The sequence below is a fragment of the Microcaecilia unicolor genome, chromosome 2, assembly GCF_901765095.1.
Source record: "Microcaecilia unicolor chromosome 2, aMicUni1.1, whole genome shotgun sequence".
In the NCBI taxonomy this organism is placed as follows: Eukaryota; Metazoa; Chordata; class Amphibia; order Gymnophiona; family Siphonopidae; genus Microcaecilia; species Microcaecilia unicolor.
Genome location: NC_044032.1, coordinates 417,103,532 through 417,391,889, shown reverse-complemented (window position 1 = coordinate 417,391,889; position 288,358 = coordinate 417,103,532).

Here is a 288,358-nt window from a genome sequence, read left to right as displayed (position 1 = left end):
CTGTATAACATCAGTTATCAGAGGCTGTATACTGTACGTATAATAAACAGTACTGTGCATATGTTTATCAGATGTCAAGCTTCTTTGGGTCACAACGGTTAAGTGTACGCTCCGGTTAGCTGCATGTATTTCTTTGGTCCCAGACCCTTGCACTTAAGCAGATTGCACTGTACTACTATGCCTGTTAGTGCTATATAAGTGTTAAGTAGTAGTAGTAGTAGTAGTAAATAGGACTTTTTCAGGGTCCTTTTTCAGGTGTACCAGCATCTTTTACATTGCCTGCTAAAACTGATCCCAGGGTACTGAAAGAAATGAAATATGAAATTGCAGATCTGCTGTTAGTGATCTGTAACCTGTCATTAAAATCGTTCGTAGTACCTGAAGATTGGAAGGTGGCCAATGAAACACTGATTTTTAAAAAGGGATCACTGAACATATAGACAAACATGGTTTAATGGGACAGAATCAGTATGGGTTGAGCCAAGGGAAGTCTTGCCTCACCAATTTGCTTCATTTCTTTGAGTGCATGAATAAACCTGTGGATAAAAGTGAGCTGGTCAATGTAGTGTATCTAGATTTTCAGAATGCAAATTTGTACGCACAATTTTAAGCGCCATTTATTTCAGGGTTGATGTGCATAAGTGGTGCATAATTGTAGGTTGCAGATTATAGAATTGCCCTGTACAGTAACATAAATTGTAATGGTATCTTTAATGGGTGGCTGAAATTGATTGGAGCAAGAATAAAATCAGTAATGGCCAATTAAATTATAGGGAACAATGATTCATACTGGATAATTTAATAGACTGCATCGCTATAGTGAAGGGGAAGCTATGTGATTTATTTTTGGAAATGCATAACTGTGCTGTGGATTGCTGCTAATGATAAATGAGATTGAATGATATGAACTGACATCACATTTCCAAGTTTACCTCATTTATTGTGTTTGTGTTTATATTTGGTCATTTTACTATTGTTATGATGGTAACAAAATTGTATGCTAAACTGGATCTGCTGTACACCACCATAGGTGAATCTGTTCATAAAAACGGTTAATAAATCCCAATAAATAAATAAAATATTTTAGATGTCTATCAGACCAAGGCTGTTTGCCTAAAGTGTCCTCCCTTCTGTGAAGGTCCTGATATATGCAAATCTTTATCATTATGGCTGACACGTCAGTAATATTGTAATGAGCTTTCTTTGATAATTACCCTGTTGGGAAGTTTTGTCATTATTACTTTGGATCTTTTTTGTTATATATACATTTAACCTGGCATAAGCATGCAGAAAAGTAGGTACCAGAAAAATATAATGCCTACGGTTAGTTATTTACTTATTTAAAACCATATAATTGTTTCCCTTAAAAACTCAAAGGGGCCCTTTTACTAAAGCTAAGCCCATAGGTATAAAATAGGCTTATTAGCATTTAAGGCATTCCACATTTTAGTAAAAGAGCCCCAATGCGATTTAAAACAGGCACCACCCCTCCTACCCAACCCATTAAAAATCACAAAAGAAGGCACATTCTAAGATCTATACGTTGTTAACTAGCGGATGGATACAATTCTAATCTATCAGAACATGATTCTCCCTTTACTTTACATTCAAATCTTGACAGTGATTCCACTGGTATCAAAAATGTTTGCATAAACAGTCAATGCTTCATTAAGCATTAGAACTGTAGATAGGACAAGAACAATATCCCCAAGGAGAGCATTCTATCAAAAGAAAGGGAAGGGGTATGGGATTTGATATACCACCTTTCTATGGTTACAATCAAAGTGGCTTAAATTTTATAAACAGATCAATAGGGCCCAAAAGTTGAAAAATTCACTCTCTTCTCCAATTGAGCCTCAGCCAACCTGGAATCACCAATAAATCTCTGCTTGGCTTATACTGTTCAAATGCCCCTGGCAGCCATTTTGACAGTGGAGATATGATGAGCAGGAACAACTGGGGATGGCTCCTTCCCTGACTATTACACTTGTCAAACACCATAAGAACATAAGAATAGCCAAACTGGGTCAGACCAATGATCCATCTAGCCCAGTATCCGCTTTCCAGCAGTGGCCAAGTCAGGTCACAAGTACCTGGCAGCAGGGGCGTAGCCAGAAAACAGATTTTGGGTGGGCCTAGGCAAGAAGTGGGTGGGCACCAAGTGTTCTGTCCCCCCCCCCCCCCCACCCAACCACCACCAAAATAAAATCTCAGCCGGCAGGAAAACGCTTCTTTCCACCTTGGCAGTCTGCAGCTCGCATGCGCTGAAAACTAATATGCAAGTGCTGGTATCGTGGAGAGTAGCATTTTCATTTCCACCAGGGGAAGTCTTCAGCTGGTGTAGCTTAGGATCCCCACCAGCTACCACTAAATGTGTACTACTGTTGGGTGGGCCTGAGCCCTAATTGGGTGGGCCTTGGCCCATCCAGGCCCATCTGTGGCTACGCCACTGCCTGGCAGAAACCCAAATAGTGGCAACATTCCATGTTACCAATCCCAGAGCAAGCAGTAGCTTCCCCTTGTCTGTCTCCATAGCAGAATATGGACTTTGCCTCCAGGAAAATTGTCCAAATCTTTTTTGAACCCAGATATGTTAACGACTGTTACTACATCCTCCAGCAAAGAGTTCCAGAGCATAATTATTCCTTGAGTGGAAAAAAATATTTCCTCCTATTTGTTTTAAAAATATTTCCATGTAACTTTACTGAGTGTCCCCTAATCTTTGTACTTTTGGAATTTAGTGAAGAGAAATTTTGCCTCACCAATCTATTACATTTCTTTGAAGGGATGAGCAAACATGTGAATAAAGGTGAGCCGGTTGATATCGTGTATCTGGATTTTCGGAAGGCGTTTGACAAAGTACCTTATGAAAGACTCCAGAGGAAATTGGAGAGTCATGGGATAGGAAGTAGTGTCCTATTGTGGATGAAAAACTGGTTAAAAGATAGAAAACAGAGAGTAGGGTTAAACGGTCAGTATTCTCAATGGAGAAGGGTAGTTAGGGGGGTTCCCCAGGGTCTGTGCTGGGAACGCTGCTTTTTAAACATATTTATAAATGACCTAGAGATGGGAGTAACTAGTGAGGTAATTAAATTTGCTGATGACACAAAGTTATTCAAAGTCGTTAAATCGCGAAGGATTGTGAAAAATTACAAGATGACCTTATGAGACTGGGAGACTGGGCATCTAAATGGCAGATGATGTTTAATGCGAGCAAGTATAAAGTGATGCACGTGGGAAAGAGGAACCCAAATTATAGCTACGTCATGCAAGGTTCCATGTTAGGAATCACAAAAAAGGGATCTAGGTGTCGTCGTTTATGCTGAGCGAAACACGGCCAGTGTTGGGCTGATTCTGAATATTTTTGTCATATAATAAATTGATATTTCTCTCTTATCGATCTGCTCTTTTTCATGTTATAAAATAACCCTGATCTGTGCCAAAGTTAGGCACATGCATTTACACCAGGTTTTCCTTGGCATAAATGATTGTGCCTAAATTTTAGTCATGGGAATGGGCGCTACAAGTATTCTATAAACCGTGCCTATACACTATACAATAGTGCTAAGTACAGTTTTTTCTGTTCTGTTTTTTTTTTTTTTTGCATCAAATACAGAATTCACCCCTAGGGTTAGTTTCTATATAAGGTGCCTGGAAAATATTCCAAAGTGAATTCTCTAGTGTGCCTAAAGATAGGCATACTTTATAGAATAGGCCTAAATTTCCACACAGTTTATACAATACGCCAAGCACCTGTCCACTTGGACTATATTTAGTTGTGGGATGTTATGCCAAGTAAAATTGGTGTAAATCCTGACGTCTAAATATGGCACAGACCAGGTGTATTCTATAACAATATGCATAGATTTGAGAAACACCCATGACTCACCCATTCCATGCCCCTGACCATGCCTTTTCAACTATGCAACTTAGAATGTATGTGCATCACGTTGCAAAATATGCTTAGAGTGTTGTATACATAAATTCTAATTAATGCTGATTAGTGTAAATAATTGCTTGTTATGCGTCAATTATCAACACTGATTGGCTTGTTATCTAATTAAGTCATGCATATAAATCCAGAATACGACTGGATTTGTGCACACACCGTAATTTGTCTATATAGAATCTGTGGGTATGTCTATAAATATGTAGAATACTGCACATACACGCGTAAAGGCCAAGAATCTGCCTAAACACTATTCTGTAAATATATGCATATCTTATAAAGTGCATATTTTACAAGTAAGTGTACACAAGGGTAGAGTTTGAGTGGGGCACACATTTATATGTATAACTTATAGAATACTAAAGTTAAGCATATATCTCTGGTAGACTTGAGCAATTACATCAACTTTGTGGCTGGTGTAAATACTTGTACCTAACCACATAAAAGTATATATACCTGTTTGCACCAAAAGAAAGTAGACACCTAATAGGTACTCTCTAGAGGCCCTGTTTACTAAGGTGCACTAGTGTTTTTAGAACGTCCTAAAAATTAGTGCATGCTAAATGCTAGAGACACCCATATATTCCTATGAGTGTTCCTAGCATTTAGTGCTCGCTAATCATTAATGCGTGCTAAAAATGCTAGCACACCTCTAGTGCAGCTTAGTAAACAGAGTCCGAGGTCCCTAAATAGCAGATCATAGAGGCAGTCTAGGGGGCACTGCAATGGAGTTCACCTAAAAGCTCCCAGGTACATATCTCACCATTTCTCCCTTATCTTGTCTGCTGAGCCCCCCTAAACCCACCCAAAATCCACTACCCCCAACTGTACACAAAATCAAGAACCTTTATGGGTGAAGAGGGCACCTATATGTGGGTACAGTGGGTTTCTGATGAGTTTTGGAGGGCTCACAGTTTCCACCACAAATGTGACAGGTAGGGGGAAGTATGGGCCTGTGTCCACCTGTCTTCAGTGCACTGCACCTACCACTATACTACTCCAGGGACCTGCATGCTGCTCTAATGGACCTGAGTATAACATCTGAGGCTGGCATAGAGGCTGGTAAGTAATATTTTTAATCACATTTTTGGTGGGTGGGAGGAAGTTAGTGGCCACTGGGGGAGTAAGGAGAGGTGATCCCTGATTCCCTCCAGTGGTCATCTGGTCATTTAGGGCACTTTTTGGTGGATTTCTCATTAATAAAACAGGTCTAGTCTAAAATGTCCAACTTATAGCCCTGGATGTTTTTATTTTATTCCATTATATCAGAAAAACATCCAGATGCTGCCCTTAACATGCCCCTGACATGCCCCCTTGTGATTTGAATGCACTTCTGATGGACTTCATAGAACATGTCTAAAAAGTGGTTTTGAAAATACCAATTTGGACATTGTTATTAAAAAGACATCCAAATGAAGATTTATGTAATTTTTTGGACATTTTTCTCTTTTGAAAATGAGCCCTATAGTGTTGTTGGGGATATTTTATTCGTGATATCAATAAATACGCAAGTAGACTCAAGCACCCCTATTCTTTTCTGCTAATACTCGTGTGGCCACTTATTAACTTTAGTGATACTATAAATTTGTAAACAACAGAGAAGTGATTTTACAGAATAATTACATTTTCAACTCTTATGGAGGTCCAGATATGTAAACATGTATGGAGTATCTACATTGAAACATAGCAAAAATACCCAAAACAAAACCTTGCACAGCTCATTCATAAATATCCCCAAGCCAACTCAAATCTCTCTCTCTCTCTCTCTCTCTCTCTTTCAACTTTCAGCATAAGATTAAAAAAAAATCCAGTCAATTAAATGACTCTGGAATTCTACAGAATGGAATACTCTTTTGCTACAACTCAGTATCACCACACCTTTTTAAGTGCTTTGCTATTGTGAATCTTGACTGGACAGCTCATTTGACTGAGTGACCCCATGTGTATGTAGCTCATTTCTTGACATATATAAGACAGATATAAAATTAGATTGGATTCACCGGATACAGCAATAGCTGCATGAACAATACGACTTCTGCATTTAAATGTAACAACTGATATTAATGTATTTGTCAGAGGCATAATAGCCACTTTTCCAATTATTTAAGATGCCACAAATAATGCAATCTCTCTGACCGTCAATTCCATTAAAACATTTCCTTCCATTTGTATTGAAAATCTAAACCAATTTTGAAGAAGTGTTATGAGTCTGATCACGTATCACTTTCATAACTCTTTTGATTAGAAGATATGCCTTAATGATCCTTTTATACAATAAAATGTTTTAGCTTATTATATATTATAAACACTCCATAGTAGATTAAAATTATTATGGCTATTAAGCTCTTCAAAAGCATTATGCAAATTCTTTTTCAACTATAAAACTATTTCATGTATCTTGAAGCACTGAAAGATTGGATAGTTTAATTGTAAAAAAAGAAAAGAAAAAAACTTATTGTATTCAAGTGGACAAGTGCAGCATACTTTTGAATTTGAGCAGCAAAGCTGAATAAAGAGATTATCATGCAACAGTGACACTAACTTATATTATTTCTCTTTTAAAGATATGCCTACTGTATTGATGTTATTAATTCACAGTGTTAAACAGCAAATGAAACAGTAGTATAGTTAGAAAAATTATTGGTTGCAATTAATGCAGGAGAATACCAAAATTTAAAGCAGAGGATCAGGTAAACTGAAAATGGTAATTGAAAATGGGATATCTCACATGCAGTGACCATTGAAGAAGTCTTTAATAATTCTCAAATTATGGTCCATTTTCTTGTTCTGGAGAAAATTAGGACAAAAAAGTGCAAACCAACTATGACAAAGATTATGAACTTCTATGGCAATTCTCTGTATGGTTTCAAACCATTTCAATCCTTTAGGGGCCCTTTTACTAACCTGTGCTAAGAAATGGGCTTAACACATTCTTATGTGAGTCTTTCCGGCATGCTATGCTCATTTCTGTTTCTTGAATATATGGCCATGCACTAATGTTAAGCATAAAATGTAAGAAGAGCCTTCAAAAATGGGATAAGTCCTTTTATTCCACAGTGTAGATCAATCTTATACATCAGTGACACAATCTTGTACATCAATGACCTGACACGGGCCGTGTTTTGGTGCACAACGCTTGCGTCAGAGGTCGTATGACTTCAAAAGTCCAATATGGGCATGCCCAGTATCTTAGCTAAAGGCAAAATGTAGAATCCTTGTCCCAACACTGTGTAGGGTTACCAATGTGGTGTAGCTTCGTAAGTATACATACAGAATGTTATCATTAGCATGTGGCCATTTACTGGAGGAGCACTTATTGCTTCCTATTTAGAAGGCGCTAGAGGGTCCCTTTGTTATGGACGTGCTAACCAGTGCAGTGGTAATATCAGTGTGCTAGCTAATTAGCTCATCCATGGAATTCTTCACCCCGACATGTGTGACTCCGCCCCTCCTGCCTGAGTATGATGACCGGGTTCCGGTTGGTAGGATGTAGGCAGTCGTGGCAACCTTTCCGGAATTCAGTTCTCAGGAAGGAGGAGGGAGTAACAAAAACTAACCACATCCTTGGCTCCCTAGAAACCAAGGAGGAAAATAAACTAAATTCAGGATTTCCTTTAACTTCTTGGGTGGCAATAAGGAGGGATTAGATCTTCAGAAACAATATAACAATTTTATTAAAACATTCTTTTACTTTTGGAAAGAGCAACAAATCAATTACACGGCACACCAGAATTTCCCCTTCCCCCTTAAATATTAACTTTGTATCTTTTCAACCTGGTCTCCCAATAATAACCTTATTTTACATGTATTCTTTTCACAGAAACCACCTTCATCTTTACAGAGCACTTTTCAGATAAGTATCTCCCTTTAGCAATAATCAATTCCTTAAATTAGATATAAAATATATTATTTATTTTTTTAATAACCTTTAAGAATTGATTCTTTGTGTATCCCTTTTCATTGTTTTCACAGGTACTCTGTTCACTATTCCTAAGGAACAAGGTAAGTATGTTTTTTCCTTTTCTTTTCCTAAATGTCTTTCTCTACTTAAGTTTTCCCTGCGTTCTCAAAAGTCACTTAGCTGATACCGGACTCCACTCGTTGGCAGTGTAGACTTTCTTGTGGAGGGGCCCTTGTTTCTTTCTGTAAGTCTGGCAGTCTTATCCAGTCGAACCTTCTTCCTAAACTTCACGCTTAAAGAACTTAAAGAAGGCAAAACCCTATCTTTCCTATAGGTAGGATTTACACCTTTCCCTGCTACTGGGAAATATTACAAAAACTGTGGCCAAATGAATCTATTAAAATAAAATTAAGCAAAATTCCCTTTTCTTTCCAGGCCTGTACTGATATTTTTTAGTTCCCTAAGCTGAGAGTGACTGACAACTCTTCAGTCATATGCACAACACTCTCAACATTCCATGTACAGCTCCCTATTTTAACTTATCACCTGCTTTTCCATTACTTTCCAAATGTTTTCCTAACCAATCAACCTGCTTTCACAGCTTCCCATTTTCTGTTTCTTTAAATATTCCCCTGCCACAGTTACCTTGTTTCTTAAGCATTTTCTCCCTTCACCATTCACTCCACATTAACACAAAATTCACAAAGATTGTGAAACCTTAATCTACTCCCTTCCCAATCTCACCTTTACTACCACTCTCACCTCAATGCTTTCACTGCCAGCCAATCTCACTTCAAAAACTTTTAATTTCATTCAATCCCACACTGCCTCTCCCAGGGAAATAATGGCAGGAAAGAACATGCTCCTGCCCTCTCCCACCGCAGAGACCACTAGGGCCCTTCAGGTAGGCCCAGGGCAGCAAAGGCATCAGCTGCAGCAGTAGGGGGCAGCAGCATGGCGGTCGGGTGGGTGTCAGTCAGCAGCCGAGCAGGGGGCCCAGACCACCCTCAGTGCCCAGGGGCCCAGACCATTCTCAGTCCACCCCTGGTCAGCAGCATGGCCACATTACTGCATGCTTCCCGATTACCATGGGGTTAGCACATGAGCCCTTACTGCCTCCTAAATAGGTGGCAGTAAGGGGTCAGGCAGTAAATAGCCATGCATCAATTTTAATATTAAGCACACATTTACAGCCCCATTTTTAAAAAAAAGGTCTTTTCCCACCTTGGAAAAAAGTGGCCTAGCGCACACCAATGTCACATGCCAAAACTAGCGCAGGCCACTTTTTACAGTGGCTTAGTGAAAGGGCCCCCACGTGTGTCAACCTTTTATTTTTTTCCTCCTGTTTCCCTGTTTGTTTCCTTCCATTTTTCAAACACCTCTTGCTCATTCATAATCTGTATTTTTCCCTTCTGAATAGTTCTCCACCACAGCCTCACATCAGTCCCTTAAGAGCTGCTCTTTTCAAAAGTTGAAAATGAAACTCCATCTCTCAAATACTGAACTTTTTGCATGCCTGCAAGTCCTACATTATTTATGTATCCTGCTTCAGACAACCAGAAAACAAAACAAAAATTCATTTGGACATGTTGTCTAATTTTCTTGTTATCACTGCCTTGACAAAAGAAGCCCTTATCTCAGCCTATAATTTCCTTAAGAATTTAGATATGTTCTCATAGAAATTTGTTGTTTGGTTAGTTTGAATCTATTAAAAGGAAAAGCAATTTTACACTCTGGTGGGATTTTCCATCCATTTTTAATAAAACTTGCTTACAATTTGCTGGCAGACACCTGCTATAAAGGCCACAATAATCTTAGACTTCAAGAAATTAAAAAAAAAAAACAAGAGATCCTTTTACTAAACTACATTAAGCATTTAGGGCTAGATTCTATATATGGTGCCTAAAGAAATCAGCACCCAAAAGACCTGCTTAAGAGGTATTCTATAAACTGCACCTAAAGTTTGGCACGGTTTATAGAATTAACGCTTAAACGCAGAGGTTGCACGTAAATGTAGGCACCACCTTTTGCACCAATGAAAATGTGGTGCAAATGCCCGCATCTAAATTTAACAGTCCAACAAAAATTAAACACAGTGGGGGCAAACAAAGCTCATGTGATAACAACCCAGCGCTTAAAATTCACTTCCAGCCTTCCTAAAATAAGTGGGTATCATTCATACAGAGCTTCAGCAGCAACTTGTTTCATATAGGAGTATATCCTGTGACTTGCCTGCGTCGTCATCGGCTCATAATTGCACAGTGATGCTTTTTAATTTTTTACTTTCTTATAAAATCTAGTACACAAACATTAAGAACAATCTTTAGAACATATCTTTTAAATGTTAGACCCACGGCTAGAAGTGAATTTTAAACACTGGGTTGTTATCACATGCACATCTAAATGTACGCATGAAGCACCAAAATTCTATAATTATGCACGTAACTCAAAACCATGTCCCCAAAATGCCCATGACCTTTCCAATTCCACGCCCCCTTTCCAGGCCACACATACATTTTACGCAAATAGGTCCCAATTAAATCTAATTAGTCACAATGATTGCATGTTTAAAAGCCAATTACTGGCACTAATTGGCTCATTATTGTATTAAATTATGCACACAAAATTGGAAACGTGGTGAAGGCGGTTAGCTTAGCAGAGTTTAAAAAGGGGTTAGACGGTTTTCTAAAGGACAAGTCCATAAACCACTACTAAATGGACTTGGGAAAAATCCACAATTCCAGGAATAACATGTATAGAATGTTTGTACGTTTGGGAAGCTTGCCAGGTGCCCTTGGCCTGGATTGGCCGCTGTCGTGGACAGGATGCTGGGCTCGATGGACCTTTGGTCTTTTCCCAGTGTGGCATTACTTATGTACTTATCTTTAGCCACTAAAATATGCGCTTACAATTTACACACAAATCTGAAAAGGGGGCATGGCCATGGGAGGTGCATGGGCACGTCGGAGGTGTTCCTGGAATTTGGGCGCAGTGTTACAGAATAAACTTAATCCATGCCCAATTTAAGATGTGATAATTTATACCAGGTTTCAGTTGAAGTAAATACCTGGGTCCAAAATCGGGCACAGATTCAGTTACCAAATGCTATTCTATAAATGATGCCCCATTCTGAGCATTGTATACAGAATTTTTTTTACTCTGATTTTTTGGCACCATATACAGAATCTAGTTCTAAGTGCTTCTGCATTAATCAGGAGTAGATACCATGCATTATTCTGAATGTTAAAGCACAACCTGCAGTAAAAAGTAATGGGAATGACCCTGATAGTTGCATTAAATTTGCAGCTACTGTGCAGTAAAACCCCATCTCAATTCTTATTAACAATAACCACACAGGTTCTAGAGCCCCTAAGTGCATATTCCATGCTTACAACACACTGATTATGCCACAAAGGCAAGGTGAAATCCATGCTCTCATTAGTTGCAACGCATTCATGGTGGTCCTACACTTTTTCAGTAGACCCAAAATGAAGGTTTAGTAAACCAATATCTTTGATGTTTTCAAACTGCTCTCTCTTAAAAAAAAAAAAATCAAATCATTTAAAAAAACAACTAAACATTAAGGTCTGCACATAACTAAAGTTTTAAAAACGTCTCCTGAAGAAGTGGATTGCGAAACATGGTCCTTGTCAAGGCGCTATTTGCATGAATTTCAGAAAGATGTTAACATTTTATTTTGAGTATCTCTTTTTTATCTTAGTTCCAGTGCAATGATTATATCTTGTTGAACACAATGCCGTTGATCTATTTGGATTCTGATAGTCTCTCAAACCTTTTATGATCACAAATTATCTATTCTTCAAATAGTTACCGTATTTTTCGGACTATAAGACGCACCGGACCATAAGATGCACCTAGGTTTTAGAGGAGGGAAATAGGAAAAAAAAAATTTTGGACTATAAGACGCACTTTTTCCCTCCTCTAAAACCTAGGTGCTCCGGTGCGTCTTGTCCGAATCCCTCCCTCCAAGTTCGGGATCGCCCTCCCTAGGGTTACCTCCTCCCCCCCCCCGGCCATGTCACCACCTCTCCCCTTACTCACGCAATCTTCCCTGGTGGTCTAGTGATGTCGGGGCAGGAAAGAGCCCCCTCTTTCCTGCCCAGTGCGCTGCTCTGCATCCTCCTGTATGCTGCCTGTGATGACGGTCTCGGTGAGATTCAAAATGGCCACCGATAATTGAAGTCTCGGCGGCCATTTTGAATCTCGCCAAGACCGTCATCACAGGCAGCATACAGGAGGATGCAGAGCAGCGCGCTGGGCAGGAAAGAGGGGTTTTTTTCCTGCCCTGACGTCACTAGACCAGCAGGGAAGATCGCGTGAGTAAGGGGAGAGGTGGTGACAGGGCCGAGGGGAGGGCGATCCCAAACTCGGAGGGAGGGCGATCCCGAACTCGGAGGGAGGGCGGGCGGGCAGCCTGCCAAATCTCTACCTTCGGACTATAAGATGCACCCCCCATTTTCCTCCCAAATTTGGGGAGAAAAAAGTGCGTCTTATAGTCCGAAAAATATGGTAATATGTATATGAGGATGTAATTAACTCCCTGTTGGAGCTGCTTAACATTTTGGCCATCTCTGCTGGGACCCCCAGGAGAAAAGCAGTTTCTACATGTCAAGATTGGGAACCTAGGTTTTGGGACATCTATCTGTGGAATACTGATGTTAGCTGGTTTAGGGCCCTCACTGATGAAGGTTGTTTCATATCACCCCTTGACTCATGTCCATACTTTGGGGAGGGAAGTGTACACATAGGTGGGAGTCTCCGTGGTGGGGGTTGGGAGCCCACTATAATGTGGAGATTTCAGGGGCCCTCAGCTTGGGCCTTGGGGTATGTCTCACAGGGCAAAATACCAGCAATTGGAGCTGACAATGTTATATCCAATGAGTATGGGGTATGGGGCATGAGAGACCATCCATTTATGGGTCAACTGATGCTGTGGTGGCTCTCTATGGTCAGTGCACTGTCCTCCTTGAACACTGTTTTGTCAGAGATGTATTTGGTGTAGGGGTTAGGGCAGTGTCCCCTGAATGCAGAGGATGTGTTGTTGATTTGCACTATGGGTGTTTGGGGTTACTGTTTTATTTCCCCTGCCATAGTGGCTACAATGTGCTAGGTAGCTATGTGTCCAATAGTCAAAGTATCCCAAACACCTAATGTTAAATCATCTTTATCTATAATCAATCCTTTCACAGTGTGCTCATTTATATAGTCATCTATATGACTAATCGGGGATATTCAGAATCTTTAACAGCGCAACCATCCGAATCATTCTTCAATGTAATGATGGTGCTGTTTAGCTCGTCATAAATCAACCCGTTTTCTTATTTATTTTTTATTTTACCGATAATATAAAACTTTTCTTAGATAGTGAATTCCAACTTCTCAAATAGTAAACTTCAAGGTAAATAATTATAACTTAGCTTTTAAGCAGCTATACACAGCATTGATTCTCCAACTTCAAACCTCCGCCGACTTGGCCAGGTTTCGAATTTCTTCGTCAGGGAAGAGGTTTGCATCTTAGATATTGCTTCAACATCAAAATACAGAATAGACTTAGTAAGTTGTGCATGTAAATTCTAATTAGTGCCAACTAGTGCTCATTATTGCTTGTTATGTACTGTTATCAGTGCTCATTAGCTTGTTAAGTTACATACATTGTTATAGAATCTGCTTGGATTGCGGCACAGATTTCTAGGTGCACTATATAGAATCTGTGGGTATGTGTTGACTGCAAATAGTCAGAAGGAGATAGGCAGCTATCCCTGCTGAATATTCGTGGATAGCCAGTTAAGTGCTATTTAACCGGCCAGCAGCTGTTCCCTGACTGGTTAAATAGCACTGAATATCATGTGGATAGAATCAATACTTACAAATATCAATAAATAAAATATTTCCCTCAACTCCTTCATACTGACAAATCCCCTCCCCCAAAATCCCCTAATATCAAAAACTGAAATACTTGCAAATAACCATTTTTTAACATGTCATCTAAAACTAACAATTTAAACCAGCAATTTAGTCCACAAACCTGGTGCTACACCAGATAAACAAGAAATATGGAGCTAGATTCTATATATGACCCCTTTAAAATTGGTGCCAAACAAAACCCTCTTAAACTGTATTCTATAAGCCCCAAATACATCTCAGCATTTTATAAAATAACAGGAAGAAAGTGCTGAGGCTGTACAGTGATGAACCTTAAAAGATTAAGACTCATACCCATGTTCAGATAGATTTTCAGGCTCAGGTAATATTTGCCTTTCACCTTTTTTCAAAAAAGAAAAAAATCATCTGGTCAGATCAATGAACAAATATGTCCTTACTGTGGTTGTGGTTTAACATTTGTATATTTTACAATTAAAGTTGTACCAATATGCAAACTTCCAATCTCAAATGGAAAAAAATAAAAGAACAATTCAAAATATTATTGCTGTCAGACTTGAGAACAGATGAAACCAGAAAAATATTATTTCCTTGCTTATGGCTAATCTTTGGTGCCCTCAGATTTCAAGCAAATGGTCCACATTACTCTAATCTTGCATCTTGCTGCTTTTCTAAAATCCCAAATTATCATGAGATTTAACCCATAGGGAGAATAATTTTAGAAGAGCATATTTAGGCAGGGAAGGCATATATTTTTGTTTTTGAAATTTATTTCACACATCCATTATCAAGCAAGCGGAAAAGCAAAGTACAGATCAGAAAAGCAAAACACATATTCCAGTATCCCTCACCCATTTCCTACCTAGCAGACCACCAAAACTTTGAGGGATCATGAAGAAATCTTAGGAGCAACAAGAAAGAACTAGCTGAGAAAAGAAAAAAGACACATTCCATCCATTAGGGCAATCCTAAACTAATAAAGAGACATATTCTATCTCTGAATTCCCTGCCACTGGAAGCCTAAATTCTATTTGCCCTGTGGACTTCTAATGCTCCAGTCTCAGGCCTTCCCTGCTCATAACTTATGAAGGGCAGTTCTAAAACTGTTCATGCAACATGAAAATACATGCATAAGTACCAAGATAATTGTCACTTACGTGCACTATAAAGTAAGGGCATGGGTATGCATCCAAGTTATCTGTGTATCTTATAGTTTATAGTTCATTACAACTTGCTATACTGCCCAAACTGAATCGCAACTCGGTGGTATAGAATACTATGTTATGTGCAGATCATGGCAAACTTACATGCAAACATTCTTGCCTAAAACTTACCTGGCCTAATTGTCCATGTCTAACTTTAGTCATGTCAATACCACCTTAAGCTAGTCTTCTATAATGGGTACAGACTGTAGAAATCTGTCCAGCACTGACCTTGTTCTCCAACTACTGAAGCTGAATCTGGCCAGTCACTATCAGGACATAGACAATGGAAGTCTGCTCAGCAGTGGCTCTGCTTCCCAAATACCTGTGTTGTCACCTAATCTCTGTTAAGCTTCTTTGGCTCCATTCCTTCTAAACAGGATTCCTTTGTGTTTATCCCATGCAATTTTGAATTCCATTACCATTTTCATCTCCACCATCTCTCACAGGAGGGCATTCCAGGCATCTACCAGCCTCTCAATGAAAAAATACTTCCTGACATTATTCCTGTGCTGGCCCCCCTTCAGCCTCAATTCATGTCCTCGAGGTCTACCACCTTCCCTGTCTCTGGAAAAGGTTTGTTTGCGGATTAATACTATTCAAATATTTGAATATCTGTATCATATCATCCCTGTTTCTCCTTTCTACCAGGGTTTACATGTTCAGATCAACAAGTCTCTCCTCGTATGTCTTGCTACACAAACCCCATGCCATTTTAATCACTTTTCTTTTAACAACTTCAAGTCTTTTACAGCCTCCAAAACTGAACATAATATTCCAAGTGGGGCCTCACCAATGACTTGTATAGGGGCATCAACACCCCCTTTATTCTGCTGGTTGTGCCCCTCTCTATGCAGCCTAGCATCCTTATGGCCCCAGCCACCTCCTTGTCACATTGTTTCCTCACCTTGAGCTCCTCAGACACCATCACCCTAAGGTCCTTCTCCTGAGCCAATTTTACCAATCTCTCCTCTCTTATCTGGTACATCTCTTTTGGATTTGTGCACCCCAATTGCATCACTCTACACTTACTGGCATTAAATTTTAATTCCTATTCACACAAGGGGATATAGCTTTATATCAGAGTACGATCAATACATACAATTTACCATAAAGTACTCCAATAGATGATTCTGATAAGCATAAACACTTTTGTTACCTATATATATGCATATATTGTCAACAATATCTCTTGGTTTTCATGGAACTCACTTCCGCATTCCTTTCACAGCGTCATCCATACTGAGAAAAATGTAAAATATCATGATGTACCAAACGTTTGTCAATTGGTAAGCGACTAAGCCTTCCATCAATTTGGCAAACTGCAGTATAGTTGACACTGGTCTATAATTGGATACCTTTGAGTTTGATACATTCTTTTCTTTAGGAATAGGCATAATTATAATCTCCCCCAATTCTGCAGGAAAGATACCTAACTTCACCTGCATGTGAATCCATTCAAACAATTGAAACTTTTTGGAACAGACCATTTTATTCATTTATTTATTAAGATTTATTTACTACCTTTTTGAAAGAATTCACTCAAGGCGGTGCACAATAAGAATAAATCAAACATAAGCAGTAGACAATTATAGCAGTAAAAATAGTCAAATAACAATACAAAGTATGGCATAGTATCAGTGCAATTTTTCTAGCAAAAAAGGTGCCGGTACTCAAATGCCAGGCCACCCTTCAGGGGTGGGGTGATCACTGAGGGACTCACTCCACAATAGCCAGGCCCCCTGCAACCAGTCACAGAATCTATGACAAGGCAGAATTGGTGTCTTGAGCCTGAGCTCTTTCATTAAAACTTGTGGTCCATGGGTCAATTTTATTAGACACTGGAAAAGGTGCTGGTACTCAGTACCACCGAATACCCCCTCAAAAAAAGCCCTGCATAGTATACTACTTACAATATCAAAACACAATATGTAATAGAACATTTTAATAGACAGCATAGGGTATAAGCAAAGATGGAACATATAGATAGGTAAGAGAGTAAGATGAGTTAGAAAATAAGGTGACTAAGGAATAGATAATGGGAAATGAGGGTTGGAAAGTTAAAAGAGCAGCGGATAGCAAGAAGAGTCCTATTTGGTAGTGGTCAGGATTGCTTGAAGGTGCCTGAGTCACGTGGAGGGGCATTTTTGAAAGGGACGTCCAAGTTTTGATTTGGACGTCCCTGCAAAACGTCCCAATCCAGGGGCGGGGAAACCCATATTTTCGAAACAAGATGGACGTCCATCTTTCATTTCGAAAATACCGTCAGGGACGTCCAAATCCCTAAATTTCGCCATCCCTAGATTTGGACGTCGCTAGACATGGACGTTTCTGATTTTGGCGATTTTCGAAACCAAAGACGTCCATCTCAGAAACGACCAAATGCAAGCCATTTGGTCATGGGAGGAGCCAGCATTTGTAGTGCACTGGTCCCGCTGACATGCCAGGACACCAACCGGGCTCCCTAGGGGGCTCTGCAGTGGACTTCATAAAGTGTTCCCAGGAACATATCTCCCTTACCTTGTGTGCTGAGCCCCCCAACCCCCCCAAACCCACTACCCCAACTGTACACAACTACCATAGCCCTTACGGGTGAATGGGGCACCTAGATGTGGGTACAGTGGGTTCCTGGTGGGTTTTGGAGGGTTCACTGTTTCCTCCACAAATGTAACAGATGGGGGGGTGGGGCTGGGTCCGCCTGTCTGAAGTGCACTCACCCACTAAAACTGCTCCAGGGACCTGCATACTGCTGTCATGGACCTGAGTATGACATCTGAGGCTGGCACGACATATTTTGAAAAATGTTATTTGAGGGTGGGAGGGGGCTAGTGACCACTGGGGGAGTAACGGGAGGTCATCCCCAATTCTCTCTGGTGGTCATCTGGTCATTTCAGGCACCTTTTTGTGCCTTAGTCTTAAGAAAAACAGGTTCGGGTGAAAATGTCCAAGTGCTCGTCAGGGACGTCCTTGTTTTTTTTTTTAATATGGGTTAAGGACATCCAAGTGTTAGGCACGCCCAAGTCCTGCCTTCACTACGCCTCTGACACGCCCCCTTGAACTTTGGCTGTCCCTGCGATGGAGTGCAGTTGGGGATGTCCAAAATAGTCTTTCGATTATACCGATTTGGACGTTTCTGGGAGAAGAACGTCCATCTTCCGATTTGTGTTGAAAGATGGGCGTCCTTCTCTTTCAAAAATGAGCCCAAAAGTAGGAGAATACATGAGTTCTGTGAGGTAATTTAGTGGGTGAGAGGCCTGTAGATAGTCATAGATTGGGAAGGAAGGATGGGGAAGTCTGTCCCACCTTCTTTCCCTAAAGTTTTAATAGGTGCCATGGGGATTGGATGCATGAGGGTTGTAGGCAGGTGTAGGATGATTACATCTTTAGAGCGGGCAGGAGTTGGTATTCAGGGGGGATCCCAAAAGGGGCTGGGGGAACAATGGGGATGAAAAAGAATATTTGTGAAATGGGGATTGAATGCTCATGGGCAACACCTCCACAAGTGTTGGGTGTGACTTGACACCACCACGGGTCACACTGTTACTGATATTATGAATAATTGATGTTAAATTGAGGTTTGTTCATTACTGACTTGCAGATGGTGGGGTGGGGGCAGGGTTGAATACTACTCTGGGTGATGGGGGTTTGTGTATAGTGCTAAATAGTGATGTAATTTGATGTTGGTTTTTGAAGTTAATAAAGCTGCAGCCAATGTTTGGTCAGATGTTTTTCAGGTGGCATTTGTCAGTGTGTTGTTTGTAACATGGTTAAGAAATAAATGATGAAGGAGTGGAGGTACGAGTGCCGATATATGTAAATATTTTAGAACTGTACTGTAGATTGTACAACATCATTTATGTACTTCTTTATAAAATAAAGACTCAGGAAAGCTTCTCCTAGTTAACACTTAAACTGTACATTATAGAGATATACAGTTGTAGCTATCGAGTTATAAAACTAACAAAACATGCATAATTTGGGCAATGAAATTTTCCAATGAAGGCTAATTATTCGTGATATAGTCTACCCGTTATTTAGCTGAAATATAACTGTGAGTTTTAATTCATTTATATGGCTGAGTCTAACCACATCATTTTCTACCTTTACAAAGATCCTTTGTGAATGGAATGATACACATTTGAACGTGACAAAGTATTTTTGGAATGCAGGTTGATTTTTGCCCAATGTGTTTTTAGAGTACCATTGACTTTTCTTGAGAGATTCACGATACTGGATATAATCTGAACATAGCGCAGGCAGTGCCTAATGAATTGAAGCAGAGTAGTTCATCTTCATTCAATAAACTGTTGATATTGTGTGTATCATCTCCTGGATAGAACTAAGATCTTTTCTGAGTGATGCATAATCAAAGAGAAGGGAATAAAGATTAATCATTGTCCCTTGAGTGACTGGATTAAAACATTCAAAGTAGAAACCATGTGGACTGTGTCCAAGAAAGAAACTGCAATTTGCATCAAACCATCTATTACCTAACTGATTAGGGGTTATGTTTATATAATATATATGAGATATGTTATTTCAGCTGCAGGAGCCTTGATTATGGAAAACTATGGTACTGTATTTTTTCAAAAAGACACACGATAATAGGTGCCCCATAATAGAAAGTAGAAGGAGGTTTTGTATATACCACTGCTTTTGATAAAGGAAGTGCAAATTCAAGATAGATTTGGCTTTGAAGATTTGAAAGCTGTGCTGCCCTTGAAAAAGTTAGGGAGCTATTTACACTGTTTAGTAAATAGCATATTAAGCAGCAGCAAAAAAGGGTTCAGTTAAATGTTGACAAAGCCATTAATGCAATGTAATGTAATGCAGTGAAAATCAGCATTCATATTCCACTTGACCCTGAATCTTTGACTTGAAAGCAGATTACAACTTTAAAAAAAAAAACTTGTCACAAACTGTCAATACTGAATTATTACTCATGATTTATGGATTATTCTGGGTTTGATATACTGTTCTCGGTGAAGATGTCAGAATGATTAACAAATAAAGGAGGGACCCTTTTGCTAAGCCGCAGCAGGCTCTACGCACGTGCAGCGTGCACCAAAATGAGACTACTGCCAGGTCAGCACGCCCTTCTGGCAGTAATTTCAGGTTTGGCCCATGCCCATAACACCTGGATGAATTATTTATTTATTTCCTCCTATGGTTCTGGCAGTAATTGGCACTTGGTGTGTGCCAATCAGTCACTTCACGTGTAGTGTGTGAGCTTTTACCTCTAGATCAATGGGCGGCGTAACTGGCCTAGCACACACATAATACATGTGCCTACACTACTGCAGGCCGCTTTTTACTGCAGCTTAGTAAAAGGAACTCGGAGTCATTTTGCTAAGCTAAGGTAAGCACTAATGCGTACTTACCATAGATTAAACTGCACTACCACAGGGCACACTCAGGTATCTGGTGGTAGTTTGGCATGTGTGTGTGCTAGTAATACGCTAAAAAATATTTTTTTAGTGCTGGCTGGTTCTGGTGGAAGAGAGTAGGTATTAGCTTGAGGCAATCGAATGATCCCGAATAATCCCAATGGGGACCCATTTCACCACTCGGCTTCGTCAGGGGATTTAGTTTCCTGCCAGCATAGCAACTCTGCTAGATTGAATACTTGACAGCATGGAGTTGCTACGCTGGCAGTAAATTAAATCCCCTGATGAAGCCAAGTGGTGAAACAGATCCCCATTGGAATTAATCAAGATCATCCGATTGCCTCAAGCTAAATTCAGCTGTTTAGCTACACATTTTCATGTTCACGAGGAAGCTGTGCATGCTTGAACAAAGTTAACCATGCCACAAAATTAATTCAAGCAAAAAAAGTTTCTACAAAAATTAACAATAAAAGGTTTGTGTTTTGTTGGAGAATTTTTAGACCAATGATAGAAGCTATGAACTGTGGTTCAAATATTATGATATAGGGTTATTCGATTGATACCACAGTCAACTGAGGTCTTTTTCCTCCATTATTCCATTTTGTTTTCTTTTTCTTTTTTTACTTAAGTGAGTTGATTTTTCACTCTTTTTTAGTTGATTGTTTAAAAAATAATGGCTATATGTTATACTGAAACACCACCTAGCTGGGTGTGCTCCAAGGTCTGGATTGAAAACCTCTGACCTATAAGAACAGATGCAGGTTGGGCAATACCTGAACGTGTGCTATATTTGGATATTAACAACAAATACAGTGGGTTAGTATTATAAAGGCTTCATTTTCCATTCTCAAAATTAATTACAGGCAGTTTACAGAGGTATAGAAATGCTTTTTCTTTACATTTAAAATACTTTGCATTTATTGTTTGCTCAAGTGATTATCGAATAAACACTGAAAAGCATATCTAAAAAAAAGTGATTCCACCATTGCCTTCAGTTGAAATTGTTCATAATTCCTATACAGAGATAAATAAATGGAGAAAAGATAAATGGCTATAATCAAAGTTCTGCAAATCTATGGATCTCTATTGTTTTCAATATCACTGCTCAACCTAAAGGGGAAAAAAATGAGCCAGATGCTTTGCAGAAATGTTGTAATTGTTCCCTCCACTCCTATATCAGCTTCTTCGTGTTCACTATATTCCCTACTTTTTACATCCATTCAAGTAGAGTTGAAGAATTTGCCTGTTTCCAAAACTTGGCCAATACATATTCAAAATCTAATTTGATTACATTTGTGCTTATTTCAGAGATAGGCAACTCCAGTCCTCGAGTGCCATAGGTAGGTCAGATTTTTACAATATCCACATGAATATGCATGAGATAATTTACAATGGAGGCAGTGCATGCAAATTTATCTCATGCATATTCATTGTGGATATCCTGAAAACCTGACCTACCTGTGGCACTCAAGGCCTGGAGTTGCCTATCCCTGAAGTAAAAGGGATTTTGGATACAGATCATATACCGTTTTGTTCGGACTATAAGACGCACCGGACCATAAGACGCACCTAGGTTTTAGAGGAGGGAAATAGGAAAAAAAAAAATTTCCTTTTTCCCTCCTCTAAAACCTAGGTGCTCCGGTGCGTCTTGTCCGAGTTAGGGATCGCCCTCCCCTACTCACGTCAGCGATGTTCCCTGGTGGTCTAGTGACATCGGGGCAGGAAAGAGCCCCCTCTTTCCTGCCCAGCGCGCTGCTCTCGGTCCTCCTCCGTCCTTCTGTATGCTGCCTGACGGTCTCGGCGAGATTCAAAATGGCCGCGTCTCTGGAGCAAAGTTCCTCCCTGACCCAAGGGACCTCTATTAAGGTCCATATTCTGACCTACCCCTAACCCCCCTGATCCCCTGCCAATTAATGAAGCAACCCCTAGTAATCTAGTGTATAGGGGAGGAGGAGTCTCTCTCTGCTCCTCTACCAGCTGAGTCCTGGGTTCAAAATGACAGCTCTGACACTTAACAGTTGTACTGAAACACTAAGTTCAAAGTTCAATTTATTTGATATACTGCAAATTTTCAAGAGAAATCTAAATGGTTTAAAATCTATAAAGTATACCAGGGTAGGTAAAACATAATAGGACAAAACAGCACAAAACACATAAGGAGAAAAGAAAGTTTACAAATTAAAACAAAGGGTAATATGGGAAAGGAAAATAAAATCAGGAAGCTTGGGACTATCTCAGCCACATATCAAAGATTAGAGGATGTCTAGAGGGAAAGCTAGTGAGAAGTAGGAAGTTTTCAGCTTGGTTTTAAAATTATTAAGAGTCTTCCAATTGCAAATACAACAGAACAACATTACATAAAGTTGGCACTACTATGCTAAAGCAGGAATTTCTGGAAATATCTAGGAAAATCTGACCACAGGATGGAACAGATAAGAGACCTTCTACCTTTGGAAAGAGTAAACAAGCAATTCACATCTACCCTTTCCACTCCATTCAGTATTTTATAGACCTCTATCATATCTCCTCTCAGTCGTCTCTTCTCCAAGCTGAAGAGCCGTAGCCACATTAGCCTTTCCTCATAGGGAAGTCATCCTATCCCCTTTATCATTTCCATTGCCCTTCTCTATACCTTTTAGAATTCAACTGTACCTTTTTTGAGATGCGGTAACCAGAATTGAACACAGTATTTGAGGTGTGGTTGCACCATGGAGCGACATAAGAGCATTATAACATTTTCATTTTTTGTTTTCCATTCCTTTCCTAAGAATTCCTAACATTCTATTTGCTGTCTTAACCACCACTCCACACTGAGCAGAGGGTTTCAGCGTATTATCAATGATGACACCTAGATCCTTTTCCTGGGTGGTGACTCCTAATGTGGAACCTTGCATCAGGTAGCTATAGTTTGTGTTCCTCTTTCCCACATGCATCACTTTCAACTTGCTCATATTAAACGTCATCTGCCATTTGGATGCCCAGTCCCCCAGTCTCATAAGATCCTCTTGCAATTATTCACAATCCACTTGAGATTTAATGACTGTGAATAACGTTGTGTCATCAGCAAATTTAATTACCTCACTAGATATTCCCATCACAAACTGACACTATTTTATAACTTGCGTGCCCGCCTTTGTGAGATAAGCATAAAATTGGGCCTGCAACATTATAGAATTGAGAGGATGGTGCCGGAGTGGTCTGTGAGCGGTCTATGGGCAGAGCAAGGTATTTCCAGGAGTTATGTGATTGGCAGCAATGTTTATTCTACTAACCGGATAACTATCCCAATAAAGTTAGAACAGCAAAAAGACTGTCCTAACTTTATCAAGTTAGCTATCTGGATAGCAGACTAAATATTGCTGTTCTCTCAAAAGCACCAGCACTGATCATCCTGTCCACATATTTAATGCTAGTCACTATCCGCATACCAGTGATGAATATCTGCATTTATCTGTAGTGACCAGCATAAAAAAAAAAGCCGACTACCACAGTTCAGTATTGGCCTGTACATGTTCTTCAGCATCTATTCATGCAAATAGCAGTATTGTGCATTCATATGTTTTAACTTGCACTAAAATGGTTTAGTGTGTATCAGATATACAGCATGCACTAAACCAAAATGGAAAACAATTGGATGCTACCTGCAGTGCAGTATGTATAGGTCTGTACAATGCACAGAAAGCCAATTCTGCATACAATGTAAAGTGCAATGATGTGTTCAAACTCACTGACTTGTCTTAATCTTGGTCACCTCCATATCCACAGATTCAAATGATTTTACTGACTGCATGGCTTTATTATGGTCCACAGGCTGCTAAACATTCATGATTTCAATAGCATGATGTCATTTCTATAATGTTGACTAAATGTCTGCCAAAATAATCACCAACACCTTGCTTACTGAGATAGTTAACTAATACATCCATACAGTCATTGCAGGAGCTTATTGAGGTAGTCCTAGCATAAGTATATAAGTACATAAACATGGCTGTACAAGGACAGACTGAAGGTCCATCAAGCTCAATATCCTGTTTTCAACAGTGGCCAATCCAGGCCACCTGGCAGGATCCCTAAAGAGTGATAGGTCCCATGTTACTTATTCTAGAAGTAAGCAGCATATTTAATAACTGTTTATGGACTTTTCTTAAAGGACTTTGTCAAACCCTTTCTTAAAACTCTTCTATTCTCATAGATTTTATCACAATTCTATAGAACTGAATTCCAGAGCTAAAATTATATGTTGAGTGAAGAAATATTTTCTCCAATTTGTTTTAAATGTACTATTAAGTAACTTCATTGCATGCCCCTAATCTTTGTACTTCTGGAAGAGTAAACAAGCAATTTATGCCTACCATTTCCTTTCCACTCATTATTTCATAAACATCTATCAAGTCTTCCCTCAGCCATTTCTTCTCTTTGCTGAAGAGCCATAACCTCTTTAGCCTTTCCTCATAGCGAAGTTGTCCCATCTCTTTCATCATTTTGACCTTCGCTGTAACTTTTCTAATTCAGCTATACATTTTTCAAGATGAGGTGACCACCAGAATCACATACAATATTAGAAGTATGCTTTCACTGTACAGCAATATGAAAACATTATAATATTGTTTTGTTCTCAGTTCCTTTCCTAATAATTCCTAACATTCTATTTGCTTTCTTAGTCATTGCTGCACACTGAGCAGAGGGTTTCAATGTATCATCAATGATGACAGCTATATACATTTTTCCTGGTTGGTAACTCCTAAAGTGGAACCTTGCATCATGTAGCTATAGTTTGGATTGTTCTTCTCTACATACTTGCTCATATTATCTGCCAATTGGATGCCCAGCCTCCCAGCCTCATAAGGTCTTCTCACAATTTCTCACAATCTTCTTGTGATTTTAACAACTTTGAGTAATGTTGTGTCATCAGCAAATTTGATCACATCACTAATTATTCCTTGTGACTGAAGAGTGTGTGTTTTAAACCTGTAAAATTGCCTTTATTAACTCTTGAAGTGCATTTCTCTATTTTTGCCAGCAGGTGGTACATGTTTTATGTTAAAGCTGTTATAGAAAAGGTTTCACTTGCTGAAGAAGTGAATCTACAGTACTCTGAGCAGTTTACTTTTAAAACGTGTTCACTGGACTCTGATTGGCCTGGAATTTGAAATTACCCAGCAGTTGTTGCTGGCTGTTGCTTCAGTTTCAGCTCAGAAGAAGAGAGAGAGAGAGATCTCTTTGCTGAAGCTCTGTGAATAGCCTTCCTCAGGTACTTTCTAGGAAGTAAGCAAATGTGTAATGCTTCCGCAAGGAGAGGTGAGCCCTTGTACTCGATGAGGGAACCCCTCACCGGGCTGTCGGTCAAAACCCCGAGTTCCCCCTGTGTCTCCCACCATTCCCCAGGGGTTGAGCCCGAGTGCGGGTAGCCAACAGCAGAGAGAACAAAGTCCAGCACAAAGTCCACAGGGTTAGACCAGGCAGCAGAGAACAGAAGATCCAGGGACAGGCAGTGGTCAGTACCAGGCAGCAGACAATAGCAGATCCAGGAACCGGCAGAGGTCAACACCAGGTAGTGGTCAGTGGCAGATCCAGGGACAGGCAGAGGTCGATACCAGGCAGCGGTCAATAGCAGGTCCAGGGACGGGCAGAGGTCAGTACCAGGCAGCAGACAATAACAGAGCCAAAAGCACTGCCACTAATCAGCAAACTGAGTAAAAGCCAAAGCACAGAAGGACTGAGGGCAGAGTCTTAAATAGTGAATAAATCAGGCCTAAACTATCACAGCTGAAATCAAGATGGCTGCCCTCATCGGTAACACCCTACGCCCAAATATGGACTTCCTTCCTGAAGCTGCCCTACTCCAAGATGGCTGCCATAACCTAAGCTGCCCCCTACTAAGATGGCTGCCCAAACCTGGAACAAGCCCAAAACCAAGATGGCCGTCTGATCCTCTGGTGCCCATACTCTGCAGAGACAGGGAACATGACAAAATGTTTAGTTACTGTTATAATTCATCCGTATTTCAGTTACTTGTTATTGTTTGCTGATTGCACATTTTTGTTTGATCATTGCTCAATTTTAAGACAATGAGCAATTTAGTTTATTGTCTGTCTGTCTGGATTGATAAAGGATCCTGGTGGTTTGTTTATTGGGTCAGTGAGTGCTTCCTGGGAACTTTGAGACCACTGGGAGTGTGGCCCAGTAACTTAGAAATCACTGGAGATAATTTGAGAGCAGGAGACTCGCCCAGAGGCGGTTGTGATCCAGTCGGTGGGAGAAGGTTGCTGGTGTACAGCACAAGCGGCAGGTGCAGGCAGGCCTGAGCTGTGCTGAGGATAGATCCTCTAAATGACCGTTGGGTAACTTCAGATGGGTGTCTAGGCGTTTCGTGACATTCCCGTTTCCAGGTCATTTATAAATATGTTAAAAAGCAGCATTCCCAGCACAGGTCCCTGGAGAAACCCACTGTTCCCCCTTCTCCATTGATAATATTGACCATTTTTTTTTGTTACATTTGTACCCCGTGCTTTCCCACTCATGGCAGTCTCAATGCAGCTTACATATACAGGTACTTATTTGTACCTGAAGCAATGGAGAGTTAAGTGACTTGCCCAGAGTTACAAGGAGCTACCTGTGCCTGAAGTGGGAATTGAACTCAGTTCTCCACTTCCCCAGGACCAGAGCCCACCACCCTAACCACTAGGCCACTCCTCCACTCTTTGTTTTCTACTGTTTTAACCAGTTTTCAATCCACAGTAGGACATTGCCTCCTATCTCATGACTTTTCCTCAGGAGTGTCTCATGAGATTATTTGTCAAATCTTTGCTGAAAATCCAAAGACACAATAACAACTAGTTCACTTTTATCTGCATATTAATAAATACCTTCAAAATACTGTAGCAGATTGATGAAGCAAGACTTCCTTTGACTAAATCCATGTTGGTTTTGTCCCATTAAATCATGCCTATTTACGTTTAGTAATTTTAAGGCCCTTGTATTAATCCACTTTAAGCACATAGTTGGCCCCAGTGTCTCAACAGAAGTGACCATCTCATCCTTGTTCAGCTGATCACTTTTGAACACTGAAACTGGAAATATAACTTGCCACCAGACAAGGCAACCCCAGATGCTAACTACCCATTCTTAACTGCTGCCATCACTTCACTGACTTTTAACATACAAAAGATTACCTAAAACTAACGTATATACAGCTTGTCTCCTGGCTTGGCGGCCGGGAGGCCTAAAACGTCATTTTGTAAATGTAGTAGGTGCCTCCTTCAACGGGAAACAACGTGTATACAGCTTGTCTCCTGGCTTGGGCGGCCGGGAGGCCTAGAACGTCATTTTGTAAATGTGGTAGGTGCCTCCTTCAACGGGAGACACCAAGTGACATTGGGTGCTTGGAAAACAGCACAGGGGGCCACAGGGGCTTGGTACGGCTTGGCCTGTGGCCCAGAATATGCAACTACGTGTAGAAGCTGTGTACCCGGGTAGAAATGCATGTTGGCATAATGATTAGTAGAAGATGTAATGTAATTTGTTTAAGTTGTAACAATTTTGATGTTCCTGGCTGCGGCCAAAATAAATCCAATTCTATCGAAGATACGGCTTGTAGTGTGGTATTGAAGGGGGCGGGGGTTGATACGTCTGAGTGTGTGCCGAATGCCCGAGTTGAAATATTTGAAAGGTATTAATCCGCAAACAAATCTTTTCCGGAGATGGGAAGGCGGTAGAACGAGAGGACATCAAATGAGATTGAAGGGGGGCAGACTCAGGAAAGATGTCAGGAAGTGTTTTTTTCACAGAGAAGGATGGTGGATGCTTGGAATGCCCTCCCACGGGAGGTGATGGAGATGAAAACGGTAACGGAATTCAAACATGCGTGGATATACATAAAGGAATCCTGTGCAGAAGGAATGGATCCTCAGAAGCTTAGCCAAAATTGGGTGGCGGAGCAGGTGGGGGGAAGAGGGGTTGGTGGTTGGGAGGCGAGGATAGTGGAGGGCAGACTTATACGGTCTGTGCCAGAGCCGGTGATGGGAGGCGGGACTGGTGGTTGGGAGGCGGGGAATCCCGCTGGGCAGACTTATACGGTCTGTTCCCTGAAAAGACAGGTACAAATCAAGGTAAGGTATACACATATGAATTTATCTTGTTGGGCAGACTGGATGGACCATGCAGGTCTTTTTCTGCTGTCATCTACTATGTTACATCCAAATGAGTGTCACCTCAAACATGCATGTCACCACTGATGGTAAAGGTTTACTAAAATGACAGTAGATTATCAATGTTGATGTAACAATGTGGAACACAAGCTTTTCTGGGGTCACTTTTAAAGCCACTGTGAGTGTGTGTGTGTGTGGGTATGTGTGTGCATGCATATGTGCATGAAGTGTGTGTATTAAAAAAAAACATTTAAAAGTGTCATAAAGTGGCATATGGATGTTTTTCTCACCAAAACATCCAAATCGGTTTTTTCTCAACCCATTTTCCAGATGTTTTTCTATGCTGTTCATCTGCAGTGCATCCAGATTTCAAGGGGCGTGTTAAGGGTGTGATTTGGGCAATCCTAAAACTTGAACATTTTTCAGCCATTATGGAACAAAACAAAAAAGTTCAGGACCAAAACTAAGACGTTTTCAGCTAGATCTATTTTAATAATGATAAGCCACAAAAAGTGCCCTAAAGAACCAGATGACAACCGGAGGAATTAAGGAATGACACCCCCCCCCCCCGCTTACTCCCCCAGTGCTCACTGACCCACTTACTCCCCCAGTGCTCACTGACCCACTCCAACTCCCTAAAGATGTGAAAGAAACAGTACATAGCAGCCTCTATGACAGCCTCAGGTGTTAGAAACATAGAAACATGACGGCAGATAAAGGCCATATGACCCATCCAGTCTGCCCATCCTCTGTAACACCCAATTCTACCTGTTCCTAAGCAATCCCACATGCTTATCCCATGCCTTTTTAAATTCTGGAACAGTCCTAGACTCCACCACCTCCACTGGGAGGCCATTCCACTTCTCCACCACCCTTTCTGTGAAATAATACTTCCTTAGGTTACTCCTAAGCCTATTCCCTCGTAACTTTGTCATATGCCCCCTCATTCCAGAGCTCTCCTTCATTTGGAAAAGGCTCTCTTCCTGTACATAAATGTCCTTGAGATATTTAAATGTTTCTATCATGTCTCCTCTCTCCCTCCTCTCTTCCAGCATATACATGTTGAGGTTCATAAGCCTGTCCCTATATTTTTTGCATTCAAGACCGCTTACTAATTTTGTAGTCGCCCTCTGGACCGACTCCATCCTGTTTATATCTTTCCGTAGGTGTGGTCTCCAGAACTGCACGCAGTACTCCAAATGAGGCCTCACCAGAAACATATTCAACGGCACTATCAGCTCCTTTTTCCTGCTGGTCATCCCTCTCTTTATGCACCCAAGCATCCTTCTGGCTTTGGCCGTCACTTTTTCTACCTGTTTGAAAGCTTTAAGGTTGTCAGGCACAACCATCCCCCAAGTCCCGCTTTTCTTCCGCACACTGAAGCATTACACCCCCTATACTGTACCGTTCTCTCAGATTTTTGCGACCCAAGTGCATGACCCTGCATTTTTTGGGATTAAACCTTAGTTGCCAAATATCGGTCCATTCCTGTAGCTTTGCTCGGTCCTACCTCATGTCATTCACACCCTCCAGGGTGTCCACCCTGTTGCAGAGTTTAGTATCATCCGCAAAGAGACAAACCTTACCAGACAGCCCTTCTGCAATATCGTTCACAAAGACGTTAAAAAGAGCCGGCCCTAGGACCGATCCCTGCGGTACTCCACTGACGACATCCTTTTCTTCAGAGCAAGCTCCATATACCACTACCCTCTGTTTTCTACCATTCAACCAATTTTAACCCAATCATTTACTCTAGGTCCCATACCAAGGGCACTCAATTTATTTATCAGTCGCCTGTGCGGAACCGTGTCAAAGGTTCTGCTGAAATCCAAGTATACCACATCAAGCGCCCCTCCCACATCCAAATGTTTGGTCACCCAGTCGAAGAAGACAGTCAGATTCGTCTGACACAACCTGCCACTAGTGAAGCCATGCTGCCTCAGGTCCTGCATTCCATGTAGTTCAAGAAATCTCACAATCCTCCTCTTTAGAAGCATTTCCATTAGCTTACTGACCACCAAGGTCAGACTGACAGGTCTGTAATTCCCAACCTCCTCCTTCCACTGTTATGCAAAGGAACCACATCTGCCCTTCTCCATGTTACAGCCAGTCCTATTAGAGCAGCAAGCAGGTCTCTGGAGTAGCCTAGTGGTTGGTGCAGTGTACTGTGGAGAAGGGGACCCAGGCCAATCAGCCACTGTATAACACTTGTGGTGGAAAGTGTGAGCCCTCCAAAACTCACCAAAACCCTATTGTACCCACATATAGGTGACTCCTGCAGCCACAATGTCTATTATAGTGGTGTACACAGTTCACTTTTTGTATCAAAAAAGGTGCCGGTACTCAAATGCCAGGCCACCCTTCAGGGGTAGGTTGATCACTGAGGGACCCACCTCACAACAGTCAGGCCCCCTGCAACCAGTCACAGAATCTATGACAAGGCAGAATTGGTATGTACAGCCTGATCTCTTTTATTAAAACTTGGGGACCATGGGTCAATTTTAGCAGGCAATGGAAAAGGTGCCGGTACTCAGTACCCCCAAGTACCCCCTCAAAAAAAGCCCTGGGTGTACAGTTAGGTACAGTAAGTTTTTGATGGGTTTTGGAGGACTCACACTATATAAGGGAGCAATGGTGAGATGTGCACCTGGGAGCTTTTAGGTGAAGTCCACTGCAGTGCCCCCTAGGGTGCCCCACTGCTCTGCTGGATGTCTATGTGGCCAGTCTACTAAGAATGCTGGCTCCTCCTACATCCCAATGGCTTGATTCTGTGTATTTTTCACTTGGATTTGTTTTTTTTGTTTTTTAATGGATCATAAAGATAAGCACACAGAGTACAAAAACATCTAGCAAGTGGCCATTTTTGAAACGAAAAGATAGAAGTTTTGCTATTTTGAAAATCGCTAGATTTGCTGTTCAGATTCTGGATGTCATATTGAGAATTCCCCTCTATATGTATATTCAGCACTACTAAGGAAGGTAGTCACTAATTAACATTTTACCACAGCCTAATTTACTGCATGAGTCACTAACCTCTGGGTGCAAAATGGCTCTGGCTGACCCCTAGTATTAAGGGTCAAGCTGCTAAATAGTGACATGCAGCACTTATTTGGAAGCTTGATCTACTACCCACAATGGCTCTTACTGGCAGATTGCTTTCTGTTTGTGCTTCCACACAGCTCTTCTACATGTGCTGTCTTGCTGTAGAGTATCTAGTTTGCAGAACAACTTTCAGCACTACACCGTGGGATGCTGGCTGACTCTGAGCACTTCCCCGGTTGGCCTTCTTGCTTATACAGCTCCCTCTGGCCTGGATTTTTTTTTCCAGTGGCTCCTTCTGGTCACAGCCTTTCTTGCTACTTCAATCTACTGTAACTCTATCTTAAATTCAGATCTCACTTCTTCCAGGCTGCCCAGCACAGATTTCTGCTGCAGTTTCACTCCCAGCTCACACACTCAGAGTTTTTCTCAGCTTAACTGCTTTGTTCACTGTACCTGTTCTCTATCTATCGTTTTTGAACTTCTGATTAACTCACTCTACATGTCACAGTTCTGTTCTTCTGAATCAGCTTAACTGAAATACTCAGATGGGATCTTCTTTTAACGTTAGTCAGCCCCTCTTCTTCTCCTTGTGCTTCTTCAATCTTCAGGCGAGCTTCCTTTGATCTTTTGTACATGCCACATGCCTCCATGTGCCCCTTCCTTCTCCATGTGTGGTTTTTTTCTTCCATGTTCTTCTTTGTGTTCTCTTATTTGGTCAGACTCCCCTCTTCCTCCTCCTCCTGGGCTGTGAAGCTTGCTCCTCAGTGTAACTTTCTTTTGCAGGCTATTGGGGAGGGTGGCCTCTTTCTCTGGTCACAGCAGTGTTTGGGAGTAATGAGAACCTTCTTTCCTTCCTCTGTCCCTGATTTTGCAGCAACAGAATCTCTTCTTTTGTGGGAGGATTTGGGGGCCCTCTTTATTGCAGCAGTAGTTCAGTGCTATCCATGCTACTGCCTGAGCCTCGCTTCCTCATGCTACCCCTAGCTATTCAGGCCTCTTCCAGTTGCTTTCGTTCAGCTCAGTCACCTCTAAAGATCTCTTGTCCGGCCCCATCACTGTCCTTGCTCTTCTCTCCTTTCCATAGCTGCATCCCTTTTAAGGCAACTATAGTTATATGGGGGGGGAGGGGAGATGCCACCTTGGACTCTGGCTGTTGCTGCTGCTGCAATCACTGGGGTTGCAGGGCTCCTCTCTAATGGCTTTCCTCATAACTGCAACTGCTTTTTCGGGCGGGGTGGAGTTTTCCACTAGCTACAGACCTGCTTTCCCCCATAGTAATCCTCACTATGGCTGTTACTGAGGCTGTAGACCTCACATGTGTTCCTGCTTTTGCTCATTCTCCCTGCTCCTTACTGCAGCAGCCAGCCTGACTCACTTACTGGATTTTCTTGGGCTACTACCACAAAGGAACTATGGCATTATCTCCTGCTGTTTGCATAAACTATTTGCCATTCACTCCCAACATACTGGAAAAGGGGCTTGAACCATGGTAACCCTATCAACTGCCCTAACTATGATCCCTTTCTTAGGGAAGACCAGAGCTGCAACTTATGGTTATTGTGGTACGAGTGGCAAGAAGAAGAAGCAAAGTAACATTTCCACCTTCATTAATCTCACCTTCAAAATTGTATCCTATCAGTCTTTATCCTTTGATATCCTTTGATAGGGGAAAGTGGCCACTGTGAGCCTCACAGGTAATCATGAATTTATGGTGGATGCTGTGTAGGTCAACCTCAATAGACTTAATTTAGAGTGGACATAGGGGTAGCCCTCAACATTATGAGTGGTAAAGTATTGGTTCCTTTACCTACCTCCCCAAAGTAAGCAGAAAAACTAGAACAATGGAAACCCATCCTAAACCTGCTTTTATACACCCCGCAAACAGCCAGACACCTTGCCGTGGGCTTATCTTCTTGTGTCCCTACTGGATGTGCAGCTTGATGTTGCCATTATCTCCCATCTGTCCCTCTACTCTTCTGATTGAGTAAGCCAGCTACAGCACAGATAGGCAGTTAATTGAGGCATATGCATGTATGGCATGCTGCTGCTCAGTAGACAAGGATAGATGAGGAACTGTGTTTAAGTTTTCTTTATAAGAACAATGGATTCACTTTTACTACCCTGAAGAGTTGCTAGCACCTATGGATATAAGAAAATATAACCCATAGTGATTGCTTTTGTGTTAAACTGTGCATGATAGTTTTATTGCACAGAGTACTGTCTACTGAGGCACGGACAAACAGATTAATTTCACCTACCATTCACCTCAGGGTAGCTTAGAATGAAGGTTTGCAGATACGGGGCTGCTGCACTACATTGTGCATTTACACGTACCAATTCGCAGTCATCTAACCCTGCACTCCAGACAAAATTAAATTGTTAGCCATTTATAGGGCATCAAAAAACATCTAAATAAGAGTATACAAGACGCATGTTTCTTACTCTTTTTTTTTTGCACGTATCACAAACTAAACATCCAATAAACAGAGTCTGAAAAAATATGCTTTCTTTTCCATTCATAAGGAAGTAGAAATTGCAATCCTGGGAATGATCTAGAAATTAATGCTAAGCAAAATTCTCTTTATCTCATCATCAGCAGCAGCAGCAAAAACAAGATTTTCTTCCACTGCAGTTTTCATTTGTGCTAGCATTTGTCTCTGTGTTTGCTAGATATTTGAGAATTAGATGGAACACACCAACTGTAACGTATATTAGCCCTGAGGTTAAAAGCAAGAAATTCTCTGGTGCAAGACATGCCAGCAGGAACAGTAGGAAAAACTGGCAGATATCATGCAACTAATGGCACGAGAAGGCAAGACTGATGAGATCTGAAAAAATGTCCAGCCTGATTGGCAGCTTAACTCTCAGAAGTCTGAAAGAACATTTGGATTCCCAGCTGGCAAAGGGAAACAGCGGCTTTACATCCTCTTGTCTCTTACAAAGAATCCCAGTGCAGAAAATATGTTGTTTGTTATAATTAGTTTATTTTTTTTAACGAAACGGTTGCAAATGTTATTAGGGACAACAGAATTTAATGGTACATTTCAATTCAATTTCGGTTTTAATGGTACAGTGACAAAGCCCTGGTAGCAACACCTCTAAGCAGTTGGTTTTCAGTCTTCAATCAGGGCTCCGCAAAACATTATCTTCAATTAACTAAATTGTTATTTGACAGGACACTTGTAATGAAATACATGTGATAATATATGTGGTTAAAAGTAGAACTTGCAGTGAAGCATCTAGCTAAATTATAGGGCTTTAAAGGATAAAACATGCAAACAGGACAAGAGATGAAATGAATTTATAGTTCTTCCAAAACTAGTCTATCCTGTCAGTGGAAGAAACTGCGATGAAGGCACTTGACTGATATGTCACCAAATCAGCAGTTCTTTTATAGCAGGAGTGGAGATGACTCAATAAGTCAGATTTGTCATGTCTAAATACCATTAGAAATGTCAGCTAGGATATGAAGGCTGTACTACAGCAATGTGTTTGGAAACCTTGATTGCTCTTTATAATATGCCTGTTGTTTTCAGAGAACGCCGCTCCTGCATAAAAACGTTGAAAAGAGGAGCTCCATTAGTGGCACATTGTCAGGATAAGGGTCACGATTTTGAGTCCCTCTGTTGTTTCGCAATTGATTATGGTCCACAGAACACCAGAGGTGGGGATAGAAACAAGATTTTGATTTAAAGAAAACAAAAATGGATATACATACTTCAGTCCATAGAACCACGCGGCCTAAATATACAAGTAGAATGGTCTGCGTTTTTCAAAAAATATTTTTTGAATTAAAGTAAATTAAAGTTAATTGGTGGACATATGATGTCAATTACATCGATGCCTTTAATAGCCGGACTCTGTTTCTGGGTCGAGCTTTCATTGCCGGTGTCACAGAGAAAGTGGACGCCATTTCATAAGGTTGGTGGGTATCGTTGTTATTATGTATGTGTTTTCACTATGAATGGCACTTCAGTAATTTTGTGGTATCATTCTGGTTTTAGGTATTGTGACTAGCTATTAGTCACTTGGCCCCCTGAGGAAGCTCAACCACAGAGTGAAACGGAGAGCCCCATTGGGCAGATTTAAAGCTAAGTGACACTATTTAGATCTTGTGTAATTTAGGAACCAGTCACACCTAACTGACATACAGTATATTTGGAATAACTATTGATTGAGTATAAGAATAAGTGGAGTTTTTTGACCAATGATAAGAATGGAGTCTTAAAGATGCGGGCACTGAGTACATTATTTGTTCTGCTGCCACGCTGAGACTACTGAGGTCTTTTTCTCCACTTTACTAACTTGGTATCACGAGTAAAGGCAACGGTTTATGGTGATCAAGTTAGATTTGAGTATTTCAGCTTACTAACAGTAGTTTTCTGAGAGCAGCCATTTTCTATTAAGAAATTTGTCTTTGTTTGATTATTCCATCCCTTCTTGTCCATTTACCTCAGAAAAATCAAGACTATAAGCTGATTTCCTTTATTAAGAAAGTCACCAAACTAACAAGACCCCTCAAATAAAATATTAGGAATGAATATGCCTATAGCGAAGTTACCTAGTTTCAAGAGTGAGGCATTTTGACCAGTCCTATTTTTATTTATTTAGATTTTACTCATATCTTCTCATTGGTAGCTCAAGAAGAGTTATATTCAGGTATGGCAGATACTGTATTTCTCTGTTCTCAGAAGGCTTACAGACTAAGGCTACTACTTTAGCAACCTACGATAAAAGGTTGTTTTGTGCTCTGTTTTACTACCAGAAATTTTACCACAGGATTCACCAACCAATAGTACTGCATTTATTATACTATCCTAACCTATAGCTTGGAAATTGGCAAGGGCTTTCCTCTTCAAGCGTTTAGGTAGTTAGTACTACCCCAGAGTATCCCAGGAAGTACTGGAAAGCACACCTACTTCCCTGGATAAGGGAGATTACCATTCCATTGTTCTGACTCTTCAGAAAACCACCCCCGCAAGGACAAGTAAGGACAAGAGGGCAAATAGAATCTAAGAAGAGTTTTTATTTTGGGAATGTGAGGGAGTCTATAGGATGCTGCCCCTCTTCCTTGATAGCACTCCTTCACAATGTCAGAGCCACCTTAAAACTTACAGTGCTGCCCAGGGGGGAAGTGACATGGGAGTAGTGGAGTCAGGGGGGTTATGGTTCAGGAAGTATAAAGGCTAAGGCCCAGAGGGAAGCAGTGACGGCCCCATGGCCTCCACCACTTATATGTGAACTGCAACTGCTACAGTCAGGTAGGCCAAGCTACACTTGGAATCTTGCAGATTTTGTACTTTGACCTGAATAATCACTAGAGACTGACCTAGTAACTTTAAGGAACCAGGCCAGGGATAAGTAAAATGTTCTGCTGTACTGAGAGGCAATAGGGTACACAGTGGCCCTGCAGAAACAGGTCACATGAAGCCATTGTTACAACTATGGACCAGTTTTATGTTGCCTTTTTCTTCCTACCTATGAATGGAATAGGACCCCTGACCTAGCAGCTTTAAGAAATGCTCTCTTCCTTTATCTACAACAGCTTGAAGAAAAGGCAGCTGAGGAGAGATATGATAGAGGTCTATAAAATAATGAGTGGAGTTGAACGGGTAGATGTGAAGCATCTGTTCACGCTTTCCAAAAATACTAGGACTAGGGGGCATGCGATGAAACTACAATGTAGTAAATTTAAAATGAATCGGAGAAAATCTTTCTTCACTCAATGTGTAATTAAACTCTGGAATTCGTTGCCGAGAATGTGGTAAAGCAGTGGCGTAGCCACAGGTGGGCCTGGGTGGGCCGGGGCCCACCCACTTAGGGCTCAGGCCCACTCAACAGTAGCACACGTTTAGTGGTAGCTGGTGGGGATCCCAAGCTCCGCCAGCTGAAGACTTCCCCCTGATGGTAATGAAAACGCTACTTTTCACAATAACGGCACCTGCACATGCTCAGTTTTCAGTGCATGCCTGCTGCAGACTGCCAAGATAGAAAGAAGCATTTTCTCACCAGCTGAGATATTTTTTGGGTGGTGGTTGAGGGGAGGGGGAGAGAACACTTGGTGCCCACCCACTTCTTGCCTAGGCCCACCCAAAATCTGTTGTCTGGCTACGCCCCTGTGGTAAAGGCGGTTAGCTTAGCGAAGTTTTAAAAAGGTTTGGACGGCTTCCTAAAGGAAAAGTCCATAGACTGTTATTAAATGGACTTGGGGAAAATCCACTAGTTCTGGGATAAGCATTATAAAATGTTTTGTACATTTTGGGGATCTTGCTGGGTATCTGTGACCTGGATTGGCCAAGGATGCTGGGCTTGATGGACCTTTGGTCTTTCCCAGTATGGCAATACTTATGTACTGATGTTGTGTGGCTCTGTTACATGGGCTCCAGGCCCACTCTCATTCATGTTACAACTGGAAACAATAATGATAAGTTCAACTGTTTGCTCAGTCCAGTATATTACAGTCAGTCCCAAAATATTATGCTATAACTAGGGATGTGCAGCCATAAAAAATAGTTTTGTGTCTTTTTCTATGTCAGTTATGGAAATTTTAATTTTATTCAGGTTTTTCTGGCTATTTGTCATTTTGTCAGTTTGTGCATGTGCAATGGTTCACACAGGCGTGGTGGTTCCACTTTCGGGAAAGAGTGTACTCGTTCCACATACTATGCACTATTTCTAAAGAGTGCACACTATTATCAGCAAATTACAAAACACAACCCCCCCCCCCCCACCCTGTTTACTAAGCTGCATGGCAATACTGAAACAGCCCATTCAAAGTAACTGGGCTCTGTCAACATTAGCGCACGGCAGCCACTAACGCAGCTTAGTAAACAGGGGAGAAAATGTCATGTTTCTGCTCATTTTTATTTGGTAAATGACTTGCAATAACATAGGATATGTTGTTACAAACAGCAACCCATCCCTTATATAAACTAAACAGGTCTTAGCAGACTGTTGAAAACTGATGGCAACCTCGCTCTTCCAAGAAGCATATCTTTGGCAGATCATTCCCACTCTCTCTGGGGCTTTGTCTGATGTCTCTCTCTCTTTCTCTGGTCCTTGATCTATGAGGTTCCTTCTTCCATCTGCTGTATAGTCCGATACTCCATTCTAGAGTTTCAACTGCTAACATCCAGTCTTAAGCAGGTACATCTCAAATGAGTTTTCATTGAGTTACTTGTTGATGGCATTGTTGAGTGACTGCAGGCTCTTCTAACTGAAAGAGACTGCCCTCTTATATCAGAAATTGTTGGCTGGTTATGCAAGATGTCCTTCAGATCTGAGATGGTCATGTACCTTTCTGTCCATGGCTCATGGGACTTTCACTACTAGAGTGGATAGGGGATTATGTTATATTGTGTAAATTATGAGTATTTATGAGTTTAGCATGCTAACTGTTCTTCCCCCATTGTAAGGGCAGCTTGCGCTGTCTGTGTGTGAGCCTGACGTCTGTGCTGAGCAAAATAGTAGAGACTATTATAAAGAACAAAATTAGATAGCATATTCAAAAGCATGGATTAGTGAGACAAAGGCAACATGGATTTAGTGAAGGGAAATCTTGTCTCACCAATCTACTACATTTCTTTGAAGGGGTGAACAAACATGTGGATAAAGGTGAGCCAGTCGATATTGTGTATCTGGATTTTCAAAAGGCATTTGACAAAGTACCTCAAGAAAGACTCCAGAGGAAATTGGAAAGTCATGTGATAGGAGGTAGTGTTCTATTGTGGATTACAAACTAGTTAAAAGATAGAAAACAGAGGTTAGAATTAAATGGTCAGTATTCTCAATGGAGATGGGTAGATAGTGGGATTCCATAGGGCTCTGTGTTGGGACCGCTTCTTTTTAACGTATTTATAAATGATCTAGCTATGGGAATAACTAGTGAGGTAATTAAATTTGCCAATGATACAAAATTATTCAAAGTTGTTGAATCACAAGAGGATTGTGAAAAATTGCACCTTATAAGACTGGGAGACTGGGCATCCAAATGGCTGATGATGTTTAATTTGAGCAAATTCAGTGATGCACCTGGGAAACAGGAACCCAAACTATAGCTATGTGCTACAAGGTTCTGAGTTAGGAGTCACCGACCAGGAAAAGGATCTAGGAATCATTGTTGACAATACTTTGAAACCCTCTGCTCAGTGTGCTGTGGAGGCAAAGAAAGCAAATAGAATGTTAGGTATTATTAGGAAAGGAATGGAAAATAAAAATGAGGATGTTATAATGCCTTTGTATCGCACCATGGTGCAACCGCACCTTGAATACTGTGTGCAATTCTGGTCACTGCATCTCAAAAAAGATAATAGTGTAATTAGAAAAGGTACAGAGAAGGGTGATGAAAATGATAAAGGGGATGGGATGACTTCCCTATGAGGAAAGGCTGAAATGGCTAGGGTTCCTCTGCTTAGAGATAAGATGGCTGAGGGGAGATATCATAGAGGTCTATAAAATAATGAGTGGAATGGAACTGGTAGATGTAAATCGCTTGTTTACTCTTTCCAAAAATACTAGGACTAAGGGGCACACAGTGAAGCTACAAAGTAGTACATTTAAAATGAATCTGAGAAAATAATTTACTCAATGTGTAATTAAACTCTGGAATTCATTGCCAGAGAATGTGGTAAAAGCAGTTAGCTTAGCGGGGTTTAAATATTTTTGGGATAGCTTCCTAAAAGAAAAGTCCATAAGCCATTATTAAAATGGACTTGGGAAAATCCACTGCTTATTTCTAAAATAAGCAGCATAAAATGTATTGTACTGTTTTGGGTCTTGCCATGTACTTGTGACCTGGATTGGCCACTATTGGAAATAGGATAATGGGCTTGATGGACCTTCAGTATGTCCCAGTATGGCAACACTTATACACTTATTTACTTATTACGTTATGTATATGGATCAGACCCCTGTATTTCTGTGTTCATCTCTATTTAGACCTTATGAACACCTTTGTTTTGATCTCAATGCCTTTTGGAGCTTTGTAGTTACTGCTAGCCTCAGTGCATGCTGGAAGGACAGAATTCCCTTTCCCTTTAATTGTTCTCTGAAGGAAAAATTGAGTGAGATGGAATTTGTACCTATGTCTTAGATCCAATGTGTAAAGGGCATGAGCTTTCCATATTGAGGCTGTGAACTGCTGCTTGTTTTTTTCTCTCAGGGACCAGGGTAGAAAGCAGTAATTATTTTTTACCTGTGTGGATGCTGCTAAACTGCTGTAATTGTTTGCTGTTCCTGTGGTCAGTGTTGTGTTTCAGTATTTTATTTTTTCCAGCCATTGACAGTTCTTCCTTCTCTCTGGGAGAGGGACTAACCACAGAAACAGACTCACTCTGTATATACAGAATCTCTAATACGGCTCAATGTAACTGTACATGAATGATTTGTTCCATTTTGTCAGCAACTGGATTAAACAGTGAATTAGATTAAGGTTTAGCATTTCCTCCTTGTCAGTAGCAGCCCCAGGTTTAAGTCTATGAATAGACTCAGTATTTAACACTAAAGTTGAGGTCATAAGACTAACCATTACCTCTAGAGTTTCCTTTGAAACCCTCAACTCTATTTCTAAACATCTGGGGTTAACAGCAATTGATGCAGAGTGTCTAAAAATAGTTAACTGATAGCAATAAAATAATTATGAGGAGCAGATGTAGCACAAGGAACGTTGAACAAATGAAAAGTAATGCTCATGTAATCTGACCTTTCAAGCAGTCCTAACTTAAACTAAATTATAAATTACAAAATGATCAATTTCAATTATCATTTCTTCTCCCATTTATACTAAACTAAGCTAAGTTACTAACCACAATACCTCAGTGTTTTTTTTTTATAAACTGCTGCAGTCAAGAACTTAGGTGGCAATTTTATAAAAGGGTACAAAGGTGTAGGTACCCTGATTTAGCATGGGAAGTGCCTATTCTATATCAGCATCACGGTACCCATGTTCTGTTATAGAATACTAGCGTAAACCTGTATTGGCAACCTAAATGTTGGTGCACCATAAATGTAGGTGCAGGCATAAATGAACACAACTTAAGTTCAGCAAGTATTCTATAGTTGTATACATAATGGGACTAGACACCTGTGTTCCATTCATGTACAAACATATAAAGATATACCTCTAAATTATATAGGAGAAAATAAACTCAAAAATGAAATATCAACCTATCAAAAGGAGTTTACTTATAAAATCATATATAGAGATGGTATGCAGGTGTCCCTTTGGATTGATAAATAATATTATCAAAATGAACCTCAAACCTCCTAACAGGGAATCATACAAAGTTATTGCTAAACCCCTGCGTAAATAGGAGTAGAGTACTATCATGGGTTCTGTTTAAGAGAGTCAAGAGAGAAAAAATCCCAACGTAAAAACTCATAAAACATGAGAAAACCGATGGGATAAAAAACTCAATCCCCCTCTCAAAAATTCTATATCAATCTTGCAAATGGACACCTATCATCTAACCACCCTGAAAGACTGACAAAAGCCAGTAAAGGACTGTCTAAAGAGAACCCTCAAAACAAGGATACACCCTGAGATATGCTAAGGTACTATTTGTTGTGTAGTAAAGCAAAACAATGGTAAGTATAAAAATCTTTTTAACATTTTAAACCATCTTGAAACTTTGCTTATGCATTTTGCAACAAGTAGAAACCCACTCAGGCTTAACCCCAGATATAACAAGTGTGGAATACTTAGCTTCAACCAGTTGTAACACCCACAGGAGAAAGACTATAACCAAAAAATCCCACACTAAGGGACCAACTGAGTTTTGCAGATGTATGGTCTGATATCAGACAAACGGAGGGTCAACATAAAAAATGCGGGCACTGTTCTATCTGTTCCATTACATGTGAATGTTCAGAATTTAAATCTACAAATGGAAAGTCTTTCAAGTTAAGACATACAACTTCGTGTGAATCTAAAAATGTGGTGTATCTCTTTAGATGCCCATGTAACCTGCTTTATGTGGGACATACTACTCGTCAATTTAAAACCAGGGTTATTGAGCACAGACATTGTATTACCAACTGTAAAATGGAAGCTCCTATGACTAGACACTGTGAGCAAGCTCAACATCAGTTTAATCAGCTTCAATGTATGATCATTGATCAAATATATATAGGTAAGAGAGGGGGGGATTTAAAAACAATTCTGTGGCGTAGAGAACAACACTGGATCTACACTCTTGATACAGTAGCCCCTCGTGGGTTAAATAGAAATATTGAATGGAATGCCTTTTATTGATATTGAGTGTATTCTTAGGGGGGTGTGATTCTCTTTGTTATTTGAGTATTATGATTGGATACGTCGTGACGTCATGACGTTTTCTATGTATGTACGCTGTGACGTCATTACGTTTTGATACGTCACGCTGTAACGTCACCCCGTTTCTATTCGGGGGGTGTATTATAAGCTTCATTCTCCTCAGAGTTCTCGTTCCTGCACCATCTTTAAGGTTCCATACAGCTGACGATTTAGTTTTCAGTGTTAATTTGGTTTATCTAGATGGTTTTGTAGCGCTCTTCCTGAGGCAGCCACGAGGTTGGCGAAACAAGGCGCTTTTGTCGAGGGGCTGGCGTTTTTTTCGCCGCTGCAGCAACCTTATAGGACTCCGGAGTCCCTTAGTGTGGGATTTTTTGGTTATAGTCTTTCTCCTGTGGGTGTTACACCTGGTTGAAGCTAAGTATTCCACACTTGTTATATCTGGGGTTAAGCCTGAGTGGGTTTCTACTTGTTGCAAAATGCATAAGCAAAGTTTCAAGATGGTTTAAAATGTTAAAAAGATTTTTATACTTACCATTGTTTTGCTTTACTACACAACAAATAGTACCTTAGCATATCTCAGGGTGTATCCTTGTTTTGAGGGTTCTCTTTAGACAGTCCTTTACTGGCTTTTGTCAGTCTTTCAGGGTGGTTAGATGATAGGTGTCCATTTGCAAGATTGATATAGAATTTTTGAGAGGGGGATTGAGTTTTTTATCCCATCGGTTTTCTCATGTTTTATGAGTTTTTACGTTGGGATTTTTTCTCTCTTGACTCTCTTAAACAGAACCCATGATAGTACTCTACTCCTATTTACGCAGGGGTTTAGCAATAACTTTGTATGATTCCCTGTTAGGAGGTTTGAGGTTCATTTTGATAATATTATTTATCAATCCAAAGGGACACCTGCATACCATCTCTATATATGATTTTATAAGTAAACTCCTTTTGATAGGTTGATATTTCATTTTTGAGTTTATTTTCTCCTATATAATTTAGAGGTATATCTATTATTAGGTGGGGAAATGGCACAAAGTTGGCAGAGTGGGAAGAGATTTTCTGAGGACGAAAGATCAGCTATTTTACAAGCTCCCACCCTCTCCCAGATGGGGTCTGATGTGGGGTTTGAAACAGAGTGGTCACAGATATTATCAGAGTTTAAGGATTTAGTTAGATTGGAACTCCACAGTGCTACCCTGGTCGATTATTGTAAAAAAGAGATTATTCCTAGGGGTTTGAGAATGACAAAAGCCCCGAAATTGTTTCCAGATGATCTGGACTTTGTCACACAGTGGAACAGCATTTTGAACCAGTGCTCACTAGACCTGATGTTATTGCTTATTCAGGCTATTCAGGTTAAAGTATCACAAAATAAACCTAATTTAGAGGAAAAGATGGAACATCTCAAATCCCTTGCGGACTATGATAGATTTAAAGAGGACTTTGATATTAAACTTGACAAATTCAAAAAAGAAATCAAATCTGTTAAAATCAAAAAAATACAAAGGGACCAGAAAGATTACAGCGAGGGATATGTTTACAGTTGGCAGAAACCAACAAATATTAATAAGACTCTTGAGAAAGGTAAACATGTAGGATTCCAATTGTCATCAAATACCTCTAGTGGTGAGGAAGATAGAGAAGAAAAAACGGATGGGGAACCACATCGGGGAATCTCCACCAGACGTGGAAACCAACGAGGACGGAACAGTTGGAGAGCCCGCAATCGAGGGGAATCGAGTTACAGAGGAACGAGATCCCGACGGAGAGACGACTCGCTGTAATCAATCTCTCAAGTTATTCTTTGACTCCAATAGAAGAGAATGTCTTAGCTCGTGGGTTATCTTTTGTCCCTACTAATCGACATGTTCCATTCCAATTTAGAGTGGACTTTGAAAAATTTTTAAGAGCATTACAGTTGAAATTATTTTTCCATAATAGTCAAGATTCTAAGGGATCATATTCAGATTGTTTAGCAAGAAGTACTTGGATCCCTCCTGGTCCACTGAATTCTGCTCTGGTGATATTTAAACAATTGGTTCTGCAGGATATACAAAAACTTGAGGATACTCAGTTTTATGGTAGAGGTAATATGTCACGCCAAGAATTTTGTGCTCTGCGCAAACTGAAGAGTGAACAATCAATTGTGATACGTAAAGCAGACAAAGGGGGTGCGATAGTAGTCCAAGATAAAATGGACTATCTGGTGGAAATTCGGCAACAACTATCGGATGGCAATATCTATAGTAAGCTTATGGAGGACCCTACTTATTGTCTAATAATGAACATACAGACAATAACCAAGGAAGCTGTACAACAAGGTTTCCTTACTAAGAGAGAAAGTCTATTTTTGTGTCCTGTTCATCCGGTTATTCCTATTTTCTACACAGTTCCAAAGATCCACAAAAGGTTGCAAGCTCCTCCTGGAAGACCTATTGTATCCTCTAGAAATTCTTTACTTGAACGTGCCTGCAAGTATGTGGACTATTTTTTGCGGCCCCTTGTGCAAAATATACCGGCATATATCAGAGATACCTCTCATTTTCTACAAGTGGTGAGTGGATTGAACATCAACCATGATAGTCTGTTGGTGACTCTTGATGTATGCTCGTTGTATACTTCTATACCACAAAGGGAAGCCCTAGAGGCAGTAAGGAAAGCACTTGAAGAACGCCCTCGTCCACATGTGGTTCCCACGGATTTTTTTATCCATCTCACTCAACTGGCTCTTTATAATAATCATTTTATTTTTGAAAATGAGTTGTATCTACAAACATCTGGGATAGCCATGGGAGCGTCGTTTGCCCCTTCTGTTGCTAACATCTTTATGGGGCAGTTTGAAGATCAGTACATATATTCCCACCCAGGATTTGCTTTGGTACAATACTGGGGGCGATATATAGATGATGTGTTTTTAATATGGCAGGGCTCTGAACAACAATTGCAAAATTTTGTTACTAATCTCAATACATGCCACGCTACTATCAAGTTTGAAAGTAATTTTCATGTTAAAAGTATTAATTTCTTGGATGTTTTAGTCAGGAAAGATGGTGGCATGTTGAAGACAGATGTCTTTGTAAAACCAACAGACAGGAATTCTCTATTAAGATTTGACAGTATGCACCCCTACCATTTAAAACGCAGTTTACCTTATTCGCAGTTTTTGCGGTATCGCAGAATTTGTGACACTACACAAACATTTAGAGAATCAGCAGAGAAACTTCATGGCAGGTTTCAGGATAGAGGATACCCAAATAAACTTATTAAACAATCATATAAAAGAGCCTTATGTCAACATAGGGATCTCTTAATTCAAGATGACCAGCCAGGTGGATCTAAGAACAATGATAAGATCATGTCGTGTGTTTTGAAATTCACAAATAGATCTTCTCAAATTTCAGCCATACTTAGGAAACATTGGAATGTTATGCTTACCCAGGAAGCGTTGCAGGATCATCATCTTAGACTCACTTATGTTCGCAATCAAAATCTACAAGACCAACTGAGTTTTGCAGATGTATGGTCTGATATCAGACAAACGGAGGGTCAACATAAAAAATGCGGGCACTGTTCTATCTGTTCCATTACATGTGAATGTTCAGAATTTAAATCTACAAATGGAAAGTCTTTCAAGTTAAGACATACAACTTCGTGTGAATCTAAAAATGTGGTGTATCTCTTTAGATGCCCATGTAACCTGCTTTATGTGGGACATACTACTCGTCAATTTAAAACCAGGGTTATTGAGCACAGACATTGTATTACCAACTGTAAAATGGAAGCTCCTATGACTAGACACTGTGAGCAAGCTCAACATCAGTTTAATCAGCTTCAATGTATGATCATTGATCAAATATATATAGGTAAGAGAGGGGGGGATTTAAAAACAATTCTGTGGCGTAGAGAACAACACTGGATCTACACTCTTGATACAGTAGCCCCTCGTGGGTTAAATAGAAATATTGAATGGAATGCCTTTTATTGATATTGAGTGTATTCTTAGGGGGGTGTGATTCTCTTTGTTATTTGAGTATTATGATTGGATACGTCGTGACGTCATGACGTTTTCTATGTATGTACGCTGTGACGTCATTACGTTTTGATACGTCACGCTGTAACGTCACCCCGTTTCTATTCGGGGGGTGTATTATAAGCTTCATTCTCCTCAGAGTTCTCGTTCCTGCACCATCTTTAAGGTTCCATACAGCTGACGATTTAGTTTTCAGTGTTAATTTGGTTTATCTAGATGGTTTTGTAGCGCTCTTCCTGAGGCAGCCACGAGGTTGGCGAAACAAGGCGCTTTTGTCGAGGGGCTGGCGTTTTTTTCGCCGCTGCAGCAACCTTATAGGACTCCGGAGTCCCTTAGTGTGGGATTTTTTGGTTATAGTCTTTCTCCTGTGGGTGTTACACCTGGTTGAAGCTAAGTATTCCACACTTGTTATATCTGGGGTTAAGCCTGAGTGGGTTTCTACTTGTTGCAAAATGCATAAGCAAAGTTTCAAGATGGTTTAAAATGTTAAAAAGATTTTTATACTTACCATTGTTTTGCTTTACTACACAACAAATAGTACCTTAGCATATCTCAGGGTGTATCCTTGTTTTGAGGGTTCTCTTTAGACAGTCCTTTACTGGCTTTTGTCAGTCTTTCAGGGTGGTTAGATGATAGGTGTCCATTTGCAAGATTGATATAGAATTTTTGAGAGGGGGATTGAGTTTTTTATCCCATCGGTTTTCTCATGTTTTATGAGTTTTTACGTTGGGATTTTTTCTCTCTTGACTCTCTTAAACAGAACCCATGATAGTACTCTACTCCTATTTACGCAGGGGTTTAGCAATAACTTTGTATGATTCCCTGTTAGGAGGTTTGAGGTTCATTTTGATAATATTATTTATCAATCCAAAGGGACACCTGCATACCATCTCTATATATGATTTTATAAGTAAACTCCTTTTGATAGGTTGATACAAACATATAAAGAGGAATCCAATAAAATTTATATGGAAATATGATGTTTGATTTTAACAAAATAAAACGCCTGACCGCTTACTTTCAGTTTTCGGCGGCTTTAACTGGGGGCATGGTATTCATCACTGGTCATAAAAACCTTGCTTGGAAAGAATTATTTTAACTTTTAATTTATTTCCAAAAAGATTTTAGCAAATTTGCTCTTTTTTACAAAAAAGTTTTTTTTTAATATATTGACAATATCAATGCTAACTTTAAAATTTATTTAGTTCATAAAAACCTTCACTGATTCTCATGAAGTGCTATAAAGCAGCTTTACAAACATAAAGTAAAGTCGAGCACTTATCTGTTGCCCGACGGTGGCCCCATCCGTTTCGCTTGTAGGCTTTTTCAAGGGCTGTACTTCGACAAAGAAAGTATTGAGAAAATTTTTTCCTCTCTTTTGATCTGATCATGGCTTAGTTCAAAGCAGCACTAAGCCATGATCAGATCAAGAAAGAGGAAAAAAAAATTTCTCAAAGCGGTGGGGAGAATGTGTAGATCCTGATTCTATCGTTTAAAATCAATGCTGCAGGTCTAAAAATGCTTCAAGATGTAGTTTCTCAGAATCTAGAAGTGGACTAAAATATCACTCCTGGGACTGTGTAATGTGGCATCACTGTGTGTGTAAGATGTATCTACCTCTGTACAGTCAGCTATGACCAGCTCTGGCTCCACCCCCTTTTCCTTTAACAGGAAACAAACAAAAAGAAAACATACTATTATAAGTCAATAAACAACAAGATAATTTAATCATGTGGAACAAAGAAGGTTACTTATATTAAATACCCTTTTTTTCAGATTCGCCTTTCCAAATGTGTAAGGAGGATAGAGGAAGCAGTGCTGTCTGAGAGCATATATTCTCACAGCATAACAAGTCTGTCCATGTATGGGGGCTACTGGACAGTTCAAACTGTTCAAAACAAGGCAACCAGTCTGCAATCATAGTCCACGATTATGTCAGGTAGCATCTTGGTCATGGCCTCACTAGGACTAAATAGACTGTGGAAACAGCCAAACTCCCCATTATGCCCGACGTGTTCTCACTCATTTGCCCTCATGAGTCAGTTACTTCTCTTGCAACCTGCTCATGTCCTCTCTCCTTATCAAACAAAGCAAAACCTCATGAGTGACAGGTGTTTATGGGTATCATAAGTGCATAGGTGATCTGAAGAGAAGTTTTCTTCCAAATCCATTGCATGCCATAGATAAGCAAGGCGTCAATCATCATAAACAATTTTCCCATGTTTGATATCAACAGGCAGCCTCAAGGCAGGGCAGTCAATCAAGACCTGTGGACCATGGCTACACTGAGGCTAGAAGGGCCCTAATGACAACTATATTTATCTGGACATGCTCACTCTGTTAAGATCCTCTAACTTAAAACCAGAAAAAGGTTTGGGTCAGCTCTGCTCCTTTGTGATAAAGGCCAAACCAGATAGGTAAATGTGCAACAATCATCTGGAGACACATGATTATTTGACAAACAGAACACAATTTATTAGTAGTGATTTCCAGCCAGCTTACACCAGTCTTTACAAGTATCAGCTGCACTTTTTCCTCATTTCTAATAAGGAAGGTTCCTACACATTAGTATCCTAGGTGTAAGAGTGACAGATCTACGTTGCAAACCCCAAGATTATGATGGTCTCCAGAAGATCACTTCGGTCTGTTGTGTATCTGTTCCTGATACCTGTTTCCTGAACACAAATCGTCCTTTTCCGTATGCTACAAGTGTTGTCATTATGTTGTCACACCGTAGGGTTGCTTCTGAGGAGTGCTACTTGGCCTCCCTGTGGAAGACATGGGTCACAGAACCCACTTTGGTTATAGAAGCAATCCACAATGCTTTTTGCTTTCATAAACCAGCCTTTAGGGCCATCCAGAAAGCCAGGGGGTAGAGATTTTAAATCTCATGTTAATATACTTTGATACTTTTTATGTTGATCGGTACCATTGTTGCCTCCTTGTTGTCTCTAGATACCCCTAATTTAGAAATGTAGTTAGTGTTTGTGGGAGAATTTTTGGAAGGCAATCAAATGTGTCATTGAACCTTGAAACCCTGGCTGCAGCCCCAGTATATGCATTGTTGCATGGTCTCAGTATAGGCACAGGCACAATGAACTGAATTCACAAAACCGATAAAAGTGTTAAAAGACATATTATTTGTCAGGAAACAACCTTGGCAGGGACCCAATTTGTATCCTAGGGCTCCTGGGTTTATCCTTGTCCCGGTGAGCTGTCTCATTTCCACTCTGTAATTGAGAGGATCATAATTTATGTCATTCACTTGGATAGCTGCTATTCACAAAGTCACAAAAGTAATTATTAAAAAAAAAGTTATTTTCTTTTAGCACTGTCAAAAATAGATCAACAGTCACAGCAGAAACTGGTTCAAGGAGAGCACAAGGCAATACTTGTTTGTAGGGATATATTTATTGCCATACTTATAAGCACACAAATGCCTTGTCAACTGGCATTAAATTATGATAGGGGCCGATTTACTAAAATAAACATTAACTTCATAATCCCTTATGTTTCTTGTTTGTCTGTTTTGAATAGGTTGTAAGTATAGTAGCATTATAGAAATGATATTGGGGCCCTTTTACAAAGCGGTGGTAAGCCCAACATGGGCTTACCAGACTCTAACCAGGAACTACTGCCTTGAGTCACTTCACTCAAGCTGAACTCCAGTACTCCATTCTCGGGTACTCCGTTCTGTGGATAAATCTCTCTTGTCTGTCCCCTTCTCCTCTACTGCTAATTCCAGATTCAGTTCTTTTTATCTTGCTGCACCTCACGCCTGCAATAGACTTCCCGAGCCTGGATGTTTAGCCCCGTCTTTGGCCGTTTTCAAATCCAGGCTAAAAGTCCACCTCTTTAATGCTGCTTTTGACTCCTAACCACTACTCACTTGCCCTGTACCCTTTTATCCCCACCTCTTTAATTCCCTTACCTCTTAGTTGTTCTGTCTGTGTGCCTGTCCTATTTAGATTGTGAGCTCTTTGAGCAGGGACTGTCTTTTCACATATGGTGTACAGCGCTCCGTCGAGGAGCAGACCACCCGGAACCCAACCTTAAAAGAAGAATCGGACGGTCGGTGAAGCGCCTCACGTCAGCTGCTCTCTCTGCCCTGCTCTGCTGCAGCTGTAAAGCGATTTGCTCGTCGGCCCTTCCTTCACCGTGTCCCGCCCTCTGATGTAAATTTCTATTTCCGTGAGGGGGGGACACGGTGAAGGAAGGGCCGACGAGCAAATCGCTTACAGCTGCAGGCAGAGCAGAGCAGAGAGAGCAGCACAAGCGAGGTGCTTAAGATGGAGCATTAGCAGCAGTGGGGTGTCAGAGGGAGGGGAAGGGAAAGAGGTCAGATGCTGGAAGGAAAGGGTAAGATGGCAGAAGGGACAGGAGCTGGATGAGAGGGTCAGAGTGAGAAAGCGAAGGGACACATGCTGGTTGGAAGGAGGAAGAGAGGGGCTGGATGGGATCCTGAAAGAAAGAGTCAGAAAGAAGGGGAGGAGGAAGATTTGGAAGAGACAGTTACTGAATGGAGAGTGGGAAGGAACAGGTGCTGGTTGGAAGGGAGAGAGCTACTGGACATGGGAGGGAGAGGAAGAAGGGACTAGAGGGAAGGAAGAAAGCTGCTGGGACATGGGAGGGAGAGGAAGAAGGGATTGGCTGGAAGGGAGAGAGCTACTGGACATGAGAGGGAGAGGAGGAAGGGGCTGGAGAGCTACTGGACAAGGGAAGAAGAGGAAGAAGGGACTAGAGGGACATGGGAGAATAGGGAGAGAAAGAGGGGAGATGGATGAAAGGTTGCAGAGAAAAAGCGGAGAAACTAGAAGGATGTGGAGAAAGGGAGGAGACTTAACAGAAAAAGGTAGAGAGATAGACACTGGATAGGAGAGGGGAGATAGAGACACTAGATGGAAGGATCAGGAGAGAGGGTAGATGAATGGAAGGATAAGGAGAGAAAGAGGGAAGACACTGGATGGAAGGGTAGGGAGAAAAAGGAGACGCTGGATGCAAAAGAAAGAGGGGAGACACTGGAAGGATGGGGAGAGAAAGAGGGGAGCTGCTGGATGGAAAGAGGGAAAGGACAGAGTAGGGAAAGACTGGAGAATAAGAGGAAGGGGCATGAGATCAAGGGTGAGGAAAAGATGAAAAGCCATAGGTGATGAATGGACAGGAAACCCTGGCAACAGAAAGACGAAGGAAAGCAGAATCTAGAGACTGGGAGCAACACAATGAGAAAAAGTAAATGGCCATACAACAAAGGTAACGAAAATAATTTTATTTTTAATTTAGGATAAAGTAATATGGTACCTGTGTTAATAAAGTTTCAGAGACCAATACTTCCTTCCTTCCTTAGGTCTGGAGAGGATACCATAACAGCATTATACTGACCTGAGGCAGGAGGTTTTGGCCTCTGAAAGCTCATTGAAAAGGGTGTTAGGCTATTAAATAAATTATTTTCTGAAACCTGATGCATTGAAAAGCAGCACTTTACCCCTGTGTTAAAAATGCATCTGATTAGTGTGACTACATTTTGCTGGGGAAGGGGGGTAGAGAGAAAATTTTGTGCCCACCCACTTTAGGTTCAGGCCCATCCAAAACTGGCAGTCTGGCTACGCCACTGCAGAGCATGCGTGGCTCCCGGCATTGAATATCCAGATTTGTGTGCTGACCCTGAAGTTAACTGAGCACAGGCCAATATTCAGACCAATGCCCAGTTAACTCACCACATAAAGTTAAGACAGCCTTTTTGCTGTCCTAACTTAATGTGCTTAGTCAGGGAACTGAATATCTCCAATAACTGGCTAAGTTGTAGCTCTTCCCTAACTCCACCCTAAACTGTTCCTAACCTTTTGAGTAGGGAATGGCTGGGTAGCAGAGGTATTCAATGGCACTACCCACTTAAGTGTCACTGAATAACAGCAGCCAGCCATCTCAGCAGGTTTAACCCAGCAGGAGGCTCACCTGCTCAGTTAAACCCCTTTGAATATCAGGCCCTAAACAAAACATTTACATGGATATCAATGGGAAATCTTAGCCCCTAAGGACACAGAAAGAAACGATTTGTGATACTCTTGAATAGTACAAGATACATCAGGGTAAATCAGTATTCTTTGGCCTAGGAAAAAGTATTGGAATTCTTAAAGCAAAGGTGGATAAGCAGATTGAAGTCTTGTTCAAATATACAACTAATCAAAAATGTTGATCTTTCTTGAACCTGTTCTCTAGGTAACTCTAAAATCGCTGATACACCCAGTGCTTCATTACTTTGTAGCTCTTGATTACTTCTTTGTGGAAGAAAATATGCTTTATTAAAAGGTGGCATATTAGAAATAGGTATATTTAAAACATCCAAAAATATTTTTCCAAGTTTCCTGTGGGTTTGACCTAAAACTTTAGGAAAGTGTGCTACTGTCATGTTTAAACGCCTGGAATAATTTTCCACCTGCTTCAATTTTCCATGCAAAATAACCTTTATCTTGAACAAGGACATTAATAGATCATTTAACATCTTTAGAATCTTTCTCAAAGGTTTCAGTCTGCTGTAAATGATCTTTTTCTACATTTGCATACGTATGCACCAGTTTTGAAACTGGACTTAAATCCATTCTCTGCACCAGCTGGAACACTCTGGGTCTCCAGTGAGTCTCCCATGGCAGACAACCTTGCATCACATCATGGGAAAATCTCTTCCTTGCAGAAGCAGCCCATTCTGGGGAGTGATAAGTCTATGCAAGCCAAGAAGCACCCACTCCTAAGGGGCTCTGAATCTCTACCTTGACAACCACAGCAGGAGACAAACCCATGTTTGCACTGGGAGACCTCTGAGCAAAGCTGTCAACCTGAGGCTTTGAGGAAACTGAAGAAGAAGAGGAAACAAAAAGTGAAAGCGGAAACAGAAGTGTCTCATAAACAAACTTGAACAAAAATATTTGAACTATGAAGGCATTCTTCTAATGTAGTTTCAAGTTTAAATTTAGGTGAATAGGGGTATCATACTTGGAACCTGCAAAGATTATATCAATCAATAGCCAATTTAGCGCAAAGGCTATATCAGTCAATAGATAATTTTGTGGACAATCTATTCGCTAAATTAGCTATTGATTGATATAGCCATAGCAGGTTTTAAGTATGATACCCCTATTCACTTCAATGTAAATTTTAAATGATATTTGGAGAATGCTTTTTGCTGGTTTGTTTATGAGCTATTTCCACTTTCACCTTTATAGTTGATTTGCATTTTATGAATTACATGGGTATACACAAGAGTACGTGCACACTTTAACGGCTTTTTTAGACAGGTATAAATTTGTGTATCAGTATTAGTGCACCGTTGGGGCTGGTTATAGGAGCGTGGTTTAAAAAAGGTACCTAGCACCTATATGATCTTAATATTTGTCCTGTTTGTCCTAATTAGATTGCAAGCTCCGTCGAGCAGGGACTGTCTCTTCATGTTCAAATGTACAGCGCTGCGTACATCTAGTAGCGATATAGAAATGATAAGTAGTAGTAGTAGCCTTACCTCTCTTTTTCAGTGCCATAGCACAAGCAGGAGAGAACCAGAACTCACAGATGTGCTCAGGGCTGCTCTGCCATCTTCGCTGCACCCCATCCTAGAATGTAATCATTTCATCCTCTTTGCTCCTCGTCCATAGTTTGTATATGAAATAAACCTCATCCACCATTCTTTCATGGAAGATAAAGCCTAGCTATATCATTTCATGGGTGCAATATCCACTCCATTCCCAGATATTCCCTCGGCAGTCAACTGCAGTTCTTCTCCAAGATTTTCCTCCATGAGCACCGATGAGAAGTAATTGTTTAGCACGTTCGCTTTATCCTCATCACTCTCAACATAGCCATTCTCATTATCTTTCAGTCTTGCAATTCCATTCCTATCTTTTCTCCTTTCTCCAATATATCTGAGAAAGGTCTTGTCACCTCTCTTTACTTCTTTGGCCATTTTTTTCTTCCGCTTGTGCTTTCGCTAGTTGTATTTCCCTCTTGGCTTCTTTGAGTTTAATTCGATAATCTTTTCCGTGATCCTCTTGTTGCATTCTTTTGTATTTCTTGAGCAAAGCCTCTTTTGCTTTATTTTTTCAGCTACTTGTTTGGAGTACCATATAGGCTTCCTGTTTCTCTTGTTTTTGTTTACTTTCCTTGTGTAAAGATCAGTTGCCATATTTTTTAGCAGCCTTTAGCTTTGACCACTGATTTTCCACTTCTCATATGCGTTCCCATGCCAACAGCCCCTTCTTCAGGTATTCCCCTATTTTATCAAAATCAGTACGTCTGAAATACACTACTTTAAGCTTTGTGCGTCCACACTCCACCTTTGCCCTTATATCAAACCATATGGTGTGATGGTTACCATTACATAGGTGGGCACCCACCCAGATATTGGAAACACTTCCTCCATTCATGAGCACTAGATCCAGCATCAGCCCTTCCCTCATGGGTTCTGTCACCATTTGTCTGAGCAAAGTGTCCACAATCTCCCTTCTTCTTTCCGATTCTACAGACAGGACGTTAAAATCCACATCAGATAAGATGCAAGCTCCCAACAGTAGCACCTCCCCTTTCATACCAATCTTTTGAATATCTTCTAACAGATCATTGTCTAGCTTCTCCGTTTGTGCTGGAGGTCTGTAGATAATCCCCGTGTGGATACAGGTTCCATCTTCTCTTTCCAGGACGATCCAAAAGCTTCTTCCTTTCCCCAGGTTCCCCGCATTTTTGGTGTGCCATACCTGCATCATATCTATATAGACTCCAATACCTGTATCACATCACTCCCCGCAATCTGACACCGACTCTTTTCTGCCTGCATATGCCGAACCACATGCTTAACACAGCACAAAAATGTTTTATCGCCCAAAGTTTTCCTCAAGGACTTATGGAGGTTTGACAAACTGAACCCCACACTAGAACCCACCCCAACCTCCCTTGCACCCCCCACCCCCCTACAACTCCTGCCCCACACATCATTCTGTCAATAGCATTTAACAATAACTCACCAGATGATTCTGCTGGGGCAGGTAACTCCACAATATTAGGCACCACCAAAGGAACAACCACATCACGCTCCAACTGCAATGTCCCTGGTTCCGCAGAGTCAGGTCCTGCAGAGTACGCACCTGCAGACCAGCCCGGCTCTGATGCCCCCCTAGGATAGTCCACAGACTGGACCACAGAACCTTGGTGAATCCTAGTCCCATGGCCCCTGGAATAAAAGCAAGCAATTCTCCATCCCTCACCCCTCCCCACCCCCATGACCTCTGTGGCTGCCCACACCAGCAGCAATCCCCGCCCCCCCCCCCCCGCCCATTGCCCTGGGACCCACGAGCACCCCCTGAAACTCTCCTGGAAGCCATGGAAACCATGCGATACTGCAAACCCACCACAAACCAACTCCCACCAGCCACTCTGAAACACCAACCCCACCTATAAAATAATGAGTGGAGGGGAATGGATAGACGTGATCGTTTGTTTAAGTTTTCAAAAAAAATACTAGGACTAGGGGGCATGCAATGAAACTACAAAGTAGTAAATTTAAAATGAATCAGAGAAAATTTTTCTTCACTCAACTTGTAATTAAACTCTGGAATTCATTGTCAGAGAATGTAGCAAATAAAAGCAGTTAGTTTTGCGGGGTTTAAAAAAGGTTTTGGATGGCTTCCTAAAGGAAAAGTCCATAGACCATTATTAAAATAGACTTGGAGAAAATCCACTGCTTATTTTTAGGCTAAGTAGTATAAAATATATTGTACATTTTTGGGAACTTGCCAGGTACTTGTAACCTGTATTGGCCACTGTTGGAAACAGGATGCTGGGATGGATGGACCTTCAGTCTCTCCTAGTATGGCAATACTGGTGTACTTATATAATAAATATGCAATTTTGTGGCCAGTAATAAAATAACAGCATTATTAATTGCTTTAAATATTAGTGTCAGAACTTTAAATTGCACTCGGCTTTTAATTTGGAGCCAGTGCAATTCATGCAACATAGGAGAAATATAATTGAATCTTGTAATAATGCATGTTCAAAATCCTGAGAGATTCCACTCTTCTTTGGTTTTATTTTTCTTTCTAAACTGGCTCTTCCTGCTACTGTGTGAACACTTGTACATGTATTTCCCAGTGTTCTTATATACATTTTACATAAGGATCTATGTTAAGCAATACATAAGAACATGAAGTCTATCAATCCAGCCCACAAGTATCCGCAAGATCCCAGAACAGTAAAACAGATTTTATGCTATTTGTTCTAGGAATAAGCAGTGGATTTTCACAAGTGTATCCTAAAAATGGCTTATGGTCTTTTCTTTTAGGAAATTATCCATACCTTTTTTTTAAACCCTGCTAAAATAACTGCTTTTACCACATTCTCTGGCAACAAATTCCAGAGTTTAATTACTTATTGAGTGAAGAAATATTGTCTCTGATTTGTTTTAAATTTACTACTTAGCAGCTTCATTGCTTGCCTTCTAGTCCTAGTATTTTTGGAAAGAATAAGCGAGTGATTCATGCCTACCTGTTCCAATCCACCCAGTATTTTATAGGCCTCTATCATATCTCCCATCAGCCATCTCTTCTCCAAGCTTAGGAGGAAAATTATCAACATTTTATTTATTTATTTATTAAGATTTATGTATTATCTTTTTGAAGGAATTCACTCAAGGTGGAATACAGTAAGAACAAATCAAACATGGGCAATAGACAATTATAGCAGTAAAAATATTCAAATAATAATAATACAAAATATGGCATACATGGGCTACCATTAAGACGTATTAGTTTGTTGTTAACCCCAATTATTAGTAACTAGTTCTCATAGCATAAAATGGAACTTGTGCTAAAAGCACTTTAATAGCAAAATAACCTCCTTTTGTGGGAAGTTATCAACATGGGCTAAGATGGGTTATTTTACTGTTAACCTATTGCCCTTATATGGAAAGATGGCTCCTAGCTCTAGTACTGCAAAACTATTGCAAGGGCTTGCCAGTTCCATTTTGTATCCCTGCATCAACAGGGCAGGAGTGACTTGGGATTGCTCCTACCTGCCCCCTAGACCACCATCGAAATGTAAAGGTACAGTGAGGGTGGATCATAAGGAGGCGTGTGTGTGTGTGTGTGTGTGTGTAGGGGGGGGGGGGGGTTACTAGACCTGGGAGGTGCCCTTAAGGGTTGGTGTTATTTATTGGGGAAGGAGAGTATTTGGGACATTATTTGGGGCATCTTGATGAGGAGAGCATTCGAAGGATGAAGGCTTATGTGCTGTCCTTTTACGACATGGCATAAAGCATCAGGCTGCAATTTGGAGGCCCGATGCCCCCAGGCCAATGGACTTATGCTGCTTGTGAAGTGATTCACATGCAGCATTCGTCCATTACTGCTGTAGTCAGCAACCTGTGATCCTGAGATACCGCCAGTTGCTGACTCCTGTGGCAAGTCAAGCAACAGTAAAAGTGTGCCTTTTTCTATACGTTGACAACTGTCTTCCTTAGGAGGGAAGTTACCAACATGAACTACTCTTAAGATGAGTTATTTTACTGCAACTTGGGCTATTTCATTACAGGCCCCATTTTATGCAATGAGACCTAGTTATTAATAACCTGGGTTAAAAGTAAAATAACTCACCTTAACAGTAGCCTATATTGATAACTTTCCCCCTTAATCACCATAACCATTACCAAATCTACACTGTTACAAAGCAACAGTAAAACTCGCTCTCAGTCCTGTGGATTCAAGACAATACACATTTTGACAAGAAACAGAAAAGAAATGGAAAATTAAAGACTGCTATTCTCTTTCAGCATGCACAATATTTATTTCAATAATTTCACGATAATATTTTACAATGTACTTTGAAAGCATATGCAGTGAATGGTACCATTCCTGTAAAACATACACTTAACCGATCTGTGAATTGAGAGACTCAGTTGTATAGGGAAAGATGAAATCTATTGAATATATCCTACCCACGTTTACTGCATCATCTGTTCTAATGTAAGCACGCTTCGTCTATAGCTGTATTTCTCTAAGTTACGACTGCAAGCATAAAAGATGTGCATTAATTCATGGTACAAGGAATATGCTTTATACTCAAGGTTAGTTATGAAACAGTGGCACCTCTATTCCAGCATGATATGAAGCTAAGGTAGCATTGCTAAGGCTGTTATAATTGCATCAAAGAATGTACCTCATACAAGAGAAATATACAATAATTGATTTTCAGGCATTAAAGTTAAAACTCCTATGGATGGATTCAGCAAATCTCGGGCCAGAAAAGAGTTTGTGTGCAAATAGTTATTCTGGAAGCTGGAGACGTTTCAGGTAGACAGGCCCCATGAATAACTATTAGCCAGATAGACTTGGGTACAAAGAGGAGACATGGGAACTGCTTAATTCTAGGCATAAGCAATATGAACGTACTTTCTATTGGGATCTGTCAGGCTTTTTCAAGCGATCTTGATATGTTACTCTCATTAGTCTTACATAGCATACCATCTTTATGTTCTTATATTTTTTTATGAAGACATGGTGCATTTAGTTTTGCTTTTTCATTTCTTCAAATAGTCATCCATAAGAACATGGTGCATTTTAAAAAATCTTGAGAAGAGGCAGAATGGAAGAACAAATAGTGTTAATTAGAGTGAAAAGAATGCATAACGAGACATTTAGGGCTGACCCAGTGCCGAGGTGAGGAACGCACTATAGCCTCATTACATGCTCTAAAATAGGCATGACATTATCCCTTTCAGTACATGCAGTCATTGTGGCGATCTGTCCCCTATTAGAAAAGGTACAGAAACCACATGGAGAATGTGCTGGCTTTAACAACAGAACTAGTAATGGCAAGATGCCCAAAATATATACACTAACTAATTTGTCTATTTTACAAATTACTGTCCTATCTTTGCAAGGACAGCACTCAAAAAACTTAATATTTTCTCCATATACACCATGTATTTACCCAACTATGTAATTCCTTTCTATGTGTCTACCTAGAACAATAAGGAGGGAAGTTACCACACCTTGATTTATCATGAGAGTCACCAACCTGTAGTAACTGTATCACAAGTTGCTGACTCCCATTATAATGGATGAACGCTGCTTGAGAGCCACCTCACAAGCAGTATCACTCTAGTGGCCCAGAGCATTATGACTTTCAGCCCCCCCCCCCAATCAGCCTCCAAAGAAGAGCTAACCCAAACAAGTCCCCTGATCCACCCCCCATTGATGCACCACCCATAAAAGTAGAACCCTTCCCTGAAGTACAGCCATTATGAATAAGTTCCTTATACAAAAACGTGATCCCTGGCGGTAGTTGCATGATACTACCTCAAGGGGTGCCATTTTGAGGAACAGTGCCAGAAGGGCAGGAGCAACTGGGGATCACTCCTACTCAAGGATCCCCCTAGACCACCAGAAAATTAATATTTTAATAACATTTTACAAAGACAGGTTAGGAACTGTAGCCTTTATTAAATAAGATCCAAGAACCAATCCCCATTTGCCTTAATTCTGGAAAACTGCACACCCAAATTTGTAAACTAGCACCCAAATTTACATGCATAAGTTATAGAATAAGAGCAGTTTCACACATAATTTAATGATAAGCTGATAATTGGTGTTAACAAGCAATAGTAGGCTATAATAGGCATTAATTGGCACCAATCAGCAGTTATACATGTAACTGTCCTTAGTTACTGTTTTATAAATTGCATGCACAAATTCCAGAGCAGTTGGGCCTGAGCATTTATGCTTACTCCTAAAGTTAGATGCATAAATGCAGACATGCTAATATTCTATAATGGCAGTTGCATACATAACTTCTAGCATAGAATTTACACTCATACGGACAGCCATATTGGGTCAGACCAATAATCCAATTCAGGTCACAAATACATGACAGAATCCCAAATGGTAGTAAGCTTCATGCTACTGATCCCAGGGCAAGCAGAGGCTTGGACGTTTCCTCCAGGAACTTGGCCAAACCTTTTTTAAACCCAGATACACTAACCACTGATACCACATCCTCTGGCAACAAGTTCCAGCGCTTAACTATTCGTTGAGTGAAAAAACATTTCCTCCTATTTGTTTTAAAAGTATTTCCATGTAACTTTATTGAGTGTCCACTAGTCTTTCTACTTTTGGAATGAGTAAAAAATAGATTCACTTCTACTCGTTCTACACCACTTAGGATTTTGAAGACCTCAATCATATCTCCTATCATCTGTTTCTTTTCCAAGCTGAAAAGCCCTAACCTCTTTAGCCCAGACCTGTCAGACAAGTGCTTAAATTTGCATTCTATTATCTCTGATCATAGGTGCAGTAAAGCCCCGTGCTGTTACAGCGCTATTCTTAGAGCGCTGTTTGGAACAGTGCAGGGCTTTCAATCATCTGCCCATGAGTTTGGTTATTGTGACATTTCTATAGTTAATATAATAAATCATGCAATATTTCTTGGACATTTGATCTGCTGTTGTATTTGTTGTTGCTTTATAAAATACATGCATTCATCGCAACTCCTCCTCCATCACTGCACCCAATCTATGCCCCTAGGAACATCTACATACAAATCTTGCAAAAGCAGGTACATACTTTCTATGCATGATGACTTATCTCTGTGTCTGCAAGTGTTATTTTATTTGGTATCTGGTATATTGCTGGGATACCTGCTTGTGTTCTTCATTCTTCTGTGTGTCCTGTGGTCCAGTTTTCCCATCGTGTATATTTATGTATGGGGGGGGGGGAGGACGGGGTAAGGGATTGGGTGTTAGCATGATGCAATTTCTTTCATCAGCTGTCTGTTATGTACAATGAGAAGAAATGTGCTTATCATTGACATTTGCACTTCAGTCAGTCCTTTTCACACACTCCTGCTAGTAATCAAATAACACCATAACACTTTCTTTGGAATAAAATTTGGCTGCAGCTTTAATCACCAAACATCAGTAAATCTCAACCTCACCTAACATTGTCTTTGTAACATATAAATCTTTTTTAACCAGGTTAATTGCCCATAGTGGTTCAATAGTGTTAAGCCATTCGGTAAGGAAACTGGCTCACTTTCCCCCCACATAATCCCCTTTCTCCCCATGTGACTTACTGTGCCGTCAAGCCATATCTTACCCGTGGCGGTGCCGCCCCCGAGTTCCTTTCATTCCATATATTTCACAATATTCCTTTAACCGCCTCTGGTGCCTTTTAACCCCTCAAAGAGGCACCCTTTGTAAAAGCTGCTACCATTTCCCAACTACCCCCGACCCCCTCTAACCTCTCCCCGTTAAACTACCTTGCACCCCTTCCATACCTCTTCAATGCATACATCGGGCGGGCTGGGAAGGGGCATCAAAACACCTTTCTATCCACCCTCACCCTCTCCAACCCTCCCAAATAATGTCTTTTGCGCGCCAAACCCTTCTTACTCTTTCTAATCCTCTCCCCTTTCCACCAATCCCCTTCCTTCTTCATTAACCAATCCCTTTCCTTTCCCTCCTGTTGCCAACCTGCCTACCGTCCTCTGCCCTACCCACCACCTTCACTTTTCCCTTATTTCAACCACCTATTCCCTTCCACACTTGACTGACTTTGCCTTTAGTCAATGTTATCACCCCCACAGCTTAGGCTGTGAGGGTTCCCTTATCTGAGTAATGTCAAAATGGTTCACTTTCTTTGTTACATTGCATGTTTTCACTATCCTGTGTATCTTGCTCTTCCATTCATTTCAAATTTTATATACATAACTATTATAACCTCATATCACTTCCTACTTCCTTAGCATATGAAAGAAAATGAATTTGGAGTAGGCCAAAACAATTGTTTTATCCACATGCAGGATAATTAAATAAAACTTTTCTGTTTGCAATGCCTGTTGGCATGCAAAAAGGCCTTTCATAAACTCCTGTGACAGCAAAGATGCATAAAAGAAGGCACCTACTTTCATAGTAAGTCAGACAAAGATCCTTAGAGCCCAGCACCCTGCCTATGAGGGTGGGCAGTCTGAATCACAAATATGTGGCAAATCCAAAAAGAAAACCAAAATCCCATAGTTCATTTCCAGATTTGAGTAATGAGTCTTCCAAATCTAATTGGCTAATAATATTTTATAAGCTTTTCTTCTAGGAACTTGTCCAAACCTCTAAATCCTGCTATGTTGATCACCTGGAGGGCATAATCGAACGCGGACGACCATCTCCATGGGCGACTATCTCCGAGGACGGGTACGCGAAGGGGCGGGACAGACCGTATTTTCGAAAAAGATAGGCGTCCATCTTTTGTTTCGATAATACGGTTGGTGCCGGGCAAATGCATTGGATTTGGGTGGATTTGAGCTGGGCGGTATCGGTTTTCAGCGATAATGGTAACCAAAGCCACCTAGCTCAAAAACAAACACATCCAAGGGATTTGGTCATGGGAGGGGCCAGGATTCTTAGTGCACTGGTCCCCCTCACATGTCAGGACACCACCCGGGCACCCTAGGGGGCACTTGTAAAAAGTAAAATTAAAAATTAAAATACCTCCCAAGTCCATAGCTCCCTTCCCTTGGGTGCTGAGTCCCCCCAAATCCCCCCCCAAACTCACTCCCCACAACACTACACCATTACCATAGCCCTAAGGGATGAAGGGGGCACCTAGATGTGGGTACAGTGGGTTTTGGGGGCGGTTTGGAGGGCTCCCATTTACCAGCACAAGTGGAACAGGTAGGGGGGATGGGCCTGGGTCCACCTGCCTGAAGTCCACTGCAGCCAGTAACAACTGCTCCAGGGACCTGCATACTGCTGTCAGGGAGCTGGATATGACATTTGAGGTTGGCATACAGGCTGGCAAAAAAAGGTTTTAAAGTTCTTTTTTTGGTGGGAGGAGGTTAGTGACCACTGGGGGAGTCAGGGGAGGTCATCCCCGATTCCCTCCGGTGGTCATCTGGGCAGTTGGGGCACTTTATGGAGATTTGTTCGTGAAAAAAAAGGGTCCAAAAAATGTGGCCCAAATTCTTGCTGCTGCCGCCCTTCTTTTTTCCATTATCAGCCGAGGGCGCCCAGCTCTCCTCGGCCGATAAACACACCCCAGTCTCACCTTCACCACGCCTCCGACACGCCCCCCCATCAACTTTGTTCATTCCCGCGACAGACTGCAGTTGGAGGCGCCCAAAATCGGCTTTCGATTATACCGATGTGGGTGCCCATGAGAGAAAGGCGCCCATCTCCCGATTTGGATCGAAATATGGGCATCTTTCTCTTTCGAAAATAAGCCTGCTGGACTTCATCCTATTCCCCATATATGGAAGCCTGATCCCTAGTGGTAATACCATGATATTACTGCTTGAGGTCTCAGTAGCTATCTGCAGTTGGAGCATGTGGCCAATGCTCCTGCCCTACTAGACCCCAGGAACCAACTGGTAAGCCCAGAGTGGGACAAGGGTGGGAGGTGTTGGTGTTATGGAGGAGGAGGGGAGATTCTCTGGCTCTTCTATTTTCAGAGTTTGGAGGGATTAGGCCTCAAGGAGTGTGTACCACATGGTGAGTGCATGACCTCCACATAGATGATCAAGGGGGATTATATTGAGGGAGAGGAGTATCACAGTGGTTCTGTCTTCTGTCAGAGGGGTTGACACATTTTGCCCACATATGGAAGCCAGGCACCTTGCAGTAATACCATGATATTGCTGCTAGAAATCTTGGTGGCCAATTTGAGGGCCAGCATCATTGTGATAGGAGAAAGTGGACATGTTTCCTACCCACTAGACCCTATGGACCCCCCCCCCCCCAATAAGCCCCAAAATAGAGTCAAGGGTGGAGGGTGTTGGGGCTGGGGCTGGGGGAAGCATTTTTGGCCCTTCGGCTGTCAGATTGGGGCTTTGGGTATTGGGGGGTAGACACCACATGGGAAGTTGTATTTGGGGAGTCCAACGAAGGATCTCCTGCCAAGGGGATGATGTGTCAGAGGGACAGTGCTGCAGGTGAGTCTTCTGTGAGGGGAGTGTTGCTGAGTGGTGGATGCCATGATGGTTGATACTGTGGGAGGATCTCAAGGGGGGCAAGAAGGAACAGTTTGGCAGAGAACAGTTTTAGACAGTCTATTATAATGTGAGAATGTTGAACATCCTAACTTGTACATACTAATTCCCCTCTCCAAAGTTTGTGTGCTATAGGTAATTTAAGTTATACTTATCTGGAGTACTTTTAAGTTCGTGAATTATGGAAATTGTAACAAACCTGTGGGAAAATTTAAGGGTCCTTTTACTAAGGTGCACCAAAAAATGTCCTGAGCTGGTGTAGATGCATGTGTTGGACGTGCGCAGGTCCATATTTCAGTGCACCTGCAAAAAAGGCCTTTTTTTGGCCAAAAATGGATGTTGGGCAAACTAAAAATTGGGCCTGAGACCTTACCATCACCCATTGATCTAGCAGTAAGGTCACATGGATTAACCAGCGATAATAGTCTACACGTGTACAGTGCCAATTACCGCCCGGTTAGTGCCGCACGCTGGAAACTTTCCGGCGCACTTAGTAGGCGTGCATAAAAAATGAAATTACCACCCAGGCCACGTGGTAGCCAGGCGGTAGTTCAAAACCTATGCAGCTTAGTAAAAGGGCCCGTAAGAAAACAGAACATTTAACATTAAAATGTAAAGTTCAGCTGAACTAACAATTGAAGTTATTTGGGGTTTTTTTCTTCTGAGGATTTACTGGTTAAAGTTAAATGTTACATTTATGAACAACTTTTAACTACTGCTGCAAATTAAAGCTATTAATTCTAAAATAACATCATTGCTGTTGTGGCTTCTTTCATCTAGAGGAAAATTCTTAAATGTTAGTTTCCCTTTTCCTCCTTGCAGCTTTGAACTGTTTGGAAGTGGTTAGTTTATGTTGTGTAACTCACTCCTTAAGCACAGCTTGAGATATCCATCACTAACATTAGGTATAGTAGAGCTGCATACCTTCAGGAACGAGGTAACCACTACATTACCCTCCCAACTGCCACAATAGTGCATCTTGGAATCCTATGCTGTCATCCTGGTTCTCAGCCCCAAGCTTCACATTTGAGTAAGGTTATACTGTTGTAAGCTCAGTCCCCACATGGTGGAAATGTATCTGAAAAGCTAGTGGAAAAGGAACATTTCATTTTTGCCTGGAATACTGTCCATCCTCAGAGACTGAATAAAGAAATTGAATGAATAAGTGGTGCTCGGGGCACTTCTCTCTCTGTCCAGGGCACTGCTCTCTGTCTGGGGCACCTCTCCCCCTCTCGCTCTGTCTCTCTGCAAGCAGAGCACACAGGGTTCTGCATGCACTTCTTCTCTCTCTGTCTTTCCCCCTGCACCTACCCATCTCCAGCCACCAGAGCTCCGGCTCTGGCCCCCTTCTTCCCCAAAGCTTTCTCTCCCAGAGCACAGGGCTGTGTTTTCTTAGGCCCTTCTCTCTCTTCCTTTCTCTCTGCACACATATATATACCTCTTGCAGCACAACCCCAAGGCTTCTCTCTTCCTCTGAACAAACACCCTATCCTTTCTTCTCTCTCTAAACACACACCCAGAGACAGCCTGTACCAGTTACCCGTACTAAGTGCGGTGAGCCTATATATATCTGCAAAATATAATATACTTTATATATCCAAACCCGTGTGGAGTGTGTATTCTTTGGGAAGCCACTGCCTCTGTGAACTGGACCCGGGACCAACCCTAGACAATGATTGCTGACTTATTCATTAATTCTTCCAGAATTTTAGTAAGTTTCTATTCACAAATGAAACTGTGTGCCAATCACAGTACTAGATTTTAATGACATCACTACCCAAAGTGAGATTGATTTTTTTGTCAGTTGATCCATAGCATAGTCCAAATAATTCTCTTCCATTATATACAAATTTCAATTTAGGTTTTTTTTTTCCCACATCCCCTAAGGAAGCTTATGGTGAAACACAAATTTGTGTTGGGGCATGACAATATGAATGCCTTAACTCCAAACAAAAGACTGGCTATTTTGAATTGAGAAGGATGCTATCGTTCTTTTTGCAAGCAGCGCTTTTTCGCACATGATATTTCTGTGCAGTACTCAGATAAGTATACCTTTGATTTTTTTTTACTTTTTTGCAGTCATAATAGAACATAATAATATATTAATTTCAGTCTATTAGAGTGCACATACTGATCTAATGTGCTAAGATGTGTTACAAGCTGCCTTATCATTCATTTGATATGTGGCACTTTAGAATTACTGAGCGCATTACATGAATAATATAATTGTATTCATCTCCTAATTCTTAGGCAGGTTAGTGTAATCATTAGATACATATGGGAAGGGCAATTACCAGTCTCCTTGCAGAGTTTTCCTTTCAGGTTTTTTTTTAAAGGAGTTTTTTTTTTTTAATTAATTGTTTTTATTGTTAGCTGCTCTGATATTGGCAGAATCATAAGGTGAGATATCAAATTTTAAAAAATACATATTTACTGGCAAAAAGTTTGTATGAGCAAACACTGCTGGGAAGTAAATATGTGGCAAAAAAAAAAGAAAAAGTGGGTGAAGGCACAGTACTGAAAGGGACTTTCTCAATAAAAAAAACAGTTTTTTACCCATGGATAAACCCTTTGAAAATTACCCATAAAAAACTATTGTGTACCTGTGTGAATATCTGTAGTCCTAGTATGTAACATTGGGAAATGTGATAATTTTTTTCTTGAATATAATACTTTTTTATTTTGTTTTATCTTTTCTCCAGTTTATAAGGAAGGACCATTATCTTAACATAAAAGTTACTAATACTTCATTTTTAATTAAAAAAACAGCATGGCTTTTGCTTCTCAATGACAGTGAAAACAATGAACCACACAGAACATTGCTAGTCAGGGATTTCAGACTGTTTAGAAAAGAGCTGAAAAAAGAAATGAACACTAAATTGGCAAGACTGGTATTACAATAATTATTGGTGGCAAAGGTCTGCGGGAACTTGTTATTAAATTTAAACGGTCAGATTCGAACATGGCCTGAGTGGCCATTAACCCGCAATAGCCCAAACTATATATTTATGATTATGAGTTCAATATTCAAAGACCTGCTGAGTGCGTAGGATAACAGGAAAAATTTAGCTAGTTAGGCAAATATTCAACTGAACATAACTAGTTAATTTCTCAGTTGAATATTTTGGGGCCCTGTTTACTAAGTTATGCTAGTGTAGATGACCATAGGAATATTATGGGTATCTACAAGGTTAGCACGCACTAAAAATGCTAGCGCACCTGTAGCACAGCTTAGTAAACATGGCCCTTAATCTGCTAGATTTAGAGCTAGTTATAGAAAAGTGCTTTAATATGTTAGTGTATGCTAATGCAGTTAAAATACGTTAGTAGTAAATTTACCAATTGCATAAAATAGGATCTGAGGTTAAGAACATGTTTTAATACATACTTGCATATAGTAACAGGGAGCTCATTTTAGCAAATTTAGGGGTCCTTTTACTATGTTGTGTTAAGCACTAATGCGTGCTTAACACAGAGAAAAAAAAACAAACAAAAGAATGTGGGATGTGCTAAAGAGTCCTGCATTAGTTTTGGCATGTGGGTACACCAATCATGAGTTAATTATTTTTTAGTAAGGAGCCCTTTTACTAAGCCACGGCAAAAAGTAGCCTGCGGCAGTGTGAGCATGTCTTTTGGGCATGTGCTGGGCCAGTTTTTACCGCATCCTGGAAAAAAGGGCCTTTTTTAATGGGCTAGAAAATGGATGTGCAGCAAAATAAAAACCAGCATGTGTCCATTTTCAGCCTGAGACCTTACCGCCACCCATTGACTTAGTGGTAAGCTCTCAAGTGCTACCCGGGCGGTAGGCGTGCAGCGCACGCCCACTGCCGTTTATCGCCATGCAGTGGAAAATAGGAAATATTTTCTACCGTATGTTTTTGGCACATGCCAAATTCAGAATTACAGCCCGGGGCATGCGGATATGTCAGGGGTAGAGAGTGATAAGCAAAAAATAGTTTTTATCGAGATAGAAGACCTCAGTTTAATGAAATGATGGGGTATTCTTTAGTCCCCCCATTCTAATCCTCACTGGTCTCCAAAAAAAGTTTTTAAATTTTTAAAGAAGTTTTATTTATTTATTTATTTATTGCGTTTGTATCCCACATTTTCCCACCTCTTTGCGGGTTCAGTGTGGCTTACAATAAGATATGAATAGTGGAAATACAATTGTACAGCTTGGTTATGGGTTACATTGTACAGGTTATGCGAGACCATCGAAGTATCGTTAGGAATATTACAATGGGACATCAACATTGAAACATTGGAAGGAGACAATGGGAAGCTTAAGGGCAGTAGTAAAGCACAAAGACGTATGGTGTACATATTTCTGTGAGTATATGTATTTTAATTTTTAAGGTAGTTTCTACTAATTTCACAGTCAACACTAAGAGTTATTCTTCTGTTTACATCCTAAGTCATCTTATAGCCACATATCCTATATAATAATTCTCACCTCCAACAGGAAGTGCTTGGGACCGTGCCTGCCGGAAGTGGTCTGCTAGGCAGGCAGGCACTGACCTCAGTAACATCAGTGACAGACAATTTGGCAAAGCAAAACAATCTGAGTGCTGGCCATTAGGACACAGGGTTGATAGGAGAGTTTTAAAAGACTGAAGGGACCGAAAGTGTTAAATGGGGGGGGGGGGAGGGGGGAGTTCTGAACGACTGAAAGACATGAACATTTGGCAAAGGAAAACAATCTGAATGCTGGCCATTAGGACACAGGGTAGATAGAAGAGTTTTAAGAGACTGAAGGAAACAAAATTGTTAAACTGGAGAAGGGGGGGGGGGGGGGAGTTGTGAATGACTGAAAGACATGCAAATTTGGGACAGGAAAACAATCTCAATGCTGGCCATTAGCACACAGGGTACAAAGGAGAGTTTTAAAAGACTGAAGGAACCAAAAGTGTTCGGGGGGGGGGGGGGGGGGGGGGAGTTCTGAATGAATGAAAGAAATGAAAATTTACAAGAGGAACACAATCTGAATGCCGGGCATTTGTACACAGGGTAGATAGGACACTTTAAAAAAAAAATGAAGGACGTGAAAGTATTACATCTTGGGGGAGGGGTGAGGAGGAAAGCGGTAGGGATCCAGATACTGGGCGTTAGGGCCACGGGGGTACATAGACTTTTGAAAGCCTTAAGGAACCCAAAGTTTGGGAAGGAGGAGGAAAAGGAGGGGAGGGAATGGGGTGAGGGGCATTAGGAACAGGGGAGGGAGTGTCACACACTCTCATTCTCACACACACACTGTCACACAGACAGTCTCACTCTGTCACACACCCGCACATTCACTCTGGCTCTCTCTCTCAAACATACACACTCCCAGGAAAACCTTGCTAGCGCCCGTTTCATTCCTTACAGAAACGGGCCTTTTTTACTAGTAGTCATATGTGACACTTAGCTTTCACAAAGTATTTCCCAGGGGAAAGTATTGTCCGACATAACGTCATGTTTCACCATATGGCTGCTTCAAGGATATCTCCCCACCAACTTCCCCGGTACTATCTCATTCTTAACCAATGTAAAATGGCCACATCGGTTAAGAATGTGATAGTACCGAGGAAGTTTACTGGAGCCCAGTAGAAGGAGAGGATCATCTTTCCACTGGATTGAATATTTTGCTGGTACAACTGATAGATATTGGTACCTAGTATTCATTTGTTCACTTCTTTGTCAATTGACCCCATTGAAAATTGAATAGAGATCAGACGGTGGAAGGGGATAAATCCCCATTCAGAACTACACTCCACATAGCAATGTCTCTGGTTACACAGAAGATAAGTGCATACATGAATACCAATGCCAATAACTGTCAGCTGTGTTGGCACCTCATTTAGCCCTGGGGGATGAGCTAAGAAATTCTCCTCCAGGAAATATTTGGGGGCATCTTTGGGGAGAAACACAGAAACATGACAGCAGATAAGGGCCAAATGGCCTATCCAGTCTGTCAATCCTCAGAAACCACAAATTCATCCTTTTCCTAAGGGATCTCACATTCCTGTTCCACGCTTTCTTAAATTCGGACACAGTTCTCGTCTCCGCAAGCTCCACCAAATGGAGAGGCAGAGCTTTAGAACAAATCCTACAAATTTAACTCGGAAGTGAAAGGAGAGAGAGAGTCATTGATGGAGGCAATGTGCTGGGATGAAAACAAATGAGAAAACATACAGCAGAGCAATTATGATTATAATGCTCCTAGGGAAAATGGTGCACCTTCAGTAATTGCAAACTTTTGAATTAGATTTTCTAAAGTAGGCTACCTTATTACTGTGTGCTACTGCTGTTAACATATTTTAAGAACATAGAGCAAGAGAACTGCCGTAATCGGTCACACCAAAGGTTTGTCAGACCCAGTTTCCTGTTTCCAACAGTGGCTAATCCAGGTCAGACATACCTGACAGGATTCCAAAAAGTAGCTGCATTCCATGCTGTCTACTCCCAGGTTAAGCAGCTACTTTTCCCAAGTCTTTCTTGTTAAAAATAGTTTCCTCCGGGAACTTATCGAACCCTTTTTTAAACAGTTGAAATATCTGCCTTTATCACATCCTTGGCAATGAATTCCAGAGCTTAATTGTATTGAAGTTGAAGGAAGGTTGTGAGAAAGAAGTGGGAGGAAGGGAGATGGAGGCGACCTGTCATAGAATTACTCAGCCATGGGTAGCAAATGAAGGAGGGTTGGAGGTGGAAGCACTTTAAGAAAGGAGTTCAGTGTAGCAAGGAGACAATGGGGTTTGCAGGCAAGAAAGATTGTCAAATTGATGTGGAGGGGCATGTTCAATATGATGTCTAAATCCAATTTTGGATGTTTTGCTGAAAACGTCCAAAAATCAAGTGCCGGACATAGTGATTTTCAAACCAGAAAAATGCCTATCTTTTTGTTTCAAAAATAACCATTTCCTAGATGTTTTGTGCTCAGTGCATTTTGCCTTTTTTGACCATTTTCAAAAAAAAAAAAAGTCCATGGGAAAAATGTAAAAACACAAGCCATTGGGACAGTTGAGATGTGCTCAGACAGAATGGAGATGGATGAATAAAAGGAAGATAAAATGATTTTAATCTGTTGGATATTGATTGGGAAATCACAGCTGTGGAGATGTCTAGACTTAAGAAGATCCCAGATTTTCTAGAGGGACTACTGTTTCAAAATCTTGTAAAGGAACTCACATGGCAAGAGCAATACTGGACTAGCACTTGTGAATGGGGAGAGTATTGCTGCTATTATAGGAGATGGCCATCTGGGATCCAGTGATCTCCCAATGGCGTAATTCAGTATTATAGTTCTAGTGAAGGTGTTTCATGCAAAAATAAGGATCTTAGACTTCAGGAAAACTAACTTTTTAAGATGGTAGAAAACAAATTGTGAGGAAAGTGAATAAAAGTGTGAGGAAAAGGACACCACTATGATTTTCAGTAGATGTAGCTGAAAAGATAAGGGAGAAAAGGTTAGTATTCATAAAGTATAACAGATCATAGAAAACAGGCCACAATAACTGGCAAAGATAAGAGAAGCTGAGAACATAGGATAGCAGATTCAAACAAATTGAAGAAAGGATATTTGAAATGGTAAAACAAAGGTACAACTCTTTGATATGATTATGACAGTTGCAGGAGGACATGCAAAAATAGCACTGCAAGATTCAATAGGGAGGGGTGGGATATGTAGAGGCTGATGAGGAAAACATGGAATTCCTTACCAAATATTTCTGTTTATGCTTTGCTGAAGAAGTATCAGGAGTAGGACCATCAGAAAATGGACACAAACAGGAATGGAAGTGAGATAGATCTGATTCTTGAATGAAATTCTGAGCTAAACTAAAAGTAGACAAAGCAATGGGACCAGATGGGATATATATTAGGGAATTATATATATCCTCGTGGCTCCACAGTCTGGCGTTTCAAATCTTACTTAGAGTCAGAAGTAGTTATGGTAGACTGTAAATGGTCAGATGTCTCAAGTAAGAAGGCGGCTGAGACCTACGCACGTTAGTCTGATCTTGTGGTGAGTAAATTAATGGAGTTACTACTAAAACAGAGGATATGATCAATTTCTTTGACTGAATGATCCAAGAGCTGGATCAGGGACAGTTCTAGATGTAGTATTCTTGGAGTTTAGCAAGGCCTTTAACATGATTCTGCATACATGACTAATAAATAAACTGTGTCCTAGGCCTGGACCCCAAAATAACTGACTGGATTAGAGAGGCAACAAAGAGTACTGAAAAATGGAGTTCACTCTGATGAAAGGGGCAATATGAGGGATGATATTAACATCTGTAACAGTTTGAAATTTCTGGAAAACATGAGGAGGAATCCAGTGAAGCCTGAAAAAACAATCTGGAGTTTGGTATAGGATAAGGGTGAAGCGAGCAGACTTAGGCATGATCTAGAACATAAGAATTGCCATACTGGGTTAGACTAAAGGTCCATCTAGCCTAGTATCCTTTTTCCAACAGTGGTCAAGCTAGGTCACAAGTATCTAACAAAATATTTCTTAATAGGAAGGATAGTGAATGCATAGAACAGCCTCCCAGCGGAGATGGTAAAGATGAGGACAGTATAAGAATTCAAGAAAGCACAGCATAAGCATGCATGACTTCAGAGGGAAGAAAGGTTGTATATATTTGGGCTGTTGGCTTAGATGGGCAGACTAAATAGATCATACTGCCTTTTTCCATCACTATTTTCTTTATTTCTATGATTATCTTTTTCTCATCTTAACACGTCAGAGGAAATGTTATCGGGTCTGTTATTCTCATTCTTCCTTCTCTGCTGGAATGTTATATCTATACTGCACTGCAATCTTCATCTCATCTCCATTCCCTCCTCTCTTATCTGAGAATTACACTCAGTGCAGAAAAAAGAATCAGGTAAGGGTGGTGACAAGAGCTGAGGTCATCTTATGAAAAGGAAAGAAGAACACAATCAGCCAACGGAGACTTCCTTTGATAGGCTTTGTCTTCTTCTCTGTGGTAGAGTATGAGGCGTAGAGAGCATTCCATTTAATTTGAAGAACAGAAAATTATATGTGAATGTCATCACAAAGCTAAGGAAGTTGATCTTGAAAAAGAGAGCGTATGTATTTCTCTGAGTCTGAGGCTTAGGCTGAAGGGATAAATTTGTTCTGCACATTCTATGCAGCCTTATCAGCGACATTATAACAGCTTCCTCTGATTTTGCTGTATTAGAGAAACACGTCAGTGAGTGCCAAGATAATCCACTGATAACTCCCATCAGTTCTGCATTTGTATGTGTAAATACCTCCTGATGCTCTCTTAGCATATCCCTATTCATGTCAGTGGCTCAGTAGAGGATAATAGATAGCTGAAAAGGTTTGTGACAGCATTAACCATACTGTGACAGTAAGCGAATGACATTACTAAGCATATCTATCCCATAATTCCTACATTTATCATGGTTATTTTGTGACAAAACATTGATATTTCAAAGCTGTAAGCTACAGGTTTCAAATGTTTTATGCATTAAGACAATTTTAGTCTGTTTTGAATTTACAGATTAAAAGGAAGAAAAGCTATTGAAATAAGTATGCAGAAATATTTCTTTGAAAGGGACATCTGTGTTTTTGTGTATTTTCTCTGCAATATCACTTCCAAAAAGCAGCTTTCAAGTGAAAACAAGTGTGGTAATAAGTAGCTGCAAATGGAATTATCATTTCCAATAAGGGGGCAGTTAAAATTCAGAGAAGAGAGCTGCCTTCTGGCCCTGTTCTTATTTTGACAAATGTAATGTATGAATAGAAAAATTCATTTTTCAGGATTTAATCTAAGAAATATGATAGGAAAAGTAACGGTCTAGGACTTAAGAACATTAGGATGTGTTATGCTAGGTAAAAACAGATCTATCAAGAAGTTCAGCTTCCTGTTTCTGACAGCAGCCAATCAAGGTCACAAGTACTCTTTCCCTCACCTCCTTGGTGTCCACAATGATCTGGACATTACTGCAGGAAAAATTGGTTAATGTCAGAACCACTTTCCCTCACTTCACTAGTATCTAGATATCTTTCTTAATGATTCTTCCTTCCTTATTCTTTTCACTAATGCAGACAATCTTTAAGTCTTCTACTGCTGCTAGAATTATCTTAGAGAGAGCTCAAAGAGGTTCTGGCAGATCTTTGCAAACAGAAGTGGTCCTGTGGGACTGGAGAATTGTAGATGTAATTCTTCTTTATACTGCAAGAGGTCGCAGCAGCCATTTTACCGAGGCACTGCAAGGGGCAGGAGTGAGGGAGCTGTGCTCCTGCCCTCAATGACCCCGCTGAACCACCAGGGATATAGGTAAGCCTGGAAGGCTTGTCTTCACTGTTGGAGGGAAGTGGGAGTGGAGGGTCTTGCAGGGGAAGGGTCTTAATGCATAGTGGGGGGAGAAGAAGGAAAGAGGGGGCATTGGGACATGAGGAGATTTGGGAGCATTTTTTTTTTTTTTTAAACAACGAAAAATAATTATGCAAGTGCCAGCCCAATATTCAGAGCCGGCACCTGCATAGCTACGTGGCTCTCCTAAATGAAGAGCTATCCTAAATGAAGCCACTTAGCTATGCAGGTGCTGGCACTGAATACTGGGCCGGCACCTGCATAACCTGGGGCTCCTTCCCAGGGCCACCTCAGTGCTACCCCTGACCTGCCCACTTTTTGTTTGGGCAGTCTCAGGAAATATTCAGCAGCACTGTCCAGTTAAGTGCCACTGAGTATCCCCGGTTAGGCTCCGGGAAACTATTTAAGTAGGCAGGAGATGTTCCTGCCCACTTAGATCACTTTGAATATTGGCCTTATAGACTTTAGTCCTGCCAAGTCACTACTACTACTTCTGCTATTATTTAACATTTCTATAGTGCTACTAGATGTATGCAGCACTGTACACTAAACATGTAAGAGAGAGTCCCTGCTCAACATAGCTTACAATCTAATCAAGATAGATAAACAAACAGGACAGATAGGGGATAAGGGAATTACTAATGTGGGAATGATAAAACAGACGTGGGTACTGAACAATGAATAGGAGTTAGGAATTAAAAGCATCCTAAGAAAGGCGGGCTTTTAGCCTAGATTTAAAGATGGCCAGAAATGATGCTGGACATGCTGACTCAGGAAGTCTATTACAGACTTATGGTGCAGCAAGGTAAAAGGAGCAGAGTATGGAGTTGGCAGTGGAGGACATGGGTACAGATAAGAAAGATTTAACTGATGAACGGAGTTCCCAGGGAGGAGTGTAGGGAGAGAGAAGAGTAGAGAGGTACTGAGGACAGCAGAGTAAAGGCACTTGTAAGTCAATAAGAGGAGTATGAACTGTATGTGGAAGTGGATAAGAAGCCAATGAAGTGACTTGGGGAGAGGGCTATTATGAGCGTAGTAACAATGGAAGAACATAAGTTGTGCAGCAGAATTTGAACAGATTGAAGGGGAGAGAGATGGCTTACTGGAAGACTGATGAGAAGCCAATTGCAGTAGTCTAAGCCAGTGGTATACCTAGGGTAGTTGACACCCAGGGCTGGTCGTTTTTTAACAACCCCTCCAAAATCCAGGCATACCGAAAATACAAAACACTCAGGACCTATAGAGCAATTCTATTATACCATAAGCAGTAATTTCTATGAGTCACACAAGGAAAAGGAAAGCATGTTAAATGCTACAGTGAGCACTAGAACATCAATTCAAATTAAAATGAAACCAGACAGAATAATACAGATCATGGATTCTGCACAGTCAATGCCAACTGAAAGCCATGTCTTTTTCACAAACACAGATACACCCTAATCCACTATAGAATAAGTAATCATAAACTTTCTATTTAGACAAAAATTAAGCTGAACCCCCAAGATGCCAGACTCTGCATACAATGCAACACCACAGAAACAGAAAATGTCCCCTAGTACTGTGCAAAGTATAAAGACAGCAGATGTAAATTTGAAAAAACTAACAAATACCAACCAGCACTTTACAAATTAACAAATATAAATAAAACAAATAATATCATTTTATTGGACTAATAGATTTAGCTTTCAGAGGCCAAAACCTCCTTCCTCAGGTCAATACAGTATAGTGCTGTTACAGTATCCTATCCTGACCTGAGGAAGGGGTTTTGTTCTCCGAAAGTTAGTCAAAATGTATTAAAATTAGTCCAATAAAAAGATTACCTTATTTACATGTTCTATTTATAAACATTTATTAACACAGCTACAATACTACTTTATCCTAAAGCAATATATATAGATAGATAGATAGATAGATAGATAGATAGATAGATAGATAGATAGATAGATAGATAGATAGATAGATAGATATAATTTACAGTTTGTTGTCTCTGGTTTCTGCTTTCCTCATCTTCTTTTCACTGTCTTCCTTCTATCCAGCATCTGTCTTCGCTCTCTCTCTCTCTCTCTCTCTCTCTCTCTCTCTATGCCATCCAGTGTCTGCCGTCTCTGCTGTCCCCTCAATCCAATGTCTGCTCTCTCCTTTTGCTTTCCATCCAATGTTTACCCTTGCTGAAAGTTCTGATGTGGAGAGGTAGATCTGGGAATTATCAGCATAAAGGTGATACTGAAAACCATGGGATGAGATCAGAGCACCAAGGGAAGAAGAGGTCCCATGACAGATCCCTGAGGTACACCAACTGATAATGGGATAGAAGTGGAAGAGGATCCACCAGGGTATAGGCTAAAAGTATGAAGGGAGAGATAAGAAGAAAACCAGGAAAGAGCAGAGCCTTGAAATCCAAGTGAGGACAGCGTATCAAGGAATAGGCTGTGATCAACAGTGCCAAAAGCAGAAAATAGATTGAGAAGGATGAGGATAGAATAGAGATCTTTGGATTTGGACAGGAACAAGTCATTACTACTACTACTACTACTTACCATTTCTAGAGCACTTCCAGGGTTACGCAGCACTGTACAAAATAAACAAAGAAGGACGGTCCCTGCTCAAATGAGCTTACAATCTAAAGAATGAAATGTCAAGTTGGGCAGTCTAGATTTCCTGGGTAGAGGTGTAGAGGTTAGGTACCGAAGGCGACATTGAAGAGGTGGGCTTTAAGCAAAGATTTGAAGATGGGCAGGGAGGGGGCCTGACGTATGGGCTCGGGGAGTTTGTTCCACGTGTGGGGTGAGGCACGGCAGAAAGGGCAGAGCCTGGAGTTGGTGGTGGTGGAGAAGGGTACTGAAAGGAGGGATTTGTCTTGAGAGCGGAGGTTACGGGTAGGAACGTAAGGGGAGATGAGGGTTGATAGGTAAGGAGGGGCTGCAGATCGAGTACAGGAACAGGTCATTGGAGACTTTATCTAGGGCTGTTTCAGTTGAATTAAGAGGGCAAAAGCTAAATTGAAGTGGATCAAGATTAGCTTGAGATGAAAGAAAGTCAAGACAATGGCGGTGAACAGCAGATTGGGCACAGGAACGTAGGTATCGGATTCTAGCTAAGGCTGTGGTTTGGTACACCTTACAGAATGGGGAATGGGAAGAGTGAGAGTATCCAGAGCAGAGAATAGTATTATAGGAAGAGTCAGCCTCACTGACAGACTTTGATAACATAGTTGTTGAGAAGAGGTTTGAAATAATGGAGAACAGAGTAGTAGAGTCAATAGCCTGAAGATTCCTAAATGTATTGGTGGAGATTGGATGGGACTGGGTGGGAGGGTGTTTAAGTGTGAAAGTTATCAGATGATGGTTAGAGAGAGGAAGAGCTGAGGCACAACTGGAGAGTGGGCAGTTGGAGAAGAAGATAAGATCAAGACAGTGGCCATTCTGGTGAGTAGGGGTAGTGGAGCACAGTTGAACATTGAAAGATGATGTCAAATTGAGAAACTGAGAAGCATAAGAGTCAAAGGGATCATTAGCATGAATGTTAAAATTCCCCAAGAATGAGGTAAGGAGATGAAGGTTCAAGAAAGAAGGAAAGCCAGGAGTCAATGACAGTGAGAAAGGAAGAAAGGGACTTATCAGGGGATCGATAAATGACTTCTACTCAGAGAGGTAGAGGAGTGAATAGACTGATGGGGTGGACTTCAAAGGAAGAAAAGCAGTGAGACTGAGGTGGAAGAAGAGGTTGAAATCTACAAGAGGGCCTTAATGTTACTTATTAAGGATCAGAAACATGATCAGAAAAAAGCACATACAGTGGGTTTACTGAATAAGCACAATTCTAAATGTAATTTTGTCACAGCTGAAATTAGGGAAGGGAAGACAGGTTTCATCATTAATCTAGTCTAGACTAATCATAGAAACAACAAAGAAAGCTGTGGGGAACTTTGAAAAAATCTTCTAGCTAACAGATGAATCTCTAATATGTTATTGCAATTCAAATCAGAATGGTGCATTAATTAATAACTCTGTAGCTGCTGCAAACATGTAAATCACTATTGTGTTCTGTCTTTGTTAAAAATTTGTCTATAAATCCAAGAAGTCCTAAATTTGCTGTGCAAATTAAATTTATCTTCAATTTTCTTTTAAATGCATTTGATACATTGTAAAAAGCAATTAATTATTTAAAATTCTTGAAATAATCATGTTTCGTGTCAATCATTTTCTTACACATAGTTTGCTACCACAGATCTGTGGACCTGTATATTTTAGATCTTAATATTCAAGTCTTCCATAATTCTATTACCAGAACAATCTAAAACCAGAGATCAATCTATCTAGGCTCAATTCATCCAAATTATTTTTAGCTTCTATAGGACAAACAGAACAAAAAATCTGAATAGCAACTGAAGATAATTGAAAGATATAAATTTTTTTAGCAAAAAAGAAAGAAAATATTCTTTGGAGTGTGCAAGATGAAGTGTTACCACAGACTATCCAGCTTATAATCGAAAGAGAAAAACGCCTATATTGCGACCCAAATCGGGAGATGGGCGTCTTTCTCCCGTGGGTGCCCAAATCGGTATAATCGAAAGCCGATTTTGGGCGTTTCCAACTGCAATCCGTCGCAGAAATGGGTAAAGTTGACAGGGGCGTGTTGGAGGCGTGGTGAAGGCGGAACTGGGCCGTGGTTATCGGCCGAGGATAGATGGGCGTCTTTAGCTGATAATCGAAAAAAAAGGCATTTTTACAGCGATTTTGGGTCACTTTTTTGGACCCTTTTTTTCACGAACAGGTCCCAAAAAAGTGCCCCAACTGACCAGATGACCACTGGAGGGAATCGGGGATGACCTCCCTGGACTCCCCCAGTGGTCACTAACCCCCTCCCACCAAAAAAAATCCACTTTACAAACTTTTTTTCCAGCCTCTATGCCAGCCTCAAATGCTGTACCCACCTCCATGAGAGCAGAATGTGTTCTATCCTGTGACAGCCTTTCCCTGGTTCTGATGTGGCTCTCGGGTGAGTGTGACACCTTTTCTGTTATGCGCACTGCAGAGTCACATCAGCAATGCATTGTGGTGGGTGTAGGGTATTGGGCTCCGTGATTCCACTAGCTTGTGGCAAATGCTCACGATGTTGGTAGTTGGTAGGCTCTACTCCCATGGTGCTTTTCCTCCTGCTTACTGGGTCAGAGTGTGCCCTGTTTTATTTCCGGTAGTCCATGAGGTAGTGGCCATTTTTGTAAGCCAGTTTTAGATCCCTTTCACGTGTTAGCCACGTTACAGAACTTAGTTCTTACCTTGAATGTGGCTGAAAGAGGGCATTGTACACCATTCTGCCAGCTCTGACCTACTGCTCATCTCAGTACCAGGGACACTCGTTGCCAGTGGGGCACAACCTCTGATCTGCAGTTAACTGTGAGTAAAAGCGTGCTTATTCCAATAAAGGATGTTTTTGGAGAGATTAGTCTTCAGGTGTCAACTGGTGTGCCAATGTTATATAGCAGCAACAAGTCCTAGATGCCTGCATGTATGCAGGTCCCTGGAGCACTTTTAGTGGGTACCGCAGTGCACTTCAGCCAGGCGGACCCAGGCCCATCCCCCCCTATCTACAACACTTGTGCTGGTAAATGGGAGGTCTCCAAAACCCACTGTACCCACATGTAGGTGCCCCCTTCACCCCTAAGAGCTATGGTGGTGTTGTACATTTGTGGGATTTGGGGGAGGGGGGTTGGGGGCTCAGCACCCATGGTAAGGGAGCTATGCATGTGGGAGCGTTGTCTGAAGTCCACCGCACTGACCTCTAGGGTGCCCAGTTGGTGTCCTGGCATGTCAGGGGGGCGAGTGTACTACGAATCGTGGCCCCTCCCACGACCAAATGGCTCGGATTAGGACGTTTTTGAGCTGGGTGTTTTTAGTTTCCATTATCGCTAAAAAAAACAAACGCTCAGCTGAAAAACGTCCATTTTTTCGAAAATACAGTCTGCCCCGCCTCTTCATGTACCCCTTTTCGGACATAGACACTCATGGAGATAGGCATTCGCGTTCGATTATGCCCCTCCACTTATACCATCCATGCTACTCACAGACCTGCATATAAACCTACATTCAAACTCAAATCCATATCCATATATGTATTTTATTTACCTTGGAGCGGTTCCAAAACCATATATGTGTATTCTTTTTCCTGCAAAAATCATCGCTGGTTGGTGTGAAGTATATGTATACAGTATATCAGGGGCGTATCTGGACTCTGGCAGTAGGGGGGCCAGGGCCAGAGGGAGGGGGAACATTTAGCCCCCCCCGGCACCACCGACCCCCCCCCGCCATTGCCAGAGCCCCCCCGCCACCAATGACTCCCCCCCGCCATTGCCAGAGCCCCCCCCCTGCCACCAACGACTCTCTCCACCTCCTCTCCCGCTGCCAACCCTCCCCCGCTGATGTTGTTTACCTTTGCTGGCGGGGACCCCAACCCCCGCCAGCCGAGGTCCGCTTCCGCCTGCTTTAAAAAATAATTCTTCAGCTGGCGGGGGACCCCAACCCCCGCCAGCCGCCGAGGTCTTCAAAGTTCTTTTTCGTCGTCCTCCTGACCTCCGTGGCCATGCTGTACGCTGCTGATTCGGAGTCTGTCTGACGTCGCACCACGTTGTACGCACGTACAACGTGATGCGACGTCAGACAGACTCCGAATCAACAGGGTACAGCATGGCCACGGAGGACGACGAACAAGAACTTTGAAGACCTCGGCGGCTGGCGGGGGTTGGGGTCCCCCGCCAGCAAAGGTAAACAACATTAGTGTGGGAGGGTTGGCGGTGGGGGGGGCCAGGGTGCAGGCCCCTGTGGCCCCAAGCAGATACGCCCAGGGGCGTATCTGGACTCTGGCAGTAGGGGGGGCCAGGGCCAGAGGGAGGGGGCACATTTAGCCCCCCCCAGCACCACCGACCCCCCCCCCCGCCATTGCCAGAGCCCCCCTGCCACCAACGACTCCCCCCCGCCATTGCCAGAGCCCCCCCCGCCACCAACGACTCTCTCCACCTCCTCTCCCGCCGCCAACCCTCCCCCGCTGACGTTGTTTACCTTTGCTGGCGGGGACCCCAACCCCCGCCAGCCGAGGTCCGCTTCCGCCTGCTTTTAAAAATAATTCTTCAGCTGGCGGGGGACCCCAACGTGGTGCGACGTCAGACAGACTCCGAATCAACAGGGTACAGCATGGCCACGGAGGACGACGAACAAGAACTTTGAAGACCTCGGCGGCTGGCGGGGGTTGGGGTCCCCCGCCAGTTGAAGAATTATTTTTAAAAGCGGGCGGAAGCGGACCTCGGCTGGTGGGGGTTGGGGTCCCCCGCCAGCAAAGGTAAACAACATTAGCGGGGGAGGGTTGGCGGCGGGAGGGGGGCCAGGGCGAAATCTGCGGGGGCCCAGGCCCCTGTGGCCCCACGCAGATACGCCCCTGGATACGCCCCTGCAGTATATGCATTCTCCATGACTCTGCCTGTCTTCCACTCAAACTCCTCCTCAAACATGCCTACATTCACTTTGTGTAAAAGCAAGCACAAACTCTCTCTGTGCCTATATTATAGGATACATTCTCTATAGATTGCTAAAAGTTAGGCTTAAAAAAACTTGGTGCTTAGCTAGTATTCTATAATGGCACGTTAGTTGTCCTGAACCTGTGTCTTGCAGGGAAGGGCCATTTCCTGGGGTGCTTGAACTGCCTGGGAGAAAGCTTTGGGAGCACATGTGTTTTGCTACACTGCACACCTCTGAAAGATCTCGCTCTAAATTATACATTTCTGATTTTGCTCTAGTAAAGAATTTCATACTTGCCTATTTCCTCTTCACTTTCCTACATTGCTTGTTTTCACTCCTGTTTACCAGGGTTTCCTAACTGGGCTTAAATCTCTCTTAAACAGCAAAATAAAACAAACAGATAAACTCCTCTGTTCCTTTACTATTTTGGGAAGTTTGGTTCTTTATCTGACTTTTATTCCCTTCCACCTTGCCCCTTACCCTCACCCCCACCCCATAGCTTCCAATTCCTATATAGCACTCCCAATACACCACTTAGCACCTGAAAAAGAGATCTAATTGCATATTCCTAGATGATTGGTATTCATTATCATAGTTAGGTGTACTACCTCACTCCATCCAGGCAACATGAGTTTCACTGTGTGCAATAACTGTGGTGCCTTCGACCCAAGGCAAACCATGTGGAGTCTTAGAGCTTGTCCCATCTGTCTACAAATCTCTGCAATGGACGGGGAACTTACCAAACTGAAACAAGAACTGGCTGTAATTAAAGCAGCTTCCAGGAATACACACTATCTGACCGATTTACCCCATTTTCCACAGAAAATAAAACAATCTATACCTAAATGGAATACAGTAGGCTCTGGTAGATTGTGACCTGTCACACAGAGGCATCCACCCTACCAAAAAGTCAAAAGGAGGTGAGAATGACCACAGGACAATGAACTAGGATGATGGAAACAAATCTTTTATTCAAAATGGTGACTAACAAGCACAGAAAGTAACTACCTCTATGGACCCAACATGGGTCGTGTTTTGGTGGCGAAGCCCTCCTCAGGGGTCATCAAAAAATAACAATAAAAACATCACAAATATAATAAATTAAAACCATTTATCTAAAAATAATACATCTAAGTTAAAAACCAAAATAAAAGGAATGCATAAGCAAAAATCTAAAAAGAACTAGAGAGGAGTACACAGAAGAGATAATAAATATAAAGAATTTAAAATATTGCTCAAAATAACCACAAAGAAAAAAAGTGATGAAATGTGTCAGAGAGTGAATAACAACTGTAGAAAACAAAAAAAAATAAATTATATGAAGCCATAAAAAGAAAGTGAGAAAAATATAATAGTGAGAAAAAATAATAGGGCCATAAAGGGTGCCTATGTGCCATTTTCTGAGGGCCCCCGAAGAAGTCCTCACTGCCGAAACATGACCTGTGTTGAGTCCATAGAAGTGGTTACTTTCTGAGTTTGTTATTCACCATTTTGAATTAAAGATTTGACTCCATCATCCTGGTTCATTTGTCCTTTGGATATTCCCATCCCCTTTTGTCTTCCTTTTTTAAAATGATATTCAAGAAATCAGAAATAACCCCCCCCCCCCTGAATGGGTTGTTATGGCATTACCGCACCGGCAGCCGCAAGCACAGCTTTGTAAAAGGGGGGGGGGGGGGGGGGGTTGGGATAGTGAAGCCAGAGTCCAAGACAGTAATTCAAAGGAAAGCAAATTCTAGAGGACTCCATTATCCGAGGCATTACATTGGAAGTGGACTTCATGGGCCCCAACAAAGCACTATGCTTTCCAGACTCCTCAACTAGAAGAAATACACACCAAATACTGAATGCAATTAGAGAAGAGAGTAAATAAGGTTGATGATGTAATACACGTGCAAACAAATGACTTTTCCCAGAGATAGTCACATGTTATTGACGTTTTGCAAAATGCAACACAGCATTTCTAAAACAGGAAATGAGCTACATAAATATGCAATGCACATCCTTACCTATGTTTGTTTAGCTATTTTTGCAAAACAAGGGAGTTATAATTAAGCTTCTCTGCAGTGAAGTCCACCATTTAATGTGAACTTTATTGTAATAAATGTACTGCAAATTTGATTTGCATAGCATTTAAATGACCCAGTAACATGCCTTTGTTTCCCCGCATTATGGGCTCAGACCACTCTGCTGCTTAGTAAATCAATGAGATTACTTAGACTGATTTATTCATACATTACTACTAACGCTATAGGCTTGAAAGAAAATCTCTGACACAAGAATGTCAGCTTTTTTTTTTTTAGGTCCGGTGATTTTTCAGGAGGTGAACAGGAAAGTGCCTGAAGATTTTTGTCTACCACCCACTTTCTGGTGGCAAGAATACAAGCAGTCTGTTCTTCCCTTATTTCTTCACTTCTTACCATGAAGATGCTATTCTGTAGATGATAAATGATAAATTGGTTGCTACAGAGGAACATTAAACCTTCCTGAAACATTAACCTACAATTACTACAATATGAACATTGGCTCCATTAAGTTCAATAATGCAATCAGATGAAAATACAAGAGGAAAGTAATGGCATTTGATATTACTTCTGATTATAATATGATCATGAAAAATAGAAAGCATAACAACATATAGGGCATGACTTACTAACTGTTTTCTTCTATTCTGTGTCTTTTGGAAGAAAGCTTAGTGAATCAGCACATAACCAGTTGAAAGGGCCACCCTTATAATGTGACACAATGGTGAGTTTCCCCTTCCATTGTTTGCAAAGTTATGCAGGTCTGTCTGTAGGACTCAGTGGGAAAAGACATAGTAAAGCAATGCTTGTCCTGGGGGCACCCCAGCCAGTCAGATTGTCAGGATATCCACAATGAATATTCATGAGGTCAATGTAATACACTGCCTCCTTTGTTTGCAAATGTATCTCTACTACTACTACTACTTATCATTTCTATAGCCCGACTAGACGTACACAGCGCTGTACACTTGAACATGAAGAGACAGTCCCTGCTCGACAGAACTTACAATCTAATTAGGACAGACAAACAGGACAAACAAGAGATAAGGGAATATTAAAGTGAAGATGATAAAATAAGGGTTCTGAACGAGTGAATAAGGGTTAGGAGTTAAAAGCAGCATCAAAAAGGTGGGCTTTTATCTCATGCATATTCACTGTGTATATCCTGACAACTTGATTGGCTGAGGTTCCCCCTGGACAGATTTGGGAACCCCTGTGGCTCTGTAGAATTTTAGAGATTATATGGATTTACAGGGGCTATATGAAGTATATGTGCCATTGTGTATATTTATTATTTATCTTGAAAGAGTATCTGCAGAGATGTATGTGTTGGAGGGGATTTGTATGTTTTGGGCGTATAGATGTGGGGGTTTTGAAGGTGGTGTGTGTGTGTGACAGAGGCGTAGCTAAGTGAGGCTTTAGGGGCCTAGGCCCCCCATTTATATCTCAGGCCCCCTAAAGTGTGGCCAGCATGCACGTCTCCCCGCTCCATTCTCTCTCTCTCTTTGCTCCTGTTATTATGGATGTGAGCCCTTGAGCCCAGGCCAAGGCCTACGGTGGACCGAACAGGCTGTATGCACCACCCCAGCCACCAAACCCTGCACACTCAGAACAGCCAACAGACACCACCATAAAGGGAATGATAGATCATTTAGGCAAGCCTCATGGCCGACCAAGAACCGATTCACACTCTGGGAAGTGAGAAAGAATAACAAGGGTTCCACACATAATTGGGCCACAAGCAGCGCACACAGAGCAGAGTAGAGTCACAAAGGAAAGGGTGAGAGGCAGAAGCCTCTAAAGGTATACAAGGCTGTGCCACAGGCAAACAAGAATACAGGAAGCCCCAGAAGGAAACACTCTAGGCTTATACAACACAGCACTCAAGGAAAAAGGAAACCAACTATAGGAATACACTCTTGGCTGAACCATTCAGCACACAAGGGAACTAGACTGTACCTTCAGCATGCAACAATACAGGGAGTCCCCACAAGGGAATACAGTAGGCTGACTATACAGCATACAAAGGGAAAGGGAGAACAACCTAAGGAATACACACTAGGCTGAACCATTCAACACACAAGGGAACTAGGCTGTACCTATAGCATACAATGTTACAGGGAACCCCCACAAGGGAATACACTAGGCTGACTAAACAGCATACAAAGGGAAAGGGATAACTACCTAAGGAATACACAAAGCTGGCCCCATAACACCCCAAGGGAAAAAGGGAACTGCTAAAGGAAAAAAACAGAACAGTGCTACTCAGCAGACCAGGGAAACAGGGGAGAGATAAGCAAACAGGGGAAGCTGCTTAAACACACACACACCAGCAAAGGCACGCTGCACCCAGTACACAGGAGACATCTACAGCAAACAAACAGAACTAAAACAAACAAACAAGAGCAAAATACAAGGACAGGGGAAGGCCAAAACCTCAGGGAGCAGAGCAGAAGCTCAGCACAACAAAGGGAACACCAAGGGAGAGAAATTTAAACAAATAAACTGAAACGACTTAAGGCACAAGCTTACCCAGACGGTACTATGTTAGAGCAGGAGAAAGCAAACCAGGTGTGGAGTGTGAGGCAATCAGGCTCATGCTGGGAATACCCAGCACACACACACACACACACAGAATAAGCAAGCACGAGGAGAAAGGCTAAACTCCAACGTGAAGGTAAGCGCAGGCTGACTTCAGTAAAGCAATCAGAGCAATCAACGCCAAAGCAATGATTGTAGGGGAAAGGCAGACTTAAATGGATCAGGCTTCTGTCGTCTGCTGGCTCAGCCCCTAACAAGCCAATCAGGAGTGAGTCCTAAACATTCCCCTGCCTATCCAGCAGAATCATAACAGCTCCTCCGGTGGGGTCCGATTTCAGCAGCATCTTAAATCAAGGCAGCCTTGCCGCCTGTCTGCCAGCCCCGGAAGTTGTCCCTTTGCACAACTTCCTGTTCCCATGTAGGCGGGCAGACTGCAGACAAAGGCTTTGAAGAGAGAAAGCTTCCGGGGCTGTCAGGAGGCGAGGGCGCTTTGATTGCCGACGCTGCCAAAATCGGACAATTGGCAGCACCAGAGGGTGGCCACAAGAAGAAAAGATGCCAGACTGTGAGAGGATAACAAGAAGGTTAGATTGAGAACAGGAGTTGGCACGACCGTCAAAAAGCTGATGCCAGTTAGGTTTGTCTCCATTTCCCTCTCCTCCCCACAGCCATGTCATCCCTGACCACCCAAAACAAAGTAAGCAAACCTATGAGCTGCTCTATCCTCATTGTCATTCTTTATTGTTGGTGGCATTTTTATTTAATTTCACTTATATTTTCATACATGTCAGCATGTGCAGCATACAATGTACACAGAGGAAGTATTGGTTTCATCAGTTAGAATACTAATTTGTTCTACATTTTAAATCATTGTGTCATTTGGATGGGGCTGGTTATAGGGACTCCCTGTATTCATGCAGAGATGTTTTCATATAGTAAAATGCCACCAAAACAGACATGTTATGTGAATCAGGTGCTTATCAATATGGCTTACTATTTATAAGTACAATTTAAGCAAAACAAACAAAACATGAATTAGGTTGAACCCTGGGAGCATTTAACATCTTTTTTCCTGTGTGGAATGCAGTGATATATTATAAAAAGGCACTTGCCTTTTTTTATTATTACTATTTCACAGGGGGGGGGGTATTGAATAATGAGTGAATGGCTTTCTTCATGCAGAAGTTATGTCCAGAGTCTGTCTAAGTGTCCAGTTCAGCACACTATTAGCCGCAAAGTTCATATAAACTTAATTATGTTCATTGGAAAATAAATATGTTGGCTCAGGCTGCTTGCTGTGTGAATATTCCATCACTGTTTCATTATTGCTACCAAGTTTTGGTAGCAATAAGGAAACAGTGATGGAACAGTATTACATAGTAAGGGCGTTTACTTTAAACTTTGATTTAATTCATTTATCTAGTCTTTACTTTTACATGGTTTTGCTTTTTAAACCCAAAAGTGAATCCTAAGGGTGGTTGAACAATTAGGTTTAAACTGTGTTGTTTCAGACTTTACTTTTTGGACTGCTTTGGGTTCTACTGATCTATACATCTGCCATCTAAGGTGGAAATGAGGAAATAAAAATTAAGTTTTGGATGTACTCTGCAGAAGGTATTGTTTACTTTTGCAGTGTGTATATGGATGCCGGTTCTGGTGTGTGCATGCAATAATGTTTGAATAACTGTTTATACTTATGGCTGTGATTTCTGAACATTTGGCATCATTAAAGGACAGACTTTTAAATATCCAGTTGGGTATATATACTAATCTCAACTTTGTTAAATGATTCAAACATATCCATCTACTTGCGTCCATGATATAACTGAATTCTATTATTCTGTCTCACTGGTGGTTGGGGAGTGGCACAGGAAGGAAAGAGATTCTGGACCACAGTGGAGGTGGAGGGTCTGAGTGAGTGAGAGAAATTCCTTAACTGCGGGTGGCAGGGGAATGAGGAATGGAAGGGTAAAAAAATGCAGAGGGGGAGAGGCAGACAGATCCCAGATCATGGGGGCTGGAGGAGGGAGAGGTGAGAGGGAAGCGAGAATTGGAATGATTGGGGGGGGGGGAGACAGACATGGGGAAAACCCTGGACCCACTGAGTGGAGAGGGAGAGAGAGAGAGGGGGGGAGAGAAATATTGGGATGGGGTAGGGTTTCAGTGGAGGGAAAAGAGCAAGAGACTGGACCAGGAGGAGATGGGGCCCTGGAGTGGGAAGTGCAGGAGAAAAGGAACAGAGGGGGAGAAATTGGGCACAGTAAGGCACAGGTTCATGGAAGAAATGATGATGGACAGGAAACGCTAGAAAGAGCAGATGGTGGATAGGACGGTGGGTGGGGGAAGAAGTGGAATAGAGCAGATGATGAATTGGAGGGGGAGGGGAAAAGATCAAAAGATGGATGGGACTAGAAAAGAAGGGGAGTAGAACAGAAGATGGATGGGTCTGGGGAAGAGGGAGAATAGAGCAGATTATTAGGACTTGTGGGGGGGGGGGGGGGGGTAGAGCAGAAGATGACTGGACTTGATTTATTTAATGGGATAGTGTCAGGGACCAGGAGCAAGGAATTATGGATGGGAAAGATGGAGTGGGAATTTTGAGGGGATGGTGAGTACTTGGCAACTGGTAGATAGCAGTTGGGGTATGTTGATGGGTTGGGGAAATGAGTGAGGGAATGAAGTGAGGAGTAAGAGAAAGGGAAAAGTGTGGGAGAGGATGAGAGATATTGAAATGGGATGGGTGTTCTGGGTAAGGGTGTGAGAGGAAGGGGATAGGTCTCTGAAGGGGCTGAGTGAGGGCAGAAATGGGGTTAAAAAGATGATGAGAGATGCAGTAGGAGATGGATTAGAGGGTAAGAGAAGAATGGTCTGGAAGCAAGGGAAGGAAGGATAGACAGGGATTGAGCTGGGGCTGGTGAGGGGCTGAGGATAGAAATGGGGGACTAGGGAGTGGGTTAAAGATGAGAGCAGGACAGGAGACTGGAGAAGGAGAGAAACAGAGGGGCCAATGGAGATGGAAATGGGAAGAGTCAGTAGGTAGATGAGATGTGAAAATGAGAAGACTAAGCACTAAAGGTGAGGAATGAATGAAATCTGAGCAGATAGGCAGAAAAATAAATGAAGGAAAGCTGAAAAGAAAAGATCATGTCCTCTTCTACATCCATCTCTGACTTTGAAGAAGACAGGAAGGGAGAGAAGAAGTGGCAGATGAACTGGAGACTTTAGAAAGAAAGTTAAGAAAATACAGAGGAAAGCAGATCCTGGAGACTTGCATAAACATGACCAGAAAACAAACAACAACAACACCCCCCCCCCCCAAAAAAAAAAAAAAAAATGACCAGACAGCAAAGGTAGAAAGAAGAATTGTATTTGTAATTCAGTTTACAGTAGATTTACAATGCTTTATTTATATTTTGCAGAGTTTATGGCACTTTTTCTCTTTCTCTTTAGTGTTGCACTGCCTGCAGAATATAGCTTCTTGGGATTTAAGTTTAATTTCTGTCTACATATTCATATTTTAAGCTTGTGGTCACCTATTCTGTACTTGGCAAGGGTCTATTTGTATTCAGTATTTGTGACCAAGACCAGGAATTATGTTTGCATGGAGTTTCTGTTTCAGCATCTCTAATAATTCAGCTTGTTCAGTTTCCCAATAGGTTATTACTACTACTACTACTATTTTTTAGCATTTCTATAGCGCTACAAAGCATACGCAGCACTGCACAAACATAGAAGAAAGAAAGTCCCTGCTCAAAGAGCTTACAATCTAGTAGACAAAAAATAAAGGTTGATGTTCTATGTCCCACTGCAATATTTACTGTGTTGCTTTTTCCTAGGTAGGGTCCTTGTTGTGTTACTTCTGCAAGTTAGTGGTGTTATAGTAAACTAGAACTTTATTTTGTATGGTGAGTTCCTGGGGGATAAAGCATTTATATTTGTTAGAAAGAAAAGTTGAAGATTATGTGCCACTGTGGTAATTATTTTGCAGGATATGTGATGTGTGTTGCGATGTTGACCAGATGCAAGTCTACTCTAATGGCAAAGTTTAAGTTATGGGATAATGCGAAAAATGTTAGTGAACTTACAAGTTTCCATAAGTGTGTATGTGGCTTATGTTGATGCAGGACAGACTGTTTACTTAGAAGTCCATCATCAAGTACACTATTCAGCATTATTTAGAAGTATACTAAGCACTACTCATACCTATATGCCTAGTGCCCCCACCATATTAACTCTGCCCCCCCCAAAAAAATGTCAGGTCTGGCTACGCCATTCCATTGGTGTGTGGTGGTATATGAGAGGAGTGAGATGTGTGTGTGTGTGGGGGGGGGGGGGCAGACATAGGGATATTGGTACCGGTGTATGCCTCTTTCTGACCCCTTCTGTCATGTACTCTTCCCTGCCCCTTTGCACTCAGTTCCTCAACTTCCTAGCCCCTTTAACTCTTTCCTTCCTCCTTCATTATCCTTTACCTGCCCTCCATTCCTCTTCACCTCACACTCTCTCCTCCTTCTCCTCCACTTTTTTCCCAGTTCCATTCTATGTTTCCTCTCCCCATCTTTTTTCATCCTCTCTACTCTGTCCTCTCCCTCTCCACTCAGCTCCCAATCCCTTCTTCCCTCATTACCTCTCCTCACATCCTCTCCCTCATTTTATACAGCCTTTCTCCTGTCTCCCTACCCCATCCCCTTTGCAATCTATCTGGGACACACCAGCAACTGCAGAAAGATCCTATGAGTCTCTGGTTTATCCTCGTTGTGCCAAGGAGCGAAGCAACATTTGGCAATAAATCACACCAACAGGAAGATATTTGGATTGGTTGTGTTTCAAAAGTAAAGAAAATGAAAGATAAAGATCTAGAGACCCATGCTCTGTTTTTTTAGTAAAGCAGATTAAATGTTAACTTTGCCTAAAATGTTATTTACAAATAAAAGCTGATAGAAATCTATGTACCTGTTCCATTTGATAACATAAACACAAAAAGTGGAGAAGATTTATAAAAATGATCATCAACTCAATCCTCTACATGTAATTAATATGAGGAAAGGTGAGGTGTCGCCTCAAGAAGGCATTTGATAACATGCCATAACCAAACAATTCTTCAAAGTATCATACAGTAACAAAATTAACATAATAACCATCATAAATACAGTGCAAAAATCCCCCATCACCCCTCATTTCATACCTCTTAACCTTGAAAACTTTAACAGATCTCAGAAGCATACACAGGTTATGCACTACTGATCATTGCACTTAGACATATGGGGTAAATTCTTAAAAAGTCACTGAAATTTAGGCGCTGGGATGATGTGTGCTAAACATGAATTCTACAACAGCAGTTACATGCTCAACAACTGTTATTAGATGCACTCTCTTATGCCAGATCAATGGCTGACATAATTGCTCATCCCTAACTGTAAGCAGTTAGGCACATAAATGATAATATTCTATAACCTGTGCACTTATCCGTGGATTCTATATAGCATGCCTCGAGTTCTGTGCCAAAATCTAAGCATTTTTCATAGCAATGCACATAACTTAATTGGCTTAACAAGCTAATCATCATTGATAACAGCACTTAATCAATAATGAGCACTAACTGGCAATAATTAGAATTTACACACACAATTCGGTAAGCGTATTCAGTAATGTACTGTGCCTAAATTCAAATGCGTGCAGTTCAAAAGGTGCATGGAAATGGGTATTTTGTGGGCATTCTGAAATTTATGTGTGCAGTTATAAAATATGGCCCAGTGTGCGTAAATCTGTATGCTACTAGAAATACAGCTGGCTTGAATTGAAAAAAACTGTCCTTTGTGGGACTAATCACAGTGCCGGTGTATAAATCAAGTGTTTCTACTCTGCTATATGTTATCTGCTCCCAAAAGCCACTGAATATCTGCACTAACTGGAACCTGGTCACAGAGAGTCATTAATGGGGTGGAGTCGGGGGAGGAGCCAGCAGTTCTACAGGAACCACCAGTATTCAGTACTGGTACTCACATAGCTGAGTAGGTATATTGGACCACACAAAAACCACTTCTAAATATGTCCACTTAGCTATTCTGGTCCTGGCACTGAATATTGGCCACATAACTCTCGGGTAGCAAATCCAATTGCTTCTGCTTTCCACCCTCACCTCCATCCCTTCACACTCATCATCAACCCCTCATCATTTTGATTGTCTCCATAGTCCTTTCCTTCATGTCTGAACATTCCTCCTTTCCAATTCCCCCCACTCAGGTCACCCCAACCCACCAAGGTTCCAATCCCTCTGATCCTCATCCCAGCCACCTCCATCCCATGTATTAGAAGCTTCAATCCTTTACCAAACTGGAAGGCTGCCCATAACCCAAAACTGACCCCTCCCTGCACCCCTCAGACCTCCTATTACTCCCCTTCATCCTCATACCAGAGAGATTGCTGGTGGCTAGTGGGATGTGGCTGGAGCGATACTCATCAGCTCCAGCTATCAAAATATCAGTGCCTCTATTGATAGGCCATAAGCCTATTGCTAGTGATGCTGTCATTTTGATTGCCAGAGAAAGCAGAAAGGGGACCTTCCCATCCCTGTCCCATTAGTCACCAGCGACCTTCCTGGGGTAAGTTCCCAGGTTGAGAGGTGATGATAGGGAGGTAAGAGGGTATGGGGAGGAGGCTCAATATCAGCTGGGACCCATATAAACAAACTCATGGTTTGTCAGACATTGATATTCAGTGCCAGCACCTGGACATGGGCCGGCATTGAACATCTAAGTCTAATTCTTCTTATGATGGTCAGTACAGTAAAAAAATGTTAACCACTGCCAGCTGAATATTGACAGGTATGTTTCTAAAAAGGCTAACATAAAAATTGATGCTCAGGAACATAAATGTTGATATTGCTTTCTCATACCATAAATGTTCATGTGTTGTTGGCACATAAACGTGCATGTTAATAATGTATTGGATAATATAGCATATTTGTTATCTAACTTGTGCACATATTATTCTGTCCAAATTGATGTCACGATTTATATCCCATTTAAACATGATCTAAACGAAATCACCGAGATCAACCAAAGCCTCCAAATTATGCACTCTTGGGCGGATGCATTCCAGCTAAAACTTAACGCAGAAAAAACACAATGTCTTGTACTCACCTCACAACATAACACAAACAACTTCACCACCATACCCACACCATACTGTTCTCTTTCCGTCTCATAAAATCTGAAAATTCTTGGAGTTACCATTGATTGAAACCTCATACTCGATACCCACGTGAAGAATACGACAAAAGAGTAAAACCTTTCTTCCTGAGATACATCTTCCGTACCCTGGTACAGTCAATGGTACTAAGTCACCTGGAGGGGCAAAATGGAAAGATCGTCCAAGTACGAATTAGGGCGTTCTTACGATAACGTCCAAAAATAGACCTGTATAATGGAAAAATAGTGTGGGCGTTTTTCGACAATCGATTATCCCTGTAAGAAAACAATCAAATGACGAGCGCATAAGCGTGACTAAATTGGGCGCCCTAACACGGTCGACTATTGCAGGTGCAAACGACCAAATCACGTGGTGTGTAAAATAATGTACATAGGTGTATCGCAAGTACAGTACATGTTGTTCAGGCCATCCAGGTACGGAATATATGACGAACGCATATATGTGTCAACTACAGACATATCATGCTGCTCCACCCATACATTCATCATATGTGCCCATCTAAATGTGCGGATCTGCATGCACTGTACACCTACTGAACATGCAGTAAATGTATATTGTGTATATGTGAAAAGGGTCGGGTGGGGTGCGTCATACTCATCTATAGAAGGCACGTTCACACTCCTGCAGGCATGTGCACGTCAAAGACGTCTATGCTTACGAGGGCGTCCACGTGCTGATAGGGGCCATATATGGAATGGTCATCCATATATGGAGCTGTGCATGAAACGACGTCCCTCACGCAAGGTCGTCTATATAAGGCACTTCTTTTCCAACACGTGGAAAAATGGCACAACGCAGGGAGCCAAATTTTGGAGAAGAGGAGAGCCTGCTGCTTGTCCGGCTCTGCCTAAGGCACCGCCATCGCCTTTTCATCCAGCACCACCACCTGCCCCCCAGGCTGCAGGCCATGCGAGCCTGGTCCCGCATCCGGGAAAGATTAGAGAGGTAAGGTTATGGCCCAACCCCCCTCCCCTCCTGTACCTACACATATAACAGCTCCGTCATCAATGTTACCAGCAGTAACTGGAGTGTCCATGCAAGGATCATGAGTAATATAGGAACATGCACAATCACCAATAATTTGTATGTTATTGAAACGACCACCATTCCCACATCCCTACAAGAATGTATTTCGTTAGGTTAGGTATGTGACTATTCTATTAGTGTTATGTGACAATTTCGTTAGTTATGTGAAGGCCACATTTTCCAACCCCTCTTTGGAGCCTCTGAATAGTGGAAGCATGAGACCAATGAAACCTATACCATACTTTATAACATGGTCATGATAACACATATAAAGTAGTTTAACAAGCATACATTATAATGTATACAAACGGTACTGTCTGGCCTCATGGCCACCTCTCTGGCATCATCTGCATAGGAACCAACTCGGTGGCTGCTGTGGGTGCTTCACCACCCCACCCTCCAATATCAAATATGTATGGAGGGAGGGGTCATCTCCACTGGGGGTTCCACCCCCCAAAATGGAAAAAAGGTGGCTCCTATGATTCACTACCAATGGAGGTGCCCCCCCCCCCCAACACTGTAGACCCTCTCTCTCTGGTATGTGAATAGCAAATGAATGTGTGCAGGGGACAAAAAGGACCAACACCCCTGACCCCTGCTCTCCAAACTTATATCTTACAGACGCTTTGGAGTCCACCGGGACCTCGAGTCCCTGCGGAGGCGGTTCCGCAGGGTGAGGCGGGAGAGGCCCGACGTCATTCGGGCGGTGCGAAGGCACCTCAGGGCTCGCCGTAAGTATTTTGAAAAACAGGACACCTGTACAGATTACTACATACATTTCATGAATAAAGCAAATGTGTTGTACAATATCACTTCCCATGTGCCTAATAGCCACCTAGTAATACCATATCTGTCCCAGATCAAGGATGCAGGTTGCAGGGGTTCTCCCATGAGCGTGCTTGCAACGTCCGACCATCCCCCCCGAGATGAATGAGATGATATGCCACACTTTACTATTCCCCTTACTGTGGTGGCTGATTAGTGTGTCCTGGTACAGTTGCCTGAGGCCCTACTTTTACTGCATGTTATGGCCTAACTCACATAAAAGAATTGTGCTCAACACCCTTCCCACTGCCCCCCCCCCCCCAATAACTCCTACAACAACTGCCCATCAACCCCTCGTTGCATCTCACAATGCAAACATGCTGGTCAGCAATGAATTTGGTATGGCAACATGTCCTGCGTGGTGTGTATCAGAGGAGGGTCCAGGGTTCTGTGTCATGTCATCTGATGCAGCTCATTCCCCATGGGCATAGGCTACGCCTTACCACACCCTGCCCCATCCCCTGCCTCACGCCACCCAGCTACTGCACTATGCAAGCCATGTTGTATGCACTGATCTCAATCACACTCCTTTTACATACACAGGGCTCCACCAGCAGGAAGCCGAGCGGGAAGATGAGGAGGGCCACCACCTCCAGGAGGAGGAGGAGGAGGAGGAGGAGGAGGAGCAGGAGGAGGAGGAGGAGCAGGAGGAGGAGGAGGAGCAGGAGGAGGGGCACATGGAGGAGGAGGAGGAGCAGCAGCCAGGCCAGGAGGCGGCCCACCAGGGAGAAGAGGAGGAGGAGGACTCGGAGGAGGGAGTCCTCATCATAGACATTCGTGAGGACCCCTCCCCACCTGCAGCTCCTTATGAGGGCTCTCCCTCCCCACCTGCAGCGCCATCGCCTGGCCCACCTCCATCCCCTGGGCCAGCTTCTGTGTCCCCTGGCCCACCTCCATCCCCTGGGCCAGCTTCTGTGTCCCCTGGCCCACCTCCATCCCCTGGGCCATCATCCATGTCCCCTGGCCCACCTCCAGCCTTTGGGCCAGCGACTGTAGTGCGCCTCCTGCAGCAGCTGGTAGATGGCCAGCAGCAGATTATAGTTGGCCAGCACCAGCTGCTGCAGGAGGTGACAGCCCTACGGCAGGGCAATGAGCAGCTCCAGGGCCCACTAAGGGTACTGCTGGGGCTGCTCATTGCCCTGCTACAGAGGGCCTTACTAAGAGGGCGTGGCCGCCCTTAATTTAAATAGGGGGGCCTGTTGGTGTTGTGTGTGTGGGGGGAGGGAGGGAGGGAATTGTTGGGGTTGTGTGTGTGGGGGGAGGGAAATGTTGGGGGTTCTGTGGGGGGTGGGGGAGGGAATTGTTGGGGTGTGTGGGGAGTTGGGGGGAGGAGGGCATTGTTGGGGTTATTTTGTAGGGGTGGGGGTGGGGATGGGGGGCAAATAAATTTTGTTATAATATAACTATCAGGGTGTGTGTGTGTGTGTGTTTGTCTCCCTTGTGCATTACATATCACCAAATGGTGCTGTTGAGTTGAGAGGAAGGAGGCAGCAATATGCATAGCATTAAATGTGCTGTGTGAATGAGAAGGTGATGTATGTCTGAGAATGTTGGCCAGACAGAACGCCACCTGTTCATTCCAACCTGCATGGCCCATATGTGCAGGGGGGTTGGGCCGGGGAGGCTGGATGGATATTTGTGTTCATTAATAAAAATGGCCAGCCAGCATCTCTCTCTCCCTTCCTCCCTCCCTCCCCTCCACCATACTGACCCACATTACAGAGTGCCATCAATAAGAGATTAATAGTGTACCACGTGTGATCTGCCAGGTACACACTTCCACATAACTCCAGGTACCACATACACAGTGTTTGCTGTCTGATGGACACATATCTTTACCCACAAGCCACATTGGTGGGGTGGGGGGGGGGCCCAAGAAGGACCTACAAACAGCTGGCTCATATTTTCACATTGAATACATCAGCTATGGTATATAATGCTGAGGAGCAAAAGGGAAACAATGGGAAACCCAATAGATGGATGGTTACTTCATCACAGTTGCAATGTAATACTTGTGTTAGGGAAGGGCACAAATAACAATGGTGCTCATTATTTGCAGGTGTGATCACACTTTCTCCAGTAGTGAACCAAGGTGTGTTACATTCAAGTATTCTGGGTTTGTGTCCAACTTTGTCTCTGAAGTGACTTGCCTTAGGTGGGATTTGAACCAGCAACCTTATGATTATAAGGCTGGTGCTCTAACCACTAGGCCACAGCAGCCACCAGGCTTTATCCACCACCAGTTACTTTGGGTTGGTACCTGTACACACACCCCTGTCCCTCACCACCACGTCATAGGCCTCAGTGGCACTACCTGTAGCCACCTCGATCATTTTGTCCAGGCTACCGATTAAAAACAATGTAATGTGCATGTTCCCTACCCTACTACCTATGGAGCAATTTAGGAAGGTGTTGCATAAAGTGCTATACACATCCATTGCATTAATCATTCTCCCCTCCCCCGCCTATGGACCTTGAGAATGGGTGGCCACTTCATAAATGGGGACTGGGGTACACCACATAAACAAGGAAGATGGAAGCTACCGGGAACCAATACAGCACCTCCAACAGCTGGCCCACACCACTGAGGACCTGCCAACCCCACAGTACAGTGCACAGGAACCTGGTGAAAACAGAGCTACCTAACATCTGACTCCAGACTACATACATACAGTGAATGCACACTCCTTGACTATGAGCACAAAGAGAAGAGGTGGCAGACAAACGAGAGCTTACCATGAACGTCTGTTTCAAGACTGTGTAGTGCGCCTTTTATCTTCTGGAACATTAGCTGCACATCTCCCTGATTGAAATGACCCTTACCGAGGGGTGCTTGATTTGGGGTGAGTGTAGCAAATTCGTGGCCCCCACACACTGCCTGCTACAACCAGGCAGAGAGAATGGGAGAAAGGAAGGGAGCATCAGGCGATGTGGAAGACAGGAAACGGAAGGCGTGGTGGCTGAGGGCCAACAATTATTCCCCCCCCCCCCCCTAAATACACAGGTGTACCCAAGCATGCTAAGTGAGGGTAAAACCCTGTAAATGATTATTACGAACAACCGGCAAGGTCTCAGTGCAGGAAATGGCAGGTAAAATGGCAATGAAGAAAGGGAAGGCAGGTGGAGACGCCCATACTTATCTACTCATAATCGAAAGCATGTGTTCCTAATCGCTATCTGAGCTGGGCACGCTTAGGAATTATGTGTATAATTGAAAAAGTAGCGCCCAAATCAGAAACGCCTATTCCCCCGTCTCAATGGGCGTTCTTGGCGCCTATATAAACGCCCACTCCGTATTTTCGAAAACACCATTGGTACAATGCCACCACGCATGCCGCCGACCCGGAAGGGTAATTTTCTCGAGGCAGAGGTGGAGCTCCTGGTACAAGAAATTGTACAGCGGCACCGGAGTCTGTTTGCTCCCACAGGGCAGAGGCTGGCAGCAACAGTAAAGCAGCGGGAATGGGAGGCAGTACGGGACAGCCTGAATGCTGTCTTCCATGCTGGGAGAGACGTGGAGGACTGCAAGAGGAAGTGGCGGAAGCTGAGGAGGGATGTTCGCAGGAAGGCAGGGGCCAATCCCCCAGGCAATGACACTGCCAATCTTACACCAATGGAGCTGATGGTGTACTCCCTCCTACCCCAGGAGGGCATCCACGGGATTGGCTCCATGGACACCTCGGGCCAGGCTGAGGACTCAGGTAGGTGTTTCATTATGCAGTTGGGGTATCTGTTGTGCTGCAGTACACTTGTGTTATAGAAGTTGGGGTCAGGGGGAGGGAGGTGAGGAGTGGGGGGCAGGAGGAGGGAGGTGGGTGTGGGTGTGGGTGGGGATGGGGGGGGAGTATCTCTGGCTGTCTTTCTGTATATTAACAGGCCACCTTTATGATGCTGTTGTGACCTGGTAACCCCTACTCACTAGCTCTCTACCCTTACTCCCTATCCCTACCGTTGTCATTGGGTTTCCTCTTACTTGTCCTGTGTGCCCATATTTATAGAATTAATTGTAAGCTCTATTTGAGTAGTGGTAGTGGTCATGTGTGTTATAGGAGCAAGCAGACAGGGTGGGTGCTGTGTGTGTGTGAGAGCACCCCCAATATTGAGGAAAGATCATGTAGCTGTGCAGGGAGGAGTGTTGGTCACTGGGCTTAGCACCCCCAATACTACTTTCCAGTTGGCTCCTATGGGTGTGTGTAGGTTACTACTGTGGCACAACTCTGGGGGCCGTCCTTCCCTACTACTCCCTCCTATTTTCCCATTACCAAACTGTGCCTAGTTCCTCCTGTGACCTCTGTGCTCTACTGAGTGTGGGCCACATGCATTCAACTGAAGGAGCCTGTAATGGGGGTCATAAAGCAGTTCTATGCAGTTTAGCAAGTCAGTAGTAACACAACACATGCTGCAATGTTGTTCAATTTAACAATTATACAACTAACAGCTTGTGCACAACGTTGTGAGTGGTGTCCTTCTCTTGGCTGCTCATCCACCACCTCTACCCAGCTGCCTGCGGGCCTCTCTCTTTCGTACCCGTGTCAATTCCATTTCTCCTCACCATCTCTTTGCTGGGTCATCAGGTTGGGGGACATACCAATGTATATGAATGCTGAAAGACAAAAGTGGGTTATTTGCACCAACACTATTCCTCACTCTTGTGCTATACAGGTGAAGACTCAGAGGAGGCTGGCCCTAGTGGCCTGCAAGGCCAACGCCCTACACCATCTGTCCAGCCTCAACCTCCACAGCCTGCAGCACCAGCAGTCCAGCCGCCACCACCTGCACCAGCTGTGCATCCTCCGCGTCCACCACCACCTGCACCAGCTGTCCAGCCTCTACCACCACCAGCTGTCCAGCCTCTGCCAGCACCACCACCACCACCTGCACCGGCTGTCCAGCCTCTGCCAGCACCACCACCACCTGCACCGGCTGTCCAGCCTCTGCCAGCACCACCACCACCACCTGCACCGGCTGTCCAGCCTCTGCCACCACCACCACCACCACCACCTGCACCAGCTGTCCAGGCTCTGCCACCACCACCACCACCACCTGCACCAGCAGAGGCCGCACCTCCAGCACCGGAGGACTTTGGTGAGGAGGAGGAGGGCCCAGCTCCCCGCCAGAGGCCATCCGCCCAAAGGAGGCAACTCCTGCGGCTGGCCACGGAACTACTCCGCCACAACGTGCGCTTGGAGGAGTACCGCCAGCAGAAACTGGAGCTGCAGCGCCAAGCACTGGAGGCACAGCAGCGAGCACACCAAGAACTCCTCCAGGCGCAACGTGAAGGCCACCAGGAGGTGCTCCAGCAACTGAGACGGCTGGAGCAGAGCATCCAACACCTGCACCCTCAGGGCACCGCGCCTACTCCAGCCCCCGTGCTGCTGGAGCAGCCCCTGCCATCAACCTCCTCCTCCACTGACCACCAGCAACCACCACCAGCTAAGAGGTGGGCATTGCGCTCCTCAGCCTCTGCACCCACTCCTGCTGCTCCCATTCTGGGTCCTGTGGCCAGACCACTACAACCAAGAAGGTGGCCCGATTTCCACGGTGCAGCCGAAGCCGCAGGCTGCCGTGGGGATAGGGAGGAGGACACTGGGAGCAGCAGCTCCGAAGAGGGGGAAGAGACTTCCCGTGCAGCACCAGCTGCAAAGGAAGGGCGTGGGAGGGGTAGGAGGGGACGGGGGAAGGGAAGGGGAAAATGATGGGACATGCTGTAGGGTGAGGGTTGGTGGGAGGGGGGTGGGTGTGGGAGGGAGGGGGGTGGTGGTGGTGGTGGTGGGGTTGACCAAACACATATGCACTGTATGTAAATAATAAATGCTCACTTACATTCACCTAAAACTTGTTTCAATGAGTCTTTGTCTTGCTCTTACACCAAGCTGGTAGGCATTGAGCTCTGCTCTGTGGGCTGGTGGTGGAGGGGGCTCCTCTTCCAGCTCATCTGGGGCCTCTTCTGGTGGTGGCTGTGGCTCCTCTGGGAGAGGCTGTCCTCTGCGCTGGGCCAAATTGTGTAACATACAGCACGCCACAAAGATCTTGGCCACCTTTTCTGGACTGTAGAGCAGCTCTCCTCCAGACCGGTCCAGACAGCGGAAGCGGTTTTTCAATAAACCAAAGGTGCGCTCAATGATCCCCCGGGTGCTGCGATGTTTCCTGTTGTAGGTTTCTTCTGGCCCTGGTTGTGGGTGGATCAGGGGGGTCATAAGCCATGTCCTCTGCGGGTAGCCTCGGTCACCTTTGCAGAAAAGCAGAATGAGATAGATGAGTGTGTATCGCTTGGAGCAGGTACAGGGGGGGCGGGGGGGATTTGGATAGTGGGTTGTGGTGGAGGAAGCCAGGGCGGAGGGTTGCCCAGTGGAGGAGGTCTAGTATGGGTGGTACATGCATGTTGCACTTACCTAGTAGCCATCCACCAGTGAACTCCCCTTGCTCGAACCTGCGGAAGATGCCCGAGTGCTGTAGGATGTAGGCATCGTGGCTGGAGCCGGGGTACCTGGCACACACGTCTAATATCTCCCCCTGGGCATCACATACAACTTGCATGTTCATAGAATGAAATGCCTTCCTATTTCTGTAGGTGGCTTCGTGTGCCCGGGGGGGTCTGAGGGCTATGTGTGTGCAGTCTATCACACCGATGACCGAGGGGAATCTAGCAACAGCATAGAAGGCGGCCATGTTGTTGTGCAGAGCCTGGGGGGTGGTGGGGAAAGTGATGTAGTGTGAGGTGTGAGTTATGAAGGCATCCAGGAACTGGGTGAGACAGTGTGAAATAGAAGCCTGGGTGAGGCCTGTGTTAGCAGCTAATACGGATTGAAAACTGCCAGTGGCCAGGACAGAGAGAGCGGAAGTGATTTTGAGGTGGGCAGGGATGGGGTTATTCCTACGTGTCTGGGGCTGAAGGAGGGGTTTCAGCTGCTCACACAGCTGACGAATGGTGGCCCTATCAAACCTGAACCTTGTTAGACACTGCTGGTCAGTGAGTTGTAGGAAGGTGGTGCGGGGCCTAAACACTCGGGGCCGTGAATACCTCCTGCGGTGGGTGGCCTCTTCGTGTAGCATGAATGCCACAAGTGCATTAAGTGCATCCATATCCCCACCACCAGTGCAAGTATTAGGACTAGTAGTCAAAAAGCAACACACACAGATCTGTCACTTCCAGCCACCACGCCCCTCTGGCCACTCACTCGCCAAACAGTACAGGCACACAGAGACAAACGGAGGTCAGGGAATACAGTATACACGTGGGAAGAGTGAATGGGGAGGGGGAGGGGGAGGGGGAGGGGAAGGGGCGATAGAGCAAAGGAGTAGGAGTAAGACACAAAAAGAGGCAGGGCACACAGACGACCGTCACAGGTACTGAACACGCTCGGCTTTCTCTCTGCAACCACCACTTCAGCTCTTCCACCAACAATATCGCCACTCTCCAACTACACACAATCGCTAATGAGTCTAAAGACGCTTTCCCCCTTGCTCTGGTCGCTTTTATTTCGGGTCCATCATATTACGCCCATCTTCCCGCTCAACCAGAGCCATTTCGCTATTCGTTATACGTTGTACCCGTCCACGTCGTATCACCGCCCCTAACACGCCCCCGACACGCCTCTTATTTGGGCGTTTTTACGTCCACGTACGAGCGACACGGACGCACTGAAACATTGCTTTCGATTATATGGATTTACTCGTTTTTGTGAGATTAACGTCCATCTCCCGATTTAGGTCGGCTCTTGGGCGTTTTTCTCTTTCGATTATAAGCAGGCTGGACTACTGCATCGCACTTTACACTGGCTGCAAAGAACAGAATATGAAAAAACTCCAAACAGTCCAGACTACCGCCACCAGACTCATATTTGGAAAAACTAAATATGAAAGTGCAAAACCCCTAAGAGAAAAACTTCACTGGCTCCCACTTAAGGAACGCATCGCGTTCAAGATCTGCACGATAGTACACAAAATCATCCACACAGACGCCCCAACCTACATGCTAAACCTCGTGGACCTGCCTCCCAGAAATGCCAAAAGATCATCTCGCAAATTTCTTAATCTACACTTCCCCAGCTGTAAAGGACTAAAATACAAGCTGATACATGCAACAACCTTCCCTTACATGAGCATGCAGTTGTGGAATGCATTACCTACTGCTTTGAAAACTATTGACGAAATAACCAACTTTCATAAATTTCTGAAGACATATCTCTTCAACAAGGCCTACAAAGAGAACCTATAGCCTTACTAAATCTCCTCGCCAGCCCACCCCAGTTATGAAAGTCTACCTTCTACACTAATCTGCCTAAATCTTTTCCTTTTTTCCCTTACTTATCTTTTTACATCACTAATTGTATCTGATATCCTGGAATGACAATGCCATAACAGGACTCTGTAAGCCACATTGAGCCTGCAAATATGTGGAAAAATGTGGGATACAAATGTAATAAATAAATAAATAAATAAAATCTGGTCCACACCCTAGATTATTTTTTTGTACCAGAATAATTTTTTCAGAAGCAGTATGTTAGCATGGAGAAAATACTGCCACTGCTATTGTTGGATCATTATCATATCAGGTTTATATGTAGTTCCATAATAATATAGAAGGAGGATATGGATCAGATAGTAATAACATGAATCAGAAGAAAAGTTGACTCCGTATGATGGGAAAATGAAATGTTAGAAGCAAGAGAGCTGGATAAAACTTCAGATATTAATTTATTAGTAGAAGAATGGTATAATTTGTGAAAACAAGAATGATTAACACCAGGATTTTTTTTTAAAGTTGATTAGACAATTGGTAGAGAAAAAATGGTATACTGAACAGTTATGGCATTATTTAAAAAAAAAAACGGATTAAGTCCTTGGAACAAAAACATGACATGAAAAGAATGTTTAGAATAGAAGCAAATAAATATTTGGTAGAGGTTAGACTAACAAAAAGGGCTTATTTTTCAAATTCTATCCCCAATGCTATGAATAAACCTAAATAAATTAATTGGTTTTGTTAAGGGCTTTCTAGGGGTGGATAGAGACAGTGTTAAGGCAAAGAAGGGGGTTATGGATAAACTGGCATACTTTTTTTTTGAGAAAATGGACAAAATTAAGCAAGATATAGCAGTGATGATTAGAAAGAAATAGGAAACTAGCTGTAAAGAGAAGTTGGTGAGAGTATGTATGGATACATTTTACATGGTCTCTATGGAAAAAATACAGAGGTTAGTAATGGCATTAAAAGATAAGTATTGCTGGATTCAATGCCTTCTATCTATTATACAATTAGGCCCTAGAAGATTTGGGGTTGGATTAAGGACTTAACCCCAGATTCTATATATGGTGCCTGCAAATCCACATGGAAACTGAAGTGTATTCTATAACAATACTACTACAAATCATTTCTATAGCGCTACCAGTCTTACGCAGCGCTTCACAATTGAACATGAAGAAAAGACAGTCCCTGCTCAAAAGAGCTTACAATCTAAATCAGGACAGACAGACAGGACAAATAAGAGATAAGGGAAGGACAAACAGAAGGACACATAGGGAAAAGGGACAATACCCATAATTAATTGGTTAACCAGCTAATCAGCACTGTTAATTGGATGTTAACAAGCAATTATCATCACTAATTGACATTAATTGAGATTTCTGCCCACAACTCACTAAGTGGGTTCTATAACATGGTGCGCCTAAATTTCTAAGTTGCATCGATGAAAACGGGGCATGGCCATGGGCAGAGCATGAGTGTTTCTAAAATCTATGCACATTATTATAGAATACACCTGATCTGTGCCTAATTTAGGCATCGGGATTTACACCAAGTAAAACGTAGCCTAAATGGACACAACCAAATTTAGTTGCATGGCGATCCTCTCAGCTTATTCTATGTACCAGTCTATTCTATAAAATTTGGGTGTACTTTAGAGAATATACTTAGGCATAATTTATTTCTGCACAGATTTTCAGGTGTCATAAATAGAATCTAGCCTTTAATGCTTCTTAGGAAAAAGGACTCATACCTTCCCTATTGAAAGAAGATGTAGTTACTCCAGTCCCGAAAAAGATATGATCTGATGTTAAAGGTTTATGAGATTGTAAGCTCTCATAATTTATAATTATGAGAATTATAAACTGAGTTCCAATTTATCTGTAGTACATTGGTCAAATTGACAGGAAAAAGTCCATAATCAATTAAGAAGAAGATGACTGTTTGGATGTGGCCTAGGAGGGTTTCATTTAAAGAGTGTGTGAAGGGGGGAGGGGTCATCAGGGTTCCTCTTTAGCTCTGCTTTTGTTATGTATTTATTTAGCACCATTAGATCTTTTGACTTTTTAGTTTATATATATATATTTTTTTTTTCTTTTTAAATCTATTTTTAATCTCTCTCTCTCTCTTTCTGTGCTACTGGTGTTGGCAAAAATAATTGAGAGAGCTGTTCCTGATCAACTTATTGAATATGAGGATAAACACGATTTATTGGACAGTTATTAATATGAATTTTATAAAGGGCATAGTACAGAGACATTATTATATGTTTTTGAAGTCCTTAGAAAGGGTTTGGATAAAAATATTACTTACTATTTTCTATCAGATGTGCCGCCATAGAACTCTGCCAAAATCAAATATATGTTCTCCATTTTTTATAGATATATGCCTATCGCCCTTGACGAAGCAAACAATAGCGAAACAGGCTCCTGTCGGGTGGGCATTAATCTTGGAGACCGGATCAAGTTCTATAAGTGAAGCCTGAGGGGTACAACAATCGTTGGATTGAAAGTAACATAAGAACCCACAGCTTCCAAGGATAATTGAGATAAGTTCATACTTGTCCTTTTTCATACCGCTTTATTTTGACTTCAACAGTATAACTAGTATTGTAAGGAAAGACTTTAAACCCCGTGAATGCACTAGTGAGAAAAAATCACAATAAAAAAAGAGTGATGATCATAATGCGATATTAAGGCATCTATATTTAGAATTCAATATAAGGAACTTCACAGCAAATAATTCTAGTGCACCACTGGTGGTTGGGGGAAGTCGATGATTACATTTCGTCACGAGCACATAGGCTCAATAAAAGCTAGACGCATACAAGTGTCGCAGTGATTGGATGAGACGCCCTTTTTTCAAGATATTGCTGTTGAGCCAATCAGCTCTCCTTTTTCAATTTGTGTAGCCTAGAAATAAGCAGTGGATTTTCTCGAGTCCATCTTAATAATGGCTTATGGACTTTTCTTTTAGGAAATTATCTAATTTTTTTTAAACCCTCCTAAGTGTGGGAAAATGTGGGATATAAGTAACAAATAAATAAATAAATAAATAATTGTTTTTACTACGTTCTCTGGCAATGAATCCCAGAATTTAATTACATGGTTAGTGAAGAAATATTTATCTGGTTTGTTTTAAATTTACTAATTAGCATCTTCATTGTGTGCCCCCTAGTCCTAATATTTTTGGAAAGAGTAAACAAGTGATTCACGTCTACCCATTCAATTTCACTCAGTATTTTATAGACCTCTATCATATCTCCTCTCAGTCATCTCATCTCCAAGCTGAAGAACCCTAACCACTTTAGCCTTTCCTCATAGGGAAGTTGTCCCATCCTCTTCATCAATTTCATCACCCTTCTCTGTACCATTTTTTAATTCCATAGTATCTTTTTTGAGATGCACTGACCAGAATTGAACACAGTATTCGAGGTGCAGTCACACCATGGAGCAATACAAAGGCATTATAATATTCTTATTTTTGTTTTTCATTTCTTTCCTAATATTCCTAACATTCTATTTGCTTTCTTACACACCGCTGCACAATGAGCAGAAGGTTTCAAAGTATCATCAACAATGACACCTAGATCCTTTTCCTGGTCGGTGACTCCTAAAGTGGAACCTTGCATCACGTAGCTATAGTTTGGGTTTCTCTTTCCCACATGTACTTGCTCACATTAAACATCATCTGACATTTGGATGCCCAGTCTCATAAGGTCCTCTTACAATTTTTCACAATCCTCTTGTGAGTTAACAACTTTGAATAATTTTGTGTTGTCAGCAAATTTAATTGTCTCACTAGTTATTTCCATCTCTAGATCATTTATAAATATGTTAAAAATCAGTTATCCCAGCTCCTGGAGAACCCCACTATCTACCCTTCTCCATTGAGATTACTGACTATTTAACCCTCTTCTCTGTTTTCTATTTTTTAACCAGTTTTTAATCCACAATAGAAATTGGAAGTGAGTTACAGGATCTATGCAGGTGACATCCAGTTTTAATTCCCGGTTGATAGTGAATTTGTGTCAGGATGTGTTAATCTGAATTCTTTAGAGAGCATATAAGAGTGTATGGTTATAAACAGACTGGCTTTGTAAATATCAAAAACTGAAATTATGATTGGGAAAATAATCTCTGAGAGTGGTGGGTTATGTTCCAGTTAGATTTGGAAATGTAGCCATCCCAGTTAATAAATCTTGGTATTATTATAGACTCTCAATTGAATATGAAACTTCATATTTGATGGAGATTGAAGTCTGTTTTTATAAGCTGAAGGTATTGAGTGAGATTAGAGCGATTCTCTCTAAATCTGATTTTCAACTGGTGCTCCAAAGTTTAGTACTATTCAAATTAGACTATTGTAACAGTTTGTATTTGGGCATTTGACAAGCTTGATATAACGTGCTTCAAGTGGTCCAGCATGCTGCTGTGCGCATTATCAGTGGTTTGCATTATTTTGACCATGTCTCCATTTCAATGAAGGCTCTTCACTGGTTCCCTGTTTTTTTACAGGGACCAGTTTAACTTGTTGGTGCTTATTTTTGAGACCCTGAGTGGCTTGGTATCTGATATTTCACTTGATTTTTATACTGCAGTGTTCTTTCAGATCAGAAAATTCACAACTTGTGGTGCCTTTACTGAAGGAGCAACATTATAATGTTACTGCAGAAGCTGCATTATCTTTTATAGGACCTCTGCTGTAAAATAAACTACCTTTGAGAAGGTGATAATTAAGGACCCCTTTTACCAAGCTGCAGAAAAATGGGGCCGATACTGGCATTGGTACGTGTTTTACATATGCGTCGAGGCCCCCTTTTACCACAGCTGGTAAAAGGAAAGTCTCACTTTCCTACAGGAAATGGCAGGGTGGCAAGTAAAGCACTTGCCGCATGGTCATTTCAGGGGAGATCCCTTACCGCCACCCATTGAGGTGGCGGTAAGGGCTCCCACGTTAACCCGGCGGTAACCAGAAAGTGTGTGGCACTGCCCAATTACTGCTGGGTACACTCCAGAGCTACAAACATAAATATACTTTTGTAGTACCAGAAATGACGGTTCACTAGGGGTGGAAAGTACTGCCGGGCTGCTGCGGTAGCCCGGCGGTACTTCCTGTATAGCAAGTGATAAGCCCATGTTGGGCTTACCGCCTCTTAGTAAAAGAAGCCCTAAAAGAATTAACTGCATTTATAAAATATCTTAAAGCATATTTATTTTGTTGAGTCTACTTTGGTGTTAACTGAGGGAAGAGACTGTATTTTGAGAGTTTGATTTGCGGTGTTTTGTTTTTATGTTTTTTTTATTGTGCATGTACATTATGAACTGTCTAGTTAATAGGCTGACTTTATATATATATATATATATATATATATATATATATATACACACACACACACACACACACACACACACACACACACACACCATTGGAGAGGATAAAACTGAAGTATTAGCTAGGTTACATGTTTGTTTATTGAAGGTGAAGATATGATTAGAGAAAAATAAATTGAAACTGTATATGTCAAACATGGGTGACATCTTTATAGGAGAAAACAAAACCCAACAAAGAGTAGAGAAACAGAATCCGCTATGTGGATAAAAATAGAAGAACAGCAAAAAAGTAGCGAGATCAACACGACACTCCCAAGACACCATGGGTACGAGTAATAAAATGTTTAATTAAATGAAAATTTAAAAAGACTCGACACAGGGCCGTGTTTCGGTGAAAAACGCCTGCTTCAGGAGTCTGTTTGTTGTGCCTCCACACTGCTAGTTTAGCGACACTGCAGCTGTTTTCAGCTCCAGTTTTGAATGATTGTTTTTTAAGCACATTCATCTGTCATTAGCCTTTTTAAAGGCTTGATTTGACTACCTCATTTATGGTGTTCCATTCATTGGTTTACACAACAAACAGACTCCTGAAGCACACAATTTACGCCGAAACACGGCCCCGTGTCGAGTCCTTGGTATATTTTAAAATATATATATATTTTAATATATGTGAAATTGCAAATTGAGTAGAGAAGGAATGATATAAGGCAGGGAGCATGAATCACTTTGTAATATGTCTGTTCAGCAAATGGTTGCAACAAACTGCAAATTCCTCCAACTTTGTTCATTCAGACTTCAGCATGGAATCAATATTCAATTCAGAAAGAATGCCATTAATATCTCCTTTCAGCTCAAGAATACATCTTGACATTTCATAGGTGTTGTTCCACTGTGTAGGGCAGTCATATGTAATTCCTTCAACACACTTATTATAAAGTCTCTCTGTAGCCACGTAACTTTTTCTGAAGTTAACTATCTTGCATGCCTTTATCAGGCTATCAACATAGCTAGTTTCGATGTAGATTATTAATAGCCAACTGAATCGAATAAGCCATAAATGTCATCCATGGATACATCGTATTATGAAGAATTTTAAATTCTAAAGTCAGTTTCTATCAGATTCAGAGTCACTGATATCAGGATCAGAATTGTTTTCTTCAGCTTTATCTGAATTAGCAATAGGTGATCTATCTTTTTCCACATTACCATTTTTTTAATTATAACTGTTTCAAAGAAGGCAAACTGCTTTCACTATATTTGTGCCATTATCAGTTACAATTAACATTACTTTATCAGGCTTGATATCCCTTTCTATCAGACTTTTGTCTAGACATACTGCATCCCCAGTATGTGGATGAGGTAATTTCTTAAAGTTAAGGATGATATGTATAAATTTAAAGGTTCCTGGGTCAAAGAAGTAAGCTGATATACCAAGAAATGAACAAGAGAGGCCTTTTTTTGTCCATCCATCAAGGCATCCTATGACCTTTCTGCTCCTAGTGATCATTTCCTTCAGTTTCTCTCCTAAGGATGCTCTGTATTTTTTTCAAGGCTTTGGCACTGTCACAAAGTTTGAATTTTGGGATCCAAGGCTGTAAGCATGTTTCTAAATTCAGGTGAATCAATAAACATCATTGGACTGCTAGTAGCAATAATCATATCCAAAACTTATTTCATGTATACACATTACTGGTCAGATTATTGGCTTTGAGACTCATGGATTTAGAAATGGTAGGATTCAGATTTACCGGATTATTTTGGTTGGTGGTCATTGAAGCATCCAGGTTTTTGTTTTGTGTTTTCTCACTGGCTCCTGTGATAGTAAGATTTGAGCTTCTGTTTTACGAAAATGCTCCTGTTTTCTAAGATTGGTTAGGTTTTTCCCCGCAATGAGCACATTGCATTCACACTCACTGTTGCTTGTAAGCCTGATCAGGCACTTGCTTTTCTTTGTATCTTACTACTACTATTTAACATTTCTAAAGCGCTACCAGGGTTACGCAGCGCTGTACAATTTAACAAAGAAGGACAGTCCCTGCTCAAAGGAGCTTACAATCTAAAGGACAAAAAGTGCAGTCAGTCAAATTGGGGCAGGCTAGATTTCCTGGATAGAGGTACAATGGTTAGGTGCCGAAAGCAACATTGAAGAGGTATCTTCATAGTATTAAAAAAAATTTTGCAGCCTACCACTTTCCTTCTTTCGTCCAGCAAATAATTTGGACTAACTCATTTTATTCTCCCAACAGTACAGAAAACACTATTCTTTGGTTGGGCATTTCAAACCTATGCACAACAACTAACTTACAACAAATGGCCAGAAAACATGATTATAACTGACAATCCAGCTTATTTTCGAAAGAGAAAAACGCCTATAGTGCGACCTAAATTGGGAGATAGACGTTTGTCTCGCAAAGGCGCCCAAATCGGTATAATTGAAAGCCGATTTTGGGCGTTTCCAACTGCACTCCATCGCGGAAACAGATAAAGTTGACGGGGGCATGTCGGAGGTGTGGTGGAGGCAGAACTGGAGCGTGGTTATTAGCCAAGGAGAGATGGGCGTCTTTAGCTGATAATCGAAAAAAAGGCGTTTTTACCACGATTTTGGGTCACTTTTTTTGGACCCTTTTTTTTCACGAACAAGTCCCAAAAAAGTGCTCCAACTGCCCAGATGACCACTGGAGGGAATCGGGGATGACCTCCCCGGACTCCCCCAGTGGTCACTAACCCCCTCCCACCAAAAAAAACCCCCACTTTACAAACTTTTTTCCAGCCTCTATGCCAGCCTCAAATGCTGTACCCACCTCCATGACAGCAGAATGTGTTCGATCCTGTCACAGCCTTTCCCTGGGTCAGATGTGGCTCTCGGGTGCAGTACAGGGTCACATCAGCATTGCATTGTGGTGGGTGTAGGGTGTTGGGCTCCGTGATTTCATTAGCTTGTGTTACAGTCTCACGATGTTGGTAGTTGGTAGGCTCTTTTCCCATGGTGCTTTTCCTCCTGCCTACTGGGTCAGAGTGCGCCCTGTTGTGTTTCCTGTTGTAGTCCATGCGGTAGTGGCCATTTTTGTAAGCCAGTTTCAGTTCCCTTTCCTGTGTTAGCCACGCTAGACAACTTAGTTCTTCCCTTGAATGTGGCTGAAAGAGGGCATTGTACAGCATTCTGCCAGCTCTGACCTACTGTTAATCTCAGTACCAGGGAGACTCGTTGCCAGTGGGGCACAACCTCTGATCTGCAGTTAACTGTGAGTAAAGGCGGTTATTCCAATAAAGGACGTTTTCGGAGAGATTAGTCTTCAGGTGTCAACTGGTGTGCCAATGTTATATAACAGCAACCAGTCCTAGAGGCCTGCGTGTATGCAGGTCCCTGGAGCACTTTTAGTGGGTACCGCAGTGCACTTCAGCCAGGTGGCCCCAGGCCCATCTCCCCACCTGTAACACTTGTGCTGGTAAATGGGAGGACTCCAAAACCCACTGTACCCACATGTAGGTGCCCTCTTCATCCCTAAGAGCTATGGTAGTGTTGTACATTTGTGGGTAGTGGGTTTTGGGGGAGGGGGGTTGGTAGCTCAGCACCCGTGGTAAGGGAGCTATGCATGTGGGAGCTTTTTCTGAAGTCCACCGCACTGACCTAGGGTGCCCAGTTGGTGTCCTGGCATATCAGGGGGGGCCAGTGTACTACGAATCCTGGCCCCTCCCACGACCAAATGGCTTGGATTGGGACGTTTTTGAGCTGGGTGTTTTTAGTTTCCATTATCGCTAAAAAAAACAAACGCCCAGCTCAAAAACATCCATTTTTTTGAAAATTCGGTTCGGCCCGCCCCTTCACGGACCCATTCTCGGAGATAAACGCCCATGGAGATAGGCGTTTCCATTCGATTATGCCCCTCAATGTGAACCACACGAAGGACTAACAGACCGAATGCTTTTTGTGAAAATAGGAACAGTACATGCACAACTAATACACACACTTTAGTGGCCAGAAAATGTGGTTATTATAATAGCTGACAATGTGTGGCTGACTGAATGCTCTTTCTGAAAATAGAACTGTGCTGATTACTGATCTGAACTATTGTCATGTCAGTATGACACAGGTCATTCAATCTTGCCTTGAGATCTGGCACTGAAATAAACTCTTCTACAACTTGGCAGACAGCAGTTTGGGTGGGTCTGGATGGGCCAGTAGGTGCACAGTTGGCACTTGGGCCCAAGTGGACCAGCAGGGGCAGGCACGCAGACAGCAGATTAAGAACATAAGAATAGCCATACTGGGTCAAACCAAATGATCTATCTAGCCCAGTACCCAATTCAGGTCACAAGTACCTGGCTAAAAACCCAATGTGTAGCAACATTCTGTACTACCAGACTGGGCTGGTCTGCAGATGGCAGATTTGGTGGGCTCAGGTGGACCAGCACTGCAAACATGCACATGGCAGAATGGGTGGGCCAGGGTGGACCAGCAGGCATGCAGACGGCAGATTGTGTAGGTCCGGGTGGGCCAGCACTGCAGGAATGCAGATGGCAGATTGGGTGCACCTGGATGGACCATCAGACATGCAGTTGGAAGATTGGGTGGGCAAGCAGGAGTGGGTACACAGTCAGCACTTGGGCCCCAGGTGGACCATCAGGCATGCAGACAGCAGATTAGCTAGGCCCAGGTGGGCCAGCACTGCAAGTACACAGGCAGCAGATTGGGTGAGCCCATGGGGGGTAGCACTGCAGGCATGCAGATGAGAGATTGGGTGGACCTAGGTGGGCCAACAAGCATGCAAATGGCAGATTGGGTAAGCCCAGGTGGGCCAACAAGCACACAGCAGATTGGGTTGGCCCAGGTGGACCAGCATACATACAGGCAGGGCCGGTCTTAGCAAGTGCGGGGCCCTATGCAGACCAATTTGGTGGGGCCCCATCCTAGCCATGCCCCATCCTAGCCCTCCCCACTCCAGCTCCACCCCATTGATAATATTATTCAATTTTTAGAATTTTTTTTATTTATGAAATTTCAAATAAAGACAAATGAAGCTAAACTTGTACAGAAAAACTGATTGAAATAATAAGCACAATGCTATCATGACCCCCCCCCCCCCGAAATTATTCAGTTCAAGTCCACTACAATTAGTTCCAATTCTCACAACCCCGGGGTGGGGGGGGGGGGGGTCAGAGGTGCGGACACACAATCTCTCCACTGCAAAACACTATACACAAACTTGTGCAAAAACACACTCATAACCTTACCAAACCGTAACAGCACTAATTCCATGGACAGGACGAGAACAACCTTATGCGTGGAAAGGCAGAACTGTAATTACACCAGGCTCTAAAACACCAATACACTACCTCGTGAAAAAAAACAAAACAAAAAGGGCTGCAAATGCTACACGCTAGCAGGATACTGCACCTTGATCACAAATGACACAACAGATATGAAGGCAAAATACGGAACTGAAAAGTTACCTCAAGATATCAGACTCAGCATGCAGCAATACTAGAAAAATTGAAACTTACATGCAAAATATCACAGATGCACATTTCCAAAAGCTGACATATTCCAATTAATAAATTCTGAATAAAATACTTTTTTCTACCTTTGTTGTCTGATCATTTGTTTTTTCTATTCGCTTTGGTCCCAGTGTCTTCTGTTTTATGCAGTGTTTTCTTTCCATTTGATATGTGTCCTGTCTACCATCTGTAGCCCTGTCCCTATCCTTTCTCCAGTTTCAGCATCTGCCTTCAAAGTGTTCCGATCCAGCCCTTAAATTCAGCAATTTCCCCTCCATGCATATCCAGCATTTCTCCTCACTCCCCTCCTTCCATGTACATCTACTTTCCTCCCCTCCCCTATATCCATGTCCAGCATTTCTCCTATATCCCTTCCCCTCCATCCATGTGCATCTCCTTCCTTTGTCTTTCCTTCCCTCCATTCCTGCCCAACATTTCTCCTCTCTCCCCTGCTCTCCATGCCCAGCAATTTCTCCTCTCTCCCTGGGCCCTGCCCTCCCATCCATGCTCCTCTGTCCCCTGCCCCCTCCATTGATCCCTATCCAGCAATTCCCCTCTCTCCCTGAGCCCTGCCCTCCCATCCATGCTCCTCTCTGTCCCCTGCCCCCTCCATTCAGCCCTATCCAGCAATTCCCCTCTCTCCATGAGCCCTGCCCTCCCCTCCCATCCATGCTCCTCTCTGGCCCCTGCCCCCTCCATTCATCATCCTTATCCAGCAATTCCCCTCTCTCCCTGAGCCCTGCCCTCCCATCCATGCTCCTCTCTGGCCCCTGCCCCCTCCATTCATCATCCCTATCCAGCAATTCCCCTCTCTCCCTGAGCCCTGCCATCCATGCCCAGGTCCTCTCTCCCTTGCCCTCCTGCTCCCATGTTCAACTGCCTGCCTGTCCGCCCTGGCGCCCTTTTCTTCTTCCCCCAACCAAGGATTTTTCTTTTAAATTTACCCTCCGTCGCCGGCATCCCACAGCAACGTGCATCACTGAAAGCGCTCCTCACCCGCCCTCGAGGGCGGGACACTGAGAATGAACAAATCAGGAAGAGCTGCGTTCTGCTAGAGACGTCGGGGGACTCGGGAGGTGAGGAGCGCTTTCAGTGACACACGCAGGACACTGCTGTGGGATTCCGTCAATGGAGGGTAAATTTAAAAGAAAAATCCTTGCTTGGGGGGGAGAAGAAGAGGGCGTCAGGGCAAACAGTGGCGGTAAGCATGGCACGACGGCGCCCTCCAGCCATGCTTACCATCCGTGTCGGAGTCGGACCGGCCCTGGGAAGAGGCTGACTGAGGCACGCCACGTGGGGCCCCCCTAAGCGTGCGGCCCTATGCGGCCGCCTCGGTCGCCTCGGCCTAAGACCGGCCCTGCATACAGGCTACAGATCATAGCTCTGCAGTCTACTGTGTCTCCTTGACCTGCACCAACACCATTAACTGATCATGTGTGTGGTTGCTGGCATTGGAGGTCTCAGGGAGTAGTAGCCTGCAGAGCAAAAGAGCAGCATTTTTTTTAGCTTCAGCAGCAGGCACAAGGTCTCAGTTTGGTTAGGAGGAGTCATAGGAGGGGAAGACACTGTGGACAGCACTACACAGTGATAATTTTCATTCTACTGTAAGGAATTTTCATTAAGAGGAATTAATAATTTTAGTTCTTATTCTATAAAATTTTGTATTCATATCCGATTTTTGTTCTTACAAAAAAGAAAATGATAATTTTTTGTTCTAGTTCTCCAGAACTAATGACCTAAAATTTTCATTCTTATTTGTATTCTTGATAGCAAAAATATCCTTGCTACAACCTTTTTTTTGGAGAAATCAGCATTACTGATGATGATGCATGCTCTCCTAATAAGTTTGTTCGATTATTGTAATGTGCTATATTTAGGTGTAATGGGAAAACGTATTAGACAACTACAAATAATTCAAAAAACAGCAGCTAGGTTTCTCTTAGGGAGAATTGGAGAGTGCACATCCCCTTCTTAGAGAACTTCATTGATTAATGGTTAGGAAATACTTTTTGTTTAAATTGATGGTTTTGATATTTAAATGATTTTACACTCAAAAACCAGCTTACTTACCTGGGGAAATTCATCAATATGAGCCATCTTCTGTATTGAGATCTTTGGTTAGAAGACTGTTAGAAATTCCTTCTTTGGAATGTTTGCCCAAGATTGAGATGAAGAAATAAAGATTTTAGGGTCCCTTTTACTAAACCATGGTAAAAAGTAACCTGCACTAGTTTTGGCATGTGAAATTGTCGCACTTCGGGCTACTTTATACTGCAGAGGGGAAAAGGCCTTTTTTAAAATGGGGCAGTAAATGGCTTGTGCTAATATTAAAATTAGCATGTGGCTATTTACTGCCTGAGCCCTTACTGCCACCTAACCACGTGCTAACCCCGTGGTAATTGTTCAGCATGCGACAATGTGGCTATTCTGCAGATTACCATCAGGAACGCACCCCCCCCCCCCCCACACACACACCGGTAGAAAATAGACAATTATTTTCTACCATGTATGCCAAGAACTACCAAAGAAGAAATCCGCCAGAAGATGGAGAACTCAAAATGCTCCACGGTAGATACAACAGTACAAAAAAAGTGGGAGAGCGACCAAGGAAGCCAAAGACAGGAAGCTGTACATTAATAAGAAGGTTTATTTGAAGTATAAAGACTAGACACAACGTCATGTTTCAGCCGTTAGGCCTGCATCAGGAGTCTATAAAAATATATATACATGATAAAAACAAGTCAAATATAAAATAATGAACGTATACAGACACAATGCCCAAAATATAAATTTCATTTTATATGTATTTTAATTCATTTATATTGAATTATTTTTACATTTATATTTACATATACTTTATTTTATCCTTGCAATTATATATATATGTGTGTATTGTATTTTTATTAATGTACATCTTCCTGTCTTTGGCTTCCTTGGTCACTCTCCCACTTTTTTTGTACTGTTGTAACTTCAGAACTACCGCCAGGCTCCCATGCTTCTCTGGTGGTAGAGCTGATTTGGCACTCTGTAGCCTTACCACACCTTTGGAAAAGGGCCTCTTAGTGCGATAGGTCCCAGTTACTGGAATAAATTACCTACAGAGTTACATGAAATGAAACATTAATATCCTTTAGAAAAGGTCTGAAAACATTTTTTTCTTCTCTAATACTTAAAGCTATCAGCCTTATAGCTTCTATTGTTTGTTTTATAAAAGGACTAGGGATGAATAAGGCCATAGATTGGAAATTTCTGTCAGGTGTTTTCATATTTTCTAGCCTTATTTATTGTGCTGTAACCATTTTGAATGGCTTGCATCACTATAAAGTAGGATAAACACTAATTATGGTGATGATGATGATGTGATACAGGACTGGAGGTGAAGGATTTATATTAAGATTCTGCCCCAACCTCTATAGACTTAAGAACAACAATGAACCGGCTTAGCAGGAAGAAAATCAAGTGCCGCAGTCAAAATCAGGACTTGAATCCAATAAAAAATCTACTACTACTACTTAACATTTCTAAAGCGCTACTAGGGTTACGCAGCGCTGTACAATTTAACATGGAAGGACAGTCCCTGCTCAAGGAGCTTACAATCTAAAAGACAGGTGTACAATCTAAAGACAAGTGTACAATCTAAAAGACAAGTGTAGAGTCAATCTGATAGGGCATACTATACTTCTCGAAAGGTTAGGTGCCGAAAGCAGCATTGAAGAGGTGAGCTTTAAGCAGAGATTTGAAGATGGGTAGGGAGGGGGCTTGGCGTAGGGGTTGAGGAAGATTGTTCCAGGCATAGGGTGAAGCAAGGCAGAATGAGCGGAGCCTGGAGTTGGCAGTGGCGGAGAAGGGTACTGAAAGGAGGGATTTGTCCTGTGAGCGGAGGTTACGGGCGGGAACATCTGTGGTAAGACTTGAAGACTGCAGTTCACAGATGATCCCCAACCAATCTGAAAGAGCTTAAGTTATTCTGCCAAGAAGAATAAGCAAAAATTGCACCATCCTGCCTGCAAACTTGGTAGATACTTGTTCTATGTGATTCATGGCTGTTATAACTGCAAAAGGGACTTCCACCATGTACTGAGCCAAGGATTGCAGAGACTTATACAACAAAGATTTTTGGTTACTTATTCTTGTAACTAGGAGTGGGTAGAATTGTTTGTTAGATCACCTAGGTGGTTTCAGGACCAGGGCCCAGGACTGAGTTGCTCCAGGAAGCCAGAAGGCAATTCCCAGACACACACAATCCTCACTCCTTATGTAAAGCAGACCACTCCAATATCTGTGCTCTGAACAAATACTTATGTATCCATTGACCAACCTGTGGTAAAAGAGAGCCAGTGCATGTTTTTGAGACATGCTGAGGCCCCCTTTTACCACAGCAGGTAAAAGGCTTGTCTTTTTTGCAGAAAAAGAAATGGCCATGCGGTAAGTGAACCACTTGCCGCATAGTCATTTCGAGGGAACCCTTACCACCGCCCATTGAGGTGTCGGCAAGGGCTCCCGCTCTAACCCAGCAGAAACCAGGCAGCGTGTGGCACTGCCTGATTATTACTGGATAAGCACCAATGCTACAAAAATAGAAATATTTTTATAGCACTGGAAATGGATGCATGCTATGGGGGGTATCTACTGCTGGACTCCTGCAGTAGTCTGATGATAGCTCCGGATTGGTGCGTGACAACTTGGCCCTTAATTTTTTGTTGCAAAGAAATGGGACAATATATATGTGCAACAAATCACCATAGCAAAAGCAGACAAACTATTTACAATGTCTCCCCTTTTTATCTCCCTTGAGTCTTTAAGAGATAGTATGCAGACACTGTTCACCCATGTCCTTTTTGACACTGTTCCACTTTGTATCCAGTAGATATTAAAACAGTTAACACTTAGTCTCATCTGTTTATCTTTCTTTAGAGGATCAGGGTTCCTGAGGCTTTATCAGCTCAGGAGATGTTACTTTGCCCTAGGGTGGAAAATGTACCCAGGGGGCAGATGAATGCCAGAGGATCTCTTTAGTTCTTCTTTCTTCAGCATTATTAGTTTAAATCCAGGACCTGTAGAGCTCAGTTGGAAGTATCCCTCACTCCTGAGCTCTGATGGGCTGGTGCTCAAAATCTAACACTGGCACTAGAGGCAATTAGTACCAGAATAGAACCGGTGTTAGGGTGCACATAATGTTCAGAGGGCACTAAAGCTAGAGACAACATGCACGCCAAAGAGGGCCGCAAGTAGCATAAAAATGTAGTCAATTCTATGCAAATGAGGTCCTTAGTTATTCCTTCCCAAATCTTAGAAACAGTACACAAACTGAACCTTGCCCTTACCGCTGAAAACCTAACACTAGTTCAGAGCTGGCATTAGGGTGTCTGAAGAGAGATTTCTAATGCACCAACCTGTACATGTTTCATGGGGAGTGGGGGAAGGGTGACAGTGAGGGGCATCATCGAATGCGAACGCCCATCTTCATGGACGACTGTCTCCGAGGACGGGTACGTGAAGGGGCGAGACAGACCGTGTTTTCGAAAAAGATGGGTGTCCATCTTTTGTTTTGATAATACAGTTGGTGCCGGGCAAATGCTTCACTTATTGGTGAAGGGGGGCACCTAGATGTGGGTACAGTGGGTTTTGGGGGGAGTTTGGAGGTCTCCCATTTACCAGCACAAGTGTAACAGGTAGGGGGGGTGGGCCTGGGTCCACCTGCCTGAAGTCCACTGCACCCACTAACAACTGTTCCAGGGGCCTGCATACTGCTGTGATGGAGCTGGGTATGACATTTGAAGCTGGCATACAGGCTGGGAAAAAAAGTTTTTAAAGTTCTTTTTTTGGTGGGAGGGGGTTAGTGACCACTGGGGGTGTCAGGGGAGGTCATCCCTGATTCCCTCGGGTTGTCATCTGGGCAGTTGGGGCACTTTTTGTGGACTTGTTCGTGAAAAAAAAAGGGTCCAAAAGAAGCGGCCCAAATTCTCGTTTCTGCCGCCTTTCTTTTTTCCATTATCAGCCAAGCACGCCCATCTCTCGGCCGATAAACAAGCCCCAGTCCCGCCTTCACCACGCCTCCGACCTGTCAACTTTGTTCGTTCCCGCGACAGACTGCAGTTGGAGGCGCCCAAAATCGGCTTTCGATTATACCAATTTGGGCACCCAAGGGAGAAAGGCGCCCATCTCCCGATTTGGGTTGAAATATGGGTGTCTTTCTCTTTCGAAAATAAGCCTGAGTGACACTGAAGTTTAAAAAAATAAGATGGTATAGGACAAGTGGGAAGTGACAGTACTCTGTGTATTGGTCCTGAAGTTAGCCCCCAAACTCCATCATTTAAAACATTTGCCTAATGATACTATCCCTCTCACTGCCTCCAGCCTCTGGTTCTGACTGAGTATGCACACAAGAGTTGTGCTTACCGCATTGCTCTTATGTGCATGCACTAGTCATGTTCCTATCGCTTAACTTCCCAATACTCAATGCTAACAGCGGGCATATAATTAGTGTTGAGCATTGGGAAGTATTTTTCTGTGCTGTTCCCATGGTATTTCCTGATGCTGTTCCCTACAGCTCCAGAGTTCTGAGTATCGGCCCGTGAGAGTAGAATCATCTGCTTTTACTGCCCAGATATAGTGCTATTTTTAGTGACATTACCACAGCTACTGTATATATTCTTAGACTCAATAGCAGATTGCCCTGGTGTGGATGATCAGGTTTCTCTATACTAACCTAATGTGTGATTATACTGCTAGGGCTTAAGGTTGAGGGGCACTCCCTTGCGATGTGGGTCCTGGCTGGGAGGCAAAAACCAAGAGACAAGGATTCAAACTGTGCATCAGGCATTACAGTCCTGAGCCATTCCCTCCAAAACATATCACAACCCTTAATCTAACTACTGGCCAAAGGAATTCTTCTTTCTTTTTGGACTCTTCCTTTGTGCTGTTATGCTCAGTATTTATTCTGCCCAGCAACTCATGATGTAACTGGTGAAATTTCTCCACTGCTTTCCAATTGGGTCTTAGTTACTGAAAGTATTGTGACTGCAGAGGTTCCCCAAGGTCTCTACGTTCTTAATTACCTTTTGAATATTTCTATTCCGTTCTTTCATATTGAAAGTTTAGGGTAAGTTCTGTAGCTCGGTGGAACAAACTTGTTCTTTAATGCATTTTGAATTTAATGTATTTTTAGAAAGCAGAATGTGAAAAATGTACAAGGGTATGAAAAATATTATAAGGTACTTTGTCTAGAATCTATTGTGCAATGTGACATGTTTTACATTCAACTGAGCAACTGTGAACAAGTGATTCAAAAATACAAATAAATGAATAATAGCAATCATATTTTATGGCTATGAAATAAAGTAGATAAATTATCCTCTCTGAGAAAACTTAGATGTTTAGTTCGAGATCAAAATGTAGATTTTGGCACAGAAGACTATATTATATTGTATTTTGTTCCAATCAAGGTCCTTAATGAGGTATGAAAATACATCTTATTTTTCGGATATTCACAATATTCATCATATGTGATCTAAGACCAAAGCTAATTTGCCTAGCATGGTTATCCTGGAAACCAGATCTGCTGCAGCCATCAAGGACTAGAAATGAGAAACCTTGGTCTGTATTTAAAAACTAAGAGGCCCTTTTATTCAGCTGCACTAAAAAATGAGTTTAGTGCTCCCTTACATGGGACTTTCTCATGTGCTAAACCCATTTCTAGCATGGCCTTCAAAAAGGGCTCTTTCCTATTTGTTTTATTTCTGGCCATGTACTAATGTTAGTATTAGTGTACGGCCGTTTCAAAAAATTACCATGCAAGCACTTATTATCTCCTGTTTAGAAAGGCATTAAGGACTCCCATGTTATGGATGCACAAACCAGTTAGCATGTTAGTAATGTCAACATGCTAGCTGGTTAACACATCTATGCCCATTCTCTGCCCCTGACATGCTCTATCCCCCCCCCCCCCCAAAGAAATACTACTCGCTTAGTACACGTAGATGGCAAAACTGACATGAAATGCTTTAGTGCATCCTGTGTTAGACCATTTTTGTTGTGTTAAGCATGTATTACTACTACTACTAATCATTTCTATAGTGCTACAAGACATAGTCAGTGCTGTACACGTTATCCCCCAGATTCTATATAGCGTGAGGGGTTGCGGAAGGGCCTTACGAGGCTGGGAGACTGGGCGGCTAGGTGGCAGATGACGTTTGGTGTGGGCAGGTGCGGGGTGATGCATGTGAGAAAGGAGAACCCGAATTGTGGCTGAGTGTGGGGATGTTGTAATGCCGTTGTATCGCTCCATGGTGCGACTGCACCTTGAGTATTGTGTTCAATTCTGGTTGCCGCATTTCAAGAAAGATATAGCAGAACTGTAAAAGGTGCAGCGAAGGGTGACTAAAATAATAGCGGGGATGGAACGACTTCCCTATGAAGAAAGACTAAGGAGGCTAGGGCTTTTCAGCTTGGAGAAGAGACGGCTGAGGGGAGACATGATAGAGATATATATATATAAAATTATGAGTGGAGTGGAACAGGTGGATGTGAAGCATCTGTTCACGCTTTCCAAAAATACTAGGACTAGGGGGCATGCGATTAAACTACAGTGTAGTAAATTTAAAAGAAATTGGAGAAAATGTTTCTTCACCCAACGCATAATTAAACTCTGGAAATCATTGCCGGAGAACGTGATGAAGGCGGTTAGCTTGGCAGAGTTTTAAAAAGGGTTAGACGGTTTCCCAAAGGACAAGTCCATAAACCGCTACTAAATGGACTTGGGAAAAATCCACAATTCCGGGAATAATATGTATAGAATGTTTGTAAGTTTGGGAAGCTTGCCAGGTGCCGTTGGCCTGGATTGGCCGCTGTCATGGACAGGATGCTGGGCTCAATGGACCCTTGGTCTTTTCCCAGTGTGGCATTACTTATGTACTTAGAGATCGGCGCCAAAATCGGCATGGATTCTATAACTGCATGTAATTTAACAAGCATAACAAATTAATGAGCACTGATCACAGCACTTGTCAGTGCTCATTAACTTGTTATGCTTGTTAACTTGTTATGCTTGTTAAATTAACAGCACTTAACAAGCAATAATGAACACTAATTGACACTGATTAGAATGTAGATGCACAACTGGCTAAAGCATATTTTCTAACAATGTGCTCTGAGCTTCTAACATGCCCAGGCAAAAAGAGGTGTGGTTATAGGTGGAGAAATGGACGTTTCGTAGGCATTCTGAAATTTACATGCCTAGTTATAGAATACTAGTAAAAAAGCCCTGTTTCTGATGCAAATGAAACGGGGGCTAGCAATGTTTTCTTCTGTGTGCATGTGGGAGTGTGTGTGTCCCTGCCCTCTGGCCTCTCTCCCCTCCCCCCTCTGAGTCCTTCACTGTTACAGAGCCAGCGATTTGATTTCGTGCTCTGCTGTTTTCCTTCACTGACTGTGTTACAGAGAGGGCGGGGCAGACACTCATAGGGAAACCGGATATCTCGCCCCCTTCACACTTCCAGCTGGAGGCTTCATAGAACGTTGGTGTTGCCTTTTATATAGAGAGATGGTCCAGTTTTTGTTGGTGTACATGGATGCCCATAGATTTAGGCACTAAAATATCAACTAAGCGTGTTCTATAATCGGCACCTAAACCTAGGCACTGATTATAGTGCTGATTTTTTAGGTGCCATATATGTAGGTACTTTCTCTGTCCCTAGTGAGCTCACAATCTACGTTATTTTTGTACTTGGGAAAATGGAATAAGTGACTTGCACAAGGTCACAGGGAGTTGCAGTGGGAATTGAACCCAGTTAGCCAGGATCAAAACCCACTGCATTAATCATTAGGCTACTCGTTCTTTATCACCTGATGCAGTTTAGTTAAAGGGCCTCTAAATTATTAATTATATTAAGAGGGTGATCTAAAGGGAAAGCAATGTTCAAAATCATTTCTATGCATAACACAAGGTTTTATATGCAGAGCTAGGTTTTTTGAAAAGTGTTCACCTGAAATGCAGGCGGAATTATATGCCTACAGCCAACATGTGTCTAATTGTGTAAAAAATAAGATGGTATAGAAAAAGTGGGAAGTGACAATAGATCTTTTTTTTTTTTTTTGTAATTCCCAGACAGGGAGGAATTGGTGCAGAGAGTACACATTGGTACATGCTTTTTTTCATTTCCAAAATATATATGTGAGTTTTATTATAAAAAATGCTCACACAAAGGTAGGTGCAGATTTGTGCATGCATTTTTTGTGTTCTGTTTTTAAAGGGAATATTTTCTTTAGGAAATAATGTAGGTCTGCAGATAAAAGATACCACAGATTTCACAATAAGACATACATTTTGAAAGTTGTGCTCATGGGAGAATGACGCTTTAGTAGGTGCATAGGAGAGAGTGCAGAGACGTTTCTCCTTCATCCTAATAATTGCTTTCTTGCTAATTCCCAAATTTATTTCCAAATCAGAGGCAACAGTGTCAGAACCTCAAAAGTGATTTTTATTATATTGGCAGTCTGCTTAACATGAAGCAATGCTGCCTTTTACCCAGTTCTAAGAAGGAACTGTTTTACTGACAACTTATTTTGAACTTATATCCCAATTTATGCTGGTATTTACACTCCTGATTTTACCCATTAGAAACAGTGCTTCAAGTACAACAATATTCGGGATGTTTTTTTTTTTTTTTTGGGGGGGTGCTGAAACCCTGGGCTGGCCTAAAATGTCCCTCCTGGATCTAAATACCATTGCAGTTATCTTATAGGTTAATTCTATAACAGGCCACCCTGTAGGTGCCTATTCTATAAACAAATGTAGGTGCCTTTAAAGAATACTAGACTAACCAGGTACATATGTGCTTGAAATGTAGGCACAAGAGGTTTAAGGACAACCAGCAAAGGTGGAAGTGGGAATGTTCCGAATGACCAAGGCAAACAACTAAGAGTATACAAAAGTTTATTGCCAAAGAGACTGACCCAAAAAGACCTAACATGGGCCATATTTCAGCTAAAAGGCATTCCTCAGGGATCTACAACATAACATATAAATATAAACACAACATAAATATAAGTAAAGATAAAAATAAACATAATAATAAAACAGATAAAACAGATAAATAAACATTATATTATGAAGATATCAGAAAGCAGGCACAACGCATAAAAAATGCCATAGAGCTGTTATAAGGGTTAGCTGCTAAATAATGGAGATCCACTCATGTATTTGCAAAATAATGCTTGACATTTACCTGTATATGTGCTCACATACCTAAGTAAATGTCATTATTCTAAGAGCCAATAAGTATACAAAACATAGAAGATAAAACAGACAAAAACAATCATACAAATATCTTCCAGAAAAAAAAAGCTGTTTTTGAAAATATGTTGGACATCAAACAGCAGGAGAGCTCTTAAAGAGAGAGAGAGAGTGCATTAGTTAAATCAATACAACTCTGAATATTACCATATGTCCAGATTTTTTTCTATATATATTAAAAACAATCCAAACTTCAAACAGTTCTTTAAAAAAGTGTATCAAACAGTGCATTTACCTTAGGGGCCCTAAGCTGTGGTAAAAGGGGGCCTGCGCTATCCATTTGAGGAAAAATAAATGGCCTTGCAGTAAGTGAATCACTTGCCACACGGCCATTTCGGTGGGGAGCCCTTACTGTTACCCATTGAGATGGTGGTAAGAGCTCCAGTGCTAGCATGGTGGTAACTGGGCAGCCCGTGGTGCTGCCTGATTACCACCAGTTAAGTTCCGGCACTACAAAAATAAGACATATTTTTGTAACACCAGAAATGGCACACACTAGGGTTGGGAACTACCGCTGGGCTCCTGCGATAATTCTGGATTGACATGCAGCAAGGCCGCAGTGGGCTTACCTCTCCTTAGTAAAAGGGCACCTTAGTAATTAAGCTGTACAATCAGTCAACTTACAGAATTTTTATCCACAAAAACCTCCATCTGATATGAATTCATGTTTCGATGAAAAAAAAACCCATCTGCTTCAGGAACTACTTTTGTCCAAGCAACAGAAAATGGCTTCCATAATAGAGTTTGAAATCAAGGCAAAGGTGAAGATGACATGCTAGAAATCATTTTCTATTGACTGAAAAGCAGTCTCTGAAGCATATATATTGATTAACTGAACTTGTCTGGCTGCAGATATCAATCTGGCAGCAATGACTCCTAATGGTAGTCTTGCAGTACAAACATTAGGAAGACAGCCCTCTATATAAAGGTAAATTGCTGTTATATAGAAGGCTGTGACCTTATTGCTAGTACTACAAGATTACTGCTAGGGGTCATCAGTGCTACTGCCATATGGAAAACTGACCTCTGGTGGTAGATAAGGGGGCGGGGATCAGGGAAATGATTACATTGAGGGATGCCTAGATCCAGAGGGCAGGGATCAGGTGAATGTTCCCATTGGGGGGGGGGGGGGGCATGGGGCTCAGATCCAGAAGGGGTATTGGTGGTCCTATTTGTAGGGACATTCCTGTGCTACACACTGCCAGTAGCATAGCTATACTTACCGACATCCTGGTAAGTGCATCAGCTCTATCTGCAGTTGTGACAGCTAATGTGCATGCCGACTCAGTGTATTAGCGGTCACAGATGGCCATAATACTATTACCAACCCCAGGAGCAGATGTAAATCCTGCCGTTCTTTTTTTTTTTTTTTACATAGATGAACACTCCTCTTTTGAAAATGAGAATACAGGTTTATGCTTTAATTCCGCCCTGGTCTCTTTCTTGTTCTGCCCAAACCAAGCCCCTTTCCACAGGCACATAAAGATGATTCAGACATTTAAATTCCAGTTTTTAAAAATGAGCTTTAAACAATTGTGCACGTGTGTACTATTGGGAAAGAATGTGCACTTTTCATGAGTAGTACACATTCTTTTGAAAGAGTGTGCATTCTTTCAAACAGTTCACATTCTTCATGGCATTGCTTCCGTGATGTCCATGATGATATAATGAAAAAAAAAAAAAAAAACATTACCGGAAATGACATAGGAAACAACATGAAACCAAACATTTTCTGGTTGCACATCCCTAGTTAATTCTAGTATACTCAAATCTATGAACCTGTTTGCATGCTAGACAGCATAGCACTCTCTAACACTGTGTGTAGAGCCTGAGCTCGTTCATTAAAATTTGGGGTCCCTAGGTCAATTTTAGCAGACAATAGAAAAGGTGTCAGTACTCAGTACCCCTGAAGCAGGCAATTACACCGAAACACGAGTCTGTGTTGAGCCTCAGTGGTGTTTCACAACAATAAATATTAATCCTATGGAACTCTTTAATTTCTTGGTGTTGTGTTGGAAGAGACATTACACACCCTGCTCTTTTGCAGCTTCTCAGAAGGCTGGATCATTCTGCCTGCTTCCCCACTTCTTAGACATGAAATGCAGGGCTCTGGCAGTGAAACTTCAATTGGTGGGGCTTAATCAGCCTTGCCAGCAAAGGTATGATCGGGGGTGGGGGGGAGCACAGCAACAGCAGCAGGGGGAGAGGGACTGAGAGGAAATGCTTGGCCCCCCAGACCACTCCAGGGCCCCCAAAATAAACTTTGGCTATGCTCCTGCTGCATTGATTACTTGTAGCCCAATGTAGGAAACTTAAAATCTGTTAGTTACTTTTTAAAGTATTAAGAAGGAAAGTGGACTGATTCTCTGCTCTTAGTCCTTCACATACTGGTGAATTTGGTTTGTTTGTGAGATTTAGCATTTCATTGTTGTATTGATATGATTTAATAGATTTTGGGTTTTCATATGTCATTAATAGTGCTCAGTCTTTAGTTTGCCTCCTTTCAGAGAGCACGCTTTTCTCGAAGAATGTGCCCACATTCAAAAGAGTATGCCCTCTTTCTAAAAGTCTGTGCTCGTTTTCCATAAGAGAGCACACTACCAATGATACAGCTTTTTATGAGTGTAGCAAAAATAGTGAAGAAAATTCTTGGGGGGGGGGGAACAAATAAGCAAAAGCTCCAATAAAGGATAAGGGAAACAATATAAAATAAAAATTATTTTGCTCCAATTTTTTAGGCGCCAATTAGTGAATGTAATTCTTTGTGTGAAAGAGGTTCTGCTTCCACCATGTGACCCAAATGAGATCCTTCTAATACAGGTAGCTACATCTCATATCTTGTATCTTACTCCAGGCCTAGACACTGCTTCTAGTCTTCCTGGAGGACATATCCTCTAAATTTCAGAACCTGGTTATAATCAGTGACTTTACCTTGCATGCTGACATACAAACTAGAGTGAAATATAAGACTCTGCTAACATTGTTGGAAAAGTTGGAGTTTCAACAACAAGTACTCATCCCTACACACTCCGGCAAGCACATATTAGATCTAATCCTAATGACAATATTTATTGCAGCCTAACAGTCTGTCCATGAGGTCTTTCTCTTGGTCATACCATTGTCTGGTAGGGATGCACATTCATTTGAATTTGTGTCATCTTTTGCCTGAAATAACAGGAAAATACCCTGAAATTTCAGGATGTTTTTCTGTATCATAAATAGTGTACATTCTTCCAAAAATGATTGGGGATCCCTCCTATGCCTTTTCTCATCTTCAATAAGTTGGGGTAAGCTTGAAGGAATAAGGGATGGGGGGAGCCCCTAGGGGACTTTGGTGGTCACTTGTTCAAGGGAGTGGAACCCAATAATTTTAGGGCTCCATTCCCAGGATTACTTGCAATCATTTTGGGAGCCTGTTCTGTAACCAAACTTGGCTGGGAGTGGGACTCCTTACCACCAATTGGCCAGCAGGGAATTTAGCATTCAGGGAGATTTTGACAAGGGCTTTTTGTCCCCTTTAAAGTTCCTCCCATAATCCAAAAGGCAGCTGCAGAACCACAGAAAAATAACATATAAATGCATCTCATTGAGATATGCCTTAACATTTTAGCAAAGATAAGCTATGAAGCACTTAATTTTAATCTGAAATCAAGGGAACAATGTTATAAAAACTTATTTCTGCATATAGTGGACCTTTTACAAGGGACCATTAACGTTTTTAGCATATGCAAATAATAAGCATGTGCTAAATGCTAGAGAAACCCATATATGCAAATAATAAGCATGTGCTAAATGCTAGAGAAACCCATATATGCACTACCAACTAACGTGAAAACAATCAAAGAAATAACTAACTTCCGCAAATCTCTGAAAACCTATCTCTTCAACAAGGCCTACCACGAGAACCCATAGCTTAATTATAACACTTCACCAATCCACCCTTACTCTGAAATTCATATTTCTATAACTGTTTGCGTAGATCTTTCCTGTCATCCTTGATCTTTTTGTAACACCAATTATATCTTTTACCCTAGAATGGTGTTGCCATAACAGGACATTGCAAGCCACATTGAGCCTGCAAATAGGTGGGGAAAATGTGGGATACAAGTTCAATAAATAAATAATATATTCCTATGGGCATCTCAAGTATTTAGTGCATGCTAATCAACACATGCTAAAAACGCTACCGTGCCTTTGTAAAAGACCTCCATAAAGCACTATTTTGAGTGAGGAAATACCTTGTAATATAATTTTTAAAGACATTTTTGGAGTTTTCTTATGGAAGAACAACTGTAATTAGCATTTCCAGCTGTACTTGTAGAGCCCAATACAAATGTTTCCTTTCAGTTTTGACTACTGAAACATTATATTTTCAGTCATTTTGCCAACTGATAGTTTCATTTTGGTTTATCCCTTTGATACTCTCACATCCACAATGAAAATGCAAAAGGTTGAATCTGTGGAACCCTTAGATAATATGTAATAAGCCATTGGCAGGTAAATGAACACAGGAGCCCTGAAACCTTTCCAAGGCATTGCGCTTTTTTTGGCAGTGCAGCCTATTAATTCAACCATCTCTGCTGACTGCTTCTACTTCCTCCTTTTGTCACATAGTTTTGACTCATCATGAAAAAAAAACATCTTGCCGGCTGATCCAGAGAACCTGTCACGAGAATAATCTCTGATAAATCTGCCTGGGGAAGAAGCAAACAGCCTAATAATGAGGCTTCCCCATCAGACCCAATTCATTTGCCAATTCCCAGTCTATTACCTATCATTAGTCACTTTAGCATAAGGACTGAGCACCTCATGAGTTACTTGTCAAAGGAACCAAGAAAGAGGTAGGAAATGATACTAAACCATTTTCCCTTGGTGGCACAAACACAGATGGAGACTTACTTTTGACCATATTGTTTAATTTAATGTCATCCCCAAAGTCATTAACTATCATAATGATGGTGTTGAGGTAATTTATTTTCTACAATTTCCTTGGCCTTCGTGAATGCTTTTTTTTTTTTGGTCTCATGCCACTGCTGGGAATTTTGATACATTCTGTGTCATTATTTGCCCTTGAATACTTACAGTAAGAACATGGGTACTGTGGTACAGATGTGCAAAGACAGAAGGCTTTTAAAAAGACACATACATTCTATAGTTCCTAATATAGTGTATGTACAGGTCTCATGTCTTCCAAGTATATTCTTAGGTATTCTGCACATCACGGTTTCTTCAATTATGTAATAAACATAGGAAAATTAAGAAAATGGGTTTGAGTGATGCAGAGGAGGATTTGGACATGTATAAATCTGATTTCAATCAGATCAACCCGGTAGGGTAATTTTTAAAACCATCTTCATGGGAAAAGAGTGATTTACTTGTAAATGTTGGCTGTATGAAATAAAGGTACTGAAAGGTAGCCACCTTTAGTTAGATAGTGTTATCCTTATACCGACAAAATATTTTCATCTTTTTTCCTCATTCTTATATTGAAATGGTGTTCTTTTCCTTTCCCCTTGACTATATTATTGTAAATCACGTTGCTATTTTGTTAGGAAAGGTGGTATACAAAATAAACTAAATAATATATTATACCTATAGATGGATAAAAGCTGATGGAAAAAACCAGTCAAATTTGAGTCTAACCAAAAAGGACAGGAAAAAAACCCCTTAAATGTCAAGTTTCTTTTCACTATCACTAAACCTTAGCTTTTGTTTTCTAGTGTTAATAGCTATCAGACAGGAGCTGATTTTAAACTTGTGATCCTTGGGTTAGGAGACAGCTTTTTTCAAGGAGAAGTTATAGCCAGCCCATTTATAGCTGTTTCTTGTATTTCCAATGTACTTATGGATCGATGATCAAAGGCAGATGCGGGCACTAGAGGCCATTAGCATCGGACTAGCACCTGCATTTGCCTTCGCCCTATGATTACAGCCGGCAAGTGTGTGCAAGGGAAAAAGGAAAGGGAATGGCACTTGAAATACCGTCTTTCTGTGGTTACAATCAAAGCATTTTACATACTATACAGGTCCTTATTTTGTAGCTGAGGCAATGGAGGGTTAAATGACAAACAAGGAGCTCACAGGCTCTGAGTGCAAGTAGCATGCAAATGCATGGTAAACAGGGCATTAGGTATTCCTCCCCAATGCACAGTAGGAAGCACACCAAACATTGGTGCTGTTCCCATGGCAAACCCTATGCCACCTCAGAGCTGGTGTTAGGGTTTGTGGAGCATTGGGGAGGAATAGGGATTCATAGCTTTCGTTTAGTTGATACCAAACATTTTGAATTAATTCAAAATGGCACACAATCTAGTTGTCAGGAAGTAATAGTAAACTGCTTTATATTGCATCTGAGAAAACCCAGTGCTGTGTACCTATTCCCAAACAGCCCAAAAGATGGATGCCCTACCTCATATACCACTTATGCCATAAGAAGTGATGTTCTCATGGCCACAGCATAAACATCTCAGTAAGCATCTGGGACCATACATGGCAAAGTCACAGAGTTCTAACTTGCTTAAGTGGTGTATCTCACAACTTTTATAAAATGTAGCACTGCCATTATGAAGGTACACACACCACCCTTCAAAAGAAGTATCGGTCTTTCCATGAGGGCGTTGGCCTGATACTCCACACATAGAGAACCCTAACACTAGCCAGAAGGGCAGAACAGACCACCTGTTGCCTCATGCCTTAACTCCCTCCCCTTACTCCTCCCTATCCAACCCTACCCTCTCCATATATTGTTCAGGGTACTGCAAAGAAAATCACTGCAATAGAAATCCATAAGCAATATTTAGAGTGGTTGTGAGACATATATGATATATGTGGACTGCATTCCACCCAGAGAACATATCCACGGAGCTCATCTAACTCCCATACAGATGGCTCAGCATCCATTTCCCACACCAGTCTCTAGTTCATTCACAGTTGTTCAGCTCTCAGAACTCTGTGCAGGCTACATGAACCACCTATGAATGTGTACATTTGCTCATATTGATAATGGATGCCTATATTCCTGAATTACATGGTAGCTCTGCAGCTGAGCATGGTCATTGGTCAACAATTTCCAGCATAACATATGTGGGATCTAGACATTCATATCATGTGGACATTGCAGCTGTGATACATCATTCTAACCCCTCATGGAATAAATCAGGAAGCTGTTTTTTCTGTGTTCCTTTTATAATGATTAGTGTAAAGATTATGGTTGCCTGCAGTCCTTTTCTGAAGTTTAAAATACGTTTAGTATAGAGTTCTCACATGATTTTAATGATAATTACTTGATTTTGCCTTTGTAATGTTTTCATGTGTAATTTTTAATACATTTTAGTATGGTTTACTATTTGATATTTTCTATTATGAATTTATATTTATGCGATCTTCTTATAACAAATTTAGAACACTTACATTAGCAAGATATGTTTTATATGTTTCTACTACATGCCACGTTTACTGATTCATAGTGTTTTTTAAATATGTATTTATCATTTTTATTGGCCAAAGTTAATTTTTAGATATCTTTATACATTTCTGAGATCTTAATCATTGTGAATATGGGATTTGAACCAATATTCACCAGACTCAAATTGAAACTCCACAGGTTTTTTTTTTAATTTTCTATATTGAATTATCTTCTCAGCCAGTACAGTGTATGTGGTCATATGACCCAAAATAGCTCTACCTGGAATGCTGATGTCTGTAAGTCTGAGGGTCATAGGGTCAAGACTAGCTGTTGTATTAATAAAAAATTACATGTTGGGAGATTTAGAGTCAGAAATGTAATGGGGTGGACAAGAAACTTTTGGGAGCTGGAAAAAAAAAAGGTGCTGGTACTCCGAGCTGCTGGCTGAAAAAGAGCCCTGATTGAAAGCATTTTTGAGCTATTTTAGGCTTAAAAAAATTTTTTTATGTGTTTTAATGGCAGTCATTGTTAGAACATAATTTTGAATGGGTTATGACCTGGTTTAAAACTACCTGCAACCCAACATCAATAAAGTAGTGTTTCTCAAACAGATTTTTTTTAACTTGCTAGTACCTTTTAAAACAGAAATAATCTACCTCTGTAGATGTTTTGAATTTTGAATCTACTAGTTTTAACTTTACTTTTAATGCATATTTATTTATTTATTGTTATTCTGATGCAGCAAGTATGGTATTTTGTTTAGGGTGCACCTTGAAGCTAGACTGATTCACTACTTGGAAGCACTGGTCAGGGATACTGGTGAGTACGCACTCCAGTCCATTTCAATCAGCTTTTTAAGTTGATTATAAAATGTTTTAACTGTTACCTTACTAAGTTATATTTGATTATACACCAATATTTACTAGTTTAGTGAAGCTCGGATTTTTACACCAATTGGGTAAGCACACTTTTTTTTGTATCTATTGGTTAATACATGGTTTTGATATCTTTTAGTTTACAGAATGAAAAGCAGCACCAAGAGCCTTAAAAAATGGGACATGATTTCTTTAAATGTGTAACTTGAAAACAATCTTCAATTAGTGACTCGTGTTTCAGCGCACAGCCCCTGCATCAGGGGTCTGCATCAAACACAATAACAGTATGAACATAACATAAAAAACATTTTAAGATAAAAAATGGACATACATGTGAAATATATTGAACATATCAAATATACCATATAAGCATGCGTCAGCACATAGGAAGTTTGTTAGGTAAGACAGTGAGTGAATGTTGACGTTTTATCTGAGCTGAATGCATTTGTCGTTCAAAATGTCTTTTAATGTCTCAAAAATATATTGAATAAAGATAATGGCATATATGAAATAAACATGTGTTTGATAAGTGTTGAACATGCAATATGGACATGTATCAACGTATAGAAAATGTGAAGATATGATAGGATTATCTAAACTGATTTCATTAGTCTTACAAACAGTTCAAATGGAACAATCATGATGGCTGACTTAATGAGCATTGCCTGATTTTGCTAACTCACCAAGGTGTGTTTGCGCTTTTAACGCGCTTTTAAAGTTAAGGGACATTAAACGCTAATGTGCCAATATATTCCTATAGGCGAATAAGCGTTTGACTCATGTCAGCATTTAACGTGCATTAAAAAGGCTAACACGCCTTTGTAGACACAGGCACAAATGTGTTGTGACATCTCATAATATTCAATGTGCAGTGATGGAACTTATCTCTTAAGAGATAAAAAAACATAATGTAATAAAATACTAAAAACAAAGGCATAAAATAAAATATTTGTTAGAAAACAATTTGAGGTTGAGAAAGGCGTTAAAATAAAATGTTCATCTTTGGTACAGCATTGTAACTATACTTTGAAAAAGGAAAATGAACGAACATGTATATAAAAAAAGAGAAAACTATTTGGGGTTAAAAAGGCACCAAAATAAGTGAGCCTTTGTTTAAGGATAACGCATCTTACTAATACTACTACTACTTATCATTTCTATAGTGCTACTAGATGTACGCAGCGCTGTACACTTGAACATGAAGAGACAGTCCCTGCTCGATAAAGCTTACAATCTAATTAGGACAGACAAACAGGATAAACAAGAGATAAGGGAATATTAAAGTGAGGATGATAAAATAAGGGTTCTGAACAAGTGAATAAGGGTTAGGAGTTAAAAGCAGCATCAAAAAGGTGGGCTTTTAGCTTAGATTTGAAGACGGCCAGAGATGGAGCTTGACGTACCGTCTCAGGAAGTCTATTCCAGGCATATGGTGCAGCAAGATAAAAGGAACGGAATCTGGAGTTAGCGGTGGAGGAGAAGGGTGCAGATAAGAGAGATTTACCCAGTGAACGGAGTTCCCGGGGAGGAATGTAGGGAGAGATGAGAATGGAGAGGTACTGAGGAGCTGCAGAGTGAATGCACTTATAGGTCAATAAGAGGAGTTTGAACTGCATCTTCCTGTTTAATTACTTGGGATGAATAAAACTGCAGGGTAAGGACTAACCATGGTAACTCATTGTTTAGAAAAACAATGCTCATCTATTAGAATCTGTATGCACAAATTGGTTGAAAATAAGTCAACTTTAGTATTTTCGAATTCGATATTAATTGTATCCTTGGTGTTAAAGGGGTAACAATCGAGCTGCTCATAATGCAGCTACTACCTTGGTGGTCCCGCCACAAAATGTTTGACAAAAACTTTGCCTGGACTAACTTTCAATAATTGATGTGAATAGTAAAGATTACATTAGTATAGTTTGTGAAAACTTTGCTGAAATAGGACTTTCTTTTAGAGATGAGTAACGAGTATATTTTACAATGGACACCCAGCTGACTCCCATGGTCAACAGCAAACTTGGAAATTCAATGCTGGAGCCATATCTGCTGACCAGCATTGAATTTCCTGGTTTTATTTGACTGCTAAATCATAGCCAGTTAAGGCAATATTCATCAGCTGACCAACTAAGTTATAGCAGCCAAAAATAGATCTGCTATTTATGCAGGTCTATCTGGCCACTAAACTCAGCCAGTCAGTCAATGAATATTGGTGCTAACCGGTTATGACACCCTAGCCACTAAGCAGTAATATTCAGCCGAGATAGCCAGCTATCTTGTAGCTACGTGGGGCCACGGGGGCCTGGGCCCCCGTAGATTTGGCCCTGGACCCCCCTGCCGACGACCCTCTCGACCCCCCTCCCGCTGTCAACCCTGCCCCGCTGCTGCCGTCGCCTACCTTTGCTGGTGGGGGACCCCAACCCCCGCCAGCCGAGGTCCTCTTCTTCCTTCGTTCTGTTTCTGAGTCTGACATCTTCTCTTGAGCTCCACGACTGTCCTGGGACAGGCTTTGTTCCCTATCACAGTATCTAAATGCTAAAAATACGTTCTACATTAATCACACATGTAAGTGTGAGTCCCACTCATGTTCCAACCAGAGTTATGCCTACCTTTAAACTATGTGCTATGTAAGACACTAACATATTTATAGAATATTGCTTAGGCAAATTTGGGGCATTTATGAGTGTAAATGTACACACATGTGCATATAATAAATCCTAATAAATAAATATGCCATTATTCTAATCATTTATGCATGTAATTGGCATGTAAACGTTAGCACCTGTTTTACCGAACTACCCCCTCAATGATTGCCACATTTTCATGTATATTTTTTGATACCCAAAAACCTACTATCAAACATTGTGAGTTCTGATATCCATGATTTTATTATTTCTGACCACTCAGCGGTGCCTATTACTATAGACTGGAAACCTTTGCAGCCTCATCGCTATCGTGGAGATTTAATGCTGCTCTCCTCCAAGAGGATAGTTTTTGACAATAATAATTAAAACTACAGAGGAGGAGTATTGTCAAAAAATGACATTCAACAAATATCTATTCGACATCTGGTGGGATGCCTAGAAGACTACTCCCCAGGGAGTTATTATAACTTTTGTGGTTGGGAAGTCCAAAGATTAGAGAAAAAGATTAGAACAGCTGGAAGGAGAAATCAAGCATTTGGCAGATGAGTATTCGAGGGAAGGAAGAGTTGAGATGTTTATTACACTACTGTGAGATAAATATATTTATAATGCTTTGTTGAGTAGGGAGGCTAGCAATTCATTCTTTATGCAAAAATCATTATAGTATGCTGAAACCAATCTTGTTATGTGTTAGCCCAGTATCTGAAATCCAGAAGAGCAGAAAACAAATCCCTCTTACAACTGATTCACAGGGAGCTTAATTTATGCACTTTGAAAAAATTACGTCCCACTTCAAACAGTTTTATGAGAAACTTATGTTAACTTTTCTGACGAAGCCTTTTGTGACCTAATAGGAAAATTAGACCACCCCAAGATCAGTCTAGAGCAATGTCTATATGTAGAAAGCAAATTCATGCTTATTGGTCATCTATTTGTCAATAATTACCCTTTTTAAGTTTAGTAATATACGTAGAGTTCATTAGAACAGGAGTATTCATAGGTGGTATGTCAGTGTTAAAGATTACATCAAATGAATTCATGCCACTCAAAAGGGCTATCCAAAGTAACCACACCCAGTGCATTTTGAGAAGAGCAAATCAACCAACTAAAATATAAATTATAAACTAAAAATACATTCAACTAATTGCATAAAAAAGAAAACTACATGCGAAGTTACCCTCAAAATTGCATACAAAGTTGCATATAAAGGGGCATACAAAGGAGGAGCATGCTCCTTCAGCACAACACCTGAGGCATGACACTTCAGAAACTGGTGTCTACTTTATATACGTGGGTGAAGTCATCAACCCATGCCGCTGGTCTGGGACTGCCAGTTCCTCCCTTCCAAGCAATTAAAGTTCCGCAAGTGATCACACTCAAGGAGAAATAACAGATGGTATTGCACAGAAATTGCTGAGGTAATGTTTCCCTGTTGCTTGCTTCAGGAACTGGCTTCTACTTTATACACGCGGGTGAAGTCATCAACTCGCACCACTGGTCCTCTTTTCCAAGCAATTAAAGTTCTTCAAGTGATCACACTCAAGCAGAAATAGCAGATAGTAATGCCCAGAAATTGCTAAGATAATTGTTTTTATCTTATGGTCTAAACACATATGCACAGTAGAACATTTAGCTAGTTTTAAAATGTGAGGTGCCTTTCAGGCTTATTTTCGAAAGTGATCGCCGGCGATCTTCCGACATAAATCGGCGATCTCGCAAAAGCGGCCAAATCGGTATAATCAAAAGTGGCTTTTTTGACACCATCGCCGCTTTCCTGTCGCCGTGTCGGCGAAAGTTCAACGGGGCGTGTTGGCGGCGCAGTGAAGGCGGGACATGGGCAAGCATGGGCGTGGCTACCAGATGGCCGTCTTTCGCGGATAATGGGAAAAAAAAGCGGCGTTAAGCAGTATTTGCCGGGTTTACTTGGTCCTTTTATTTTCACGACCAAACCTCAAAAAGGTGCCCCAACTGACCAGATGACCACTGGAGGGAATGGGGGATGACCTCCCCGTAGTCCCCCAGTAGTCACCAACCCCCTCCCACACTAAAAAATATATAAATAAAAACCTTTTTTTACCAGCTTGTATGCCAGCCTCAAATATCATACCCAACTCCCTGACAGCAGTATGCAAGTCCCTGGAGCAGTTTTTAATGGGTGCAGTGGACTTCAGCCAGGCAGACCCAGGTCCACCACCCCCCTACCTGTTACACTTGTGGTGCTAAGTGTTGAGCCCTCCAACCCCCTCCAAAACCCACTGTACCCACATGTAGGTGCCCCCCTTCACCCATAAGGGCTATGGTAATGGTGTCACCTTACTTTCTAGCTCATCTTACCTATCTATATGTTCCATCTTTGCTTTACCCTTCACTATCAATTAAAATGTTCTATTACATATTGTAAGTAATAAACTATGCCATACTTTGTATTGTTATTTGAATATTTTTAGTGCTGTAATTGCCTATTGCTCATGTTTGATCTATTCTTACTGTACACTACCTTGAGTGAATTTTTTATTTTATATTTGTACCCTGCACTTTCCCACTCATGGCAGGCTCAATGCAGCTTACATGGGGCAATGGAGGGTTAAGTAACTTGCCCAGAGTCACAAGGAGCTGCCTGTGCCTGAAGTGGGATTCAAACTCACTTCCTCAGGACTAAAGTCCAACACACTAACCACTAGGCCACTCCTCCACTCCTTCAAAAAGGTGGTAAATAAATCCTAATAAATAAATTGACTAAATTTAATTATGTATTATTTATTTATTCATGATATTTATACCCCACATTAGCCCGAAATACACCTGGAAGCCCAGGCCAAATATATTCTGCGTATTAGAAAAGGAGGACGGAAGACGAAACGACAGCCGGCATGGTTAAAAAGTGAGGTGATGGAAGCTATTAGAGCTAAAAGAAAATCCTTCAGAAAATGGAAGAAGGAACCGACTGAAAATATTAAGAAACAGCATAAGGAATGTCAAGTCAAATGCAAAGTGCTGACAAGGAAGGCAAAGAGGGACTTTGAAAAAAAGATTGCGTTGGAGGCAAAAACACATAGGAAATTTTTTTTTAAGTATATTAAAAGCAGGAAGCCAGCAAAAGAATCGGTTGGACCGCTGGATGACCGAGGGGTAAAAGGGGCGATCGGGGAACACAAAGCCATAGCAGAGAGATTAAATTAATTCTTTGCTTCGGTCTTCACCGAGGAAGATTTGGGAGAGATACCGGTGCCAGAAGCGGTATTCAAAGCTGATGAGTCGGAGAAACTGAATGATATCTCTATAGACCTAGAGGATTTAATGGATCAATTTGACAAATTGAAGAGTAGCAAATCTCCTAGACCGGATGGTATTCATCCCACTAATAGAATTGAAAAATGAACTTGCAGAACTATTGTTAGTAATATGTAATTCATCCTTAAAATCGAGCGTGGTACCGGAAGATTGGAGGGTGGCCAATGTAATGTTGATTTGAAAAAAAAAGTTCCAGAGGAGATCCAGGAAATTATAGACCAGTGAGTCTTACTTCGGTGCTGGGCAAAATGGTAGAGACTATTATAGAGAACAAAATTACAGAGCATATTATGAGGAACCCCTGAGGGTCAGGGAAGAAGGGATTCGGGAGAGGAGCAAGATGGGTAGGTTTCATACCCGGGATTCCAACTAGAAGTCCCAGGATCCTAGGGGCTGGGAAGCCACGCCCCCACAGAGGCATAAGTTTCCGAAGAGTTGGAGAAAGGAGGAGGACTACAGTTCCCAAGAACCCCTGCAAAGCCCTGGGGGCAAGCAAAGGGAGCAGATTCCCCGCATAAATTTACCAGTAGGTGGAGGTGACCTTGGACAGTGCAAATGAAGTTGGGGCCAACCTATGAGATAAGTAATGAGAGAGGAAGGACTCAAACATACCATGTTAATATCATGAAACCTTGGCGGGAAAGAGAGGTTTTGGCTGCCTAGGGGGTGGAAGAGCAACAGGAGGAGTTGGGGCCCCATTTTGGATATATTCAAGCCGTCAGAGCCCCACATTAATATGACCTTAAGCCCCAGGCAGCAGGAAGATGTGCAGGAACTCTTAGAAGAATTTTGGGATATGCTGACCCCCTGTCCAGGAGAAACGCATCTTTATAGTGCATGAGATCATAATGTAAGGGGGCAAAGTGGTAAAACAGAAACCGTACCGATTGTCTCCGCTTAAAAAAACAAGCGGTCATATGGCAGGTGAAAGAAATGTTAGACTTCCGGGTAATTGAGGAGTCCTATAGCCCTTGGTCGAGTCCGGTGGTGCTGGTTCCCAAGGCAGATGGAACCTGGCGGTTTTGTATAGACTTCTGCCAAGTGAACACCCTGGCAGCGCCTGATGCCTATCCAATGCCGCGGATAGATGAGTTGTTGAATAGGTTGGGTACAGCACAGTATCTGTCCACCCTAGACTTGACCAAGGGCTATTGGCAGATCCCTCTCTCGGCCGAGACACGGCCAATGACGGCGTTCTGCACTCCGCTTGGCTTATACCAGTTCAAGCTTATGCCTTTCGGCCTTAATTCGGTGGCGGCTAGCTGCCAACGCCTCTTAGATAGGGTGCTGCGGCCTCATCAAGAATACGCTGTGGCATATATGGATGATGTGATAATCCACAGTCCAGATTGGGGCACTCATATAATTCAGATAAGACAGGTTCTTACCTTCTTCTGGAGAGCAGGGCTCACTCTAAATCTCCAGAAATGTCACTTTGCACAAAGGGAGGTCAAATATCTGGGGTATCAGGTGGGGAACGGAGAAGTAAGACCTTTGGTGGATAAGGTCTAGATCATTAAGGGGGTCCCTTGTCCTTCAACAAAAAAAGAGTTAAGGGGCTTTCTGGGGTTAATTGGGTACTATAGGCGATTTATTCCCCATTTTGCAACGCTGTTGACCCCTCTGACCAACATGTTGAAGAATAAGAAGCCCAATCAATTGCGGTGGGAGGGAAAGGAGATAGTAGCATTCAAGAAGCTTCAGGTAGCCCTGTTATTTTTTCACGGAGAGAGTAGTGGATGCTTGGAATGCCCTCCCGCGGGAGGTGGTGGAAATGAAAACGGTAACAGAATTCAAACACGCGTGGGATAAACATAAAGGAATCCTATTCAGAAGGAATGGATCCTAAGGAGCTTAGCCGAGATTGGGTGGCAGAGCCAGCCGGTGGTGGGCGGCGAGGATAGTGCTGGGCAGACTTATACAGTCTGTGCCAGAGCCAGTGGTGGGAGGTGGGGCTGGTGGTGGGGAGGCGGGGATAGTGCTGGACAGACTTATACGGTCTGTGCCCTGAAGAGGACAGGTACAAATCAAAGTAGGGTATACACAAAAAGTAGCACATATGAGTTTGTCTTGTTGGGCAGACTGGATGGACCATGCAGGTCTTTTTCTGCCGTCATTTACAATGTTACTATGTTAGATTTGTGGGGAGTGGGTTTAGGGGGGATTTGTGGGGCTCAGCACCCAAGGTAAGGGAGCTATGCACCTGGGAGCTATTTGTGTATTTTTTGAACATTTTTAGAAGTGCCCCCTAGGGGGACCGGTTGGTGTCCTGGCATGTCAGGGGGACCAGTGCACTACAAATGCTGGCTCCTCCCATGACCAAATGCCTTGGATTTCGCCGGGTTTGAGATGGCCGGCATTTTTTTCCATTATCGCTGAAAAACAAACCCGGCGATCTCAAACCCGGCGAACTCTGACATTTGCAGGGCTAAACCATATTATCGAATAAAAAGATGGCCGGCCATCTTTTTCAAAAATACGGTTCCGGCCAGCTGTTGCGCCGCCGCCAAAATAGATCGCTGGCGACGTTCGATTATGCCCCTCCACGTCACCTCTCACCTTAAAAGGAGAAGCACTGTGGAAGTATATTTCCTTGCCACAATATAACCTGGATCAGATTTTAACTTATTTCAACCTACTGTTCTGGCTTATGATGTCACCTGACTGCACAGTGCCATGTGCCAGACACATGACTTGCCTTGCATCTATGACGGACTTTGGGCCGTGACACTGGCCACTATCTATCCAGTAACATATCTGGCTCAATTTGGAGGTATGCAGATAACCTTGGAAAAGTTTATGTAGCTCCAGCAATTGTGGAGATATCCAAGATTACATCAAAGACATTCTTGCAGTTTCCCATAACTATAACAATAGGGCATGAACCAATCACCTATCATGATGGTATCATGATTTGAAGGCCCCTTCTGATAAAAACTTGTATATAAGATGCACCTGCAAAAGGCACATTGAGAACATCAAGAACATCAAGAACATGTGTCACAATAATCAAGAAGTGCAGATTACCACTGACTTGCAACTGCTTCTCTAGCTGCAAGTGTGAGATGACCTGATACCAAGACTGCGGTCATATTTTATATTTTAAGGTCTGTGATTGCTAACATTTGGGCTTTTCAGGTGGCTCTTTGCCCATAGTGTGTATGTGTTATTCCATCTGATTTCTGTTCATTTTATTATCCTAAGTGCTTGTCTTAGAGACTTTTTAAACATTTATTTATAAAATGTTATGTATCATACATTCAATAACCCAAATTGAATGACAGAAATAGAATTAAAACAAACAGGAACAATCAAATATTAGTCCATAACGGAAGGAACAAGAATAAGGTAAATCAATATAGGAAAAGAAAAAACAATACCATAAAAGCAACTAAATGAATATAGCTAGCCAATTAAAAATTAACTATGAGAACTGCTAAAACATTCAGTAGCCTTTTCTATAATTAAATAAATCCTGAAGCTGTTTTGGAGTGAGGAAAAGAAAATATTATCCACCATCAAGTACAAAACAGAGACAAGGAATTTTAAAAAATCAATTGTCCCACCCAAAGCCAGGATTTGAGATTTTAAGGCCAATAAGTCCCTCTTTCTGGGTTGGGTCCATCTACAAATAAAAAAACAAAATCAGGAAAAAACACTGAACAATGCTCCCCATAAACAGATCCCTCAAATGTCCAAAAGGCATAATTCCAACACCATAATCTAATCTGGATCCAGTAGAAAGGTTAGTGATAGAGTTTTTAAAGTTACTAACTCCATGGAATTCTCCATAAGAACCATTAAATTCAAAGAGTCACTTTATGCTGACTGTTGTCCAGACTTACAAAGTCTAGACACTCACCAAAGTCGATTGGCAGTAGTATCATAATTAAGATGTAGATAATCATAAAGATATCTCACCTGTACAGAAGAGTCAATTGTTAGAATAGTATTTCATAGCCAGTGCAAAATGACATCAGATCTTTCCGCATCTAGGCTCAGCTAACTGGCAGAGGGATTAGGCTGACCCCAGGCAAATACACTGTTTATTCCACTCCAGCACTCCTGTTTTTCCCCTGTACTAGGGAAGAGGCCACCTTGATGTTCCCCTTCACAGGAGCAGCAAACTTTATTCCTTTTCAAATAGTGAGTCATCCTGAGCTCCCAGCTGGAGAGGTTCCAGGTTATGGAGGTGTGCTTCACACATCTGTCTAACCAACATATATTCCAAGCTCTGTCCTGACCTCTCTGGGATGCCCGAAGCCACACTCTCCTCTGTTAATGGATGGACACCATGGTTCTTACAAGTTGGCCGGACAATGTGGGGAGGGTCCTTGGGCATGGAAGGGTTAGTCTTGGGTTTCCCCTTTCTCTTCCCTATCTCAGTACTGGAAAATCTCTGATGATCATGGTGCTCAGTCCAACACAATCTATTCTAGAACCATCTTGGTCCTCCAGTAGGTGTGGGACACTCTTCATCTGGTTTCTCCTCAGAGGCCTTTCTGATGGAGAGCTATGTTGTAGGAATACCCCTAAGTCATAGAAACATGCAAGACCCTCCATCACAACAAGGTCGTGTCCGTTCAGATAGGAGGGACTTATACATCTGTGCTAATCTTTACTTCAGTTTACACTTGGTTCTGCAGTTTATCTCTGTATATAAATCCTTTTATATTTACTCTGTATGGTCCATATGGCTGATCAGTGAGGAAGAGGGAATTCTTAATTTTGGGACTTTTTTAAATGGATATGTTCTCCTAGATTTAGTACCATTATATACACATCTATATGATATGTTTCCCAGTAAGGGGCATGCCTATCTGTACCCTCATATAGTTACTTTTGGAGAACACATTGGTGCTGACTTATCCTCTCTGGGCATATCCTTCTTGGACAAAATGTATTTTTCTAGATGATATAAGAATACTAAAATCTATCACCAAGGTTTTCAATCAGTTTATATGGTGGACTAAGACTGGCTGCATGGGCAGAATCACTACCAATGTCAATATGGTATTACCCCTTGCTTAGAATTTAAAACTCCCTCATTAGCTGGCCATTGTGTCAGAGAAGAGGTGCCTGTGTATTACAGTAGACCATGTGATCTCAGACAAGAGAATTAAAAGCATTGAAGTACATTGCAAGGAATTTGGTCTTCAAAACACACAATGCTTTCAATGGTTCCAGCTGAGGTATTGTTTAATATGCAGTGTCTTATCAGCCTCCAAGTCTACCATGGAACAAATCTGTAATGACGTCCTCTCATCCACTAAAATTGTTTCAAGTTTTTACAAGAGGGTCTTTTACTAAGGCGCGTTCACATTTTTGGCGCGTGCTAAAATTGTGGGCACGTTAAACGTTAGAGACGCCAATGTATTCATATGGGCATCTCTAATGTTTAGTGTGCCCACAATTTTAGCGTGCACTAAAAACATGAGTGCACCTTAGTAAAAGACGCCCAAAGTCATCTGATTAACATTAGTACTAAAAAACTATGGGAACATGATTTGGGAGATCTGTTAATGAAGGAGCAGAAGAAATTCTTTTGGACTTGCTGCATCCATCCATCTCCAGCAGCAATCATAGTCCTTTTTCATAGCACATAGAGCAATATGGACCCCTTCTATGATTGTGAAATTACTAGATGACAGATCAAACGCCGGTGTTTCCATACTGATATTGGTACCTTATCATTTTACTGTGTTATACTACTAGAGTTATTGGCAGAGTCTATGGTTGTAATGTTTTCCCTATATATGAGGACATGAACTATAAATCTGTTGTTTGGAAGATATTAGTCTTGTCCACATCTATACCAAAGAAGCATACCAAACTCTTTGACTTCATGATAAGTCTTGCTATCTATTTAAATTACCCATGAGAAAACAATTTTAGATTTTCTATGTATGCTTGGTGGGGTCTACTTTGTTTTTCTCATAAATATGAATACTTTACAGATGGGAAAGGGAATTTCTCTTTCTGCTTTGCAAACATGTGAGATCCTGTAGATACCTTCAATAGGGTAACTTCATGAATTGTATCACCACGGTATTTTCAGGCCCAATATTCAGCCAATGGCGATTAGCGTTTTGTTGACCATGACCAGCATTAAACCAAGTAATTCAATGCCGGCATTGTCCAGGCACCAGTATTGAATTTCTGGGTTTCCAGAGCCAGGTAACACATAGCTAGTTAAGTACATTATTCAGTTAAGTGTTGCTGAAAATTAGTGGTTAGCGCTAAACAGGCAATGTAAGTGGCCAGGAGCCATTTCTGACTGGTTATCTCACATTGAATATCAACCATGTCATCATTAAGCAAATGCTATTACTGTTGTACTGATATACAATACATTAACATTAACAGTTTCCACTTAGTATATTCTAATTCTGCACATTGCCTTTGTTTTGAAATGTTCTTTTCTATTAACATACCTTACTTGAAATGAAATCGATTGAAATGAAAAGAGTACTTTGAGCATTTCAATGCAATTTGTGCTTTATAAGGTTTGGCAGCTTTATCTTGAGATCTCCAAAGTTATCTGTTGAAAGTTTGGGCCTGTTAATGTTTAAGCTACATAGGCTCTTCATCAAACGTTGTGTCATCAGGTGACAGCTATTTCACACAGACTGAGGACTTCAAGCACTGTTTCTGTCAAACAAAATTGTTACTTGAAGCTGGGAAGGGAAACTGTAATGCCACAGAGTGTCATTTCTAAACAGATTAGAGATTTGATCACTTTTCTTGTTTCGCTGATATGCAGTCACCTACAGTTCTCAAGAGTGATAGTGTGATTCCTAGCTATAATGATGAAGTATGGTTATGTAAGGTACCTCTCTTGTTAATGGGAGTGAAGGTGTTCCTAGAGGCATTACATAAAAGAAAAGGGTACTGGCACTCAGAAAACAAAAAGAAAAAACCAGTGCTATTCAAGTTTAGGTTTATTCAATATACCACATCAACAGTAGAACTACGTAGGTGGTTCACAAATTTACATTACAGTAAAAACAATGAAAGGAACTACAGTTTTGATAGGACAGAGGAACAAAGGAAAAAATGAGAAGAGACAGAATGAAACAGAGGGGATGACAGGAAGGAGAGCAGTATGCTATGCTACACAGTTATATTCCACAATACCAAAAAATAATTCAATGTGGATTACAATAACAAAATAATTGAATAAATAATCCAGGAATTTACAAAAAATACAAAAGTTACAGAAGGAAGAACCTTGAGGTCTAAGCTGAAGTGAAAAATATTAAAACACTCTCAAAATGCTATCTTTAGATAAAACACCTTTATTCTTGATCACCCAATTAAGTACATACAATACAAAATAGGGTATATACAATAGGAAAATCAAAAAAGTAGGATCAGTTAATACCCCCACAGAATTTGAAGTTCAAGCCCCGAGACATGAAGTGATTACTCTGGATTTCTCCTTCGCTCTTCTTGTAGGTCCTGTGTAAGGCACTTCTGACTCTTTCAGGAGTATCTGCAAAATACTTGCAAAAAAATATAAAACTCTGTCTTTCTTACCTTAATTGGGCATAGCAACTATCTCATGCTCTGGACAATTAAGTAAAATTTAAAAACTCCTTCAATACTGTACCTCCTAACTCTGGGCACAAACTTTGGGGAAATTTGCTCCCCAAGACCATAAATGTAGAAAAAAAATCTAATTAAAACAAAAAAAGTTAAAATCCTCCAGAATGTACCTCAGTCACCGTTCACTAGCACCTTGGGTCTGGATCTTTCAGTGGTAATGGTATCATGCACTTTATTGGCTCCGCTCATCATAATCAATTAAAAAATAAATAAACACATTCCTAATGCGGATGGACCTTAAGCTGGGTTTTAGGTACCATGTGTTCCAGGATTCTCTTTAAGTTGTTTCTTCAGGTCTCTTCTACTTCTCTCCTCTACTTCAGTTTTTATCTGTGATTAGACCTAGCTGGCGTATGGTTAATACTAGTAGGTCATCGAGCAGGCTACTTTTAGGCTGTGACTCAGTCCCTTTGGGTGACCTTCAGCCTCTGCTCTCCCACTGGACTGTGAAGAAAGATCCTGAGTCCCTATAATACTGAGTCTTGTATTCAATAAAATAGCCACCCACTGACCATTGACTGACAGAGAAGTACATCCTCTACTACCTCATACTGCAGACAGGGTCATATATATTTCTCTGAAAAAAAAGAGGACAATTGGAATGTCCTGTTACAGTTATATTGCTGGCTTTGTGAATACTGATGATCTTTATACCACATTTTTGAGGCCTTAATGTTCATTCTTCTTTGGGATCTAGATGATTTCACACTTCTTGCTGCATCCTCTGCACTTATCATCATGGGGTATCAATGATGCAGGTTGAATCCACTAGATAGACAGCATGGACCCTTCCCACATATATTTTTCTATAGTTTCATACCCCTTTGAACTCTAGCTTTAAAGATTTATTTTTTCCTTATGGTGCTTACTATTTACTTTAACGTGCAGGAGTGGGAAAAATGGAATATGAACATATCCTCCCCTGGTTCTTAGTCTGCTGCTTTAACTACTAAGCTACACCTTTCTCAAAGTGTCCCTCCTCCCATTCTAATATTAAAAAAGCATAGTTCCCTCTAAGGAACGGGTTGAAGTGAGCAAAAAATGCTTCTTTGAATGCAAAAATGTTCAGCGACATTACCCTATGAACACAACTTGCTATTATGCAATTTGGTAATTCATTACAGAAAAGATTTGAAAATGTATTTATTGAAATTGCATGTTTATTTAAACTATTCCGGCATCAGAAGAGTGTAAAATAAAAATAATTTCATTTTCAAGTGTCATGTACCACTTCAGTATATATTCAGGGCTACATGCAGGGCACAGTTTTGGATCACCACTGCTATATCTCATGTTCATTGTAACCAGGCGCCTCTCTTGTGCAGCCAGGGATAGAACAATCTCCTCCAGCCACAGGCTCCCAGTACAATGAAGAAATAGATATCCACCCGTAACTTCAAACTCAAGGACTTTATTCCATGTAGGTTTCTAGTACACAGTTCCAACAGCAGCATTCACCTTCAATCCTAAGCACCTATAAGCCACCTGAAAGTGTGTGGCCAGTAGTTCCCTTTAAACAGAAGGCTCTTAGCACATGTCAGGATTCAATACAGGCTTACAGTCAGCTCCAGTCTGGGATCTTTATCCAGTGCACAATAAACAGCAGTTCAATTCCAAACAGCAGCAGTCCATTCAATTCATCACCATAGTTAACTCACAAAGCAGCAGTTATACTTCTATTCTCTTCACCCTCATAATGAGCTCCATATTTTAGGGACTTCTCACACCCAAGGGATTCTCCCTGCAACAGCTTCACTAGTAAGTTCAATACTTTAGGGACTTCTTCTTACCCAAGGATTTTCAGCCTGCAGATACTTCCGAGACTTCAGTACTTTAGGGACCTCCCTGCCCAAGGGTTTTCAGCCTGCAACTGCCTCTCAGACTTCAGTACTTTAGGGACCTCTCTGCCCAAGGGTTTTCAGCCTGAAAATACTTCTCAGACTCCAGTACTTTAGGGACCTCCCTGCCCAAAGGTTTTCAGCCTGCAACTCCTTCTCGCCTTCCTTGCTGCTCTCCCTGAACTGAACTACTGAGACTCCTTCCCACCTGCCTAATCAATCCCTGGCTTCTGCCTTCACAACCAATCATTCTCCACTCATTAGCTTCTCTACACACCCATACCAGCTGAGTTGAGCATGAGCCTAATGAGGAGCTCCTGCACACAGGATTTCCTAGCTCTCTTCCCCCCTAGGGGCAGCCAATCTACACATCCTGTCAGCATTCCCTTGACTTCCCCTATTGCAGCTAGAAGCCCAGTCCGGGTTCCTCATCTCACCCCCTGGCTCCTTGCCTGCAATGCCTTCTGGGACTTGTAGTTCAGACTGAAACTGCCTTAACCCAACTATCCTGGATGTGACTTTATCACAATGTTCATCCATTCCAAACTCATCGGAAACAGACACAAACAAGTTGAAATATACAGAAACAAACTGTTAGTATGTCCTCAAACATTTGTATTAATCTACTTTACAATTTTCTCAGATAAAAGTAGCATAAATTCTGAATACTGTCCATAGAGTTCCTTTCCAAAAGAGGTTTGATCTTTGTTAAACTATAGTATCAGCCAATCTAGCTGATGTCCAATGTAAAATCATCTATATTGGAAGCGATCTTTATCAAACACAGATCATTCTCGCAAGTTATGGTCTGGCAATCTTTTATCATTATGAAGTAATCTAGAGAATGGAAGTTGTGTTAAAAAGAGAGCTTAAAGTGAAAACAATTCTAGTACAGCAACACTGAAATGAATCTTTTCTCCAAGATACTGTAGCCTTAGTTTCCTGGTCTTTGCTTTTGCAAACTGAAATGTTTCCGCTGTAGTCAATGGACTTCTTAAAACATCATTAAAGATAACCAATGCTAATACAATGTTCTGCTTTATTTTAATTTTTCAAGGCAGAATGTATAACCTGGGTCATTGACTTCATCTACTTGTTCTCTGCAATACTCTACCATTATGGCATAGTTCTTGACTGCAGGACATAGAGCAAAATATCAATGCAGCCATCTAACCTTGTTCAGTGGTTTAAATGAAATAGCCTTAGCAATGTAAATGGTGCATCTAAGCATTTCCTGCAATTTCTTGTAGTTTATAAAAGCTAACCTCTTTTTCCTTACCTTTTCAGCTAATACACATGAACCAAATGATCTGCAAGTCTGATCATAGCAACCGTACCAGCTGTTTGCATCCTCTGAAATCAGCAACTTTATTTATTTTATTTATTTTATTTTATTTATTTGTTGCATTTGTATCCCACATTTTCCCACCTATTTGCAGGCTCAATGTGGCTTACAAAGAGGGGCATAATCGAATGGCGCCGGCCATCTATATGGCCAGCACCGCAAAGGGCGATCCCGAACCGTATTATCGAAAAAGATGGCCGGCCATCTTTCGTTTCGATAATACGGTTGGGGCCGGCCAAATGTCAGAGATGGCCGGGTTTGAGATGGCCAGCATCGGTTTTTGCCGATAATGGAAACCAATGCCGGCCATCAGAAACCCGGCCAAATCCAAGGCATTTGGTCATAGGAGGGGCCAGCATTTGTAGTGCACTGGTCCCCCTGACATGCCAGGACACCAACCTAGGGGGCACTGCAGTGGACTTCAAAAATTGCTCCCAGGTGCATACCTCCCTTACCTTGTGTGCTGAGCCCCCCAAATCCCCCCCAAACCCACTCCCCACAACTGTACACCACTGCCATAGCCCTTAGGGGTGAAGGAGGGCACCTACATGTGGGTACAGTGGGTTTTTGGGGGGGGGGTTGGAGGGCTCACATTTACCACCATAAGTGTAGCAGGTAGGGGGAATGGGCCTGGGTCCACCTGCCTGAAGTGCACTGCACCCACTAAAAACTGCTCCAGGGACCTGCATACTGCTGTCGTGGAGCTGGGTATGACATTTGAGGCTGGCAAAAAAAATGTTTTTTAATTTTGGGGGGGGGGGGTGAGAGGGGGTTGATGACCACTGGGGGAGTAAGGGAAGGTCATCCCCGATTCCCTCCAGTGGTCATCTGCTTAGTTGGGGCACTTTTTTGAGGCTTGGTCCTAAAAATAAATGGATCAAGTGAAGCCGGCGAAGTGCTCGTCGAAGCCGGCGAAGTGCTCGTCAGAGCCGGCCTTCTTTTTTCCATTATCGGCCAAAGCCGGCCATATATTGTGGTTTACCATGTCGAATGCACTGGACATGTCGAATTGGAGGAGAAGTATGCTCTTTCCTATTGCTATTTCCTGCTTGAATTTGGTTAGGAGAGCAATTAATACTGTTTCAGTGCTGTGGAGGGGGCGAAATCCTGATTGTGACTCATGTAGTATTGAGAATTTGTTTACGTAATTAGTGAGTTGTTTGGTTACCATACTTTCCATCAGTTTGACTACCAATGGGATGGATGCTACTGGGCGGTAGTTTGAGATTTCGTTTGTTTTCTTCTTGGTGTCTTTTGGTATTGGGGTGAGTAGAATGTTCCCATTTTCCTTAGGGAATAGCCCTTGTTGGAGCATGTGGTTTAGGTGGGCTGTGAGGTCAGCTATGAAGCGGTTGGGGGCGAATTTTAATAGGTAGCTGGGGCATGTGTCCAGTTTGCAGTGAATGTCGGAGGACCTATTAATCGCCTGGGTGACTATTTCGGCCGTGAGGAGGGCGAAGTTTAACCAGATTTGATCCGCTGGGTATTCTCCAGGGGTTGGGTCCAAACCATTGATGAAGTATTCGATATTGATGGTGTCCTGAGGTAACGTGTTGCGTAGGTTTGCAATTTTATCATAGAAGTATTTGGCAAGTTTGTCTGCCGATGGGATGTCTGAGTTGGTTGTGGTGACCAATGTGGTGTCTAGTAGTTTGTTCACGAGTTTGTATAGTTTCTTCATTTTGAATGTAAATGTTATTCTTCCACAACAGCTTTGTACCTTTTTTGGAGTCTTGAGTCTTTGTTGCACTGTTACTAGTGCTTCTTTATACTTTATATGTTGCCCTGCGGTCTTCTTCCCTCCACAGTACAAAAAGGAAAATATTGCTGTGCCTCCCAGGACCCAATTACCTAGGGACCAATTCAATAAATGGTGCTAAAAGTTAGGCACCAAAAAAAACCTGGGCATAAACCAAGTATTCTATAACGGCAAAGTTGGATGCCAAATCTGTTATAGAATGCCAGTAGTGTGCAGCTATGTGCCAAACTTAGGTGCAGTCACTTATGCTATGTCTATGGCTGGCGCAAGTGGCGGCAGTTGGGTGTGTAAATGCAACTATTCTATAAAGTGCATGCAAGAATAGCCAGAACATTCCTGACATACCTATGCCCCTCCCACATTAACACCCCCTCTGCATTAGCATGTGAGGGAAGTTAGGCAGGCAATTTATAGAATACGAGCATAGGCCTGCGCACAACTGCAAATTAACACAATTAGTGCTTGTTAACACCAGTTATTGGTAGCTATCACCAATTATTTGCCAAGTTAGTGTCAATTAGTTAATTATGTTATACACGTAACTGGTCCTGTTCTATCACTACATGCCCAATTTGAGTATGAACACTGAATGGACTTCAGGGGAACAATGCAAATTGAATTTAATATTATAGGTTGTTGCCTTGGTAAAAAGCCAAATGAAGAGCTTAGCGGGTGTTTCACTAAGCCACTGTAGCATTTTTAGCTTGTGGTAGAAATCAGATGCCGGTAAATGCTGAGATGCCCATAGGAATATACTAGGTGTTTACCACCAGCTGATATCTACTGCGAGCTAAAAATGCTACCACAGCTTAGTAAAAGACCCCCTAAGTTTGCATCATAGAACAGTCTGGTATGCAGTTTCCAAAGAGGAAATCACAGGATTGAGATGTTCCCCCCCCCCCCCCCCCCTTGAAGACTATTAAACTTTTACCACCTGTGAGCTACATGTATGTGCCAATGGCATAGGAAAATGTGGGATGGATGTTCTGGTAGCCAATTTAGGCTCTTAGGTAGAAAGCTGAAATCCAGATCCTCCAGGGTAGCATTTTCAGAAATGCTTTCCATTCCACATGAAGGGCCCAAGCTACAGGCAGAGCTCTGGAGTCTCAATGCGTGGATATGACGATGGTGCAGGGAGGAGGGTTTTAAATTTGTTAGGAACTGGGCAACATTCTGTAGAAGGGGGAGCCTATTTCAAAAGGATGGGCTCCACTTTAACCAGGGTGGGACCAGACTGCTGGCATCAGCATTTAAAAAGGAGATAGAGAAGGTTTTACACTAGAAACCAGGGGAAGGCCGAGAGTTGCTCAATATACATGGATCAGAATAAGGTATCTTTCAAAGATATCACCAAAACAGCGAACATAGGGCATCCCGATAGTGAGGTTGCAATAGAGACCATAGTAGACCAGCGGGCTCATTTTTGAAAGAGAAGGACGTCCATCTTTTGATATAAAATGGAAGATGGACGTCCTCCTCACAGAGACGTCCAAATCGGTATAATCGAAACCCGATTTTGGACATCTCCAACTGCAGTCTGATGCAAGGATGTCCAAATTTCAAGGGGGCATGTTGGAGGCATAGCAAAGGCGGGACTTGGCTGTGCCTTACACTTGGACGTTTTTGACCCATAATTGAAGAAATCAACGATGTCCCTGATGAACACTTGGACGTTTTCACCCGGACGTGTTTTTTTAACGAATAAGGCACAAAAAGGAGCTTGAAATTACCAGATGACTACCAGAGGGAATTGAGGATGACCTCCCATTACTCCCCCAGTGGTCACTAACCCCCTCCCACCCTCAAAAAACATCTTTAAAAATATTTTGTGCCAGCCTTTATGCCAGCCTCAGATGTCATACTCAGGTCCATGACAGCGCATGCAGGTCCCTGGAGCAGTTTTAGTGGGTACTGCAGTGCACTTCACAGGCAGACCCAGGCACATACCCCCCTTACCTGTTACATTTGTGGAGAAAACAGCGAGCTCTCCAAAACCCACCAAAACCCCACTGTACCCATATATATAGATGCCCCCCCTTCACCCGTAAGGGCTATGGTAGTGGTGTACAGTTGTGGGTAGTGAGTTTTGGGGGGCTCAGCACACGAGGTAGGGGAGCTGTGTTCCTGGGAGCAATTTATGAAGTCCACTGCAGTGCCCGCTAGGGTGCCCGGTTGGTGTCCTGGAATGTCAGGGGGACTAGTGCACTACAAATGCTGACTCTTCCCACGTCCAAATGGCTCGCATTTGTACATTTTTGACATGGACGTCTTTGGTTTCGAAAATCACAGAAAGTCAGAAACGTCCAAATCCAAGGACATCCAAATCTAGGGACGTCCAAATTGAAGGATTTGGACGTCTCTGATGGTATTTTCAAAACGAAAGATGGACATCCATCTTTTTTCGAAAATATGATTTTCCCCACCCCTGGATTTCAACGTTTTGCAAAGACGTCCAAATTGCAACTTGGATGTTTCTTTCGAAAATGCCCCTCCAGGCATCTTTAAATAAAATGCAGACATTATCCCTGCCAACTGCTGAGCAAGATATAAATAAGAACAACAAACATAGTTTGAAATGTCTATATGTGAATGCCAGAAGCCTAAGAATTAAAATGGGAGAGTTAGAATATATTGTACTATATGAAAAAATAGATATAATAGGCATTTCTGAGACCTGGTAGAAGGAGGATAACCAGTGGGACACTGTCATACCAGGGTACAAATTATATCGCAGTGATAGGGTTGATCAAATTTGTGGATGACTAGCATCATATATTAAGGAGGGCCTTGAACTGAATAGACTAAAAAACCTACAGGAGACAAAACACATCTTAGAATCCCTATGAATTGAAATTACATGTCTAAAAGGGAAAAGGATAGTGATAGTAGTGTACTACCGTCCACCTGGCCAGGATGAAGAGACAGATGTAAAAAATGTTATCAGAAATTAGGGAGGCTTATGCTTGTGTATTATAAATTGAAAGAATAAAATAATAAAAAAAATTAGGGAGATTAACAAACCGGGGAACATAATAATAATAATAATGAGTAATTTCAATTAGCCCAATATTCACTGGATAAATGAATATCAGTGAATATCAGTGCATGCTAGAGAGGTGAAATTCCTTGATTGAATCAAGGACTGCTTTATAAAGCAGCTGGTTCAGGAGCCAACAAGAGGAGGAACAATTCTTGATCTAGTCCTTAGTGGAGCGAATGATCTGGTGCCAGAGGAAATGATGCTGGGGCCTCTTAATAACAGTAATCATAACATGATCAGATTTGATATAAGCTCTGAAGTAAGTACACACAGGAAATCAAATACATTAGCATTTAACTTTCTAAAAGGGGGCTATGATAAAATGAGAAGAACGGTGGAAAAAAACTTAGAGGTGCAGGTGCAAAGGTATTCCATATATTAAAAAAGGAGGAAGGAAGATCAAACGACAGCCAGCATGGTTAAAAAGTGAGGTGAAGGAAGCTATTAGAGCTAAAAGAAAATCCTTCAAAGCGTGGAAGAACGATGCAACTTAAAATAATAGGAAACTATATAAAGAATAGCAAGTCAAATGCAAAGCGCTGATAAGGAAGGCAAAGAGAGACTTTGAAAAGAAGTTTGTGTTGGAGGCAAAAATTCATAGTAAAAACTTTTTTAGGTATATTAAAAGGAAGAAGTTGGCAAAATAATTAGTTGGATCGCTAGATGACCGAGGGGTATAAGGGGCAATCAGGGAAGACAAGACCATAGCAGAGAGATGAAATTAATTCTTTGCTTTGGTGTTCACCGAGGGAGATATGGGAGAGATATCGGTGTCGGAAATGGTATTCAATGATGATGAGTCAGAGAAACTGAATCAAATCTCTGTAAACCTTAAAGATGTAATGGGGCAATGTGACAAATTGAATAGTAGCAAATCACCTGGACTGGATGGTATACATCCTAGAGTAGTAATAGAATTGAAAAATGAACTTACACAACTATTATTAGTAATATGTAATTTATCTTTAAACTCAAACATTGTACCAGAAGATTGGAGGGTGGCCAATATAATGCCAATTTTTAAAAAGGGTTCCAGAGGTGGTCCGGGAAACTTTAGACCGGTGAGCCTAATGTTGGTGTCGGGCAAAATGGTGGCGACTATTATAAAGAACAAAATTACAGAGACAAATGATTAATGAGACAAAGCCAACATGGATTTCCTGAAGGGAAATCTTCCCTTACCAATCTATTACATTTCTTTGAAGGAGTGGATAAAGGTGAGCCAGGCAATATTGTGCCTCTGGATTTTAAAAAGGCATTTGACAAAGTACCTCATGAAAGACTCCAGAGGAAATTGGAAAGTCATAGGATAGGAGCTAGTGTTCTATTGCGGATTAAAAACTGGTTAAAGGATAGAAAACAGAGAATAGGTTTAAATAGTCAGTATTCTCAATGGAGAAGGGTAAATAGTGGGGTTCCACAGGGGTGTGTGTTGGAACCACTACTTTTGAACATATTTATAACTGATCTAGATTTGGGAATAACTAGTGAGGTAATTAAATTTGCCGATGACATAAAGTTATTCAAAGTTGTTAAATCGCAAGAGGACTGTGAAAAATTTCAAGATGACCTTATGGGACTGGGAGACTGGGCATCCAAATGTGAGCAAGTGCAAAGTAATGCATGTGGGAAAGAGGAATCCAAACTATAGCTATGTGATGTAAGGTTCCGTGTTAGGAGTCACCGACCAAGAAAAGGATCGTTGACGATACTTTGAAACCCTTTGCTCAGTGTGCTGTAGCGGCAAAAAAAGCAAATAGAATGTTAGGTATTACTAGGAAAGTAATGGAAAATAAACACGAGGATGTTATAATACCTTTGTACCACATCATGGTGCGACTGCACCTTGAATACCGTGGGCAATTCTGGTCACCGCATCTCAAAAAAGATATAGTGGAATTAGAAAAGATAAAGAGAAGGCTAACGGAAATGATAAAGGGGATGGTACGACTTCCCTATGAGCAAAGGCTGAAACATCTAAGGTTCTTCAGCTTGGAGAAAAGATGGCTGAGGGGAGATATGATAGAGGTCTATAAAATAATGAGTGGAGTGGAACGGGTAGACGTGAATCGCTTGTTTACTCTTTCCAAAAATACTAGAACTAGGGGTCAAGCAATGCAGCTACAAAGTAGTAAAATTAAAATGACTCAAATATTTCATCACTCAGCGTGTAATTAAACTTTGGAATTCGTTGCCAGAGAATGTGGTAAAAGCAGTTAGCCTAGCAGGGTTTAAAAAGGATTTAGCTTCCTCCATAAGCCATTTTTAAAATGGACTTGAGGAAAATCCACTACTTATTTCTATGATAAGCAGCAGAAAATATATTGTACTTTTTGGGGATTTTGCCAGGTACTTGTGACCTTGATTGGTCACTGTTGGAAACAGGATACTGGGATTTATGGACCGTCGGTCTGTCCCAGTATGGCAACACGTATGTACTTATATACTGCACCAATTTTTTGACCAGTTCAATCTGAACTCAGTAGCCATTCCTATTACTCACAGGATAACAATGTTGCACATATATTTTTTTATGACATGCACTTTCCAAAGGCCAAAAATAATGCAGGGCTATGGTCTCAATTCTGAAAAAAATTCAAAACTCATGTAACAAGTTATATACAGGAATAGATCGTTATGAGACAGAGACAAATCTCCCACAAGTCAGTCTCAATATATTTTTGTTGCAGCATGAGACAAAATGCTGATGATCTAATATCTGCAGATATTCAGTCATTTAAGCAGGTGAGGGATTTTGCAGAATAGAGGCATATATCAATAGATGCATGGAGCAGTTCTTGTTAAGAGTTATCTAGTGGGATGAAAGAAACAGTGCAGCACAGCAGCCCAGATGTGAAACACAGTTTTCATCTAAAGAGATTATGAATGCTAGCAATTATAGTGCACACATTATCCAAGTCATGTTCTTGTGTTACTGCATTTTATTGGTTTGTTCCTGTTTCTGCATGTTTATCTAATCACCAGGAAAAGTATTCCCAGATGATGATAAACAATGTATGTTAGATACTATACTGAAAGTGATGTACAATAGAGTTAACCTCAATCAGCATTAATCAGATTAGAATAAGATTTGTTGCTGATAGTGTTCCAGGATCAAGTATTTTTATGACATATTCAATATAAAGTTGTTAGATACAAAATAGTAATAATTACATTAGCTGCCTATGTAATTATTGGCAATAGATTTTATTCAGCCCTATTCTGAACAACTTGAAAAATAAATTAGAGCAAAAGGAGAAGCTTAACTGTGATTTTCATTTTTGTGTTTTGTTTAAAGTTTGTCACCTAGGTAGATGTGCTCAGAGCAGGAGTAAGCCTTAGCACTCCCCTATTGCCTGTGCAGTTCCTACTGTTTACTATGGGTGGAAATTTTTAATTTGTATTTTCTTCATACACCGAAAAAAGCCAAAATCCAATACAGGAGAAACATCAAGAAAAGCAGAATGCATATAAACTCCCTGATTCTATTCAGGTCACCCAAATTTGGACCGGTATCCCAGATTTGCATATAAACTAATTAGTCAATTAGGTACTAACAATCAATTATTGGAATTAACAAGCAATTAATTGACAGTAATTAGAAGTTACACACAGATCTGCCTGATGTCCTATCCTATAACATGTGTACTTACATTTCATAGCGCGCAACTCCAAAGGGGGCATGGGCAGGTCAGGGACATTCCTGGAAACTAGGTGTGCAGTTAGAGAATAATTGCGTTTGTGCACTTGTCATCAGTTGGGTGCAAGCATTTACACTAGTCCTTGGCAGGCATAAATTCTCACACCCTAAGTTAGACATGAAATGTCCACGAAGGTGGTATACTATAAAGGATACTCCGTGCAGATCATTCCAGGACTTAACTTTGGGCACCATTTATTGAATCTAGACCAAAATGTTTACTTAAAATCAATCTCTATAAACAAAGACACCAAGGACATAGTCTATGACCAACAAACGCCGTGAAATCTTCAAGTATCATCAACAGCCCGGCATGTTTCAACATAAAGTCTGTGTTCAAAAAGAACTGGTCCACTGCAGATAAAACAGTTATAAAACAAAATGCAAGGACCACCAGCACACAGGGAAGGAAAGGAAAACATCTGGATTATGATGGTTTATTTAATTGGATTTTGGCTCACAAGTAGCAGCAGTGGGACTTGAACTAGCCACATCTGGATTGCAAGACCAGTGCTCTAACAACTAGGCCACTCCTCCACTCCGTTCCTTGGAAATTTGGCTGTCCCTGTTGGGGGGGGGGGGGGGGGGGAGGCAGTTCAGGACATCCAACATGTTTGAAAGAAGGATGTCCATGCCTTCGCTTTACCTCCGCTGACACACACATACCTCCCCTCCCAGGGACCTGCATACTGCTGCGATGGACCTGAGTATGACATTTTAGGCTGGCAAAAAAAGTTTTTAAAGTTGTTTTTTTTCAGGGTGGGAGGAAGTTAGTCACCACTGGAGGAGTCAAGGGAGGTCATCCCCGATTCCCTCCAGTGGTCATCTGTCAGTTTGCGCACCTTTTTGAGGCTTGATCGTGAAAAAAAATGGACCAAGTAAAGTCGGCCAAATGCTTGTCAGGGATGCCCTTCTTTTTTCCATTATCGGCTGAGGACACCCATCTCTTAAACACACCCTCGCCCCGCCTTCGGTACGCTGCCGACACCCCCCCCGGGAACTTTGGTCATCCCCACGACGGAAAGCAGTTGAGGACGCCCAAAATCTGCTTTCGATTATGCCGATTTGGGCGACTTTATTTTATTTATTGTATTTGTATCCCACATTTTGCTACCTCTTTGCAGGCTCAATGTGGCTTACAATGTATCATTCTTGGTGGTAGTAGATTAGAACGTAATCACTTATTGTTACATAGAGACATTGAATAACATATTAGAAGATTAGAGCAAGCAGATATTATAAAAGTAGTTACTTTTTTTTGTTGTTATATTTGTACCCTGTGCTTTTCTACTCATGGCAGGCTCAATGTGGCTTACATATACAGGTACTTATTTGTACCTGGGGACATGGAGGGTTAAGTGACTTGCCCAGAGTTACAAGGAGCTGTGCCTGAAGTGGGAATTGAACTCAGTTCCTCAGGAACAGAGTCCACCACCCTAACCACTAGGCCACTCCTCCACTTATTGTTAGATATAGATTTTGAGTGATATAGTAGAAGTATAAAGCAAGCAGATATTATAAAAAAAGTTCTGAGTAAGGCGTGGGAGATGTATACATTTATATTTGTTATTCTGTGTGGTATGCCTTTTTAAAAAGATGGGTCTTCAGTGATGTTCGAAAGTTTGTTAGTTCGTAGATCCTTCTCAGGTTGTGCGGCAGTGCGTTCCATAGCTTGCCACTCAAGTAGATGAAGTTTGCTGCATGCGTAAGTTTGTATTTTAGACCTTTGTAGCTTGGGAGATGAAGATTGAGGAATGTGCGGGCTGATCTTTTGGCATTCATTGTCGCTAAGTCTATCAAGTCTGACATATAGGCTGGGGCGTCTCCATGGATAATTTTATGAACTAGTGTACAAATCTTGAACGTGATGCGTTCTTTGAGTGGGAGCCAGTGTAGCTTTGCTCGTAGTGGTTTAGCACTTTCATATTTTGCTTTTCCGAATATAAGTCTGGCTGCGGTGTTCTGGGCTGTCTGAAGTTTCTTGATTGTCTGCTCTTTACAGCCAGTGTATAGTGCATTACTGTAGTCTAGGTGGCTGAGCACCATTGATTGTACCAAGTTACGGAAGACTGTCATTGGGAAGAACTGTTTCACTCTTTTTAATTTCCACATTGAGTGGAACATCTTCTTGGTTGTGTTATTCGTATAATTCTCAAGTGTTAAATGACAATCGATAATCACTCCCAGGATTTTTAGGGTGTCCGAGATAGGGAGTGTCAGATTTGGTGTGTTTATGGTGGTGAATTTGCTCGTATTGTGTTGAGAAGTGAGTATTAAGCATTGGGTTTTTTCTGCATTAAGTTTGAGCTTGATTGCATCCGCCCATGAGTGCATGATGTACAGACTTTGGTTAATATCGCTGGAGATTTCCTGCAGATCTTGTTTGAATGGGATGTAGATTGTTATGTCTTCTGCATATATGTATGGGTTGAGGTGTTGGTTGGATAGTAATTTAACTAAGGGTATCATCATTAAATTGAATAGGGTCAGCGAGAGGGGGGATCCCTGTGGAACTCCGCATTCAGGTGTCCATGTGGCAGATGTAGTCGAGTTGGATATCACTTGGTACGATCTTGTGGTTAGGAATCCTTTGAACCAATTAAGAACATTGTCTCCGATTCCAAAGTATTCAAGGAGATATATTAGAATACTGTGATCAACCATATCGAAAACACTGGACATGTCAAATTGTAGAAGTAGTATGTTTTTTTGCCAGTAGCGATCAGTTGTCTAAATTTGGACATGAGAGTAACTAGTACTGTTTCAGTGCTGTGGTTAGCACGAAAACCTGATTGGGAATCATGGAGTATTGAGAATTTATTTAAGTAGTCAGTAAGTTATTTGGTTACCATTCCCTCCGTTAGTTTGGTTATTAGGGGGATAGATGCTACTGGTCTGTAGTTAGTTATTTTGCTAGCCTTTTTCTTTGCATCTTTGGGTATGGGGTAAGTAGAATATTTCCTTTCTCCTTTGGAAAGAGACCATTTTGTAGCATGTAGTTCAGATGTTCCATGAGGTCTGTTATAAATTGTTGAGGAGCGAATGTTATGAGGTTGTTGGGGCATGTCTAATTTACTGTGAGATTTAGCAAATCTCTTGAGCGTTTGGGAGATGCTGCCTTCTGATAGCATCTCAAAGTCAGTCCAGGTTCTGTCCGCAGGGTATACACCAGGGTCTGGGTCTAGGCAGTCGAGGATTGTAGTGTAGTCAGTGGTGCTACTAGGTATCTGAAGTCGTAGTTTTACGATTTTCTCATTGAAGTATTTCATGAGGCTGTCTGCTGTTGGAGCCTCTGTACTGTTAGATGTGACCGGTGTGGTGTCTAGTAGTTTGTTCACTAGTTGGAAGAGTTTGTGTGTGTCTTTGTAATTTGGTCCGATTATGGTTTTATAGTATGTTCTTTTAGCTCTCACAGCTTCTTCTTTTTTTTAAAGCTTAATTTCTTTTATTGATTTTTGATACAGATACCATCAAGAGCTCACAACATAACAGCAAGTAACATTTTACAAAGTAAGGCAATATCATAGCTCACATGTAAGAAGCAGCAATCTACATTCAGAATCAAATTAAGTGAAAACAAGAGAGAGGGAGGAAAGAGGAAAAGAAGAGGGAAAGGGGAGGGGGGCTGGAGAATACAAATCAAAGTGTAAAGCATGCACATGTCAAAAAACACACATCAAATTTAGTACTTATCATTGTACCGTATCAAAATAAGCAACAAGTGGTAGCCATTTTTCCCTATATGAAGCAAAACGAGAAGATTTCTTTGCAAGGTGTGATTCGAATTTGGAAATTTGGAGCACTAAGTTCCACCATTCCTGTTAGGTAGCCTGATGTAAAGACTTCCAATGGGAGAAGATTACCTTCAATGCTAAAGAAACCAGGGTGCTAACAAGAGCCCCTTCACTAGGAGTCAGTAGACTCTTGTAATACTGATCCCTGAGAATCACAAATTGATAAGTGAGTGAGCCAGGAAGGTGAAAAATGTCTACCAGCTGCGACCAGATTTCCAGCCAATACCGACGAAGGCACACACATTCAAAGGTAAGATGCTTTACAGTACCCACTTGAGACTGGCAAGACCAGCAGATACTAGAGTTACAGGAATTGATAACATGCAACTTATAAGGTGCCCAAAGAGATCTATGGTGTATTTGTATTTCCTATGTAGTTGTTTCCAGGCCTCGTATGTGGAGTTGTTTTTTTGTTTGTTCCATGCTCGTTCTAGCCTTCTAACTTGTGTTTTAAGCTTTTTCAGGTCTTCGTTGAACCATGGTAGTGAGTTCTTTCTATGTGAGGTTCTGGTTTGGATTGGAGCTATGTCGTCTAATATGTGTTTGCATCTTTTGTCCCATTCTTGGAGGAATTGGTGTGTATCAGTCTTTATAGTCCATTCATTATCGTAGATCTGTTGCCAAAATGTTGCTGGGTCTATTCTTCCTCTTGTGGTGTAGGTTTTTCGTATTTGTTTGTCGGGTGAATCTTTCTTTCGCCATTGGAGGCGGAGTTGCTTTGCAGTGGTCAGACCATGGTGTAGGTGTCCACTTTGTATCAATTAGTACAAGGTTTAAATCGGGGTCGAATTTGTGTGTTATGATGTCTAATGTGTGTCCTTTATTGTGGGTTGGTTGCAACTTTGAGAGAAGGATGCCCATCTCCCGATTTGTATCGAAAGATGGGTGCCTTTCTCTTTCGAAAATGCCCCTGATAGGCACCTGTGTGTCTCTATGAAAAACTAGGGGTAAACCATCAGAAATCACTACAAGATTGAAGCCATAGACATTTATGCCTGCTTGGGAGCAGCTGTAAATGTTAGCATGTAAAGTCGGCATGTATGCGCATATTTTATAAAATACGCAGTCCATCTGCATTCCACCCCGGAACTCATTTACATGTGAATTATGTTAAAGTATGTGCCTTCTTGGCACTAAGCATACTTTTATGCACATAACCTTTGGGTAATGTAATAAAAAAACTTCTTACATGTGTGTTTGTTAAAAAAAAAAAAGTGGACAGCAAAAATAAGTCAGAAAAGAATTATTTCATAAATTGGCAACTTTGGATCTCACCCCAGTGACTTTGCAAGTTCAAAACAGGATAATGTGGCTCATGCATAGCATAGTAAGGTCAATATTGCAATCCATGGCTTAGACCCTGGCAGACTGGTAATGATTCATTAGATGCTCATTAGCTCCCAATTTGCCATTATATAGCCTCATGTAAAATAGCTGTTCCAGTTTTGAATGACATTTTTAAAAACTTTATATATTTCCCAAACAGTTGTTCATCACGGCCTCCTTTTTGGCATTAAAAAAAGAGGGAATCAATTACTGTAGAGCTTTTTTACTAAAGCGTAGTGAATGCTAACAGGTTAACGTTAAGCACACGCTAATTCCGTTAGTACATGCTAAGCTTTAGTGAAAGGGCCCTAAAAGACTACAACACAGCAATACATAATCAAACCAATTAGCAAATTTTAAAATATAATGTTTATAGCCTAGTGGTTAGAGCACCGGTCTTGCAATCCAGAGGTGGCCGGTTCAAGTTCCACTGCTGCTCCTTGTGATCTTGGGCAAGTCACTTAACCCTCCATTACCTCAGGTGCAAACTTAGATTGTGAGCTGTCCTGGGACAGAGAAGTATTCAGTGTACCTGAATGTAACTCATCTTGAGCTACTACTGAAAAAGGTGTGAGCAAAATCTAAATAAATACTACTACTTTTGTTAATGTAAAATTATTAGAATTTATTTATTTGTTGCATTTGTATCCCACATTTTCCCACCTATTTGCAGGCTCAAGGTGGTTTACAGTTTTCCGTCAAGATATTCGCCAATCCAGAGTGAAAGATACAATTGGTATTACATAAAGGATGACATAATAAAATTAAGCGATCAGGTATAGAGAGAAAACATTCAAAATATCATATAAGTGATGGTGCGTTACAGTTCCTATTATGGATCACTAGTAAATGAGGCCCGTTTCTGACACAAATGAAACGGGCGCTAGCAAGGTTTTTGTCGGAGCGTGTATGTTTGAGAGTGTGTGTGAGAGTGACTGTGTGTGAGAGAGAGAGAGAGTGAATGTGTTTGTGACAGAGTGAGACTGCTGGGTGCGAGTGTGTCTGCTCTATCCCCTGCCCCCCCCCCTGCAGCCACCCAGCGATTCTCCTCTCTCCCCTGCTCCCCATGCAGCCACCCAGCGATTATCCTTTTTTCTTGCCCCCCCCCCTGTATCCACCCAGGGATGCTCTTCTCTCCCCTGCCCCCCCTCCCGCCACCCAGCGAGTCTCCTCTGTCCCCTGCTCTCCTTCCAGCCACCCAGCGATTGTCCTCTCACCCCTGCCCCCCATCCAGACACCCAGTGATTCTAGTTTTTCCTGTGGCCCCCTCCAGCCACCCAGCGATTCTCCATTTTCCCTTGCCCCCACCGATGCTCATCTCTCCCTGGGCCGTGCCCCCCCTTCCAGGCATCCGGCGAATTTCCTGTCTCCCCTGCCCCATCGATTCGCTGCTGTGCACCCGCCCTCCCACCTGTGGTTGGTCAGCTGTTGCGTGTGATGTGCGTAGGGTGAGTGATGCAATTTGGTGAATGTCATTGCTCCACCCTCGACGTCATCACGTTGTGACGCGAGGGCGGGGCAGACACTCATGGGCAAACAGCGATCTACACAACTACACACTACTTCCAGCTTCAGGCTTCTGGCTTCATTAGAATGTTGGAGGTGCGTTTTATATAGAGAGATTGTGGTATGCCTTGTTAAAGAGATGAGTCTTCAGTGATTTACGAAAGTCGATTAGGTCGTAAACTGTTTTCAGGTCAAATGGCAGTGTATTCCACAACTGCGTACTCATGTAGGAAAAGCTGGATGCACGTATTAATCTGCATTTTAGTCCTTTTTCAGCTGTATACTAACAGACCCTTTTTTGGGCAGCCAGCTTTGGAACGCTATACCCAGACCAATCCGATTAATAAACCACTTCTTGCCCTTTAGAAAAATGCTGAAAGCTCATCTCTTTAAGCAAGCCTACCCAAATGCCCCAACCTAATCTCGCCAACTTCCACCCCCAATTCTGTTCTGACTTAAATACCAACCTCCCATCCTTCTCTTTCCATCTCTCCTTAATTTTATCCCTCCTTACCCTTTCTCCCAAATTACACTATCCTATCCTGTCTACCCTCTTTTATCCTAGTCATATATTATCTAGCTCAACTTATCATACACTACTATGCCCAACTTTACATTGTTTTACTACTGTTTTATTAAAATTCTAGGAACTTTGTATTTCAAATTACTATGTAAGCTGCATTGAGCCTGCATTGTGTGGGAAAGCGTGGGGTACAAATGTAATAATAATAATAATAATAAGTGTAGCACAAGCTAACAAAAATAGCGTGTGCTAAATGCTAAGAAGCCCATCGGTATAAAATGGGTTTCTTAGTATTGAGTACACACTAATTCCATTAGCATGCACTAAGGGGGTCTTTTACTAAGCTGCGGTAGTGTTTTTAGCTTGCAGTGGAAATCAGCTGGCGGTAAACGCCGAGACTGCCATAGGAATATGATGGGTGTCTCGGTATTTTCCGCTCGCTGATTTCTACCATGAGCTAAAAACGATATCTTGGCTTAGTAAAAGACCCCTTAAGCTTTAGCAAACGGGCCCCAAACTTTTGTGTCTAGAGCTAATAATAGAAAAAAATAGCTCTAATTCACCACGGGGATCTTTTTACGAAGCTGCAGTAAATAGTGCACTTATCATGACCTTAAGCAGATTTGTTTCCCACGTGCTATGGCCACATGTACCCCAGGGGTAAAATTTTCTATTTTCCCTATTAATTGCAATGCAAATGTTGCTATTACCATTAGTGTGTGAGCATTTACTGACACCTATTTTGTAGGTGGTAAGCACTCATATGCAGTTAGCGTACAGTAATGTAGCTGCACTAACTGATTAGCCCAGTTGCCCCCCCCCCAAGACACACTCCTTCTTCAGTGAGCAGTTTGCATGTGCAGATCAGGAAACTACTGCAAGATGCCTGAGCATGTCCGGATGCAAGCCATTTTAAATGGAGATAAGCATGCACTAGCACTTACTGCAGCTGTGTAAAAGGACCCCCATAGTTCTAAGATGTAATAACAAATTTAATAAAATAATAATTTTGTTTACCTAGACTTGGAAAAAATGTGATGCAACACTTTTATATCAAGTAGATCCCCCACCCCTCCCCAAAAAAAAAAAAGAAAAACCTTCATGCATCCATGAACTTTTGTCTTATGGAATAAAGGAATAACCTAATGCAGTGATTCTCAAACCTGGTCCTGGAGGCACCCCAACCAGTTAGGTTTTCAGGTTTTCCACAATGAATATTCATGAGAGCTTTTTCCATGCAATGCATGCAAATCTACTTCATTAATATTCATTATGAATATCCTGAAACCCTGACCCTTCAGCACCAGGTTTTGGGAACCACTGGCTTAATTCTTAGTGCAGTGGAATGAGAGCCTGGTGAACTGGGTTCAAGTCCCGCAGTAGCTCCTTGTGACTCTGAGCTTGTCACTTAAGGTCTCTTTTATCATGCCGCACTAGTGGCTTCCGGTGTGGTAATGCTGACAAAGCCCATTCACACTGAATGGGCTCTGTTGGCATTGCCGTATGGGAAACATTAGCCTTTAACTCTCCATTGCCCCAGGTACACAATAAGTAACCACAGGAAGGACGTATATTAAATCCCATCCTCTTTCAACAGAGATTTTCTTTACCTATGCTGGATATAAATTCATCAATGTTAATGTACTAGGTATTCAATTCTGGTGGGTAAATTTTACAAGTCAGGCACATTTTGAATCCTATTACAAAATATAAGCTCATTATGCAGATCTGATGAGTTAAGTCAATTATTTTTGATAAGGGAGAAAATTCTCTAAAGCAATGCAAAGCATCTTCTTTTGAATTTTGTTCTAAATCTTCTGGTGCCATCATCTTTAATGCTATGGCTTAGGGTTTTTTTTTTCCTCAGTAGAAGAGACTTTTTTTTTTGTAACTTGTTCAACACTGTGATTGGTGATATTGTGGTGCGAGGATATTGATAATGAGGAGAATGACTTTGTGAATGAAAGCTATTATTATTATTATTATTATTAATAATAATAATCATCATCATCATTTTGATATCACATACCGGGTGTACACAGTGCTGTACAGAAACACATAGCTACAGCCCCTTTGGAACTATCAATCTAATAAAGGTAGATAAGACACACAGACAAAATACATGTCTTTGCAGGGATCTTATGTTGCCAAGCTAAAAGGAAGCTATATGTTGCAGGAGCTCCCCCCACAGCACTTCTAAATATTCTGATGAAACACATAAAACTGGACATCTACTTGCTATCAGTATGATGGACAAAGTGGCAATTGAAGGATAGGTATCTGGGTTATTGGCAGATCAGCTGCCCAGGACAAATTATACAGGTAGAAAAGTGGAAGTGGAAAAGATCAGCCCTGCCAAAGCTCAGAATTTTGACAAGGAAATAAGCCTTTAAATCCTGTTATTAATGGATGTGTTGGAAATGATTAAGAACTTAACAAATTACTTGTAAGCTATGATAATAGCAAATGTGGATAGTAGGCTTGAAGAAATCTCTCTTAAAATCACTCACACGGCAACCACTATTCATGGATAGCTTGAATAAGGATTGAGGAGCCTGAAATATAGCTGAGTCACAGAATGGCAGCTTGATTAATACAGTGGGGGCAGAAGATTCAAGAACTGAGGGGGTCTTTTACTAAAGATTAACTTGAGTTATCTGCAGCAGGGCCCATAGGAATAAAATGGGACCTGATGCAGATAACTTGAGCTAAAAGACCCCCTTGAATGAAGAAGAGGAGAATGCTGAGAACTGAAATCAATGGAAGGGTGTATGGTAGGGGAGAATGTGTGAAGTTTATGCAAAAAAAAAAAAAGATCCTGCTGGTACTAGAAATTGAAATTAAAATTGGTTGTTTATATTTGAACTAGCCGTTGAGCCCATTAAAACGGGCTTTTGGGTCGGTGCTGGCCCCTCCCCCTCCCAAGTCGCTGCCGCCGGCCCATCTCTTCGCTATTCAACTTACATCTCCGGAGCAGGCAGATCAGCTGAGCTCCTGTCGGCCTTCCTTCTCTGCCTGTGTCCCGCCCTCGTGTGACGTAACGTCGGTAAGGGCGGGACACAGGCAGGGAAGGAAGGCCAACGGCAGCTCAGCTGATCTGCCTGCTCCGGAGATGTAAGTTGAATAGCGAAGAGACAGGCTGGGTGAAGGGGTGGTGGCAGTGACTCCGGGGGGGGGGGAGCGGTGGCGACCTTGGCGGTTCCCTCCCCTTCGCGCAGTTTCCCTCTCTGTCCTGCCCCCCCCCCCATCATTACGTATTGACGTGGGGGCGGGACAGAGAGGGAAGTCTACTGCGCATTTGCAAGTGAGTACGGTCACTCGCCGTTTATATGTTTGATAGGGCTCATCAAGTGTTCCCTCCTACAGAGGGAAGCAAACCAGGAGCTGTGATGGTACTTTGGCATAACTTTTAAGATACAATATCTGTGTGCTTGCTGTTGTCTAGAGTAATGGCAAAGTCTTCTATGGTAATAAGATTTTTTTTTCATGATTATGTGGCTGGAATTCAGAAGCGGTGCTGGAGCTTTGTAGCAGTGGAACAAAAGCTGAGGAACCACAAGATCAACTATGCCTTCTTGTACCCTCCTAACCTCTGAGTGGATTACAACAGTAAGACCCTACTGTTCAGCTCAGGGATGGAGGCTGAAGATTTTATCAGTGGCCTGGATGAGGTTGTTTCATAACCCAACAAGTATAGTGGCTGAGTACTGGACTAATCAATGTTGGGTAATGACAGCAACAGCTAAAGTGACAGGGTTTTTTGTTCTGTGACTCAAGCAGGGTGCTAGAATTCCAGGGATGTCTTTTGGATGATATGCCAGTTTAAAATTGATATGTTGCTCTGGTAGGAGGGTGGAATTGTAAAATGGTTACTGATTAAGGTGATGATAGTATTTATGATTCTGCCTTGGGAACTAGATTTAGCTTGGGATATGACTGGTTGAGGTCAGTGTTCCCTCTAACGAGTGACCCACTGTGTGCAAATTAATTTTTTTAGTGAGCACCCAAAATTGCCCAACAACCAAAAAAGAGCGTGTGTGTGTGTGGGGGGGGGGGGGGGGGGGGGGGAGAAGGAGATGATGTCTCCCTGAGCTATCTGAGGAGCAAATGTAATGCTAATTATATTGGTTTCATTAAAAGAGACCTCTGTACCTACCAGTTACCTTATATTAGGGAGTCTGCCACAATGTGCAGCAAGCAAAACACTAGACTATCACTTGAATTTTACATAACGAAGCATCGGGTTCTATTCTGGAATCTAGATTGATACTATCGCTACTGCAATAGTGTAAGCATTACTGTACAAAAATAATATAAAATGGGGAGGGGGAAGGATAAAATAAAATAAATTCACAAGGACGCTTTATCATGGGGAATTAATGGCACCGAACTGTTGTACCTACATTGCAATGTATAGCGGGAAGACAGCGCTGAGTAGGTGTAACGGTTCGGAGCCATTAATTCCCCTTGACAAAGCGTCCTTGTGAAACAGGCACCTGTCGGAGACACGGAGGCACGCCGACCTACACAGATAAGTAAAGCGCAGCCATTGACTAACTAAGATTATTGGCTTGCTGACTTGAGCAGGCATCAGATCATTAAGTACTAGAAAGGTGGGGGAAGGAGAGTCGATGATTAAGAACACACACAGCGCTTAGATTCACTGTAAGGTGAAGTATGATCAGCTGTTTACGATATATGAGACTCTTCCTGTAGAAAAAGAGATTCTCCCTGCACTGATAGATGCCTGCAGCAGCAGTCATTTCTCTGTATTGTAGCTCTACTTTTGTTTTGATTTGTTATTTCTAGGATAAGCAGCATAAAATTACTTTTTTTGGGATCTTGCCAGGTGATTGGACCTGGATATGCTGGTCTTGAACTTGTCCCAGTATGGCAATGCTTATGTTCTTATCTTCTTAACTTAAAACCAGGCTTGACTCGGGCCTAGCCTCCAGGATTAAAGTTTCACAAGGTTCTAAGATAAAACTTGGCCTGGCTGAATGAAGCTTCTGCTGCTTACACCTGTATGGGGGTGAAGGCATATGTTGGAGTGTTGCTGTTGTCCTTCCAGAGCCTCTCTGGCTTAGCTGTGCTCAGGGGTTTTATATTGCCTGGACCTTACCTTATTTGTTCTGCCCTCACTGAGCAACATCCTCTCTGCTCTGTATTGCAGGATTTAATGTAGCTTTGTAAAGGATTGTTATTAAGGGGGGCTGGTAATTTTCTATGTAGTTTTCCAGAACCTATTGTCTCCTATTATCCACAGGACCCTTTTTACATTATTATGGTACACTGTTCTTTATTTTTCTATTTTTTTTTTCTGCCTGCTGTGGCTACTCTCACCCCTCCTTGCAGGGCGGGCTATACCAGTGCAAGACTTTCTCTGACAAACTTGCTGTGCATTAGCTAAATTGTATTTCTCAGCATGTGACATTTTCTGTCTGCTGGTTTTATGTTAAATAAAAAGTTTATAAAAATAAGTATGAGTGCTATGATTGTGATAAAGCTAAACTGGATGGGAATAATTAAAGAAGAAGAAACTTTATTTGAGTGAAGTTGCAATAAATGAAGCCTTTTAAAGGGTATTTATAAGAAAAAAGTGGGCTGTGTGGGTGTGATTTTACAAGACATTTGAGTAGTACTATACTCAGAGAATCCAAATTGATATACTAAATTACATTTAAAGCTAGCTTAATACAATTTTCTGCAATTCTAAATAATTTACTAGAAACAAGAGAACATATTCATCTTTAGCTCTCCAAATGTTAAACCACAAACAGGACAACAGGACTTCCTTTATCATCCAAGCTGGGGCCACCACGGATAACTTTGTTACAAACGAGATAATAAATTGCTGTCATCCCACTAGAGCTACTGGAAGTAGCTGAAATTGATATTTTTGGAAGAGTTTTAAGATGCCAAACACAGACTCAAAGGACAGCCTACCTATCTGTTTATTTGTACAAAGTGCTGGCCCTCACATTGAGCGATTTATGTTTTTCACACATGGTCTTGCTTTTCTGCCTTGCTTCTTAGCCATACTTCTGCAACCCTCACGAATGGCTCCTGCTTTTTAATTTCAGACCTAAAACTTTCTCGTAGTTTGCTTCTTCCGGTTATTGCTCATTTTGCTTTATTCCAGGCATATAGGCACTTCGTACTTCGTTGGTGCTTGTGTTCATGTTCACAAGAAATCAGCACGCAAAGTAAGATGTCAATTGCTTAGCAGTTTTTGCTCTCACATTTTCCCCTTTTTCTGAATCTCTTTAAATGAATATAAGTAGGAATTAATGCTTTGAAATAGCTTTCAACTTCTTTGTTTCCTTTGTTGCATTGGCACTCCTGTTGTTGGGTGGCGGGAGAGGGGAGAAGTTTGGGTTTTTCACATGCTTTGCACTCTGGGTTTCTTCCTTCACTCAGGTTCCACATCCCCAGATGCTCTTTTTCCTATAGAACAGTGCGACTGTTCCCTTGACAGGTGTTCTGACTTATGACAGTGCAATTCATAAACAATTCTTACCTTTAGATAAAGGGTAAGATTTCTATGCTCAGAATGGAATGGCTGTTCTTTTTGCACCTGTGCAGTCTGGCCTGGTTCATCTCTCTCTCTCTGTCTAGTTTCTACATACCCTTTCTATAGCTCTGCCTAGTTTGAGCCACCAGGGCTAGGCAGATTATGTTTGGCAATCCCATATCACAGACTTGCGCCCTCAGGGTCCTCTTTGCCTTTTCCAGCAGAGTTAATTTTCTTTTCAATTCCTAGCTTTTTCCCTGGAGGATTACATTGAGCACATTCTGTAGTGCTGGTTCATTGCTTTGACTCACATTTCATTGTTGCTGTTTGTTGTGTAGGCCCATCACATCTTCCCTCTCCTCCCCCCCCCCCTCGCTTTGGAGGTACATCTGCAGACATTCAGGTGAGGTCCTGAATCCAAATTCCCTAGATAGAAAGTTTTCATTCTAATGGTTATGTCTGAGATTAGCAGTATAGTTAAAAGCTATTTGTGTAATCATTGCTAGCTCGGTGAGCATCAAGGCAGGTTACGTAAGCAAATTTTAAAATTTTGTTGTAAGGTCAGAGCCAAGGCAAGTTTACACTGGGAGGTTAGTTGGTTTATTAACCCACTCACCCAGCACCTCCCTGCATCCAATAAATCCGTCCAGGCCAGAGTTAAAATCCTGAACCAAAAATTTACTTAACTTGGATTTGGCTAGGCAAAAACATGGGACAAATGCTTATTAGGAAATGTATAAAAGTAGATGCACTAGAAAAAAAATCAGTTCCAATCACACAGCATCAAACTTTTTTTTCTTCCTTTGCATTTTCCGGGCTCTGCAGATACTTGAGTTGCACTGTATAGGAAGTTGGTGAAGTCTCTAAAAAATCAGGTGGCATTACCATGCTGACTCTAGATTTAGTTTGCGATAAGGGTGAATAGTATATGGGTGCAATGTATAGCACACAACAAATCTGGAATCTCCACTGCATTGAAAAATTACAGTTTAAACTCCTGCCATTTAGTTTGCTGCTCTGGAAAATTGATATATTCCTGGGAATGCTTTGTCAGGGCTCACAAGACTTGCTTTAAATTTCTATTTATTTATTTATAAAATTTATATTCCGCATTATCTGCAATACTAAGCAGATTATAAGAGTCACATACATAAAAACAAATACTAAACTATAATCACGGTATACACACACAGACAAAATATTATACTAAAAACTAAAACCACATCACTTAAAATTCACACTTTAACATAAAAGTCAATTAGTACACTAATCTATCACACTGAAAACAAATTATAAAGAGTTCTTTAATCAGTAGTCAGACTGTTGCCAAAATTCTGCTGAAAGAGAAATGTTTTCACAGCCTTTTTGAACATATCATGAGTTTTCATTGAACTTATGTTAAAAGGTAATTCATTCCAAAGTTTTGGTCTTGCAACATTGAAAATAGATGTCCTGTACTCTTTCAGCTGATTTGAACAAAATGATGGAACATCTATTAAGTTTGTTGAGGCTGAGCACAAAGATGAGAGGGGTTGATGGAAGTGTAGTCCTGAAGAAATGACCAATGCCTTAAAGCCCAATAATAAAATCATATAACAGATTCTAAATTTATTTATTTGTTACACTTATACCCCACGCTTTCCCACTCATAGCAGCTTCACTGCGGCTTACATAGTGGTAGGTTACAAAGAGGAGCATAATCGAACGAAAACGTCTATCTCCATGGGCGTTTATCTCCAAGAACGGGTCCGTGAAGGGGCGGACCGAACCGTATTTTGGGAAAAAAATAGACGTCCATGTTTTATTCGACAATTTGTGAGCTGGGCGTTTTTGTTTTTCAGCGATAATGGAAAATGAAAGCGCCCAGCTCAAAAACGAATAAATCCAAGGCATTTGTTCATGGGAGGGGCCAGGAGTCGTAGTGCACTGGTCCCCCTCACATGCCAGGACACCAACCAGGCACCCTAGGGGGCACTTTTACAAAAAAAAAAAAAAAAAAGGTAAAAGAGCTCCCAGGTGCATAGCACCCTTCCCTTGTGTGTTGAGCCCCCCAAATCCCCCTCAAAACCCACCACCCACAAGTCTACACCATTACTATAGCCCTAAGGGGTGAAGGGGGCACCTATATGTGGGTACAGTGGGTTTGGGGGTGGTGTGGAGGGCTCCCATTTACCAGCACAAGTGTAACAGGTGGGGGGGGGGATGGGCCTGGGTCTACCTGCCTGACGTCCACTGCACCCCCTAATAACTGCTCCAGTGACCTGCATACTGCTGCCAGGGAGGTGGGTATGACATTTGAGGGTGAACATAAAAAGTTGTGAAACGGCATATTTTTGTGGTGGGAGGGGGTTTGTGACCACTGGGGGAGTCAGGGGAGGTCATCCCCGACTCCCTCCAGTGGCCATCTGGTCATTTAGGGCACTTTTTGGGGCCCTATTCGTGGAAAAACAGGGTCCAGGAAAAGTGCCCTAAATTCTCGCTAAAAACGCATATTTTTTTCCATTATCGGCGAAAGGCCCCTATCTCTGATCGGCCGATAACCAGGCCCCAGTTCCGCCTTCACTACGCCTTTGACATGCCCCCATCAACTTTGTCCACATCCGCGACGGAGTGCAGTTGAAAACGTCCAAATTCGGCTTTGGATTATACCGCTTTATTCATTTTTGTGAGATAAACGTCTGTCTCCCGATTTGGGTCGCAATATAGGCGTTTTTCTTTTTCAACTATAAGCTGGAAAGTGTAGTAGAGGGAACGTGTATTATAGTGCATGTGAGATGAACAGGGGAAGGGGTAGTATTGGCAGGAGAAAGGTGGGGGATAGAGTGGAATTAATAGGGGATGGGGTATGATGTGGGATAGGTAGGGCGAGGATAAGGGCATTAATAGAGGACGAGGTCTAAGATAATATGGATTGTTGTCTGATCTGTTGTTGTTGTGTGGGAGGGCCCCTAGGTTAAGCCGGGTCATTTGGGGTAGGCTTGTTTGAAAAGGTGGGTTTTCAGCAGTTTCCGGAAGGGTAGATAGTTGTTGATTGCTCGGATAGATCTTGGATTCAATCAGCAACCAATGTAAGCGGATTAAAACAGAAGAAATATGATTGTACTTTGATAGACCAAAAAGAACTCATGTGGCCATATTCTGTGCTATCTGTAAAGATTAAAAGTCTTTCTAGGTAATCCTAAAAGTAAGCTGATGGCTCTTTTTCCTTTCACGCCCAGGGACGGTCTTAGGCAGGGGCGACAGGGGTGATCACACAGGGCCTTTTGCCAGCCCCAGCATGTCCCTCTCCCCACTTGAAATCCAGCCTATCAACCTCCCTCCTTGTGCTTAGTGTTTTGCCGTGGAGGGATTGTGTGTTGGCCTTACTAAGATGACTTTAAAACTTTAATTTAATTTTAGTTTGTCATAACATCAGACAGGGTTTGTGAAATAATCATCAAATGTAATACGTGTCAATTTTTACAGGAGGGGCGGAGGGCCCTGCAGTACTGGTCTGCACTGGATTCAGCAGTTGCTAAGACCAGCCCTATTCAAGCCAGTACATTTTGGCATTCTATACCCACATAAGTTCATGTACGTTTTAGTTACCCACAATTTCGTAAAGGATTGAAAACGTATCTTTTTAGTAGGTATCTAAATGAATAATTTTTAAGGCTTTCCTAACTTTCCAGTATATGCTTTGGACTCATGCATCCCACTAAGATTCTTTATTGGTATTAGTGGGATATAAATACCCTGAATAGAATAGAATAATCAAAAGTACAGACTCTGCCTCCAGACTGGCCAAAAAATCGCCGGCTTCAAGTTTTGAGGTTAGTGCTGATATTCAGAGGCATTATCCTGTTAAGTGTCTCTGAATATCATCAGATAGCCCCACTCAAGTGGTTTAACCAGGCAGGATCCTCTTCTGTCCAGTTAAATCACTTTTGTATATTGACCTTTCCATTTTTGAACTAGGTAACTTAGCAGTTCTGCTTAAGTTGGTGTGGGCACTCAGATTTAGCTGAGTTCTTGAATCAGTTTTTTTTTTTTTTAATTTAAGTGACCAAGTCAGTCTTTCAGTATCTTCACTTTGTTTGTTTCATTCTGTTACTGAGTCTCTAGTAGGGATTTCTGAAGATTGAATATTGGAATAGAACATTGGAAAGATTAGGATTGCTCAAGATAAATCTTAATGTCACTACACCTCCAAGAAGTTCATGTAATACAAAAGGGAAAACAAGGATTACTGAAAGCAAAAAAACTTCACAAGGTGCTGGAATCCTGAGCCCTCAGAAAGCAAATGCACAACTGAAGAAAAAAAGGACATTGAAGCAACAGGAAACAAGCCTGGTGATAGGGTTGAAGTGTCCAAGTCTGCCCTGGATTAGCCCTGTTGGGCTGTTCAGGAAACACGATCTAAGAGTACCAGGGATACAAGACAACACAGATAGCTAGGAATGACCAGCTACAGCCAGCTTCTTAAGAGATTTAACAGCTCCTCCTGAAAGGCAACTGCCCCCCTTACCCAAAGGTCACAGTTTCAAGGCTAGTTTGTGTCTGATAGCCAGCAATACTGGAAAAAATATCTAAATGAAACAACAGTGGAAAGAAACCTGATACTTTGGGTTTTTTCTTGTTGTTTCAGATTAAAAATTATATGAAAAGACGGTGTTTCAAACAAATGCACATATCTATCCTATAATGAAGGTGAAGATTTCCCTTGTAGGTAGTAATATAGAGATTCTATTCCCTAGTCCAATGGTTCCTAAACCTGGTCCTGGAGGCACTCCAGCCTGTCAGATTTTCAGGATACCCACAATGAATATTCATGAGAAAGATATGCATACAGTGCATCTACTGCATGCAAATCTATCTCATGAATATCCATTGAGGATATACTGAAAACCTAACTGGCTGGGGTGCCTCCAGGGCCAGGCTTGGGACCATTGGTCAAAATCAGACATTGTTTTGTGGTTCCTTAATGCTGGCCCATTGCAGGGCTTACCAGTGCTTTAGGCAGTCAAAGTCAGAGGAGGGCATGAGAATAGTACTGACTGATGGCAGGAGAGTATCCACCTCTAATCACATAATCAGTTGTGGTCCTTCTTTGATTGTGCAGCTGCATACTAGCAGCTGCATGCAAGAGACCAACAGCAGCATGAAAATGCTGTACTCTTGCCGCTCTCCCTGGAAATAAAAACCACATTGGTGTGTTCCCCTCTTGCCGCACCCCAGGCAGTTGCCAGTCTTGCGTATCCTTTCAATAGTTCCTATTCCCAAGAAATAAGTTCCGGCTACTATATAATAAAGAGTATTCCTTATTCTCTACTGCCTGGGAAAAGGTTATCTGAGATGCCAGTTTCAAAAATCAACTCTTTCTTTAAAATTCATACTATACAGAACTAGTTGCCTGCAGAACTTTTTTTTAAAATTTGACAAGGTCTATGTGACTAGGATCATGGCTTCCTTCTTTCCAAGATTTGTGAATGGGGTGATGACATCAATGAAATTAGAGATAAATATTCTATAATATCATTCAAGAGCTAAAACTTTTCTTATTTGCCTTTTGGATATGGGTACTGCATGTTCTTTTATAGCCGTAACCGTGGATTTCTCAATTTCACCTCCCTATTTCCTTGTATATACTCAAGATATCTGGCCTTACTTTTACCAAAGGAGCATTTCAAGTTTGATTGGCCCATTTGATTAGGTTTGCCCTCAGTTTGATCCTCTTCAAAGAGGACATTGTGATAGCTACTTTTATCTGATGAGTTTCCTATTTTCCATTATAAATCACAGCATTTTCCATATATATTGATATGTACTTCTGGTATGATCAGGATGCTCAATCCTTCAGGCCAAAAATGAGAGAGAAGTCCCGTGAATTCTGAAAAAATAATTTCTGATTGAAACAACCCCTTAGGAGTGGCAAAGGCTGTTTTTACCCATGAATCCTCCAACAGGGGGATTTTCTAGTAGTCTTTCATTAAGTCTAAGGTGCAAAGAAAAGCTACGAGAATGGTATGGGATTTGCGTTCCAAGACGTATGAAGAGAGACTTGCTGACCTGAACATGTATACCCTGGAGGAAAGGAGGAACAGGGGTGATATGATACAGACGTTCAAATATTTGAAAGGTATTAATCCGCAAACAAATCTTTTCCGGAGATGGGAAGGCGGTAAAACGAGAGGACATGAAATGAGATTAAAGGGGGGCAGACTCAGGAAAGATGTCAGGAAGTATTTTTTCACGGAGAGGGTGGTGGATGCTTGAAATGCCCTCCCGCGGGAGGTAGTGGAGATGAAAACTGTAACGGAATTCAAACATGCATGGGATATGCATAAAGGAATCCTGTGCAGAAGGAATGGATCCTCAGAACCTTAGCTAAAATTGGGTGGCAGAGCAGGTGGGGGGAAGAGGGGTTGGTGGTTGGGAGGTGTGGATAGTGGAGGGCAGACTTATACGGTCTGTGCCAGAGTCGGTGATGGGAGATGGGACTGGTGGTTGGGAGGCGGGGAATACTGCTGGGCAGACTTATACGGTCTGTGGCTTGAAAAGACAGGTACAAATCAAGGTAAGGTATACACATATGAGTTTATCTTGGGCAGACTGGATGGACCGTGTAGGTCTTTTTCTGCCGTCATCTACTATGTTACTATCAGGCTCATTTTCAAAGCACTTAGCCTCCCAAAGTTCCATAGAAACCTATGGAACTTAGCCTCCCAAAGTGCTTTGAAAATATGCCTCTATGTTAATATATCCAGTTTGATATAGTTAATCCAGCAATGTTTCTGCATTGTTCTTGGAGTAGGAGTTAAATATTGATATTTCCTTGATTTGATGGAAATGAATATAAAACTTCCTGATACTACCTGACTTTGACACCAGGACTGGCTTAAGTATTTCTTCACTTATATATAATCACTAATTCTTTTATTTGCCTTCTCAATTTCTTTCATTTTCAATTTGCTAAGCAATATATACCTCATTGCATTACAATCTCAGGCTCGGTATTTATGATGTAGATGACTTATCATGTCTTTCTAAACACTGGTGAGATTATATACAGAAAGTGGCTGATTAGTCATTGGATTTGGGAATTCATTTTCAAAGAAAATTGCCTACCTCTGGGAACTGTCCATTTGACTCCGATTTCATATAGAAACATAGCACAGAAAAACGATAGCTGATGAAGACCATATGGCCTTCCCAGTCTATCTATCCATCCACAGAAATTACTTTGCTTTACAATCCCTTCAGAGATCCTCTATACTTGCCCCATATTTTCTTGAATTCATATTCTGTCTTCACCTATACCATCTCCACCAGGAGGCTGTTCATTGCATCCTCCACCTTTCTGTAAAGAAATATTTGATTAGATTACTCCTGAGTGTACTCGTTTTTACCCTCATCCTATTACTACTCATTCCAGAGCTCCCTTTTCAGTAAAAGAGGCCCACCTCCTCTGCATTTATATCTGGGAGGTAATTACATTTTTTATCATGTCTCTCCATCCCACCTTTCTTCCAATTCTATGTATTTATAGACATTACAATATTCAGCTGGTGGCAGTCAGCATTTTATTTAAATACTGACTGCCACCAGCTAAATTAGACCTGCAATTCAATGCCAGGCCGTGTCTGGATACCAGTATTGAATATCTAGACATGTCCAGCTAGGAATTAGCTAACAGCTCTTATGCAGATCCTGTTTTATATTTAGCCAGGACCCACATAGGACACTTATCCAGGACCCGGATGTTATTGGCTGCGACCCAGATAAAATAGGTCTGTCAATTCACCCCCAAGATCAGGGAAGGAATAAATACAAAAAGTGATAACAGAGAACTAAAAGTTAGGTGAAAGATGAAGGGTGATAACAGGCTAGGGAAAGAATGAGACCCAGAGGTGGGAAGATTAGAGAAGTAGGAGTATAAAATATAAAGCTGGTACATAGGTGAAAGATGAGACTAAAGACTAGAGGGGGGACTGAAATTTAGCTGTAGGTGCATAAAAAGACAGATGAGGGAAATTGAGAGAGAAGGTGAATTAAACATATCCGTGTAAAACATAATGTAAGGGAGTGAGGGAAGAAAATGAGAAGCAAGAAGAAACAGAAAATGGAAATGAGATCTTGCAAAAATTATTAGCAGAAAACTAATAAGAGGAAATAATAAAGATTCAGCCAAGGGAAGTCTTGCCTCACCAATTTGCTTCATTTCTTTGAAGGCATGAATAAACATGTTGATAAAGGTGAGCTGGTTGATACAGAAGTGTATTTTCAAAGCACTTAGACTTACAAAGATTCATGGAGGGGCATTTTCAATATGACATCAAAGTCGAGCTTTGCATTTTTGTGCTAAACATCTCAAATCCGAATAGCAAATGCAACCATTTTCTAAAAAAAAAAAAAAAAACATCTATCCTTTTCTTTCAAAAATGCCATTTCAAACAAGGTTTTGTGCTTTGTGTGTTTACATTTTTAGGCCATTTTTGAAAAAAAAAATGCACAAATTAAAAATGCACAAAACAAACTCATTGGGATATAGGAGGGACCAGCATTTTTAGCAGACTGGTCCTCCAGACATTCCAGGAGAGCAATGGGGCACCCTAAGGGGAACTGCTGTGGAGTTCATGTAAATGCTCCCAGGTACATATCTCACCATTGCTCCCTTATCTTCTTGCTGAGCCTTCCAAAACCCACCCAAAACCCACTATGCTCAAATGTACACCATCACAAGAGGGCACCTAAATGTGGGTACAGTGGGGTTTAGTAAGTTTTAGAGGACTCACAGTTTCCATCACAAGTGTAACAGGTAGGGGGAGGTATGGTATTGGGTCCACCTATCTACAGTACAATGCACCGACCACCAGACTACTCCAGGGACCTGCTTGCTGCTCTAATGGACCTGGCTATAACATCTGATGCTGTCATAGAGGCTGGTGAGTACTATTTTTATTCACATTTTTGGGGGGAGGGGGGTTATTGACCACTGGGGGAGTAAGTGGGCGTCATCCCTAAATCCCTCCAGTGGTTATCTGGTCATTTAGGGCATCTTTTTGTGTCTTATTCGTTAGAAAAACAGGTCTAGACCAAATCATTGAAGTTTTCACCCTAAACGTTTTGGTTTTGTTCCATTATGGCTATAAAACATCCAAGTGTTAGGCACGCCCTAATACCGCCTTTAAAACACCCATCACATGCTCCCTTGTGATTTGAATGCACTACTGACAAATTGCATAGATAAACATCTATTGATGATACATATGGTACTTGTCTATGAACGTACTTTCAATTAGACCTTTTAACAAGTAACTCTCTCTTCTTTTTTATGGAGGAAAGAGTTCAGATTCTCTGCACTCACTTAGTTATATCATTCGTGAATTGCAGACTGCTTCCTATCCTTTATCGACCATTTTTTTAGTCATAAGGACTAGGTGCAGAATCCTCACTAGTCAGAAAATCTCCTAGATGACTGTTATTTCTAATTATTCACTTATTATTATTAAGTCATATATACACTTATCTGGGTGGTAGCTTGAACCGTTGGGAACGCTCGACAGCAAGCCTCTGTTCTCCCCGGCTGTTTTCTCTGCCCTATAATAAACGTGACATTTTATAGAGAGGACCGGAGTAATTGCTGTATGGAGTAAATTGCATGAAGCGCCTACCTGTAATGGGTCCAGCTTGTTTTTTCCTGCCAGAGCTATTATTTTAGCTGGTCCAATTTTATGAAATTCTCTAGCTCTTAAATTGCATTTTCAGTGCAATTTATTCATTTTATGTTTATTTGTACATTTCATAATTGACACTACAAGAAACTTTTCCAGGAAAATATGGATAGTGATGCCTAAAAATCATAAAAAAAGAAAAAAACATTATATATAACAAATCGTACATTTTTAGAATTTAACACATTTTCTTGAGACCATAAAGAATGAGGGATGGAGAAAAAAAGGAAAAGAAAAACTTCCGTAAGCAATGCAAGACTTAACATGAATATTTTGGAGCAATCTAAGCAACATTAACATAAAATATCTCACTATTTGGGTTTCTGCACTGTTGACAACAGGATATAGGGCTAGATGGACCATTGGCCTGACCCTTTATGGCTATTCTTATGTTCTTATATTCCCATATGTCCACAACCAAGAATCTTTTTGTATTCAAGAAACTATTAGATACTGTGTGTCAAAGAACATATAACTATTATTTTTAAAAATATAGCCGAACAGAAGTTCTTGTTGGGATGGGAGAGATGCAATCCTGCACAGCAGGTGTGTAGCCAGATCTCAAATTTTGGGTGTGCCAGAGCACAAAGTGGGAGGGGAACAAAATTTTGCCTCACCCTGCTCCCACTATTTGCCTCCCTACAACCCCCACATACCTGAGCTGGTGAGGGTCCCCAACTCCGCCAGCAGAAGTGCTCCTCCCACCTGTGGCTACTGCCACCTCCAGGTTGGGTCTTCCCCAAGTGAATGCTTGGTTTCTGAAAAACCAAGCATGCGTGGGAGAGCCCCGCCCATGCACATGCTCAGTTTCTTGAAAACTGAGCATGTGTGGCAGGGGAGAGACCGGGTGTGGCAGTAGCTGTGGTTGTGAGTGGAGGAGCCTTTCCATTAGTGAGGCATGGAGCCCCCTGCCAGCCAGGGGATCCCAAACACAAATTGGGGGACCCAGGACCCCAAGACCTCCGTGGCTATGCCCCTGCTGTATAGAGAAGGCAGACAGGGGAGATGCTAGACAGCTAGACAGGTATGTGTTTGTCTGCATATGTGTGTGTGTGTGAGAGAGAGAGAGAGAGAAATGAGGGGAGATGCTGAACAGGGCAAAAGATAGACAGAGACTGATGCTGATGGATACTTGGGGAAAGGAGGTGACATGTTAAATGAAGTGCTTGATGCTGATGGTAGGAAAGGGGCACTGTGGCTTGGATGAAAGAAAGGGACTAGAGGTTGATGCAGGGAATGGTGAAGGGAGAAGGGGCTGATGCTGGGGGAGTGAGAAGGAACAGAAGGAGAGATACTACTACTACTACTACTTAGCATTTCTATAGCGCTGCCAGGGTTACGCAGCGCTGTACAAGTTTAGACAAGGGGAAGGACAGTCCCTGCTCAAGATACTGTGGTTAGAGATTGTCACCAAATGCCAACTGGCGCACATCCATTACACATGCCCAAAAATTAAAAAAAAATTATTTTCAGACGCGCGTATCGGACACGTGCCAAAAATGAAATTACCACAAGAGCCACGCGGTAGTCGGGCAGTAACTCCATTTTGGCGCTTGTTGGGCTCATCTAGATGCTTACACGGCTTAGTAAAAGGGACCCTATATCTTTAACCAAAGTTAAGTAACAACCCATTGGCCTTTTTTTTTCTGTTGACTCACCGTCCTCAGTAGTTTGTGTTGTCTCGATTTTTTTTTCTGCTTTACAACCAGCCAGGCCAGAGTTCTCACCATGCTTCTAGTCCAGAAATAACAGTCCAAAAGGTTATGGTTGCAAGCTTCATTTAAGTAGAGTGAGCATAAGTCTGGAGCTCTGTATTTCTACATCACCTCTGGTCCCATCATATAATACCATCTCCCATATCACCATCAGCTTCCGATCCACCACCACTGTTCACAGAATGGGGACCCCAGCCAGAGAGGACTCCACAGTAGCTTTTTCCACAGAAGAATGTATAGGATACTCCTCCAAACTTCTTTCCCCACTAACAATTCCTGTGCTTGATTCTTTCAGGATTCTGCACTGAGGAAGTGTTTGGCAATTGATTGTACTCTCAAAGCATGAGAGGCAGTGGCACTCATCTGGGCTTAACAAGACCATAGAATCATCAAGTTCACTACTTCTGCACTTTTGCATCCGGTCACTCATACTAAAACCAGCAAAGCACTACCCTATAAGGAAGGAGATAAACTAGTTCTCACTTGCCATTTTGCTTCCCCAGTTCTGTTAAATGGTCAACAGACAAAGGAATTATTGGAACTCAGTGTGAGTTCTCTATCAGACAATCATCTTGCCCCATTCTCCTGCCCCTCCCCATCCTGAGTTTAAATAAAACTATATCATCTTGGCCTTAGGTTGCTTGCCTATAGAGGATAAGACTTGACATACCACCTTTCTGTGGCTGCAATCAAGGCGGTTTATATAGTATTCAAAGGTACTTATTTTGTACCTGGGGCAATGGAGGGTTAAATGACTTGCCCAGAATCACAAGGAGCTAACATGGGAATCAAACCCAGTTTACCAGAATCAAAGCCCACTGCACTAACCACTAGGCATATACCATTACAGCTCGGTAATGAAAAGGCGGTGTGATGAAGCAGGAAAACCTTACGTTTCAAGAGATCTAGATCTGATAACTGGTTAGAAAATCAACATCTTGAAGTTCATTTGAGACCAGCATTCTAAAGTTTTGTAAAGATAACTTTGGGAGTTTCCTGGACAAATCTTGTTAATTTTATTTTTGTTACATTTGTACCCTGTGCTTTCCCACTCATGACAGGCTCAATGTGGCAGGCAATGGAGGGTTAAGTGACTTGCCCAGAGTCACAAGGAGCTGCCTGTGCTGGGAATTGAACTCAGTTCCTCAGGACCAAAGTCCACCATGCTAAACACTAGGCCTCTTTCCTTGGCCCTGAAACTAAACACCGTGATGTTCAGCATTATCCAGGTAAACTTATCTGGTTAAGTTGGGCTGCCCAAATATTGATTGTACACTTAACCTGAACCAATTACATTCAGCAGCCTGATTTAACCAGTTAAGTCTGCTGAATACCCATTTTAATTTTAACCAAATATTGGGTCACTGGATATCAGCATCACAGTTTTTGTTTCAAAGTGTTTATTCATCTTTGTTAACCTCCTGTCCCCTTACCTTTACTGAGCTATAATGGTATATGCTTAAGATCTCAATGTTACTATTTTAAACCTGGTGAAACCACCCTGTTATTTCACTGAACTGATAAAAAGAGAATAACTAGTCATAAACATATTGTTAGTGCAAGAACACTATCACATGCACCTCCTTTTGACCCTGCACAAGTTATTTGACCCTCTATTGCCTCAGGCACAACTTAGATTGTAAGTTCACTTGGGCAGGAAAATAACTCATATAGCTGATATATGTCACCTTGAGCTTAAAGTTGGAAAGATTAAGAAATTAAGGAGGATATGGACTACTATTAAGACATACTATTTTACTGTTAACCCCAGTTATTAGCAACTAGGTCTCATTGCATAAAATGGGACCTGTGGTAAAATAACATCTTAACAGTTAGCTCACATTGATAATTATTACCCTAAATCAAAGAATGAAATCCAAATTTTAATTTACACTTGTTTCTACATATCTAGGTGGTCTAACAGAGGGACCTTTTACTAAGCTTCAGTAAAATGGGCTCTGCGCTAGTGGTGGGGGTCATTTTTGCCATGCACTGAGGTCCTTTTTACCACAGCAGGTAGAAAGGGATGAAACTAGCCATGGCCATGTGGTAAAGTTGCTCTTACTGTGTGGCCATGTGAGGGGGTGCACTTACCGCCACCCATTGAGGCAGGGATCCCGCACTAATGCAGCGGTAACTGGGTAGTGCTCAGCGCTGCTTGATTACAACTGGGTTAGCACCACGCTAAAAAATATGGGACGATTTGCCCTAGCACAGAAAATGGCCCATGCCAGGGCTGGAACTACCGCTGGCACCCGTGTTGGCCCAGCAGTTGCTCCAGAGTAGAGCGTGGTAAGCCCGAATTGGGCTTATTGCTACTTTGTAAAAGGGTCCCATAGCAACTACAGTTATTTGTTCAAGATAGAAGATACCACATATAGGCAACTGAAACTCATGGCGAATGAACCAATTGAAAGCGCTACCTCTACTTTCTCTCACAATGCAAGAACAATATCATTCTATAAGGCTTAAGATAGCCAGTTCTCTAGAAACAGTATGCAGCTGTAATTATACAGAAGAACTCTGCAAACTCACTTGACAGAAACTGAGGAATAAACTGTTCTAGTAGATATTCATAAAAACTGAAAACAAAATACTTGTGAGAAAAATACATGAGCAGATCTCAAACCTTAGGGAGCAGCTGGAGAAATATGTGTCAGAATTTCACCCTAAGAAACAATACAGATTGATAAGAAAGCAAACACAAAGACTCCCCCTCCAAAAAAAATACCTTAATGCCTTTATCCATAGCCATGTGGAGATTAATATCCCATTGTAGATCAATCCAATGAAATAAATCACCTGATCCACTGGATGAATACCAATGCTTGGGCCCTATCACATGAACATGACACTTACCGTAACTCCCACAAACAAACTTTCTCAAGCACTGACAGATGTGTGAATAAAGTTGAAATAATAAAATTCTCTAACCACCAACTATCACAGCATGAGGTGTGAGTACTGTCAGGAGTTATATTATCCTGCCTTCCACCAAACTAGATGATAATCAGCTCTGTTCTGACTTAGAACAATTCTTTAAAAAAAAAATGTAAAGTACATTTCTACAAAAAAAGAAAGAAAGGAAAACTTTGAACACCCTAGATTACAGATGCAAAAGAATAGAAACCTATTACATCACTACAGATAACTACACATAATGCTTTAGACACAGCACAGAAGCAATACTCTCCAATGAACAGAGGAAACTCTTATGCAACGTTTCCCCACAAAACATCATCATCACACGGTAGATAAAGGAAGGCTCTATAGTATAGACCAGTAGTGTAGCCAAGGGTGGGCTTGGATGGGCCTAGGCCCACCCACTTTGGGTTCAGGCCCACCCAGTAGCAGCATACCTATAATGTGGCTGGCAGGGATCCCCAAGCCCCACCAGCCAAAAACTCCCAACAAGTGTCCCTCCTTCATACCTTGCAAGTAGCAGATCTTCGCCTGCAGTGAGCAGTGACATACATACTGCTCGCACCGGCCCCACAGCCTTCTCTCTGATGTATTTCTGCCTAGGCGGAAACTGGAAGCTGCATCAGAGGGAAGGGTGTGGGGCCAACATGAGCAGTGTGTATTAGTTGCTGCTCGCTGCTGGTGAAAATCTGCTATTTAAAAGGTATACGGGAGAGGGGGGATGTTTGAGAGACCATATAGCATGTAGGCGAAAGGAGAGACCAAATCACCTGTGGGACGGGGCAACGTTCTTCTGCCCACCCATCTTGGGCCCATGCCCACCCAAAATTGGGTGTCTGGCTACGCCCCTGGTATAGACACACGAAATATATAGAAGAGTTATATTGGCAACTGTCAAATAATGCATATTTTATGAAACAAAAAAGTATCACTCAAAAGAATATACAAAAGAACTGAAAAATGTTAGCTTATCTCAAAAGAAGCTACAGTCACAGCTTTTACACTTGACACCAATACAATCTGAGGGGTATTTTTGATATAACATCCAAATCTGATTTTGGACAGTTTGCAAAAAAACATCCAACTATACAGTGTCAAACATAGCCATTTTTGAACCAGAAAAATGTCGATATTTTTTATTTGAAAATCACCCTATTTTAGACATTTTTGTGCTCAATGCATCTTTCTTTAAGGGCCATTTTTAAACAAAAAAACATCCAAGGAAAAAATGCACATAAACAAGCCATTGGGATGTCTGGGAGCCAGGGCCGTCAAGAGACACAGCCGGGCCAGGGGTAGAACCGGACCGCGGTGAGTGCATGCGCGTGCACCCTCCCATTCCCCCCACCTGGGCTGCTGCCGCCGTGCTGCGCTCTGTCCTCTCCTGCGCTGCTCCTGTCTGTACTGGGAGTCAGGACTCAGATGATTGCGTTAACATCATCCGGATCCTGGGAGGCACACAAGAGCAGGAAAGAACAAACCTGGAAGAAGGCAGGAAGAAGCTTGCTGGCGCCGGGCCCATGGAATTTTGCCCCCCTCCCCCCCCCCCCCCCCCCCCCCCCGGGGCCAGCAGTCTTATTAGACTGGTCACATAGCAGAGCAGTGAAGCAGCCTAGGAGGACTGCAGTGAACGTCACGTAAAAGATCCCAGGTGCGCATCACATTATAACCCCATTATATTGTATGGTGAGCCCTCCAGGAATAGCAAAAAATGTACTGTACCCAACTGCAACACTACTACAATAGTCCTTATGCCTGCAGGTATCACCTATATGTGGGTTCAGAAGGTATTTTGTGGTTTTAAGGGCACTCACACTTTCCATCACAAGTATACCAGTTAGAGTGAGATATGGGCCTGGGCCTGCCCCCCCCCCCCCCCCCCCCTTCTCTAGAATCCACTGCACCAACCACTAAACTACTCTAGGGACCTGCTTGCTATTATGTGAGGAATGGCCATTATATTTGCAGCTGTCATAGAGCCTAGCATGTAATGTCAGTTTCATCTCTTGGGGGTAGGAGTGGGAGGAGGTCAGTGACCACTGGGGGATTAAGGGGGATCATGCCTTTATCCCTCTAGTGGTCATCTGGCCAGTTTGGACACCTTTTTGGCACTTAGTCATTTTTGAAACAAGTCTCGCTAAAAACATTCTAATTTTTGCCCTAGACATTTTTACCATGTTCCATTATCGCAGAAAAATGTCCAAATAGTAAGCCCACCCTAGTACCACCCAAAACATGCCTCCAACATGCTTCCTTGAGATTTAGGCGGACTGCATAGAAAAACATCTTAAAAGTGAGTTTTGAAAATAGCAATTTGGACGTTTTTGTGAAAAAAGTCCATCTGCCACTTTGTGCCGGTTGTTGAACGTTTTTCTGTTTCAAAAATGTCTCGCTAACCAGCTCAGTTCTTTTACCCAGGTCACAAACAGAATTACTCCTTTCTTTACCAACTCACTTGTCACACCTCTTCCAGTCCTTCTGATTCGAAGTTGGGCACAGGTTGGGGCCGGATAAAGTTCCAGAAGGCTGTAGGATGTTAAGCTTGGCCTCTTTCTGCGTATCCTTTAACAGTCCAGAAACAGTTTCTATACTCTCTCTCTCAAAAGAATACTTAGCACACCAAGGGATTGTACTTTTATGCAAAACTTTACTGAACTCTGCAATGTCAATAAACCCAAATTTCAAACTCTTTATGTACAGTCAGCATTTGGTTTAAGAGGTTTCCCCCCCCCCCCCCTTTTGTCCATCCAAGACTAGTGGCTATAGTCTTATCCACTATATAAACAACTCCTGAAAGTAACTCAGAAATATGTACAAATGTACAGCTCCTCCAGTCCATCACCAATCTCTTCCAAGGCTGTTCTGATAGCGATGGTGATTACCAGCAAACTCCTCTGGGAGCACAGTCTCATGCCTATCCCCTTTTCCAGAGTTGCACCTCACTGGACTGCACCCTCTGGCCTTGAACAGGCTCTTCCCTACTTCTGCTCTCAAGCTGGGCTCCCCCTGCCCACCCAGAGCACTTAGTGTAAATACTGGCACCTAGGTTAGGTACGGAGCAGGTGTATTTTATAACTGTGCGTGTAAATTTTCGGAATGCCCACGGTCCACCCATTCCACATCCATGGCCACACCCGCTTTTTGACAGCATGCATTAAAATTTACATGCACCACTTTATAGAATACACCTAGCAAGTTGTGCACGTAAATTCTAATTAATGTCAATTAGTTTCAATAATTGAATATTAAATGGCAATTATCAGCGCTGATTGGCTTGTTAAGTAATTAATTTGTATGCGCAAATCCAGAATACGGCCAGATTTGCACACGCAATTTCAGTCAAGCTATAAAGAATCCAGAGGCTAATGGGGGATTACACTAGTAAACATTCACAGATCTGGGATCCATGGCAGATCAATTATATATGACTAGTAAAAAAGGCCCGTTTCCGAAACCAATGAAACGGGCGCTAGCATGTGGCTTTTTTTGTGTGTGTGTATATGTCACAGAGTTATTTTGTGTGTGTGTGTGTGTGTGTGTGTGTGTGTGTGTGTAAGTGTGTGAGGGTGCAGTGTGTGTGCAGGTTGTTGATGTCTTTTTTTGTTTTGTTTTGTTTTTTGCTTGGGGTTGGGGGATGTGCTGTGCTGTCCTTGGTCGCTGTTTGCTGCTGGCTGGGTCGCGGGTAATCCTTCCAGCTGGGCCGCAGCTTGTCCTGTTCGCCCACGTCCCAGATGGTGACGGGCACGTTGTTTTCCGGCTCCTCTGACTCCATGTCAAGCTATAGGCCCTCTGGCACTCTTCAGTACTGGCATTAAAAAATTTCTCCCCCCCCCCCCCCCCGGTCTATTTTTGCACATACCCACAGCAGGAATATTCTTCTCTCGTTCCAGCGGTGGTTCTGTGCTCTCCATGCTGCACAGATAATGAGCCATTCTGCTGGGAAATGCTCCTCCCTTATTGTCACGTAGTTTCCTCTGATTGGTCCGTCTTACGTTGCCTAGTGTTGCCTGGGAACGGTGTTGTGATGGTCCTTTGTGTTTCAGAATGTTGAGGGGGTTTTTTCTGATTGGTCCGTCATGCGAGGGCGGGGCAGAGAGACATGGGCAGTATTGTGGCTTCACCACCATGAATCCATGAACCCTTCAGGGAGTGACTGAGTGACTTCAGAACGTTGTCTTCAGAACGTTGAGGGTGAGTTTTATTATAGTAGATATTGGCACACCCACAGAGGAAATATCTGGACACAAACAGCTTCATATACAAGAGCACAGATTTCCTAAACAAGGTAAATAACATCAAATATCACCTGGGACCCTTGCATGAAGATGATATAACTGCACATTGCAGACTCCTATAGACAGGAAGGGTTTGACAAATAGGCTTTTCCCTGCTGTAGAGATGTAGTTTATTAGTCTCATGGATACATATTTCATTCCATTATATTGTATGCTGCTCTTTGTTTTGGCTTCACTCTCCCCCCCCCCCCCCCCCCCCCACTCTACTGGACCACCAAGGATCCCAGGTATGGAAGAGGCCCTATTGAAATTAGAAGGTGGTGTTTGAGTTGTGATGGGGGAGGGGCCAATAGAGGAGAGGGAATAGAAGGAGGGGGTCTGTTTTGGGTGGGTCAGAAGGGGATCAGAGGGGGTTAATTGGATGGCTTGAACAAAAAAAATAATAAACATTATGCAGGTTCTGGGCAATATTCAGCTGGGGCCTGCATAGCTAACCAGGGAAATTTGCATGATAAGTACTGTGGGTACCAGCACTGAATATTTCCAGAACCCGCAAAACTTGAGCCTCTCCTGCCCACTTAAATTGCTTTGAATATTGAGTCCTTAATTTTTAGACATTATCAGGCCAATATTCATAAGCATGTATTTGTTTATCAGATCTCAGAGCTCATTTGTTGTCTGTTAAGGGATCTGCACTACTGTCATGAGACAGAGATTGAAGAACTATGAAAGAATTTGCATCTAACACAGCTTCTGCTTTGCTTGTACAAACTCAACAGGCAACTGCAGCTAGTGCATTGACAGCCAATCTGGTATATGAGAATATGATTGTTCCAATGATGGGAATGCTAAAGCTGGATCCATTTGCTTGGATATTTTTGTAGGGACTGGTTTGCTGAGAAAGATGGCAAGATTGCTGGAGCTGTAAGCCACAAGTGCAAACAATGAGGGCTTCTTGTAAAGGTTAGCTGTAATCCTCAATGTTTTTGTGCAACTGGTAGAAGATCAGTAATTTTAAAAAGTAGACACCTCTAGTTCATAAGTACATAAGTAATGCCATACTGGGAAAAGAACAAAGGTCCATCGAGCCCAGCATCCTGTCCCCGACAGCGGCCAATCCAGGTCAAGGGCACCCTGCAAGCTACCCAAACGTACAAACATTTTATACAAGTTATTCCCGAAATTCTGGATTTTTCCCAAGTCCATTTAATAGCAATCTATGGACTTGTTCTTTAGGAAACCGACCAACCTCTTTTTAAACTCTGCCAAGCTAACCGCCTTCACTACGTTCTCCGGCAACGAATTCCAGAGTTTAATTCAATAAGTATCACTGCACAAAGAATTCAAAGCCTTATTGACAGCCCACCACAAAGTCTTGACATGCTTCCAATATGACATTGTCAGGATTCTGGACTTGTTTCAAAAACTGATGAATCAGCTCCTTCAGAGTCTGGATATTTTCTGCTGTTGTTTTGATGACATTCTGAAAATTGGTTCAAACGATAGCATACATATGAGCCACCTGTACGAGATGCTCAGCTGGCTAAAGAAGCCAGAGATGTGATTGAATGAAAGGGAAGGAGTCTTTCTGAATCATAAATAGAATACTCATGACACATCATCTTCAACAATGGGTTTGCACAACATCCAGGCAAGGTTAGGAACATTGTGGAGGACCCAGTGCCTAAAAATGTACGAGAAGTCAAAACATTACTACGTCAAACATGTCAAAAATAGTGATCTTTGCAAACCTCATATTCCCTTCTGGCTCAACTCCAGGGCTTCCTCAGTTCATGACCTTTGCCTGCTTTGTTCTGTTTGAGTGTAATTTTATAGCAGGTCACATAGGTTGGGAGGCCAAATAGGCACTAGTTTTAAGTTTATTTTACAATGACACATAAAGGCAGATTTTAGAAAGGATGTCCAACTCAGAATACGCATGTCCAAGTCTGTATCAGATATGGACATCCATTTCTCATCTAATTTAGAACAGGATGTGACGACATACAGTCTGCTCTAAAATACATAAGAAATGGACATCCACGTGCTGGAGACATCCAACCTGAACATCCATTTTACAAACTAGATAGTAAACTTGACATTCAAAATTACTAATGGAGAAAAACTGAACAGAAAAAAAAACTAGGGGCATGGATGTTTTTGTGGCAGTATAGGAACATCCATGTTATTTATTTATTGAGATTTATTAACCACCTTTATGAAGAGATTCTCCCAAGGCGGTGTACAGCAGGTACAGTTTAACATAAAACTTACAATTTTGTTAACAGCATAACAATGGTAAAATGACCAAATACAAACATAAATACAATCAGTGAGGTAAACTTGGAAACAGCAAATTGAAATCTAGTAATAGAACTAACTTGAAACAGTATCAGAAATATACGCTTTTAACAGCACTGTAATCAAACAAAATAAAGCATGGAAAAGAAAATAAGATGATACCTTTTTTATTGGACATAACTTAATACATTTCTTGATTAGCTTTCGAAGGTTGCCCTTCTTCGTCAGATCGGAAATAAGCAAACAGAAAGGACTTAACAAGGATCTGGGGTTCCTAGCCCATTATAAACCATAAAGCTGTATGTCTCTGTTGATCACCCCACCCCTCACCTATCCACACCCATCTTGTTAGAATATCAATGATATGCTTTGATGTCCCCATGCATACCTCCTACCCACCCCCATCCTCCCACCCTGTCAGACTGTCATAGTAATGCTTGAATGTTTTCACTTAAATACACTGTCAGCTAGCACATTTGCTTATTTCCGATCTGACGAAGAAGGGCAACCTTCGAAAGCTAATCAAGAAATGTATTAAGTTATGTCCAATAAAAAAGGTATCATCTTATTTTCTTTTCCATGTTTTATTTTGTTTGATTTCTATTGATAACCTTAAGAGTGGATTAACACGGCTACCACACTCCTCTACTTAACAGCACTGTAGAAACATCATATAACAGAAATATGATAAATGTCAGTACAGTACAATACAAACAATACTATGATAGACAGAGTGGAAGAAAATTCAAATAATAAGTATAATATGATGTCAGCATACTAGCAATGGAACACTTAATAAGCATTAGTTATAAAATGTCTACACAGACATGCAGAGTAGAGGGGTAGCCTACTGGTTAGGGCAAAGGACTGAAATCCAGGAAGCCTAACTTCAAATCTCACTTCAGCTGCTTGTGGCTTTTTGTTTTGTAATTGTGAGCCCTCCAGGGACAGATAAATACCTACTATACCTGAATGTACACCAATTCAATAGCCTTCAAGCTTGCAGGTTTCTTATATATTCACCTACAGTGACATATTTTTCTGTCCATGAAAGGCTCACAATTTAATAAAAAAACAAACAAACAAAGAGCTGAAATGGGATTTGAACCTTTGTCTCTTGGGTCTCAGTATACTATACTACCCTTTAGGCTACTCCTAAAACTGTGTGGAAGACTACTAAGAATGTTCATAGTTCCTAAAGCTTCCATATATCCTGGTATCCTTTGCCAGCTTCACATTTGAGGGAAGGAGGAGGAGAGCAACCACTGGGGGATTAGGGAGGTGACTTGTCTTAACCCCTCCAGTGGACATATGCTCAATTAAAGCACCATTCTGTAACCTGAACCTGCCAAGTACCAGGTCTAAATAGCAAAGTCCATCTTTTTAGACATGGAAACCCCTTCCCCTTCTAAGATTAGAGTTGGATGTCCATATTTTGGCCCCTCCCTAGTCCCACCCAAAGAACACACCCAGACCACACTCTCTTGCCATATGAATGTACTAGTTTTAGAAGCCCATATCCTGGCTTTATATAATCAAGATTCACACATCCATACAATATGGACATCTAAATGCCATTTTTTAGATGTTCAAAACAAAACTAGAGCTTCTAAAATAACCACATTGATGTCTTATAATGCTGTTGCTTCTGTTTAAAAAAAAAAAGCAAAAAGAAAGAAAAACTACTTGGATTTAGCTTGTACTGTCAAGATGAGCTACTTTCTAAGTTTGCACCTGAGGCTGCAGAGCATCAGTGGGATTTGAATCCAGTTGTCCCCAATTCTCAGCCTACTGCTCTGACCATTAAGCTACTTGTTCATTTCAGTTCATTGAAAACAAAATCCCATTGTCATAGTATAAATGTGATTGCATTATTGACTTTAATAGAAATAACTGAAATGAATCATTTGATGAATTATTTGATCTGAAAACAAGCCACACCCAAAAGTTCTCCCATGCACATCCTATTAACCATTAGATACATGGTTCTCTATGGTGAGTTTGATCAGGTATTATTAAGCATTAATTCAGGAAGGAAGGGTAGAGACAGAAAGAGATAGACTATAAGCTATCTAAGTAACCCTTACAGCCCCTCTCCTTCCCATGTAGGATCAGGGAACATAGCAAGGAGGTAGAGATTGTCAGTCATTAACAACAGAAGAAATGTTGACTTTTCCTCTTTTGTTTCCTGTCACTGGCAAACAAATTTGAGCAGGAAAAAAATACATGTATATTTTGGGCAGGAAGCTAGTATTCAGCCTGTCGCATGGGCCAAGATCTGGCACAAGCCACTGGTGCCGCAATCCAAAGCCACTCCGCAATTCTTTTACCCCCCTCACAATCAAAGCCCGCACTTCATCCCCCTCGAAAAGTAGATAATCATCCTTTCCTTGTAGCACTCTGACCCTCCTGTGTGTTCCATGGGCCTAACTGAATGTCCTTGGTAGATTAGAGGAGTCCATTGAAGCAGGAGCAATGCCCATTTGCTCTTGCCCATGGCCCCGCTGTATCCAATATGATGGCCTCAACCTTTTACCATATTCTCATGTTACTGCTAGGGATTGCCATAGTACCACAAAACTATGGTGAAAGATCTTGGTTGCAATACTGGATGAAGCACAGCCATGTGTATGAGTGAAGGCGCATCAATCCTGTCCTAAAGGCCCCCTCTAAACCACCAGGGATATTCATGTAAGCCCAGGGACCCATGGGTGTGTGTGTCTATGAGGGGGCATGGGGAGAGTATTGTCTAGTTTTCTACCCTTCAGGGGTCCATGAGGAGGGAGCACTGCACATTTTCATTTTGTGTCTCCTATCATGAAAAATGTTGGATAACTCCCCAACAAAATGAACATTCTTGTAAATGACATGGAAAATAAAATAAAAATGTTCTGATTGCCCATCATCCCTATAATGAAGATAAACTCCTGCTATTGGAGCACCAACAGAAGGGAAGAGCATAGAGCTTTTTGCACCTGCTAAGAAAGTAGGTGAAGCTTGCAAGAGCATAGCTGGTCTTCTCAGTGGCTGGTTGTGTTCAGATTGTCAATGAAGGTGTCTGATTCAGTTGTAGGGCTGAAAAACTTACAGACAAATAATTTTTTGATTGGACTAACAATATATATTTTGCTTTTTTCTTTTGTGTTAGCTCAATAAGAGGTATCAGTCACAACTTATTTGTTAACTCTCATTTCCACATATCCAAATGGAATAACACAGGAAATATTCTACTTTATTCATTTATTCATTATATCACAAATGTATCCCCTTAATCCAGGCAAGAAGTAAAACAATTTGCAATTATTTCCCCAGATGCAAACTGGATTAATAAAGGCAGGGGCTTATTCTTTTATTTTCTGCTTACTTTTGATTGAGTGTCCTAAATTGTTGTGCAGTGTTTTGTAGGCCTTTCATCACAGGACCAAATGAATTCTTTCAGAATTGCAAGTGATCTGGTTTTCCGTAGGTATTGCCTTTGGCACCTTACCACCCTAATGCTTTGTTAACTGACCCATAGCAACCCTGTATTGTGTGTCCTATTGCTTCTGTCATGGGAGTATATAAAAGCAAAACATTTTGACCTCTAAGACAATTTTTTTTTAGTCTATTCTAATTTGAAAAAGAATGATAAAGACTTTATTTTTGCATCCAGCAAAATGTGCTACAGTTGTCTTGCAACTGTTCTGTAAATAAAAATCTCATGCTGTTACTTTGTGGCATGACAATTTGAATTGAGATTTCAAACAGTACTGGATAAGCTCCATTAATTTTCCCACTATCTCGAAACCTGGCTGGTGGTGGTATGTTTGATCATTTTTTCATAAGTGAAATAAAAGACCATGTAGGCTATTATAAATGCATATGCAGTCAGTTAATAATTGGCATTCTAGTAAACTTTGCACATAATTTTCAGTTAACTGCCTTGTCGATTGCAGCATTTGAAAGCAGAATGATTTTCTTACTAGGTTTATTGGCTGTGAAGTTCATTAGTATGAATTATATCACGATAATCTCTGTTGTAACATAACTTTTTTTTTTTTTTTTTTTAAACAGACTAGCATAGAAACATACCCATGCCCATGATTTCAAGGTCAGTGTATTAATGACAACAGATTAGTCCTCAGGCCAGCCAACCCTCTGAACTTGGCAAAATGTTGAGAATTTTGCTCTGAGCTGTTTCTGAATTAAGTGTGACTGTTTGGCATGTGCAGGCTAAATAATCCCATCTGGTTTGTCCAAATCAGCCTGTGTTCACAAAGGACATGTCCTTTGCTAAAGATCAACAATTTATTCTGTTTTTTAGGTTGTTGTTTTTTTTTTTTCTTCTTCTTCAAGAAATCTTGTACACCCTAGACTGGTCCTTTGTTTGATAAATAACCTTTGCTGTTTCTGAGCTACAGTTCAGAGTATACCATGCCATTGCTCATGTCCAATTCAGTGTCTTTTTACTTCCCATTGTGGGTCGCTTCTTTACCTAACCTCCCCAAACTCCATAAATTGGAAATCAACAATGTCTTTTTATTCAAAAATAAACAGTCATTTAACTCATGCATTGAAGAAAATGTAGAGAAGAAAGTAGGTGTCTCTGCTCACTCGATTCATCAAGTGTTTCAGTATTCCACACAGCTGAGGACAGATTTGTATCACCAATCCAAATCTATGTCCTCAGAGAGACATAAAAAGTTTAGTGTTCAACAGAGCTCAAAATGTCCACCTGTCTCTCCATATCCGTTTACAATTAAAGCGTCAGTTAGAAAAGCCCGCTGTACATGCCAGTCCCTTGTCCCCGTGATTCTTTATATCTCTGCCTCTGATTATTTTACAGAGAGAAGACTGAGCCTTATGTTAAAAGCTGTATGTCTTATTCCAAAGTGAGGAAATTTAGGGTAGCAGCAAAGGCTAAAATACTAGATCAGTGTTCTTCAATGCAAGCCCCGTGGGCCAATGGTAGCCCCTGGTAAGGTTACCATCTGGCTCCAGAAAAAAGAGGACAGATTGAGCCAGCCCAGATTTTACTTCCATTGATAGAAGTAAACTTCAGACTGGCTCAATCTGTTCTCTTTTTTCTGGAGCCATATGGTAACCCTATCCCCTGGAGACCTCTGGGGTGGCCTCCATAGTCATTGTGTGTGTGTGTGTGTGTGTGTGTGTGTGTGTGTGTGTGTGTGTGTGTGTTTGTGTTTTCTACTCTCAGTCTTTCTACACAAACTTGTGATAGGAAGAAGGAAGTGTATTGGCAGAAGAGCAATTTGTTTGAAGGACAAGGCATTTCTCACTAGAAGAAAATGCTTTTGGAAATGCCCACCTCATTGAGGACACCCCCAATGAAAAGTTTGAAGGGGGGCTGGAAGGCATGGATGTTATTGATACAAGCTGCTCAGCATTGTTGCAGCCCCACATTAGAAGATATTTGGCGGCCCTCTTTAAGTGCATTTGGATCCAAATTGGCCCTAATTTGAAAAAAATAGTAATCACTGTACTAGACAGTCGATATTTAGCCTGCGGCAGTCAGCAGTTTTTGTAATGCTGACCATTGTGGGCAAAATCAGCCTTGGATATTCAATGCTGAGCCACATCTGGGCCCCAGCGCTGAATATCTGAGGCTAATTCATCTTAAGCTGACTGAATATCAGCCGGGGCCTGCATAGAAGAATCTGGCCAGTTCCTGATGATCCCCTCCTCTCTCCCTCCCATTCTCCTGAAACTGAACAAGCCTTTCTCCCTCCCTCTCTCCCTCCCACCCCCAGAGCCCCAAGGGCCTACCTGCCTAGTTCCTGGTGGTCTAGTGGAGGAACAGGCAGGAGTGCTACCCACACGCTCTTGACTGTCACAGCTGCACCTTCAAAATGACTGTCAGAATCTCTAGTGACAGTCTAGCAGTACTTCATAGTAAACATTATTCAAACTGGATTCTAACTGGTAAAAGCAGTTATAATAACTAGGTTTAAAAATGGTTTGGACAAATACCTGGAAAATAAGTCCTTGGACTCCTATTGTCATAGAACCGGGGAAAGCCATTGATCATCCCTAGGAGTAAGTAACAAGGAATCTGCTACTTTTTGGAATCCTACCAGGTCTTTCTGGTCTGGATTGGCCACTGTTGGAAACAGGATGCTAGGCTAGAGCAACGGTTTTCAACCGGTGTGTTGTGACAGCCAGCATAGAGAGCAGCTTTCTTTTTTTTTTTCCAGTTTCTAAGGTAGCACGCATCTCCCTTCATTTCTTTCCCCTCCCCTACTGCCAATGATCCTGAACATCTTTTTTGGCCTCCCTCAGCACCCCTGGACCATCAAACCTTTCTTTGCCAGTGCCTTTCTCAGTACCCTCAGTCAAGCAAACCTGTTATTCAGTGGCAGCAACAGTAGTAATACCCTGCTTGAGCTGAAGCGGATCCTTTCCTCTGCAGCATACCACCCCTCTGATGTAACTTCCTGTTTATGCGTGGGCGGGATGCTGCAGGGAGGGAAGAGAGAGGAGAAATGCTGGACATGGATGGAGGGAAAGGAAAGAGAAAAGAAGAAGATGCACATGGATGGAGATGAGGGAAAGGGAAGAAACTGCACATGGATGGAGAAAATAGACAAAAGCTGGATCCCCGTTATACCTCCTCCAGTCAATTCCATGAAGGACCCAGTTTTTACTTGTGGATGTAGGGCAAGAAATGAAGAAAGGAGAAAAGTAAAGGAATAAATGGAAAGGAAGCCCTGGAAACGGAGTTGAGAGAACAGATAGAGAGCAACAGAATCAGAGACTGGGATCAACATGATCAGAAAAACAAAGTCACCAGACAACAAAGGTAGAAAAATCATTTTATTTTCATTTTATTGTTTGGGATATGTCCAGTTTGAGAATTTACATCTGCTGTCTTATTTTGCACTGGGTATATAAATAAAATCACAAGTTCTTTTTTTCTCCTATACTGGTATAATATTTTCAATGATGCCTGTTTATATGTGCCATGGCTGGTATAAGGGGTGTGGCTAATGTGGGTGTGGCTATTATGGGGTAGAGCCATATGTGATGATCCCCACCCATAATGAGTACTGGTACCTTTTTTTCTACAAAAAAGCACTGGTTAGGCCTTTCCTATCTATTACTTGGCATTCCAATTTACTGCATCTTGTAGTTATTACTTTTAATGTAAACCACTCTGATTTGCCTGCAACATAGATGATATAACAAGTTTAATAAATGATAAACAAGTGAACTGCAGCTCCTTCTGCCTGCTTCCACCTGCTTCCAGGACCTGCAAAAGGCAAGTCTCAGAACCTGCAGCCCCAGTGAGTGATTTTTTTTTTTTAACTGGAACCTGTCACCAGTCCTCCCTACTTCATCACTCAGAATCAGAAAGGAGCTATGATGCCTCTACTAGAAAACATATTTGAGGGGACTTGTATATGCCCACAAGACAAAATAAACCTTAAGGATAACATTTTACAGTACATGTACGTTCAAAATATATCAAACTTACAGAAAGACAGTGAAAACATGGACATCTCTAGGATTCAAAATACTCAGTACCTGACTAGACACATGGCATACCTTTCAAATTCATTGTGTGGACAAGAAATGATAAGAAAGTATCCATTTAATTAAACAAGGAGCATGCTGGAAAACAGCGTTCCTCCTGGATAAGTATTAAGGTGGTAGCCTTCCACATCTTTCTGGGGTACATTTTCATTGGCAATATGACCAAGTTGACCATCCTACTTGTTCTTCTTCTTCTTCCTTCTTCATCTCTGGACTTTCTTGGCTGAAGATCCAGTAAGGAGCTAACTCCCCTTATTTGGTCCTTTCACCTCTGAGCAGCCCTCATCTGGACTTCATGATTTCTTCCAAATAATACCTGAACTCCCTGTCCTTAGGCTTTATCCACCTTCCAAGGATAGAAGATAAGTGAGAAGGAACTGAGTTTTGTTTACACCTCACTTTTGGAGACCTTCTCAATTAAAGGACTGTCTAAGGACAACTATCTTTTACTGCGTCACTCAGAGTCAAAAAGAGACACAGTTGCTTCTGGTAGGCGATCTATTTGAGGGAAACCTCGCATCCGAATAGAATTTGCAGCATGAGGAATGCACATAAATAGTTAGCTCTTGTGGTTGCAAATTTTATATTATGCATCTAAGCTGTGCCGGGATATTTCTCCCATATTACTGAGATCATAAATTTGGTGTTTTTACTTACATTAGTGAAGGATGAAACTGATCCTCATGTGAATTAGGTAGTTAAAAAATAATGGCTTGATGAGAATTCCTTTAACATTCATTGCATAATAGCATTAATCATGATGTAATAGACATGACATTGTGTACTATCATGGGAATTTGGAGCCTTTTATGCTGTATTTTCATGTTTTATGAAGTAAGCATCAGCCTAATAATTGCACATTATATATAATGAGGACAGAATAGTAACGGGGAAGATGTAATATGCATTATACACACCATAAAATGTATCAAGAGACACTTTAAGAGTAATTTTATAATAGGCCACCTAGTTTGAAAAGTCAAGAGGATACCTATTGTATGAGGACAGCACCATGGAATAGCGAGGGTGGGTTGTGGGCTTTCTACCTAACTCTATAGATAGTTGGTAGTATTCAGCTACTATGTGAACAGCAGTGATCACTGCCAGCTCAATAGATTGTTTTTTCCTTATAACTAGTGTATGTGGAATAATTTAGGACAGCAAATAGGTTTTCTTAACTTAAATAACATAGCTAAACTGCTAGTTGATTAGAGCAGCATTTTAGAAAGGACATGCAATCCTGATTATAGAAATCTAAGTCAGGATGTCTATAATCAAGCAAGTATTTTAGAAAAGGACCTGACAAAGGAGAACCTCTTCTAAAATAAATGTTTGCATGGAAATCCCTGCAGCAGCATTGTCCAGCAGGAGCACCCATTTTACAAATTCAAATGGCAAAAATAGAGATGCCAGTTTGGCACTACCTGGGCTAATTTTGGACCACAGAATTAGCAGTGCTGACTATTGCACATCCAGGGTAGCACCCAATTATCACTCTACCAATCAGACAACCCCCATACAAATACACCAGTCCTTCCAGGCACACAGTCTGACACCCCCACCTCGACACACAACTTGACTCTCCTGGCAAAAAGACCAATGCCCCTCCACACACAACCCAACCTCTTAGAAAAAAGGCCACCCTGGCACAAAAGCTAACCTGTACACAGTTTGACCCTCCTCCACTGGAAAGATGCCCTTAGACCCCCCCCCCTTCATGGGAAAGCCCCCATGTGAGGGTAGAAGAGCTCCCCTCCATGTACCTACCTCCCCAAGACCCCAACCCCTAGGCTCAAGGCTCTCATAATAGCCCAGCTGGGTACAAGACCCCTACTCCTGACCCATTCACTGGACTTACTGGGGGCCCTGGTATTGATGCCCACTCACTCCCACCTTTTGGCCTCCTGCTACCCAAAATGGCTGCCAGACCTCTAGCACCATGATATTACCACTAGGGTTCAGGCATTAGTGTATGGGGAAAACGCACAAATATGGATGCCTGAACCCTAGTGGTAATATTACAGTATTATTGCTTTCAATTTGTTTTCTAGGTCTTCCTGACAATGGCCAGAGTTTTATGGTGCAACCACTGCTGTATCAGGGCTTGTAAAGAGACCCACATATCCAGCTATCAATAGTCATATTGCACATAGCTTCATTTGCAGCATATCCATTGATTATTGAACACTGGAGACGTGGTCCTATTTACAATCCCTGATGCAGTGGTGGTTGCACTGTGAAACACTGGTCATCATTGTGTGGACCCTGACAACAAATTGAAAGTTAGGTCCTAAGATTATGATAAAACTTGTAAAAATAGTAATAAAAGTTTTAGAAAGCACTTTTGCTGATATGAGTGTAAACCTATTGGGAGGTTTTTTTTTTATGCCAGTGACTGAATGTGAAAGAGTATTCTGTTCTATTCTATCAAGGTCTTCTATACCGCTATTATTCAACTGAATTCAAAGTGATTAACAAATTAAGTAGGAAAAAACAAATATAAAACAATTATTAAAATCACTGTTCAAATAGGTAAGTTTTTAACATTTGCCTAAAATGAAGATAAGAAGGTGCTTGCCTTACATTTAGAGGAAGCTTATTCCATAATCTGACTCCTGAAAAAGGAAAGGAGGCTTCTAAGAGAGACTTAAGCTGAACAGGGACGACCATCTCTAAGGGTGCCCATCTCTAAGGACGTCCCGGTGAAGGGGCGGGACAACCCGTATTATCGAAACTATTTACTACTATACTACTATTTAGCATTTCTATAGCGCTACAAGGCGTACGCAGCGCTGCAGAAACATAGAAGAAAGACAGTCCCTGCTCAAAGAGCTTACACTCTAATAGACAAAAAATAAAGTAAGCAAATCAAATCAATTAATGTGTACAGGAAGGAGGAGAGGAGAGTAGGTGGAGGCGAGTGGTTACAAGTGGTTACTAGTCAAAAGCAATGTTAAAGAGGTGGGCTTTCAGTCTAGATTTAAAGGTGGCCAAGGATGGGGTGGGCGTCCATCTATCGTTTCGATAATACGGTCGGGGACACCCAAATCTCAACATTTAGGTCGACCTTAGAGATGGTCGTCCTCGATTTTCGCCGATAATGGAAACCGAGGACGCCCATCTAAAACATGACCAAATCCAAGGCATTTGGTCGTGGGAGGAGCCAGCATTTGTAGTGCACTGGTCCCCCTGATATGCCAGGACATCAACTGGGCACCCTGGGGGGCACTGCAGTGGACTTCACAAATTGCTCCCAAGTCCATAGTTTCCTTACCTTGTGTGTTGAGCCCCCCCCAAAACCCATTCCCCACAACTGTACACCACTACCATAGCCCTTAGGGGTGAAGGAGGGCACCTACATGTGGGTACAGTGGGTGTGTGCTGGGTTTTGGAGGGCTCAACATTTACCACCACAAGTGTAACAGGTAGGGGGGATGGGCCTGGGTCCGCCTGCCTGAGGTGCACTTCACCCACTAAAACTGCTCCAGGGACCTGCATACTGCTGCGATGGACCTGAGTATGACATTTGAGGCTGGCATAGAGGCTGGCAAAAAAAGTTTTTAAAGTTGTTTTTTTTGAGGGTGGTAGGGGGTTAGTGACCACTGGGGAGAGTAAGGGGAGGTCATCCCCGATTCCCTCTGGTGGTCATCTGGTCAGTTTGGGCACCTTTTTGAGGCTTGGTCGTGAAAACAAATGGACCAAGTAAAGTCGGCCAAATGTTCGTCAGGGGTGCCCTTCTTTTTTCCATTATCGGCCAAGGATGTCCATCTCTTAAGCATACCCCCATCCCCCCTTCGGTACGCTGCCGACACGCCCCCGTGAACTTTGGTCGTTCCCGCGATGAAAAGCAGTTGAGGACTCGCAAAATTGGCTTTCGATTATGCCGATTTCGGCGACCTTGGGAGAAGGATGCCCATCTCCCGATTTGTGTCGGAAGATGGGCGCCCTTCTCTTTCAAAAATAAGCCTGATAGTAACATAGTAAATGACGACAGATAAAGACCTGTACAGTCCATCCAGTCTGCCCAACAAGATAAACTCATTTTACATGGTATGTGATACTTTATATGTATACCCGAGTTTGATTTGTCCTTGCCTTTCTCAGGGCACAGACCGTAGAAGTCTGCCCAGTACTGTTCTTGTACTAAGTTCTGAAGCTAACATCGAAGCCCCTTAAAATTTACATTCCAGCCCATCCCCACTATCTTCTTAAAAGGTTTCAGGTTGTCCAGGACAGGTCAGTATGATCTGTATCTCAGACAAGCAAATCTGACTGGGTTGCCCCATTTCTTATTCAACATCACTGGCTTAAGATTTCTTTTTGGATTAAGTTCAAAGTATGTACTCTGGTCCATACAGCTTTGTATCAAGGTTGTCCTCCTTGTTCTACTCCTCATTTCCTGCTTTCATCATGTGGTTTTTGACTGATTCTCCTGCCAGTCTTTGCTGCCCAGCTGGAGTCCACCAGGACTAGTGGGGGTTTTTCCCCCTCCTATGACCTTTCCTATGGAATTCACTCCCAGTGAAGTTACAGAAGATTTTAAACCTCATTTTTTCTCTTTGGTGTATGAGGGTATTTTCTTAGGGACATATGATGCTATATATTAGCCTCCTATCCTTCTTTCTCTCTTTTTTTTCTCCCCCTCCACCTCTTCTTTTTTATTATCTGTCCTGTCTTGAAATGGACTTCTTTTCTATATTCTATTTTTTATATTTCTAAACCACCTTATTTTGTTGGAGGAAAGGTAGCATATTAAATCTGTAATAAACACAAATATAAACATAAATTTAAACAGAGAAAACCCTAACTGGCAATTTTAAAGTTATGAAAAAATGTACTGAGGAATGCACACACATCTTCATTTGGCACATAAATGTTAGCCAATATAATTAAATATTATTAAACTCCTCTACAATGATAACATATGTCCCATTTGAATCCAATATTGAATTATGTACAGTAAAAGAACAGTGTTTAGAAAGTAAAACATCTCCCTCCCCAGTATTTAACTGCATCAGTCAGCATTTTAAAACATCAGCTTCTGTGGTTAAATATAATCCAGATATTCAGCACTGGTACTTGAATATCAGTTGTTGCTGAATATCCAGATTCAGTGATTTCCGGTAGTGCTATCTGGTTAGTGTGGATAATTTCTGCCTTCTGACTCTCGACCCTATAAAAACTATACAGCTCATACATCTAAACTCTGCCTTCCGCCACAACCATTGACATGCACAAAGGCCTCAGTACACAAATGGGCCTGACAAAAGCATTGTGGGACTTTATATAATCAATTCCAAGGTATATAGAATTAGGGAACAAATTCGACAACCTAGGTCCAGCAACAGACCACATCATATCTCTATTACTAATTTGTGTTTCCTGTTCTGTATTTGATAAAGGTCTATCTGCATTTTATGTGTGTGCCCAATATTATAACTTAGATTACAACTTTGGAAGCCAAAATTCATATATTCCTAAACCTTGCTTCTGAGATTGATGGTACTCAAACACATGGAATTGGAAACTAATAGGCATGCTGTAACATGCATAGAGGGGCATAATTGAACGCAAACACCCATCTCCATGGGTGTCTATGTCCGAGAACGGGTACATGAAGGGGCGGGACAGACCGTATTTTCGAAAAAAATGGGCACCCATCTTCTTTTTTGATAATACGGTTTGTGCCAGCCAAATGCATCGGATTTGTGTGGATTTGAGCTGGGCAGTTTCGTTTTTCAGCGATAATGGAAACCGAAGGCGCCCAGCTCGAAAATGAACAAATCCAAGGCATTGGGTCGTGGGAGGGACCAGGATTCGTAGTGCACTGGTCCTCCTCACATGCCAGGACACAAACCGGGCACCCTAGGGGGCACTTGTAACAATTTTTTAAAAAGTTAACTACCTCTGAAGTCCATAGCTCCCATCCCTTGGTTGCTGAGCCCCTCAAATCCCCCCCAAAACCCACTGCACACAACTCTACACCATTACCATAGCCCTTATGGGTGAAGGGGGGGCACCTAGATGTGGGTACAGTGGGGTTTGGGGGCAGTTTGGAGGGCTCCCATTTACCAGCACAAGTGTAACAGGTGGAAGGGGGAGGATGGGCCTGGGTCCACCTGGCTGAAGTCCACTGCACCCTCTAACAACTGCTCTAGGGACCTGCATACTGCTGTGATGGAGCTGGGTATGACATTTGAGGCTGGCATACAGACTGGGAAAAAAAGTTCTTAAAGTTCTTTTTTTTGGTGGGAGGGGGTTAGTGACCACCGGGGGAGTCAGGGGTGGTCATCCCCGATTCCCTCCGGTGGTCATCTAGTCATTTAGGGCACTTTTTTGGGACTTGTTTGTGAAAAAAAAGGGTCCAAAAAAATGACCCAAATTCTTGCTAAAAACGCCGTCTTTTTTCGATTATCGGCCGAATGCACCCATCTCTCCTCGGCCGATAAACACGCCCCAGTCCCACCTTCACCACGCCTCTGACACACCCCCATCAACTTTGCCTATTTCCGCGACAGATTGCAGTTGAAGACGCCCAAAATCAGCTTTTGATTATACTGATTTGGGCGCCTTTGCGAGATGGGCGCCCATCTCCCGATTTGGGTCGAAATATGGGCGCCCAACACTTTCGAAAATAAGGCTGACAGTCATACAAATGTTTTGCAATTCCAACCAAGTAACAGGTCAAAATATCTCCAAATTACTCTTTATATTGTCACACCCCAGAATTGGTGAGCCCTTGAACAGTAGTTGGATTAGTGCCACCCAACTAACCCAGAGGTCAGGTAGGCCCCAACTGATGGTAGGTGAATCACCCAGGCTAGAGAAGCAGGAACAGAGAGATGAAGGGATAGTGGAGCTGGAGGTTGGAAGCTGGATCTTGGAGTTGGAAGCACACTACAAAGGTAGCAAGGAGACCTGTTGCAAGACAAAGAAGCTGTGACAGCCATCTCCTTAAATGGAGCTCCAGACATCTGATGTCATCTTGGGAACCTCCCAGGAGACCCATAAGTAGTATACAATAAGGCACATGCACCCAGAGAGGCCAGCAGAAGGACCATAGGACCCGCAGCAGGCCTCAGGATGCCCGGAATGCCCACACAGGCAGACTGACAAGCAGTGGAGGAGGGAGGAGACTCTGGGGAGTGTCACAGCACCTGACCCCGGCACCCAGCAGCAGGACCAGGTGAGTTGCGGTATAGAAGGACATGACAGGACCATGACAGTACCCTCCGAAAACTTCCCTTCCTGGTTTGGGCTTCGGGGGAAACATATGGTCAAACCTCCGGACAAGCAGGAAAACATGAACAAGGACCACAGGCTCCCAGGAATTCTCTTCAGGCCCATATCGTTTCCAGGCAATAAGATTCTGGAGTTTATCCCATAGCCTTCTGGAGTTGAGAATGTCCCAAACTTCATACTCACGGTCCAGATCAACAGCCACAGTGGAAGGCATAGGCGGCTTCTTTCTCCCGTTCGGGAGAAAGGCTAGAGGAGGAAGATGCAGTGGCAATCCTAGCCAGCATGACACCCTGGGCGGATCGCCAATGCGCCCCCCCCCGGGCGAAATGACCCCCCCCCCGGGTGCATGCCGCGGGGGGGGGGGTGCCGCGGCGCGCCTGTCAGCTGAGTTCGCTAACTTTGCTAACTTCCCTGTTCTGGGACAGAGGGAGCTGCAGCAAAGTTAGCGAAGTTAGCGAACTCAGCTGACAGGCGTGCCCCACGGCACCCTTCAGCAGCGTTCACCCAGGGCGGACCACCCCCACCGCCCCCCCCCCCCTCTTGGTACTCCACTGGGAAAATGTGAATTATTATGGATCTGTAGGTTGGGAGACAACTTCAGCTGGTAAGCCATGGGCCCCACTTGGCAAACAATGGGATATGGTCCGATGAGCCAAGCAGCAAACTTAGTAGAGGGAGTCTGGAGATGAAGGTTCAGGAAGGATAACCAGACCAAATCCCCGGGTCAGAACTGAGGAGCGGGATGTCTTTTCTTATCAGCCTGTTCCTTGTACCTTGCAGTAGCTTGAAGAAGAAGTTTGCATGTTTTCTTGCATAGCTTATCAAGAGTCATAGCTGTGGCCTCAACAGCTGGTATGGAGGCAAATGGAGGTACTAGTAAGGGTACCTAAGGATGCCGTCCAAAGACTATCTGAAAGGGAGAGGATCTGGAGGCTTCACTCACATGGTTATTATAACTAAATTTGGCCCAGAGTAGTAATTGTGACAAGTCATTTTGTTGAGCAGACACATAGCTATGTAGGAAAGTCTTCAGAATTTGGTTGACTCTCTTTGTCTGACCATTGGCTTGGAGGTGGTAACTGGATGAAAAGTTCAAGTTGATACACAGGGTTTTACAGAGGTTGCACCAGAATCTCAAAGTGAACTGGACTCCCTGATCAGAAACAATGGACTCTGGTAACCCATGCAAGTGGAAGATCTCTACTATAAAGAGGTGCAGTAAATCTAGTGTATAGGTAAGGTAAGTAAAATACAAATCAAATATGGTACACTGGAACAGGCTAGATCACTAATGTATTTTTTGAAAGGAGAGAATCCCTCAGAAACCTGATGGACTGAAAAGTCCCAGGCTTGCAACTGGTCTGATGAAGAGCCGTTGCTAAGTTTCTATCATGGGGATTGTCTTGACTCTCCTTTTTTAAATTATAATTTAAGGTGCTCGATGCTATGATTCAAAATAATAAGCATTAAAAACAAAACCTCAAAAGGCTGAATGAAAGCGCCAGTGAGAAAAGAGCAACACTTAAGTCCAATGGCGCCACCGTTTCACCTTCAGGGACTAGTGCTGCTATCCATAAGCGATATTCTAAGAGGAATGAGATTCAGTTAGCATAATCTAAATACGATTTAAACAGTGAAGACATCTTAGAGCATAGGTGCACATACATTCAAGTTACACTCCTAAAGCAAAAATGGCGCTGCTGCGTCACACGCTATGCGCCTTCTATAAATAGTTCATTGCGATCTGCTGTTGGAATTGCAATCAGCTGTTGATGGGGAACTGTGGTTAGAAGTGCGATGTGTTTGGATTGAATAAAGATCTAATAAAATACATGCCAATCAATTTTATTATTCAATCCTGACGGCTCCAGTGAATTCAGTTTGTGAGTCCATCTTGCTTCGCACCTTTGTAACGTTAATTTTCTATTACCCATGAATGCATTTGAACAACAGTGGATTATCAACTCTCCGTTCAACAGTAAAATACACAAGTGGTGGCGATTCATCGATGACGTTTTCATGCTTTGGAGTGGCTCTAGCAGTGAATTGTCCAATTTTATACATTGGTTGAACTACATTTAGTAAAGGTAAAATGTCATGGATTTGTTATACTGGATACAACCAAAGCTGTTTGCAGGTACTTTTTCTGTCCCTAGTGGATTCACAATCTAAGTTTTGAGTAGGTCCTTGGACCCCGCATGAGTGGAAAACATATGAAAAGGATTTTTTGTCTTCATGCACGTCCCTGTCAACAGTAGTGTGTAATTTTAAAATAAATCAAAATACAAAGAACAGTCTACCACACAGTATGGCAGAAACAAGGAACAGTGGAAGAGATGAGCACACAATGACCAAGAAATCAAGGTGTTGCTGTCACTCAAGTCGTGTCGAGTCTTGTTTGAGCAACCAATAAGGTAGTGACAGCAACACCTTGATTTCTTGGTCATTGTGTGCTCGTCTCTTCCTCTGTTCCTTGTTTCTTCAATTTTAAAATAATACATAATAGTGTTCATGTTCTCACAAATCTGTGAAAGTTACTATAAAATTAATTGAATTATAAATTCATTGTGATATTTGCAGTCAATGCTTAAGAGTGATCATATATGCAAAATATGTCCTATTAATGAAGAACTGGCTTTTTGCAGTTACCCAGTATTTTTCTCTGTCTCTGTCACTGTCTCTCTCTCTCTCTCTCTCTCCTGTTGGTATGAGAGGGCTTCCTGAGTTATCATGTACACAAGTGGCAAGGACAACAGAGGAAGGAAGGGTCCCATGAAGGACCTTTTCCCTCTTTTGTTGAATAACACTCCCTCTGGTTCTGCAAACTCAGTTCTTTTCTGCACAAACATTTGTTGCAAAGGTGGAGCTAAGCTGAAGCCTAGGAGGAAAGGATCTTAACTAGTGGAGCTGGTCTTGCAGTTGAGAGAGGCAAAGCTTATGCCGCCTTTAGTTGTGTAGGACCTAGAAAAGATGAGGCAGAATGGTGCTTTTTCTGTTACTGAGTCAGAAGTATGAAAATATGGGACAAATGATCATAGCTAATGATAGAAACATACAAGTCAGCCAAAGAATTTGAAATAAAATGGAATGAGTCATTTCCAATCCGTTATGATTCAGCATGTACTTGATTTATTGAAACAGAAATCCCAATATAGAAATGTTTTGCACAATTCGAAACAATTGACATTTTCAGAACCTTGACTCAGTCTGGCAAAGCAGTCTGAGAAAGTTCATATTGTTGAAATATACATATTTACCAAGGGGCTGATATTTAAAAGATTTCTCCAAGTAACTTTGGAAGTAACTCACACAAATTTTAGGTTTTGACCTTTGTTGCCCCCTAGACAATTTAAATATTTGATTTGATTTACTTAATAGACTGCCTTGTATAAATATATTAATCAGGAAGGGAGAGAAGCTTATTGTATCTATATCCCACTGTGAGATTTCTCTTCAGAATATATTCATCAAACTGGAAACTGATTTTCAGAATATTAATAATTAGATGGTTGAAAATGGTCAGAAATTAACCTTGATAAGACAGTGGTCTTACCTGTTGCATGTAAGAGACTCCAAGTATGACCCTTACATTGAAGAATACGGTCAGAAATCTTGTCACTTGTATTGATTCAGCTGTTTACTAGTAGATCAGGTTAGCACACTTATTAAAGAAAGCATTCATGAATTTACACTTGGGGATCCTTTTACTAAAGTGTGCTAATAGATTTAGCACACACTATTGATTAACCTGTGCTAAATGATAGGATAACCACTATATTCCTATGGGCATTTTATCAGCTAGCATGAGCTAATCATTAGCGCATGCTAAACCTGTCAGTAGAACTTGATTAGGCAGATTAAATCCTTCTTTGTCAATCTGATTTAAGACAAATTATGCAAGCATTTATCATCTCATGCTTAGACTACTTGGATATACACCTTGCAGACTGTTAGCCCTAAATGCAGTGGAGGGGCATAATCGAACACGAACGCCAATCTTCATGGGCGTCTATGTCCGAGAATGGGTACGTGAAGGGGCGGGACAAACCATATTTTCGAAAAAAATGGGCGACCATCTTTTTTCCAATAATACAGTTTGTGCCAGCCAAATGCATCGGAGTTGTGCGGATTTGAGCTGGGCGGTATCGTTTTTCAGTGATAATGGAAACCGAAGGCGCCCAGCTCAAAAACAAAAAAATCCAAGGCATTGGGTCATGTGAGGGGCCAGGATTCGTAGTGCACTGGTTCCCCTCACATGCCAGGACACCAACCGGGCACCCTAGGGGGCACTTGTAACAATTAAAAAAAGTTAACTACCTCTGAAGTCCATAGCTCCCTTCCCTTGGGTGCTGAGCCCCCCAAATCCCCCTAAAACCCACTCCCCACAACTCTACACCATTACCATAGCACTTATGGCTGAAGGGGGGCACCTAGATGTGGGTACAGTGGGTTTTGGGGGGGGTTAGAGGGCTCCCATTTACCACCACAAGTGTAACAGGTAGGGGGGATGGGCCTGGGTCCACCTGCACCCACTAACAACTGTTCCAGGGACCTGCATACTGCTGTGATGGAGCTGGGTATGACATTTGAGGCTGGCATACAGGCTGGAAAAAAAGTTTTTAAAGTTGTTTTTTTTTTGGTGGGAGGGGGTTAGTGACCACTGGGGGAGTCAGGGGTGGTCATCCCCCATTCAATCCGGTGGTCATCTGGTCATTTAGGGCACTTTTTTGGGACTTGTTTGTGAAAAAAAGGGTCCAAAAAATGACCCAAATTCATGCTAAAAACGCCTTTCTTTTTTCGATTATCGGCCGAGGACGCCCATCTCTCCTCAGCAGATAAACACACCCCAGTCCCACCTTCACCACGCCTCCGACACGCCCCCATCAACTTTGGCCATTTCCCCGACAGATTGCAGTTGAAGACGCCCAAAATCAGCTTTCGATTATACCGATTTGGGCGCCCACGGGAGAAAGACGCCCATCTCCCAATTTGGGTCGAAATATGGGCGTCTTTCTCTTTCAAAAATAAGGCGGTTAATGCAGAACTAGAATGGGCCATCTTAATTTGATTCTTGGATCCTGAGTGGTGGGTATCATTACCAGCTGATTTTGAAAGGGGATGGTAAAAAAAGCCGCCGCCATGTTTAACGATAAGAACATTTCAGCATTAAGAAAAGGTATTGTTGAATCCATTATTTAAGACATTTTTTTTGTTTAAACATTGCATCTTTAATTCTGATAATATATTTTTTTCCATATAGGGGGCTTCATCCTTGATAAAGCCACAAATCTGTGAAACATGATTCATGATGAGCGCTAATAACCCTCTACAGCCGATAAAGCAAGCTGAGTAACAGCTCATGTTTATTCTTTGAATTTTTGTCAAGTATTATTGAAGAAAGCACGGAGTTTTTCCATAGAAAGTTATATAGAAAATTTCAAGGAAGCACACGTATATACTAAAAAAACCTTTACAATGGACCAGTGATGAGTTTGGGTAGTTCAGAGTGATACATTATCACCTGATCCCCTTACTGAGGTCCGCAAAAAAAAATCTTCAAAATATAATTGATATACAAGCTTAACTTTATAGAGATGATTTGAATCTGCTAATGTTGCAATTAGTGCACAACCATTTTTAAAAATTACCCCAGGAGCACTTACCACCATCTATTATGTAGGCAGAAAGGGATCCTGCATTATCTGTGTGCTAACCAGTTAGTGCATAGTAATGCAGATGTTATAACTGGTTAGCATAGGAGTGCACACTGTCTGCCCCTGATAGGCCCTTTAAAAAATTCCAGAAAAGTATTTACTGTGAGGTTAGCATGCACACAAGCAAAAAATAATGTTTGATGATTTAGTGCATGCTGCATTAGTTGGGCATTAGCACTTCATGCAGTTTAATAATAAAATCCCTAAACACCCATAAATACATAAATACTTAAGTATTGCCATACTGGGAAAGACCAAAGGTCCTCAACACTAAAGTTTATAAGTGCAGTAGAACTAGTGTCATGGTACGGTAAATCTATACAAAACAAATATGTGACACTAGAAGAATGGCTAATCCACCAGTATATATTTTAATGAAAGGAGAGAATCCCTCAGATACCTATCAGACATATAGTCCTAGGTTTACAACGGATGTGTTGAGAACCATTGATGAGTTTCTATCATAGGGATTCAAAACCTCTCCTTCTTTTTGATTTTTTCTATGTGCTCTATGCAGAACTTCAAAATAGATTGCATTTAAATTTTGACTTGAATCTAACAGATAGGCTTAAATGAAAGCGCCAATGAATGTAAGGCAACACTTAGCTTAGGTCCGACGGCGCCACCGTTTCACCTCAATGTGGCTTCCTCAGGGACTGGTGTTGCTAATTCAGCTTTCTGTTTTCTGAAAGAATTGAGCTTCAAATTCAGTAGAGATTGGAAGGATGGGTAATGCATTGTGGGGATCAGATGGAAGGGAAGTGTGTTAGGGGGTACACTGCCATGGCACTTCCAATGACAGCAGGCATGCTGCCATATTGCTGACAGCACAGCTGCACTTCCTCTTGAGGTGGCAATAAGTGCTGCTGCACTCTTGGCAGTCATGACAGCTAACTGTCACTATTGGCCACTCTTCTGCACCACAACAGTCATGCCCACAATTGCCATATAAAGCAACTAGTGTGGTTTTCTCCTGTGCTGCCTGGTTTTATCATGCAGTGAAGGTTAGCACTGATCTGCGTTAACATCTACTGCACGGTAAAACTCATGCTAGCTTTTAAATGAAATTTCAGCCTCTACTGTAAGTTTATTAGTATAAATGAAAAAAAATCCTAACGTGTTAAAAAAAATCAATAAAAAGAATGCAAAAAAACTAACTTAAATAAAGGCCAAACATCAGGAAAATAGCCCAAACAAATCTAAAACGATCCACAATTTTTTTTTGCCATATGCACATCCTTGTCTTGCATCAAAGCAAATCCTGATTTAATACCATTCCAGTTTGTGAGTTAAATACCACCTGAGAGAACACAAAGTTTGTGCAACTTCTTTATTCTATCAAAAGAATATGATCAGAGACAGGCGAGCTTATAAAAATCAAGGTTGTTCCTGGTGAAATACTAAATGGATGGAGTGAAACAATAGAGAAATATTTTCTTTCAAGTTCTCAAAAGAAGTCTTTGACAAGAGATCGTCAGATATGCAACACTCTCATAACCAATACTAAATTTTCTTGGCTAAAACTTTGAATTGTTAAAGTAAAAATTGCATTTTGTCTGTTGAGTACAAAAAGACAAATACAATGGAAAATAAAAACTGACAAGGCTATCAAAAAGTACAGTTGTTAGTACTGTGGTCCATAAATAAAATATTATTTTCTCTCAACTGCAGTTCCATGTCTTTTTCAAGCAGACATATATGTATATTTTCATTGCTGTAGCTAGTTAATATAGAAACAATTCATTATTTTCAGCTCATTGCTTATTTCAGCTGTTTTTTTTATTTAATTTTTGTTTAATTTACTGTTCATCTAGGGCAGCAGTTCCCAAATTTGTCCTGGGAGTTCCCTAGCTAGTAGGGTGTTCAGGATATTCATGATGAGCATGCATGGCATCAATTTGCATGCAATGGAGGCAGGAAAAATTGGGTCAATATTTAGCAAGAGTTAACTAGGTAGGAGTGGCTCTTTCTTGGTTAACTCCTGCTGACTGGGTCTGGGGCAAATATCTTCAGATTCTGCAGTACCCTCTGAGTAGTGCTGGAGCAGTCCAAAGGCGTAGCCAGAAATTATCCATACACCACTGATATTCAGTGCCTGGAGGGATCACAATTATTAACAACTGTGAGAGAAAATGCTCAACTGAGAAAAAAAAACTGCAGTCTAACTATGACCACAACAAGTGAACCAAAAAACCTATCTTTAACCCCCTCCCCCCACACCCGAGTGGTGCATCACTAGACTTATCTGAAAAGAGGAGATTTGTTTTTCTTTCTCCTTTTCAATGATATGTCGTAGTGTTCCTATCCACTCGCTGTTGCTCAATCTCAATCATCATGCAACCGTTTAAAATTATAAACAAAACATTTCTTCGGTTGCTACGTATCAAAGTCTTACTCGACCAAATCTTCTACAAGAGTGCCTTGTTCCGCTGGAGTTCGCTGCTTCAGGAAGAATTATTAAATGTCAAAGATCACACTTCAGAAGGTGGCTGCGGGCTTTAAACAGACGCCGTTGAATCCATCGACCAATCAAAGTCACAAAATAATTTAAAGGTGCACATGCCTCAGCCTGATATGGGAGCAAGGATTCTTTAAATAATTGTCTCACTAGGAAGCTCTGAGGTCGTGGTTTTGATAATATTTACTTTATAAATGGACTGTGAGATAAACAGCTCAACTAACAAACTGGTTTTTGGATTTGTAGTTTTGCATAAAATTAGGTGCCATTTATAGAATAGTGCTTAGTGCTGGGAACCACAACTATATTTGGGTGCAACCATTTATATCAATGAAACCTTTGGTAAATCCCTGTGTTTAAAATAGACCATGGTTCCCTTTATTCTATAACAAAGTGCGTAAATTAAAAGAATGCCCTCGATCTGCCTAAGACCCTTCCATAGCCATGCCTTTTTGGACCCAAGCATAAAATTTACACAGGTATATTTTAATTAAATCCAATTACACCAGTAATTGCTTGTTAAGATCTCAATTAAATGCACTAATTTGTTCATTATTGAATTAAATTGTATACGCAAATTGGGCACACGCCCAAATTTGTGCATAAAATGTTTAGCAACTTTTAAGAATTTGGGGGTTAGTGGCTTTTATCCTGTATCATTATAATCAGTGTCTAGTATGTGTTCCAGAGAAGTTGATATATTTTTGACATTAGTGTTCCTCCACAAATTGGAATTTTATGACTAGTAAGTCAATGTTCAAATATTTGACTGGTTATCTTCTGGAATTAATGAGACAAATCCAAAGTATTCAATTTTATGATCTGCCAGCTACTTAAAGTAGCCATTCCCAATCCAGTCTTTGAGGCACATCTTGTCCTTTTTGCTGTCAGGATATCCACAATGAATATACGTGAGATAGATTTGCATGCACAATATTACAGCGCACAAACATAAGTATGGATTAACGAGACAAAGCCAATATGGATTTAGTGAAGGGAAATCTTGCCTCAGCAATCTACTACATTGCTTTGAAGGGTGAACAAATATGTGGAAAAAAGTGAACCGGTCGATATTGTGTATCTGGATTTTAAAAAGGCATTTGACAAAGTATCTCGTGAAAAATTGTAAGGTCATGGGACAGGAAGTAGTTCTATTGTAGATTTAAAAATGGTTAAAAAATAGAAAACAGAGAGTAGGGTTAAATGGTCAGTATTCTCAATGAAGAAAGGTAGATAGTGGGGTTCCACAGGGGTCTGTGCTGGGACCGCTGCTTTTTAACATATTTATAAAAGATTTAGATATGGGAATAACTAGTGAGGTAATTAAATTTGCTGATGACACAAAGTTCTTCAAAGTTGTTAAATTGCAAGAGGATTGTGATAATTTGCAAGTGGACCTTACGAGACTGGGCATCTAAATGGCAGATAACATTTAATGTGAGCAAGTGCAAAGTGATGTATATGGGAAAGCGGAACCCGAACTATAGTTATGTGATGCAAGGTTCCACATTAGGAGTCACTGACCAAGAAAAGTATCTAGACATTATTGTTGGCAATATGTTCAAACCTTCTGTAGGTTATTGCTTGTAATACTTTTATTTTCCTGATTTGCATTCACTCATAATGTTTATTGTTGTTATGATGTATGTGGGTTATCTAGGCTTTATATGATTTAATTACTTTATATGTTCCTGTGATATTTTGAGATATTGAATTTTAACTGCTAGACCCTTGACCATTCTTCTACTTGGAGAAACTCTTCTCATAGTTTCTACTCCTTCCAGGGTATCCACTCTATTGACTATTTTTGTGTCATCCTCAAACAATTTCCTTCTATTCCTTCAGCAATATCTCTCACAAATATATTAAACAGAATTGGCCCCAGCACCAACCCTTGAGGCACTCCACTACTCACCTACCTTTCTTCCAAGTGGATTCCATTTATCACCACCCTCTGTCACCTGTCAGTCAACCAGTTTCCTATCCAGGTCATCACTTTGGGACTAAGTTCAGCCCTCACAGCTTATTCATGAGTCTTTTGTGAGGGACAGTATCAAAGGCTTTGCTGAAATCCAAGTAGATTACATCTAGCACACATCCTTCATCCAGTTCTTTGGTCACCCAGTCAAAGAAGTCAATAAGAAGTCACCAAAGGAAAATCCTGCCCAAGATTTGTTGGGCAGGATTTTCCTTTGGTGAAGCTATGTTGCCTCGGATCCTGTAACCCGTTGACTTCTAGAAAGTTAACTATCCTTTCTTTCAGCAGTGACTCCATTATTTTTCCTACCACCAACGGGAGATGTACCAGCCTGTGGTTTCCCACTTCTTCCCTGTTTCCACTTTTGTGAAGAGGGACCACATCCACTCATCACCAATCCCTCTCTCGTCTCTTAAGATCTATTAAATAAATCTTTAAGAGGTCCTGCAGGGACTTCTCTGAGCTCCCTCAGAATCCTGGGATGTATCCTATCCGGCCCAATAGCTTTGTCCACTCCATTCCCAGATATTCCCTCTACAGCTGACCGTGGTCCTGCCTCAGGATTTTCTTCCTTGACCACTGAAGAGAAGTAACTGTTTAGCATGTTTGCTTTATCCTCATCACTCTTCACATAGCCATTCTCAGTATCTTTCAGTCTTGGAATTCCATTCCTATCTTTTCTCCTTTCCCCAATATATCTGAAAAAGATCTTGTCACCTCTCTTTAAATCTTTAGCCATTTTTTCTTCCACCCGCTCTTTCGCTGGCCATATTTCCCTCTTTACTTTGAGTTAATCCAATAATCTTTTCTGTTATCCTCTCGTTGCTTTCTTCTGTATTTCTTAAATGAAGCCTCTTTTACTCTTATTTTTTCAGCCACTTGTTTTTGTTTACTTTTCTTGCATAAAGATCAGATGCCATATTATAGCAGCTTTCAGCTTGGGCCATTGATTTTCCTCTTCACCTATGCCTACCCACGCCATCAGTTCCTTCTTCATGTATTGCCCCATTTTACCAAAATCAGTATGTGTGATATCCAGTACTTTGTCCTTATATCAAACCATATCGTGTGATGATCAGTATTAAATAGGTGGGCACCCACCCAGATATTGGATACACTTCCTCCATTTGTGAGCACTAGATCTAGCGTTGATCCTTCTCTAGTGGGTTCCGTCACCATTTGTCTGAGCAAGACACTTTGACAGGCGTCCATGATCTCCCTACTTCTTTCCAATTCTGCCGATGGGACATTCCAATCCGCATCAGGCAAGTTGAAATCTCCCAAAATTAGCACCTCCCCTTTCATACCAAGCTTTTGAATATCTTCTATCAGATCTTTGTCCAGCTTCTCTATTTGTGCCTCAGGTCTGCAGGTAACACTTATGTGGATACAGGTTCCATTTTCTCTTTCCTGGATGATCCATAAAGCTTCTTCCTTTCCTCAGTTTCCCCACATTTCATCCGCTTTGATATTGTTTCTCATATACAGCGCCATTCCTCCACCTCTTTGATCCTCCCTATCCTTCCTAAAAAGATTTTAGCCCAGTATGTTCACATCTCATTCATGGGAATCATTGAACCATGTCTCTGTAATAGCAACAATATCTAAGTTTTTCTCAAACATCAGGACTTGTAGATTTTGAACCTTTTTACTTAGACTACGAGCATTTGTGCTCATTGCTTTCCATGTGCTTTTTTGAGTTTGGGTGGTGTTCTGTATTTAGATGACCTTTCCTTCTGCCATCATGTTTATTCTGGGGTGACTTTCTGACTTCCCTTGTTTCTTTTTTGTATCCCCACCCTCGAGTTTAAATGTCTAGAAACATACTGTCTGAATTTGTTCCCAAGGATCCTTTTTCCTGTCACAGAAAGATGTAACCCGTCATTACAAAACAGCCTGTTATTTTTCCACTTATTACCCCATCCTCCTATGTATCTAAAACCTTCTTCTTTATACCAAGATTCAAGCCACTTATTGAATTCCACTGTTTTACGTAGTCTTTCCTCTCCCTCCCCACATGTAGGAATTACTAAAGAAAAAAGCCGCAGTATGAACCAACAACTTTACCCAATTAAATTGGCTTCTTTCTACTACTACTATTTAACATTTCTAGAGTGCTACTAGGGTTACGCAGCGCTGTACAATTTAACAAAGAGAGACAGTCCCTGCTCAAAGAGCTTACAATCTAATAGACAAGTGAACGGTCGGTCCGATAGGGGCAGTCAAATTGGGGCAGTCTGGATTCACTGAACGGTAAGGGTTAGGTGCCGAACGCAGCATTGAAGAGGTGGGCTTTAAGCAAAGACTTGAAGACGGGCAGGGAGGGGGCTTGGCGTAAGGGCTCAGGAAGGTTGTTCCAAGCATAGGGTGAGGTGAGGCAGAATGAGCAGAGCCTGGAGTTGGTGGTGGTGGAGAAGGGTACTGAGAGGAGGGATTTATCCTGTGAATGGAGATTACGGGCGGGAATGTAAGGGGAGATGAGGGTAGAAAGATAGTGAGGGGCAGCAGACTGAGTGCATTTGTAGGTAAGAAGGAGAAGCTTGAATTGAATGCGGTATCTGATCGGAAGCCAGTGAAGTGACCTGAGGAGAGGGGTGATATGAGTATATCGGTTCTGGCGGAATATGAGACATGCAGCAGAGTTCTGAACAGATTGAAGGGGGGATAGATGGCTAAGTGGGAGGCCAGTGAGGAGTAAGTTGCAGTAGTCCAGGCGAGAGGTAATGAGAGCGTGGACGAGAGTTCGGGTGGTGTGTTCAGAGAGGAAAGGGTGAATTTTGCTGATGTTAAAGAGGAAGAAGCGACAGGTCTTGGCTATCTGCTGGATATGCGCAGAGAAGCAGAGAGAGAAGTCAAAGATGACTCCGAGGTTGCGGGCAGACGGGGAGGATGAGGATGCTATCAACTGAGACAGAAAGTGGAGGAAGTGGGTTTTGGTGGAAAGACGATAAGCTCGGTCTTGGACATGTTCAGTTTCAGGTGGCGGTTGGACATCCAGGCAGCAATGTCGGATAAGGAGGCCGATACCTTTGCCTGGGTCTCCACGGTGATGTCTGGTGTGGAGAGATACAGTTGGGTGTCATCAGCATAGAGATGATACTGGAAACCATGAGATGAGATCAGGGAGCCCAGGGAAGAGGTGTAGATTGAGAAGAGAAGGGGTCCAAGGACAGATCCCTGGGGAACACCAACAGATAAGGGGATGGGGGTGGAGGAAGATCCATGAGAGTAAACTTTGAAGGTGCGGTGGGAGAGATAGGAGGAGAACCAGGAGAGAACAGAGCCCTGGAACCCAAATGAGGACAGTGTGGCAAGAAGTAAGTCATGATTGACAGTGTCAAAAGCGGCGGATAGATCGAGGAGGAAGAGGATGGAGTAGTGGCCTCTGGATTTGGCAAGGAACAGGTCATTATAGACTTTAGAGAGTGCTGTTTCTGTCGAGTGAAGAGGGCAAAAACCGGATTGAAGCGGATCGAGGATGGCATGAGAGGAGAGAAAATCAAGGCAGCGGCTGTGGACTGCACGCTCAAGTATCTTGGAGAGGAAGGGTAGGAGGGAGATGGGGCGGTAGTTGGAGGGACAGGTAGGGTCTAGTGATGGTTTTTTGAGGAGTGGCGTGACTACGGCATGCTTGAAGGTGTCGGGGACAGTTGCAGTGGAGAGAGAGAGGTTGAGGATATGACAGATGGAGGGGGTGATAGTAGGAGAGATGGTGTTAAGTAAGTTGGTGGGGATGGGATCAGAGGAACAAGTGGTGCATTTTGAGGAGGAAAAGAAGGCGGGCGGTTTCCTCCTCGGAGATATCAGGAAAGGAGGAGAAGGAGGTCTGGGTTGGTTGGTTGAGGGAGAGGGTTGAAGGGTGAAGAGGAGGAGGTAGCTTGGTAGTGAACTCAAGTTTGATCTTTTGTACCTTGTCGCGTAAGTAGTCAGCCAGTGATTGAGGAGAGAGTGAGGGGTGGGGGGTGGGAGCGGAGGGCACTTTGAGGAGGGAGTTAAGGGTGGCGAAGAGACGACGAGGGTTAGAGCTGAGAGAATTAGTCAATTGGGTGTAATAGTCCTGTTTGGCAAGGAATAGTGAGGACTGGAAGGAGGATAGCATGAATTTGTAGTGAAGGAAATCTGAATGGGTGCGAGATTTCCTCCAGAGGCGTTCAGCAGATCGGGTGCAGGAGCGAAGGTAACGGATGCAAGGGGTCAGCCAGGGCTGGGGATTAGTACGCCTTGTGGGACGGGAGGTGGATGGTGCAAGGGTGTCCAGAGCAGAGGAGAGAGTGGCATTGTAAGCGGAGACAGCCTCGTCGACAGACTCGGAGGACATGATGGAGGGGAGGAGATTAGAAATACTAGATGATAAGGTGGGAGGGTCAATAGCCTGGAGATTCCTGGAAGTAGTGGTTAATGTTGGGCGGGGCTGAGGGGGAGGGTGAAGAAGTGTGAAGGTGATCAGGTGATGATCAGAGAGAGGAAGAGCTGAGGCGTGGAAATTGGAGGGTGAGCCGGAAGAGGAGAGGACGAGGTCAAGGCAATGGCCATCATGGTGAGTAGGGGTGGTGGAACACAGCTGGAGGTTGAAGGAGAATGTTAGAGTGAGGAACTGAGAAGCAATTAAATCACATCAGGTACAAAATTAGATTGTGAAGCCATCTGGGGACAGGGGAATATCTACTGTAACTAAATGTAACTCACCTTGAGCTACCACTGAAAATGGTGTGAGCAAAATCCAGGTCCATTAACTTACCTTTGTGACACTACATTTCCCCGGTTTGCCCAAACTATTATTTGTCTGTCTTTCAGCCTTGACTAGATTATAAACCCCATAGAACAAGGTCTCTCTCCTAGGTGTATTTGTACAGGGTTGTGTACTCTATACGGTGTTAAGTACATGTTTAGAAGTAGTACTGGTAGAAGGAGAGGTTGGATGAATAATCAGGGCCCAAGAGGGAAGGTGACTGAGGGTGAAAGGAAGCTGATTGGGGATTTGGGATCAAAAAGAGGAAGATCACTAAGGTAGGAGTAGGCTGGTTCTACATTGTAGGAGGGGACATTTTAAAGGATCTGCCTAACTTAAATTAAGGTCTTCTGTATCCACTTGAGAGTTTGCTTTCAAAACTCTCAAGTACAGGTGTGAACCAACTGGGTTGTGACAGAAAGTTCACCCAATAGCCAGCTACGTTTTAGCTGAGTTAGGTCTGTTGCTTAAGTGCATGACCTATCTTTGCCACCCTCACTGTGGTGCACACAGAAATCTGCTCTTTCTGCAGCATGTCTGTCAAATGCTTGGTGAGATGGGTTGCAAAATGGCGTTGCTTAAATGAAACAGAAGCTAATCCTTTCTAAAGCACTATAGTATCAAATATTCCACAGAGTTCATCAAAGAATAAAATGTAAAAGAGAAGGGGATATTTATATGCTAATTATGTTTTTTGCCACTGAGATATCTGCTGGCTGTGTTAGCCTGCCACCATGAATTATTTGCAGTTTAAAGCATATTAGTGGCATAATATTCAAAGGCCTGAGGTAATAGTACTGAGTTCATTCAAGGCAGAGCCCCCTTGCCTAAGAGCTGGTCAATAAACGTTTTAGTACTTCTCTGTTCCAGTGATCTGAATTCAATAATGTTACTTTTCCAGGAGCTGCAAAATGGAAAGTGAAAGAATGATTTATGAAGCTTTGCTATGCATGGCCAGATAAGGAAGCTTTAACGGATGCTTGCAGGATTCACTTTAATGAAGTACAAGTTGCCAAGATAAGTTTAGGTAAATGAAGCCCCTGTCACAATATGTTACAGCTCCAGAAATGACAGAAACAGCGCAGCAGATGGAGGTTATTATAGAGCGCTTGTGTCAAGCAATGTAATCTAGGTAACTGCACAAAGACAGAGCAGATGCATTAGTGTTATTATTCTGTACAATTTCATAATACCAGCCCACATTTATGAAATCTGTTCAAATTAAACATAACAAGTTCTTTGTTTTCCTTGTCACTTAGCTCTCATCGAAATCATATTTCCATTCCATCACATTTTTTTGCTAGTTAATTCTCTTCTCTCAGGCTAACTCTTATTCAGATCATTCTGTTAACCTCAAACATCTAATGCTAATTTCTGCTAATTTTTTCATGCATGCTAACGGTGCTGCGAATGTTTTCAGATGCTGTGAGTCAATGAATGAATAAAATAATTACCTCTTTCCCCTGACATCTTGATCTGAGCACAGCTACCAGTCAACAGTAAAATGTGTTTGTTGGCCTCGGCTTATAGCCCTTAATGGACAGCAGTAAAAGTCCATATTAAAAAATCAATTGCCACTGTTTATACTCTGGAGATGCTTGCGACTGGGTCAATGAGGTAGACAAATTGTCTCTCATGTCTACGGTATATCAGATATTCTTCCAGGTCAGAGACAATCTTTGGATAGACAGTACGGAGGACGATGCTCACACTATGGTTATTTTTTTTTTACCAGGGCAATTTTTTGGATTTCAAAGAATTCTAAAATTCTGCATTTTGTGGGTTAGAGATTGATATCTTGTAATGCAATAGAAAATTAAAATAACATGACTCAAACTTATCAGTTTAATAGTCCTTTAAATAAAGTGTGTTAAATTTTGCAGTTACTGCACTTTAACGCAAAAAACAAAAACAAATTAACATGTGGCAATTGCAAATTTAAGTCACCACTTATTAGGGAGTGTGTTCATTTCTAGGTCACATGTTAAAATGTCCATTGGCATGTGCCACCCTGGTCACAGTTAGTGAGGATATACTTAGCAACTTCTACTTAGGAAGTGCTAATAAAGAACCTATAGTAACTGCAAAATTATCACTAACTCTCCACACTCAGTCATGTCCATGCCCTGCTTGATCATGCCCCCAACACTAAATGCCCTTATATTGTGAATTAGTGCAGGATAATTGCAAAAAATAATGCAAAAGCAGTTACTGTGGTAGCTGCTATGCAGTTGCTGTAAATGTACACCAATTTGCATGTTAAGGGGGGAATTCTGTAAATGGTGCTCAGAATTTGGTGTCAAAAATTATCAGCACTGAACGGTATTCTACAACAGATGCTCCAGGATTGGCACCCTTTATAGAATAGCACACAATGCTGGGATTTGCACTCAACTTTGTGCATGAGGAGTTACACCAACTGAAACCTGTATAAATCTCAGTACGCAAGTTGAGCATGGATCCCCTGAATTCTATAACACTGCCTGCATTTTATGGGAACACCCCTGGTTCATCCATGACCCTCCCATGACCATGCCCCTTTGCAAATCCATCCAGAAACACTTAGGGGCCCTTTTACTAAGGCAGGCCAAAACAATGGCCTACACTGGTCCATTTTTCAGAGTGCCTGAAAAAAAGGCCTCTTTTTTTTTGGGGGGGGGGGGGGCTGAAAATGGACATGCGGGAAAATTAAAATTGATGTGCGTCCATTTTGGGCCTGAGACCTTACTGCCACCCATTGACTTAGCGGTAAGGTCTCACGCATTAACCGGACAGTAATTGTCAGCGTGCGTACACTGCCAATTACCACACGGTTAGCACTGCATTTTAGAAATAAAAATTCAGATGCACGTAAAAAATGGAATTACCGCCTGGGGGCACGTGGTAGCCAGGTGGTAATTCCAAATTGACACACGTTGAACACATGTAGGCACCCACGCACCTTAGTAAAAGGGCCCCTTAGGCATTATTCTATAAATGGGCATGTAAGTGTGTTTTCACAAGGATCTGCCATTTCTGTCCTGTTTTGGTGCCTTGTAGCTCTTAGAATGCTTTTTCACACCACAAATTTGGTGCAGAATTAGCACCTAATGTTCAGTATCATATATAGAATTTTCCCTACGTGCCTTAGTAAAAGGGCCCTTTCTTAAGGCATGAGCTTCTGAAGATAAGAGTCTACTTCATCAGATGCATCTGAAGAAGTGGACTTTTGTCCTTGGAAGTTCATGGCTCAATAGATCGGTGACACCTTATTGACTAAATAATCTCTGTTGTTTTGGGACATCTGGTTTGGATTTTATATGCAGTATTTTGAATAACATCAAGGTGTATATGCCAACTTTCATAGAAACATGATGGCAGATAAGAGCTAAATGGCCCATCCAGTCTGTCCATCCCCAGCATATCACTATCTCCTCCTTTCCCTAAGAGATTCCGCATGCCTGTCCCATGCTTTCTTAAATTCAGACACAGTCCTCGTCTCCGCTACCTCTACCAGGAGGTGATTTTCTGTGAAAAAATATTTCCTCAAAATACTCCTGAGCTTATAACTTCTTAACTTCATACTGTGTCCTCTCATTCCAGAGTTTTCCCTCATTTGAGATATTTAAATGTCTCTATCATATCCCCTCTCTCCCGCCTTTCTTCCAAAGTATACATATTGAAAGCATTAAGTCTGTCCCCATACTCTTTATGACAGAGACCACTGACCATTTTTGTAGCCACCCTCTGGACTGACTCCATCCTGTTTATATCTTTTCGTAGGTGTGATTTCCAGAATTGCACACAGTATTCTAAATGGGGCCTCACCAGAGACTTTTACAAGGACACTGTAACCTCTTTTTTTCCTGCTGGTCATTCCTCTCCCTAGGCACCCAATCATCCTTCTGGCTTTGACCGTTGCCTTTTCTGCCTGTTTGACTACATTGAGATCATCTGACACAATAGTCACTTTCCTCTTTCATACACAGAAGTACTTCACCCCCTATTCTATACCGTTCTCTTAGATTTTTGCAACCTAAGTGTAGGACCCTTTATTTTTTAGCATTAAATCTAAGTTGGCAATAGCTGGACCATTCTTCAAGCTTCACCAGATCCCCCCGTATGCTATCCACACTTTCTGGGGTGTCCACCATATTACAGAGTTTGGTATCATCTGCAAAGAGACAAACCTTAGCAAACAGGCCGTACGTAATATCTCTCACAAAGATGTTAAAAATTGCTGGGCTGAGGACCAATTCCTGCGGTACTCCACTGATAACATCCTTTTCCTCGAAGCAGGCACCATTTACCAATACCCTTATTTTATTTTCACTTAACCAGTTTTTAACCCAGTTAGTCACTTTAGTACCCATACCAAGGGCACTCAGTTTATTTATCAGACGCCTGTGCAGAACCGTGACAAAGGCTTTTCTAAATATCCAAGTATACCACCTCCCATATCCAACTCTTTGGACACCCAGTCAAAGAAATCAATCAGATTTGTCTGGCAAGACCTGCTTCTAGTGAAACCATGCTACCTAGTACAGTCTATGGGTTGATTGGTCTAAAAATTAATCATTCCTAGATTATTGTTTACAGTTTTTGGATTTTGCTTTGTGACTTGAAAAATGCATTTTGAGATTTCTTAGTGTAATCAATTTAGGATCTGGGACAATGACTGAATAAGTGAGGAATTTGCCCTGGTAGAGATCCTTTTACATTGACTTTGCATGGTTTGGAAACGTTTCTGGAGGAAAAGTCCATTGTCTGCTATTAAGATAGAAATGGAAGAAGCCACTGCTTGCCCTAGGATCAGTAGCATGGAGTGATGCTACTGTTTGGTTTTCTGCCATGTACTTGTGACCTGGATTGACCACTGTTGCAAGCAGGATACGGGGCTAGATGGACGATTTACTGACCTAGTATGGCTATTCTTATGTTCGTATGGATTGCCAGCATTAGTTTCTTTCATGTCAGCAGCCCTGCAGCTTCTTGAATGTTAGTGCCTCATACAGGATTCTAGCTGCTGTTGGATTAGGGACTCCTATGCCCTACCAGCTAAACTGAAGAAAATTCCATTCCTGCTTTCAGTCTCAGGTAAATTTCTGTGGATAGCACATGATAAAGGTATCAAGATACTATACAATACATTCTGACTCTTTTAGAATGGTAATTCAGCCCTTCAGCTGTTTCAATTTGGGGGCGTGAACGACTAAACACCCGCCCACCTTGCCCTGGCTTTGCTTTCCACTGCTGTGGGGGTGCTTAAGCTGTGACCTTTTGCACTCTCACCCCTTTTTCTGTTCCAGTAAGTGCTGCAAAGTCTCTTCTGCACTGAGGATTGAACCCGATTGAGCCAGGGACACTACAGAGCCTACGGTGCGGATCTGTTCATACGTGGTGCTGAAGGAGATTCACTGTGGCACCTTAACGGCTGTACTATTCAACCTTCGTGCTGCTGCCTAATCCTGGACTGGCTCCCACCCGACAGTGACTTGTAGCAGCCGGTGTCATCCCAGAAGTCACTCCTCTTCCCTGCTTCCAATATGGACATGTCTATGTCTTTCTTTGCTTGTCTTTTTCTCTCCTTACTCTCTTTCTCTTTTCCACCTCACCTTCAGAAAATAGCCCTATTCCCATCCTACGCACCTCATGCAGGCTACCGAGCCGTCCTTCCAGTTTACGCACCAAACTAACCAAAGAACGCCAACTTCTACGCATTTGCCAATCGCAGTCCTTGTCGCCTACCTCTTGCTCTGTCTGAGTGGGCTATGTAAATGCCAGATCCATGGTAAAAAAAGACTCCATTTTTACTGATTGGATCACACTAGAAAGCCTTGACCTGGTCTTCATCACAGAAACCTGGGTCCACCACCAAGATGACCCCATCTTGCTTGATTTATGACCCTCAGGCTACAAGCTTGTCCATTGGCCGCGTCCTGGTAGAAGAGGAGGAGGTATTGCACTCATCTATTGTTCCACCTTCATCATAGAACCCATTGCTGACTCCATTATGCCGCAACTCGAAATCGTCTCAGTGAGAATATCTAATAAAACCTTATTTGGTCATCTAACTTGTATTCTATTTTACCGACCACCCAGCAACTGGTGCGAAGCGCAACCTATCTTTACTGATTTCGTCTCCAATATATGCTTGTCCAGTCCAAATGTACTTGTCCTGGGAGACGTCAATCTACATCTTGAAGATTACTCCTCTGCACACACGCGAGATTGTCTGGACTTCCTCAGCTCTTGGGACGTTACCTGCTGGAATACTCAGGCTACCCACTCCAAAGGACACACTTTAGACCTCTTCTCCCTTAAATCGGCTAACCACAACAATCTGCGCATAGCCAAAGCCCTGTGGTCAGCTGTCCCTTGGTCTGACCATTTTAAGCTCACTTGCTCAATTATGTGGCAGTGAAAAGGTCCATGGCGCATGCATTCCCCAACATCGTACATGACGAGAGAGTATGTTGACCCTGCAGCATTCTGGCAGTCCATATATGAGTCAGACTGGCCTGACCCGGTAGACTCAGACAGCTTCCTCCCCAATTGGGACAGCCGTTGCAGAATTACCTTAGACGCCATTGCGCCACTCAAGGTGTATTCAACAAAGAGGAAAGTTGCTGCCCCGTGATTTAATGATCACCTTAGAACGCTTAAAGCAAACAACAGAAGACGTGAAAAGGCCTGGCGTAAACACCAGGACACTCAACACCTAACTGCATGGAAGCAGTCTCACAGAAAGTACAACTATGCAATCAGACAGGCAAAAAAACACTACTTCAAAAAAAAGATTGGCCCGGATTACAATGATGCCAAGAAACTCTTCTTCTTTGTAAACAAACTAATGGATACCACAGTACTTACCACTACAGGAGAAGGCACCCCACCCGCTGCAGATTTAGCTAAATTTTTTCAAGACAAACTCAAGAAACTACAGAGCACCCTTCCGCAGAACAATTCTTGCATTAGTGATTTTATTAATGGCTTGGACCCGGGGCCTGACGAGCAACCAGCAGACCGTTTACTCTCAAGCTTTTCAACTCTCTCTGTTGATTCTGTCAAGCTGGAGCTCCGCAGATTTGTTAGGAAGTACTGCAGGCTGGATGCATGTCCCAACTATTTGCTCCAATGTGCCCCTGCCTGTTTCCTAGATGACTTGACGCTACATCTCAACTACATGCTTGGTAAAGGCAAGTTTCCTACAAGCCATGGTAACATTTTGCTTACCCCGGTACCTAAAGACGCTAAGAAAAAAAGTAGTGATCTGTCCAACTACCGGCCAATAGCATCCATTTCCCTTTTCGTAAAACTCATGGAGAGCCTGGTGAATAAACAACTTAGTGAGCACCTGGACAAATTTAATATTCTACATACCTCGCAATCAGGATTTTGACCGCTCCACAGTACTGAGACCGTACTTGTCACTCTCCTATCCAACTTCAAGAGGGAAATAGTTGAAGGGAAGAGCATTTTACTCCTGCAGTTCGACATGTCCAGTGCCTTTGATATGGTGCACCACGGTATACTTCTGTGGCTCCTTGATTACTTTGGTGCAAGTGGTAACATACTAGCCTGGCTGAGAGGTTTTCTTACATCCAGATCCTACCAAGTACACGCCAACTCTAATCTATCATCTCACTGGAAAACAGACTGCGGTGTGCCACAGGGCTCCCCACTATCACCTACCCTCTTCAATGTGATGTTGATCCCTCTGGCAACGGCTTTCTCTAAACTGGGACTTAACCCGTTTATCTATGCAGATGATATCACTATCTTCATCCCTTTTGAGAAAGACCTAACTGCAATTACCTGTAGGATTCGGCAAGGCTTTAACACCATGCTCGAATGGGCCAATTCTTTTCGATTTAAACTCAATGCAGAGAAAACGCACTGTTTGATCCTCTCCTCTCCCTATAACAAACTCAGGCCTCCTACATTAATTACTCCTGAGCTCGTCCTGCCTATCTCAGCATCCTGGTTGACAGATCTTTGACATTGGAGCAGCATGTGAATTCTACCGTCAAGCAAATGTTCTACTCTCTTTGGAGGCTTCAGCGTATCAAACCTTACTTCCCTCGAGAAGTATTCCGCAATCTAGTCCAGTTCCTGGTAATTAGCTGTCTTGATTACTGCAACAGTATCTATGGGGGATACACAAACATGCTCCTAAAAAAATTGCAAACTGCTCAGAATACAGCAGCTCGACTCATCTTCGGAAAGTCGAGATTTGAAAGTTCGGGACCACTACATGAGCGGCTGCATTGGCTTCCTGTGAAGGACCGCATCGCGTTCAAGATCTGCGCATTGGTGCACAAAATTATCTATGGAGAAGCCCCTTCCTATTTGGACACTCTCATTAACCTGCCGCCCAGGAATTCCCGAAGGTCGGCCCGCTCGTACTTCAATCTCCACTACCCGGCTCCTTGTGGCTTCAAATATAAGACCATCTATGGTTCCTCTTTCCCTTATCTCAGCACTCAATTGTGGAACGGGCTGCCTCGAGAGGTCAAATTCACTCCGGATCACCCGACCTTTAAGAAGCAACTCAAGACCTTCCTTTTTGACAGAGCATATGCTGCGAGCCCTTCTGGTGCCATGCTCTTTTAACCCATGGCTTTCTCTGTGATAACTTATCACCTCCCCTCTCTTCCTTTTCCTCCTCAGTTATTTCTTTCTCCCTCTTATGACCTTGCATTTTGTACTATTGTTTGCTTATTAACTATTGTATGCCACATTGAGCCTGCCCTGGGCGGGAATACTGTGGGATATAAATGTCATAAATAAATAAATAAATACCTTGATCCTAGATCACAAACAAGTTTTAGTTGATACCTTGTTATTGGACTAACTTAATTCATCTGTTACTAGATTTCAAGAATTGCCCTCTCTTTATCTGTCAGTGAAGAAACAGCATAGTTAGCAATGGGTTTAAACTGGGTAAAACTGTGCCATTTGCTGACCATTATATCTACAAATGGACAAACATGGGAATAGCAATTCTTTGCCCAAATCACCGAGAGACTTTAAAACTGCAAGAGAAATAAGTAATACCAGAAATATACAATATAAAAAAAGAACTGTATACTTATTTTGAGAATTTGGCTGACTACAAAGGTAGACTTCAACAATTTGCTTTACTTTGTTTATGACATTCTTATAGCTTTGTGGCGGGAAATGCACCCATGAACTAATATGTAGCATAACTATTTCATTAACTGAACAGACTTAGGGGGTCTGTACTAATGTGTGGTGAAGTTGTATAATTTCTGCATTATAAATGCAAAGGCTTTGTGCTGTTGAGGGAATTCCCAGCATGTTCCCCTATAGCTAATGCATAGACAGTTCTTTATTGCTTGTTAAAAGGGAAATATTACATAGTTTGTTTATATGAGGAAATCCACATTGAAGTGCAAAGGTCTGCAAATGCTGGTTTAATGTAAAATCAACCTGTCCTAGCTCCCAGGATTAGACAGGGGAAAAATCAAGCAAAGATACATATGGAAGTGTCACAATATAAGTTGATAATGGGTAAATGTTTGCAAGTAAGTGGCACCTTATTTCCCACATCCCATAATGGCACTTACCTGCATATGTGCCCTAATAGAATACCACTTGGCATCATGAATTTTGGTGCTCATTTAGTGGCATCCTATTGAGCACCCTTTACTGAATAACCCCCTTGGGCCATAAAAAAAAGTGTCCCAATCCTATATTAGGGACAGATATGCTATAACACCTCAATTTAACTTGGGACATCTTTTATTATCCTTTCCAAACTGTAAACTTTCTCTGACCAGTGTGATCTGCAGACTGGTGGACACTACCTTATTACATATGGAACAATACTGTGTTCTCACAATAAGCCTATGCCTGTAAAAGATGCAGAGACCCCTTTGAATGGTGCAGGTTTTGTGCACGTGGGTAGGGGTGGGTGGGATGGAACCAGTACAGGGTCTTCAGGGAGTGACTGAGGAGAGACAGAGATGTGAGAGGGGGATTAGAGATGAAAAGGGGTGCTGCTACTTATTGACATAGCAGATGTGTTACAGGATTGCAGGTAATGTGACTGCACTTATTTATTTGTTACATTTATATCCCATATTTCCCACCTATTTGTAGGCTCAATGTGGCTTACATAGTACCGGAGAGGCATTACAGACTCCGGTGCAAACAAATACAAAGTGATGTTGTGGTAAGATAAAGTTCATGTGGCACAGCCACACTAGGAAATCGTACAACGGAAGAGTTGTGTTATGTCCATTACGTTCTTTAGTTTTGTTGTGTTGCAGAGATCAGGCATTTATGTTGGATCGGTAGGGTATGCCTTTTTAAACAGGTTAGTTTTTAGTGTTATCCGGAAGTTTAGGTGGCCGTTCGTAGTTTTCAAGGCTTTTGGTAATGCATTCCACAGTTGTGTGCTTATGTAGGAAAAACTGGACGCGTAAGTTGATTTGTATTTGAGTCCTTTGCAGCTTGGGTAGTGCAGATTTAGGTACCTTTATGTTGATTCGGATGTGTTTCTAGTTGGTAGGTCGATCAAGTCTGTCATGTACCCGGAGCTTCACCGTAGATAATTTTGTGAACCAGAGTGCAGATTTTGAAAGCAATGCATTCTTTGATTGGGAGCCAGTGTAGTTTTTCGTGAAGGGGTTTTGCACTTTCAAATCATGTTTTTCTGAAGATAAGCCTAGCTGCCATGTTTTGAGCGGTCTGAAGTTTCTTTAAGGTTTGTTCTTTGCATCCCGCATAAATTCTATTGCAGTAGTCTACATGGCTTAGTACCATTGATTGTATCAGGTAGCGAAATGTTCCCCTCTGGAAGAATAGTTTCACGAGTTTGAGTTTCCACATTGAGTGGAACATTTTCTTTGTTGTGGATGTCACTTGGCTTTCTAGTGTTAAGTTGCAGTCCATTGTAACGCCGAGGATTTTCAGGCTGTCTGAGATAGGGAGGGTGTAATCTGGGGTGTTGATAATTGTGGGGTTATCTGCACTGTTAGCACCTCGAGAATCCACAAAAAACAGAGAACTCAAACGCCCCACAAGAAAACACAAAAATGTGAAGAGAAAAGGTCGGAGGTTGACCACAGATACCAAAGACTGGAAAGATGAACTCTGGAGTAAAAAATCATTAAACCATGAGGTGGTGGTAAATGCAGCTGCACTATTGGCAGTTATGGCCATATGCTAGCTGTCAAATGCCAACCAGCAATACTTTTGACCCACCAGTGAAATGTCCTGCTTTCTTCCCCTATCTTTATTAGGCACCTAGCATTGGTGTTGTTACCACATGTTAAAATCCATACTAGGTGCTTAGCACAGCTTAATAAGAGAGCCTCAAAATTTTTAAGAAACTAACAACCAGAAAGCACACTAATGTACATTCCTAAAAATCAATATTATCCAGAAGCAACAGGAAAAATCTAGAACAGGGTAAGAAATGTTAGTGAGCCTGTAGGTAAAAATTGATTGGAAGAAAGTAGTGTTTTTATTTAACTTGGATAAACTACCAAACTTCATCATCCTGACAATCTGAAAAACAAAACTGAGGGTGAAATCATTCAAATATGATTGTTCTTTTATCAAAACTAAAACACATCAATGCATTGTGAGTTCCATGACATTTTTTGATATAAAGGTTTATTCTTAAATACGGAGACTTCCAAAATCATTGAAAAGTCACAGCTCACAGGGAGAATAATAGACTTGCCAACTGCCCTGCTGAAATTACTGTGTTCAAGCTAATATAGATTGATTACTCACTCACAAAAGTTAAGGCTTCAAAAAAGATTTTCAGAAGGTCAATGCTATTGTACTGACGTTCATACATTTGAGAAATAATAAACAAAGAATTTCAAGATTCTAACTTTTGCAAGTAAAAATAATTTTCACGACACACACTCTTCCCAAGTTTCTCTTATACCTTATTACTGAAATACAGTAGATTGGAGAAAAAAAAACAACAACAACATAATTAAGTTGTCTTTCAAGCACTTGGCAGTGATTATAAACACAGAGACAATTCAGCCTGAGTAAGGATGAGGATAGGGATAATACAAGAAGTAATTGATATTTCTGTTACCCATGTGAATATAATTTATATTCTACAGTTTTAGTGGGAATATAATTTATATTCTACAGTTTTAGTGGTTGCACACAAAGAAAGCTGAGGCCTCCTGGGAGTAATTGTATAAGAACAGTAGGAATTATGGGTGTGCAGCTGAAAATGTTTTATAATGTGTCATTTCCCATGTGTTTACCACCCCCCCCCCTAAAAAAAATAGGGAGTACACAAAAAGAAAAAAAAGTAGACCACTGTGTTTCTATCTTAAATAATCTGAATTGTATAGGGAACAACCCCCTGTGTTGTGCACTAAAGAACCCGACACATTTCGCCAACAGGCTTCTTCAGGGGTTTATAGAACCTTTATCGATAGGTCAAATAAATGCAAGATTGAAGTTCTTTATCGAAGTCAGAATTAACAATCTGCTTAATATAAAGTGACCACACACCATGTTGTTTCCGGCAATCTTCATCTTGTTTGTTTGTTTCGGGGAGTGGGGTTTGGCTCTTTTTTTTTTTCTTCATCATGGGAGCACTCTTTTGGAAAGAGCACACATTCATTTGGAGGCGTGCACACTTTTTGCAAAGAGTGTGCAACATTTTGTAAAGAAGGCACACTTTTTCCCGATAATGTGCACATGTGTGTACTGCTTGCACATGCACAATGGTTCCTTCAGGAAAGAGGGTGCAATCTTTCCAAAAGAGTGGACTTTCTTTTCAAACAATGCTTACGCTTCGTGGAAAGGGTGCACTCTTTCAGAACAGTGTGCACTATTCAACACACATAAGAAATACAAAATTTCAGGCCCTGTTTACTAATGTGCACTAGCATTTTTAGCACACGCTAAAAATTAATGCACGCTAACACTAGAGACACCCATATATTCCTAAACACGCTAGTGTACCTATAGTGTGACTTAGTAAACAGCACCCTTCTTGTTTTTTTCTGATTGCTTTCATATGAAACTGACATGCAACAACATGGGAACAGTCGTCGGCATTTTCTATGACATTTCAAATGAATGCAAATCCCTAGTAAGAAGGTGCATTCATTTGAAACAACATGAGAAATGTCAATGATATTAGTTTTAACCTGAGACAGTGAGAGAAAAAAAGGAATTTCATGTTTTTCTGTGTCATCACACTCTTGCACAATAGAGTGCACTATGGTGCAAACAGTGTTTCATTATTGCTTAATAGCATGCACTATACCAACACCAATATACTCTTATATTCTGCAAAATGACATTATAAGAGAACCAGATAATCAGTGGAGAAGAAACAACAAACTAAGGGGTTCTTTTACTAAAGCTTAGTTTGAGTTATCTGCAGCAGGGTCCATAGGAATTACATGGGCCCTGCTGCAGATAACTCGAGCTAAGCTTTAGTAAAAGACCTCCTACGGGCCCCTTTTACAAAGACGTGCTAGCGATTCTGGTGCAGCAAATGCAACAAAGCCCATTCAATCCCTAATACAGTGGTTCCCAACCCTGGTCCTGGAGACACCCCAGCCAGTCAGGTTTTCAGGATATCCACAATGAATATTCATGAGAGAGATTTGAATGTACTGCCTCCACTGAATGGAAATCTCCCTCATGGATATTCATATTCATTGTGGATATCCTGAAAACCTTACTGGCTGGGGTGCCTCCAGGACCAGGTTTGGGAACCACTGAACTAATAACTTAAAAAATATTTAATATTAATACTATTAAGTTTGCATTAAACATTTCTTAAAGAAGAAAGTCTTTACATGTTTTCTGAATAGATCATATTTAGTAAGTAAGCATTGTTACTTGAATAGGAAGAGTATTCCAAGTATGTTCAGCAAGGTAAGCAGAAATAGATGAAAAAATAACCCTGGAACAAAGGCCCTTTGGACTAGGGAATTTTAAGAATAGTGGGTTTCTGGACATAATTCATCTATTTAAAGAAGAAAAGCCAATCAGCCCTGTCATAGAAGATGAGGTATCTCCACATAAAATATTGAAAATCATGATACATAATTTAAATTGAATATGTGCTTCTATAGGAAGCCAATGTAATGTTCTTAAAATAGGTGTTACTCTCTCAGTCTTATGTGCCTCAAAAATCACTCAAGCACCTGTATTCTATTGGATTTTCTTTGATAGGAATTTATAAGAATCCAAATTAATGGCATTACAATAATTGAAGTTTCCTAAGAAGCTGTATTGAAGAACAGTACACATAGTTGTATTATTCTGTGATATGAAAAAAAAAATAAAAACCTAAATAAAATGAAAAATCATATGAAAGGCACAAGACACTAAAATAAAATGAAAATTTTTAGCTTGTACACACTGATAGAACAGCATTTATATACTCAAGTCGATGACTAAAAGCTTGACAGGGAGCATGGAATAACAGTAGACAGCCAGAAATCACAGGGGTCCATCTTCAGCATGATTTAACTATGTAAAATGACTCCTAACCACTCTGGGGTCCTTTCACAAAAGGCACATTAGCGGTGTGCTAATCATTAGCGAACACTAAACACTAGCGACGCACATAGAACTATATGGGCGACTGACATTTAGCGTCTGCTTATTTTTAATGTTTGCTAAAAATGTTAGCACCTTTGTGAAAGGACCCTTCTGAGTGGCACCTCCCATGATATTCAGTGGCTGCAAATATCATTTGTCACCACTGTGACACTATCCAGTTAGTACTAGGTTGGCTAAGGTACAGAACACAGGTGGTATTGACAATTATCTTGGCATGTCGATATTCAGCATTGTTACCAAAACTATTTTATTTGTGATGAGAGAAAGTTTTCCAAAATGATTATTACTACCCAGAATCATATGCCAAAATTGTAATTCTCAATGATTATAAAGATTCGGGCTACAACAACTTTTAATAAGAAACATTTTCTTTCAATAAATGTATTATGGGCCCCTTTTACCATGCTGCAGTAAAAGGGGGCCCATGGTAGCATCAGTACATGGGTTTACCGTGCACCAAGGCCCCCTTTTACCACAGTGTGTAAAAGACATTTTGTTTTGTTTTAAAAGGAAATGACCATGTGACAAGTTAATCACTTGCCACGTGGCCATTTCCCAAGGATCCCTTACCACCACATATTTAGGAGGCGATAAGGGCTCCCATGCTAACCTACTGCGAAATTTTTTTTAAACATCATGCCAGAAAAGGCGCTAAGAGAAGGCATGCACTACCGCTGGGCTCCTGTAGTAGTCTGGTGGTTGTGCCTGATTGGCACATGCCAATGCCATGGTAGCTGTACTGCGGCATTATAAAAGGACCCCTATATTTTATCCTTTCTAAAACTTAATTTAAAAAAATATATGCTCAGAAAAGTATTTTATGCCTTAGAAATGCCTTACTGGCATGGTATATATGCCAATGCGATAGTCTTAAATACTATTTAGACTAAAGTGAAGGGGAGTCTCATAAAGGATTTGTCTGTTGATAGTAATATTATTTTCACTCAATAGGTGAATATATTACATATATTCATGTCATAATCATTGACTCCACCTCCACCATCCCTTTTATAATGACAAAAAGCAACTTGCTCTGTTCTCCTTATATTGAATCTCAGTAAATATGTATTTATCGAAAAGCAACACACTGCACTTATCTTAGGCAAATTGGTGCCCTCTTAAGACCCCGACAGGTTCCCGTTTCGTATAGACTTTGTCAAGGGGGAGTGGCTATAATTCTGTCAAAGAGAAGGAAAAAACCAGAAAAAACAGACGTCAAGTCTCTTATATTTTTCTTATATTTATATCTTAACATACTGTTCAACTCATCTATATAATCGCAAGGTCTTTCTTAAAAGCGGTTCGAGGCTTACCCGATTCAAGCCCCAGGCTTCAATGTGTGCTGATTTGTATCCTTTGAAATGGACAAAATGGCGATAGCATTTTATCTAATCTCAACTGAACAGCTGGTAACGTTACGTCAAACGTCAATGCGTGAGGATCGTCAGAGGCTCTTAAAGGTCTGACGAAACAGGCAAAGGATTTAAATCCCGTGTCTGCAGCTTGTGTAAGAAAACATAAAAATGTTTTATACAATGTTTGAAAAATTTAGTTAAAGAATTTTTAGAAAAACAAAACAAAAAAGTGCTTAAAGACAAACTAAATAGAACAATGAAACATATTGAAACTAAATAACAATTCAGATAATATGAGAAAGTTATTTTAGATTTAGAAAAAACTGCCCCATTGGATGTACAGTACGTGTTTAATCCTGCTGGTTCTATTGTATCTAATGTGAAAATCCAATAAGTCTCACGCTGAAGAATTCTTCTGTTGAGATCACCTCCTCTTTTGGAGGGAAGTATCTGCTCGATTACCATGCATTTTAAATCTTCTAAAGTGTGTTTAAGAGACACCCAATGTTGAACAAGAGGCGCTCCAAAATTTTGAGCGTTAATGCGTGAGCGGTGTTCTATCAATCTTTCGTGTAAATATCTAGTTGATTTGCCGATATAATATTTACCACACGGACAAACTATGTAATAAATGATGCCTATTGAACGGCAAGAGGTATAACTTTTCAATGTAATTGTTCTATCTTTGAAGGTAAAATAGGTACCTTCAATAGTGGCCGGACATGTTTTGCATCGTGGTTTCATACATTTATAATGTCCTGTGGGTAGCGACTGCTCTTTGTCCTTTGATAAAATCGGCAAAACAGCTGGACTCAGGATCTCTTTGAGATTTTTGGAGCGTGAGAATGCAGTTCTAATATTGTAGTCTGCAAACACTGGATGAGATCTAATAATGTCCCAATGCTTTCTAATTATCCCTGCTGTTGATTCCCCACCAGGGGTGTATCTGGTAACAAATGTCATGACACGATCATCTTGCTGGTGTCGTTGTGGTCCCCGTAGTAGTAGATCTCTGTTGTAAAATTTTGCCCTGGTATATGCACGCTTGATGACTTTGCGTGGGTAATTTCTTTGTAACAGATTAGTACCAAATTCCTCAGAATGTGCTTTGTAATCGTCCTCCATAGTGCAGATACGCTTAAACCTCAAAAACTGAGAGAAAGGGAGACTTTGCCTCAATGCTTTGGGATGGCAACTGCCAAATTCCAAAAATGTATTGCGATCTGTGCTCTTGGTAAAAACTTTCATTGTTCTATTTAGTTTGTCTTTAAGCACTTTTTTGTTTTGTTTTTCTAAAAATTCTTTAACTAAATTTTTCAAACATTGTATAAAACATTTTTATGTTTTCTTACACAAGCTGCAGACACGGGATTTAAATCCTTTGCCTGTTTCGTCAGACCTTTAAGAGCCTCTGACGATCCTCACGCATTGACGTTTGACGTAACGTTACCAGCTGTTCAGTTGAGATTAGATAAAATGCTATCGCCATTTTGTCCATTTCAAAGGATACAAATCAGCACACATTGAAGCCTGGGGCTTGAATCGGGTAAGCCTCGAACCGCTTTTAAGAAAGACCTTGCGATTATATAGATGAGTTGAACAGTATGTTAAGATATAAATATAAGAAAAATATAAGAGACTTGACGTCTGTTTTTTCTGGTTTTTTCCTTCTCTTTGACAGAATTATAGCCACTCCCCCTTGACAAAGTCTATACGAAACGGGAACCTGTCGGGGTCTTAAGAGGGCACCAATTTGCCTAAGATAAGTGCAGTGTGTTGCTTTTCGATAAATACATATTTACTGAGATTCAATATAAGGAGAACAGAGCAAGTTGCTTTTTGTCATTATAAAAGGGATGGTGGAGGTGGAGTCAATGATTATGACATGAATATATGTAATATATTCACCTATTGAGTGAAAATAATATTACTATCAACAGACAAATCCTTTATGAGACTCCCCTTCACTTTAGTCTAAATAGTATTTAAGACTATCGCATTGGCATATATACACTCTGTGTATTTTGTTTGTTATTTTATGAGACAGAGTGACGGTCTCAATTATTTTCTTAGTTTACTGGCATGGTAGGCAGTAGTGTTCCCTCTAAGCTGAGCAGGAGTCCTCCACCTCTAATCCTGCCAGTAGGGGGTGCTGTCTCACTATCACATTTTCAATAGTGAGGGACTAGCAAGCTCTGTAGGACTCCAGAGACCCTGCCTGTCCCTAGTGATTGAAAACACAATATTGAAGCAGCGCCTCCAACTGGCAACAATACAGCTGGAAGACTCCCATTCAGCTTAGAGGGAACAGTGGTAGGCAACTTCTCAATCATTGTATGTAAGTAATACAATTCCAAACAATTATCTGAAGAATTTTTGCTTTTCTTATTTCTGTTCTATGAAGGCTGCCACTTGCCACCACCAGTTAGGTTCCAAACTTATGGTGCAATAATACCAAAGTGTTTTTCTTTTTAAAATTATCTTCAGAGTTTGTCACAAGAAAGAGATCAATCCACTCCCCAGTATCCCAATATTCAGTGGCAGTGTCTGCTCCATGCTCCAGTAGGACCACATACATAGCAGCCCTAACTTGCCTGAATAATTATCTGGGTACTGGCACTGAATATCGTCAGAACTCAGATAACTTCTGGGAGCTAAGTTAGCCCACAATAGCCAGCATTTAAAAGCTAGCTATCACATGTGAAATATTGCCAATTTGTATTCAAGATATGGATAGACACTTCTGAACATGGATTGATTGATTTTATTTGATTTTATTATCCAGGGTGGCAGACAGAGTAACATACATAAAATCACAAAAAATATATAACAATAAAATAATTAATATATAACAAACTCAAACAAAATTCTAATAATAATAATAATACAGAAGAATAGCAGTTATATACCACTAAAGTCCAAGCTTTCAAGGAAGATCAATCAAATCAAGTGGAAACATGGTAAGTCAGACATTATAAATGAGATTTCAACTGACATTTAAATGTCAATAAGTGATGTTCATTTTTCAAGACACTTGTTCCACTCAATGGGACCAGTAATTGAGAAGGGTTTTTTTTCTTGTCATCTCCAGACGCAGTCGATTCAAAGCAGGCACTACTAGGTCGCAAGCCACCATCGACCGCAATTGTCATGAGGGCATATACTTTTGAATCACATGTTGCAAATAAAAGGAGGACTCTTGATGTAATACACAATGAATCATGAGCAACAGCTTAAACTTCACATGTGATGGGTAACCAACGCAATCGCCTCAAAAAACAGAAATTGTTCAGACTTCAGCAGGCTATACAACAGTAGCCCTGCCAAATTTAGAACAACCTGGAATGACTGAACATAGGTTCCTGACAAACCCAAGTAAACAATGTTACAGTAGTCCAAGCCACATAGAACTAAGGCCTCTATCAGGCTGAGTGAGAGAAGTACATCCATATTATAAAAAATAGGTACAGAGGCATATATTTCATGTAGGATAATGTTTTGCATATACACATACCAAATGCAATGGAAGGCTACACTAACCTGCCTTTCAACCATGGGTCAGTTAGCATGTCAGACAAAAATGCAGTGTATGCTCACAGTAAAAAACTGAAATGGCACTTTTATTGTGTGCATTCTCTGCATCGCATTAACTTTGGGAGTAGGTCTGCCATTTGCATGACTTGGCTTCTAAGCGTTCCTTTATGCTACAACAGAATATCTATAGTTTTCACTCAATTACATTTTTTTAATCTGGTGTATTTTCTCATTATGTTCTGAAAGAATAAAATGAAACTATTTTCTGAGGCATCCAGGAAGGAAAAAAAAAAGATATCAGTGTTTGGGCCAAATGATGCAGGAACTAATTTGACTTCTTTCTGAAAATGCTCTATCTAGCCATACAAGAAAAGACTAAACCTCATGCTTTGTGCATATTGAAAAGGGCTTTGATTTTATTAAATTGAAATGATGCATTGTGAGTAGAAAGTAGAAATAATGGTCAAATTAATTGCAGATCAAGTCTAATTTTTGTTCCTCTTCTAAACATGTGTTCAGTACACTCAGCAGTGGAAAACGAGACTTGCAGAATGAGATGCACTGATACTGAATCTATTATTAAATAGATCTCTCTCTCTCTCTCTCTCTCTCTCTCTCTCTCTGCTTATGTGGTAGAACTTCCACAAAACTTATCCTGGGCATATATTGAGGAACTTTCTGGAATTCTACTCCTATTTATACTGTTTAATGATATCTGTAAGTAATGTAGGATGTCTTCTTATGCATATTTTAAACAATATAAATGGGATGAAACAAAAAAATCAAGCGTAAAAAATGAATAAATACACAAAAAATTAGTAAAGGCTAAATTCAAAAGATCAATGATACAAACTTTATTCAGTTATACAAAAATATATAAAAATGCAACTAAAAATCCTTTAGAGCGCAACAAAATCCTGAAAACTAAATAGGCAAAATACTTACCTATTCTAAACTAGATAAATCAAGTTTAACAGAGCATACCACCTAATTAGCAATAACTCATCTCACTTGCCCCAGAGGAGCTCATTAAATAGTCCAAGACAGAAAAAACTCCGCTGGAAATGGTTAGAGCAAAGTTCCAATTAGAAAAAACTAGTTCCTTCACTCAAATGTAGATACCAACAAGTAGAGAAATTTGATGAGTATCTTCAGCCGATGCTTACTTCTCATATGCTGACAATAGTCAGCATTTATCACACCAGTTTCCTGGAAAAAGTCATACTCCCAAAGTACCAGGGGCGAATAGCCACCATAAATATATAAAAGTTCTCAGTCCTCACTCTACACAGTCTGTGTTTCATTTGCCGTCCTCATGAGCAAGATTCTCTGTAAAATTAAAAACATATCCTAACAGAAAAACATGTAAAATTTACTAGCCCCCCAGAACATACTAAAATATACCAACCCTATATACAAACCACAAAATCAAACAATTGCTACTTACAAGTGAAGATTGGCAGTGCTAGAGCAGATATTCCAACCTCCCACCAAAGTGGAATGTCATCAGCAAGATGAAAAATGTACAACTACGCACTACAGTTCCTGCATTCAACAACACCTTTATATTACCCCCAACTGCACCATATTCCTGAAACCAAAAGCTAACAAAATTATCCTTAAATATCCTTTCGAGGGAAGCCCTTACCGGAGTTACTGGTGGAACATGTATCTTCCATAATGGGTGGTGTGAGGCTGTTTAATCTACCCTCTGAGAGAATTGCAGTTGATTGGGACAACATTGCTCAACATCAACTGCTACACTCAATTCCGTAAAGCCTTAAAATCTGTTCTATTCAAGAAATACTTCTTACCAAACTCCTCGTAACTCTAGTTCCCCAACATGACCTTTTCAATATGTCTAACGTCAAACTGAAGTCCTTTTCACTGCATCTATGTATTAGACTGATTTATCTACCTGCTAATCCACTCTGTAATCTGCTATGAAATTTGTCTTCCCAATGCAATTTTGTTGAATTCTCTTTACTCTGTAATCCGCTCCAAACCTATGAGCGTAATATAAGTTCCTGGTAAAGTTATATAAATGTATTATTAGAACTGAACTCAGCAACTCTAGTGGAATATTATCATCTACAGAGGGTTCCTCAGGGGTTACGTTTATTTAAGGAACCTAGGGGGTCTTTTACTAAACTACAGTACTGTTTTTAGCTTGCAGTAGAAATCAACTGGTGGTAAACAATGAGATGCCCATAGGAATATAATAGGCGTCCTGGCATTTACCGCCAGCTGATTTCTACCACAAGCTAAAAATTCTACTGCAGCTTAGTAAAAGACCCCCTAGGTTCCTGGATGATTTAGAGTATGTCAGCAAATGGAATTATATAATTACTAATTGTTCCCTAGATCGTATGCTACTAACTGTGGATCATTTAAATGTAATATTAGAGGAAGAGAGGGTTGAGTTGAATGTTAAAATTGGAGGCACTTAAGCAAATCCTACCTGCTAGTGAATATGAGGTGAAATTTAAGGATCACCTGGAGACTATGGAAAAATATAGGCAGGAAGTAAGAGCTCAGAAAATTGCTAAATTTAAAATGGATGAGCTTGATTATACTCATGGATATGTTGACCCTTAGATGGATAAAAATGTAAGATCTAGAAAGTATCGCGGGAATCAGAAGAAGGTGGGATTTATCAATTCCTGTAGTGATTCCTCAGAAGATGAACTTAATAGTTTGGGTTCTTCTACCAATGTTTCTGATAATGCACAAGAACCACAGAGTGGTTCTATGACTTTAGGAGGGAATAATGCTTTTTTTTTTAACCTCTTCCTCCCTTTTCATTGCAAGGTCTACCAGTGACTCCAGGCTTAGCTCCTTCTGTGGTGGTCAGTTCACATGGCCAAAACAGGGCACATTGAAAACAGTTTATAATTTATCCTCAGTTTCATTAACCTCCACTCAACTGTCTGTAGTGTTTTCCTTTGTACTAACATGCCGGTATTATGCTTTTTCTATTCGTATCTATTTTTAAAAGTTTTTTTAGGAAATTAAGCTTGTAATTATTTTTTTGATCTGATTCTGCAGGCTAATAAATATGATGAATCATTTTCAGACTGTTATAGAATTCCTTCTACATGGTTATCTCCTGGCCCTTTAAATGCAGTGATTGACACATTTCAGTAATTAGTAATGTGTGATGTTATAACACTGGAGAAGCAGCAGTGTAAACCTATGTTTAATTTGACTAGTGAACAGCATCAAGTGCTAGTGGAGCTGCTCTCCAATACTTGTATAGTAACATAGTAAGTGATAGTCCATCCAGTCTGCCTAACAGTCACGCTCATTATCAATTCATGATTAAATCAAAATGAATGTGACATTATACACTTTATCACAAGTCTTTATTTGGCATTTCTGAGACATAGACTGTAGAAGTCCGCCTGGCTCTATCCTTATGTTCCACCTACTGGAGTTGCTGTCAAAGCCCACTCCAGCCTTTCCAAATCCATCTCGTCATTTGCAGGACCCAGACCATAAAACTGCCCAGCACTGTCCTCGGTTCCAACTACTGAAGTTGCCATGGAAGCCCTTTCCATCTTATCCTAAACTGGATTGCCATATATAGACACAGACTTACAAAGTCTGCTTGGCATCGGCCTTAGTTCTTTACAGCCGGAGTAGTCGTCCAAACATCACTCACACATCCATCACCTGCAGCCATTTAAGAGGGGGGGGGGGGGTTATTTATATAGTTTTGTTTCTACCATTTAGATTCAGAAAAGAACTGAAAACCTACCCCCTTAAAAAACTCTACAATTAAATAAATTAGCGGTCGATGCCCTTTCCGTTTCCTAATTGTAAACCATCATTGTAAATTTCAACCACAATATAAACTGTCAACCCATCACTGTAACTTTTAACCAGAATGTTAAGGCCCATAAATCACAATAAAATAACCCCTTGGCTTAAGACCCACCCTTCAAAGGTTCCAGAACCCTATCCTGTGGTATATTAAGGTGCATTAAAAGGTCACTTTATACTGCAACTTGATAACTTCCTCCTTAAGTGTAATCAAACTCTGGAATTCAATGCCAGCGAATGTGATAAAAGCAGTTAGATTAGCAAGTTTTAAAAAAGGTTTGGATAATTTCCTAATGGAAAAGTCCAAAAGCCATTATTAAGATGGACTTGGGAAAACCCGCTGCATATTTCTTAGATAAGCAGCATAAAATCTGTTTTACTCTTTTAGGATCTTGCTAGGTACTTGTGATCTGGATTGGTTACTGTTGGAAACAGGATACAGGGCTTGATGAACTTTCTTTCTGTCCCAGTATAGCAAAGCTTATGTTCTTAAGTGTTCCTGAAGGAGTTCAGCTGCTGTAGTGAGCTTATGATAACATTCAGAAGGAGAACAGGATAAACATGGCACATTCTGTGGTGCAAGAAATCAAACAAATCGGAGAAAATTTTTCTTCACCCAACGTGTAATTAAACTCTGGAATTCGTTGCCGGAGAAAGTGGTGAAGGCGGTTAGCTTAGCAGAGTTTAAAAAGGGGTTGGACGGTTTCCTAAAGGACAAGTCCATAAACCGCTACTAAACGGACTTGGAAAGATCCAAGATTCCAGGAATAACATGTGTGGAATGTTTGTACGTTTGGGAAGCTTGCCAGGTGCCCTTGGCCTGGATTGGCCGCTGTCGTGGACAGGATGCTGGGCTCGATGGACCCTTGGTCTTTTCCCAGTGTGGCATTACTTATGTACTTATGTACTTATGTACCAGAGAGAGTAGAGATGGGCAGTCATTAGCAATGACAGTTGAAGTCATTTACTGTCATTGGCAAAAGAAAATGGACAGGGTTCTTCTCCTCCCCACAGCTACCACTTCTAACTCCCATCCCCATGAGACACCTGCCCCCAGGCCTATCTCAATATGTGGTGGTCCAGTGGGGGTCCATTGGGGCAGGACCAATGCCCATTTAGGCTCCCTGAGGACACCTTGTAGGAGCCTGGATTCAGTTATAGAATACTAGCACAAGAACAGAAGAATATAAGAATTACCATATTGGGACAAATCTAAAGACCATCAAGCAGGACATCCTGTTTCCAGCGGAGGTCAATCCAGGTCCCAAGTTTCTGACAAGATCCCAGAACAGTAAAACAGATCTTATGCTGCTTATCCTAGAAATAAGTAGTGGATTTTCCGAAGTCCATCAATGATAGCGTATAGACTTTTCTTTTATGAAATTATCCAAACCTTTTAAAAACCCTGTTAAGCTAATTGTTTTTACCAGAGTTTAATTACACGTTGAGTGATGAAATATTTTCTCTGGGTTATTTTAAATTTACTACTTAGTAGCTTCATTGTGTGCCCCCTAATCCTAGTATTTTTGGAAAGAGTAAACAAGTGATTCACCTCTATCATTCCAATCCACTCAGTATTTTATACCCCTGTATCATATCTCCCCTCAGGCATCTCTTCTCCAAGCTGACCTAGCTGCTTTAGCCTTTACTCATAGGGAAGTCATCCTATCCCTTTTATCATATTTGTCACCCTTCTGTGTACCTTTTTTAATTCTGTTGTATCTTTTTTGAGATGTGGTGACCAGAATTGCACTCAGTATTCAGGTGCAGCTGCACCATAGAGTGATACAAAGGCATTATAACATTCACATTTTTGTTTTCCATTCCTTTCCTAATAATGTCTTACATTCTATTTGCTTTCTTAGCCACTGCTGCACACTGAGAAGAAGGTTTCAACGTATTGTCAACAATGACACCTAGATCCTATTCCTGGTCGGTGACTCCTAATGTGTATCCTTGCATTATAGAACTACAGTTTGGGTTCCTATTTCCTACATGCATCACTTTGCACTTACTCAAATTAAATATCATCCACCATTTGGATGCCCAGTCTCTCCGTCTTGTAAAGTCCTCCTGCAATTTTTCACAATCCACTTGCAATTTAACAACTTTGAATAACTTTGTGTCGTCAGCAAATTTAATTACCTTACTAGTTACCCCCATCTCTAGGTCATTTATAAATATGTTAAAAACAGTGGTCCCAGCACAAACCCCTGGGGAACCCCACTAACTATCCTTTGATATTATTGGTGAGGCAAGATTTCCCTTCACTAAATCCATGTTGGGTTTGTCTCATTAATCCATGCTTTTGAATATGCTCTGTAATTTTGTTCTTTATAATAGTCTCTACCATTTTGCCCGGCACTGATGTATGACTCAGCGGTCTATAATTTCCCAGATCTCCCCTGGAACCTTTTTAAAAAATTGGCGTTACATTGGCCACCCTCCAATCTTCCGCTACCACGCTCGAATTTAAGGATAAATTACATATTACTAACAATAGTTCCGCAAGTTCATTTTTCAGTTCTATCAGTACTCTGGGATGAATACCATCTGGTCCAGGAGATTTGCTACTCTTCAATTTGTCAAATTGCCCCATTACATCCTCTAGGTCTATAGAGATTTCATTCAGTTTCTCCGACTCAGCTTTGAATACCATTTCTGGCACCGGTATCTCTCCCAAATCTTCCTCAGTGAAGACCAACGCAAGTCAAATGCAAAGCACTGATAAGGAAGGCGAAGAGGGACTTGGAAAAAAAGATTGCGTTAGAGTCAAAAACACATAGTAAAAGTTTTTTAGGTATATTAAAAGCAGGAAGCCGGCAAAAGAATCAGTTGGACCGCTAGATGACTGTGAGGTAAAAGGGACAATCAGGGAAGACAAAAGCCGTAGCAGAGATATTAATTCAAAAATTGAACTATTAGATTGTAAGCTCTTTGAGCAGGGACTGTCTTTCTTCTATGTTTGTGCAGCGCTGCGTATGCCTTGTAGCGCTATAGAAATGCTAAATAGTAGTAGTAGTAGTAGTAATTAATATCTCTGCTACGGCTTTGTCTTCCCTGATTGTCCCTTTTACCTCACAGTCATCTAGCGGTCCAACTGATTCTTTTGCCGGCTTCCTGCTTTTAATATACCTAAAAAACTTTTACTATGTGTTTTTGACTCCAACGCAATCTTTTTTTCCAAGTCCCTCTTCGCCTTCCTTATCAGTGCTTTGCATTTGACTTGACATTCCTTATGCTGTTTATTATTATTTTCAGTCAGTAACTTTTCTTTTAGCTCTAATAGTTTCCTTCACCTTACTTTTTAACAATGCGGGCTGTCTTTTGGTCTTCCGTCCTCCTTTTTTAATGTGCGGAATATATTTTGGCCTAGGCTTCCAGGATGGTGTTTTTGAACAGTATCCATGCCCAATGTAAATTTTTGACCCTCAAAGCCGCTCCTATAAGTTTTTATTTCACCGTTCTTCTCATTTTACCATGGTCTCCTTTTTTTAAAGTTAAACGCTAATATATTGGATTTCCTGTGTATACTTACTTCAAAGCTAATATCAAATTTGATCAAATTATGATCATTGTTATCAAGCAGCCCCAGCACCATTACCTCCCGTACCAGATCATGCGCTCCACAAAGGACTAGGTCTAGAATTTTTCCTTCTCTCATCGGCTCCTGTACCAGCTGCTCCATAAAGCAGTCCTTGATTTCGTCAAGGAATTTTACCTCCATAGCATGACCTGATGTTACATGGCAGATGACGTTTAATGTGAGCAAGTACAAAGTGATACATGTGGGAAAGAGGAACCCGAATTATAGCTACATCATGCAAGGTTCCACGTTAGGAGTCATGGACCAAGAAAGGGATCTAGGTGTCGTCGTTGATACGTTGAAACCTTCTGCTCAGTGTGCTGCTGTGGCTAAGAAAGCAAATAAAATGTTAGGTATTATTAGGAGAGGAATGGAAAACAAAAATGAAGATGTTATAATGCCTTTGTATTGCTCCATGGTGTGACCGCACCTCGAATATTGTGTTCAATTTCGGTCGCCGCATCTCAAAAAAGATGTAGTGGAATTAGAAAAGGTGTAGAGAAGGGCGACAAAAATGATAAAGGAGATGGGACGACTTCCTTATGAGGAAAGGCTAAAGTGGCTAGGGCTCTTCAGCTTGGAGAAAGACGGCTGAGGGGGAGATATGATAGAGGTCTATAAAATAATGACTGGAGTGGTAGACGTGAAGCGTCTGTTTACGCTTTCCAAAAATTCTAGGACTAGGGGGCATGCAATAAAGCTACAAAATAGTAAATTTAAAACGAATCGGAGAAAAGTTTTCTTTACTCAATGTGTAATTCAACTCTGGAATTTGTTGTCAGAAAATGTGGTAAAGGTGATTAGTTTAGCAGAGTCTTAAAAAAGTTTGGATGGCTTCCTAAATGAAAATTCCACAGACCATTATTAAATTGGGGAAAATATTTCTGAGATAAACAGCATACAATGTTTTGTACTTTTGGGGGGAATCTTGCCAGGTATTTGTGACCTGGATTGGCCACTGTTGGAAACAGGTTGCTAGGTTTGATGGACCTTTTGGTCTTTCCCAGTATGGCAATACTTATGTACTTATGTGTTAAGTGACATATTCAATGGTTTGTTAATTGCCAAGCCTGTGCATTACCTGTTGGGGTTATGGTCAACAAATGGCCTGCAGTTAGTGCACAGTGCACCATCTTGCTGCATGGGTCCCCTGATAGTGAAGATGCACTCCAACTGCCCTCCCCCAGGACACCCCCTGCACCAATGACAAGCCTCCCTGATCAGATCCCCATCCCAATCACAACTGTACCTGAGAACAATCACCTGATCACAAGCCTTCCCAAATGACAATCTTCACAATGATAGCCCCACCACCCAATGACAGCCCCCCACTCCCTGATCAAAGCCCCACCCTTTGATCACATACCCCCCCAAGTGCATTAGCAGACTCTACTGCACACCCTGACCCCCTTCTGGCACCTTCTGGGGTATCTCTGGTGTTGTGTCCAAGGCAGAAGCAATGTACTCTACTCCTGCTTTGTTACTGTTTGGATTCAAAATGGCAGCTCTGTGACTCCCTAGGAATTGTTTTGTGGTCCTCTCTTCTAGATAAGGACAATCACTTTACTTTCCATGCCCATTCTCCACCCAGTTCCTGCCCCATAACACAATGAGCAGTTAACACATTATTTTAACACAGGGTGGCCATTGCTGTTGTTCATGCTAATTATTGCCATGCATTAAACATGTATTCACTGCTTAACACACTTTGCATAAAAGGCCTTAACTAGTGTGTAAAATATTATACCATCTCTTAACCATATTCATAAATGACAGATTTTTACATAACCCACTTAAACTGATGACTAGGACAGTTCGAATAGATAAATTTGTATGACATATGCAGATAATAGGACTAAAATACCATACTGAAAATAAAATGACAGCAATTTGTTAATATGCACTAGAAAGTACAATAGGGTCATCAGGTTAAAAGTTGAGCAAATTTACAGAACAGATTGAGCTCAACCTGACAGAGGAAGAATTGTGAGGGTTTTTTTTTTTTTTCTATTAAGATCAGGCAAATATATTATTGAAAGATTTGCCAGCCATAAAAGAAAAATAATGAAAAAATAACCCCTTAGATTAATGTAAAATGAAAAAAATAGTGACTCACTAGTTCATTCTTAAGAGACCTAATTGTGAATAGAGAATAATGGAAAAAAAATAGTCATCTACACGCTGGGGTAGATTCAGTAAAGGTCACCTAAAGACCTTTACTGAAGCTAAAGTTCTGCATGGAACTAACATTATAGAATATCATCTTAAGTCCACATCTTCATGCCTAACTTTAGGCAGGAGCATGTATGCCAGTCATAGCTGGCTTGCCCCTGACTCGCCCATGCTACTCCCTTGGCCACACTCCATTAGGAGTTACACACTATAGAAATTAGGCACGCAATTTATAGAATAGGGGCATAGGTCAATTATACATGTAACAGCGAAACCGCTGCAATGCTGAACCACGGCCCAGACCCTCTTCTGTGCCAGACCGCAGAAAGCAGCAAATCTGAACCCGGTGGCAACCTCCCCCCCTCCCCCCGGTGCGTGCATATCTGACCTCGCCTTTTTCTCTTTTTTTTTGAATCAATCTCATGTACCCTGGCGCACACCGTGGCCACAACAAGGAACCTGCGTACGATCGCGGCAGGACAGGGCTCCCTCGCTGCAGCCTGCCAATGCCGAAAGGGCCCACAGGAGGTGAGTGCTGCATGGCTGGCAACACAAAAACATTGCAAAAAAGGGGGGTCAGTAGGACGCAACCAGCGCTGCTCCCCTCGGCACCCGATGCTGAACAGGCCCCTGCTTGAGGTGAGTGATGCATGGCTGGCAACCACGTTGCCAAAATGGGGGGGGGGGGGGGGTCAGGAGAAAGAAAATCAGTGTTGCTCTCCCTCTGCTTGCTGGTCACAAAATGACTGTCTCTCTGCACCCTACCTGCCCTACCTACCTCCCCTTTCCTTAACCCTTTCTTACCAGATTCTCCTGTGCCTGTTCTGTCCCTACTCTCCCCCAGTCCCTCCCCCCTTTTTCCCCAATCCTCGTTGGTCTTCGTCCCGATTGTGGGCGGCCTCCCCTTATTGGGTTTGCCTGGTTCTTACTGCCGGATTCTATATAGCGCGCCTAGAGTTCCACACCGAAATCTAAGCGTAATTCATGGAAATTAATTGGACTAATAAGCTAATCAGTGCATAACTTGCTAATTATTTTCAGTAATGTACTGCGTCTAAATTCTAATGCACGCAATTCAAAGGGGCGTGATCATGGGCAGGGAAGTGGGCATTTCGTGGGTATTCCAAACTTTACATGCGTTGTTATAGAATATGGCCCTCTGCACGTAAATCTAAGCACCGGGATTTACACCATGTTTTCATTGGTGTAAATGGAGGCACGTAGATTTAGGCGCTAGGATATCAACTATATCAACTAATGTGGGCACCGCTTATAGAATGCACTTAGCCAGAATTGTTTTACACATGCATATTTTAGGCGCTCTATATAGAATCTGGTTCAAAATGCCTAATTAATGTCAATTAGCTCTTGTTAAGGCCAATTATTGATAGTTATCATCAATTAAGCAAATTGGTTTGCACATATAACTGAGCCTATTCTATAACCATATGTCCAACTGTACACCTATTTTTGGGCGTCCTTTATAGAATTACACCCTTAACCTGTAGAGGTTTCACTAGAAATAGTGACCTATGGAGCTGAGGTTTCAAAGAGATTCAGATCCAGGCCCAGACCCTGAACTGCACACCTGACCCAACAGACTACAGTAGCAACAGCAGATAATGAGTACTAAAAATATATATTTTCTAATCTCATTGCAAGATGAAAAACAAAAACCTCCTTAATGTTTATTCAGACAAAATAAATCATAACTTTGGCATTCACACTCCCATTCTGCTGCTCAAAATGCAAAATTAATTCACAAAACAAAGCTAATAACTGACTATAGCTTTATTACCCATTTAAGCACCAAAACATACCATTCCACAAACTTCAAATATTTCCAAAACATCTTGCAATTTCTTATCAAATAAAAAAGTCATAGTTTATGGTTAGATGGCACTGGACTAATCACATCACATTACCCCAATCATTGCTCAACCCTCCCTCCCCAAGGCAAAGTATGTGGTATCACCAAACCTTGCTGGATCCCTGGATTCATGACAGTATTGAACATGAACCCATCCCTCTCCTTTTTCATAGTGAATCTGCCCCTCATAACCCCCAATGTCACCATCCCAAGGGGAATGGCCTCTGGAACACCACTGCGACCACATAACCCCCTACTCCAATAAAATTTAGCCTAACTACAAGGGAGGGGTGGGAGGGACTAAAACAGCCTGCCTTCCTGGCTCCACAAAAATAAAAACCAACTAGAGTTTCAATATTATATCTGATTGATGCCTTTAAAGAAAAGTATTTACTAATCATAACCTTTCTAAACTCTAAGGGGTCCTTTTACTAAGGTGTGCTGAAAAATGGCCTGCGTTAGTGTAGGCACGTGTTTGGGTACACGCAGATCCATTTTTCAGCGTGCCTGTAAAATATGCCTTTTTAAAATTTTTGCCGAAAGTAGACGTGCAGCAAAATAAAAATTGGTGAGCTGAAAAATGGCCTGCGTTAGTGTAGGCACGTGTTTGGGTACACGCAGATCCATTTTTCAGCGTGCCTGTAAAATATGCCTTTTTAAAAATTTTTGCCGAAAGTAGACGTGCAGAAAAATAAAAATTGGTGAGCATCCATTTTGGGTCTGAGTCCTTACCGCCAGCCATTGACTTGGCGGTAAGGTCTCTCGTGTTAACCATACAGTAATCACCTATGCGTGCCATCAGAGTTAGCACCCAATTTTCGCCACACGCCAGAAAATAAAACATATTTTCTGGTGCACATAGCAGACAACGCATCAAAAATAAAATTACCGCATGGGCCACACTGTAGCCGGGCGGTAACTCCAGATTGACGCACGTTGGGCATGCGAAGGCATCTATGCGCTTAGTAAAATGGGTCCTTAAATCTATACCCACCCCCATCCCTCTCTCAGCACTATATCTTTTCTGCAGCAACTGATCAGCTCAGCAAAGTTATGACACATTCCCTATTAAACAGGGGATGTGTCAACTTAACCTATTAATGCTCAGTATAATAAGATGCTTGTACAGGGGGTGTAGCCAGACTTTGGTGGGAGGGGGGTCCAGATCCCGAGGTGAGGGGGCACATTTTACCCCCCCCCCGCGCCGCCGACCCCCCCTGCCATTGCCGACCCCCCCATTGCCAACCCGCCGCCACTTTCAACAACCTCCCGCCCTCATCGACCCCCCCGCGAACCCTCCCCGCCATCGCCTACCTTCGGTTTTGCTGGCGGGGACCCCAATCCCCGCCAGCCGACGTCCTCTTTGTCCTGCAGTCAAAGTATTTGTTCTGTTGCATGCTGAGGACGTCAGACTCAGAGGAACAGACGTGTTTTCTGAGACGTGTTTCCTGTTTCCGCGAAGGCGGGACACTGAGAGGCAGCGAATCGGAACACCGAAGGGAAGGAAAGCATGAGGAGGCGAGCCTGGTCCTTTCAACAATGCCGGCGCTGTGACTGCAAGTAAAAAAAAAAAAATAAAAGATTGAAACGCGTCGCGGTGGGGGGGGGGGTGAGGTTTTGGATCGGAAAGCAGGGCTGTCGGGAAGCAAAGACGGCGGGCAGCTGGGGCAGGGCGCTGGATCTCGATGGGCGGCAGGAACGCAAGTCAGGAACCCTAGGAAAAAAGGTGCCGGTACGCCGTACTGGCGCGTACCGGCACAAAAAAAGCACTGATTACAAGTATGTAAATACCTAAGCATCACATACTGGGACAGACTGAAGGTCATCAAACCAGCATACTGTTTCCAACAGTGACCAATCCAGGACACAAGTACCTGCAAGATGCCAAAGAGTAAAACAAATTTATGTTGCTTCTTGAGAAATAAGCAGTGAATTATCTCAAGTCCATCTTCATAGTACATAGTAATGTAGTAACATAGTAAATGACAGCAGATAAGACTTGTATGATCCAGTCCAGTCTACCCACAAGATAAACTCATTTTATATGGTATGCGATACTTTATAATTATACCCGACTTTGATTTCTCCTTGCCGTTCTCAGGGCACGGACCGTAGAAGTCTGCTCAGCACTGTACCTTGTACTAAAAGTTCTGAAGCTAATGGCAAAGCCCCTTAAAATGTACACTGTAGCCCATCACTATCGATTCCTCATGATCAGGGCATAGACCATAGAAATCTGTCCAGTCTGCCCAGCACTGGTTTTGCTTCTCAATTACCAGTGTTGCCACCAAATCTCCACTAAGATTCTGTGGATCCATTTCTTCTTAAACAGGATTCCTTTGTGTTTATCCCACGCATGTTTTGAATTCCATTACCCGGTTTCATCTCCACCACCTCCTGCGGGAGGGCATTCCATGTATCCACCACCCTTTCTGTGAAAAAATACTTCCTGACATTACTCCTGAGTCTGTCCCCCTTCAACCTCAATTCATGTCCTCTAGTTCTACCGCCTTCCTGTCTCCAGAAAAGGTTTGTTTGTGGATCACTGGAGCCTGCTCTGTGGGTGCTGTGGGTGCTTGAACACCCCCAATATTGAGAAAATTCCTTGAATGTGTCCAGGGAAGGTTACTTCCATTGGACTTAGCACCCCCAATAATTTTGAAAAGTTGGCTTCTATGTTGTGGATCAATACCTTTCAAATATTTGAATGTCTGTATCATGTCACCCCTTTTTCCTCCTTTCCTCCAAGGTATACATGTTCAGGTCAGCAAGTCTGTCCTCGTATGGTTTTCAATGCCAACACATACTATTGTTTGCTTTTCTTTGCACCGCTTCAGTCTTTTTACATCTTTAGCAATGGTTTATGTTCTTTTCTTTTAGGAACATGTTCAAATGGTTTTTCACACCCTGCTAAGCTAAATGCTTTTACCAAATTCTCTGGCATGAATTCCAGAGTTTAATCACATGCTGAGTGATGAAATATTTCATTGTGTGTCCCCTAGGCCTTGTATTTTTAGAAAGAGTAAACAAGCGATTCACAACTACCCTTTCTACTGCACTTAGTATTTTATAGACCATACCCTGCCTCTTGAGGTGCTGAGAACCAGGGGCTTTGTTACAGCATACATGCTAAAATTGTACCTAAGCATTATTCTGTAACTACTAATTACTTTTAAGATTCATTTTATGTTGACCATTTAAATGTTTTTCCTGATACCTTCTCTTTAGCATCTGGTGTTATAGGTAATATTGTTTGAAAATCCACAGAATCACTCTCAAGTATTGAAACATTAACTTTAGTTCAACCTTGTAACACAAATGTTGGAATAGGACTACTGAGCTCTCTCTCCATCTGTCTCTCCCCATTTCTATGTCTTTACCTATTTTCTCTTATACCCTTCCTTTATGATACAATTTATCCTACTTTAGACATTTCTCCCATTCTATGTTGGGCATACACATTTAGATGTGTAATTGGGCACCCAAAATTTAATAAATAGAAGTAGTTACGCACATAACTTACTTAATTGGTGCTAAATTGGCACTCAGTTGTCAATAAGTATCAATAGTTGGCTTTAACAAGCCTTCGTTGGCCCTAATTTAAATTTATGTATTTATTTATGGCATTTCTACCCTGCATTATCCCAAACAAGTTTGGGTTCAATGTGGTTCTTATCGAACTTTTAAAGCAAATTACAATAAGGGAACTATAACGAAAATATAAAACAATAATAGGTAAAAATATCCAAGCAGTAAGAGGACTCATTTTGAAATAACCAATTAACTAAAAGAATAACAATCACCAACAGTGGCGAGGAGTTCACTAAATAAGAATGATTTCAACAATTTATGAAATTTCAAGTACTGAATTTACGCATGTAGCTGACTTACGACCTTATTCTATAAACGTAGTACCTGACTATATAGTGTACAAATACAAAGGGGGTGTAGATGTTGGAGAGGCATGGGCGGGTCACACAATTATGCATAAAATGTATAGAACATTGTAAACTGAGTTCATAAAAGCCAACATTTATGCATATACATTTATACCAGCGATAGAGATGCCATTGCAGAATATTAGCTCAGTGCACATTATTTTAGCACCCTGTATAAAATTACCTACTTAAAAGGCAATTGGATAACTGGGTGCCCACATTTACCTGCAACTTGGGAGTGTAAATGTACAGAATACCAGCCCTATCATGGGCAAGCATATACTTATCCATTAAAATGTTGGCAGGGCACCTAATCACTATTCTGTAAAGATGAATAAAAGTTCCATTGTTTGTAAATGAAAGGGAAGTGTGTGTGTGTGTGTGTGTGTGTGTGTGTGTGTGTGTGTGTGTGTGTGTGTGTATGTGTGTGGTGGAGGGGAGGGGTCACACACATCAATCATACATATGCCATACTTTGTATTGTTATTTGAATATTTTTACTGCTATAATTGTCTATTGCTTATGTTTGTTTGATTTATTTTTATTGTGCACCGCATTGAGTGAATTCCTTTAAAAAGGTGGCAAATAAATGCAACTAAATAAGTAAATAATACATAAAAGAAACAGAACAATCTTTAAACCTCCCCCCCCAATAAAATCTCAATATTTAACTTATACAGGTATATCCCGCAGAGTCCCACATCCCCTGCAATTCAACTGTTAAACACGTATAAAAATGAGTCTTCATAAGCTGTTTAAATTTAGCAAAGGACTTCTTGTTACGCATTAAAGCAGGAAGATTATTCTAAAGACAGGGAGCCAAAACTACTACTTAACTACTACTTAACATTTCTAAAGCGCTACTAGGGTTACGCAGCGCTGTACAATTTAACATAGAAGGACAATCCCTGCTCAAAGAGCTTACAATCTAAAAGACGCGTGAGCAGTTAGACCGCTAGGGGCAGTCAAATTGGGCAGTCTGGAGTTCCTGAAAGGTAAGAGTTAGGTGCCGAATGCAGCATTGAAGAGGTGGGCTTTAAGCAAAGACTTGAATATGGGCAAGGAGGGGGCTTGGCGTAAGGACTCGGGGAGGTTGTTCCACTTCCAAGCATAGGGTGAGGCGAGGCAGAATGAGCGGAGCCTGTCATAATGTAGGCACTCTGATGTTTCTATTCTTGAATCCAGCAAATATATACACATTTATTTTATGCGTGCTAAATGTGGTGATTTCCATTTCTTTTATTGAAGAGTTATTGTGCCTACAGATAGACTGAAGGATATACAGTCCAGCAGATACTGTTTCCTTTTAAATAAGCCTTTCCAACAGTGCATTTGTTGGAAGGCATAGCAAGGTGTCATACTCCCTTGATTCTAAAATAATCGACACATACTCATAACATAAATATACATGATGATAAATTGCAAATGCCCATCTCCCTTAGTGATGACTGAACCTTGGGTAGTTGCTTGTAGAATAATGACCTCTATTTCAGTCACTGTTGGTTCATCCAGCAAGAATGTACAACAACAGAAAAAGAAAGGAATGAAGAATTGTGATGGCACTTGTCAGGAAGGTGTCTGGTCTGTAGAGGATGTGCTGATGGATATCTAGATGTGAGAAGAAGGAAGATTATCTTTCCATAACACGGTGTAATCATTTCAGGGGAGCTTATCATTTCAGAGGCCAGGGAAAAGGGAAGGTGTCAGGAATTTGTCCTTTCAGAACTGCTGTTGATGGAAGAGTATAGAAATTATTAGATGTCATATCTGACATGCTTCTGAATAAGCAACTGCACTTTAGTTCCAACAAATATAGAAATTTAAAGCCTGATTTACTGACACTTTTGTCCCCATCTCTGTCCATGGAGAAAATAAAAGCTTGGTAAAAGCCAACCCTTTCATGGGATTGATAAATGCTCTTTCAGACATGTCAATAAAACAGCAATTAGTCATATCCTGCAAATACAGGACTTTCTGAGGAAAGTATTCTGCTTTAACCTTCTGACTGTGAATAGATATATAGAATAAAAAAAAAACATTCAAGTTTGCAACTTAATAGTGAATATATATATTGAATCAACGTGTTTAAATGTCCGTGCCAGGATTCCTACCCCATCTGATTTGCAAACATTTTATGCAATTGTTGAAAACCATGCATTAACAAAGATGAAAATTTTATAGCACTTTTATACGATTTAATAATGAATTCATATATCAGCTATGATGGAACAATAAATTATTGTTTTAGCTTAATGTTCAAATAGCTAATCTAGTATTAGTTGCTACTTAGCATTTGCCATGGAAACCAGTGAGCAGAATAACTGGAGCTCAGAGCCGATCCATTCTTTTAGTCCATCCTCTTAACATTATTTTTGTTAGTGCATTTCACAAAGAATTAGATTCTACTTGACACTAATAGTTTCAGGCAGCGAAACTGTTTCCACAATTGAAAAGACTGATTAGCGTACAGAGCAATTCAACTTGTTTTTACAAGGAAGTCAGTTCATCAAGAAAAAAAAGAATTTAAAGGAATCTGAATTTAAAGGAATCTGGATACAGTGAACTTTCACTTGAGCCATGTGGAGGGGCATAATCGAACGGGGTACCTGCTATTTGGGCGACCTCATTTGGCCGCCAAACTTAGCTGGCGATGCTATGAATATTCATGGCTAGCCATCTATATCACACAATATAGCTGGTTAGCCACTATGGGCCAGATTCTATATATGGTGCTTAAAAACTCTGCATGGGAAATATTTCCACCTAAGTGTATTCTATAAGTGGCACCTAGATTTAGGCATGGCATATAGAATGTGCTTAATTGATATCCTTGCAGCTAAAACTATGTGCATCCATTTACATCAACAACAAAAAAACATCATTAGGTCCAAAAAAAATTGATTTTTAGAAATCCCTTGAATTATAAAGAACAATTTTGGATTTACAAGCCACAGACTGTTCAGCCACAAAGATAAAGGGGCCCTTTTACAAAGGCATGCTGAAAAATGGCCTGCGGTACTGAGGACGTGTGTTTTAGGTGCGTACAGAATCATTTTTCAGCACACCTGTAAAAAATGCCTTTTTAAAAGTTTTGCCGAAAATGGAGGTACGGCAAGATGAAATTGCCATGTGTCCATTTTGGGTCTGAGACCTTATCACCAGCCATTGACCTAGTGGTAAGGTCTCACGCAGTAACTGGGCGGTAATGGTCTACGCATGTAAAATGCCAATTACCGCTTGATTTCCACCCGCTTGCCAGAAAATAAAAATATTTTCCGATGCGCATAGCGGACGCACGTCAAAATGAAAATACTGCAAGGGCCATGCAGTAGCTGGATGGTAACTCAAAATTGGCATGCGTTGAGCATGCTTAGGAGCTTACATGGCTTAATAAAAGGGCCCCTTAATGCAGAACTTGAATGGTTTACTCTAATTTGAATCGAGGGTCCTGATTGGTGTGGTTCCATGTCAGCTGTTTATTTAAAGTCCAGCAAAATTACCCTGCCACCATCTTGATGACAGGAATCGAGTCAGCATGTATGCTTTGGCTTAGCACAGGTAGAGAATACTATATGCTACAGACATTTCTAAACATAAGCACCAGAGTACCTGCTACACAACAAAACCAAGAACGTTATGGACACACTCCTATTCCCCACTCCTCCTCCTTAATGTCCCCCAATGTATTAATTTTTTTATTTTTGTTACATTTGTACCCTGCACTTTCCCAATCATGGCAGGCTCAATGTGGCTTACATGGGGCAATGGAGGGTTAAGTGACTTGCCCAGAGTCACAAGGAGTTGCCTGTGCCTGAATTGGGAATCAAACTCAGTTCCTCAGAACCAAAGTCCACCACCCTAACCACTAGGCCACTCCTCCACTCCATGAACCTTATTCTACCACAACCACACCTGTTCTTATTCACAACTTGTATTTGTTCATACCGGAACTGGTGATCGCTGTTACGGAACTATGTAAGCCACATTGAGCCTGCGAATAGATTGGAAAATGTGGGATACAAATGTAACAAATAAATAAAATCAAAAATTTTGGGGACCTAATAATGGTTTCTTTTTTGTAAGAGGGTTGATCCTTGAAACAAACACTTGGTGGCAAAACATGATTCATGTCGGACCAAATTGCTCTCCACAGCTGATATTTATCAAGCTAAGTATTTCTTCAAATATATGTACCTTAGAGGTTTTGGCAGTTCTTAAAGATGAACTAATTAAAGAAAAAGAACGCATGATAAATTACAAAAATCATAAAAATTTATTGTTGGACAGTGATGATATAAGGATCTTTTGTTAGAGTGACAAGAATTCACAAGTTGTTTCTAACCCCTACTGAGGTTCTTAAAAACTAACAAACAAAAAAAAGGTATTATATCAGGATCACAGTCCCATTCATTTAATATTTTTAATAGTCATGTTTCTAATGGCAACAATAGTGCATAAATAAAGTAAGATAATATCTTTTCCCATATACACAGACACTGTTCTTAATCACTCTGGGGCCCTTTTATGAAAGGGTTGCTGCGTGACAACCCGGAACTATCACCAGCCCAATGCAACTGCTGGCAGTAGTTGTGGCCTGAATGTGCCCCATTTCCAGCATGCCAGAAAATATTTTTAGATTTTTTTTACCAGGGTGCCAGCCCGATTACAAGCTGCCCGGTTACTGTGGGAGCTCTTACCGCCACCTCAATGGGCCAAGAGTAATCTCATCACATAGTCATTTTTGGGGGGAGAGGAGGCTTTTTACTCACTGCAGTAAAAAGGGTCCTGGCGTATGGGAAAAATGTCCCCTGCTGCTACCACAGGTCCCTTTTTACCACAGCTTGATAAAAGGACCCCTCTATCATTTCTGGAGAAAAGACCTCAGTGACTATCAATAAATGTGTGGGTTACCACTGTAATTTGTAAAATCGCTTACATAACATCACTGGTCTTTGGAAAACCAGAATCAAATGTTCAAATTCAATATTATAAAATTCATTGCTTCTTGATCCATATATTTCCCTTTAGTCTATCTTTGTAGAATCAAATCGTTTCAAATCAATCTTAAACACTTTCTCTAAGCAGTTCCACTTACCAGAAAAGAATAATTCTGTCCTCAACTTCGTGACATTCTGGTGTTGCAGAAATTCACATCTGAAAAAAACGTTCAAATCCCAGAGCTAAAGCTGCACCATCCAGGTCCAATGTCTAGCCAGAAGCTGGCTCTGGCGGGACTTTAGACCTGTGCACTGCGGCTTTAGTGTCGTTATAGCTGTAAATTGGCTCTGGGATTTCAAAGTCTTTTCAAATAAGTGAAACCGTTTAAAGAAAGTGTATAAGATTGCTTTGAAACTATTTGATTCTACAAAGATGGACTAAAGGGACTGAAACTGAACTCAGTGAAATATTTTTTGCTTGATCCGGCGCATTTAAGTACATATTTTGAATCCATGTTAACTCCATCTTCACAGCTGACATGTTAACTCCATCTTCACAGCCATTAGCAGTAATTACATCTACCCAGTAATCAATTATTCAATTTATATCCTGTGTTACTCTCTTCTTGTTTCTAATATTGATTAATGAGTGTGTTTATTCTTGTTATTGTGCCTTGTTCTCTTGTGGACTAGAGATTGGATAACATTGGACTTTCCATATTTCAAAGCTTGTATTTTCCTAATCTGATTTTCATATTATTCATTTTTTCTGTTATAAGATTTGTTCTTGGGAATATTTTGTAAAGTTCTTAAAAATAAATTTAAAAAAGATGGACTAATGGGAAATATATGGATCAAGAAGCTTTTCAATTTTGTAATATTGAATTTGAATTTGAACATTTGATACTGGTTCTGGCTATAATGTGGAGTTTTTTCAAAGACCAATGATGTGATGTAGGGATTTCCTGAATTACAGGGGGATCCCACAGGTTTATTGATATAGAGGGGCATTTTTTATATGAAAATTTCCAACTTTGGACGTTTTGCACAAAGGACCATATTCTATATAAGGCGCCTAAAAATCTGTGTGGTAAACATTTCAACCTAAAGAGTATTCTATAAGTGGCATCTAGATTTAGGTACAGAATACATGATATGTTTAGTTGATATCCCAGCGCCTAAAATTACGTGCCACCATTTACACAAATGAAATCATGGCATAAATCCCTGAATGTAGATTATGCTCAGTGGGTCACATTGTATAACTACACATGTAAATTTTGAACCGCCCATGAACTGTCCATTTCTCTGTCCATAGCCACGCCCCTTTTGAAATGTGCATATTAGAATTTAGGAGCAATTCATTACAGAATATGCTTAGCGAATTGTGCATGTAAATTCTAATTATTACTAACTAGTCCTTATTATTGCTTGTTAAGTGGTGTTATCAATGCTGATTAGCTTGTTAAACCAATTAAGTCACATATGCTATTATAGAATATGCCTGGATTTCAGAACGGATCGCTAGGCACGCTATACAGAATCCGGGGGTTAAGTGTCCAAATCTGAATAGGAAAGAAGGCTTGGTCGTAAGAAAAATGGACCAAGTAAAGTCGGCCCTTCTTTTTTCCATTATCAGCCGAGGACGCCCGTGTGTTAAGCATGCCCCAGTCCCGCCTTCGCTATGCTTCCGACACTCCCCCGGGAACTTTGGTCGTCCCCGCGACGGAAAGCAGTTTGAGGGTGCCCCAAATCGGCTTTCGATTATGACGATTTGGGCGACCCTGGGAGAAGGACGCCCATTCCCAATTTGTGTTCAAAGATGAGCGCCCTTCTCTTTCAAAAATGAGCCCAATAGGGGTCCTTTTACAAAGGCTTGCTGAAAAATGCCCTGCGGTAGTTTAGACACGTGTTTTGGGCATGCACAGAATCATTTTTCAGAGTATGTGTAAGAAATGCCTTTTTAAAAATTTTTGCCAAAAATGGACGTGTGGCAAAATGAAAATTGTTGCACATCCATTTTGGGTCTGAGACCTTACCCCCAGCCGTTGACGTGGTAAATTCTCATGCGGTAACCGGGCAGTAATGACTTATGTGTGCCAAATGCCAATTGGCGTATGTCCGATACACGCATCCAAAATAAAAAAAATATTTTTCAGACATGTGTATTCGACAGGTGCCAAAAATGAAATTACCACAAGAGCCACATGGTAGCCGGGTGGTAAATCCATTTTGGTGCACATTAGGCACATGTAGATGCTTATGCAGCTTAGTAAAAGGGCCCCAGAATTATTTAAAGTAGTTAAAGTATTGACTGTCAAAATTTCAGGAAGGTATTGCAAAAACCTAGAGAACTCGGCATGTAAATGGCAGATGAATTGGACAAGTGCTAAAAGATATACGTAAGAAAAAGTTATCACAATTATATGTATAGAGTCTGAGTTTCTATTCAGGAAAAGAATCTTAGAGCTATTTTAGATAAAACACTGAAATCCACAGGTCAATGTATAGCACTAAAGTAAACAGAATATTAAGAATTATTTGGAAAGGAATAGTAAAGAAAACTGGAATACAGTAATGTTTATATATTTCCCAGTGGTGTAACCATACCTTAAGTACAGTGGACAGGTTATGTTTCCACATCTAACCAAAAGATACAGGAATGTAAGAAAAGGTAACAAGAAAGATAACAGTGTGGCAAAATGGTGTGTTTCCTCTTTCCTCTATTCCTCCACTGCATACACATTGTGGATATCCTGAAAACCTGACTTGCTGCGTAGCCACCAGAACAGCTTTGGAAACCACTGGATATATGGTTTTGATGTGTGAAACAAACTCCTACTTTAATGCATATTGAATTGTACATTTTGAATGGCAGAATGTGAAAAATGAACCCCGGTGTGAAAACGTTTACTTAGTATGATGTATAGGGCTACAGTAGGATTCAGAATCCTAACAGATTATAACTACAACATAAGCCAAAGTTTCCTTCCAGGTACAGATACAGAACTTGACCCTCTCACCCTTGCTGACGTTAAAATTATATAGACTTTCTTAATATCGGGGTAGATATTCAACTGTCCAGATTGGGAGAAAATATCCAGCAACACTGAAACAGAGAGTGCCACTGAATTCAATTAGTGCTAGGGTGGTCTTAGGGCAGAGCCGGAGTATACCTGAAACTATGGATATTCAGTGCCGGTCACATACTGGAGAGGTTCAATGCATCTGTACCAAGTCCAAGCCAAAGGATAACACAATACTTATTAAAAGCTGTATCTGACATCCACATTTCACCCAACAAGGGCTGCTTCAGAGGTATGTAACTAAAAACAGTAACCAAATATGTTTAAAAACCATATAGCTTATAAAATGCATTGATCATAAAAATAAATCAATCAGAAAAAAAATGCATAAAATTTAAGGAGTTCGGGCAAAGTTGTATGTGCATTAACAAGAAGCAAAGTAACAAAATATAAATATGACCATGCAATAAAAACAACAATCAAAAAGAATCCTTCTAAAAGCAGAATCTAAATATGATCATGCAATTACATCACAAGACAGGTGAAGAGACATTCTGAATGAAAAAATGTAGTTTTGTAGTACTATAAAAATGTATTAAAGGAAAAACACTGTAATATATCATCAGTGTATAATGGGGTGAATTCTATATATATGGCACAGAAAACGTGCTATTCTATAAGGCGTGCTTAAAGTTAGGTGCAGTTTATAGAATAGCATTTATGCCTGGGAATTGCGCCTAACTTTAGACATGGCCATTTGCACCAACTGGGTGCTAATTCCCGTTATTCTATAACAACATGTATAAATGCTAGGAATGCCACAGTTCTACCTATGACCCTCCCATTTCCACACCTTTTTTTTACTTGTGTGTAAAATTATATTTACACATGTAAATTCCAATTAAATCTAAATAGTGCCAAAACTTGCCTGTTAAAAAGTAAATTATTTGTTCTAATTAGCTCATAATTCAATTAAATTGCACACACAAATTGGGCACAGGCACAATTTGCATGTGCAATTTTTGGTGACTTTTATAAAATTAAGGGGAATATGTGCAGTGATCCAATAAAATTCCATGTGCTCCAATATAGAAAATACATGCCAAAACATGATAACAAAGAAACTATATATACCACAGTGCTTTTTTTTGTGCCAGTACGTACCGGTATGGTGTACCAGCACCTTTTTTTCCTAGGCTCACCTACCCGCCCTTAGCTCCCCAGCCCTGCTTTCTGTTCCTGCCACCCGCAACGCCCCTTTTAAGCCCCCATTGAGTTCCAGTGACCCAGCCCCACCTGCCCGCCCTTAGCTTCCCGACAGCCCCACCACCCCCCCATGACGCGTTAAATCATTTATTATTTTTTTAAGTGAAGTTGCAGTGCTGGCGTTAGTGAGAGGAGCAGGCTCGCCTCCTCCTGCCTTCCGTTCGTTCCCTCTCAGTGTCCCGCCCTTGCAGAAACAGGAAACTACATCACAGGAAGGCGGGGCACTGAGAGGGAACAAAGGGAAGGAAGGAGGAGGCGAGCCTGGTCCTCTCACTAACGCCGGTGCTGCAACTTCACGTTAAAAAATAATACAAGATTTAAATGTGTTGCGGAGGGGTGGTGGGGCTGTCGGGAAGCTAAGGGCAGGCAGGTGGGGCTGGGGTGCTGGAACTCGAGGGCTTAAAAGGGGTGCAGGTGGAGGCCTGGGGTGAGTTACTGGACATGGAGGGGAGGATAGGGGGCAAAGGATAATCGCTGGACATGGAGGGGAGGGCAGGGGAGAGAGAAGAAATCGCTGGACATAGATGGGAGGGGAGGGCAGAGGAGAATCGCTGGACATGGAGGGCAGGGGAGAGAGGAGAATTGCTGGACACAGATGGGAGGGCAGAGGAGAATCTGGACATGGATGGGAAGGGAGGGCAGGGGAGATAGCAGAGTTTCTGGACATGGATGGATGGAGGGAAGGGCAGGAGAAATGCTGGACATGGATGGAGTGGAGGGCAAAGAAAAGAGGAGAAATGTTGGAGGGAAGGAAAGAGATGCACACGGTTGGGGGGGAAGGGAGAGAGGAGAAATACTGGACATGAACGGAGGGTAGGGAAGACAGAGGACATAGATGCACATGGATGGAGTGGAGGGGAAGAGGAGAAATGCTGGATATGGATGGAGGGGAGGGAAGACAGAGGAGGAGCTACACATGGATTTAGGGGACAGAGGAGAAATTTTGACATGGATGGAGGGGAGGAGAGAGAGCTGAAATGCTGGACATGGATGGAGGGGAGGGGAGGGAAGAGAGAAGAAGTGAGATGAACATGGATGGAGGGGAGGAGAGAGGAGAAATGCTGGACATGGATGGAGGGGGAGAGGAAAATGCTGGACGTGATGGAGAGAGGAAGGAGATGCATACTGAGAAGGTGAGGGAAAGGGAAAAGAGGAGAAAATCTGCACATGGATGATAGGCAAAAAGCTGGATCAACTCTATACCTCCTCCAGTCAAGTCCGCAGAGGACCCAACTTTTACCTATGCATGTAGGGCAAGAAATAAAGGAGGAAAGTAAAGAAATAAATGGAAGGGAAGCCCTGGCAACGGAGTTAAGGGATCAGATAAAGAGATTCAGAATCAGAGACTGGGACCAACATGTTCAGAAAAACAGTCACCAGACAACAAAGGTAGAAAAAATCGTTTATTTTCATTTTAGTGTTTGGAAGATGTCCAGGTTTGAGAAATTACATCTGCTGTCTTATTTTGCACTGGATATACTAGAGCTGTAACAGCTTATAGAAATTATTTATAATGAAAAAAAAATCACAAGTTATTTTTGCTCCTAAACTAGTATAGTATTTTTTAATGATACTGCTTTTATGCGCCACGGCTGATATAAGAGGTGTGGCTACTGTGGGTGTGCTATCATAGGGGATGGGGCCATGTGTGGTGATCCCACCCATAATTAGTACCGATACCTTTTTTCCTACAAAAAAGCACTGTATATACCACAAGTAGCGCAGTTCAGAATATGCTCTCCATAATTTTATAAGAAAAAACTCAACAGTATCAAAATATTATGAAAATATAAACAACAGATATAAAACAACCCAGAAAACATTCAGCTGTACCACTGTTGCTAAAAAAGTAAAAGCTGATCTTTAAATTCTTATACCACATTCAACATCTCTTTCTAATACATCAAGCATCAGCTACTGGAACTTAAAAATCTGCAGCACAACATTCAATCAGACTGCAATAAAAACCTCAGTTCAAAATTTATTTATTTATTTATGTATTATTGTGAACATTTATATCCCACATAATCCCACCAAGGCAGGCTCTATGTGGCTTACAACGTTGGAGGAAGAGAACAATACAATCAGTCATATGCAAGGATGGAGTAGAGAGTAGAGGAGGGGAAGAGAGGGGGTCAACAGGTGGGAGGAATGAGGGAATGCAAGAGATCAAGCAGGAGTGGAGTAAGAACGAGGTACACAGGGTAAGTCTTTAGAGATTTCTTGAAAAGGCTGTGTTCTGCTGCCTCTTTTAACGTTGATGGAAGAGTGTTCCAGAAACGGGGGCATGTGTAGCTGATCGACAAGGCAAAGAGCAGCTTATATCTCAATTTCCTGCAGTTAGGAAAGTGGAGAGTCAGATACGTGCGGGAGGACTTCACGGAATTCCTGGGTGGGAGGTCGATAAGACTAAACATGTAATGACTTGAAATGTCAGACTTACCTAAGTTAGGGGCTCTTTACAAAGGTGCAATGAAAAATGACTGCAGTAGTGAAGATGCATGTATTGGGCTCCCGAGAGAATCATTTTTCAACGCACCTTTAAAAAAACCTTTTTTAAAAATTTTTGCCAAAAATGGACGTGTGCAAAATGAAAATTGTCAAGCGTTCATTTTGGTCTGAGATCTTACCGTCAGCCATTGACCTACGCAGTAGGGTTCTCACGTGGTAACCGGGCCAGTAATTGTCTACATGTGTAAAATGCCGATTACTACCCAATTACACCCGTGCACCAGAAAATAAAAATATTTTCCGGCACATGTAGCGGACACGTATCAAAAATGAAATTACCGCAAGTGCCACACAGTAGCTGGGCGGTAACTCAAAATTAACATACATTGGGTGTGCATAGGTGCCTAAGTGGTTTATTTAAAGGGTCCCTTAAATCACAGCCAAGAATCCAACATCAGTTGCTGCTAATGGCACCAAAGGGCAATGCCTGACGGGACAATATTTATATAAAACTTCCTGGTTGAGATTCATGCTAGAATAAAATGTCACTAAAAAAACGGTATAAAACTATGCCCAGTTTGTTATACAGGTACCTATGCTGAATATTGGCCAGACCTGGATACATTTTGGGCACTGCCAAAGACCCAGATATTCAGAGCAAGTATCTGGATTTCGCCCAGTAGTGAATATCAGGGACTAATTCAGCCCACAGCGTTCAGCACTTCCAAAAATACTGAGCACCACAGGCAGAATATTAGCTCCATTGTTTTTGCGTAGGGATTGCAGGGCAGTATTTTTCAGGTGCGTTTCACACAAAACAAATTGTACCTGATGTTGAGGCTATTTGAGTCTATCTGTTTTTATTGGGCAATCCATCCATATGCATTTGGCTTGGTGCATGTTTGGTTGAATGAGTCCATTGAGATACCTCAGAGTTCCCAGCCTTCCCAATCAGAGAAAGAGGATTTGGACCTTTTGTGCTGACAGAAGAGGAAGGAAGGAAAGAAGAGTAGAATATATGGAAAGAAAGAGAAGAGTACCCCAACCAAAACCCAAAAGTAAAGGTAAAAACACCCTACTTATAGTCCAAACAAGAAATCCAGGAAGTAGGAGTAGACTAAAAAATCTTTGCAGCCTGAGGTCAATAAAAACAACTTTATTCAGCACCACACAAGTGTATGACCCAACACGGGGCAGTGTTTCGATGGACAGCCGTCTGTCTCAGGGTCTGACACTATATAGAAAATACATATATGTATATACATTACTAAAAAAATCATAAGAAAACCAATGAATTTAAGCAGGCAAAAAAAAACAGAAAAACGCAGAGGACAAAATATGGTAAAACAGTGGGAGTAAATATTGAAAAGAGTATATGATATATACACAATAATTTTAAATGATTAAAAAAGATTATATCAAAAGAATGAGAAACTAACCTCACTGTTTAACTCATTTCGTTCCTCAAGACTATTGGATTCAACACAAATATGGCATACCTTGGGGCTCATTTTCAAAGCACTTAGCCTCCCAAAGTTCCATAGAAACCTATGGAACTTAGAGGGGCATAATCGAACAGAAACGCCTATCTCCATGGGCGTTTATCTCCGAGAACGGGTCCGTGAAGGGGCGGACCCAACCGTATTTTCGAAACAAATAGACGTCCATGTTTTATTCGCCAAGTTGTGAGCTGGGCGTTTTGCTTTTCAGCGATAATGGACAATGAAATCGCCCAGCTCAAAAACGAATAAATCCAAGGCATTTGTTCGTGGGAGGGGCCAGGAGTCGTAGTGCACTGGTCCCCCTAACATGCCAGGACACCAACCAGGCACCCTAGGGGGCACTTTTACAAAAACAAAACAAAAGGTAAAAGAGCTCCCAGGTGCATAGCACCCTTCCCTTGTGTGTAGAGCCCCCCAAATCCCCCTCAAAACCCCCTGCCCACAAGTCTACACCATTACTATAGCCCTAAGGGGTGAAGGGGGGCACCTACATGTGGGTACAGTGGGTTCGGGGGGGGTTGGACGACTAAGCATTAAGCAGCACAATTGTAACAGGTAGGGGGGGATGGGCCTGGGTCCACCTGCCTGAAGTCCACTGCACCCCCTAACAACTGCTCCAGGGACCTGCATACTGCTGCCAGGGAGGTGGGTATGACATTTGAGGGTGAAAATAAAAAGTTGTGAAACATCATTTTTGTGGTGGGAGGGGGTTTATGACCACTGGGGGAGTCAGGGGAGGTCATCCCCGATTCCCTCCAGTGGTCATCTGGTCATTTAGGGCACTTTTTGGGGCCTTATTCGTGGAAAAACAGGGTCCAGGAAAAGTGCCCTAAATTCTAGCTAAAAACGCATACTTTTTTCCCATTATCTGTGAAATGCGCCCATCTCTGTTCGGCAGATAACCACGCCCCAGTTCCGCCTTCGCCACACCTCTGACACGCCCCCATCAACTTTGTCCGCATCCGCGACGGAGTGCAGTTGAAAACGTCCAAAATCGGCTTTCGATTATACCGCTTTATTCGTTTTTGTGAGATAAACGTCCATCTCCCGATTTAGGTCGGAACTTGGGCGTTTTCTCGTTCGATTATAAGCTGGTTAGCCTCCCAAAGTGCTTTGAAAATATGCCTCCTTGTGTGCTAAGTTTGAGCTGCATTCCTTTTCATGTACGATATTCTTAGGAGATGGTCTTTTTTGTAATATTTTTGTTCATCATGTTTATTTAGGATAGTGCTGTTTTCACATGAGGTTCTCTTCCGCTGTTCTCTAGGTTTTTTGATCATCAATTGAACTATTCTGTACCCGTATTTTGTGATTTCCAACAGTGAGGTTAGTGTCACTTTCTTTTAATATAATCTTTTTTATCATTTTTAAATTATTGTGTATATCATATACTCTTTTCAATATTTACTTCCACTGTTTTAACGTATTTTGTCCTCTGCATTTTTCTGCTTTTATTTTATTTTTGCCTACATAAATTTATTGGTTGTTCTTATTGTTTTATTGTAGTAATGTTTGATACATATATCTATTTCTATAGAGTGTCATACCCCTGGGGCAGACGGCTGTTCTATCGAAACTCAGCCCTGTGGGTCATACACTTGTCTGGTGCTGAATAAAGTTGTTTTTATCAACCTCAGCACATACCTTCTCACACTTATAATTCTGCTACTCTCATTCTGCCGTGCTACTCACACGCATCCTCTGTACACATACCGCCTTTACACACGCATATAATCTTGTACTCACATAGTACCAACAGCTTACACACATACACACCACTCGCCCCTCCCCTGCACACACATGTCCTTCCCCTCACCCACCCAGACACGAATGCCTCTGGAACTCACATACCCCCAGCCATTCAGAAATATGCATGCATCACTCACAAACCCCTTCATACTCATACACACAGTGCAAACATACTCACTCAGTGAAACTGACTTTTGATCAATGCTTTGATCATGCAATTGCCAGTTTGTTTTTCTTTAGGCAAGTCATTTGGAACTAATAGAGTCAGTAACAGAAAACAAAAATAAAACTTCAAAGACAGTCTGATGGAAATACATGATCCTTTGGGGCTCATTTTCAAAACAAACACAACAAAAACCATCAGAAGGTGGCAGAAGGACATTTTTCTCTCAAAAATACCCAAGTTGTGATTTTTGACACCACAATTTTAGACATTTTGCTCCACAGTTCATCCAAGTCTCAAGGGGGCATGTTTCGTGTTTTGTGTGGGACATGGTCGGCACCAAAGGCTAGACATTTTTCTGCAATAATGGAACAAAATGAAAATGTCTAGGACCAAAATTAAGATGTTGTTGGCTAGACCTGTTTCAATCACATCTAAGTGACCAAAAGGTACCCTGAATGACTAAACGACCACTGGAGGGATTAAGGCATAACTTGAGGCATGGCCATTTGCACCAACTGAAACATGGTGCAAATCTTTGGCTCATATCCCCATACTATAACTATCTGCGTATATGTTAGGAACACCCTCGTCCTGCCCATGACCCTACCATTTCTGCACCCCTTTTTGAACTCACACCTAAATTTACGTGCACATATTTTAATTAAATCTCATTAGTATCAGTAGCTGCTTGTTAACAAGCCAATTATTGTCACTAATTAGTTCGTTATTCAATTAAATTGTGTGTGAAAATTGAGCACGTGTCCAAATTAGCATGCAAAATTTTTAGCGACTTTTATAGAATTTGGAGTATATCTATGGTACTTACATATTGGTGACACCTGCTGGAATAAGGGCTATTGTAGTGGTGTACAGTTCAGTACGGAAGGGTTTTGGTGGGTTTTAGAGGACGACTCATACAGTATAGCAGTAACAGTGAGATGTTACCTGGGACTTGTTATGTGAAGTCCACTGCAGTGCCCCTAGGGTGCCCCACTGCTTTGCTGGGATGTCTGTGTGGCCAGTCTACTAAAAATGCTGGCCTCCCCATACATCCCAATGGCTTGTTTTTGTGCATTTTTACCTTGGACTTTTTTTTAACTGTCCTAAAGATGGACGCACTGAGCACCAAAAACATCTAACAAATGGTCATGTTCGAAAAAAAAATTGGACATTTTTCGGATTTGAAAATGGCCATGCTCGCTACTGGATTTTCGGATGTTTTTTCACAAACATCCAAAATCGGATTTAGACGTCATATCAAAAATGCCCTTCTTTACTATTAAGCCTTCATTAGGCTAAATTTACATAAAACCAAAACAGAAAGATGTAGTAAGTCAGATTGGTTTCGGGAAAAATCATACCTTGACAAAATTGGCTTCAGGTTTTGCTTTGTTTCTTGCTGTGTAGGACTAGATTTATCCAATCATTTTCTCTATGGAGACCAGACAAGAATCTCATGTGACTTTGACTTACTAGCAGGTCTCCCCAGGCTGCAGTAAGGTCTGCACTGGGCCAGATAAGGAAGGAGTTTACTTGAAATAGCTAGGTATTAATCAACCAACATGGCTTTAAGCTCTCAAAGCTTAGTATTACAGCACAGACAAGCAGCTCAAAGGCTTGCTTCTAGAAAGTTAAAATAAATGAAACAGGCTTGCTAGATGTGTGCATTTAAAGAAAGTTTTTAAAGTGCTTTCCGAAACTAGTCACTTTATGATGTCACAGAAATGTAATTAATCTTTCTGTTTGGAGAGCTGTGAAGTAGACCCCACAAGTATTTTACACAGAACTAATGTTAAGCTAGCATTTATGACAATTTATGTCTGAACATTTTATTGCACCACTATTCTTTCTAGAAAGCATACCTCCTCCTCTTTTATCAGTAATTACCAGGCAGAAGTATCAATCAAAATATAGCTGCTATTTTAATTGCTCATTGAAACAGCATGAGGTTTTTTTGCACTTAATCTGAAAAGTATATTTCTTCACTGGAGTTATGCCATAGGCAACTCTTTAACTTTTCAATTGCACACCTCAAAGTCATTAGTTAAAAGAAAACCAGCATCCAACTATGCAGGTTATTTTACAAGCCCTAGCTGCAATTTTCATGTGCAATGCCATCATTTACTTGTGTATATCATGCCTGTGTAAAAACCAATTTCGAAAGCTGCTATTTATAAGTGGAATTCCACATTACATAGAGATTTCAGGGGGGGTGGGTTTTTGTGGGGCCTAAATGTGGCTAAAATCTACATGTGCATTCCCTATTTCACAAAAGGGATGCACGTGTATATGGAAAAAAAGTCCACACCAGCTTTTCCACCTGCTCAATACACATATAGATTTGTTTTGTAAAGTTCTCATTTCTCAAGGCCTTTACATGGGGAATTTGGGGAGTAATTTTCCTTAATGTCATAGAGTTTTTGTCCAACTCTAAAATAACACATGTTAAAATTGCAGCCTCACTATTTAGTTCATGGCACCTACTACTAGTACTACTACTTAACATTTCTAGAGCGCTACTACTAGGTTCGCAGCGCTGTACAAATTAACGAATAAGGACGGTCCCTGCTCAGAAGAACTACAATCTAAAGGACGAAATGTCAGTTGGGGTAGATGAGATTTCCTGAGAAGAGATGTAGTGATTAGGTGCCGAAGGTGACATTGAAGAGGTGGGCTTTGAGCAATGATTTGAAGATGGGTAGGGAGGGAGCCTGGCGTATGGGCTCAGGGAGTTTGTTCCAAGCATGGGGAGAGGCGAGGCAGAAGGGGCGAAGCCTAGAGTTGGCGGTGGTGGAGAAGGGTAGGACGTAAGGGGAGATGAGGGTAGAGAGTAAGGAGGGGCCGCAGATCGAGTGCATTTGTAGTGAGTAGGAGAAGCTTGAACTGTATTCGGTATCTGATCGGAAGCCAGTGAAGTGACTTGAGGAGAGGGGTGATATGAGTATATTGGTTAAGGCGGAAGATAAGACGTGCGGCAGAGTTCTGAATGGACTGAAGGGGGGATAGATGGCTAAGTGGGAGGCCGGTGAGGAGTAGGTTGCAGTAGTCAAGGCGAGAGATAATGAGAGTGGATGAGAGTTCGGGTGGTGTGCTCGGAGAGGAAGGGGCGAATTTTGCTAATGTTATAGAGGAAGAAGCGACAGGTCTTGGCTATCTGCTGGATATGCGCAGAGAAGGAGAGGGAGGAGATCAAAGATGACACCGAGGGTTGCGGGCAGATGAGACTGGGGACAATGAGGGTGTTATCAACTGAGATAGAGAGTGAAGGGAGAGGAGAAGTGGTTTGGGTGGGAAAACAATAAGTTCAGTCTTGGCCATGTTCAGTTTCAGGTGGCGTTGGACATCCAGGCAGCAATGTCGGACTAAGCAGGCCGATACCTTGGGCTGGTTTCCGCAGTGATTTCTGGTGTGGAGAGATAAGCTGGGTGTCGTCAGCATAAAGATGATAGTGGAAACCATGAGAAGAGATCAGGGATCCTAAGGAAGAGGTGTAGATTGAAAAAAGAAGGGGCCCAAGGACAGATCCCTGAGGAACTCCAACAGAGAGCGGGATAGGGGAGGAGGACGACCATGAGAATGTACTCTGAAGGTACGATGGGAGAGATAAGAGGAGACCCAGGAGAGGACAGAGCCCTGGAAACCCAAAGGAGGACAGTGTGTCAAGAAGTAGGGTTGTGATTGACAGTGTCAAAAGCGGCGGATAGGTCGAGGAGGATGAGGATGGAGTAGTGACCTTTGGATTTGGCGAGGAACAGGTCATTGTAGACCTTAGATAGTGCCGTTTCTGGTCGAGTGTAGGGGGCGGAAAACCGGATTGAAGTGGATCGAGGATGGCATGAGTGGAGAGAAAAATCAATGCAGCGGCTGTGGATGGCGCGTTCAAGTATCTTGGAGAGGAAGGTAGGAGGGAAATGGGGCGGTAGTTGGAGGGACAGGTAGGGTCAGTGATGGTGTTTTGAGGAGTGTTGTGACCACAGTATGCTTGAAGGTGTCCGGGACAGTTGCAGTGGAGAGAGAGAGGTTGAGGATATGACAGATGGTGGGGGTGATAGTAGGAGTGATGGTGATAAGTAGGTTGGTGGGGATGGGGTCTGAGGAACAGGTGGTGGATTTCGAGATGGAGAGGAGATGGGCGGTTTCCTCTTCGGTGATAGCAGGACAAGAGGAGAAGGAGGCCTGGGTAGGTTGGTTGAGAGAGAGTGGGTTATAGGATGAAGAGGAGAGAAGGTTTGGTGGTGAATTCGAGGTTGATCTTCTGGACCTTGTCACGGAAGTAGTCAGCCAGAGATTGAGGAAGAGTGATGGGGGGGGTGGGGGGGGGGGGGGGGGGGGGGGGGGGTGATGTTTGTAAAACAGGGCATTTATATGTGAAACTGTTCACACATATGAAAGTTGCAATATTACCATTTCTATGTGTAATGTGTCAACACCTCCATGTGGAAGTTACAGGGCCCATGCAATTTATTTTTTCAATGTGTATGTGTATTTAATATAATGATGGCCCCACTAGGCAATTTACTGGAGGTAAATGGGTTTGATACTGTCATGTATGCCGACGATGTCACAATCTACATTCCATTAGTCAATGACAAATGAAATCCTGGTCAAAATTAAATCAGGTTTAAACTTAATGGAATCCTGGGCTCTAATTTCAAGTTAACACTTGACAAAGAAAAAAAAAACAAATTCCTAATACTAACAAAACCCCCATTACCCAATATCACTTAAGAACTTCTCTAATGACATGACATCCTATCTACTAGACTCAACTATGAAAATCTTGGGAGTTACAACTGACCAATATTTATCCGTTATACATAGGTTTCTAAAACAGCTTCAAGCATCTTCCACTCATTATGGAAACTATAAAGATTAAGACCCTTTTTTCCAACCTCAATCTTTCACACCTTGGTTCAGGCATTACCTGCTTTTCTCATCCTCATAAGATTTATTTTTCTTGGACTCAAGGTTGTATCCTATTATAATGCGTTCAATATTTGATGCTGTAACTTACGTTTGATCACTATAGGACCATTTTACTAAGCAGCGTTAAGCCCACTGTGGGCTTATCACATGCCAGTCTACAGCTGCTGCTGACCCAACATGGGCGCCGGCGGTAGTTCCACCCCAGTGTGCGGCATTTCTGGTGCAAGCAGAAATATTTAAAAAATATTTCTGCAAGGGGTTACCCTGCGGTAACTGGTCAATGCCGCATGCTACTTGGTTACTGTTGGGTTAGTGCGGGAGCTCTTGCCGCCACCTCAATGGGTAGCAGTAAGTGCTCCCCCCGCCTGGCCATGTGGTACAAAAAATCTTACCACATGGCCATGGGGGGGGGGGGGGGGGCAGTTTTTTTACCCGCTGCAGTAAAAAGGGCCTCAGCGTGTGGCAGAAACAGTCCCCATCACTAGCGCACGGCCCTTATTACCTCAGCTTAGTAAAAGGGCCCCTAAAATTCTAATTACTCTACAGTTTCACAGTTATGTATCTGTTAATTATATTCAATATTTATGTTACCCTGATTGTCAGCCACATTGAACCTGAGCCCATTTGGGAAAATGCGGGATATAAATGTCATCATTAATAAATAAAAAGGGTGCTCCTGCACATATGTTTTCAATAGATCCTTTTCTAAAATACCACTGGAACTGAGCTTGTCCTGACCTGGATGTCTCAATCCAGTGTCTACATTTTATATAAAATGGAGCTTCACAAATTTTATTAAGTTAGAGAATACTTAAGATGCAAGATTTTAAGATTACTATGCAATCAAATTGCACTGATTGTAGCTTTGTTTAGATACTGAACTTGCAACAAGTTATACATGGGATCCTATGCAGTGACAAATAGTATAATGTTGTGCTTTAAAAATTCTTCCATTTGTCTGATATTTCCAAAATTGTCCTTCTTTAGAATTCAGCTATTTGGCCCAATCTGCACCCAAAGGTAAAATGGGATTTAATCAATAATTCTCCAAGAACAATCCTGAAATTAATGCATGTATTCTGAAAAGTATGCGACCAATTGAGCTGATTTTTTGGGCCAAAGAGAAAAGTCTTTCTTCCATGCTTTGAAAACAAAAAACAACAAAAGAACAAGTTTGAGATAGCTAGGCATGAAGGCTAAAGAGCACACAGAAAGGGGAAAATTCTATAAATGGCACTCAAAATTTGTCGCTGGGAAAACTGGCACTTTAAGCGCAGTTCTATAAAGGGCCTAACTTTAAGCGCTTCCAAAACTTGATGTATATAATGGCACCAAATTTAGGTGCACTGAGACAGTATTCTGTAACAATGGGCGTAACATTTCAGAATGTTCTTGACTCACCCATGTCCCTCCCATGGCCATGCCTCCTTTTTGAATTACACACTGTTAGACACCATGCATTATAAAATAATGTGCAGCTAGGTGCACATGCAAATTGTAATGAGTGCCAATTAACTTCAATAATACATAGTTAGCACCCAATTATTTAGTTTTCTGTTTTCCAGGGGCAAGCTCTATCTACATGTCACTACAGTCCCTCCCCTTCCCTGCCTGATTGGAAGGGCTCCTGGGGATTCCCATCTGCTATTGGCTCCCTGGGCTTTCATTATCTCTTTTCTATCTCTGGGGGATGATCTCCTCAGTGTTCCTATACCTGATTGGCTTTCTGCCTCTTCCATTATCCTCCCCCAGACTCTCCTGCTTACTTGCTTGGAACTCCCCTCATTTTGGGTAATGGACAGTCTCTTGTTGCCCTCCCCCTCAAGGAACTCTACTGGGCAAGCAGCTGCCCTGCTCTTCCACGGGCCAATGACCAGAAGCAAACGCAGGCGCTAGAGGCTATTACCACCATAATAGCTCCCACATTTGCTACGACCCATGATAGGAGCTGGCATTAGGGTTTACGGAATATTGGGGAGGAATGGGAGCCCTGTCCAGCATGCATTTTGCATGCTAGCAGAACCTCCATCTCCCTCAATGCCCCCGCCTTGCAGGTGCCACAAGCCCCCACCCCAAGCCAGTGACATGGAGGCTGACAATCTCCCAACCCCACCCAACACAAGTTCACGGGGGCTGGAGATTCCCCTATCCACCCTCACACTGGTGGCCCAGTGGACTGCACATACAAGCCCCCCAACCTGATGGTCTAGCAGCCTTCTTCCCCGGCCCCTGAACCTTAGTGGTGGAGGAGGGAGTAGTATACTCCTTCCTTTTTCAGCATCTCCTTGAAAAAGGCAGCGCACAGCCCAGAGCATCCAGGGATGTGCTAGGCAGGGCTTCACCACCATATGGCCGCTAGACTAATAGGTTGGGGGGGGCTTTTGTGTGTGGCCTATTGGGCCACCATGGCTTTTTATGGGGTGTGAGGGGGTTAGGGGGCTGAGGATCTCTGGCAGATCTCCAGCCCCCCCCCCCATGAACTTGTGTCGGGGGGTCAGGGGGACTGGAGGGACTATGTCATTAGCTTGGGGTGGTGTTCAGGGCTCTTGTTGAGGGGCTCCATTACAGGGATGGAGGGCCTGCTAGTATGAAAAGCACATCAGGGCTTTTTGGCAGGGTGTGTGAGGGTGGTTAGGGGATCTCCAGACCTCCCATGAACTTGTGTCGAGGGGGGTCTGGGGGACTGGAGGTCCGCCGGACCTCCAGGCCCCATGTCGCTAGCTTGAGGTAGGGGGTGGGGGTTTCAGCGGGGCACTAGGCCACCAGAGCCCTGCAGTTGCATGGGGCCTGGAGGTCCTACAGACCTCCAGCCCCTGTGTTTTAAAGGTCTGGGCTTTTGATAGCCCGGACCTGTCAAACAAATGCTGAGGATTGTGCCTGAGCGCATCCTCAGACACAATCTTTCTGCACTTTATCCTATGATCAGAGATAATAGCTTGCTTAAATTTGTATGCTATTATCTTGATCACAGGATTGGTAAAGCCCCATGCTGTTCCAGTGCTATTTTTAGAATGCTGTTGGAACAGCACAGGGTTTTTGATCATATACACTTCAGGTAGGGAGAGGTACACTTTCATAGCCATGGGGCTATTCACAATACATGGTAAATTTTGTCTCTAGGGTTTTGCATTAGAACTTGATTCTTCTAGGGAACTGCTCACCTTCTTACCCATTCAGAGTGACACAGAATCTGGCTGAAGCTTCCCTTTTCCTTTCACTTAGGGGGTGACCTTCCCAAGGGATCACACTCTGAAGACTAGATATTCAAAATGATTAAAGTAGACCAGTGGTTCTCAACCTTCTTCTGTTGTGACACACCTGACAATTTCCTTGTATGTGACACACTGAACGCTAAAATTACTGCTGAACAAAGCATGCCTAAATATATCATTGTTTAATTATGTTTAGTATGAATTTACTCACCTCATATCAAAAAGCTGTATGCAACACATCAGTCCCAGATTTCTCATTTGTCATAGAACAAAGCAAATATATATTCAAATGTTGGTGTGACCTCAGTAAAGCAATACAAAATCCCTCCACTGTCACAAAATCTCTCCACTGTGAAGCAACACAAAAATCTACAAATATGCTACTCAGAACTATATAGCAAACAAACCTATGGACAACAGACCAGTTGGGGCCGGAGGCAGCCATTATTATTATTTTTTTTTTTTTGGGGGGGGGGGTCATAAGGAAACAGAAATATGGAGCAGTTACAGGGATTTCAGAACCTGACTCTCAAGATTGCTGGTCTTCCTAGCTTGCAGGCAGTGATGGTTGTAAAGGAAACACAGGCTTGCTGTTTACACCAAATTTTTTTGTGACACACCTCTTATCTCTTGGGGATACACCAGTGTATTCTGACACATTGGTTGAGAACCACTGAGGTAGACTATATGGTGAAGATAATACGTTGGGAATATGCATTGTAAATCAGTTTCAGTTGTAAATTTAAGAGTACTGTGCTGCAACCAAATAAAATCCACACTTTCTACTGATTTCATGTCATGTATTGTTTTTTTTACTCTGATGTGTTAGAAGGGTGATGGGGGAGGGGATTGTCAAAGTAGATGCCAAGTGCCACTTACCATGTTTGTGCACCCCCCCCCCCCAAAAAAAAAAATGCAAAAAGATCAGACTCAGGAACCTGGCTTTTCCATGCTTTTTTTCTCTAATGTCAACTTCATCCCCCCTTCCACACTAGAAAATGTAATAGCAATAAACAAAAAATGGTCTATATAGTTACTCTCTTTCCTGGCTACCGAGGTGAATTAGGCCAAGTCTGTCTCAAAACTGCTTTTGAGGTTAGCAGTGGTACTGAACACATAAATGGGGCTTTAAAAAATGTCTAGTTGGAATATGCAATGCAGCTACTATGCTATTGTATGTTATAGGCATAAAGGTTATAGTACTTATCTGTGCAGTGACCAAATTCACATGCTAAATGGATGTTATCTGTTCAGCTTAGTCCACACAACTAGCAGGCTTAACTTAAATGGATAAGTGTGAATAGTGATTGCTGCTTAAACATATATTCAGCTTTAAATTAATTACGTCACTGCATACACAAATAAAGTGCAGGTGCCAGTGATAGACTAACTCTGGCAGCTGCTGGGTTTTACCTTACAAGTTAGTTTCTTAGTGGCCCTTGTACTCTCTCTCCATTCCTTATAAAGAGCCCTGGTATCTTGTATACTTCTATTTTCTAGGTGCTTTATGGTGTAAAGTTGAAAATCTGTGCTTCATCCCTCACGTCTGCACCTAAGGACTCCTTCTTCCTTTAGACAAGGTATGTTTTCTGCTGTTTATTCTGAATCATATATACTTCAGCTTTATCTGTTTCCCCTTATGCCTGGTTCTTTCTTATTCTCGTTCTACATACGTATGGAGTATAAATACCCCACCGCTTTCAGAATAATAATAACAATAATAATAATTGCAATGACTTTGTCTGCACTTTTTATGACAAGATCAACAATCAGATTGCACTGAGCATCTCTCCATTTTAATTAAATTAACATACCTTTTTGATTAAAGTACTTGCAGCATTTCCAGTTCTTGCAAAACTAATCAATTGAGATGTTTAATGACAAGCTCCTCTGGTCCTGGTTGATTCTGTATTGACTATATTGAAACAACTGCCATAGTTATGGAAGGTTGGAAAGGGAAAAAAAACCCCAAACTTTCTGTAATCTGATGAGATTAAAGATGTGCATCTGAGCTAGCAAAGCAACAGAAAGAAAGAATAACTTCAGTGTGTGACAGTGATAAGCTCCTTTCAGAAAAGTTCATAATGGATGATTCCTTAGCATTTTGAATGTGATCCGGGGATGATTCTGAAGGTTTAGGCTCCAGACTTTGGGCCTTATGCACTTTGCATGAAAATCATACAGATATGGCAATTGTATAACAGGGTGCCTAGTAAAAGCCTACGTTCCTTTCTAGAATACTAGCCCAACCTGCGGCAGCCCGAACATAAGGCCATCTGAGGCAGGGGCCTCAGACAGCACTCTCCCCTTCTCTCCTCAACTCTCTTCCCCACGTTTACCTTATTTTTTTTTTCATTTACATAATGCGGCAGTGGCAGCAATTCCAATAGGTTGTCCTGCCTCCAACACAGGCCTCTTCTCCCTACTGCGGCCCTCCTCTTGACGTAACTTCCTGTTTCCTCAGAGGCAGGAATGCAGTACTGCGGCAGGGCAGCCTATGGGAATCGCTGCCGCCTTTTGAAAAAGAAAATATTAAGGTAAACACAAGGAAGAGGGTTGAGGAGGGAAAGGGGGAAATGCCAGACTGGTCAAAGCTGCAGACAGGGGCAGAGGTGGCATCTCATCCCTGCCTTGGGCGGCAGATTGCCTTGGACTGCCCCTGAGCCTAACCATATATATATGCTCTTAATATTTAGGTGCAAGCACTTACACCACCACAGAACTACTGCCTAAATTCTGCAGATACCCACATAGGGGTGAATTCTATATATGGTGCCCAAAAACAATTGGTGCCGAAAAAAAGCACTGTATAAACCACACTTAAAGTTAGGCGCGGTTTATAGAACAGGGCTTACACCCGGGAATCACAGATAATTTTGGCATGACCAATGTATGTGCCTAAATTAGCTACATATCCCCCTCATTCTATAACATCATGCATAAATCTTAGGACCCACCCATGACCTGCACATGACCCTCCCATTTCCACACCACGTTTTGAACTCACACATAAAATGTAAGCATAGATCCCATACCTAAATGTATGCACATTTATTTCAGTTAAATCTAATTATTGCAATAATTGGTTATTAAAAAGCCAATTAGCTTCTTATTCAATTAAACACAAACTGGGCATGTGCCCAAATTTGCACACACAATTTTTATCAACTTTTACAGTATTTGAGGGATAAATTACAGTTCTATCAAAACCCCCTTGCAATAATGTGCTATGTTAGTTACATGGGTATTTACAGTATAGCAGTTAGGGGAATTTTGGTACATGTGTATTTGCACACATACATGGGTAAATGCCATGATTCTAAACATGCATAATGGGCACATAAATATTAATACCTATGTTTCAGAATTGTCCCTATAGAACTGGATTCTATATATTGTGCCTGAAAGATCGGTGTCAAAATATTTCCGCCTAGGCATATTCTGTAAACCACACTTCGATTTAGGCACAACTTATAAAATATGCCTAGCCAGTTTATTGAATACACCTAGCGTCCATACCTGCACCTAACTCTAGACCTGTCCATTTATGCCAAGTAAAATTTGGTGTAAATACCAGCATCTAAGTTAGGTAAGGAGCAGGTGTATTCCATAACCGTGCATTTAATTTTTGGAACACCCATGGTCCTTCCATTATGCCCATGGCCATGTCCCCTTTTTGACAGAATGCATTAGAATTTATGCACACCACTCTAAAGAATATGCAAGTTGTGCAAGTAAATTCTAATTAATGCCAATTAGTATCAATAATTGCTTGTTAAGTGGCAATTATTAGCACTGATTGGCTTGTTAAGTAATTAAATTGCACACCAAATCCAGAATATGACCGGATTTGCGCACGCAATTTCAGTCACGCTATATAGAATCTAGGGGATAATATCTGGAAATGCACAAGAAAAACCAAAGTCCATGCATTTTGCACTATTTTTCGCACAAAGTGGGCTTTTGTTAGGCCATTTTCCAAACGTTCACTTCACAATAGTATAATTTCATGCAAAGCCCTCTTCATTCAAAAGTTGATGTATATTTATTATAGAGTTACTGTAATGCAAAATCATGCAAAGCAGCTCTGTAATAAAAAAAAAAAAGTGAACTGATTTTCACAAACAAAATAACTACAAATTACAGGGTGCATAGCTAGACTATGCCTAGGAATGTAATTTCCAATGTTGCATTCAAGCATCCCAGGCAGGTCTACCCCTGACAAGGCATGCCAGAAAAACATAACCTACAGTTGCTAAAGATTTAGTGATAGCCAGGTCACATTTATTTTTCTATTGAATGCTAGATTCAAAAACCATTTTGCTGTTTCTTGCACCATTTCTGAAATTTGTTATTATTTTCTGAGCAAATATATACAAAATTAGAAGATTTAGAAGAATTGGTAGTATTTAAAACTGTGTCTCCATATATGTTGGTGTCCTTCCTGCCTTTGTTGTGACTTCTTTCTGCTCTTGACTGAGTATGTGGCCATCTGTGGCCTGTGTCAAGATTTGGCCAGAACACCCACAGCAGTTGATTCATATATGAAGTTTCCCTTTCACTTAACGCATTGATAAAATGTGGATTAGAATCAGGATATCTAGAAAGCAAATCCAATTAAAAAAATCTTATCTACAACATATTCTTAAATTCATATGTGGGAGTTTTATTGAAAATTAACAGTTTATATGTGAAAAATAGGACTGTGTATCATAAGTGGCACAATGTTATTGACAAGCTGCTGAAAATTGGAATAATATAAACATATGTGGATTTCGCATATGTCAAACTATTGAATAGTTTCAGTTTCAGTGTTTTCTGATACCAGCAAATAATGAAACAATATAGACTACAAGAATGCTAAGGACCAACATTAAAAATATTTACAGTCTGGTGTCTATAGAGTGATTCATCCCTGGAGACTTAGCTCCCATTAAATAAACATAGGGGCATGGAGTTGTTAGCTAGAAATAATAAGAGGAGCCGGCAGGGAGCATATCATCATTGAGACAGACCACCAACTCCATGCATGTCACTGGTTTAAGATACCAAATAAATTACTATTTTGCTCCCCTTTTAATTAAAGGGTCTATGAATTTAGAACCTGTCTTTTCACAGTTCATAATCTACTTCAAAACTAATAGCCTCCCACTTGATTAACTGTCTATAGAGCAGGGAATCTAATTATCTTTTATTTGGATAGACTTGGTCAGTCATATATGACTTTCAGTAGCATAATATGGACTTACCAATATTTCAGTGTGAATATAAAGGTATGCCCATAAATCTGCATTAAAGATGGTCTTTCAAACTAGGTTATTTTATAAAAGTGTGTGTGTGTATATATATATTTATGAAGTATTTATACATGACTGCTTTTAGTAAAAATATCTATTTACAAAAACACTTATACTTCCTATATGTATTACAGTGCAAAAGGACCATTCATTCTTAAACTTGGGGGCATTAAGCAGCTCATGTGGGTTTTCCCATGTGGTAGACTTAAGGCAGAATCGTGTTAATATCTTCTGTGCGATTACAGCAGCCAGCGTGGTGAAAACCTGTACTAGCTACTTAACATGGGTAGGGGGTGAGAATTGGCATGACGGGTGGTTGGAGGGGATGGCTGACTGTGACAGCTAGTGCATGGGTCAGTACAGCGTGCAAGCTGTCACGACTGCTATTAGTGCTACTGCACTTATCACCACTTCAAAAAGAGGTGATAAGTGCAGCCACACTATCGGCATCCCATTAGCGCAGTTTCTTCAGTCAAGGTTCAATGTCCCACTGAAATAAATGACAGGAGTGGAGTAGCCTAATGGTTAGTGCAGTGGCCTGAGAGCTAGGGGAACTGGGTTTGATTCCTACTGTAGCCCCTTGTGGATCTAG